Source organism: Coregonus clupeaformis, chromosome 30 (assembly GCF_020615455.1).
Source record: "Coregonus clupeaformis isolate EN_2021a chromosome 30, ASM2061545v1, whole genome shotgun sequence".
NCBI lineage: Eukaryota > Metazoa > Chordata > Actinopteri > Salmoniformes > Salmonidae > Coregonus > Coregonus clupeaformis.
The window spans coordinates 1,868,559-2,156,332 of NC_059221.1; the positions used below are offsets into that span (position 1 = coordinate 1,868,559).

Sequence of the window (287,774 nt, forward strand, 5' to 3'; positions counted from 1 at the left end):
AGGCGGCTATCTCTAAAATTAGCTAGGCTAGGGGTTAGGGTTAAGATTAGGAGTTAGGTTAAAGGGTTAAGGTTAGGGTTAGCTAAAGGGGTTAGGGGAAGAGTTAGCTAACATGCTAAGTAATTGCAAAGTATACTGAACAAAAATATAAATGCAACATGCAACAATTTCAAAGATTTTCCTGAGTTACAGTTCATATAAGGAAATCAGTCAATTGAAATAAATGAATTAGGCCCTAATCTATGGATTTCACATGACTGGGCAGGGGTGCAGCCATGGGTGACTTGGGAGGGCATAGGCCCATCCACTTGGGAGCCAGGTCCACCCACTGCAGAGCCAGACCCTGCCAGTCAGAATGATTTTTTCCCCACAAAAGGGCTTTATTACAGACAAAAATACTCCTCAGTTTCATCAGCTGTCTGGGTGGCTGGTCTCAGACAATCCCGCAGGTGAAGAAGCCGGATGTGGAGGTCCTGGGCTGGCGTGGTTACACGTGGTCTGCGGTTGTTAGGCCGGTTGGACATACAGCCAAATTCTCTAAAACAAAGTTGGAGGCGGCTTATGGTAGAGAAATTAACATTCAATTCTCTGGCAACAGCTCTGGTGGACAATCCTGCAGTCAGCACGCCAACTGCATGCTCCCTCAAAACGTGAGACATCTGTGGCATTGTGTTGTGTGACAAAACTTTTGTTGTCCCCAGCACAGGGTGCACCTGTGTAATGATCATGTTGTTTAATCAGCTTCTTGATATGCCACACCTGTCAGGTGGATGGATTATCTTGGCAAATGAGAAATGCTCTGTAACAGGGATGTAAACACATTTGTGCACAACATTTGAGAGCAATAAGCTTTTTGTGTAAATGGAACCTTTCTGGGATCTTTTATTTCATCTCATGAAACATGGGTCCAACACTTTACATGTTGTGTTTATGTTCAGTATAGTTGCTAATGAGCTAAAATGGTAAAGTGGTCCATGATAAGATTTGAACTCGCAACCTTTGAGTTGCTAGACATTCGCGTTATACTCCCATCCATCCATCCATCCATCCATCCATCCATCCATCCATCCATCCATCCATCCATCCATCCATCCATCCATCCATCCATCCATCCATCCATCCATCCATCCATCCATCCATCCATCCATCCATCCATCCATCCATCCATCCATCCATCCATCCATCCATCCATCCATCCATCCATCCATCCATCCATCCAGACCAACCACCCTCCTTTCGTTTTTGCCTTAAGTAACCTTCTGTCTAATGTAACCATACCAAACGTAATATATCATACTAATTGGAGTGTTCCAGATTTACATTTACTATGTTATGTCTAGCCTATGAGAGCAGGCTGCAACCTGGTCTCAGAGCATTTCCTATTATTCTGTATGTAAATCCTCCTACACTCCCATTTCGTATATTAACCTTTACAGGATCGGTGTCCAGTATATGGGATGGTTGAGCTAACATGTGCTAATGTGATTAGCATGTCTGTTGTAAGTAACAGCAAACTTTCCAGGACATAGACATGTCTTATATGGGCAGAAAGCTTACATTCTTGTTAATCTAACTGCACTGTCCAATTTACAGTAGCTATTACAGTGAAAAAATACCATGCTATTGTTTGAGGAGAGTGCACAACAACAAAAAACGTATCACGGCAACTGGTTTGATACATTCACCTCTGAAGGTAAATCATGTACTTACATTCAGTAATCTTGCTCTGATTTGTCATCCTAAGGGTCCCAGAGATAAAATGTAGCATAGTTTTGTTTGATAAAATCAATTTTATATTCAAATGTAGGAACTCGGTTCTACAGTTTGAACCCCTGCTGTCTCTGGCGCCACACCCACCCCGCCCGGCCATCTAGATGTGTGAAAGTTAGTGAATAAGCTAATGATCCATCATGTATGACATTCCTGGGAGTGTGTAAACTTACATTTAGTATTACCATATCATTCTTGTATGTTCTCTATAGTTATGCCTGTGTTTCTCAAATGACTGCCTTGCCTAGTTCACCAACTACTTCTCAGATAGCGTTCAATGTGTCAAATCGGAGGGCCTGTTGTCTGGACCTCTGGCAGTCTCTATTGGGGTGCCACAGGGTTCAATTCTCAGGCCGACTCTATTCACTGTATATCAATGATGTCGCTCTTGCTGCTGGTGACTCTCAGATCCACCTCTACACAGACAACACCATTTTGTATACATCTGGCCCTTCATTGGACACTGTGTTAACAAACCTCCAAACGAGCTTCAATGCCATTCAACACTCCTTCCGTGGCCTCCAACTGCTTTTAAACGCTAGTAAAACTAAATGCATGCTCTTCAATCGAACGCTGCTTGCACCCGCCCACCTTACTAGAATCACTACTCACGGCGGGTCTGACTTAGAATATGTGGACAACTACAAATACCTAGATGTCGTGTTAGACTGTAAACTCTCCTTCTAGACTCACATTAAGCATCTCCAATCCAAAGTTAAATCTAGAATCGGCTTCCTATTTCGCAACAAAGCCTCCTTCACTCATGCTGCTAAACATGCCCTCGTAAAACTGACTATCCTTGTCACGATCGTCTTCTTGTGAGATATTGGACCAAGGCGCAGCGTGTGCAAAATACATCTCTTTATTAAGGAAGAGAGAACAACACGAAACCGAACACTATCCAAAACTAACAAAACAACAAACGACCGTGAAGCTCAATAACGTAAGTGCACAGACAAGCAACAAACGTTCAACATAGACAATTACCCACAAACACATGATGCCCATGGCTGCCTTAAATATGGCTCCCAATTAGAGACAATAAACCACAGCTGTCTCCAATTGAGAACCAATCTAGGCAGCCATCAACATACAAACACCTAGACAAGACATTACCCCATTAAACCTACAAACCCCTAGACAAACCAAAACACATACTTCACCATGTCACACCCTGACCTAACTAAAATATTAATGAAAACAAAGATAACTAAGGCCAGGGTGTGACATAACCCCCCCCTTAAGGTGCGAACTCCGGGCGCACCAGCATAAAGTCTAGGGGAGGGTCTGGGTGGGCGTCTGTCCACGGTGGTGGCTCTGGCACTGGTCGTGGTCCCCACCCCACCATAGTCACTACCCGCTTTCGTAGCCTCCTCCAAATGACCACCCTCCAACTTAACCCCACCGGATTAAGGGGCAGCCCCGGACTAAGAGGCAGCACCGAACTAAGGGGCAGCACCGGACTAAGGGGCAGCACCAGGATAAGGGGCAGCACCAGGATAAGGGGCAGCACCAGGATAAGGGGCAGCACCGGGCTAAGGGGCAGCACCGGACTAAGGGGCAGCACCGGACTGAATGGCGGATCCTGGCTGGCTGGCTCTGGCGGATCCTGGCTGGACGGCTCTGGCGGATCCTGGCTGGACGGCTCTGGCGGATCCTGGCTGGACGGCTCATGGCTGGCTGACGGATCTGGCTGCTCATGGCTGGCTGACGGATCTGGCTGCTCATGGCTGGCTGACGGATCTGGCTGCTCATGGCTGGCTGACGGATCTGGCTGCTCATGGCTGGCTGACGGATCTGGCTGCTCATGGCTGGCGGAAGGCTCTGGCTGATCCTGTCTGGCGGAAGGCTCTGGCTGATCCTGTCTGGCGGAAGGCTCTGGCTGATCCTGTCTGGCGGAAGGCACTGGCTGCTCCTGTCTGGCGGAAGGCTTCGGCTGCTCCTGTCTGGCGGAAGGCTCTAGCGGCTCCTGTCTGGCGGAAGGCTTTAGCGGCCCGGTCTGGCGGACGGCTCTGAAGGCTCATGGCAGACGGGCGGCTTTGCAGGCTCAGTACAGACGGGCAGTTCATGCAGCGCTTGGCAGACGGACAGTTCAGACGGCGTTGGGCAGACGGGCAGTTCAGGCGCCGTTGGGCAGACGGGCAGTTCAAGCGCCGTTGGGCAGACGGGCAGTTCAGGCGCCGTTGGGCAGACGGGCAGTTCAGGCGCCGTTGGGCAGACGGCAGACTCTGGCGGGCCGAGACGCACTATAGGCCTGGTGCGTGGTGCCGAACTGGAGGTACCGGGCTGAGGACACGCATCTCAGGGCTAGTGCGGGGAGAAGGAACAGGGCATGCTGGACCCTGGGGACGCACATAAGGCCTAGTGCGTGGTGCCGGAACTGGTGGTCCCGGGCTGAGGACACGCATCTCAGGGCTAGTGCGGGGAGCAGGAACAGGCCGGGCTGGGCTGGCGACGCACACCTTAGGCTTAGTACGTGGAGCAGGAACAGGCCGGGCTGGGCTGGCCACGCACACCGTAGGCTTCGTGACGTGGAGCAGGAACAGGCCGGGCTGGGCTGGCGACGCACACCTTAGGCTTAGTACGTGGAGCAGGAACCGGCCGGGCTGGACTGGCGACGCACACCGTGGGCTTGATGCGTGGAGTAGGAACAGGTCGGGCTGGGCTGGCCACGCACACCGTAGGCTTTGTACGTGGAACAGGAACCGACCGGGCTGGACTGGCGACGCACACCGTGGGCTTGATGCGTGGAGTAGGAACAGGCCGGTCCGTACTGGGAACACACACCACTGGCCTTAACCGGGGATCAGGAACGGGCCGGACTGGTAACACACCTCAGTCTCTTACGCCGTGCCTCAACTACTTCCCTCCCTCTACTCGCCAATGGCTCCCGTAATCCGGTAGCCTTCTCTCCACGTCTCCCTGTGGCAGCCTCCTGCTGCCCAGCCGCCCAAGCCATGTGCCCCCCCCCCAAAAACCTTTTGGGGTTGCCTCTCGTCCTTCCGACGATGGCCCTGCTGACGCCGTTGCTCCTCTCTCAGTCGCCTCTCCACTGTTTCACTCCATGGCCGGCGATCCATCCCATCCAGGATCTCCTCCCAAGTCCAAGACCCTTTACCGTCCACAATCTCCTCCCATGTCCAGACCCTTGGCTCCTGGACACGCTGCTTGGTCCTGGTATGGTGGGTAATTCTGTCTCGATCGTCTTCTTGTGAGATATTGGACCAAGGCGCAGCGTGTGCAAAATACATCTCTTTATTAAGGAAGAGAGAACAACACGAAACCGAACACTATCCAAAACTAACAAAACAACAAACGACCGTGAAGCTCAATAACGTAAGTGCACAGACAAGCAACAAACGTTCAACATAGACAATTACCCACAAACACATGATGCCCATGGCTGCCTTAAATATGGCTCCCAATTAGAGACAATAAACCACAGCTGTCTCCAATTGAGAACCAATCTAGGCAGCCATCAACATACAAACACCTAGACAAGACATTACCCCATTAAACCTACAAACCCCTAGACAAACCAAAACACATACTTCACCATGTCACACCCTGACCTAACTAAAATATTAATGAAAACAAAGATAACTAAGGCCAGGGTGTGACAATCCTACCGATCCTTGACTTCGGCGATGTCATTTACAAAATAGCTTCCAACACTCTACTCAGCAAATTGGATGTAGTCTATCACAGTGCCATCCGTTTTGTCACCAAAGCCCCATATACTACCCACCATTGTGACCTGTACGCTCTCGTTGGCTGGCCCTCACTACATATTTGTCGCCAAACCCACTGGCTCCAGGTCATCTATAAATCACTTCTAGGCAAATCCCTACCTTATCTTAGATCATTGGTCACCATAGCAACACCCACCCTTGGTATGCGTTCCAGCAGGTATATCTCACTGGTCATCCCCAAAGCCAACACCTCCTTTGGCCGCCATTCCTTCCAGTTCTCTGCTGCAAATGACTGGAACGAACTGCAAAAATCTCTGAAGCTGGAGACACTTATCTCCCTCACTAACTTTAAGCATCAGTTGTCAGAGCAGCTTACTGATCACTGCACCTGTACACAGCCCATCTGTAATTAGCCCACCCAACTACCTCATCCCCATATTGTTATTTACATTGTTATTTATTTTGCTCATTTGCACCCCAGTATCTCTATTTGCACATCATCTTCTGCACATCTATCACTCCAGTGTTAATACTAAATTGTAATTATTTTGAACTATGGCCTATTTATTGCCTTACCTCCATAACTTACTACATTTGCACACAATGTATATAGATTTTCTATTGTGTTATTGACTGTATGTTTTGTTTATTCCATATGTAACTCTGTGTTGTTGTTGTTTTTATCGCACTGCTTTGCATTATCTTGGCCAGGTCGCAGTTGTAAATGAGAACTTGTTCTCAAATGGCTTACCTGGTTTAATAAAGGTGAAATAAAAAAATGTACTTGAAAATGTATCAATTGACCAATTCGGCATATTTGGGCAGACTTGTTACAAAATAGTCCAGTATTGCAACGCTTCACTGGATCAATCTGAAACTTTAAACACACACTGCTGACATCTACTGGCCAAAATCTAAATTGCGCCTAAATTGCAATATTATATTATGGCCTTTTCTTGCATTTCAAAGATGATGGAACAAAAAAATAAATATGTTATCTTTTACCAGATCTAATGTGTTATATTCTCCTACATTAAGTTCACATTTCCACAAACTTCAAAGTGTTTCCTTTCAAATGGTATCAAGAATATGCATATCCTTGCTTCAGGTCCTGAGCTACAGGCAGTTAGATTTGGATATGTCATTTTAGGCGAAAATTGAAAAAAAGGGTTTGATCCTTAAGAGGGTATGTTACTAATTACAATTCATATGATATGTTACTCATTTCAATTCGTGCAATATGTTACGAATTTCAATTTGTACAATATGTTACGATTTTGCAAAATGTTCAATATGTTAAGAATTTGAAAAACGTATTGTTAGAAATTGCGTCAATTCAAATCTGGTATTAGGAACAAAAGAGGTCAACACGACTTCTAAGGTATACTAGTTATTTTAATTAATGCAAAAACCTTCAATGGTAAATATGATGTTTCGTATATACGGGCTCTCTGTGATGTCTCGCAGGACACTCCAGAGAACTAACACATTGTTCCAGAAACAATACCCAAATACTCTGACAGAGGGAACTTCCCACTTCTCTGCTGGCCAATTAGAGTAAAGACTTGAGCGTGTTTTAAACTTTCTCAGCCAATCCGTTGTTTCAGGGGTTGTTCTCATCTCTTCGGCGCCATTTGTTACACACTTCAGCCAGGCACAAGATTATCATAACAACCTATCATAGTGAGAAGAGCCAGCTCCCTTAGACATCATTCCTAGTCAAAGGAAGACTCATAGATCACAAAGAACCAGTATAGTCTAGAATTTGAAGACACATCCTTATCTAATTTTACCCCCTAAAACAGCTCTTCACATCAATCACAGCCTTGCCAGGTGTCACAGCCTACATTAGCCCAGTCAAGAATGCATTCTTTCTAAGTTAGTCATCCCATCAGTTTAGGAGAATAATAAATCCCCAATAGTATGATATGTTACGAATTACAATTTGTTGTTGCTAACGTTAGCAGGTGGCTAACGCTATCGTTAGCTAGCTGGCTAACGTTAGCTAGGCTAGGAGTTAGGTTAAAGGGTTAAGGTTAGGGCAAGGGTTAGCTAAACCGCAGAGACAGAAGGGGGAACCCAGACACTTCACAGGGGCTATAAAGCTGAAGCATCCGTTATAACGTTTTCTCACCACCAGATATGGTAGTGAGAGGAAGTCCAGTCGCGGGTAGTGGGAGAGGATGGAACTAGGTGAAACTGGGCTGAGAGGATGGAACTAGGTGAAACTGGGCTGACATTCTGCAAATTTTCTCATCAATGAAACATCTGATCTCAATACATGTTTCTGTTCCCAAAACTGGAATCTGTTACGAACACAGTGCACTAAGTTTTATAGACTTGAGGCTTTGCCAAAGTTTTTAAAAATTGCTTTGTTTTTAAGGAGTGCAAGGTCTAATTGAGTTTGTGCACATGTGCACTTCACAGAGGAGGCATTCCCTAACGGAAATATGCAAATACATGCTACAACGTGCAAATAGGACTCGCTAGCTCGTGCTTGGCTTTGCCCACCTGCTTGCTTGATCTGTCCACTGTGGTTCATTTGCTCCCACTGTAAACGACGCAGATTAATTATCTTGGTTAGCTATAAAAATCATATATATTTTTTTCTTCATTTTTTTTTAGGTGGTAGATCAAGTTTTAATATTGCAGATAGATTGTAACTTCCATCAATGTAATTGTCTGCATCACTTCCAATCCCAAGGTAGAGGATGTGTGTGTGTGTGTGTGTCCGTGCGTGTGTTAACGTTCAGATTTTGACGAGACCCTTTTCGGTCGTTCACCCTGAGAGAGCTGAGGGAGAAAGGTGCAAGGGTCTGTCAAAATTAATTAGCCTACTAGCCTACGGTCAACTTGAGTTCATTGAACATAAGCAAGGGACACTGTTTTGTTTGGTTTATACTTTGTCTAAAGGTATAGAAAAAACACAGGAGAGAGTGACAGTCTGACATGCTTTTTGGTGTTATGTAACGTTAGCCGTTATTGCAATCTCCAAGTCCAACAAATGCGTTGTTTCCGGATAGGATGCGCACCGGGAGGCGGTCGGAAATGGCGGCGAGTAGTGCAGACGAAATTGAGAAAAAAGTTGGTGAAGCAACAGCTGTGCTGGAATGCGAACAATATGGGTGTCAGTTCTGATGGTATGGAGAATGGGTGGAGAATTTGTCCCATATGCACTGCAGTGTTTTAAATGCCAAAGAATGGGACATGTAACTGCTCAGTGTAAAGGAAAGAAAATATGTGCCAAGTGTGGAGGGGAACATGATTACGGTAAATGTGGAAGCAATGTGAAGGTTAAGTGTTGTAATTGTGGGGAGAACACAGTGCAGCATTTGGTGGATGCCAGGTACAGAGAGAGGCTAGAGAGGCTCAGAGATATTGGATCAGTCATGATGTATCATATGCAGAGGCCATAAAACAAATTGGTAGAACTACAGTACGGACTGATGGAGCTTACATGGATATACGTGTAGTAAGTGGACCTACTGTCGGGGCTGGTGCTTCTGATGGTCCTTACATGGTTTCGAGGCCTGTTCAGAAATCTTGTGCTCATGAATGTGTGGTGTCAAAGGACACTTTGATAATGAATAAAGTTGACTTCATAGCTTTTATTGGTAAGGTTATCAATACGACTCGGGTTGTGGAAAGCATAAATGCCAGGTTGAAGGTTATTGTGGAGATGGCAAAATAGATATTGGGGGTAACAGATGTTAATGTTGAAATTGTTGACATGCTGAACAATCCTACGGGTGGAGTATTTCCGCATGATATAGATAAAGCTTAATGGGGTTGGGGAGGGTTTTTGGGGAGGGGAGAGGTTGTGGTAGAATTTAGGGATTTATTTGTGAATTTTATTTTCATGGTAGTACAGAATTGGGCAGATCATGATTGATAGTACATTCCAGCACGGTAGTTGGTGGCATGCACTTTAAACGTTTGTTTGCGGACCGCCATGATATCATAGAAAAGGAAAAAGAAGAAGCAGCGTTGATGGTCTTGAACATACAGTTCTTCATACCCGCTTTCCCGGGAAAATCTGCAACAAAAATGCGCTAGACGCGAAATAGAAACTGAAGCACATGAGTCTTGTGGATTCGTTTTCTATAGTCTAGCAACTTTACTTGCACAGTCTTGTAACTTAAAGTCGTTTGTTGCGGTGAGTTCAGTGTCGATTGAACAGACGGGACTGTATGTGAGGCAAGGCCGCGACAGTTGGGTTTTGGAGGTTTGCTGGTCCCACGGAGAAGCGAGAGGTAATGTCCTGGTGGCCGCGCGGGTAAGCCAATCGGACATATTATTGCATTGTATACAGTTGTAAAAAGGAGCCAAGCGCATCAATTTATTCCACGAAAACCTGGCACAGCATTCCAGAAAGCATAAAGGCTTTTGTACACTCGTTGTATTTTCAGGGGACTTCGTGTGCATTTTGGTTGTGATCCGGAAGCTAGCTCCGCAGCTAGCTAACTGTTCAGTAACAGTCAATTGCTCGTTTAGAAGCCGTTGTTATTGTGGCCAGCAAATCAAATTGTATTTATCACATGCACTGAATACAACTGGTGTAGACTTTACAGTGAAATGCTTGCTTACGAACCTTTCCCAACGACGCAGAGTTAAAAATAAATAAATAATAGTAACTAACACGAGGAATAAAATAAAATACACAAGAATGGAGCTATATACAGGGAGTACCAGTACCAGATCAATGTGCAGAGGTACTTGAGGTAGATATGTACATGAAAGCAGGGTGACAAGGCATCCGCTTGGCTAGATAATAATAAGAGTAAAATAAAGAACGTAGCTGCCGGCTAGTAGTTGTTTGCTTGCTGGCCAAGTAAGCTAACGTTACCGGCTTCTTCTTCACCACCAGTTGCAGTCAATTTGAAGTTTCTCTGTCATGTATGCAACAATTTACTAATCACAATTGTAGTTATCCACTTAGCATGGTGCATATGTCATTGATAAGCCTAAATTGAAGGTTGGCTTTATCGCTCGCAGCAGTAGTAGTTTGTTGATTAGCTAGCGAGCTAACGTTAACTACATTATTTCCAAGACGGGTAGGTGGGCTTAAGGATGGAATTCGTTACATTGTGTCTGTGAACACTAACGTAACTTGTTACAATGTTGCGCAGTTTGAAGGACATGTATTGGAATTTTGTAATATTGGGGATTTATTATTCTCCTAAATTGATGGGATGACTAACTTAGAAATAATGCATTCTTGACTGGGCTAATGTAGGTTGTGACACCTGGCAAGCTGTGATTGATGTGAAGAGCTGTTTTAGGGGGTAAAATGAGATTAGGATTTGTGTCTCCAAATGCTAGACTATACTGGTTCTTTGTGATCTGTGAACCTTCCTTGGACGTAGGAATGGTGTCTAAGGGAGCTGGCTCTTCTCACTATGACAGGTTGTTATGATAAACGTATGCCTGGTAACAGAAGAGGCTGGCAACAGGGGTGCATCAACGGATTGGCTGAGTAAGTCTAAACCACGCTCAAGTCTTTACTCTAATTGGCCAGCAGAGAGGGAAACTCTCTCTGTCAGAGTATTTGAGCAAGATCCTGGAACAATGGATTAGTTCTCTGGGGTGCCCTGCGAGGTATTTCAGAGAGCCCGTATATACGAAACATAATATTTACCATTGAAGGTTTTTGCATTAATTAAAATAACTAGTATATCTTAGAAGTCGTGTTGACCTCTTTTGTTCCTAATGCCAGATTTGAATTGACGCAACTTTAACAATTGGTGACACTCGACATGATCTGGTAGAAGGGACTTCGCTGGGTAATGTCCGGCCCATTTGGTCACCTCTTTCATTGGACAGTGTGTTTCACAAAAAGTCCGGACCACTTAAAGAAGGTAAGCAGATACCTATTGTTAAATAACTAAAGATCTGCACATTGGCTTTATTCAAATTAATTTTGTGAAACAACTGGTTGATGTAAGTGAACTAAATTATGAAACTATTATGAGTAGATAAGCACAATATTGTGATATGCAAACCTGTGGTAAATGTGATGTTAAACCATGGTATCACAGAGAGTATTGGTTCTACCGGCAAGGTCCGTAACTGAGATACGGCTAGGTTCAGGAGACAATACTGACATCTACCGGCAAGGTCCGTAATTGCGACAATACGGCTAAGGTTCGGAGATATAGGGAATAATTGATTTAAGTAATTGCTATCGGCAAGGTTCGTAACTACGACAGTACGACTAAGGTTCGAAGAATTACACCGGCAAGGTCCGTAACTACGAGGATACGGCTAGGTTCGGGAAATTTTAGATATAGGGAATAATTGATTTAAGTAATTGCTATCGGCAAGGTTCGTAACTACGACAGTACGACTAAGGTTAGAAGAATTACACCGGCAAGGTCCGTAACTACGAGGATACGGCTAGGTTCGGGAAATTTTAGATAAATACTAGCGACTGGCAAGGTCCATAACTTCGAGGATATGGCTAGGTTCAGCTGAGTATTTTTTAAAGATAGTAGAGGAGACTGTGTGCCCAAATAGAAGAGGCTGTGTGCCCAAATAGATTGTGTGTGGAGTGTAGGTGTGTCATTTATGACTGTGTGACATATTTGACTGTGTGATAGGGTTATGACTGTATATTGTGAGTGAGTGCGATAACTGTGTACTATTTTTGCTGTGTGATAACTGTATACTACGTTTAACTGTGTACCATTTTTGGCTGTGAATACAAAGAATATTTTAAAACAGTAAATAATGAGAATTACAATTAGGAAATAAGGTTTAAATTGTGCAAACGTTAACAAAAGACACCCATAGGAGGTACTATAAAAAGTTAGACAGTGCGAGTGTTGTCGTATGCATGAAAGTGTGAATGATAAACCTGTATACCTTGATAGAAAACAAATTGGGAATCAAAAGACGTTTGTGGCTGTTCAAACGGTATAATTTGGGAATAAATGTTGGATTTGTGGTTACTCAAACCATATAACCCGTCAGTGACAATCGAAAACATGAAATGAAAAGTGATGAATGAGTGTGACTGAACTAAAACGTTTGAACTGATATATTTGAAATATAACATTTGATGTTTGACATAGCATAGTACTGGTTTTAAATAAGTAAATTGAAGTGGTAGACAACTCCGCTGTGTCCTCCTCCCAGAGTGCGAAGAGCCTAGGCGTGACCCTGGACAACACCCTGTCGTTCTCCGCCAACATCAAGGCGGTGACCCGCTCCTGCAGGTTCATGCTCTACAACATTCGGAGAGTCGAGCCTGCCTTACACAGGAAGCGGCGCAGGTCCTGGTCCAGGCACTTGTCATCTCCCCGTCTGGACTACTGCAACTCGCTGTTGGCTGGGCTCCCTGCCTGTGCCATTAAACCCCTACAACTCATCCAGAATGCCGCAGCCCGTCTGGTGTTCAACCTTCCCAAGTTCTCTCACGTCACCCCCCTCCTCCGCACACTCCACTGGCTTCCAATTGAAGCTCGCATCCGCTACAAGACCATGGTGCTTGCCTTTGGAGCAGTGAGGGGAACGGCACCCCTGTACCTTCAGGCTCTGATCAGTCCCTACACCCAAACGAGGACATTGCGTTCATCCACCTCTGGCCTGCTGGCTCCCCTTCCTCTGCGGAAGCACAGCTCCCGCTCAGCCCAGTCAAAACTGTTCGCTGCTCTGGCACCCCAATGGTGGAACAAGCTCCCTCACGACGCCAGGACAGCGGAGTCACTCACCACCTTCCGGAGACATTTGAAACCCCACCTCTTTAAGGAATACCTGGGATAGGCTAAAGTATTCCTTCTAACCCCCCCAAATTGTAAAGTGGTTATCCCACTGGCTATAGGGTGAACGCACCAATTTGTGAGTCGCTCTGGCTAAGAGCGTCTGCTAAATGACGTTAATGTGCCCTTGAGCAAGGCACTTAACCCTAATTGCTCCTGTAAGTCGCTCTGGTTAAGAGCGTCTGCTAAATGACTAAAATGTAATGTAAATGTAAGTGATATGGTGTGGCGCTTGATTTGATATAACAACCATTGGTTAATTAATTAAAACACTTGGGTTTATTCGTTCAATATACCATTTGATGTGTGGCACTGTAAGAATACTGCTTTCAAATAATTAAGGCTGAAATAAACGTGCGCCAACTTTAACTAATTAGGTGGGAATTATTTGATTTAAATAAATAGACTAAAGTACTTTGAATAACGGCAGAATATTGGAAATGCGCTAAAACGAGAAACAGCTCCTCACAGCTCCTCAAAAAGCCTGTTCCCCCTGAACGGGAAAGAAGTAGAGTTGCGAGGGGAGGGGCTGGAGAGAGCGAAAGTGTGGCTTTTGGAGCCAGGAAAAGACTGGGAGTTGGCTGGGAACGCATGTGGGTATCTGACGAGAGAATGTTCTAAACTTGCTCACCCGAGCGTAGACGTGCGTCATGGGTGAGAGAGTAGAGAACATTTACATTTGCAATTTTGGTAATTTGGCAGACGCTCTTGTCCAGAGCGATTTATGGGAGCAATTGGGGTTGAGTGCCTTGCTCGAGGGCACATCGGCAGATTTTTCGCCTGGTCGGCTCGGGGATTGGAACCGGCGACCTCTCGGTTGTTGGCGCGGCGCTATTGGTAACTAAACTGCCTACCGCCCCATATGAGTTTAAGATTGTGGCGTTGTTGGATCATGTGATGGTGGAATAAACTGACCATAAGTAATGTTGTTTTAGACATAATGTATAATATAGTACAAAGCAAATAGAGGGTTAAATTGAACTAATTATCATGGTAGAGCTAACGTAGTACAGTGAGGGAACTTCGTTTTGTGTCAGAGGGTAAAATGAGAAATCAGTAATATGCTATTGGTGGAAATCTATTTATCATTTCAAGGCATGGAGTAACAATCTGCATTTATGAGTGTAAATTCCACTGCTGATGTGTTGATCGAATGGGTACGATGGAGTAGTTGGTTTGGTAATGTTGAATGGACTATTTGTAGCGTGTTTTGGGGTTACATAGAAAGACTCACTTATTCAACAGGGAATGGGTAGAGAGAGAGAGAGTTTTTACGTGTATTAAAAGTTGCATAAGATAGCTTTAGTAGTATTCTAGATAGATCTATGAAAATATGTTACAAGTACGAATGACATTATTTCCTAAGAAGGAAGATTGTAGGGAAGTTTCCCGCGCCTCCCCCATAATGCAGGAAGGAGCAGGAGAGGGGGAGGAGATGTAAGAGACAGGACATAGTTCAGATGGTAGGAATGTCATTAAGCGTATGCTGATAAACGATAGCAAGTATTTGTTTTATTAATTAGGGCCTAATCAGAGAGAACAGTTAAAGAAATTGAATAGCGAACTGAAATGGGTTAGCGGGAAAATACAAAATAGTTGAACAATTTTAGAACGATAATTTATTTTGGTTAGGATGAAAGTATGCATTGGCTGTTGTGCTGGGGAAATAGCGCCAGCCTGTGGTGGGTTCTGGATTGGTGAAACGGTGGGGACAGGAACAATAGAAGGGGGGACAGATTTTCCTAGGGGGTTGAACAAATAATTGATAGTGGATCATTTGAGATGAGATCACATGTAGCAGAGATAGGGTAATCAATTAATTAATCATTGTATACTCGAGGAATTTTGAGTGGTTTAATGGATTAGTTATGAGGAATTAGATTGATACAAACAATTATTGATGGGTTAAGACTGGGGATATCTGTATCATGTTTTGTGTATACTACCATCTTTAGATTATAACCAGGAGAAAGAGATTAGCTCATCTCAGTTAGGCAGTATTTAGGTCATAAAAGTGAGCTATCAAATTGAGTGAGGCCTGGCTATTTGTGATTGTTGTTTTTTCAAATTGGGTTAAAATTGATTCACAGAGCCAGAGGCTGTACAGAGAAAGGTGGAGCCCCCATGTTGCCCTAGTGAAAGAACATTCAGAGGAATGGTTATCACTAGGTAAATGGATAAAACAGGGGAAAAACATTACTGATTAGCAGAATACACCAAATGGGGATCAGTATGGCCACTCCACTGGGAGATATAGAAGAAAGTTAAATTGGAGAGCAAAAACCCTGCCCGGGGTCCACTTGGAGACAAGTTTTAACGGATGACAGGAAGAGATTTTCTTAACTCAGGAACAGGAGGCTGAGTTAGCAGCAACTCCGTTCAAATTATGGTCACAAGGACCAGCCGATGTAGGACTAATTAAGGGGGTAGCTCCAGTACAAGTGATTCCTCGATCCGATAATAGACCATAACAAAAGCAATACCCTATGAAACCAGAAGCAATAAAAGGGATAACACCTACATTTCAGCATTTACTTAAGGGAGGGGTGATAATTCCTGGAGATGAGGCACAATGCAACTCTCCAGTATTTCCTGTTAAAAAGGCGGCACCTAGCGCCGACTGGAGGATGGTCATGGACTTGCAGGGGGTTAATAGAAATATAATTCCCAGAGTTCCATGTGTACCAGATCCACATACATTGCTGAACCAATTGAAACTAGAGAACTCCTATTTTACAGTGATAGATTTAGCTAATGCTTTCTTTAGTATCCCAGTTCATCCGGATAGTCAGGGGTGGTTTGGCTTTACTTTTCAGGGAAGGAAATGGACTTACGCTAGGAGGCCTCAAGGCTACTCAGAAAGTCTTACAATCTTTGTCCAGGCTATAACTAAGAATTTGGGAAAGTTTGAACCTAGGGAAGGAAGCCAAATGTTAGTTTATGTAGATGATATTCTATTGGCTAATCCCACTCAGGAGGGATGTAAGAGGGATACAATCCAATTGTTAACCTTCCTGGCAGAACAGGGACACAAAGTGAGCAAAAAGAAACTTCAACTTTGGCAGAGCGAGGTCATTTACCTAGGACACACTATAACTCAGGAGGGGCGAATGTTAAACTCATCCAGGAAAACTGCTATACTTGAAGCGCCAAAACCGTTAAAACAAAAAACAAATGATGAGCTTTTTGGTAATGATAAACTGCTGTAAAGCTTGGGTACTCCATTATGTACTGCATACGGGTAAATTAAGTGATCTTATCTATGGGAAGGCAATGGCAGCCCATGGTAAAGTAATTTGGAACTCTAAGGAGGCATACATACATCAGGGATGTTATCCAAATGGTAGAGAGTAAAGAGGGATATGACATTGGTCGTGATTTAAAGATGATGAGGTTTTTTGGTGGGCTATTAGATATAACTGTGTTAATCATGAACATAGAGATTTTTATTCTTTGTTGCTAGACAGAAGACTTAGGTGACCTAAATATAGACTTGTCATGTCCAACAATTAGTCTTCAGGTCAAGCCCGGGAGAGCCTGGGTAGAACAGAGTTTGAACTAAACATAAGTGTTTTTACAAGATAAGAGATTGAAGATTGGAGTACTAATTGATTCTGAACTGGATGAAAGGTGAATTTAGCTGCCATAAAAGACAAAGGAAGTGGGAGGAGCAATAAAGAAGCAATAGACAATCTCAAAAATGAAAGGCATGGCAATTGGATGATAAATTACCTAAGGGATGGTTTAGAAAGGTGGTAATATTGACACATGGGCAAATCATGTGTCAAAAAGGGGGAGTGATAGGATTAAATAATAATGATAGGATTAAATAAATAAAATACTTTTTTTTTTTAATTGAGAGCTCAACATGTATGTGTGAAGAAAGTTTATTAACCACACCTGTATGTCAGAGGTTTTGTGCCCCACAGGTGAACTAAAGGAGAAGGTGACCCACTCTATCTCACCAGGAGACTGGGTGTGGATCCAGTCCCTAAAAGAAGAAAAACTGGAAGCAGGCCTGTTGGGAAGGGCCCTATCAAGTCCTATTAGATCCACCTGGGTGCATGTCACACACTGCAAAAAGGTAAACCCAGTTACACCTGATGAACAAACACAGAGTTAGGAGAAAGAACCGATCACCATTAGGGCTCGGGGGTTGGCTCCTTAACGAAGATTCCCTTACCCTGTCTGATCATCCCTGTGTGAGTTCGGTAGAAGGTGAAGCAATGGGTTGGCGTCTGACATGTTCTCAGGGTGAGGGTGGGGATTCACAGGTCTCCTGACGGTAGGTAGCTGTCTGATTGTGGGGGCCATATTCCTAACACACTCAAACCCTTCTGATCAGCCAAAAGTAGTAGTTAACCTAACACAAGTTGATAAAATAATACCTGAGCACAGTCTACGAAGGCATAGGAGACAGCTAGATGTAGGGAAAGGGGAAGTACTAGGGACTTTAGGGGAGGACATCACCATATGTATGTCACCATGTACATCCTGGGATTATGTAGTTGCTCATACCGAGGGGGGGGATATGTAAATCTCCATACACAGTTTAGGGACAGGTGTAGTATTGTGAAAGTAGGGAATTACCAGAAATGGCAGTGCGACCCATAGAAGGGTAGGTACTGTCTGAAAGTCTGAAGTACGCAAAAACAGGTTTATCCTCCATGCAAGCCACCTGGGAATGTGGTGAAAGAGTCTTGTAGTAACTTGAACTATCTGTATACCCCGATAACAAAGTCATTCCGACCTAGGTTGCCTATGTTTGAAGTCTCAGGGGATTCTAATTGTTTTTCTAGGACTAGTAAAATAGGATACAGAGTAGGGCATCTTAGCTCCTGCTCCTACACAGAGAATATCACAACTAAAAGAGACCATGACTAATCTCTCCTCTTTGTTGCAGCCAGAGGATTTTAGGAACCAAAACCAGGCCCGTGCTGACATCTGATGGTTGTGTGGTGATAACTGATTGTGAATTCACCTACATACGCAAATAATCAAACGTGTCAGAGACTGGTGAGTTGTCACGTAGAAAGTAGGACCTCCTCCCGGGATCCTTTGATGAAAGGATCCTTTGATGGGATAGGAGTACCTCTAGGGGTACCAGAACAATTCAAAGCTAGGAATCAGATCACAGCTGAGTTTGAATCAAGTTTTTTTGGTGGTCAACAATTAATAAAAACGTAGATTGGATGAATTATATTTACTATAACCAGCAAAGATTTATAAACCACACTCGTGATGCATTAAAGGGATTAGCTGAGCAGACAGCGGCAACTAGCTTAATGACATGGCAGAATAGAATAGCTTTAGATATGCTTTTGGCTGAGCGGGGCGGAGTTTGTGTTCTGTTTGGATATATGTGCTGTATTTTCATCCTCAAACAATATAGCACCGGACGGGTCCGTAACAAAAGAGCTTCAGGGAGTAACTATGCTGACGAACGAACTGGCTGAGAACTCTGGTATTGATAGCTCCATAAACGGTTGGTTTGATAACATATTTGGTAAATGGAAAACTATTGTTGTAACTATTCTGGGTGAAGTTATAGCTTCTATGGGTATACTTGTTCTTTGTGGATGTTGTCTTATTTCCTGTGTCTGAGGTTTGGTGAGAAAGGAGATGGAGAAGGTGGTTTCCCAACAGATGGTGAGATACGGCCCAATCCTGGACTCCAACCTAGGAATGGAGGATATGACCTACCAGGCTTGGTGGAGTGACACTAGAGGGTGTCTAAAGGGGGCCAAAATGTACTTCTCTGTTTGTGTTTTATGCTTTATCAATCAAGTTAACCATGTGAATGTTTGTCTTTCCTTATGTGATGGTTTGAAGTTCTTTGATGACTGGTAACAATTTGCAAGTTGGGTGTAGATGGACTGAGGGTTTTAATTTTTTAGTATCATTATGGCCTATTAATAAAAGTGTGATTATTTTTGTTTGTATTGTATTATAATGAATGACACCCTGTGTTTTCTTATTTTTTGAATCACACCTTAGTAGGTGTGAAAAGGGGGATTCTTGGGGATTTATTATTCTCCTAAATTGATGGGATGACTAATTTAGAAAGAATGCATTCTTGACTGGGCTAATGTAGGTTGTGACACCTGGCAAGCTGTGATTGATGTGAAGAGCTGTTTTAGGGGGTAAAATGAGATTAGGATTTGTGTCTCCAAATGCTAGACTATACTGGTTCTTTGTGATCTGTGAACCTTCCTTGGACGTAGGAATGGTGTCTAAGGGAGCTGGCTCTTCTCACTATGACAGGTTGTTATGATAAACGTATGCCTGGTAACAGAAGAGGCTGGCAACAGGGGTGCATCAACAGATTGGCTGAGTAAGTCTAAACCACGCTCAAGTCTTTACTCTAATTGGCCAGCAGAGAGGTGGGAAACTCTCTCTGTCAGAGTATTTGAGCAAGATCCTAGAACAATGGATTAGTTCTCTGGGGTGCCCTGCGAGGTATTTCAGAGAGCCCCTATATACGAAACATCATATTTACCATTGAAGGTTTTTGCATTAATTAAAATAACTAGTATATCTTAGAAGTCGTGTTGACCTCTTTTGTTCCTAATGCCAGATTTGAATTGAGCAACTTTGACAGTAATTCATGTTTCAACATACATAGTTAGATGCACGAGGTAGGCCAACTGCAGTATTTTATTTTTATGTAGTCCAAATAGCTTTTTAAAAGGTAAAGATGTATTGTCATTGCATTGGTAAAGGGTGTATTTTTTAAGGAGAGGGTTACTTTTGGCCGAATGACCTTGAACTTTGTAAAAAGTGGGACAACTTTGTCAGAATCAACCGGCCTAACTTTGTTGTGGGGAAACGAAGCGTTACAACAACCATGTGTAGTGATCACTTTGTCCCGAACGACTGAGTGATACATTTACATTTTAGTCATTTAGCAGACGCTCTTATCCAGAGACTTACAGGAGCAGTTAGGGTTAAGTGCGTTGCTCAAAGGCACATCGACATATTTTTCACCTAGTCGGCTCGGGGATTAGAACCAGCGACCTTTCGGTTACTGGCAAAACGCTCTTAACCACTAAGCTACCTGCCGCCCCACATGTGGAAGGCTGGTTTCTTGGACAGGCTCAGGCTGAATGTCGGCGCTGTACCGACCGTCATTAGGGACATCATACCATCTGTGAGAGACGTAATCGGTCTATCGTTCTAAATTACCACGCGTTCTACATGTCCAAACCTTGTGGTAGAGAGACGATACTGTCATATTAAGTCAAGACATCTCTTAATAAAGCCTTGTTCACATTGGCAGTTTGAAGTGACTCAAAAAAATAGCAATTGCATATCCGATTAGAATCTGTTCGTTTTCCGGCAGTCTGAACAGCCAAAAGCCACATGGAATTGGATATTTCAAGCCACATTTCAAACCACCATCGTAGGTGGTTTGAAGTCAGATACAAATCTGATTTCTGGCCATGCAACTTGTCTGGTCAAATCTGATTGATTTGCCCTCAAGTGTTTAAAAAAAATTAGCTAATGGGGATCCCTAATAAATACAAAAATAACCCTGCACACACACTGGTCTTTACAATGACAACTACCGTTGCCATGTCAGCAAATTACTGCTGTCTGAACACACACAAATCCAATTTGGTCACTTGTAACTTGTTGTTTGGACAGTCAGTATCCCAAAATGGATTTGAAAAGCAAAACTGATTTGAGCATTAAGGCCTGCAGTTTAAACAAGGCAGCTCACATGAAATAGGTTCAGCTCAATAAAGCAGCTGGTATGACTGGTAAGTGATAGCAGCTGTGAAGAAACTTTATAATTGATAGGCACATCCATGTCTCACTTAAACATCAAATTAGATTGAATCCAGGTGTGCTAGAGTTTTATGCCTTCCTCTGGTCTCTCCTTCTTGTCTTTTTCTACCTGTTTATTTGCAGCATGCAGAGTGACGATGGAGACGAGATGCTGTGTGTTGACACAGACTCTGATGTGGCGGAACAGAGGGAGAGTTGTAAAGTTAAAGTGAAGTGGACACATGAGGAGGTGAGTGATTGATCTGGACTTAACTTGAGCTCTTGTCCCATAACTCTAAAATGGCCTCCTATACTTGTATACAGTCCTCTGTAACCTAAACACTAACCAGAGGCTCTCAGCTCTGACTAATCTAAAAGTGCTATAAAGAGTGAGTAGAATAGTAGCAGCTGCTCTGTAGTTAGCAGGTGCAGTGGTATTTTCTCTAAGTTGTTTTCTCTTGTACTTGTAGGATGATAATCTAAAGATCCTGGTGCACAACTTTGGAAAAAGTGACTGGAAAACTATTGTCAGCTTCCTACCAGTGAGTATTGGGGACAGATATAGTACAGGCTATATGGCTGAATTGTAGAAGATAATTATAGTCCTATTTTTTCCTATTAGGATTGATACTATGAATAAGAGCCTTATCTGTGTAAAACCTTACAAAAGTTTATTTCCTCTAGGGACGCACAGAGTACCAATGTATGCACCGCTATATGAAGGCTCTGGATCCAGATATAATCAAGGGTACTTGGACCAAGAAGGAGGATGACAAGGTGAGCATCAACAAGCCAATGTCATTATACAGACAGACAGACAGATGGTTTACTGTCCTTAGAGGAAAATTATTTCCACAGCCCAATAGTTATCCTTCCCCTTCTTTCATCCTTGTCTCTCTGTGGGTCATTGAGCTGGTGAGTAAATATGGGACCAAACAGTGGGCGATGGTGGCCAAGCACCTGAAGGGCCGCCTTGGGAAGCAGTGCAGGGAGCGCTGGCACAACCACCTCAACCCGGACGTTAAGAAGTCCTCATGGACCCCAGAGGAAGACCTGATCATCTACAAAGCCCACTGCGTCCTGGGGAACCGCTGGGCTGAGATCGCCAAGCTGCTATCTGGAAGGTAATTTGCCACAGCAGGGTGTAACATTAACGTTTTTCATCACTGGCCCATTAGGCTAGTTGACCCGGTCACGTCAGTTGACCCAAAATCTACAGTTTAAATGCATTGGGGTCATGCAGGGCTCATACGTTAGGGTGCTGTGTCTATTATTCAACTACGCATAGGCAACATTTTAATATGGTATGTATTAAAAGCTGCATAATATAAATGAATAAAACGAAATAATTTTAGCTAAGTCTAGTAATATTTAACTAGTTATGCTGTGCTCTGATTTCAAGAAGTTATGACTCTTGGTGGTGCTTGAATGAACAGCCAATCATATTGCTCAAATAGCCAGACTTTTAAGCATGTGTTTTCAATAATGTGGTGCGGAATCCGATGCTGCCCCAGTAGTTTTCAATGGAAGATCGCAGCAGTGCACAGAGATCTCAAACTGAACAGCCAAAATGCGCGTAAAATGTTGATCGAGCCAGTGGCTGTCGAGATCAACTGGGCCAGACATGTTTTTATTGGCCCGCGGGTCATCATTAATCATTATAATGTCAAATCCTGCCACATGCAATGAAATGGGTCGCATTCAGATCCTACAGTGAGGGGGAAAAAAGTATTTGATCCCCTGCTGATTTTGTACGTTTGCCCACTGACAAAGAAATTATCAGTCTATAATTTTAATGGTAGGTTTATTTGAACAGTGAGAGACAGAATAACAACAAAACAATCCAGAAAAACACATGTTAAAAATTTTATAAATTGATTTGCATTTTAATGAGGGAAATAAGTATTTGACCCCTCTGCAAAACATGACTTAGTACTTGGTGGCAAAACCCTTGTTGGCAATCACAGAGGTCAGACGTTTCTTGTAGTTGGCCACCAGGTTTGCACACATCTCTGGAGGGATTTTGTCCCACTCCTCTTTTTAGATCTTCTCCAAGTCATTAAGATTCCGTGGCTGACGTTTGGCAACTCGAACCTTCAGCTCCCTCCACAGATTTTTTATGGGATTAAGGTCTGGAGACTGGCTAGGCCACTCCAGGACCTTAATGTGCTTCTTCTTGAGCCACTCCTTTGTTGCCTTGGCCGTGTGTTTTGGGTCATTGTCATGCTGGAATACCCATTTTCAATGCCCTGGCTGAGGGAAGGAGGTTCTCACCCAAGATTTGACGGTACATGGCCCCGTCCATCGTCCCTTTGATGCGGTGAAGTTGTCCTGTCCCCTTAGCAGAAAAACACCCCCAAAGCATAATGTTTCCACCTCCATGTTTGACGGTGGGGATGGTGTTCTTGGGGTCATAGACGGTATTCCTCCTCCTCAAAACACGTTGAGTTGATGCCAAAGAGCTCCATTTTGGTCTCATCTGACCACAACACTTTCACCCAGTTCTCCTCTGATTCATTCAGATGTTAATTGGCAAACTTCAGATGGGCATGTATTTGTGCTTTCTTGAGCACGGGGACCTTGCGGGCACTGCAGGATTTCAGTACTTCACGGCGTAGTTTGTTACCAATTGTTTTCTTGGTGACTATGGTCCCAGCTGCCTTGAGATAATTGACAAGATCCTCCTGTGTAGTTCTGGGCTGATTCCTCACCGTTCTTATGATCATTGCAACTCCACGAGGTGAGATCTTGCATGGAGCCCCAGGCAGAGGGAGATTGACAGTTATTTTGTGTTTCTTCCATTTGCGAATAATCGCACCAACTGTTGTCACCTTCTCACCAAGCTGCTTGGCGATGGTCTTGTAGCCCATTCCAGCCTTGTGTAGGTCTACAATCTTGTCCCTGACATCCTTGGAGAGCTCTTTGGTCTTGGCCATGGTGGAGAGTTTGGAATCTGATTGATTGCTTCTGTGGACAGGTGTCTTTTTATACAGGTAACAAGCTGAGATTAGGAGCACTCCCTTTAAGAGTGTGCTCCTAATCTCAGCTCGTTACCTGTATAAAAGACACCTGGGAGCCAGAAATCTTTCTGATTGAGAGGGGGTCAAATACTTATTTCCCTCATTAAAATGCAAATCAATGTAGGACATTTTTGACATGCGTCTTTCTGGATTTTTTTGTTGTTATTCTGTCTCTCACTGTTCAAAAACACCTACCATTAAATGATAGACTGATCATATTTTTGTCAGTGGGCAAACGTACAAAATCAGCAGGGGATCAAATACTTTTTTCCCTCACTGTATGTTGACCTAGCAAGATTTGTACATTTCTACCTCTGACAGGACTGACAATGCTGTGAAAAACCACTGGAACTCAACCATCAAACGTAAAGTAGAGATGGGAGCATATTATGGACAATGACGGGAGCCCACTACTACCCACTACTCTGGAGCAGGGCGAGGTCAGCCCTGTGTATTCTTCACATACTAACAAGCACCATGGTTCAACTAACCCATCACCCATTACTTTGGAGCAGGGCAAGGTTAGCCATTTGTATTTCTCACGTTTAACTAATTTGATTTACTTGAACAAAAAACAGAGGTACCTGTATATGCTTTGTGTACTCAAGGTAAATTGTGGCGGTTTGAATATAGTGGTTCTTGTTTGATAACCTAGGTTATCTTTGCTTGCAGGTGGATTTCCGTTGTGATGTTGTATTAGACTCAGAGCCTGAACCTCCAGAGGTGGTAAGAATGCCATGTCCTTGACTGTTACTCTATTTGCACAACCTCACCAACACTGCGTGTACAAAACATTAGGAGCTTCCTAATATTGAGTTTTTAAGAAAATTGCAGAAAATATGCAGCAGAAGTCCGACGAGAGCGGATTCATTGCTTTAACTAATTATGACAAATGTTAAGAAAATGTCGAGCGACGTAATGACTTTTCAAATAAGTTACATTACATGTTGGCTGACAATTTGTTAGCTACGCTATCCTTACGAACCGCATAGCATTACAGCAGTATGTACCAGTTAGCTAGTTACCTAACGTTAGTTGGCTACTAATACATCGAACTTGCCAGGCAGTGTATTAACTATCTGCTATCTAACTAACTACCAAACGTTTGACTTGATTATTCACATCATTCTTAGCTAAGTGGTATAGTCGTTGTGCGTTTCAATGGACATTGTTAATTCTGGCTATCTACTCCGATTTCAGAGCACTCTTGCGCAGAATAACTGATGAATTTAAGAACGCTGAACACCTGTTGAATATGCCGGTGTCAGTAAACGTGAGATGTTCTCTCTTTTGTGTCTGGAAGTAGCTAGCCAACGTTAGCCAGTCAGCTTGGGTGCTTGACTGCCGTGGAACGCTCGGATCAACCCTACTCCTCGGCCAGAGCGTCCAGTGTGTGCTCTGAATGCTCCGAGAGTGAAAGGCTCTGAATTTATGAACGGACAATCTGACAACGCTCTGGATTTACTGCAGTGCATCTCCTCCTCATGGACTGCACCATATTTGCCAGTTCTTGCTGTGAGATGTTACCCCACTCTTCCACCAAGGGACCTGCAAGTTGCCGGAAATTTTTTGGGGGAATGCCCCTAGCCCTCACCCTCCGATCCAACAGGTCCCAGACGTGCTCAATGGGATTGAGATCCGGGCTCTTCGCTGGCCATGGCAGAACACTGACATTCCTGACTTGCAGGAAATCACGCACAGAACAAGCAGTATGGCTGGTGGCATTGTCATGCTGGAGGGTCATGTCAGGAAGAGCCTGCAGGAAGTGTACCACATGAGGGAGGAGGATGTCTTCCCTGTAACGCACAGCATTGAGATTGCCTGCAATGACAACAAGCTCAGTCTGATGATGCTGTGACACCCCGCCCCAGACCATGACGGACCCTCCACCTCCAAATCGATCCCGCTCTAGAGTACAGGCCTCGGTGTAACGCTCATTCCTTCGACGATAAACGCAAATCCGACCATCACCCCTGGTGAGACAAAACCGCGACTCGTCAGTCAAGAGCACTTTTTGCCAGTCCTGTCTGGTCCAGCGACGGTGGGTTTGTGCCCATAGGCAATGTTATTGCCGGTGATGTCTGGTGAGGACCTGCCTTACAACAGGCCTACAAGCCCTCAGTCCAGCCTCTCTCAGCCTATTGCGGACAGTCTGAACACTGATGGAGGGATTGTGCGTTCCTGGTGTAACTCAGGCAGTTGTTGTTGCCATCCTGTACCTGTCCCGCAGGTGTGATGTTCGGATGTACCGATCCTGTGCAGGTGTTGTTACACGTGGTCTGCCACTGCAAGGACGATCAGCTGTCCGTCCTGTCTCCCGTCCTGTAGCGCTGTCTTAGGCGTCTCACAGTATGGACATTACAATTTATTGCCCTGGCCACATCTGTAGTCCTCGTGCCTCCTTGCAGCATGCCTTAAGGCATGTTCACGCAGATGAGCAGGGACCCTGGGCATCTTTCTTTTGGTGTTTTTCAGAGTCAGTAGAAAGGCCTCTAGTGTCCTAAGTTGCCTACCGTCTATAAGCTGTTAGTGTCTTAACGACCGTTCCACAGGTGCATGTTCATTCATTGTTTATGGTTCATTGAACAAGCATGGGAAACAGTGTTTAAACCCTTTACAATGAAGATCTGTGAAGTTATTTGGATTTTCACTAATTATCTTTGAAAGACAGGGTCCTGAAAAGGGGACATTTCTTTTTTTTTTTGCTGAGTTTAGTATGTAGTGTATATACTCATTAAGTATGTAGTATACAGTATGGGTATTTTAACACAGCTCTGGATTCACTTGATCAGTCTGTCATGGAAAGACCAGGTGTCCTTAATGTTTTGTACACTCAGTGTATGTCTGTGGGAGACCAAACAGAAGTGATATGTCCCGTGTTATTTTATCCTCCTATCAGGCATAATGTATTACTATAACCAAATGGAGACTGTTGAGCATTTTTTTTCACTGTATATTCTTGAAACATTCAACCCGTTTCACCCATTTTCTTTGATCTCTGTAGATGAGGCAATATAGAGAGGTTAACAGTCGGTTAACCCAGAACTAAAGTCTCGTGTAATGCTTGATTACCATTTATGTTTACGTAGTCTATCCAAGAGAGATTAGGTGAGAATCAACCTCCAGAGGGCAGTCGCGCGGTCTGTGAACATTCTTAGGAGGTACGTTAAAGCCAATCCTTAGTGTCATGGCAGCAACAGTGCTCCGCAGCAACATTAAGTGTGCACCCACTCCGTTGGCCCCAATGCAATACACTACAGGCCTGCCTATAAATTACATATTGGATTATAGAGAGAAAAATATTCAAGGTGCCGAAGCGAAATGTATTTATGCCAATGTATGTGCTGCCCCTCATACCTGATTCACTGCTGGGCGCGCAATATCTAGTGCCCCTATATTTAGTGTGGTCTCAATCAAATGATCCATAGTTTATACTAGGCTGTAGGCCTAGGCTATACGAAGTGCGTGCTCGGAGAAGCACAGGGCAAAGTTTTTTTGAGCTGCTGGGATGGTGTAAATAAAACTAGGCTACACTACATTACACACTGCAATGGATATCCCAATCATGAGCCCTGCCCTGCTCTTGGTGATGCATATTATCTTCATCCTGATGTAGCTAAGAGTTCATATGATGGAGTGTCAGTAGCGCAGCTCAATCAAATCTCAGACACCCAAGATATTGGGAATGAATACTACCACTTAGAGACAGAAAGATGTGGTAGAGGTTTATCAGATGAGGAAATCATAAGCTCTATGAAAACTGAATCAGATGAGCAACATGTAACTGGAGAGGTTGACATCGAAATAAGCGAGGATACACTGAAGTGTATTTTGTCAGATTAGGCAAATTTTGGAGGGTTCAGGTTTACCACTCCAAATAATAGTGTGTTTATGTTGACTCTTGACGAATGGGAGACGTTCCATTCATGAAGAAGTGGTAGGTATTTTAAAAAGTTCTCATTGGTAGGCCTGCACCGCTGAGATGTACAATATGTAGGCTATTCCATATACAGTGATTCGCATTGTGGCTATTTATTTGACCATGGAACATATTGTAGAACCCACATTTAATGCAAATGCCACTTAAATATGAACAAAAATGAATCATTGTTAATTTTTAGACAACTATTTTTCACATAGTATGAATAAATAATGGTTATTGACACATTTCTACTATTACGTGAGGGACCTTTATTTCGAAAATTTCCGAAGTACTTTTTTAGTGTTGCTGACGAGACGCTGATAAACCAACCATTGGTTGAGAACAACAGAGCCTTGCGTAAACTGCGTAACATGTTTTGTAATGTTTTTTTTATTACAGTTGGCAGTAGTTAGCTAAACACACTCAGAGGCTGTGTTGTGTAAACCATCTACACAGCAACTACATCGCAAAGAAAGGTAAATAATATTTTAGTCCAAAATGTTGCACACCCCAGTTATATATTTTGTCGTGGGAGTTAAGTTTGATAACAGCTAAGCTGCTGGACGTATCAACAACCGTATGATGAATGTCGAGTTGAAATGAACCAGCTACTTTCTGGATTAGTTATGATGTCAGTTCAACAGATAAGTACACCCCGAAATGTTGAAATGCATTTGATCAAGAAAGTGGTTTATTTTAGTATGGAATGCAGTGTGTTTACTGTCCTGTATTTTTTAGGATGGCTCAAGTGCCCAAAATTAGGCTGGCAGGGGGCTTGGAGATCTGCCGCATCCTGAACGGCATGTGGCAGGTATCAGGTGCTCATGGTCCGGTGGATCATCCCAAAGCAGGTAAACTTAAAGTATGGTAATAGTTCACTCCAAATTCAAATTTGTTGACACGTTTTTAGACCTTAAGTGTCTAGCTAATGTCTTACATGAGTGAGTGTCCCACACCATATTTTGTCCAGTTCTAGCTATAGCCCATCAGTTCCATACAGTATCAATGGAATAATGGGTACTATATAATAACAATTTTTTAGATGATGCTGCCTGTTATAGCATTTTTTACGCACAATTTGTATTTCCCTAACAGTTATTATCAAACCCCCTTTTCCTATTCCAGTGCAGGCGATGCAAGCCTATATTGATGCTGGCCTAACAACTTTTGACATGGCAGATATCTATGGACCAGCAGAGGAGATTTTTGGACACTTCAACAGCCAGGTATGAGTTGTTGTTGTAATTTACACCACACAAACTCCAGATTATGAACCTATTGGATTAAAAGTGTAAGTAAATATTTTTTTGTAGATTATATGAACATTGATTTCAGATCTGTGTGTGCAAGTGGAGCAGCACCCTTGAATTGGCACAGGAGGGAGCTAATGTAGCACAGTTGATATTCGGCCTTTGGGCTGCTCAGTCTCGCGCTCAAGAATCAGGGGAGAGATGGCGTATGGAAGATCAGTAAATTCTCTCTCACTCATACACACACATGAAAAGCCCTTACACATCAAGCCTTAGTCATACACACATGTCTTACACACACTCTTTATTTTCACCATTAACATTGGTTTTAATATGAAGATTTTATTTGCATCTTCATTTATTGATTCCATTGGATTTCAGACCTTGTCGGTGCCCAGGCACGATGCATCTCACACAGTTTTGACTTGATGTGTTTTGACACCTAGAATAATGTCCTCTGAGAATGCTTCCCAACTCAACCTCTCTGAGGATTGAATCACCTTCATCATGACACTGTCTGTAACTGGACACATCTGCTCTGCTCTCACATGTGAAACGGAGAGATTTATATGGTCTCTCACGTCTGACTGAAAAGTGTCTGAGATCTTTGAGGGGATTATGTGGACTGAGGATGTTATTATACAAAGTGTGGTACACCACCAGACTGAGTACATTTTGTGAATACATTTCAGTGTGATGCTGCACCACCCCTGCAGGGTTTGACCAAATGGGTGCCACGACCTGGACCAATGGACCGCAAGGTGAGTCTTTAATACAGACTAGTGTGGGAAAAATCATCCTACAAGTTCTCCACCATCCAGTCAAATCTGAAAGCTAAATACTGTATATCACACCCACCAGTTAACAATAGGGCAGTGTCTCAGGACAACATTCAGCTCTGTGAGAGACTCCCTTAACTGAACCAGAACAGACACCTCAAAATAGAATCAGATATGTCACTTGGCTGAAACAAAAGCCTGCACCCTCACCAGCCATAACAGGGTAAGATAACTTTAATATGTCTTGTCACTAGGTTGTGGAGAAGGCGTTGCAGCGTTCCATGTCCCGTATGCAGGTGGATTCTCTGGACTGTGTGCAGTTCCACTGGTGGGACTACAGCGATAATAGATACCTGCACGCCCTGGGGCACCTGTCTGATCTGCAGCAGGATGGCCTCATACGTAGGTCATCTTATACAACCATTTACTATTCCCATGCACACAAGCTCTAACATCATCACTTTTTAGTGTGATAAGATTGTTAAGATTCACCATTCAGCCATGCACCTTATGTACTTGTTGATGAGCTGTGCCTGTTTGTCAAATTTAGATGTACTCCTTGTTTTCTGTCGTCTTACTCTTCAGGAGAGCTGGCCCTCACCAACTTTGACACTCAGAGGCTTGAGGAGATCACAGACAAAGGGATCGGAATCTCCAGTAACCAGGTACAGTGCCTGCTCCCTCATGCGTTTGCCCCTTCTTTCTCTCGCTTTCTCACTAGCTTAATGGGAGGCAATTTCCTTATGCCTTATAGAGTATTGTGAAATCTCTGTGCATGTTCAGTACATTAGTCTGCATCAACGTTCAGTATGTCCAGTATTAATGTCCAGTGATGTTTCCTTCCAGGTGCAGTACTCTCTGATCGACCAGCGGCCTGCTGCTAAGATGGAGGCTGTCTGCCTGTCTCACGGCATCCAGCTCCTTACCTATGGAACTCTGGGTGAGGACCGGTCTGAGGTCATCACAGCCACTGCTCTACTCCTACTGGTGCTACTTGGCTGCTCTAGGGTTGAGCCATTTAAGAGGATGAAGAAGCACAAGCATTCATGTCACTGCCCTGAGAGACTCAGTGGTGAAAGGTTGGGTTAGGTCCCAGTTAGCCTGGCCCAGGTCTGTATGGGGTTTAGCCAACCTATCTGACCTATAGATCTAGACCAGGCTAGCTCACAGTTACTGTTGCAACCTCAGTGACCAGTTATGGTCTATTTTTTGCAAGTTATGTGATTTACAATATTATATCGTAAATCACATAACTTTAGACAGACCAATTAGTGCTCCTTCTAATCAAGGACCACTTGATATTCTGATCTGATATTGCCCGGAAATGACTGACGCTCTCGCATATGTCCGTAATGAAAAACATAACGTACTCTCGGCAGATATATTGTAGAGAAAAATATTCTGTGAGATACTGCATGCTTTGCTTTTATACTTTTTGATGCATTATGGTAATTAGTATTATTGAAATTAATACGTTATTTAATATAGTGTTAGCGATTTTAGAAATCCTTTCCATATTGACTCTTGCCATGTGGGGTGTAGTGATATAAAATGGTGGTGATCTAAGATGGAGACCAAACTGACGATGCATCTCTGCTGTTTCTCTGCCCCCCTCTTCACCCTATTCCCTCACATTCTATGTATTTCCCTCTCTTCCTGTTTCCTCATCTTTACCCTGTCTCTCTCTCTTTCTGTATCCACCCCCTCCCTCATCCATCTTTTTGAACCTCCATCGCTCTGTCCCCCCTCTAGCCGGTGGTCTACTCTCAGAGCGCTATCTGGGGAAGGCGGAGCCTACAAGCAGGGCGGAGCTCAACACCGCCTCCCTCAGTAAGTACAAGAAGGTGATTGACGGCTGGGGAGGATGGGGGCTGTTCCAGGAGCTGCTGGTTGCCTTGGACACGGTTGCCCAGGGCCACAGCTGCTCCATCGCCAACGTGGCTACCCGCTATGTTCTGGACCGGCCAGCGGTGGGCGGAGTCATCGTGGGCTGTCGTCTCGGTGTTGCCGGGGCGGAACACATCAAGGACAGCCTGCGCAGCTGCAGCCCAGAGTTGGAGCTCACAGCGCAAGACCTGCGCACCATCGACAGCGTGCTGCAGCGCTCGCGTGACCTCATGAGCCTCATCGGAGATTGTGGAGACGAGTACAGGAACTAGAGCAGAATAGAAAAGATGGACCAGAGCATCTGGGTTGGAGGGAAGTAGAGATAGGGTACTGGAGGAAGAACATGTAAATGTGTGAATATATGTGTGTGTATAGATGGTGGGAAGTTAGAGGATGGCAGGAGTAGAAGGAAATGTGGCGGGAAGAGAAGGCGTGGGGGGCTGGAACTAGAAATGGCAGATTGGAGAGGCATGAGGGAGAGTGAATAGCATGAACTATGACAGAGCACACAGATATACAGCCTTTCACTTTTATTTTGTAAAATAATGTCAACGTGTGATAAATGTTACCCTGTACCCATGCAGTATAATAAAGAATGTAATGTATATAGCGCCATTATGTCTCTATATGTGTATGGAAAGGGCTTTTAAGTAAAATAAGAGATTGACCTAGAGCAGCTTGCTTAATTTACAATACGAACAATAGATATTGATATTTTTGTTTTTAAAAATGTCCTCTTCCTGTGTTCTTTTTCATGACATCCCTTCAGACAAGGAGAAAGTATTTATTTCTGTTACATTACTCAAAAGATGGAAATGTCCCTGTGTTTGAGGTGGACCTTTGTTTGCAGTATGCTGGTTTTGTGTGTGTGTGTGTGTGTGTGTGTGTTTGAGGGTTACTAGGGTGGAAGATGTGGGCAGGCCTATCTGGGGAACAATTCCACTAGGGAAGGAGACCATGGTGGAGCCTTCTGATGTTCCTTGACAGAGCTAGCTGACCGGCTGTTCATTCAAGGGTGTGGATATACGCAAACAGGAGGGGTCAGAGGCAGATTTGGGTTGGGGGTAGCACTGAGGGGCAATTAGATGGCAGGCTGGAAGATTGGGGGTGGGTGCCAGCTGGGGGGCAGGAGCAGGGGTATTTTGGGGGGGTCAGTCTCCATCTCTTGTAGCCGTGGTAATGACGGGGAGGCATTGAAACTGTACAACAGACAGATGCTCTAATGACCACGAGGATGCCCCCAGACTGCCACTATCGCAGCTGCTGCAACTCACAGTGAGGGTACCCACTGCCTGGGGTTAAAGGTCAGCTACAAGATCACATGTACTCCCCTATGGGGAAACCCACACTATGCTAGAGTACAGTGAGTACCATGGACTAAGACGTCCAGTAAAACTACAGTCTCTCACCAAGGGACTGAGATTAGCCTGCTTCAGCGTGCCTCAGACTAAGGGCTCGATTCAATCAGATCCGCATTAACCAACATCCGCATAGCAGTTGTTTTGGCAGTGTCGGAGGTTGACCTGTGTTAGAGCTGTCAAATCCACAAGTGTCTCCCGGAATTGCACATACAGTAAAGCAGACATTGCCTGCAGAGGGTTGCATTAACAGAAATCCCATGCATCCTTGTTTACAAGTTCGAACACTAGAATGTGAGATGTAATCTACATCTAGATTAGGATGATAGAAATCCTCATTATTTAGTTGAATGATTTTTCAATTTGAGTGTAATTATCCCATTCTGAACTTCTAACACGAGTGAGGCGGGTGTGGCTTAGTGACAATGACCGCAAGAGCAGCTGCTCACCGATTTGACGGCTTCAACGCAGTTCCACCTCCTACACCGCCAAACATACGCTATGCGGGTGTCTGCTATTGCTGAATCTAGGCCCTAAACACCTTATTTTCCCCAGCTCAGCGGTCTTCAGGTTAATGTGACAGCAGCCATGTGTGGTGGGCTACTGTGTATCTATCAGCCTTACTCTCTCTTATCTTGATGGATGACCCATATGTATAAAGAGCATCTCTGTCTGAAGTTTCATGCACACACACATGCTGAAGTGCCCTTGAATCGTTCAATAGGCTTTTTAATTATTAAAACACATGAAATATGCACAGCACGTTGTGGATGGTGGATATGTGCTTGTATGTTCATCTCTCAATGCAGCGTACATACAGGGCCCATAGTCCAGACTGTTAGCAGACACACTGCACCAGATTTGATCAGGTGTGGCACAAGCCAATGTGTGTCTGTGTTTTTTATTTATTTGTATTGAATAATATTATGCCATTTAGCAGACGCTTTTATCCTAAGCTACTTAAAGTCATGCGTGCATACATTTTTTATGTGTATGGGTGGTCCCGGGGATCGAACCCACTACCTTGGCGTTACAAGCGCCGTGCTCTACCAGCTGAGCTACAGAGGACCACATACTAAAACATACAATGTACCTGCAGTGAAGCCGATCAACATTTACATTACATTCAGTCATCTAGCAGACTCCCATGCAGAGCGACCCACAGGAGAAACCAGGGTCAAGCGCCCCGCCCAAGGGCACGTCGACAGATCTCCCACCAAGTCAGATCGGGGACCCGAACCAGCGATCTATCGGCCACCGGCCCAAGCTCCCAACCGCCAGGCCACGAACCAGCCAACCCCCCCCCAACCAATTTTATAGTTAACTGCAGGGTAATGTAAAGGTTGTGTTTTTTTAAAGATCCAATACATAATATGATACACATCATAATTAGGTTTTAGTCCAGAGGCCAGAAAAGTTAATTCGATCTTCAATGAGACCTTGCAGGGATCTAGCTTGCAGACTTAATATAAAACTTGAGTCATTGGCATACCTGGACACCTTTGTTTTTAAGCCTTGGATTTCTAATCCTCTAATATTGTTATTTGATCTGATTTTAATAGCTAGCATTTCGATGGCCATAACGAATAGATATGGTGAGTGTGGACACCCTTGTTTAACTCCTCTTGACAGTTTAAAACTCTCTGAGAAGAACCCACTATTGGCTATTTTACACCTGGGGTTGCTATACATTACTTTTACCCATTGAATAAGAGACTCACCGAAATTAAAAATATGGAGGCGTTTATATATAAAATCCAGACTTACTTTATCAAAGGCCTTTTCAAAATCTGCTATGAATACCAAGCCTGACTTCTTAGGTATTTCATGTTGTTCTATTATTTATAGTAGTTGTCGTATATTATCTCCAATGTATCGTTCATGTAAAAACCTGTCTGATCAGGATGAACAATACCTGGTAAAACCTTTTTATTCTGAGTGCTATGCATTTCGCTAGTATTTTTGCATCACAACATTGAAGTGTCAGAGGCCTCCAGTTGTTTAGATGGACTGGATCTTTATATTTGCCATCTGGGTCTTGTTTTAATAATAGTGAATCAGACCTTCCTGCTGAGTACCTGACAGACTACCATTTCTATAGGAGTAGTAAAACAAGCTAATAATTGAGCTTTGAGTATATAAAAAAAGGCTTGATATACCTCTACCGGTATGCCATCAAGCCCTGGGGTTTTCCAGACTGAAAGGATATAATAACCTCAAAAAGTTATTCCTCTGTAATTTGGCCTTCACACTGATCCTTTTGTGGATTTTTATTTTGGGGGAAATTATTTCCTTAAAGTATTTGTCATTCAGAGGGTGAGAATGAGACCGAAAAGAAAACATCTGCTTAAAATATTTAGCTTCCTCTTTTAAAATATAATTAGGAGAATCATGGATGACTCCGTCTTTAGTAACAAGCTTCTGCAAATTATTTTTGGTAGCGTTCCTGTGTTGGAGATTCAGGAAGAAATTGGTGCATTTTTCTCCATATTCCATCCAGTTTGCATTGTTTTTGTAATAGATTTCATTAGCTCATTGTTGAATAAGTTCCTCCAGTTCTTTTTGTTTTTCCTCTAACTTGTTTTGTATCTCTGTAGTACCGTTTTTATGGCTATCTACCTGTACTATTAGTTCCTGTATTTCCCACGTTAGTCTTCTCTCTTTAGACAGAAACTGTGTGAAAATTCTGTAAGAGTTATGTGAAGGCCAAATAGATAATGGTCCGATCGCATTCTGTCTCCATTCTATGTCTGTGTGTTGCTATGTAGGCTATGCTCTGTAGGTGTGTGTGTGAATGAATGTGTATGATGGTATTTGATTATGGACATGAAATCATGAAAGAACAAGTCAATACGTATGAAACAACTATCAGACTGGAGGGTTGTGAACAAACCATTCCTTTATTGGTGTGAAGTCCCAGTCAGGATGAGGGGCTAAAAACAGTGCTCTATACCAGACCCATGTCCACTCACACACTCGCTCACGTGGGGTACAGGGTGTGTCGCATCAAAATGTGAGAGAATCAGACTTTTTTTCTTTCAAAAAAACGTTCACCTCACTCAGACTACAGCAGTACTCATGACTTTCTCTGGGATGGGGTCGAGTGTAGGGGAGTGGGGTACTGAACTTACAAGGGGCCAGGTCACGGGTCAAAACCACATCAATGACAGTTAACAGAAATACCATATTCGCCGATTCTTTGATTTATACTTCTTATTCCCGGAGAGCGGGTGTGGCCAGAAGTGCTTTCCTGATGACGTTTCCATGACAATAGCATGTTGCAGTGGCACTGGTAGTGGTCTACTTGGCGTTGACGGAGCTGCTGAGCATCTTGCGGACAGCCTGCGCAATGGCGTCGCGGTCGATGCCGAAGATCTTGAGGAGCTCGGTGGGTTTGCCGCTGCGGGGGACGTGGGCCACGGCCATTCGGTGCACATTGAAGCCGGTCTCATTCACCACGGCAGAACACACCGCATCCCCCAGGCCACCTAAAGAATTATGACCACATGTCAGTCAATCACATTTATATAGCCTTTTTACAACTAAATAAAACCTAAAATGCAAGAGTACATAGTGCTATTTTCTGGGTCTTCTTAGCATTTGCGCACAAGTTTGTCCTAAGACTCCATGTCACATATGCTCTCCTTCTCTAAATCTTTTGAGCCTGTCTTGCTGAGCTGTCTTTGTTTGTGCAGTTTAGCTCCACTGTGCTGTACAGAATGTACAGTAGCTGGCCAGTCAGTCCAATCTATACATCGGCTTTGTCTTCCACTCCACTGACACTGTAACATTGTCACCTCCACAGCCCACTGAGTCTTGATCCTCCCTGACAGGCCTGCCACCACCTTCTCATTGACTGACCATCAGGCCGGGGTTGGCGAAGGGGGGCCAGGGGCGAGAGAGGGCGTTCCCCCACTCTACTTTAGTAGCCATCTGCACTATGGGGGTCCTTGAGGTCTGGGCCTCTCCATATAGCCCCCTCTAACCCCCTTACCACAGCCTCCCCCCTTCCTCTCCCTCACACACTGTCTTCCCACCCCTATGGCTCTGAGTGGATGCCCCAACCCCCACGTCGCCCATGCATGCACACCTGTCATAATGCACTATTCATGCTCATGTGTAGACGGGGAATGGAAGTGGGGGTTGGAGGTTGTCAGGGCATGGCTTCTGCACGGCTGTGTTTACTCCTTTCTTTGTTTAGTTCCGTCAACAGACTGTATAAATCCCAACGGACAAATAAGGCAACTGTGCCAAAATAAACACCCACACATTCTTCGACTTGTGTTCTTCCCCCTTCCTGTTATCTAGGTCAGTGAAAACCCAAAGGCCAGAGCAGAGCTGAAATTCAAAAACACTGAGGGATGATACTCTCTTCTCCTCCTCCTCCTGCACATGCTCAAATACTGCAGTCTTGACACTTTGCAATTTCAGAGAAAGAGTTTGTCCGCAGGCTTAGAGATTTAAGAACTGATACAAATCATGGGAATGCCTCACAACTGCATAATGTTCTATCTAAAACTTCATAGCTCAGTGCCCATTGCCATATATTTTATTCCACTGGAATAAGATAACCTGAGTTCAGAAAGCAGACTGTGTGTGCAGAGTACCCACCCTCATAGTAGTGGTCCTCTACTGTGACTATGCGGCCCCTGGTGGCCTTGGCGTGTTCGATGATGGTCTTGGAGTCCAGAGGCTTGATGGTGAAAGGGTCAATAACTCGAATGTTGATCCTCTCTGAGAGAGAAACAGAGCATTTGATCATATAATGAACTACAGAAGAGGACATACAATACTCGTTGCTCAATATTAATCAAAATGTATTCAGTTCAAACCATGGTGTATCATCTATTCAGCCAACACCAGGTAAACAGTAGAGATGAATCAACAGACTTCTACAGTGCTAGAGACAGATGCAAGGAGTACTCTGGCTCTGTTGTTGGGGTGCAAATGCTTATTAGAGTGTCACCATCAGCCACTACTGTTGGCATATAACCCCAGATCATGATGAATGGTCCAATGCCTTAGTGGGACAAGTCTCACAACAAAGTCTCAGTATGCGTGTGTGTGTGTGTGCATGCATGCGTGTGTTATTCGGATTATGTTGATGCCCATCAGTCCCTGGGTGACGAGCACATTTCCTGACAGCGAATGTAGACTATAGAACATTGAGTTCCAGTGATGGATCTATGTAACTTTCCGAAATTATGGTTCTGTACCTTTCTTTAGCATTTCAGCAGCTGCCAGTGCCTCATGTAGGGTCACGCCCGCTCCGATCACTGTCACATGATCATCGTTGGTCTTGTACACAACCTGACGGACATGGGATGGAGGTTTCTATTATCTAGGCATATTTCTATTTTAAATAATTTAGCAAGCATGTTAGTACTATAAGAAAGTGTTATACTGTAAGCCTTATATTAGTCATTGTGTATAGTACATCTCAGATATAATTGTCTCCATACCTTTGCCTGTCCCACATGGAAGTCTTCATTGCTGTTGTAAAGAATGGTGTTCTCTGGGCGACTGGTTCTGATGAAACACACACCCTGAAACAGAGATTAAACATGTCAATCAGCCTCTGGACTTTCATTACCTTGTCATTTGTCAGACAGGTTTATTAAACAGAGACTCAGCCATACTCAGCAGCTGTGTGAACCAAATATATTGTAGAGTTAGCGCATAGCATGAGGCAGATGTGATAGAGGGGGTTCTGGGTGCAGGTTAGCATTTTTTGTCATGAATATTTTTCTGGAGGCAGCTCTGCAGAGTGGTTACTAGCTGGCACAGCCACAAAGTCACAGCTACAGGACTGTTTCGCTAGCACAGACTGGAATATGTTCCGGGATTCATCCGATGGCATTGAGGAGTATACCACATCAGTCACCGGCTTCATTAATAAGTGCATGGATGACGTCGTCCCCACAGTGACCGTACGTACAGTACATATCCCAACCAGAAGCCATGGATTACAGGCAACATCTGCACTGAGCTAAAGGCTAGAGCTGCCGCTTTGAAGGAGTGGGACACTAATCCGGATGCTTATAAGAAATCCCGCTACGCCCTCCGACAAATCATCAAACAGGCAAAGCATCAATACAGGACTAAGATCGAATCCTACTACACCGGCTCTGACGCTTGTTGGATGTGGAAGGGCTTGCAAACTTCACGGATTATAAAGGGAAACACAGCCGCGAGCTGCCTAGTGACGCGAGGCTACCAGGCGAGCTAAATGCCTTCTATGCTCGCTTCGAGGCAAGCAACACTGAACCATGCATGAGAGCACCAGCTGTTCCGGAAGACTGTGTGATCATGACTGTGTGTAGCCGATGTGAGTAAGACCTTCAAGTAGGTTAACATCCACAAGGCCGGAGGGCCAGACAGATTACCAGGATGCATACTCAGAGCATGCGCTGACCAGCTGTGTTCTTAGTCCCCTCCTGCGCTCCCTGTTCACCCACGATTGCGTGGCCACGCACGACTCCAACACCATCATTAAGTTTGCCGATGACACAACGGTGGTAGGCCTGATCACCGACGATGATGAGGCAACGTATAGGGAGGAGGTCAGAGACTTGGCAGTGTGGTGCCAGGACAACAACCTCTCCTTCAACGTCAGCAAGACAAACGAGCTGATCGTGGACTACAGGAAACGGAGGGCAGAGCACGCCCCCATTCACATCGACGGGGCTGTAGTGGAGCGGGTCGAGAGCTTCAAGTTCCTTGGTGTCCACATAATTAAGGAATTATCATGGTCCAAACACACCAACACAGTTGTGAAGAGGGCACGACAACGCCTATTCCCCCTCAAAAAGTTATACAGCTGCACCATCGAAGGCATCCTGACTGGTTGCATCACTGCTTGGAATGGCAACTGCTTGGCATCCGACTGCAAGACGCTACAGAGGGTAGTGCGTACGGCCCTGAACATAACTGAGGCCAAGCTTCTTGCCACCCAGGACCTCTATACCAGGCTGTGTCAGAGGAAGGCCCTAACAATTTTCAAAGACTCCAGCCACCCAAGTCATAGATTCTTCTCTCTGCTACCGCACGGCAAGCAGTACCGGCGTGCCAAATCTGGGACCAAAAGGCTCCTTGACAGCTTCTACCTCCAAGCCAAAAAGACTGCTGACATAAGACTGCTGAACAGTTAATCAAATGGCTACCCGGACTATTTGCATTGACCCCCTTAATTGATTATTCTTTATTATAATTTTTTGCACTGACTCTCTTGCACAGACTCGATGTACACTCACCGGACTCTACCCACACACTCACACATACTACACTGACATTCCAACACACTCACATATGCTGCTACTCTCTGTTTATTATCTATGCATAGTCACTTTATCCCTTCCTACATGTACATATTACCTCAACTAACCCGTACCCCTGCACATTGACTCGGTACCGGTACTCCCTGTATATAGCCTCGTTATTGTTGTTTTATTGTGTTACTATATTTCCTTTAGTTTATTTAGCAAATGTTTCTTACTTTTTTTTAAAACTCTGCATTGTTGGTTAAGGGCTCGCATGTGACAAATAAAATTGTATTTGATCAAATCAGATTTTAAACCTAACCATAACCACAGTGCTAACCCTAACCTTACATTTTTGTTTTCATGGATTTTTACAATATAGCCAGTTTTGATTTTGCAGCTGGCCTATCTAAGGGGAAAATCGCTAAGTTCTGCCTCCAGGACAAGACAATAAACGTCAACCTGCATACTGGGTACCTTTGTGTTGGCGGCCAGCTCCACAGCTTTCTCAGTGGAGACACCGTCGCTAGGGTAGAAAACAGTTGCCGTGGGAATGGCTCTGAACATGGCAATGTCTTCAAGGCCCATCTGAGAAGGACCATCCTCTCCTAGAACACACACAAATGCACACATACACACGTAGATACACAAACACGCACGCAAGTCACACACAATAGCATTTGGGGTGTTTGGGGCGGCTAAAAGTTAAAGTTACAGGACTGGCATGCGTTCAGTGGGGCGAGTCGGCGTGGGCATGCAATGTACCTGAGGAACCAAAAGGGAACCTGGCCGCCCCGCCACAACCACTTCCATGACACAGAGAGAGAGAGGGGGAGGGAGGAAACGAGTGCTGGCCGGAGCCACACTGATACAGTAGTAGATGGACGGAAGATGTGAAGAAACAAAATCAAAATTCAGGATTCAGGAAATAATACAGGATTACTACAAGGGAACGATTCAACCCAATGCAAGAGTGTTACCAAAATTTGCAATTGAAACCAACTGAAGACAAAGACCTTCCTCGACTAAACAGTGTTAGGGGAAGCACTGTGTTAACACTGTGTGACAGTAAGCCAAGTCTTCTGCAGTGGGCTGTATCGGTCCCAGAGGAACAAGCGCTGAGAGCTACGTCAGGTTAGGATCACAGTGTGGAAGTCACAGGGGTCACTACACAGACAGGTCATTAGGGGGGTGGGGTCAAAGGTCAGTGGGAGGACTGACCGATGGACACGCCGCAGTGGGAGCCACACAGATTGATGTTGCTCTCGGAGATGGCAGCCATGCGGAGCTGGTCGTAGGCACGTGTGAAGAATGTGGCGAAGGTGCTGGCGAACACCACGTTACGATCCCGCGTGGCACAGCCCACCGCAATGCTCACCTGACAGAAGAGGAAAGAGAGGATAGGGAAAGGAGAGTAAAAGCCTGAGCAACTTGTGTTCTCAAATTCTGCCCAAAGTATCTCACATTCCTTAGACGCATAAGGAGGGAGCCATCATCTTTCAATTCATATGGGAGAAATGTGATGTTTGTGCCATTTCATTTCCTGTTAGCCCTGAGAAAGCCCTTTCCCCTGTTCCCCATGAGGCCTTGCTAAGGGGATGGGGCCTGTGTGAGACAGTAGTTTAAAGCAATCATTGTCAGTGAGAGTTTTTACTCAATAAAATACACTATGTTGGTGGTTTAAACAATGCCATGTACATTAAGTACAGCAAAGCACAGTGTGTCGTTAGCTAGCATAGAGCATCATTGTTGTCACTGACAAACAAGACATTTAAAAAGCCAACAGAGCATTAAATGCTCCAATCCCTTAATAATATTAATATCTGATGTGACAGCATGACGAGGGTAATTAATGAATCTAAATAACATCGGAACTATATTTGACTCCTCTATCGTGTGTGTGGGAGTCAACGAGACACAGGCCACAATACAGCATCATTAAACCTGCTAATGATGCCTCAAAGAACTGCTACTGGAACCCTGCAGAGACATTACTAATGATTAGGAGGTCGGGCCCATATCCACAAAGCGTCTCAGAGTAGATGCTGATCTAGGATCTGTCCATATCATCTTATTCATTCTGATCTAAAAGGCTAAACTGATCCTAGATCAGCACTCCTACTCTGACACTTTGTGGATACGGGCCCTGGTCTCTTAGCCAACCAGGCAGGAGGAGTAGAAGGAGGGGGTAGCACTGTGTGTGCCAGAGGTGAATAATTCAGATATGAGGGTGGAAAGAAAAAGCCGCTTTTAGACTATAGTGACGGATAAAGTGGAATTGCGTCATTCTACAGTCGTTCAAATACAAAGACGTAGGCCTACAGTATGAATGGTTTGGATGGAACTTTGATGGTCATTTTGGGTTGACGTCAACAACAGCTTATCATTGTTGTTTGTTGGTACTTTTTTGAAGAGACGTTAACTACCTTTTATGAAGATTTTGTGATCAGTACACTTTAGTTCACCCTACTAGACCTAGAATCAGGTCAGATATGTGGCACTGGGTGTCAGCTGAGCTTACCATGTTCTGCTCAGCGATGTAGCACTCAACGTAGCGGTCGGGGTGCTCGTTCTTAAAGAGCTCAGAGAAGGTGGAGTTCTTGGTGTCTCCATCCAGAGCCACCACATGCTCGTTGTAGCGGCCCAGCTTAGCCAGAGCCATGCCATAGGCCTTCCGCGTGGCAATCTGCAGCCAAACACAACCAATGGGTTAGTTAATTAAAACACAGTTCAATGTAGTAGTCCACCACCATTCATTCTCTCTGTCTTAGAGCATCTCTCTCTCTCAAACGCTCTTGCTCTTTCTGTCAAGTACACACATGCATGCACGCACGCACGCACACACCTTTTCTCCGAGTTTGTAGCTGGGTGCGCTGGGCATGTGGACGTTGCGCAGGCTGACGGGTGGGGAGTCCTCGGTGGGCGTAGCGGGGTACAGGCGCTTGGTGCTGTTCATGATGCGCGCCTGGATGTCCTTCATCACCCCCTCAGCCATCTCCTTGGGCAGGGGCTTCCCATGCCAGCCCATCTTGTCCTCCGCAGCTACAACACACACAGAGAACATGATGAAATACATACACAGACAGAGACACACACAGACACACTTATCATCAGAGATGTCACACTACCTCACGCATAGCAAATACGCCTTTAGTATATCAGCAATGCAAAAATGGGTGTAAATCTGCTTATGTTTTATGTGTTATCTGTTTGACATGATATCAGTATCAAGATGTCATAAATTACATATTCCTCAACACTCCATTCTCGCATCACAAAGCCTTACACACGAGTAGCCGTCAAAGACCATTCTATAGGTCAGGGTTCCACTTCAAAAGACATATGCTTATGACAACAGGCAGACAAAGGCCAGTGATCTGAGTATATCCTACACATTCTGAGGGATTACTAGGCTGCTGCAGCAGAAGCTTTAAAGCACTGCCTGGATTACCACAGGTTTAGGTGCCCCTCATAGAGAAGACAGGGAGGGCTGAGTTGGGTCTATCAGACTTTACCCATTTTAAGGGACAGGCACAGACTAAACCTTTGTGATTTTAGGATTAGCGTGGTCTGGTAGTAGGTATTCATGACAAAGCAGCACCCGAGTACCACAGATATGTTTGAATGTGAAGGGTAGAGTGGAGTCTGTCAGTATCACAATGAAGCTGTGTTGGTACATTGGTGTATTGCATGAAAGGCGTTGCTGCTGGTATAGTATTAGGGTTTGGTTAGTCTCTGGGTGTACCTGTCTGTACGAGTGTATCAGTACATGTACCTATAGAGGAGCATGGGATTGGGTACCTGTAGAAATGTGTGTGTGTTACTGTAGGTACCTGGGATTCCTTTGCCCTTGATGGTTTTGGCAATGATGGCAGTGGGCTGGTGACGGGGTTGGCTCAGAACCTTGGTCAACTCCTCCACACTGTGCCCGTCCACAATGATGGCATTCCACCTACAAACATACTATTCATTTATTGGTGCCAATACCTGGTGGGAGTAATTTACCCACTTTCATGGTCTCTAGGACACGCATTTTCTAGGCCTTCTCCAAATCCTCACCCGAAGGCCTCGCAGCGTTTCTGGTACTTCTCCACATGGTGCTGCAGGGGAGCTGGGTCACTCTGACCCAAACGGTTGATGTCCAGGATAGCCACTAGGTTGTCCAACTGGTAGTAGGAGGCGAAGGACATGGCCTCCCACACAGAGCCCTCAGACATCTCCCCATCACCCAGCAGGCAGTACACATTGTAGCTACAGAGGGACAAACAGACAGAGGGAAAAACAGAAAGACAGACAGACGGACAGGGGCAATTAGAGGCTTAAAACATCACAGCAGCCAAGCTTTTATAAAAAGTAATAAACAAGTAAAGTTATACGACTAACATAAATGACTAATCCACAATTTTCAATAAATTGCCACCTAATGGCTAAGGGGATGAAATGTAACACAAAAGAGCAGAACAATAACAATCTCTCCCTCATCATTGCCTCCCCTCGCGGCGTAACATTTTCCACACAACCCCCTCCCTTCATCTTCGAATGAGCCTCCCTCCCCCACACAGTGCGAACAGGAACAGTTGACCCCACCCTCCTCGGCTTGGAGCTCCGATCACCCTGCATGGTAACAGGGCCTGACAGCTTTCCACTCAAATAGACACATTGTCATTAAAGCGAGAAGATAGACTGAGACATGGCAAATTAAGGCACGCATTCCGAGCCGGACCGCCTGGGGAAGAAAAGCATTCCAGAGCCCAGAGAGGGATCCACAAAACACCTGGTCCAGATCCCGCTTAACATCCCCTCTCCCGGTTACTCTCGTTTACTTTCGCCTCAGGGGAGCAGCAGCACCACTTACTACCCACAGAAAGACTTCCCTGCACCAACACACTGTCAAAAACGGTGAAAAATTCCTCATTTTCACAGTATTAAGTCTTGCCATGCCAAATCAATTGCTGGCTGTCAAGGCTATGCCAATAGGGCATAAGGTCTGGGCAAAAGCCCTACTCTTAAGACAACACACACACACAATGGAGGGGGGATCTGAGGCAACCCTTCAAATGTGCATACCGGTGAGTGTGTGGCTTAAAACAACACACTGGGGAACGTATCCTACACATTCTGAGGGATTACTGGGCTGCTAAAGCACTAAAGCACTGCCCGGATAAGGCCGGGGTTTGGGTGCCCCTCGTTACACACCTCTAAACGTGCCAGGATAACCTTGCAGTTTAACCTTTAACTGAACCTTCTATTTAAACAGGTACATAATTGAGAATAACCAATATTCATTCACTCACTCTCTCCCCGGGTGAGAATATTATAGAGGTGAGAAGAGAACAAATCATACAGACACCTCACACTGAGCCCTCAGGCTGGTCTGGCTTACATAGAACCAAAGAAAGGGAAATGTTGTCTTAATGCACGCCCTCCTGAACCTGCGCCAAATTGTTTTACGTTCTGCTTTGATTTTGTTTAGCTAAAGCATGGATAATCATATTCAAACTCTCCATTTACTAAATCAAATAAACACAGTGAATGAAACAGGGTACTGTAAGCGTGAGGCTTTAAAGCTGTAATGATGTGGCATTTTGACTTGCTAATCCTCCTGCTGTGTATCTGACACATTCACTCATTTGATTCATAGAACACTCTCTTTATCCGGGACCCTGGCCTATGCATGTAGGGCTGTGTATTTTGGGGTCACAGACTGTAATAGGAAGATTGTGTAATTAAAGCAGTCATACATACAGACAAGTCACAGTTGGGGCTGGATGCTACAGTAGCTCACTTTGACGAGCTGTTCTGAGCACTGGAGCACACGCACACACTAACTACTTTTTCCCAGAGAGAGACACACACTACCTACTTTTTCCCAGAGAGAGACACACACTACCTACTTTTTCCCAGAGAGAGACACACACTAACTAACTACTTCTTCCCAGAGAGAGACACACACTCACTAACTACTTTTTGAGAGAGAGCGAGAGAGAGAGTGAGAGAGAGAGAGAGAGAGAGAGAGAGGGCAGTATGGAAAGAGGGTGCAAAAGAGAGGGTGTGAGGGAAAGCGAGGGAGAGAGCAAGGGGTAGTAGTGAGAGAAAAGAAGAGAGGAGTGGTTAAGCGCAAGAGAGGGAGAAGAGGGCGGCTCTCTCGCAGCCCTGATTATTAGAGCAGAAAAATTGACTGAACACAAAATGCAGAGAAGGCGTGGCCAACCCATCACACGTATACATTCTACGGCAGACTGCTCTGTTATACGGATCAAAAATGAAACCAGAGAATAGCAACAAACAAAAAAAATCACAATATCTCTAATAAAACATTTCAAAGTCTATCTGTAACCCCAAAGTACAGCTCAGCTATCCTACTGTTATAGCTTTGTATAGGGATTCAGATATGAAGGTGAATCTGCTTTGTCATATGCAGATTGCCATAGACAGCATTCTAGGCTCCATTGTTTGCCAGTGTTGCCACGTGGCCGTTCTAGAACAGACCTCGTCTCTCACAACAAAGACGCTGGCTTCCAAACCATATTGAGTGGTGAAACGGCCAACCTGTCTCCACAACACCACATACAACATCAGCTATGGCTGTCAGCCAGTGTCTACTCTCCTGAGAGGAGGTGAAATGTCAGATGTACTTACTGTTTGCAGTGTGCAACATGAGTATAGGTGTGTGTATTGTGTGCATGCAAGCTTTTGTCTATGAATGGGTCTCTCTATGCCTATGCGTTGCAAAGTATCACTGTATGTTCATAGTAGGTGTGTCTGATTTATCTAATTGCACATATTTCCTTGTACATGCTCCCCTTTGTCGATTCCCAATGCTATGTATTGTAATTATTTGTGTTTGTGTGTTGGTCTATCTGTCTGTGTTCTGGTGTAGCCAGACAACGTATGATCATGCAAATAAACCATGACCTTAGAGGGGTGTCGAGCATCTCACTGAGTTATGTGCTAAACTCCATATTATGTGCCGAGGTGTGCGTGTGTGTGGGGGAATGTTCTATCACCTGGCCTTGTCAAAGTATTTCCCAGTGTAGGCCATCCCGCAGGCAGCCCCCAGACCCTGTCCAAGAGAGCCGGTGGCCACATCCACAAATTGCTGCTTCTGTTAACACACATAAATACACACAAATGTTAAGACATTACAAAAACACGTCGTAGCACATACAACATGCATAAACATGAATTACACCAACAAACACACATTACACCTTAAATAAAGTAATCAAACATTACACAAATTATGCAGTTAAACATTGCACAGACATCTATTTGCACACAAAGACTAACTACTCAGTCATAACACACCCACATTCAGTCTGTGGCACGCACATTACCATCACAATCATATACAAATCCAATTTTATTTTTCACATGCGCCGAATACAACTGGTGAAGACTTTACTGTGAAATGCTTACTTACGAGCCCTTTCCCAACAATGCAGAGTTAAAAAATAAAAACCAAATAGTAACAAAAGAGGAATAAAATAAAATACACAAGAATGGAGCTATATACAGGGAGTACCAGTATCAAATCAATGTGGAGCTATATACAGGGAGTACCAGTATCAAATCAATGTGGAGCTATATACAGGGAGTACCAGTATCAAATCAATGTGGAGCTATATACAGGGAGTACCAGTACCAGATCAATGTGGAGCTATATACAGGGAGTACCAATACCAAATCAATGTGGAGCTATATACAGGGAGTACCAGTACCAGATCACAGTACAGCCCAGGGCTGTGGTCCTCTGTAGCTCAGCTGGTAGAGCACGGCGCTTGTAACGCCAAGGTAGTGGGTTCGATCTCCGGGACCACCCATACACAAAAAAAATGTACGCACGCATGACTGTAAGTCGCTTTGGATAAAAGCGTCAGCTAAATGGCATACTATAATGTGGAGCTATATACAGGGAGTACCAGTACCAGATCAATGTGACGAGATGCAAGGTGTTTGAGGTAGATACTGTTCACAAAACACACACACTTCTTCCTCTCAAACACACTTCCTAAATATACACATTCATTCAGTGCTCATGGTAACTGCTCAACAGGGTAAATCAACGTGGTCCTCTGTAGCTCAGCTGGTAGAGCACGGCGCTTGTAACGCCAAGGTAGTGGGTTCGATCCCCGGGACCACCCATACACAAAAATGTATGCACGCATGACTGTAAGTCGCTTTGGATAAAAGCGTCTGCTAAATGGCATATTATTATTATAAGTATTAGGTGAAGAGGCACTGAATCTTAGTTAAGGGAATCAGTGGGCTACTCATGTGTGTGTGAACAGAGCATTGCATTACTGTGAAATTACTATGCGTGCAGACACAGGGCCTGGGACCGCCTGTCACTGTCACACAAGCACATCTTTGTGACATAAAGTCTACACTACAGTACATAGTGGGTGTTGTGTGCTCAGACTTTCTCTCTCCAACAAGGGAATACCAGACAAGTCTGGCTTTGGAGATGAGAAGGACATGTTAGTTGTAGTTCATAAAAGACCACAGGTAACAAGCGGTCGTGGATGAACGGGTTTGTGAGGAATAAAGGGCTAAAGATAAACCAGGCTTGTGAAAGGATGACTCTCTTTGGGTTAATGGAGTTAAGAGGTTATTTGTGGACCAAACAGGGTCGTGGATTGATAGGTCACTTCCTGTTCCTGTTCTCACCGGCACAGGATGTCCCTCCAGGATGGAGTCGACCTTACGGAGGTTGAGCAGCTCGCTGTCCTTCAGGTAGCCTGCCTCGGCCCACACCGCATACAGCACCGGGGCTGCATGACCCTGGAAGAGGGAGAACGAGCGAGAGGGACACAGAGAGAGAGAGAACGGTCTCACAGATACAAGTTACTCTTAGACTTCATTGAGTAGTAGAAAGAGACTTTGTTACCATCACACACAGACATGACCTCATTCAGACAGAACATACACAACGGGGCCTTAGCTAATGCAAGCACACTTCAATAATTTACTACAACCACCTTTCATAGCAGAGCTGTTATTCCCTATGTTAGACTCTCACATACAGTATCACACTCTGTGCCTGGACCACTTTCAGTTCTGGGATTGGGAACATGATCCCAAATGTTATTCCTTCCACATCTCCAAATTAATTAAACTCCAGTAGTCTCAATAGGATTACATTCACGCCTCTCGGTCAGTCTCCTAAAGCAGTGGTTCCCAAACTGTGGAACTCAGTCAGGCTTTCAACTTACTCTTTAAAAGTTGTAATAATATAACGCACAAGGTGCAATTTCAAAATTGGTTAGTGCAACAGCAGTTTTCCTCTTGTTATGTCAATCATAGAGCGCTATTTATAACTTGTCAGAAATGTCCAGTTGACCAACTAGCCCATGTCAGCTAACATTGACGCGGGATGTTCCCCAATGATGAAAGTGGGGCATGAGTGAAAAAGTTTGGGAAGCACTGTCCTAAAGGGTCCCAGGTCCCAGGGCCAGATTACATGCTTACTCTACATTGGGCCTTTAAGAACTATAATCATACGGCTGGCTCTTCCCAGTACTGGCCAATGCAATCTGACTGGTTAAAATCCTATGAATATACAACTGTCCATCCATTCATCAGGTTGTTTTTTGGAAATGGGATTATTTTGATACAATGCCCTGGTGCTGGCTGAGGGCCCTAACCACACTCTCAATCTACTGAACGATCTGGCCTTAATGGCCATGTACTCTTATAATCTCCACCCAGCACAGCCAGAAGAGGCCACGCCTCAGAGCCTGGTTCCTCTCTAGGTTTCTTCCTAGGTTCCAGCCTTTCTAGGGAGTTTTTCCTAGCCACTTTGCTTCTGCATCTGCATTGCTTGCTCTCTGGGGTTTTAGTCTCGGTTTCTGTATAAGCACTTTGTGATAACTGCTGATGTAAAAAGGGCTTTATAAATGCATTTGATTGATTGACAAACTTGACTAAACTGTATCTGAGGCTAATGAGGCTGCTATAGTAGGTCTGACCTTAGAGGTGAACATGGAGGCTCTGCTTTAGAATGGATTTGGCTGACAAGACTGATTAAGGCACGGGACTGAGACTGGTACATCTAGACACCTCAAATTCAACTTTGGACCTCAAAGCCAGTTCCACTGTATTTTTTTATTGTTCCCCTCTAATCAGGGTCTGATTTAGACGTGGGACACCAGGTGGGTGCAATTCATTATCAGGTAGACCAGAAAACCAGCAGGCTCTGGACCCCGTAGGGTAAGAGTTGAATATCCCTGGTCTCTAGACCATAGAAATATAATCCCCATTCAAGTCAATGAGAATTATATTTCTAGACAGTGTTAGAGTGGTACCTTGGAGAGGACGAAGCGGTCATTGTTGATGTTGCGGGGGTCCTCAGGGCGGTACTTCATGGTGTTGAAGAAGAGCACAGACATGATCTCTGCCACACTGCAGCATGATGTGGGGTGTCTGGGGGACAGAGAGGACAGGACAGGGAGTCAGACCAGGACTCTGACTAACAAGCACACACACACACACACCTCCACGCGCTCAGGACACCGCAGTCTAGAGCTAGAAAGTATAACACACACACTCACCATAAATGACCTACAATCAGTATTCTATAGACTATTTCATTGCCCTCCCATATTTCCAGTAGACAGACACATTGACAGTCAGACAGACAGAGCCCAGACTTCACACACACACTGATAAAGCAGTGCACAGTCACTGTCCTGTGATGTCATCATAGGAAACAAATCCATCTTCAATGGAAGTTGATCACCCAGACTTGAACTCTGTTATTCATTCTTCATTGAGTGCAGGGCCTAGCCTACATTAGTCTGTCTGCCAACTGTAACCTTCATCTTGTAATAAAGTTGTAACACTCAATGCCTGTGAAACGTGTTATTTTCTCTCTTTTGACTTTGACTTCATATTAGTGAATTAATTCACAACAATCAATCTGCTGTCTGTTACATAAGGCAGACCGTCTTCCATACATTCAGTCAGGGTTAGACAGTTTCTCATGCAATGAGCCAGAGGAAACCATTGTGATCATTCCATTGCACTTTAGTTTTATTATAGCAGACCACAAGTACACTCCTTTCTCCTTTACTGCCAAAACTCCATGCTTGAGGTTAAATGCAAAAGACATCCAAATTAAAACAGTTTTTTTTAAAGAATCTATAACATATGAGATTCCAAACAGAGCATGCCTGTTATAATATGTCACCATAACACAGGTGCCAGGTACCCACCAGAAACGGAAACGTTTAATCAACCTGAAACGGAAAGGTGGTCAAAACAGACAAAACGTTTTAGAAATTAAATATTTACTGGATGAAATAAACAATGAACAGATGAAAGAATGAACACAAAAAATATATAGTTTAATTGTGCCTTGGACTTATTCGTTGAGGTGGAAGTATAAACATTTATTAAAAGGTTGTATCCTCAGAAATTATGGTTATTATGCCTCAATAGCATATTTTCTTTGAGCTGTTGACTATACTGTTATAAATAAGGAAATAAGAAAAACAAATGAATTAATCTCTCAGTAATATAAATAATATTTATTCTACCCCTATATCAAGGACAAGCCTGAAAAAGATTAATAGAAAGGGGAGTGATCGTCCTTGTCGCCTGACATATCATCAGCCCGTCGCAAATCGTTTCGCTCTGCGAAGAGGATGGGCAGTGGAGGCTGAATTTACGCAGGAGCGCCAGGAACGAGCGCGGTCCCTTTAGATGCGGCGGACCCGGATCCATTCCATATACTCAAAGGCCCACGTCGCCATCACGCGTAAGGACCCATTCTTTACGGAATCATATTGAATGAGTTTACGCTATCAAAAAAATTCATTCAAAAATAAATAGGCATTAAGATGCTGCACAATCGAAAAGAATGCACCTGCAACTAGTAGCCTAGTCTATTACAATGTAATAGGCTACAACATTAAAAACAAAAGTTCACAATGTTCTCTCTGCATATTATATCTATATGGTATCTGCATGGTTTAAATCCCACATTTAAGACATGTCAATGATTAATGCCATCCATTTGGAAATGGATGGCATTGAAAGGGTAGAATTAAGAATAGTAGCCTGTTCTGGGACAATGCGTAATATGCGCATAAAATGGGCACACAATGTCCGAGCCATGGCTATTACGCATGTAAACCCATCACATAGCCTGCATGGATGGACACCTCATATAACACATTTCATTTTCTTTTTAATTTAAAGCATTAAAGCATGGCGCTTACCCGCTGCCTGCAGCAGTTGTAGCCTTGATAGAGTTGATCCTGAGCCGGTTGGCGACGTTCCTAAGTGCCTGCAGGGTCTGCTGGTCGGGTTTGTGATAGTCCTCCATCTGTGAGCAATTCTGTCAAAAATACACTTCAAAAATAAAATACTGTCCGAACAATGTCAGGGTTAAGACTAGGAAAATCGCCTTCAATCTGTGCGGGGGATAGAGGCAGAGAGAATGAGTGAGAGTGGGCGTATTAGTAAGCCTATGATTGAATATGGATAATTTAGAGCAAAAAAGGAGATAAAACAGTACACTGGCTCAACGAACGCAGAGTGGGAGGGTGTGTATGTAGCAGTGCACAAAGTATGCTACATCCCAAACAGTCACGCATGGACGAAATGGGGGAGGCGGAGTTGCCAAGGCAAAGTGGACTTTAACTGCCACGCCCCCGTCGCCACTCCGCGTCACAGTCCTCCCCACACGGTCGCTCCTACAGCAGGGCCAGGGACACAGCAGGGGGCCGGCCATGTTGAGATGTAGTAGGCTACTCTCTGCTAGTGCTGTCAAAGACCAGTGGAAAGTGGATGATTGCAAATAGGCCTACTGTAAGTAATTAGCTATAATTTGGTCTCCATTGGTACAGTAGAAAACAGTGGCACACCGCAGTTTCGTGAGGCCTTGCAAAGTCAGAAATATTTGTTGTTGTTCTTGTTGTTGGGGGAAACAGCCAACTTCCTACAATTCTACACATTTTGACATGGGGTAAAGAGAAACATTTGCAGTTTTATAGATCATCTCATGCTTTTATACATTTTGCCATGAGGCTGAGAGAAAATGTTCCAGATTTAAAGCTAATTTACTGCAATTCTATACATATTGCAATGGGGCAGAGAGAAACATTTGCAATTTTATAGCTAATCTCATGCTATTCTACACATTTTGCAGGGAGGCAGAGATAAAAAATCAGCAGTTTTACAGCTAATTTCCTGTCATTCTATTTTTTTTGTTATGGTTTATGACATGTTCATATGCTATCTGGGGAGAAGGGGACTTTCTTTTCTTTTTTTTCTCCCCAGGGCTGTATGGTACATAAAGTACATTATGTCTATTCATGACCATTGGGATTGTAGTTAAATAAATAAAGAACTGCAGTGCTGAGACTGTTAAGGATGGATAGAGGGTTCACAAATTACACTGTACTAATCTAAATTAATGATAATCTATACTCCGAATGCGTTGACCTGACTCATTCAAATACACTACACTGCACCTGCCATAACCAAAATATGCCAACTGGCACCCCAGATATCCATGCTCACTCGCTTCAGTCTTTTTGCTATGCGAAATGGGGAAGAACCTGTGAACAAAAGTGGCACCATGTGCAGATTGAAAATAATAGCCACTACTATACAGTATAAAACAAAGGCTGGAAGAATGGGGCGTACTATGTGTAGTGCAGTAAAGAACACTGGCATCTGGCGACTTGGACAGACTTTGCATTAGAAATGTAATTTCCTGTCAAAAAACGTAACCTTGCTGCCCTCTAGTGACTTATTCCAGATATGCCTTGAGCCGCATCTCAATCATCCTAAATGGCAACCACTCCTTGTCTCCACCTCTCCAAATGCTATGACACCAGGGGTACATCTCAATAGTCATAGGTGGTTTCTTCTCGTTTACTTTCCTTCATTCTCACAGACATGAAAAACCATGGTGGTTAGATTAAAGCAGATGAACGACAAAACAAGGAGAAGAAACCACCTTAAACTATTGAGATGCACCCCTGGTGTAATAGCGTTTGCCTTTCAGTTTTTTACATTAACGGATGTAATGACTGCAATAGTCAAAACAGAGAATAATTTAAGAAAAGTACTTCATTTCAGCAAGAAATTGAAATCGTTTGAGAAAAAACTTCACTTAATCTTTAATATCACAAAATATTTATAATAAACAAAAGTACACAGTGACATAGAAAAAACGATTAAAAAATTGATGTGGTTCATAAGACCCCATACAACAAGTTAACTCATAATTAAACTGACACTGGCAAATAAGAGGCATACTTTAACAGTGTAAAATAATTTAAAATATTTTTTTTTTTTTTTTTAAATCTCTGGGCCTCATCTATTTTCTCCTCCAGTATTGAGCCTGTGACTAAATAATATGTACACAGGGGAGTAAACTTTGATATCCTGTCTGAAAACACACCTATCAATCAACATGAATCATTGAGCCAATAAAACTGTGTTATAGAACATTTTATATATATTATTGAGGAACCATAGGAGTCACAAACTACTCATTAACTGCTTTTTACTAACTGTGTTTTGACGTGAAAACAATATGCATGATGAGGTAAGAGGTTTTCTCTTCTTACATTACAAATAAACTTACTTGTACTTTCTGGCTGAAAGTAATCAAGAGACGAGGTTAAAAACTAAAATTCCTTTGACAACATAATGTGTTGATCAGTTATTTGTTTAGATAATGTTCTTAATTGCCTCCCTTGTCTATAGCTGAACACCACCATTCTTTAAGTCTTTCAATCGGAATGAAATGTGTGATTGAGTGCAGACAAACTGAAATACATACCGTGCGTGATCAAATAATGTGAACATACATTGAGTGCACAAAACATTAAGGACACCCAATCTTTCCATGACATACACTGAACAGGTGAATCCAGGTGAAAGCTATGATCCCTTATTGATGTCACTTGTTAAATCCACTTCAAATCAGTGTAGCTGAAGGGGAGGAGACAGGTCAAATAAGGATTTTTAAGCCTTGAGACATGGATTGTGTATGTGTGAATGTACAAGACAAAATATTTAAGTGCCTTTGAACCGGGTATGGTAGTAGGTGCTAGGCATACCGGTTTGTGTTAAGAACTGCAATGCTGCTGGGTTTTTCACACACAACAATTTCCCATGTGTATCAAGAATGGTCCACCACCCAAAGGACATCAAGCCAACTTGACAACTGTAGGAAGCATTGGAGTCAACATGGGCCAGCATCCCTGTGGAACGCTTTCGACACCTTATAGAGTCCATGCCCCGACTAATTGAGGCTGTTCTGAGGACAAAATGGGGGGGGGGGATGCAACTCAATATTAGGAAGATGTCCTAAATGTTTTGTACACTCAGTGGCAGTGTGGCACATGGTCAGATATGTGTACGGGGGGAGGGTGACGTTATCAAATACATTCAAACTGGCTGACCTACAAGATCAAAGACATACACCTCCCAAGTGGCACAGTGGTCTAAGGCACTGCATCGCAGTGCTAGCTGTGCCACTAGAGATCCTGGTTCGAATCCAGGCTCTGTCGTAGCCGGCCGCGACCTGGAGACCAATGGGGCGGCGCACAATTGGCCCAGCGTCGTCCAGGGTAGGGGAGGGAATGGCCGGCAGGGATGTAGCTCAGTTGGTTGTGGGTTCGATTCCCAAGGGGGGCCAGTACGAAAAATTAAAAAATAATGTATGCACTCAATAACTGTAAGTCGCTCTGGATAAGAGCGTCTGCTAAATGACTAAAATGTAAAATACACATTGACTCAACCTGTCATGACATACTAGTACTTTCAGCTGTTGGTTGCAAAGTGGAGAACAGGGAAAGATAGAGAATATACTGTGCGTTAACCCATCAGAGTCTAAGCCGGGGGAGGGGGTTCTACTAAGCTATATGGAATTGTTTTAATAATAATAATAATAATATGCCATTTAGCAGACGCTTTTATCCAAAGCGACTTACAGTCATGCGTGCATACATTTTTTTTTGTGTATGGGTGGTCCCGGGGATCGAACCCACTACCTTGGCGTTACAAGCGCCGCGCTCTACCAGCTGAGCTACAGAGGACCACGTTTTAAGGTCATACCAAGGATCATTTAGCTATTTGATTATGAATTTTAAGACCCCCTGAAGTATCCAAAAAAATATATAAAACATTTGTTTGACGAAAATGTTTTGGGGGCTTTAATGCTATTAGCCCATACAAACACATTGAATAACAGATTCCCTACATGGAACAACAGATAGTCCCCAAAAAATTTCAAAAGGAAGTTTGTTCTAAAGTGTCTCTCCTATATCTGAGAGATATAAGAAAGATAGTGTATATACGTATATGCTTCCCTACCTGTCAAAAGTTTGGACACACCTTCTCATTCAAAGGGGTTTTCTTTATTTTTACTATTTTTTACGTTGTAGAATAATAGTGAAGACATCAAAACTATTAAATAACACACATGGAATCATGTTGTAAACAAAAAAATGTTAAACAAATCAAAACATATATTTTATATTTGAGATTCTTCAAATAGCCACCCTTTGCCTTGATGACAGCTTTGCACACTCTTGGCATTCTCTCAACCAGCTTAATGAGGTAGTCACCTGGAATGCATTTCAATTAACAGGTGTGCCTTCTTAAAACTTAATTTGTGGAATTTCTTTCCTTCTTAATGCGTTTGAGCCAATCAGTTGTGTTGTGACAAGGTAGAGGGGGTATACAGAAGATAGCCCTATTTGGTAAAATAGCAAGTCCATATTATGGCAAGAACAGCTCAAATAAGCAAAGAGAAACGACAGGCCATCATTACTTGAAGACATGAAGGTCAGCCTATCCGGAAAATTTCAAGAACTTTGAACGTTTCTTCAAGTGCTGTCGCAAAAACCATCAAGCGCTATAATGAAACTGGCTCTCATGAGGACCGCCACAGGAATGGAAGACCCAGAGAAACCACTGCTGCAGAGGATAAGTTCATTAGAGAGTTACCAGCCTCAGAAATTGCAGCCCAAATAAATGCTTCACAGAGTTCAAGTCACAGACACATATAAACATCAACTGTTCAGAGGGGACTGTGTGAATCAGTCCTTCATGGTTGAAATGCTGCAAAGAAACCACTACTAAAGGACACCAAAAATAAGAAGAGACTTGCTTGGGCCAAGAAACACGAGCAATGGACATTAGAACGGTGGAAACGGTTTGGTCTGGAGTCCAAATTTGAGATTTTTGGTTCCAACTGCCGTGTGAGTGAACGGATGATCTCCACATGTGTAGTTCCCACCGTAAAGCATGGAGGAGCAGGTGTTAGGGTGTGGGAGTGCTTTGCTGGTGACACTGTCTGTGATTTATTTAGAATTCAAGGCACACTTAACCAGCATGGCTACCACAGCATTCTGCAGTGATACGTCATCCCATCTGGTTTGGGCTTTGTGGGACATTTGTTTTTCAAGACCAAGAAGGAGAGTGATGGAGTGCTGCATCAGATGACCTGGCCTCCACAATCCCCCGACCTGACCCCAATTGGGATGGTTTGGGATGAGTTGGACTGCAGAGTGAAGGAAAAGCAGCCAACAAGTGCTCAGCATATGTGGGAACTCCATCAAGACCGTTGGAAAATCATTCCAGGTGAAGCTGGTTGAGAGAATGCCAAGAGTATGCTAAACTGTCATCAAGGCAAAAGGTGGCTATTTGAAGAATCTCAAATATAAAAAATATTTTGATTTGTTTAACACTTTTTTGGTTACTACATTTACATTTACATTTTAGTCATTTAGCAGACGCTCTTATCCAGAGCAACTTACAGGAGCAATTAGGGTTAAGTGCCTTGCTTAAGGGCACATCGGCAGATTTTTCACCTAGTCGGCTCGGGGATTAGAACCAGCTACCTTTCGGTTACTGGCACAACGATCTTACCCACTAAGCTACCTGCCGCCCGCTACATGATTCCATATGTGTTATTTCAGAGTTTTGATGTCTTCACTATTATTCTACAATGTAGAAAATAGTAAAAATAAATAAAAACCCTTGAATGAGTAGGTGTGTCAAAACTTTTGACTGGTAGTATGAGATATATATATATATACATACAGTGAGGGAAAAAAGTATTTGATCCCCTGCTGATTTTGTACGTTTGACCACTGACAAAGAAATGATCAGTCTATAATTTTAATGGTAGGTTTATTTGAACAGTGAGAGACAGAAAAACAAAACAAAAATCCAGAAAAACGCATGTCAAAAATTGTATCAATTGATTTGCTTTTAATAAGTATTTGACCCCCTCTCAATCAGAAAGATTTCTGGCTCCCAGGTGTCTTTTATACAGGTAACGAGGTGAGATTAGGAGCACACTCTTAAAGGGAGTGCTCCTAATCTCAGCTTGTTACCTGTATAAAAGACACCTGTCCACAGAAGCAATCAATCAATCAGATTCCAAACTCTCCACCATGGCCAAGACCAAAGAGCTCTCCAAGGATGTCAGGGACAAGATTGTAGACCTACACAAGGCTAGAATGGGCAACAAGACCATCGCCAAGCAGCTTGGTGAGAAGGTGACAACAGTTGGTGCGATTATTCACAAATGGAAGAAACACAAAATAACTGTCAATCTCCCTCGGCCTGACGCTCCATGCAAGATCTCACCTCGTGGAGTTGCAATGATCATGAGAACGGTGAGGAACTACACGAGAGGATCTTGTCAATGATCTCAAGGCAGCTGGGACCATAGTCACCAAGAAAACAATTGGTAACACACTACGCCGTGAAGGACTGAAATCCTGCAGCGCCCGCAAGGTCCCCCTGCTCAAGAAAGCACATATACAGGCCCGTCTGAAGTTTGCCAATTAACATCTGAATGATTCAGAGGAGAACTGGGTGAAAGTGTTGTGGTCAGATGAGACCAAAATCGAGCTCTTTGGCAGCAACGCAACTCGCCGTGTTTGGAGGAGGAGGAATGCTGCCAATGACCCTAAGAACACCATCCCCACCGTCAAACATGGAGGTGGAAACATTATGTTTTGGGGGTGTTTTTCTGCTAAGGGGACAGGACAACTTCACTGCATCAAAGGGACGATGGCCGGCAGGGATGTAGCTCAGTTGATAGAGCATGGCGTTTGCAACACCAGGGTTGTGGGTTCAATTCCCACGGGGGGCCAGTATAAAAAAATATGTATTCACTAACTGTAAGTCGCTCTGGATAAGAGCGTCTGCTAAATGACTAAAATGTAAATGTAAAATGTTATTCTGTCTCTCACTGTTCAAATAAACCTACCATTAAAATTATAGACTGATCATGTCTTTGTCAGTGGGCAAACATACAAAATCAGCAGGGGATCAAATACTTTTTTCCCCCTCACTGTATATATATACAAAATATATTTTGGCATTAAACAGTCTCCATATACAGTTGAAGTCGGAGGTTTTCAACCACTCCACAAATGTATTGTTAACAAACTATAGTTTGGAGGTGTACCTGTGGATATATTTCAAGGCCTACCTTCAAACTCAGTGCCTCTGTTTGACATCCTGGGAAAATGAAAAGAAATCAGCAAAGACCTCAGAAAAAAAATTGTAGACCTCCACAAGTCTGGTTCAACCTTGGGAGCAATTTCCAAACGCCTGAAGGTACCACGTTCATCTGTACAAACAATAGCACGCAAGTATAAACACCATGGGACAACGCAGCCGTCATAACGCTCAGGAAGGAGACGCGTTCTGTCTCCTAGAGATGAACGTACTTTGGTGCGAAAAGTGCAAATCAATCCCAGAACAACAGCAAAGGACCTTGTGAAGATGCTGGAGGAAACAGGTACAAAAGTATCTATATCCACAGTAAAACGAGTCCTATATCGAAATCATTCTCTCTACTATTATTCTGACATTTCACATTCTTAAAATAAAGTGGTGATCCTAACTGACCTAAGACAGGGAATTTTTACTAGGATTAAATGTTAGGAATTGTGAAAAAACGAGTTTAAATGTATTTGGCTACGGTGTATGTAAACTTCCGACTTCAACTGTATACTCCCATTAATTCTTTCAACTGGTACCTGGGGACCTTTAGAGGAGCAAAACAGTTACGTATATGTTCGTGAGAGTCTCACCTTTGCACAGAGGGGTCATATTAGTGTGTAGCCCAAACGTTTCGGATGCTACAGACAGAAGTTGGAACCTGACACTTATGGAGGGTGTAGGCAAAACGGAGAACACCATCGTGTTTATGAGTCTCATCCTTCTATAGAGGGGTCACCGTTTGGACGCTACAGATGATTTTATGAGAAGACCGATTTTCAGGATGTCTCATGGTCTGACAAACAGCGCTCTAGCTCTGTCACCTTTCACCGCAGATGCGTAAGTGCGACATACAGATATCTCTAGCTTAAACTGACAGATTCTTATGGGGATTTTTTTATTAGTCCAATTATATTTCCTCGGGTGCGCGGACATCGACCTTATTAAACAAGATAATCCTTTCGATGAATGCAGTTAGCTCAGGTTCAGTGTTGCAGTAGCTTTTACTGCAAAACCCCACAGAATAGGGCCTAAATTAATACAACAATTCTATGTCTAAACCCTTGGGAAAAAACACACTTAAGAAGCCTGGTTATATAAAAAACTATAATCTCCCAAAAGGCATTGCAATCTATTGCACACGTCCCTTAACAGGCATAGTGATAGAGGCTGGTGGTGGTGAATGGGGTGAGCGAATGACAGAAAGAAGGAACACGAGAGATTGAGAAAGAGGAGAGAGGGGGTACGATAGAGAGTGTGTGTAAAATCCCAGCTGTACTGAGGCAGAACAAGGAAGTGGACCTGGAGTTGAATGAAGTTTGGCTTGCACAGCAAGTCCCTAAGCACTGACCCCACCACAGTGGGCCGAAGGCTCTTTCCCAAGAGATATGAGGGTTTATGGTCATCCACCTCATCATCATCCTCCTTCCCCAGGGGTTTATTTCTCATCAACAGAAGAGAGGAACAATATTTCCTACTAGAGTGCGTACTTGATTTGACACTACCGTCACGTGTGACATCTCCCCTTCACCTTCTCCTCCACACAGGGTAGGAGAGCCATGATGTGAGCCTCCTAGGTTCGAGTCCTGTCCTCCTCCTGCAGTCCCATTGCTGCTCCAGAGGTACAGAGCCAGTCTGTGTCTCTGCACATGGCCAGCAGTAGCACCCAGTGGTCCAGTACCTGTAGGTTTGGTTGGCTGGTGCCCCTGTCCAGACGTGTCCGGGCCCAGCCCCAGGTTTGGACTGAGACTATAGCTTGACGTGGCTCAGGTCCTGGGAGAGACTGTGGAGATAGGCCTCGTGGATGGCACTGAGAAACGCTGGGTCATTCTGCACAGGCATAAACACAAGAGGGAGAAGAGTTATCTTCCAGTCATTTTGTATAACAGTAACAAACAAGTTTCCAGACTTCACACAACTGCTTCAGTTCATTGCATATCGCTTTTAAGTAATACGTTTGGGTAACACTTAATTTGAAGGGCATATACAGAAGGACTTCATAACCCATTTATAAGCAGTTCATGAGCATTTCATAAATGTCAACAACGGCAAGTTGAAATCTGCAGTATAAAACCCTGAACTTGACAAAAGACTTGAAACACAAGGCCAGGGTCTGGGGTGAAAAAGGCTTCATCTCTCGCTCTACCTTGATGAGGTGGATGAGTGTGTCCTGTAGCTGGGTCCTGTTGTAGGGGGGTTGGGGGAGCTCCATGACCCCTGTGGCTGCGGGCGGAGGGGAGGGAGGGGCAGCTTGCCTCTGCACTTCCGTTGTCTTGGCAACAGAATGCTGAAAGGCGCTCGGTGAGAGCAGAACGGAGTGCTCTGCCCCCGGTACCACAAGATCCGCCTTCATAGGGACAGCCTTGGATGGACAAGAGAAAGAGAGAGGGCAGGAAGAGGATGCCATCTACATCATGTGAACACAGAGACTTGTACAATCAAAGCCATCTACATCATGATAACACAATCATACTTACTGGCATGGTTTTCGACAGTTTCTGAGATTGAGCGAACACATCAATTTCTTTAATCTGCGGCTGAGTAAATAAGGGAGTCCTTCAGACATGACAGATTACACTAAGTACGCATCACAAAAAAAGAACAGGGGCAAAAGCAGCTGGTTACCTGCACATGGCCTGTGGGCATGCTGCCGAGGGCAGCGGGCTTGGGGATTGGCTCTCTGAAGCTCTGGGGCGTGGCCAGCGGGCTGGGCAAGACGCTAGGTGCGAGGGCGGGTTTGTGGAGGTCAGAGGGGCTGGGTTTCAGCGAGCCCAGGAGATCCTGCCCCAGGTAGGCCGACAGAGGGCCAGGGGGAGGACCGCAAGCCTCAGCCCCAGATGGAGTAACCAACAGTGGGGACACAGAGTGCTGGGGTTGGGGGTCTCCTGAAGGTCCACCGGGGAACACGGGGTAAAAGGTGTAGCTTGGGCCAGGGCCCCCTCTGGCCTCCATCAGGGGGATCAGACCAGGGGTGAGGTGCCGGTTGTTGCCCCCTGGGTCAGCTGTGAGGTGGGGGGCCAGTAAGGGATGGAAAGGGATGGGTGGGGCGTAACTCTGGGTCTTGAGGAAGCTGACGGGGCCCGGGGCAGCAGGGTCTGTGGAACTCTGGATGGGCATGGCTGGCAGCAGGCTGGCCTCCTTGGGTAGAGAACTGCCAAACAGCTCCTCCACGGTGATCTGCCTCTGGCCAGAGTGGGAGCTCTGCAAATACAGTTACAACAGTCAATATGAAACATACTTATACAGTAAACATTCAATGACTGACAAGTAACAGTCATTTCAGTCATGTGAGAGAACACTTGGTACAGGTAGCGTGTCATCAGACATAGTACAGTAATTTCAACTAGAGTGGTACGTACCTGTTCTGGCTGTGAGGCGCTGTGAGCGCGCTCTGTAGTGTCACCGGCTGATTTCAGCGTCTCTGTGTTCACACTCTGCTCAGTAGTAACGGACATTTCCGTTTCCCCCGCCTGAGTCTAGTTAACACACAGACATATTTATTATTTTGACATTCCTACTAGTGTGTTCAGATGAATGTAAATTGGGATGGGTGTGTGCAATCTCAGCAATTAAAACAAAGAAAAACACTGGGCAGCAGGACTAAGATCTAAGGAAAGAGAGTGACATCAATAAAGAGTAACTAAGACAGACAGACAAGACAGTGAGTTCTTAACTGAGTAAGAGAGAGAAACAGCAGGGGGACATTGCTACCCCATCCACAGCTGGGTGCACACTGTTGGAATAATATTTATTCACATTTTTATCCCTTCTGTGTGTGTGTGTATAAGAAGAGAGGGCAGTAAAGTCTGTCCAAAAATACTATTTTCTGGACTGTGGTCACGTGTGTGTGTGTGTGTGTGTGTGCGTGTGGCCCGGGTGATGACTTGATTGTGAAGACTGCTCCCGTCTCTCACCCTGTGGTATTCATCTTTGGCCTTGCTGAGGAGCTCCAGAATGTCGATGGGGCGGGGTTCCGAGCAGCCATTGGTCCTCCCAGGGACGTCGGCCATCTCTGGGGAGCCCCGGTGAGCCTGCAAGGCTTCCTGCTTCACAATCCTGGAGGACAGAGACACAACAAGAGAAACAAACACACAATACAATCTCATGTCTGTAAAGTGCTAAATGGCTCCCCCAGTGGTATGGGTGATGATGGTATTCATATGTGGGTTAGTGGTGGTGTGTTTCACCGGGCCATACTCACTTCACCATGAGCTGAGCGATGCGCTGGCAGTCCTTCTTATCGTAAAACCAGATGCTGTATATACCCACTGTAGGAGGGACACAGAGACAAGAGTGAAATATGACTGACTAGAAGAGATAATGGGAGGGAGAAGGGTTCACTAGAGCCGCATCCCTTAGGAAGTGGGATATTTTAGTTGAGTTCAGCAACTTTATTTAAAAAAAAATGTTTTGTCATTTAGCAGACGCTCTTATCCAGAGCGACTTACAGTAGTGAATGCATACACTCATAGTTTTTTCATACTGGTCCGCTGTGGGAATCGAACCCACAACCCTGGCACTACAAGCGCAATGCTCTACCAACTGAGCCACACGGGACTTTCTGAGGAAACAGTGTGTGACAGGAGTGTTTCCCTCCGAGGCTGGTAACCTAGCAACAGTAGTGTTTGGTGCCTGGGGAACCCTGGGATGCATAAACAGGTGTGTGTTTCTCTAAACAGGCCACATTCACATTCTCTAACCGGTTGAAGCACTGATACAACCCTCCACTAACAGATGTGTGGAATACGAGGGAAGGCAGGAGATAAACCTTGGAATCATGGTAAACAGAATAAGTCACCATCCCTTTACGAGTCTCAAAGACAGCCAAGAACCCCACTTTTCCAGGATAGTCTTGCATTCCCTCCCCAGGGGCCTGCAGGCACTAGATGACTGAGGAGGAGTCACAGGGTTCCAGATAACGCTGCCCCTCTGGATGACTGGATCAGACGCCTACAGAACTACCGCTGAGAGCAGACGTGCTGTATCCATCCCATCCATGAGGTGGTTTCCAGGCGGCTCCGGGCCATAGAGGCCCTTGGGCCTGACAGACATACTTTTCCTCAGACTGAGCTCCTGGGCTGGGTTGACCCCTGTTAGTGTGAAGCCATTGGCGGAGGAGACCTATCAGAGGAGATGTTCCTGCTCACTGCGCACCATCAGCCTCAGCGTGACCTCCGGCACAAGGGGAAGGTCATCTTCCAGAGAACCCTGGGACGTTGTCTGCTGAGTGCATTCAGAGGCAAGTCTGACTGGAGGGGTAGTGTGTTTAGTGTGTCAATGTCTGTCTGGTGAATTTGTGTGCATGTATATCTATGCAGTGGTCAGCATGGAAGGGGATTGAAGTGGTGGAATTATGTCAGAGGGAGCATGTGTAAATGTGTGTTATTTTCCTGTATGTCTGCCTGGGTTTGATGTGTGTCTGTCTGCTGCACAGACAGGGTAATGTTATTTTCCCATTGGACTAAACAGGAAAATTAAATAGTAGATCGTATGAAGGGATTGCAGTAAAAGACGTAACCCCCTAGTCATCAAAGGGTCTGAAATCTTTCAAGTTCTCTTTTGAATTCCACACAGTTTGACAGATCTGTAATGCCTGTGTGCAAGCAGTGCTTTGCAACTTAATTCCCAAAATGTGTTTATAAAACATTGACGATCTTCCTTATTTATCTGGGGGCACATTACATAAATAGCACATTCAATGCTAAATGTAGCCTAGTAATACATAAGATGTACACCCGCAGCTCTTTTAATGGAAATATAGTTATGGGCAAATCCACGGAAACGGAATATCAGATTTTTCACTTTAAATGTATGCCAAACAAAAAACATTGATTTGTAAGTTTAAACAAACCATACAATGACTACTTTGAACAATTGACACAGTAAAAACAAAAACAAATTACTGGAAAAACTGCGTAGATGTGAAGTTTGGTAACAGAATTACGGTAAAATCTCTCTTAGTTTTATTCTGTTATCAAACTTTGTATCTGCACATTTCTTCCTGTAAATGTGTTTTTGTAAAAGTTTCAGTGGAAATTCTTAAAAAGTAGTCCTTGTGCATAGAGTTGAAATCAATGGTTTTTGTTTGGTGTACATTTTAAAGTGAAAAATCTGAGTCTCAGTGTTATTCTGTTCCAATGGAATTACCCTTATGTTTAGATAATCCATAAAAACATAAAATGTTGGTTAACTACTAATCTAAAAAGGAATTTTAACATGACCCTTGTTATCCCCACACTTTCTTCTCACCTTTCCTGTAGACTAAATTCTGGATATAGAATTTAATCTTCTAGATGTGCAAGCTAGTGGTGCGCGGGTCAGCTGTTTGTTCACCCACACCCGCCCACAATTGCTAATAACCCATCCGCAACCTCCAGACTATAAGTGATAAAGTGAAAATCTGAGGCTCGTACCCAACCCTAGCCCGCAAATATAGAAAATACATTATAGGCTACATTCAGACTGCAGAATAATTTTTGGACAGGGGGTGCTGGGATTTCTGCTTCTAATTTCCGACATTTTGGTAGGCTATTTGTTAGTCAACTTGTCTATAATTAGATACATGTAGCTTCTCTTCTGTCATTATATGTTGCCCCAGAAGACTAAATAAACCCTTACTCAACAGAATAATGTAATAGATCGATAGAATGAATGCTTCAATATAGTTGACGTCGGTGAAGTTCTCTCTGTCATCTTTCGCGGAGCAAAGACATTTAGGAACTGGGGAGAAAATACAATAAAGCAACAACAACAAAAACTATTTTCTGTGGAAAACTTCCATCAGTTTGACCGGTTGTAAGGAAAAAGAAAGCTGTGAAAACGACCCAACGTGTTTCTGATAAGATTTCAGTTCGGCTTCGATGCATATTTGATGTGGTTGAAATACTATCAGCTTTTATGACACATTTATGATGAAGACAGCACCTCTACAGATGGTATCTAACTGAGCTTTACATTCTCTCAAGATGCAGAAATAAATAAATCATATTTCTCCACTCCTGTTCCCAAGTCCTACATTTGGTGCCTACATTTGGTGTATAATTTTACTGCAAGAAATGCTTAATTCTGCAGGAGTTATTATTAAGGCTATAGCCCTATTCGCAAGGGACTAGCATTACTAGAGAACATTGGTTATGTATTTATTACCCCAGAACATCCGTTATTCCAGATGTGCAATCTTTTTTAAATTATGCATTTGGCGATGTTCAATTCTTGGCACAAAACGTATAAACAAAAGCATTCACTGTGAAAGTCGACACATGTAGGCCCTTCATATATACAGTGCCTTTGGAAAGTATTCAGACCCCTTTACTTTTTCCACTTTGTTACGTTACAGCCTGTGAGAGAAAAATTACGTATTTACCTGATTTGTTTGATATGAATAGTTAAATGATATACTTAACAAATAGTAAGACATTTCTGTTCTACTAATGCTGTGATTTTGTAAAGGGATGGTTTCCACTCTAGCTCCCTGCAGCTAATCTGGACGTATGGTCACTAGAGATCGCTTGAGCTGACAATTGATTTATGATGGCTACAGCCTGCATTCCATAGACAAGATGTGGTGTGTGTAACCGAGATACAGATAGCCTGGAGGAGATCCTTGCATTTGGGAAACTTAGCCTGGAGGACTAAAATAACACTCATGCAGATAACCACCAGATGAACCCAAGGTGGCTTATGATGCCCCCGATCTGCATGGGAGGGGTGGAACCAGCCAAGCATTTTTAGGTCTGCTATTTAAGACCCTGTATTCTCTGTATGATTTTAAGCTCTCTGCAACACACACTTCAGAGTGTGCGGTCGACCAGCTTCATTATTGCAATAATTAAATCGAAATTGAATTAAGATGATTGTTTGAAGAAATGACAAAGTCTCTCTCACTTGATTAGAATATTCCACAACAAGCCTTATTCTAAAATGGATGCAATAGAAATCAATCTACACACAATAACCCATGATGACAAAGCAAAAACAGGTTTAGAAATGTTTGCTAATGTATTAAAAATAAAAAACAGAAATACCTTATTTACAAAGGCATTCAGACCCTTCCCTATGAGACTCAAAATTGAGCTCAGGTGCATCCTGTTTCCATTGATCATCCTTGAGATGTTTCTAGATTGATTGGAGTCCACCTGTGGTAAATTCAATTGATTGGATATCATTTGAAAAGGCACACACCTGTCTATATAAGGTCCCACAGTTGACAGTGCATGTCATAGAGAAAACCAAGCCATGAGGTCGAAGGAATTGTCCGTAGAGCTCCGAGACAGGATTGTGTCAAGGCACAGATCTGGGGAAGGGTACCAAAACATTTCTGCAGCATTGAAGGTCCTCAAGAACACAGTGGCCTACATCATTCTTAAATGGAAGAAGTTTGGAACAACCAAGACTCTTCCTAGAGCTGGCCGCCCGGCCAAACTGAGCAATCGGGGGAGAAGGCCTTGGTCAGGGAGGTGACCAAGAACCCAATGAGAGTTCCTCTGTGGAGATGTGAGAACCTTCCAGAAGGACAACCATCTCTGCAGCACTCCACCAATCAGGCGTTTATGGTAGAGTGGCCAGATGGAAGCCACTCCTCAGTAAAAGGCACATGACAACCTGCTTGGAGTTTGCCAAAAGGCACCTAAAGACTTTCAGACCATGAGAAACAAGATTCTCTGGTCTGATGAAACCAAGATTGAACTCTTTGGCCTGAATGCCAAGCGTCACGTCTGGAGGAAACCTGGCATCATACCTACGGTGAAGCATGGTGGTGGCAGCATCTTGCTGTGGGGATGTTTTTCAGTGGCAGGGACTGGGAAACTAGTCAGGATCGAGGGAAAGATGAACGGAGCAAAGTACAGAGAGACCCTTGATGAAAACCTGCTCCAGAGCACTCAGGACCTCAGACTGAGGCGAAGGTTCACCTTCCACCAGGACAATGACCCTAAGCAAACAGCCAAGACAACGCAGGAATGGCTTCAGGACAAGTCTCTGAATGTCCTTGAGTGGCCCAGCCAGAGCCCGAACATGAACCCGATCGAACATCTCTGGAGAGACCTGAAAATAGCTGTGCAGCAACGCTCCCCATCCAACCTGACAGAGCTTGAGAGGATCTGCAGAGAACAACGAGAGAAACTCCCCAAATACAGGTGTGTCAAGCTTGTAGCGCCATACCCAAGAAGACTCAAGGCTGTAATCGCTTCAAGAAAGGATTGAGTAAAGGGTCTGAATACTTACGTAAATGTGATATTGATTTATTAATTTTTTATATATAGTACCAGTCAAAAGTTTGGACACACCTACTCATTCAAGGGTTTATCTTTATTTTTGACTATTTTCTACATTGTAGAATAATAGTGAAGACATCAAAATTATGAAATAACACATGGAATCATGTAGTAACCAAAAACGTGTTAAAACAAATCTAAATATATTTTAGATTCTTCAAAGGAGCCACCCTTTGCCTTGATGACAGCTTTGCACACTCTTGGCATTCTCTCATCCAGCTTCACCTGGAATGCTTTTCCAACAGTCTTGAAGGAGTTCCCACATATGCTGAGCACTTGTTGGCTGCTTTTCCTTCACTCTGCGGTCCAACTCATCCCAAACCATCTCAATTGGGTTGAGGTCGGGTGATTGTGGAGGCCAGGTCACATGATGCAGCACTCCATCACTCTCCTTCTTGGTCAAATAGCCCTTACACAGCCTGGATGTGGGTTGGGTCATTGTCCTGTTGAAAAGCAAATAATAGTCCCACTAAGCCCAAACCAGATGGGATGGTGTATCGCTGCAGAAATAAATCACTGACAGTGTCACCATCACACCTCCTCCTCCATGCTTCAAGGTGGGAACCACACATGCGGAGATCATCCGTTCACCTACTCTGCGTCTCACAAAGACACGGCGGTTGGAACCAAAAATCTCAAATTTGGACTCATCAGACCAAAGGACAGATTTCCACCGGTCGAATGTCCATTGCTCGTGTTTCTTGGCCCAAACAAGTCTCTTCTTATTGGTGTCCTTTAGTAGTGGTTTCTTTGCAGCATTTCAACCATGAATGCCTGATTCACGCAGTCTCATCTGAACAGCTGATGTAGAGATGTGTCTGTGACTTGAACTCTGTGAAGCATTTATTTGGGCTGCAATTTCTGAGGCTGGTAACTCTAATGACCTTATCCTCTGCAGCAGTGGTAACTCTGGGTCTTCCTTTCCTGTGGCGGTCCTCATGATAGCCAGTTTCATCATAGTGCTCTATGGTTTTTGCGACTGCACTTGAAGAAACTTTTTAAAGTTCTTGAAATTTTCCGGATTGACTGACCTTCATGTCTTAAAGTAATGATGGATTGTCGTTTCTCTTTGCTTATTTGAGCGGTTCTTGCCATAATATGGACTTGGTCTTTTACCAAATAGGGTTATCTTCTGTATACCACCACTACCTTGTCACAACACAACTGATTGGCTCAAACGCATTAAGAAGGAAAGAAATTCCACAAATTAACTTTTAACTACCTCATGAAGCTGGTGGAGAGAATGTCAAGAGTGTGCAAAGCTGTCATCAAGGCAAAGGGTGGCTACTTTGAATAATCTCAAATATAAAATATATTTTGATTTGTTTAACACTGTTTTGGTTACTACATGATTCCATATGTGTTATTTCATAGTTTTGATGTCTTCACTATTAAAGAAAAACCCTTGAATGAGTAGGTGTGTCCAAACTTGTCATTATAGAGTATTGTGTGTAGATTGATGAAGAAAAAACCCAATTGAATCCATTTTAGAATAAGGCTGTAATGTAACAAAATGTGGAAAAAGTCAAGGGGTCTGAATACTTTCCGAATGCACTGTAGGTTATGCACTTCGTTCAATTTATCGAATTAGTTATTGTTTTCTTGCTCAAACCGGGAGCAACACCTGTCAAACTCAGACATTTCTCTCAAAACACAGGGATGTCAATTTGCACGGGACTAGTATTGACAGAGGACTTTGGAGTTTGCCAAAAAACAGTAGGTTATTCTGGTTAGTCAATGTCCAGATTTCAGTTTCCATTTAACCCATCTAAACAGTAGGCTACAGTTCCCTTGAGATGCCATAGGCCTATTTGAAGTCCTGTCTTGTGACTCAAATTTGTATACAGCCTCACAATCATCACACATAACATAGCCGGCACTGCTATCATCCTCTTTTACCACAAACATTACTTTTCTGGCCCTCCCTTCTCTTTATTTTCAACTCTCCTTTCACAGCTTTTGTCTTATTGAATTAAAGTTCCACAATGTTATTTTTGCCTTTGTGGCTTGATGTTAACATTTTCTGCCCTTCCCAAAAGCATTATTTGGCGATTGGCTGTGTAGGCTATTTGGCACGCATACAGTTAAACCCTAAAGTTTAGGTTTATGCAGTAATACCAGATAGCCTAAAACAAAAAAATTTAAACTCAATGTGCCCTATATATATATTGCACAATAATTATACATTTATGGATTTTTTGAGATATTGTTTATCGTTATTCAACCCGCCCGCCACCCACCCGCCCTTCAGCCACACAATATTTAATGACCCTAAACCCATCCACCCACGGGGACTGCGGGTTATGAGTCAACCCACGAATCACTAGTGCAGGCTACATGGTATGGACAGTAACAATTTTTTTTTTTTAAATAGCTCCATCTTTAAGTTATTGCAAAGCAGCCATTGGGGTTGAAATCTCAGACTAACTAGTGGACTATTATGAAATAGCCTACTCACAGTTAGCATTTCTGTACAGCAGGAAGGGGTCTTGGAGCTGAAACTCAAGGTCTTTGTTGATGGGCTCCACCAGATTCTCTGTGCTCAGGCGATTCATGATGGTGAAGCCATGATGAGGGGATGCAGACCTGTGGACAGGTTATTGGAGAGCAATGGAGAAAGACTATTAGGCTAAATGTGTTCATGTCTCAAAGATAAAAGCAAAGAGAGTGGTGAAATTGAAGAGAGCAACAGGGAGGGTGGAGGTGAGGGGAGAGAGGAAGAGATCAATTAGGGAGGGTGGAGGTGAGGGGAGAGAGGAAGAGATCAATTAGGGAGGGTGGAGGTGAGGGGAGAGAGGAAGAGAGCAACAGGGAGGGTGGAGGTGAGGGGAGAGAGGAAGAGATCAATTAGGGAGGGTGGAGGTGAGGGGAGAGAGGAAGAGAGCAACAGGGAGGGTGGAGGTGAGGGGAGAGAGGAAGAGATCAATTAGGGAGGCATAGACATGAGGACAGGTGGTGAGACAACCACAGATAAAAGGGGGTTAGGCCCTAGTTAGCTAGCTAAGTATCTTTACAATAACAGTGCCCCCTTCAAAAAAGGTCACCATAAAAAGCAATTACCTGGCATAAACAAATAAGGTGCCTTCAATTTCGGTCTTTTCCTGAAATGGAAATATGCAGAAAAATTACAACTTGAACTTGCTGAACACGAATCGATCATCAAGTAAAAGAAGAAGAATCACAACATGCAAAAGTTAGCTGATATTTGGTCTGGGTGCGTTCAGTTCATTAAACGTTCTATGAGTTCCATGAGTTGGTACAAACTGAAAGGGTGCGTACACTGCCACCAGGAATTTGTTGTTTGAACAGGTATAAAGCCAAGGTTGGCGATTTACTGCCACATGCAATTATGGAATGTTTGCTCAGGAGTATAATTTATTGGCTGATCCCGCCAGATGACCTGGATGGAATTATGTGATCCTTCCTTAACCCATAGGAAGTCCCAACCAGTTGACTACTTCAAAAAGGTGAAAGTCCTTATTGGCGCTGCCCATGCTAAAACAGGCTTTTGGGCACTATCATTGGTCGTGTCCCCCCTGCTCAGATGTTACATGCAGAGGAACGCGCCCCTGCTCTTGGGATGTAACCATTTGTATTTGAAAAATATATTTAAAAAACTGGTCGTTCAGAACAGCAGTTTCCGTTGAATCAAACATTGCACACCGTTGTGTTCTGCTGAACGAGGCCGAGGGCTCTAAAATATTTTGCTATGCACCCAGGAGTTATATTTTGGGAGCACTGTGCAACTAGGAAAACAATCTCCCAGATAATAATTGTTGTAATGTTGAAAAGGCTTTGCTGTACTGTTGTTTCAAAGTGCCCTAGAGAAAAAAGCGAGCGCAGATTCGATAGTGTCATAGTTGCACCATTACTACAGCGAAAAAGGCTTGATTGTAGCCCAACCAGGTTGTAAAAAACTCTGGCCCTTTCAATCGGACTGGCTTTCAGACCTATCAATCACTCATTCATTTGTTCCAACCAATCAGGGCGCTTGGACATGCTCCAGGGCACCTTATGTTAAGGCGTGCTTTGCAGTCTTTAGAAAGAAGAACAGTTTGATGCTGACAGACTTTTCACATGCTGCCTTTCTACTGAAGTGCTGTTCGTCCATTGACAAGTGAGTGTTGGGAATGTTATTGTGCTAATAGGGGGTGCAATAGTAGTGAGTTATGGTTACATTATTGTGCAGCGTAACTGTGTAGATAAGTTTGCAAGTAAGAACTTAGTATTATTTGCTAGCGCTCAGCTAATGCTAGCTCTACTGTTTGTTTGAATGTACCCCAACCAATAAGAAGTTAGTGTTGTTTGCTAGCGCTTGGCTAATGCTAGCTCTACTGTTTGTTTGAATGTACCCCAACCAAGTAAGAAGTTAGTGTTGTTTGTTAGCGCTCGGCTAATGCTAGCTCTACTGTTTGTTTGAATGTACCTTGTGCATGCTACTTCATCTAGTTTTGTAATTCATGGCAATAAGTGTGTTCATTGAGTGTGACTAGCCTCCTCATTAGTATTGTATTAGCAATGTTTGTATTACTTGCATACTCCTGCTGCAATATGTATAGTCTCTAGCGCATGTTCAGAGGCCCTAAGATAAGATCTCAGCCAGTCCATAGGGAGAGACATAAAGCTCCTATTTATTTCTCCCTCTCTGGCTGTATATTCTTGATGTAGATGCTATACTATTGTATTCCTTGATATGTTTATATTATGTCAGTTTTCTTATCTGCTTATTGTTGTATTGCATGTATATTTATTTAGTCTACTCTAACTGAATCTTAATGATTGTATTATTCTGCCTTTCCAGAACCACACAATTATATAAACATCTTCATATGGAAGCAGATGTGTCCACGAGTGTTTGTGTGTGTGGTGGTGACAAAGTGTATAGTAATGGGCCTCAACATGAAGTTCTGACAGGACAACACTATAGTGGGCAGATCTGAGTGAATCAGCATTAGGTACTAGCGGGTGAGGGCATTCAAAGCTGACCGCTCAGACGAGTTCCGGATAGCCGTTTTTACATGGTCCTTTGAGCCGAATTTAGCGACTAACGTTTTTATATATATATTTTTTAACATGGTCCTTCGTATCGCCGGATTCTGGCCTGCTATAGTTGAGATGTTTAGGTATCCCACCTCAGCCCACACAAAGTAGCCACGCACCCGAGGATGAGCTGTGAGGCCTTACACCCCTCTCCCATCCAAGATTCTTCAAGCCCTGCTCCAGGCTTCCTCAGTGGTAATGGAGTAACCACACCCTCTCAAGTTGGGAGCTGCAGAGGGACTACGAGGAGCTGCTCTATTACATTTACGTAATTTAGCAGATGCTCTTATCCAGAGCGACTTACAAATTGGTGCATTCACCTTATAGCCAGTGGGATAACCACTTTACAATTTAGAAGGATTACTTTATCCTATCCCAGGTGTTCCTTAAAGAGGTGGGGTTTCAAATGTCTCCGGAAGGTGGTGAGTGACTCCGCTGTTCTGGCGTCGTGAGGGAGCTTGTTCCACCATTGGGGTGCCAGAGCAGCGAACAGTTTTGACTGGGCTGAGCGGGAACTGTGCTTCAGCAGAGGTAGGGGAGCCAGCAGGCCAGAGGTGGATGAACGCAATGCCCTCGTTTGGGTGTAGGGACTGATCAGAGCCTGAAGGTACGGAGGTGCCGTTCCCCTCACAGCTCCGTAGGCAAGCACCATGGTCTTGTAGCAGATGCGAGCTTCAACTGGAAGCCAGTGTAGTGTGCGGAGGAGCGGGGTGATGTGAGAGAACTTGGGAAGGTTGAAGACCAGACGGGCTGCGGCATTCTGGATGAGTTGTAGGGGTTTAATGGCACAGGCAGGGAGCCCAGCCAACAGCGAGTTGCAGTAATCCAGACGGGAGATGACAAGTGCCTGGATTAGGACCTGTGCCGCTTCCTGTGTAAGGCAGGGTCGTACTCTCCGAATGTTGTAGAGCATGAACCTACAGGATCGGGTCACCGCCTTGATGTTAGCGGAGAACGACAGGGTGTTGTCCAGGGTCACGCCAAGGCTCTTCGCACTCTGGGAGGAGGACACAACGGAGTTGTCAACCGTGATGGCGAGATCATGGAACGGGCAGTCCTTCCCCGGGAGGAAGAGCAGCTCCGTCTTGCCGAGGTTCAGCTTGAGGTGGTGATCCGTCATCCATACTGATATGTCTGCCAGACATGCAGAGATGCGATTCGCCACCTGGTTATCAGAAGGGGGAAAGGAGAAGATTAGTTGTGTGTCGTCTGCGTAGCAATGATAGGAGAGGCCATGTGAGGATATGACAGAGCCAAGTGAGAGGGAAGAGATCAGGAGGGTGTACTCTAGGCCCTCCTGGCCAGAGGCACAGGAGCGCCAGGTCCGCTTCTGCTCTCCACAGATGAAGACAACTCCAGAGTGCACAGTCCAGCACACCAAGGTCTGCACCCCCCTCAGCCAGAGCTTTGACTAGCCATTGTTAAGGAGACTCCCGCTCCAAGCCAGCCGCTGCCATGGGGCCTGTTCTGGTTGCCGTTGCGGAGTCGTCCTCTCCTCCCAGTGGGGATCCTCGACTGTCTGCTGCCCTGGAACAAAGTCTCCACCTGCCTCTCCCCCTCCTGGAACGGAGCCCAAGCCAGCAGTGGATTCTTTGACCGCTCCTAGGATGGAGCCACAGCCTGCAGCTACTGCAGATGTCAAGTGCAGCCAGGACATTGGGGATTCTCCAGCCACGCCTGCCAGCACCGTGCTAGTTCCAGGGTTATAGTACCCTTCCTACCCTGTAGGGTCAGCGTCCCTGCGTCCCCTTCCCGGTAGGGTCAGCGTCCTCCCGTCCCCTTCCTACCCGGTAGGGTCAGCGTCCCCTTCCTTCCCGGTAGGGTCAGCGTCCCCTTCCTTCCCGGTAGGGTCAGCGTCCCCTTCCTTCCCGGTAGGGTCAGCGTCCCCTTCCTTCCCGGTAGGGTCAGCGTCCCCTTCCTTCCCGGTAGGGTCAGCGTTCCCTTCCTTCCCGGTAGGGTCAGAGTTCCCTTCCTTCAAATCAAATCAAATCCAATTTTATTGGCCACATTCGCCGAATACAACAGGTGCAGACATTACAGTGAAATGCTTACTTACAGCCGTGCAAATAGTCCGGGTAGCCATGATTAGCTGTTCAGGAGTCTTATGGCTTGGGGGTAGAAGCTGTTGAGAAGTCTTTTGGACCTAGACTTGGCACTCCAGTACCGCTTGCCGTGCGGTAGCAGAGAGAACAGTCTATGACTAGGGTGGCTAGAGTCTGACAATTTTGAGGGCCTTCCTCTGACACCGCCTGGTATAGAGGTCCTGGATGGCAGGAAGCAGTTGCCATACCAGGCAGTGATGCAACCAGTCAGGATGCTCTCGATGGTGCAGCTGTATAATTTGAGGATCTGAGAACCCATGCCAAATCTTTTCAGTCTCCTGAGGGGGAATAGGCTTTGTCGTGCCCTCTTCACGACTGTCTTGGTGTGTTTGGACCATGATAGTTCGTTGGTGATGTGGACACCAAGGAACTTGAAGCTCTCAACCTGTTCCACTACAGCCCCATAGATGAGAATGGGGGCGTGCTCAGTCCTCTTTTTTTTGCTGTAGTCCACAATCATCTCCTTTGTCTTGGTCACGTTGAGGGAGAGGTTGTTATCCTGGCACCACAGGGCCAGGTCTCTGACCTCCTCCCTATAGGCTGTCTCATCGTTGTCGGTGATCAGGCCTACCACTGTTGTGTCGTCTGCAAACTTAATGATGGTGTTGGAGTTGTGCCTGGCCATGCAGTCATGGGTGAACAGGGAGTACAGGAGGGGACTGAGCACGCACCCCTGAGAGGCCCCCGTGTTGAGGATCAGTGTGGCAGATGTGTTGTTACCTACCCTTACCACCTGGGGGCGGCCCGTCAGGAAGTCCAGGATCCAGTTGCAGAGGGAGGTGTTGAGTCCCAGGATCCTTAGCTTAGTGATGAGCTTTGAGGGCACTATGGTGTTGAATGCTGAGCTGTAGTCAATGAATAGCATTCTCACGTAGGTGTTCCTCTTGTCCAGGTGGGAAAGGGCAGTGTGGAGTACAATAGAGATTGCATCATCTGTAGATCTGTTGGGGCGGTATGGCCTTGCTGCTATTCCAGTTTCAACTGTTCTGCCTGCGGTTACGAAACCCCTACCTGTCCCAGACCTGCTGTTTTCAACTCTTAATGATCGGCTATGAAAAGCCAACTGAGAGACCTGAGCCCTAGGACCATACGTCGGGACTACCGGCCGTGGTGACTCCTTGCTGTCCCCAGTCCGCCTGGCCTTGCTGCTATTCCAGTTTCAACTGTTCTGCCTGCGGTTATGGAACCCCCTACCTGTCCCAGACCTGCTGTTTTCAACTCTTAATGATCGGCTATGAAAAGCCAACTGAGATTTATTCCTGATTATTATTTGACCATGCTTGTCACTTATGAACATTTTTGAACATCTTGGTATGGTTCTGTTATAATCTCCACCCGGCACAGCCAGAAGAGGACTGGCCACCCCTCATAGCCTGGTTCCTCTCTAGGTTTCTTCCTAGGTTTTGGCCTTTCTAGGGAGTTTTTCCTAGCCACCGTGCTTCTACACCTGCATTACTAGCTGTTTGGGGTTTTAGGCTGGGTTTCTGTACAGCACTTCGAGATATTAGCTGATGTACGAAGGGCTATATAAAATAAAATTGATTGATGATTGATTGATGGTAGGCTTTGTTACTTTGGTCCCAGCTCTCTGCAGGTCATTCACTAGGTCCCCCCGTGTGGTTCTGGGATTTTTGCACACCGTTCTTGTGATCATTTTGACCCCATGGGGTGAGATCTTGCGTGGAGCCCCAGATCGAGGGAGATTATCAGTGGTCTTGTATGTCTTCCATTTCCTAATAATTGCTCCCACAGTTGATTTCTTCAAACCAAGCTGCTTACCTATTGCAGATTCAGTCTTCCCAGCCTGGTGCAAGTCTACAATTTTGTTTCTGATGTCCTTTGACAGTTCTTTGGTCTTGGCCATAGTGGAGTTTGGAGTGTGACTGTTTGAGGTTGTGGACAGGTGTCTTTTATACTGATAACAACTTCAAACAGGTGCCATTAATACAGGTAACGAGTGGAGGACAGAGGAGCCTCTTAAAGAAGAAGTTACAGGTCTGTGAGAGCCAGAAATCTTGCTTGTTTGTAGGTGAACAAATACTTATTTTCCACCATAATCTGCAAATAAATTCATTAAAAATCCTACAATGTGATTTTCTGGATTTTTTTCCCTCAATTTGTCTGTCATAGTTGACGTGTACCTATCATGAACATTACAGGCCTCTCTCATCTTTTTAAGTGGGAGAACTTGCACAATTGGTGGCTGACTATATACTTTTTTCCCCCACTGTACATGGACCGGACATTTTTCATTAAGTCCTTAATGGAAACATGCAACAATAGCAAGCCTATCGTCTTACAGTCAAAAGGCTACAGCCTATTATTGAACATGCAACTCCTGTAATGAAGCAGCTAATAAAACAGAATTTTCAAACATTTGCCAAAATGCAATTAGCGGAAAACACTGTTCTAAACAGCGCACCTAATACGAGCAGTTCCATATGTGACAAAGATGAAAATCTCAGTTAGAAACTCAGAAAGAGGGGGAATCTAATAGCAACAACTATGATGGGTTGCTAATATGACTAGAATTGTGCCTTTGGATTCTGGACAATGAGAGTAAGTTGATATGAAAACCAATAGAACAGGAGAGAAATGCTGGTTATTGGCATGAAAGAAGTCTTTATAAAATAATTGCCTCCATGTTTTTATGGATGGATTTTCACAAGGCTACTTTGAAGCAAGGTAAGGCATGCCTCATTATTTGAAGTAAAGTAAAACGTTCAGGTTTCAAACAATTCTACTGCCTCAAACTCACATTGCAAAGTGGTCAAGTGGTGGGTGACGTGCTGATCATCAACAGTAGGCAGGCTAAGGGTGCAACCCTATGCAGCCGAATGGCGAATGGGAGGCACGCTTTAATTACGAGTTGAGATTGAGAAATAGAAATAGCTCCTTTTAAATCGTGGCCACCAAAGTTTGTAACACGATAGTGGGCAGATCTTAGTGAATCAGCATTAAGTACTAGCGGGTGAGGGCATTCACAGCCGACCGCTCAGACGAGCTCCAGCTAGCAGTTTTTACACAGGTCAAAAGATCTGACCCATATTACCGGCGTAATTTTTGTTCTTCCTATAACAGATCACTGTGACTGCATTTTACATTCCTAAAACATGTCTGGGGCGGTCACAGTACCTCATTGCCTAGCTAGCTAACAAGCTGGTAACTTTACCAGTATATCCAAACATTTGGGGGCACAGAAAGAAAGGGAAAGGGATAGCTTCTTCAGGAGATCAATGATCACATGGTGCTTTCAGGACAACTGGTAACTCTGAAAAATATTAGGTAAAATCATGATGTCAGTTATCTTCTGGTCGGAGCTCTAGAAAAAGGCCTGAGTTCCAGACTTGGAATTCTGAGTTGAATGACCGTTCAAAACTATTTTTCCCAGTCGGAGACAATTTATTTTTGGAGTTCACAGTTAAACGAACTGAAGTCAGATTTCCAATTTCCCTGTTGTTTTTTAATGAGGCAATAGCAATGAATGAATGACAGATCTCTTGCATGTCATCCTCATAAACCTACCGTTTTTGGTACTTAGCAACATGTAGATCCTATTAAATTACTGTGTGTGTGTTTGTAATTCCTTTCTCTATACTTATATAAAATGTAGCATGCTACAATTTCAAAGATTTTACTGAGTTACAGTTCATATATGGAAATCAGTCAATTGAAATAAATGAATTAGGCCTTAATCTATGGATTTCACATGACTGGGAATACAGATATGCATCTGTTGGTCATACAGTTGAAGTCGGAAGTTTACATACACTTAGGTTGGAGTCATTAAAACTCGTTTTTCAACCACTCCACAAATTTCTTGTTAACAAACTAGAGTTTTGGCAAGTCGGTTAGGACATCTACTTTGTGCATGACACAAGTAATTTTTCCAACAATTGTTTACAGACAGATTATTTCACTTATAATTCACTGTATCACAATTCCAGTGGGTCAGAAGTTTACATACACTATGTTGACTGTACCTTTAAACAGCTTGGAAAATTCCAGAAAATGATGTCTTGGCTTTAGAAGCTTCTGATAGGCTAATTGACATAATTTGAGGCAATTGGAGGTGTACCTGTGGATGTATTTCAAGGCCTACCATCAAACTCAGTGCCTCTTTGCTTGACATCATGGGAAAATCAAAAGAAATCAGCCAAGACCTCAGAAAAAAAATTGTAGACCTCCACAAGTCTGGTTCATCCTTGGGAGCAATTTTCAAACGCCTGAAGGTACCACATTCATCTGTACAAACAATAGTACGCAAGTATAAATACCATGGGACCACGCAGCCGTCATACCGCTCAGGAAGGAGACTCGTTCTGTCTCCTAGAGATGAACATACTTTGGTGCGACTTTGGTGCAAATCAATCTGAGGTCTTGGCTGTTTTATTTTGATTTTCCCATGATGTCAAGCAAAGAGGCACTGAGTTTGATGGTAGGCCTTGAAATACATCCACAGGTACACCTCAAATTGACGCAAATTATGTCAATTAGCCTATCAGAAGCTTCTAAAGCCATGACATAATTTTCTGGAATTTTCCAAGCTGTTTAATGGCACAGTCAACTTAGTGTATGTAAACTTCTGACCCACCGGAATTGTGATACAGTGAATTATAAGTGAAATAATCTGTCTGTAAACAATTGTTGGAAAAATTACTTGTGTCATGCACAAAGTAGATGTCCTAACCGACTTGCCAAAACTATAGTTTGTTAACAAGAAATGTGTGTAGTGGTTGAAAAACAAGTTTTAATGACTCCAACCTAAGTGTATGTAAACTTCCGACTTTAACTGTACCTTTAAAAAAAGGTATGGGCGTGGATCAGAAAACCAGTCAGTATCTGGTGTGACCACCATTTGCCTCATGCAGCGCGACACATCTCCTTCGCATAGAGTTGATCAGGTTGTTGATTGTGTCCTGTGGAATGTTGTCCCACTCCTCTTTAATGGCTGTGCGAAGTTGCTGGATATTGGCGGGAACTGGAACATGCTGTCGTACACATTGATCCAGAGCATCCCAAACATGTTCAATGGGTGACATGTCTGGTGAGCATGCAAGCCATGGGAGAACTGGGACATTTTCAGCTTCCAGGAATTGTCTACAGATTGTTGCAACATTATCATGCTGAAACATGAGGTGATGGCGGCGGATGAATGGCACGACAATGGGCCACAGGATCTCGTCATTGTATCTCTGTGCGTTCAAATTGCCATAAATAAAATGCAATTGTGTTCGTTGTACGTATCTTATGCCTGCCCATACCCCCATCGCCACCATGGCGCACTCTGTTCACAACACTGACATCAGCAAACCACTCACCCACACGAGGCCATACTCGTGGTCTGCTGTTTTGAGGCCAGTTGGACGTACTGCCAAATTCTCTAAAACAACGTTGGAGGCGGCTTATGGTAGAGAAACGAACATTCAATTCTCTGGCAACAACTCTGATGGACATTTCTGCAGTCAGCATGCCAAGTGCGCGCTTCCTCAATGTGGATGACGGATCACCACCTCAAGCTGAACTTCGGCAAGACGGAGCTGCTCTTCCTCCCGGGGAAGGACTGCCCGTTCCATGATCTCGCCATCACGGTTGACAACTCCGTTGTGTGCTCCTCCCAGAGTGCAAAGAGCCTTGGCGTGACCCTGGACAACACCCTGTCGTTCTCCGCTAACATCAAGGCGGTGACCCGATCCTGTAGGTTCATGCTCTACAACATTCGCAGAGTACGACCCTGCCTTACACAGGAAGTGGCACAGGTCCTAATCCAGGCACTTGTCATCTCCCGTCTGGATTACTGCAACTCGCTGTTGGCTGGGCTCCCTGCCTGTGCCATTAAACCCCTACAACTCATCCAGAACGCTGCAGCCCGTGTTCAACCTTCCCAAGTTCTCTCATGTCACCCCGCTCCTCTGCACACTTCACTGGCTTCCAGTTGAAGCTCGCATCTGCTACAAACCATGGTGCTTGCCTACGGAGCTGTGAGGGGAACGGCACCTCCGTACCTTCAGGCTCTGATCAGTCCCTACACCCAAACAAGGGCATTGCGTTCATCCACCTCTGGCCTGCTGGCCCCCTACCTCTGCTGAAGCACAGTTCCCGCTCAGCCCAGTCAAAACTGTTCGCTGCTCTGGCACCCCAATGGTGGAACAAGCTCCCTCACGACGCCAGGACAGTGGAGTCACTCACCACCTTCCAGAGACACTTAAAACTCACCTCTTTAAGGAATACCTGGGATAGGATAAAGTAATCCTTCTACCCCCCCTTACCCCACCCCCCAAAAAATATTAAATAAAATATTGTAAAGTGGTTGTCCCACTGGCTATCATAAGGTGAATGCACCAATTTGTAAGTCGCTCTGGATAAGAGCGTCTGCTAAATGACGAAAATGTAAATGTAAGTGACATCTGTGGTATTGTGTTGTGTGACAAAACTGCACAATTAAGGTGCACATGTGTAATGATCATGCTGTTTAATAAGCTTCTTGACATGTCATACCTGTCAGGTGGATGGATTATCTTGGCAAAAGTGACTAAGTCGCTTTGGATAATAGCGTCTGCTAAATGGCATATTATTATATTATTATTATAAATGTTAACAGGGACGCAAACAAATGTGCACAAATTGAGATAAATAAGCTTTATGTGCGTATGGAACATTTCTGCTTTCTTTTATTTCAGCTCATGAAACATGGGACCAACATTTTACACGTTTATATTTTTGTTAAGTGTAGCTAGCACAACATGGCTAGTTGAAGTTGCATGCTAACGACGTAACGAACTAGCCTAGTTAGCTAGTTAAGTAGCTAAGTTAGCTAGTTACCCAACTACAACCAAAGACTCGCAAACTATCTTTGCTACACAATCCCGCAGAGACACGCTTGTTGGCTTGATATAGCTAGCTAACTAGTATGCTAATGATAAACTAACGCAGATATGGTAACTAGGGTAAAGTTAGCTCGCTAGTTAACGCGTTACGTAGCTGATATCGCGTTAACTAACTAGTTACCTTCAGTAAACAGAAGAAACCAGCGACTCCTTTAGCGAGCTTACCCATTCATTTGCTTTGGAATTAAAGGTGTACAGTGCTACCTGTCCGGTAACATCGAGAAGTTTGTTGATATACGGATCTTGTTGTTGTAGAGCTGCTAGGCTCATTTTACTGGCGGTCTCCATCTTGAATACAATGCTTACCGCACGGAACAATTTCTATGAACACTCAATTTCCAGTGTCCGCGGGTGGTGCACCTCGGAAGACATGGTTCGAATGCCTTAAAGTTCCGCCCCACTTTTTGTTCCTCAATTATTTGGAGTGAATAATTCTTGCTTGCTCACGTGTAGGTTACAATGAATTTGAGAGGTTGCTATTTTGCTATGGCCTGTCTATCCATGTAGGCCACGGATGGGCAACTGGCGGCCCCGCGGCCCACTTTCAGTCGGGGTCTCAACGTACTGTGGAGTTAGAGTCATAGAATACACAAGGTGCAATTTCGAAATTTGGTTGTGCATCAGCCCATGTCAGCTCCATTTTTCGTTTACATTGGTAAATTAGTCTAGCAGCCAGCTATCTAAACTTGTAGTAAGCATGGTCGAATTACCAACCGGGGTGGGGCCCATTGATCATCAGTTATCATATTAAAAACTGCCAACATTTGCCTCCACCCTATGGCAGAATGTGTAGAATCGCAGGAAATTAGTTATACAATTACAAAATATTCTCTCCGCCCCATGGCAAAATGTGTAGAATTGCAGGAAATGAACGTTAAAACTGAAATATATTATATTTGCCTTCATGAGGGGGGTCCGTTAAAATGTTTTGCTCGCAAGGTGTGGGGTGGGTATGTGGGTACACCTCATGATGAGTTCCGTTTTTTTGTGGCCCCCACCACCATCAAAGTTGCCCATCCCTGATGTAGGCTATCAATTGACAATTTAAAAAAATACATAATAGCCCTTGATTCTCATAGCCTAGACCCAGCCCAAATGTCCGACAGATGGCGCCATTATTCATGACAACCGACGCAATTAATAATATATAGCGCCATCTGGCGGACATTCAGACTGAGCCTAGATCTAAAAGCACAAAAAAAAGGTGATCAAATGTGTTTTAATTAGTAATAATAATCGTCAGCAAACATAAATACATACAAAATGAAGTTACACCCTCCTCCCCAATCCCAATCCAACCCCACCCGAGGACCTAAGGGATCAAATTAAATAAACATACATGGTTCAAAATAATACATGAAATAACAAAAATAACAAAATCAAAGCAACATTGACGGATATAGAGTGAGTGTGGAGGCTTCCATCATACTGCAATCCTTTTTCACAAACAATGATTAAAAAATAATGACTACACCCACCAAATTCATAAATTTATTTCAGATCTGGGAAAAGTGTTAGGGTCTATGAATTTATTTCGGACTGGGTAAGATGTTATTTTTCCCTCAGGGCCAATTCCAATGAAGACTGCATTATTTACTAATCACCACACGGTGGCATTGCTGCAATATATTTCGATGACACCCATAATCAGTGTGGCGACACTTTTGTAATTTGGAGCTACAGGTGACCCTCAACCATGTGAAATCTAACGCCTCTTTTAGCACAGGGGAAGACAGAAGTTTTTGAACTAAACACCTCAATGCGAGGTTGGGCTACTCCCAGTAAAATAGATAGGCCTACCTGTTCTGTAAATAGGTATACCGTTATTAGTGATGTGAGTGACATTTGGCCTCCAAAACCATAGGCTAGGCCAACATATCAAATTGATATCGAAACTCTTTCATTAGTTATTTGCTGAAGTAGTCTATAAAGCCAGGTAGGCCAACAACATAATTTGCTTCAGTGAAGAACATAGGGATTATAATTGAGGGATTATAGCTGCTGTGAAACAGTTATCCGGCTGCAGGTAGATGTAGGCTAATCCAATAACCGGTAACCTTCCAACACATTCTAACACAGGCCCTGCCAAAGGCTAGCGTCCTGTCCAGGGAGTGTACTTGTACATCAAGCTGCCTCACGCTACAGAAATTGAAACAGGAGATAGGCTCTTGCTCCTACGAGCCATTCCGGCTCACACAAGCCAAGGCCCGTGCAAGGCTACTTACTTACTACTTACTTTCTTACTACCGTACTTCCAACTCACCGAGCATTAATTTCCGGTAGATTCGTTGCAGAATGTGGGCACTAAACGGCGTCAAGTGGCCTCAAAGAAGAGGGAGATGATATGGCGTTCACTGTCGGGGTTCGAAGACACCGGGGTAAGTCATGGAGATGGGAAACAATATTTTCACGTCACTTCGATAACGAAGTGACTTTTTCGTAGCAGGTTAGGAGAATTTACGCAGCAGGTTAGGAAAATTAACGGATCAAGTTAGGAGGTTAAGAGTGTGGCCCACATGGGGATAGTGTTTACGCAATTAATGTTGCCGAACGACCTCATGCGGACCTCCGGCACCATTAGAGAAAAAAGCCAACAATACATATGTAAAGTGTAGGTCTAACGCACGAGCTAGCCTATGTTATAGGCATATAGGGCTATGCGTAAACCTGATGTTCTCTCCACGAGCGTGCGTTACTATATTAACTCTATTTGAGAAATGGCATAGATGTGTAAGATTTATGTCGCCCAAGGCCTATTTGGAGCGCCAGCTGTGTATAGTAATTTTTAAGCGCCAGCTGTGTATAGTAATACTTTTTCGTTTTTTTTAAATTAAAAAGTATTGAGTTTATATTACTTTGAAGTTTTACAATGCTATAGCCTTTAGAAAACCAAGTGATAGAACGAGAGTGACAGAATGGTGAAATGTAACCTGTTAAATGTGAACTTTGAAAGGTGTGCATGCAGGTCTTCATGTCTGAAATAACCATGCAGGGATTTGAATTGTGTGATAGAGAGAAATAATACTTTTATTTTACATTTACATTTTAGTCATTTAGCAGACGCTCTTATCCAGAGCGACTTACAGGAGCAATTAGGGTTAAGTGCCTTGCTTAAGGGCACATCGACAGATTTTTCACCTTAGGCTATAGCCTAAACACGAGCAATAGGTGATTCGTTTTGGGGTTATAGTAAAACATTTGTATCAAGCTCATAATCACATTTATTGTCAATTAGTGATTTATTTATCCAAAATCATGCATATTTCATAATCGTGTGTATGTGTCTGTGTATGTGTGCGTGTCTGTGTGTGTGGTGCGACCACCTGTGCGTGTGCATAATTTACTTTACCACAGGCCTCTGTGATTGCTCTGGGAAGTTATTGAGCCACAAATTGATTACCCTTAACCCTACACATGTTTAACATAGTTATTACATCGTTGTCACAGTAATGTTAGTCCCATGATTTATTAGTTAGACTTATTAGTTTGATTTATTAGGGTTAATTGTATGGTTATTAGGCTATGGATGGCCTATATTGGTTTGTTCGTTTCGAGACAGTCGCACTAGTTGGAAATGAAAGTCAGGTTGGTCAGTGGTGACTATGCCATTTTAATTAATTGGCATTGGCCGAACTCAGAAGCCGACTTATTTACAGCACCCATCCCTGGCAGACTATAGTAGAAGGCTATTATATAGTATAAATGCTGTCTTTAAACCGATTAGCATGGGATGCCAATCGTGCCCATGAGAGTGAACAGCGCCACTTTGCACAACTTGGACACAGGGTCCAAAATCACATCTTCGCTTCGTTCTTGAGAGGATGGTCACAGCTGTTTTCATGTTGCTTCAGTAGGCTAAACAAAAAACTTAAATACAAGGGATTTGTATGGACCACTGATCCAGGAAAGAATGAAGGCGTCTGTACTTTAGCCAGCTACGATCCATCATGTGCAACACCCGGATGTTCCATTTCAAGGATGTTTGTGGTAGGCAAAATCTCTGGGGTTCTGTGTACATTATTAAATGTAGTAAAATATTTTTGTTTTTACGTTTAGGGTATTGTTACACTTCGAATTTTTTTCGATTGTGTTGGGTTTAAAACGGAGTTTCAATGTGGATAAGAGGATGCAAAAAGCAGAGGAACAGCCCGAAGGTAAATAAATCCATATGATGCTTTTGACTAATTTGTCTCTAGAGCGCTGCTCTGTTGGGAAGAAGCTTGTGCGCTCTTCAATGTGTCGGTGTTATCGCATGTGTCTCGTGTGATTTGGAGTCGGTGTTATCGCATGTGTCTCGTGTGATTTGGATTCGGTGTTATCGCATGTGTGTGACCTGGAGTCCTATGCTTTCCATTTGTTTTGTGCTGAGAGCATCTCAAATGTTCTTGTTTTTTATTAGCAGTAGACTTCACTGATGTCCCGGTAATATATTTGAAAAATCAGCTGTAGCCTAAACGTAGTCGTAAGAAAAGGTAGGTTTATTTGTGGATTCATTTGATGGAAGTTTGGACTATGATCATATGCATTCTAGTCTAGTTGAGTGGAAGCAGTGGAATTCTGCAGATTTAAGTAATTAAGTTGTATTTGTCAGTACATTTAATATTTTGTTATTTTGTTATTTTCATCTTTATCTTTACTCTGCATTGTTGGAAAGGGACCCGTAAGTAAGCATTTCACTGTTTAGTCTACAGCTGTTGTTTTGATTTGATTAAAAAAATAATCGAGACTGACTCAGTTTTTCATCAACAGTTTGTGCACATGCATCCGCGATAGATGTGGGATCAATTAATTTTGTTGTTAGGAGTATGCATTACATTTAACAGTATGTGACAACAGAAATAATAGTTTTTTCCCCACATTATTTAAAAAAAAATTCTATCCTTTTCTTATTTATGTAGCATCCACATGGTGTACTGAGCAGCCTTCCCTTTTATCCTCAGCTCCCCCCCCCCCCTCTGAAGAGCCTAGGATGTAATTGCTTTGATTACAGCTTGCCATTCTGATCAGCTCACCTCAAAATTCATGTTTGCCGATATAAAAATGATATTTTATGAAGAATTAGATACACCACTAACTAGGCATACATACTAAATTAAGCACGTTCGCTACACTTGTGGGCATTGTAATGTCTAACTTTGATCTGCATGAAAACAAATGCCGTTAAATGGTTTATTTCAATATTTATGTGTCGCATGGCGACTTGTTGGTAAATTGCATGGTTAGAGGAGGGTTCTGCAGGTTTGGAGCTCTGAAATGCACTGCATAGACAGATAGACTGGTGAGGTCACTGTCACTGAATGTCACACAGTTTGTATTGATGCCTCTCTCTCCCTTCCCCTCTCTTTCCCATGGTTCTCTCACCATCTCCCTTACTCTCTGGCTTGCACCTTTCTCTGCTCACCCCCCCCCCTCACTCTCTCACTCTCCCCCTTATTTTTCTCTCCTCAGGGGCACAGTATGCCAGCAGCACCAGAGCCCCTCCCTCTGGTGATACGCCGGCCCTCTGGTCAGAAAACCCCTCCCAGCCTGAGCCCCGCCCCCAGACCGGCACTATCTCCTGGCAGGCCGCGATCCATGCTGCTCGTAACTCCCAGGGAAACGTCTCCCAGAGCATGAGCGCCCGCACCTCTGTCCCTGGGGCCACGCCTGCACCGGTAGGCTCGTTGTCACAGAGGAAGAGGCAACAGTACGCCAAGAGCAAGAAGCAGAGCGGCTCCACCAACAGCAGGCCGCCCAGGGCCCTGTTCTGCCTCACCCTCAACAACCCCATCCGCAGAGCCTGCATCAGCCTGGTGGAGTGGAAGTATCCTTTCTGGGGCTCTCAGTGGAGATATACAGGGACTCTCTGTGTCCCAACATGGAAAACACCTGTTTGATGTTGGTCTATTAGTTTACAGGCGAAAGCAGTTCAAAACAGTCATTAGGGCAAGTGTCCCGCCCCCTTCCAAGCAACAAACAATCAAACATTCAGTAACAAAATAATTTATCTTGCAGTCTCCATATTGAGTTTTTTCTCTTCTTCAGCTGAAAACCCTCTATCAGACCAGACCCCAGTTGGAAACAGTCTAAAGCGTTCATTTGAGTTTAGTTCTGAATGCATCCATCACAGAAAGTATCCAGTGTGTTTCTAAAGATGATGCATTAATACAACCCTAGATAAGGAATAATTCCTCTAGCATATATCAAAATGGAAATGTTGCTGTATTTTAAAATGTTTGCTTTGATCATTGTTCATTTTACTTCATAAGATCCTACCTTTAAATGACTGCAATGTGCTCTCTCTGTTTATGCTCATGTATTGACTGTGTGCTTTGAACATTGTTCCTTAACTGTGTGCCTCAGACCCTTTGATATCTTTATATTGCTCTCTATTTTTGCTAACTGTGTGGCCTTAGCTGTTTATATCCCCTTCCCCGAGGACGACTCCAACTCCACCAACCATGACCTGGTGAGTAGTCTATTCTATTCTACAGTATAGCTGGGCTTCAGGAAGTGAAAATTGTCTATTGTATTTCTGTGAGGATATTTCTATTGAATACTGAATTGACCATGGCATGGATGGATTATGTTACACATTCATAAGAGTACTTCTGCAGAATCAGGGTACATTCAGGAATTGCACTGTTTTGTGGCTGAAACGCGTTGGTTCTACTTTTAACAATAAATAAGCTTTTTCATTTAATTCCATTGTCCTCCAAGAGTTGCTGAATCTCTTCTCTACCTTTGTACACTCTATGGCGTCGGGTTTCCCGTCATTATTTGGTGATGTATCATGTTTTTTTGTTGACATAAACAGTATGCTACGCTAGTCTGTTCTGGAGGTCATCTGTCCTGTGTGTCACACACAGTCTCTTCCACACACAGTAGTGAGGGCTTGGAGATGACAAAACCCTGGTAGTTTGTTTATGGGGCTGATATAATCATACACACAGACCGTATGTGCAGTGCAGCTGCAGCATAACAGCAATGAGTAATTTAAAATGATGAAATAGAATCATTTACAATGAGCAGTTATAGTTAGAATAAAAAATATAGTTCTATGACCAGTTATATGTCAATCAGCAATCTTTAACAGTGACCAGAAAACAGATGATAATTAACTATATGTAACAGGTGCTTGTCAAAGATTTTCAATTCAATTCCATTTTGATACACAGAGCTGTATACTTGTGTGATAGATTGACCATCTATCTCAGTTCTATTCCATCTCCCAGCATGCATATCCAATGGCATGCCAGTCTCTAGAAATAAACTACAAATCAATTTGATCGTCAAGCCTCTAACTGTTAGAATGTGAAAAGTTGTCCGTCCTCTTTAGATTATTTATACTGGAAGACACATGCCTATGATCCCTAAACAGATGGAGGAAACAGAGTATTAACGCTCCCCAAGTCTCTGGTCAGCAGCATCTCATGTCCAAACTTTATTTGATGGAGGTTTTCACTATTCAGAAAGTTCTTGTCAGAATAAACACATTTTACAATAGCAGGAAGGAAATCATATCATTTATTTATGTTGTAAATTGCTGGTGGTATAAGTTTGTTTTGAACACATTTTAAGAGAGAAATCTACAGCGTCATTTTCCCCATCCACCCCCTCTTGTTTCTTGTGTATGACTTGTATAGAAGCAGTAGGCAGTATTGTGTCGACAGTGGAAGACATTATAGGAATGCTGCTGTTTCCTGTTTTGTTGTCTACTGGCCAAGGTCACTGATTCCTCCATCATGGTTATTATTGAAGTGAAAGCTAGAGTGAACTGAGTCACTGATGGTTTTCCTTTAGGACAGTAGTTTGTATTATTTGAGGAGCATTTGACCTATCAACATCTGAGGATTTCTACTGTGAAACCGTAGAGATTCAGGTGATTGGGACATGTTAACTTCCTGTCTTCATTAAAGCAGATAGTTGATAGTATCTAAAGTCTTTCTGGGAAATGTGGTTTTAGATTTCTTTGAACTCCTGTTGTGTGAGTTGGCATGAGTTAACTACTTTCCAGTGTCTTTGCACAAACAACAAACAGGCGCATGCGCACACACACACAGACAGTTGCATCAAGACAGAGGAGCCTGCGTCATCTGACCTCTATGTGTCTGCTCTCACAATAGCATTCCTGAAGAGGGAGGGGCGTGTCTGTGTGTGCTTGATATGCTAGCATGAATTAAACCTAAACCAACAGGTGTGTGTGTCTGTGAAAGGTCCTAATCAATAGAAACCTTGAAAACACTCCCTCTCTTAAGGGGTAATAGACATTTGAACACTGCAATGGATCAGTAGAAGTTCAGATCTGGAGCATGAATGAGTGTGTGTGTCTTAAGGAGGATTGAGTGTCCTGCTGTGTGATGGTCACTTAGGGCTTGAGACCTTCTCCCTCTCAGTGTGTATCATTGAGCATGGCTACTCACGCCAGTGTGGCTCTTTATCTGGTGTGTCAGTATCTGTGGGAATATCCTAGTTTGAGTGTGCAAGTAACTAGGAATATCCTAGTTTGAGTGTGTGTGTGTGTGTGCGTGCACACGCGTGTGTCTCTGTGAGTGTGTGTGTGGCCAGGTTTGGAGGATTAAGCTGTGCTGTGGATTAGTGGCCAGTAGATGAGTGGAGGTTGTGCAGGGAGAGAGGGAGGGAGAGAGGGAGGGAGAGAGGGAGAGGGAGAGGGGAGAGGGAGAGAGAGAAAAGAGAAAAGAGAGAGAGAGAGAGAGAGAGAGAGGGAGAGGGAGAGAGAGAAGGAGAGGGGAGAGGGCGAGAGAGAGGGGGAAGGAGAGAGAGCGAGAGAGGGGGGGAAGGAGATGGAGGGAGAGAGGGAGGGAGAAGGAGAGGGGAGAGGGAGAGAGGGGGAAGGAGAGAATGAGAGGGAGAGGGAGAGGAGGGAGGGAGAGGGGGCAGGGTCTAGGCCACGTGTGGGAGGTGGGTCTATGGAATGAAGGAGTGTTTAACAGTGGATAATGTGACTGTCTCTGTTTGGGTCTGACCCATGCTGTGGCTCTGGCTGTGGCTGGGATGATGATTAGGATCATATTGAGCTTGGCTATGATTTGGTGGGTACTTATACTTATGACATCTCCTTTGACCACTACCATACTGCATGGCCAATTCATCTAATTCATAATCCAATGAGCGAGCCGTCACATTGGTCTCCATTGGCAACAGGAGCCAACAGTTACAGCATAAACAAACAGTTCAAAAACACTGGATAGACAATCCAAATAAAAACATTAAGGGCTGATGTTTACTGTCCTTTGTGTTACTCTGTGTTTGGTGATTTTATTCCCCAGATAAACGTTCATGTATCTGTTGTAGAGATACATTGTTTATGGGTGGTTTATTTGATTCTGTGTCATCAAGGTCTCAGTTTGCATGGAATAGGATGGCTGAATGGTTTTAATCTGTCCAATCACCAAATATTCAGACAGTAAAATAGTTGGGATCTAAGATAGAGCTTTTTTTAATGATATTGTTGCTAAATGAGTTTTAAGAGGTTTTCAGCTGAATTCCCATTCTGAGCCTAACAGGCATTTTCTTGGAGAAAAAGGCATAAAGTCATGCTAGTGTTTTTAATATTGTCCTGTCTTAGTGGGTGAATGTGCCCTCACTGTATTTAGAACATATTCAGCGGCTTGAGGATCAAGACCATGTTTTATGTGTGTATATGTGTGTGTGTATGTGTGTGTGTGTGTATGTGTGTGTGTATGCTGCCTACAATATGTGTGTTTGCGTATAATATGTGTGTGTTACACACACACACACACACAATACATTTTGTCAACACAGAATGATGTTTGGTGAATATGTCATGTATATGTGTGTATGTGTGTGTGTTTTGTGTGTCTTATTCCCAAAGAAAATGTCAGGTTGCGTCTTACTCTCTGTTAGGGATGAAAGGTTTTCCAGAAAGGAGAGGAAATTAGACTCAGGCTAAACAGCATGCAGGCCGTGTGTGTGTTTGTGAGAGAGAGTGAGATAGAGATAGAGGCAGACCTTTGGTGAATGTGTTAAGAGGATTTCTTTATTTCTTTATTCCACTGTAAGACTCTATCCCTGTCTCACTGTTGATTTCTTTCTCTTGAAGTCTGACATTTTGACTACCTACTAAACAATTTAGTACTAGGTTGTAAAATCGATCTAATTTGAAAAATTGAAATGTTGGCTGAGATACAGTGGCCAGCTTGTGTACGAACAGTACTTCTCCAGGATGGTGAGTTCTATTATTTTGGTGTAGTTCCCACTTTCCACTGTTTGGGTTGTGTTACTCAAATCAAATCAAAGTTTATTTGTCAAATGCACAGGTTACAGAATAGTATACTCAGTACAATGAAATGCTCCTCTCAACAGTGCAACAGTTACAAAAAACGTACAGTACAGTTGAGTGCATGGTTATAATGCTACTCTGTGGGTTTAAGAACACAGGTGTTAGTATGAAAGCTATGATCCCTTATTGATGTCACCTGTTACATCCACTTCAATCAGTGTAGATGAAGGGGAGGAGACAGGTTAAAGAAGGATTTTTAAGCCTTGAGATAATTGAAACATGGATTGAGTATGTGTGCCATTCAGAGGGTGAATAGGCAAGACAAAATATTTAAATGCCTTTGAACAGGGTATGGTAGTGGGTGCCAGGCGCACCGGTTTGAGTGTGTCAAGCATTGGAGTCAACATGGGCCAGCATCCCTGAGGAACGCTTTCGACACCTTGTAGAGTCCATGTTCACTATAACAGCACAGTACAGTTTCAACCGGGGCTGGGGAGGGCGGCAGTGCTGAGAGCAGATATCCATTGATCGTATCGGGCTCGCAGAGCTGTGTGGTGCGTGGCAGGGTATGAGGCCGAGCGAGGCGCTGCGCCCCAGGCAGCATTATTACAGCTTCATTTCAGCTCACGCCTCATTACAAACAGGAAGTGCTCTGCTGTCCTCGGGGGGAGCTGGCCACTTCGAGACCAACAGACTGAGCCTGGATACTGGGCTGTCAAATTAGATACACACACGTAGTACACGTGCACCATGCGGACACACACACGTACGTGCAAATCCTAAATCTTAAGCACACATGCACGTACATACACTTTGATACTATATTAATAGTTTAGGGAATGCTATAAATTTACCCTCACGCCAGAGGAAAACACTGTTCTCAGGCCCCTCACAAGATAACTTAAATGTTACCACAGCAGAGTGTGTGGGCATGGGGTGTGGGGAGGCGTCTTACAGCAGCCTGGTCAGGTCTCATTGTCAGTCAGAGACATAAACGGCAACAACAAAATGAAAACAACACACTGTACAAAACAACACAACACAACACAAAGACAGCCTCTCTCTTGCCCAGGGCTGTGGAGAACAGAAGCAAATGTTTGCATGCAGAACTTGTTTACATTATCATTCATTTAAACTTAATGGTGTGAGAATGTTCTCCTTTTTCCAGTGTGGCTTTTGACATTAAGTAATTACATATCCTTGTGTGTATTTGGAAGAGAGGGAGAGGAGAGGGGAGGACCAGCACTTACTGTTCCATTCCCTCCTGTTTTCCACAGTATTACCCTCACACTGTGATCACGCATGCAGTGTGTGTGTGTGTGTGTGTGTGTGTGTGTGGAATCTCAACAGTATTTTGCCTTGCACAGTGTGTCTTTGGTGAGGTGTCAACAGCTTTTCGTCATGGGTGCTTTTAGGTCTTGTGAAATGTCAACAGCAGTTGGCTTCACACATGTTAGCCTCATGTAACTTATTTTGTCTTGTGAAATGTCAACGGAGGATCTGTAGCAGTCACTGTATGTCCAGGCCCTGAAGTGGTGTGTGTGTGTGTGTGTTTTAGATGTTTTATTGTCACACACATACATGGGTGTGTTCTATTTTATCCTATCCTATTGTAGCATGAGAGTTTTTTTGATATACTTGTCAGATCCATCACATGACCATGTGGTCAAGCTGCCCTCATGGCTTTAGTCCCTCTGACATTAGTCATGCTCTGTGAGATGGGGATGTAGTGGCCCTGGTTGGGTCATTTTATCTCTCTGTGAGATGGGGATGTAGTGGCCCTGGTTGGGTCATTTTATCTCTCTGTGAGATGGGGATGTAGTGGCCCTGGTTGGGTCATTTTATCTCTCTGTGAGATGGGGATGGGGATAATGATAGGGATGATGATGATGAAGACAGAGATGTTGGATGGAGAAGGGGATGATGATGATGATGATGAAGACAGAGATGTTGGATGGATAAGGGGATGATGATGATGATGATGATGTGGATGAGAATGCTGCTGCTGCCACTGATGATGATGATGATTATGATGGAGATGAAGGATTGTAAACTGTGTGCTGGCTGTGAGGGAGCTGCTCTGTTTTAATCCTGCCTTCTAAAGCCCAGTGAGGGCAGATTACTGCAGCCAGGCTTGTGCAGCTGGAACGTGCCTGGCTGCCTGCAGCCTGATGCCTGTTACAACATTTTGTCATCAAAGGTCCTCTGTCATCAATCTCTCTCTGTTGTCAGAGAGTCATCCTCTCGTTTCCGTTGTCAGCTGTTTCCTCGTTCACTCACTCAATCACCAAGTAACTTTTCTGGATCCATGATGATGGGTTATGGGGGTAGAGAGATGGTGGGATGGTGGGAGCAGTGATTAGGTTGGAATGGGTTTGATATGGGGATTTGGAGGGTTTGGTTTGATTTGATTTATTAGGATCCCCATTAGTCGACGCCAATGGCGACAGCTAGTCTTACTGGGGTCCGATATACAATTTACATACATTTAAAAACATTAACATGTAGTGTGTGTGTGCATCTCAGTTACACATACATGTCAGTACATACACACAACAAGTAGGTCACGTGGGAGAGGCGTTGTACCGTGATGTGTTGCTTTATTTGTTTTTTGAAACCAGGTTTGCTGTTCACTTGCGCTATATGAGATGGAAGGGAGTTCCATGTCTCATGGCTCTGTATAATACTGTACGTTTCCTTGAATTTGTTCTGGACCTGGGGACTGTGAAAATACCCCTGGTGGCATGTCTGGTGGGGTAAGTGTGTGTGTCAGTGCTGTGTGTAAGCAATTTGGAATTTCCAACACATTAATGTTTCTTTTAAAAACAAGAAGTGACACGGTCAGTCTTTCCTCAACTCTTAGCCAAGAGAGACTGGCATGCATAGTATTAATATTAGCCCTCTGATTACAATGAAGAGCAAGATGTGCCGCTCTGTTCTGGACCAGCTGCAGCTTAACTAGGTCTTTCTTTGCAGCACTTGACCATATGACAACAATAATCAAGATAAGATAAAAGTAGAGCCTGCAGGACTTGTTTTGTGGAGTATGGTGTCAAAAAAGCAGAGCATCTCTTTATTACAGACAGACCTCCCCCCATCTCCCCAACCATTGAATCTATATGTTTTGACCATGACAGTTTACAATCTAAGGTAACAACAAGTAATTTAGTCTCCTCAACTTGTTCAACAGCCACACAATTCATTACCAGATTCAGCTGAGTTTTAGAACTTAGGGAATGATTTGTACGAAATACAATGCTCTTAGTTTTAGAGATGTTCAGGACCAGTTTATTACTGGCCACCCATTCCAAAACAGACTGCAACTCTTTGTTAAGGGTTTCAGTGACTTCATTAGCTGTGGTTGCTGATGTGTATATGGTTGAATCATCAGCATACATGGACACACATGCTTTGTTTAATTCCAGTGACAGGTTGTTGGTAAAAATAGAAAAGAGTAGAGGGCCTAGAGAGCTGCCCTGCGGTACACCACACTTTACATGTTTGACATTAGAGAAGCTTCCATTAAAGAACACCATCTGAGTTCTATTAGATAGATACCTCTGAATCTACGATATGGCAGAGGTTGAAAAGCCATAACACATATGTTTTCTCAACAACAGGTTATGGTCAATAATTTCAAAGGCTGCACTGAAATCTAACAGTACAGCTCCCACAATCTTCTTATTATCAATTTATTTCAACCAATCATCAGTCATTTGTGTCAGTGCAGTACATGTTGAGTGCCCTTCTCTATAAGCATGCCGAAAGTCTGTTGTTTAATTTGTTTACAGAGAGTAGCAATGTATTTGGTCAAACACATTTTTTCCCAACAGTTTGCTAAGAGCTTGCAGCAAGCTGATAGGTCTGCTGTTAGAACCAGTAAAGGCCGCTTTACCACTCTTGGGTAGCAGAATGAATTTGGCTTCCCTCCAGGCCCGAGGACAAAGACTTTCCTCTAGGCTCAGATTAAAGATATGACAGATAGGAGTGGCTATAGAGTCAGCTACCGTCCTCAGTAGCTTTCCATCTAAGTTGTCAATGCCAGGAGGTTTGTCACTATTGATGGATAACAATAATTTTTCCACCTCTGACACACTAACTTTACAAAATTCTAACTTGCAATGCTTTTCTTTCATTATTTGTTTTTTTATACATGAGTACGATGGCTCACGTTGTTGGCATTTCCTGCCTAAGTTTGCCCACTTTGCCAATTAAGTAATCATTGAAATAATTGGCAACATCAAATGGTTTTGTGATGAATAAGCCATCTAATTCAATGAAAGATGGAGTTGAATTTGTCTTTCTGAAGATAGCTTTTGTTTTCCCCCCTCTCTGGTCTTTAACCACATAAGGCCACACACACAGGGTCAGTCACAGTTACATGCTCCTCTCCTTCAGTCTAAAACCAGCTCCCCAATCCCCTGTGTTACTGATCCTATCACCAAACGCACCCAGTGACCAGCCAAACTGATGTAATGTTGTGACATTAGGTGGCATTGGGTCTGGGAGTAAAACACCAGAATGTGACTTTAAAAAGAGCGGGGCTTAACCCCTGTCCTTGCAGGCTGGCCAGGAAGCAGATGCCTGGACCAGGTTGCTCAGCCTGTCATGTTGGCACGCCCTGTTGGCACACAGACACCCGAGCAATAGAGGGTTAGAGTTTGAGGGGCCATAAACTGCAACAGCAAGTCAGTGGGCATTTTTTGGGTACTGGCTGGCACATTTCTCAGAGGTGTTTCGTAACCTGTGTTTTTCCCATAACTTCAAAAAAAGAAAAGAAAAGGAAAATAGTACATCAACTTTATGTAGACAGGGGTATTATGTCAAAAGAAAATTGACATTTGTCAAACATTTTTATGGTATGTACTGCTTTTTTGTTTTTACATTTACTGATAATTTCGAAAATAATGTTTCAGCTCTATCTTAAACAATTTAAAGAGGGGTTTGTTCTCCACCCAATTCCTCTTATGAATAAATTATTTTCCAAGAAAAAAAAAAACTTAACAGTGAAAATTAAATCGGGGTCCATATCAGAGTCTTCCAAATAAATATTAACACTAATAACATAAAAATTAATTACAAATTAAATACAAATGTAATAAATAAAACATAATATCAGAGTCTTCCAAATAAATATTTACGCCGATGTGATTCAAGTAAATGCTGTGGTTAAGGATCATAATGGCGTTTTGTAGTGGGTGCTTGGGTTGGTTGATATCTGCCCTTGCTTGTAGTATTTTAGCTCTGTGATGAAGGGCTCAATGTCAGAGGATCATACAGGGACTGGAAGTGAGCCAGATGTTTAGGCTTGTGTCCTAAGACCTACAGTATGTCTGTGCTTATTCCTCAATATACATGTGTGTGGGTTTTGAGCTTCTGTGAATGTGTCTGTGTGTGTCTGTGTGGTCTGTGTGTGGTGTGTATGTGTTTGTGTGTGTCTGTGTTTATGTAAGTGTGTGTACTGTGTGTTTATTCATCTGTAGCTCCTTCCATTTTACATAAAGCGCCCTGCTACCGTGACAACTGTGTCCATGGAGACTTGAGGGTGTCTGGGAGGAAGTGCTTGCCTCGGAGACTCTCTTTAACCAGAAAGAGAGATGAGCTGCAGCTGCTCTATCTACTGCTTGCCTGCCCGCCCACCCACTCCACTCTGTCCACTCCAAAACATAACCTGGCTGTGCCGGTGCATAAATATATCAATCAATTAATCAATCAAATGTATTTTATAAATCCCTTTTTACATAAGCAGTTGTCACAAGGTGCTTTACAGATACCCAGCCTAAAACCCAAAAGAGTAAGCAATACAGATGCAGAAGCACAGTGGCTAGGAAAAACTCCCTAAAAGGAAGGAACCTAGGAAAGAAACTAGAGAGCAACCAGGCTCCGAGGGGTGGCCAGTCCTCTTCTGACTATACCAGATAGAGATTTAAAACCCATTCACGTCCTTGTACTATATTTAGGACAATATCAAAATGCGCCACTGAACAAATTATGTGTGATGTACAGTGCATCCAGAAAGTATTCAGACCCCTTCCCTTTTTCCACATTGTGTTACGTTACAGCCTTATTATGTGGTCCTCTGTAGCTCAGCTGGTAGAGCACAGCGCTTGTAACGCCAAGGTAGTGGGTTCGATCCCCAGGACCACCCATACACAAAAAAAAAATTATGCACGCATGACTGTAAGTCGCTTTGGATAAAAGCGTCTGCTAAATGGCATATTATTATTATTATTATTATTATTCTAAAATGAATTAAATTATTTTTTCCCCTCATCAATTAACACACAGTACCCAATAATGACTAAGCGAAAACAGGTTTTTAGAATGTTTTGCTAAAAAACAGAAATATCTTATTTACATAAGTATTCAAACCCTTTGCTATGAGACTCAAAATTGAGCTCAAGTGCATCCTGTTTCCATTGATCATCCTTGAGATGTTTATATAACTTGATTGGAGTCCACCTGTGGTAAATTCAAATGATTGGACATGATTTGGAAAGGCACACACCTGTCTATATAAGGTCCCACAATTGACAGTGCATGTCAGAGAAAAAACCAAGCCATGAGGTCGAAGGAATTGTCCGTAGAGCTCCAAGACAGGATACTTTCGAGGCACAGATCTGGGGAAGGGTACCCAAAAATGTCTGCAGCATTGAAGGTCCCCAAGAACACAGTGGCCTCGATCATTCTTAAATGGAAGAAGTTTGGAACCACCAAGACTCTTCCTAGAGCTGGCCACCCGGTGACCAAGAACCCAATGGTCACTCTGACAGAGCTCCAGAGTTCCTCTTTGGAGATGGGAGAACCTTCCAGAAGGACAACCATCTCTGCAGCACCCCACCAATCAGGCCTTTATGGTAGAGTGGCCAGACGGAAGCCACTCCTCAGTAAAAGGCACATGACAGCCCGTTTGGAGTTTGCCAAAAGGCACCTAAAGGACTCTCAGACCATGAGAAACAAGATTCTCTGGTCTGATGAAACCAAGATTGAACTCTTTGGCCTGAATGCTAAGTGTCACATCTGGAGGAAACCTGGCACCATCCCTACGGTGAAGCATGGTGGTGGCAGCATCATGCTCTGGGGATTTTTTTCAGAGGCAGGGACTGGGAGACTAGTGGTCTAAGGCACTGCATCGCAGTGCTAGCTGTGCCACTAGAGATCCTGGTTCGTATCCAGGCTCTGCTGTAGCCGGCCGCAACCGGGAGACCAATGGGGCGGCGCACAATTGGCCCAGCGTCGTCCAGGGTAGGGGAGGGAATGGCAGGCAGGGAGGTAGCTCAGTTGATAGAGCATGGCGTTTGCAACGCCAGGGTTGTGGGTTCGTTTCCCACGGGGGGCCAGTATGAAAATAATAATGTATGCACTAACTGTAAGTCGCTCTGGATAAGAGTGTCAGCTAAATGACGTAAATGTAAATGTAAATGTAGTCAGGATCGAGGGATAGATCAACAGAGCAAATTACAGAGAGATCCTTGATGAAAACCTGCTTCAGAGCGTTCAGGACCTCAGACTGGGGCGAAGGTTCACCTTCCAACAGGACAACGACCTTAAGCACACAGCCAAGACAACGCAGGAGTGGTTTCGGGACAAGTCTCTGAATGTCCTTGAGTGGCCCAGCCAGAGACTTGAACCCGATCGAACATCTCTGGAGAGACCTGAAAATAGCTGTGCAGCGACGCTCCCCATCCAACCTGACAGAGCTTGAGTGGATCTGCAGAGAAGAATGGGAGAAACTCCCAAAACACAGGTGTGCCAAGCTTGTAGCTTCATACCCAAGAAGACTCAAGGCTGTAATCGTTGCCAAAGGTGCTTCAACAAAGTACTGAGTAAAGGGTCTGAATACTTATGTAAATGTGATATTTCAGTTTTGTATTTTTAATACATTTACTAATAAATCTTTTTAAAAAACGTTTTTTGCTTGTCATTATGGGGTATTGTGTGTAGATTGATGAGGAAAAAAAACAATTGAATCCATTTTAGAATAAAACTGTAACGTAACAAAATGTGGAAAAAGTCAAGGGGTCTGAATACGATCCGAATGCACTGTACTTGTTGAACATAGCTACAGTGAGGGAAAAGGTATTTGATCCCCTGCTTATTTTGTATGTTTGCCCACTGAAATGATCAGTCTATAATTTTAATGGTAGATTTATTTGAACAGTGAGAGACAGAATAACAACAACAAAAACATCCAGAAAAACGCATGTAAAAAATGTTATAAATTGATTTGCATTTTAATGAGGGAAATAAGTATTTGACCCCTCTGCAAAACATGACTTAGTACTTGGTGGCAAAACCCTTGTTGGCAATTACAGAGGTCAGACGTTTCTTGTAGTTGGCCACCAGGTTTGCACACATCTCAGGAGGGATTTTGTCCCACACCTCTTTGCAGATCTTCTCCAAGTCATTAAGGTTTCGAGGCTGACGTTTGGCAACTCGAACCTACAGCTCCCTCCACAGATTTTCTATGGGATTAAGGTCTGGAAACTGGCTAGGCCACTCCAGAACCTTAATGTGCTTCTTCTTGAGCCACTCCTTTGTTGCCTTGGCTGTGTGTTTTGGGTCATTGTCATGCTGGAATACCCATCCACAACCCATTTTCAATGCCCTGGCTGAAGGAAGGAGGTTCTCACCCAAGATTTGACGGTACATGGCCCCGTCCATCGTCCCTTTGATGCAGTGAAGCAGTCCTGTCCCCTTAGCAGAAAAACACCCCGAAAGCATAATTTTTCCACCTCCATGTTTGACGGTGGGGATGGTGTTCTTGGGGTCATAGGCAGCATTCCTCCTCCTCCAAACACGGCGAGTTGAGTTGACGCCAAAGAGCTCGATTTTGGTCTCATCTGACCACAACACTTTCACCCAGTTCTCCTCTGAATCATTCAAATGTTCATTGGCAAACTTCAGACGGGCCTGTATATGTGATTTCTTGAGCAGGGGGACATTGCGGGCGCTGCAGGATTTCAGTCCTTCACGGCGTAGTGTGTTACCAATTGTTTTCTTGGTGACTATGGTCCCAGCTGCCTTGAGATCATTGACAAGATCCTCCCGTGTAGTTCTGGGCTGATTCCTCACCGTTCTCATGATCATTGCAACTCCACAAGGTGAGAAATTGCATGGAGCCCCAGGCCGAGGGAGATTGACAGTTCTTTTGTGTTTCTTCCATTTGCGAATAATCGCACCAACTATTGTCACCTTCTCACCAAGCTGCTTGGCGATGGTCTTGTAGCCCATTCCAGCCTTGTGTAGGTCTACAATCTTGTCCCTGACATCCTTGGAGAGCTCTTTGGTCTTGGCCATGGTGGAGAATTTGTAATCTGATTGATTGCTTCTGTGGACAGGTGTCTTTTATACAGGTAACAAACTGAGATTAGGAGCACTCCCTTTAAGAGTGTGCTCCTAATCTCAGCTCGTTACCTGTATAAAAGACACATGGGAGCCAGAACTCTTTCTGATTGAGAGGGTGTCAAATACTTATTTCCCTCATTAAAATGCAAATCAATTTATAACATTTTTGACATGCGTTTTTCTGGATTTCTGTTTTGTTGTTCTGTCTCTCACTGTTCAAATAAACCTACCATTAAAATTATAGACTGATCATTTCTTTGTCAGTGGGCAAACGTACAAAATCAGCAGGGGATCAAATACTTTTTTCCTTCACTGTATAGCCATCAGTCTTGCGTGTTTTCATGGTAATCACTCACTCATGTCCCGACATGAGCTTTAGCTATTCTGCTACAGAGCTTTTTGATGCGAGGATGCGTGTGCATCACTTGAACGTGACGTTTGCTGGTAAACAATATGTTAATCTGTCTCTATTCATGCTGTTCATAATGGCTTGGCTTATGGTGCTTGACCGAGATCAAATATGTTTTTAGATCATTTTATTCATGTACTCTGTTGACATTGTGCGGGATTATGAATCCAGCACTAAAAATACACTTTAAAAAATATAGACGCAACATGCAACAATTCCAAATATTTTATTGAGTTACAGGAAATCAGTCAATTTAAATAAATTCATTAGGCCCAAATCTATGGATTTCACATGACTGGGAATACAGTTACTTTACAAAAAGGTAGGGGCGTGGATCAGAAAACCAGTCAGTATCTGGTGTGACCACCATTTGCCTCATGCAGCGCGACACATCTTCTTCACATAGAGTTGATCAGGCTGTTGATTGTGTCCTGTGGAATGTTGTCCCACTCCTCTTCAATGGCTGTGCGAAGTTGCTGGATATTGTCGGGAACTGGAACACGCTGTCGTACACGTCGATCCAGAGCATCCCAAACATGCTCAATGGATGACATGTCTGGTGAGTATGCAGGCCATGGAAGAACTGGGACATTTTCAGCTTCCAGGAATTGTGTACAGATCCATGAGACATGGGGACTTGCATTATCTCGTCACGGTATCTCTGTGCATTCAAATTGCCATTGATAAAATGCTAATGTGTTCATTGTCCGGAGCTTATGCCTGCCCATACCATAACCCCACCTCCACCATGGGGCACTCTGTTCACAACGTTGACATCAGCAAACTGCTCGCCCACACAACGCCATACACGCTGTCTGACATCTGCCCGGTACAGTTGAAACCGGGATTCATCCGTGAAGAGCACACTTCTCCAGCGTGCCAGTGGCCATCGAAGGGGAGCATTTGCCCACTGAAGTCGGTTACGACTCCGAACTGCAGTCAGGTCAAGAACCTGGTGAGGATGACGAGCACGCAGATGAGCTTCCCTGAGATGGTTTCTGACAGTTTGTGCAGAATTTCTTCGGTTGTGCAAACCCACAGTTTCATCAGCTGTCCGGGTGGCTGGTCTCAGACGATCCTGCAGTTGAAGAAGCCGGATGGGAAGGTCCTGGGCTGGCGTGGTTACACGTGGTCTGCGGTTGTGAGGCCGGTTGGACGTACTGCCAAATTCTCTAAAACAACGTTGGAGGTGGCTTACGGTAGAGAAATGAACATTAAATTCCCTGGCAACAGCTCTGGTGGACATTCCTGCAGTCAGCATGCCAATTGCACACTCCCTCAAAACTTGAGACATCTGTGGCATTGTGTTGTGTGACAAAACTGCACATTTTAGAGTGGCCTTTTATTGGTGCACCTTTGTAATGATCATTCCGTTTAATCAGCTTCTTGATATGCCACACCTGTCTGGTGGTTGGATTATCTTGGCAAAGGAGAAATGGTCACTAACAGGGATGTAAACAAATTTGTGCACAACATTTGAGAGAAATAAGCTTTTTGTGCATATGGAAAAATTCTGGGATCTTTTATTTCAGCTCATGAAACATGGGACCAACAATTTACATGTTGCATTTATATTTTTGTACAGTGTAGAAACAAGAGGTAATCAAATGGGCTTAATTGTGAAGCCTGAGGATATGATGATGATGGGTGGGAGGAGTCTGTGGAGTAAAGCGTGTTCACTATCAGTACTCACCACACCAGGGTTTCCCAAACTCGGTCCTGGGGCCCCGCCCTGGGTGCACGTTTTGGTTTTTGCCCTAGCACTACACAGGACTGAGTTTGGGAAACCCTGCCCTACACAATAGTTATTTTGATAAATGACCAGCAAATCCTTAGGGATTTATTGAGGAGATTCAGCTATACCGTTTCTGTTACAATATTATTTTTAAATAACGTTTTTGGGTCCTTTGAATTGGGTCAACCTCCCTCTCTCTTCCTATATCTCTGTTTCTCTGTTTCTCTATTTCTCTCTCTCTCTTTCTCTCTCTCTCACTCTCACTCTCACACTCACACTCTCTCTCACACACACACACACACACACACACACACACACACACACACACACACACACACACACACACACGTGACAATAGATGGCTGTTCAGTTCTGCCTCAGGGTTGGTTAACCCTTAGTGACTGTACTTCACAGCACATCACCATAATTCTGACCGACTCATCTCTCTGCCTGTTCTCTTTCATGAAATGATATAATCAAGCTATCTATTATTAGTAATCATGATATAACCAAGCCTGTTATTTACAATAAAGGACCACAGTGTTCACAATCACTGAAAGGGTGTGTATTAGCAGAAAAACACCTTTATTTAATCTTTCTTATCTATTTTATTTCATTATCTGATTTCTCTTTTTTCACCGTGCTTAATAATTTAGATTCATCCAAGTTAACAAATTATTGTACTATTAGTCTTGATCCATTTGATTGAATGGATCGAATAGCCCAGTTAATTAATACAATCACACAGATCTGAGCTGGATGATGTTCAGTCATAATACTGGTTATTCTCCTCATCTCAGGGCTCTGCTAGAACCCCTCTCAGCTGATATCACTAGTCAGCTCACTGCACACCTGGATTAAAATACTATTTGAAATAATTTAAAATACTTTATCTGTGCTTGATTGAGCTTGGCTGGCTTAATCAATCAATTGAATAGTCACAAATCTGGCACTCTAGGGAGGACAGAGCGAACGCTCAAAGTATTTCAAAGATTTAAAATAGTATTTGAACCCTGGTGTGGCTCACTGTAGCTGAACCACAGAGAAGAGACTCAAACCAAACCATATCCTCTCATCACATCTGTGTGTAACAGACATGTCCCAATTTCACTTTGTGGCTAAAGACATACAGTACCAGTCAAAAGTTTGGACACACCTACTCATTCAAGTTTTTTTCGTTATTTTGACTATTGTTTACATTGTAAAATAATAGTGAAGACATCAAAACTATGAAATAACACATATGGAATCATGTAGTAACCAAAAAAGTGTTAAACAAATCAAAATATATTTTAGATTTTAGATTCTTGAACAACACAATAGAAAGCAGAGTGGGATCATCTCAGCATCTTACTACAGTACCAGTCAAAGGTTTGGACACACCTACTCATTCAAAGGTTTTTCTTTATTTTTACTATTTTCTACATTGTAGAATAATAGTGAAGACATCAAAACTATGAAATAACACATATGGAATCATGTAGTAACCAAAAAAGTGATTATTCAAAGAAGCCACCCTTTGCCTTGATGATAGCTTTGCACACTCTTGGCATTCTCTCAACCAGCTTCATGAGGTAGTCACCTGGAATGCATTTTAATTTAACAGGTGTGCCTTGTTAAAAGTTAATTTGTGGAATTTCTTTCCTTCTTAATGCGTTTGAGCCAATCAGTTGTGTTGTGACAAGGTAGGGTTGGTATACAGAAGAAAGCCCTATTTGGTAAAAGACCAAGTCCATATTATGGCAAGAACAGCTCAAATAAGCAAAGAGAAACGACAGTCTATCATTACTTTAAGACATGAAGGTCAGTCAAATCCGTTTCTTCAAGTGCAGTCACAAAAACCATAAAGCGCTATGATGAAACTGGCTCTCATGAGGACCGCCACAGGAAAGGAAGACCCAGTTACCTCTGCTGCAGAGGATAAGTTCATTAGAGTTAACTGCACCTGAGATTGCAGCCAAAATAAATGCTTCACAGAGTTCAAGTAACAGACACATCTCAACATCAACTGTTCAGAGGAGACTGTGAATCAGGCCTTCATGGTCGATCTGCTGCAAAGAAACTACTACTAAAGGACACCAATAACAAGAAGAGACTTGCTTGGGCCAAGAAACACAAGCAATGGACATTAGACCGGTGGAAATTTGTTTGAGGTTTTTGGTTCCAACCGCCGAGTCTTTACAGATGCATAGTAGGTGAACGCAGGGGCGGTGTGTTCAATAGGGCGATATGGGCGACGCACTGCCAAACGGGAAAAGGAAGGGATTTTTTTTCTAATCAATTATATCACGGCAACAGTAGTTATCAGTGTTCTAATCTGATCTGACTGCCACTAAATGTCAAATCAGGCTAAAGTCGTGCTTCAAATGGCCCCGCCCGTTTTTGGGGCGATTTCAGTCAAGTTGAAAATCGCCCAGAAGTCTGTCATAGACTCTGATGTAAAATCTATTTTTTTCAAATTTCAAAGCTTTCAATACAATCTCTATGTGTTTCTGAGGGCTTGCACTTACGCGCTTCGTCATACGTGACGTAACCATGAACGTAACTAAGAAAATAGCGGCTAGCAGCGTCTCTGTTGCGACCTGCAGTGTGGCGTTATCTTATGTTTTTAATTTGTACACTTAGTGGCGTTATTTTATGTTTTTAATTTGTACACTTAGTTTACAAACATTCTGCCAACCATGGATTTCCAGTGGTGGGTTTTGGACTGATCTTGTTGATCGTGTACATACCCGCTACGAACGGACTAAATAATGAAAACGCTGCTGGCAGCGGAATCCAATACAGCTGAGAGACTTGGCTGGATGACAGAGTCCCGGACAGAGAAGTGGAGCCGGCCGGCTTCACCCTGGTCAGAGCGGACCGCGATCTGAGTGACAGTCACAGGGAAAATCGATCCTGGTAAGAGAGCGACTCTGTACCCCCGACATTGAACTGCTTTCTGTGTCACTGCGACCTTACTATCTGCCCCGTGAGTTCCCCCAATTGTTTGTTACCGTTGTGTACTGTTGATAATCACAAGTTTACTGGAGAACTGAGACCAAGTAGAGACTTTGGACAGGGGTGGATATGGTATAATAAAGGCAGTTTATTCAGAGGTAAAGATATCTGGAATCGCGTGCACGGACTCGTTCGTCAAACTCTTAGGGAGCTATCTGAAGAGAGCCCCGAAAACATTGTGTGCAGACATTTTATACAATAAATGATGTAGGTTGAATCTAGTAGTTCTGATCTTCTGATTGGTCCTGATGAGTTGGGCGAGGTCCCCTCCACTGTTGCATTGGCTCTGAGTCGGGTTCTCTGTCTTCAAATGTTCAGCCTAAAGAGAGGGGATTTTTGTGTGTGTGTGTGTGTGTGTTTAACAGTGATGATGTGTGTGTGTGTGTGTGTTATCAGTGATGATGTGTGTGTGTGTGTGTGTGTGTGTGTGTGTCCTCAGAGCAAGAACTCGTGAGTTGGAAGAACTGAGAGACCTATGGCGTGGGTGTTGTCCTTGGCCACCTGCTGACAAGGCTGACAAGATAGGACTCTTTTGTCCATTGTTATAGGATAGGAACAGCATTGATTGAAAACAAACGCCCAACACAAAATGGGTCATGCACAAGATTTTAGTCAGACCAAGCTATAACATTATATATTTACTACGACAGTACATTCAACCAAAAGCTAATATAACAAAGGCATCAGAGATTATTTATAATCTGTCACAGAAACTGGAATCCATCTCCCCAGATCAGGCAATAAATGCTTCTGGTATTGACTTATATGCTGCCCCTGTCTTCATGTTGTTGCTGGACATATCTTTTTTAAAATGTGTGTAGGTCACCTAAATCATCAGAAAAATTGCCCCTCCTGAGAATTTTTTCAGGAGCCGCCACTGGGTGAACGGATGATCTCTGCATGTGTGGTTCCCACTGTGAAGCATGGAGGAGGAGGTGTGATGGTAAGGGGCGCTTTGCCGGTGACACTGCCGGTGATTTATTTAGAATTCAAGGCCCACTTAACCAGCATGGCTACCACAGCATTCTGCAGCGATGCGCCATCCCATCTGGTTTGCACTTAGTGGGACTATCATTTGTTTTTCAACAGGACAATGACCCAAAACACACCTCCAGGCTGTGTAAGGGCTATTTGACCAAGAAGGAGAGTGATGGTGCATGATTAAATAAACAAAAATCCTCAGCAATCTACACACTAATGACATAATGACAAAGCGAAAACAGGTTTTTAGAAATAAAAAACAGAAATACCTTATTTACGTAAGTATTCAGAACCTTTGCTATGAGACTCGAAATTGAGCTCAGGTGTATCCTGTTTCCATTGATCATCCTTGAGATGTTTCTACAACTTGATTGGAGTCCACCTGTGATAAATTCAATTGATTGGACATGATTTGGAAAGGCACACACCTGTCTATATAAGGTCCCAAAGTTGACAGTGCATGTCAGAGAAAAAAACAAGCCATGAGGTCGAAGGAATTGTCCGCAGAGCTCCGAGACAGGATTGTGTCGAGGCACAGATCTGGGGAAGGGTACCAAAAAAATTCTGCAGCATTGAAGGTCCCCAAGAACACAGTGGCCTCCATCATTCTTAAATGGAAAAAGTTTGGAACCAACAAGACTCTTCCTAAAGCTGGCCTCCTGGCCAAACTAAGGAGTTGGGGGAGAAGGGCTTTGGTCAGGTAGGTGACAAAGAACCTGATGGTCACTGACAGCGCTCTAGAGTTCCTCTGTGGAGATGGGAGAACCTTCCAGAAGGACAACCATCTCTGCAGCACTCCACCAAACAGGCCTTTATGGTAGAGTGGCCAGACGGAAGCCACTCCTCAGTAAAAGGCACATGACAGCCCGCTTGGAGTTTGCCAAAAGGCACCTAAAGGACTCTCAGACCATGAGAAACAAGATTCTCTGGTCTGATGAAACCAAGATTGGACTCTTTGGCCTGAATGCCAAGCGTCACATCTGGAGGAAACCTGGCACCATCCCTACGGTGAAGCATGGTGGTGGCAGCATCATGCTGTGGGGATGTTTTTCAACGGCAGGGACTGGGAGACTAGTCAGGATCAAGGGAAAGATGAACGGAGCAAAGTACAGAGAGATCCTTGATGAAAACCTGCTCCAGAGCTCCCAGGACCTCAGACTGAGGCGAAGGTTCACCTTCCAACAGGACAACGACCCTAAGCACACAGCCAAGACAACGCAGGAGTGGCTTCGGGACAAGTCTCTGATTGTCCTTGAGTGGCCCAGCCAGAGCCCGGACTTGAACCCAATCGAACATATCTGGAGAGACCTGAAAATAACTATTTAATCCATTTTAGAAAAAGGCTGTAACGTAACAAAATGTGGAAAAAGTCAAGGCAGTAGGGTGTTTGTGTTCTATGGGGTGGTAATGTGTTTGACTGTGCATGCGCGTGTGTGTGTGCGTGCACGTGACTGACAGAGTGCCTGTCAAAATGTATTTGGTGTGTGTATGTGTGTGTGTGTGTGTGTGCGCGTGCGTGCTCAAAGGGCAAGCTCATTCAGACATTGGGTGCTGACTTTGTACTCATTCTGTTTTCTTTGTTTTGAGGATTGGGTACAAAAATGTGTCTGGGTAGATGAGCTTACTCACACCTGACAGTTGTGAAGATGTCTGTCTGCCTTTAGGATGGACTTGATGAAGTCTGTTTTCAGTGATGTTGCTGCTAGTTGAAGATGTGCCCATAGATCAGCAGAACTGACCTCAGCGTCGTTCTCCTCGACGTGAGCTCTACTGTACCCTACTGTACCCTACTGTACTCCCAACAGAGGGACACAAAATCCCATCAACCCTGCCTCTTTTATGATATAATTTATAGATAAGACCCAATTTAGTCCCACAGCATGCTCTTTCTCTGTCTCTTACTTTCACTCTCTCTCTCTCTCTCTCTCTCTCCTTAGCACTCTCCATCTCTCTGTATGGGAAGATATAGGGCTGGGCTGATGTACAGTATTGTAGCTGGTAGAGAATATGTTAAGAGGTTTACTGTACAGACTACTTAGCCAATGAGGGGGAGGAAAGCAGTCCTTGACTATGTCAGATTTGTATCTAATGCTTGTCTACTCCATCTCAGTCTTTCCCAAGGACCGGAGCATTGTTGATAAAAAACAATAAGTCTGCTTGGGAGGTGACAGAAAGCTTGAACCTTCTTTTCAGAAAAGATCCTTTGCTTATTGTCTGAGCTTCCATAGAACATTCATGTGGGAGTGTTGTAACTGTGGTTTAGTGTCATAACTGCCTGTATTGAGGTTTAGATAACTCTCTTGATTTGCCGTTTTTATAGCAAATAGGATGTAAATGGCTATTGGAGTGGTGCTAATGGTGGAGCTGTGGGGCTTCTCTGTTCAGCGGTCGCTCTCTTCCTACTGTGTTCTGCACACTGTCCACCATTCTGGCTCTTATTAATTTCATTAGGTCAATCAGTGGATGGCTAATAAGGCCTGATTACCCCCACGCCTGCTACTGGACTACATCAGGGCCTCAGGGTCTCACACACACACACACACACTCTCTCTCTCTTTCTCTCTCTCGCTCTCTCTCTCTCTCCCTCTCTCATTATTCATCATTCATCATCCTCAGATCAAATGTCCACAATGACCCATAAACGAGATGCTATCACCATAAGCCTATTGGCTACTTGATCTAATAGTGAGAGTCTCCCCAGTAAATCGACATTGGTTCTGTGAACATTCCCAGAACATTCGTTAGGTTGCAGCAAATGTTCTCATAACACAAAAACTGTCCAGTCATGCTGATGATTATACAATGCTTGTATAAAACATTCAAGTGATCTATACAGTTCCAGAACAGAACCGTTATTTTAAACTCATGGGGAACCGGTTAATAACGTTATTTTATGTTCCGCACATTTTTTTCCTGTCCCACAAAACAATATAACAAAGCGCACACACTCTGTCATTCAGAAACTTATTCCAGAGTCTTCCTGCCAGCTGAAAATCATTGCCAGTGTGTGTGCGATGTGCATGTGTAGGCTACCTGCCCGTTCCTCCGTAGGTACTGTATAATTCTGTTGGCCTAATTCAGATAATGCATGTCATAACAAGATGTCCAGCGCTTCAAGCAAAGCCTCCTCCTCCACCCTCTCTCGCTCTCTCCCCACCCGCAAAATTTCAGTCGCATCTCGTGTCCTACATTTGTCTGTCCAATGCATGTAACCATCTATAGCTTGCACGCTCCATAGCATGCTGCTCTATCTGCACTGATTGGTGAAGTAATTTAATGTCCAGCTAAATGTAAAACAATTATAATAATTCAGAGTTTCAAAAAGGATTACTAAGTAACAATATAAACCGTTACTTTTTTGGGGTTCGAACCGGTTCAAATCTTTATTTTGCTGGTCGGAACAGTGGAATGGAACAAAAAAAAGAATGGTTCTGTTCAGAGCGAAACGATTGGAAAATAATTTAGGTTCCAACCCCTGGTTCCCAGAATGTTTCATTAGGTTGTGGGAACAGTCTGGTGGGAACATTGTGGGGACATCACAAAAGATAAACTGTCCAGTTGTGCAGATGATTATAAAATGCTACAAAATATAAACTGTCCAGTTGTGCAGATGATTATAAAATGCTACTTTTGGGGTGCAAAAAATATTCACTTGATGGTACAAGAATGTTCCCAGAACAAATTTGTTATGTTCTTTAAAATATCCTTAAAACATTTATTTAGGTTGTGGGAACATTGTGGGGATATGACAAGAGATACAGTGTCATGAGCACTCTCTCTCCCTGGTAGCAACATTAATTGCATTCAATTATCTTCCACTCTGCTCACCTCCCTCTCTCTACTCAGCCTAACTAGCTCCACCTGCCCTGCTCTGCTCTTGTTACCTGGCCAGCTGCACTGCATTTCCCACTCACCATCCTCACCTTGCCTCACTCTGTTCTAATTACTCTGCCAGCTGAACTGCATTTCCCCACTACCTCTCCCAGTATATCAAGCCCTGGTTTTCAGCCAAGCCCTGTCAGATCGTCTTCAAACCCGGACCAGTAACCTGCCTGTCTGCGCTCTGACTCCTGTTTGTGATACCGATCCTTTCTTGACTGCCTCCTTGTTCTACTGCCCCGTCTATCCCAACCTGCCTTCTGGACCTCGACTACTCTCCGATCTTCAGCCCCTCCGGTAACTCGTTTCTGCCTTCTGTCTCTCACCACGATATTTGCCCAGCCCTGATCTGTACTTCTGCCTGCCATTCATATTGCTGTTGTGTGTGTGTGTTCCCCCAGGTCTCCGACCACCAGATGAGCGTGCCCAGACGTTTCACCACCCTCAGCCCGATACGCCGCTCCATCACTGGGGAACACACACTAAGCACTTGGACTGGACACCCCCGGACATTTGGTGACCCCCGGAGCACAGGTACCCACAGGAGGACCCTGAAAGACCCCTGACACCCCTGGGACTCCTCTTCCCGCCTGTAACCTTGAATAAAGAACTCTGAATTTGAACTTGCGCTCTTGGGTCCTCTTCTGTTCGTGACAGAACGATCTGACCATCATGGACCCAGCGCACTCCCTGACCACGATGGAGGAAGAGCCAGAGAGGACTGCCCTACAGCGACTGGAACGCTCTGAGGGAGACATAAATCGGATGGCTGGCGACATCGCTTCCCTTCTCCAGCTATTCAACCAGCAGCAACAACAGTTCCAACTGCAGCAACAACAGCTAGCCCAAGCCCTGCAACTACTCTCAAGCCCGGCTACTCCACCTGCACCCCCCTGGTCCTTTTGTTCCTGTACCACCGATACTCCTTCATCCCTCCGCTGGAGGTCCCAATGCTGCAGGCCCGGCAGTGCTGCCACCAGATCCCCACGCTCCTGAACCAAGGATTGGGAACCCGGAACGTTTTGATGGCAACCAGAAGCAAGTAAGACCATTCTTGAGCAGCTGCCGAATCCAGTTTGCACTACAGCCCAGGACTTTCTCAACAGAGGGAGCCAAGGTGGGGTATGTCATCACACATCTCACCGGTCGAGCTCGGTTGTGGGGAACGGCGGAATTCGACCGGCAAACCCCAGCCTGTGCCTCCTTCAGTGCCTTTGAGGAGGAGATGTTAAAGGTCTTTGACCTAGGCTCGCCAACAGCCGAGCGTCACAAGCTCTGCTCACCATCCGTCAGGGCAATCGGACAGTGGCAGACTTCTCCATTGACTTTCGTACCCTGGCCAGTCAAAGCTCGTTTAACCCAGAGGCACTGGTGCAAGCCTTCCTCCATAGCCTGGCGGACTATATCAAGGACGAGCTTGTTTCCCATGACCCGCCCTCAACGCTTGATGCCGCCATTGACCTTGCCGTTCGCATTGACCGCCGTATACAGACCCGGAGGAGGGAGAAGGGCCGTCTCAGTCAACCTGCCATCCGTACTCGGGTCGATACCGCTTCTGTCCAGCCCCTGCCTGTCAAGTCCCATAGCCAACTCAATCAGCCTGAGCCCATGGAGATTGGCCGTGCCTCTCTGACTCCCGAGGAGCGTCGGCGCCGTCTAAGCTCCAACCTTTGCCTCTACTGTGGTGGCGAGAATCACCGTGTCGCTACTTGTCCGGCAAAAGCCGCAGCTCACCAGGTGTAGGGGAGATCCGGGTGAGCTCAACAAGCCTTCAGTCTCCCTCCATCCGAAAGACCCTGCTTCATCTCCGCCTTCAGCTTTCTGACAAGACTCATACATTGGCCGCCCTTGTGGATTCCGGGCCGAAGCAAACATCATGGACCCTGAGCTTGCACAGCAACTGGGCGTGAACCATCATCAACTGACACAACCCATTCCTGCACGAGCCCTGGATGGGCATCATCTTGGCACTGTCACTCATATCTCCGCCCCTGTGACAATCCTGCTGTCAGGAAACCACCAGGAGTCCATCCAGTTTCACCTCCTACACTCACCTGGCCAACCACTCATTCTTGGATACCCGTGGCTCCGTCAGCACAACCCCCACATCGACTGGGAGACAGGAACAGTCCGTGAGTGGGGAAGGAGTTGTCACCAGACCTGTTTAAGGGGGGCCACCCTGCCCGTTCACCGGGAAGGATCTAGCGCTACCTCCGACATATCCAATGTTCCGGCCTGTTACCACAGCCTGAAAGAGGTGTTCAACAAATCCAAGGCGACATCTCTACCCCCACACAGACCCTATGACTGCGCGATTGATCTCCTGCCTGGCACAGCACCTCCCAAGGGTCGTCTGTATTCACTGTCAGCCCCGGAAAGAAAGGCCATGGAGGACTACATTAATGACTCTCTTGCCTCCGGGATAATTAGACCGTCGTCTTCCCCCGCAGGAGCGGGATTCTTCTTTGTCGGCAAGAAGGACGGTTCTCTTCGTCCATGCATAGATTACCGGGGTCTGAACGACATCACGGTTAAGAATCGCTACCCACTGCCCTTACTTTCGTCTGCCTTCGAACTGCTGCAGGGAGCCACTGTATTCACTAAGCTGGACCTTCGCAATGCCTACCATCTGGTGCGGATGAGGGAGGGAGACGAATGGAAGACAGCGTTCAACACACCAACCGGCCACTATGAATATCTCGTCATGCCCTTCGGCCTCACCAATGCCCCAGCAGTTTTTCAAGCCCTAGTGAATGATATCCTCAGGGACATGCTAAATACGTTCGTATTTGTGTACCTTGACGATATTTTAATATTCTCAAAGACTCTGTCAGAACACACGCACCACGTCCGGTTGGTCCTGCGCCGCCTGCTGGAGAACTCTCTTTTCGTGAAGGCAGAGAAGTGCGAGTTCCATGCCAAGACCGTTTCATTCCTGGGGTATGTGGTGACCGAGGGCAGCATTCAGATGGATCTCACGAAGGTGTCGGCTGTCACTTCCTGGCCAGTTCCTGAGTCTCGGAAGAAGTTGCAACAGTTCCTGGGCTTTGCCAACTTTTATAGGAGATTCATCAGAAACTATAGCACAGTGGCTGCACCCCTCACGGCGCTAACCAGCACTAAACAACCGTACCAATGGACATCAGCTGCTGATAAGGCCTTCAATATCCTCAAGACATGTTTCACTTCTGCTCCCATCCTCCAGATGCCAGATGCAGCAAGGCAGTTTGTGGTGGAGGTAGATGCTTCGGACGTGGGAGTGGGTGCAGTGCTTTCTCAAAGAGCAGCTGAGGATGGCAAGATGCACCCCTGTGCCTTCTACTCCCGTCGGCTAACCCCTGCCGAATGCAACTACGACATTGGGAACCGCGAGCTGTTGGCTGTCAAGCTCGCCCTTGAAGAATGGCGGCACTGGTTAGAGGGGTCAAAGGAACCATTCGTAGTGTGGACAGACCACAAGAACCTGGAGTATATCCAAACAGCCAGGAGGCTGAACTCCCGTCAACAGCGGTGGTCTCTGTTCTTTACGCGCTTCAATTTCACGCTCTCCTACCGCCCGGGATCTCGCAACATCAAACCTGATGCTCTTTCCCGGATGTTTCAGAAGGACGAGACCACCGCCATGACAGCTCCCATTCTTCCCAGCCACTTGGTCGTAGCGGCCCTCACCTGGGAGATCGAGAAGCAGGTCATGGAGGCTCTTCGGGACCAGCCAGGTCCAAGCACCAGCGCCCCAACCGTCTGTTTGTTCCAGCAAATCTCAGGTCACCTGTGATTCAGTGGGGGCACGAATCCCGTCTGGCCTGTCATCCCGGCATCACTCGCACCCTTCATCTGGTCCGCCAGCGGTTCTGGTGGCGGGGGGATGAGACGGGATGTCCGAGAATTCATCCGAGCTTGTCCCACTTGTAACCGAAACAAGACTCCCAACCAGCCTCCTGCTGGGTTGCTGCAACCCCTACTCATACCCAAGAGGCCCTGGTCCCACGTTTCACTGGACTTTGTTACGGGCCTTCCGCCCTCTGACGGACACACAGTCATCCTTACCATTGTTGACCGCTTTAGTAAGATGACCCACTTCGTGCCCCTTCCCAAACTACCCTCTGCTAAAGAGACCTCCCAGGTGGTCCTGGAACATGTGTTTCGTATCCATGGCCTACCCCAGGATATAGTGTCAGACCCGGGGCCCGCAATTCTCAGCAACCTTTTGGAAGGAGTTCTGTCATCTCCTTGGGGCCACCGCCAGCCTATCGTCTGGATTCCACCCGCAGTCAAACGGCCAGACTGAACGCATGAACCAGGAGCTGGAGAAGGCACTGAGGTGTGTGGCTTCCCAAAATCCCCGGGCCTGGGCTCAACACCTGCTCTGGGTGGAATATGCCCATAATTCACTCACCAGTTCCTCCACCGGGCTCTCCCCCCTTTCAGTGTGTCTACGGGTATCAACCTCCACTGTTTGCCAGCCAGGAGGCGGATGCCACCTGTCCGTCTGCTCTTGCGTATGCCCGCCGCTGCCGCCGCACTTGGGCCCAGGCTCGCACTGTGCTCCTGAAGTCTGGAACCAGCTACGCCGTCGGTGCCAACCGACGGAGGACCCCAGCACCTACTTACCGGGTTGGTCAGAAGGTCTGGCTGTCTGCCGGGATCTGCCGCTGCGGGTTGTATCACGAAAGCTGGCCCCTCGCTTCATTGGTCCTTTTCCTGTGCAGAAAGTCATCAGTCCAACGGCGGTCCGACTTCAGTTGCCCGCTTCCATGCGGGTCCACCCCACCTTCCACGTCTCCAAGGTCAAGCCGGTCCATGAAAGTCCCCTGGTCCCTGCAGCTCCGGCGCCACCTCCTCCGCGCCTCGTAGATGGCGGTCCTGTCTTCACCGTCCGGCGGCTGCTCCGCTCTAGGCGAAGGGGTAGGGGTCTCCAGTACCTCGTTGATTGGGAGGGATATGGTCCAGAGGAGAGGACCTGGATCCCGGCCAGGAGGATAGTGGACCGGACCCTTATCACTGACTTCCACCGACTACATCCTGATCAGCCTGCAATCCGTAGGGGCCGTCCAAGAGGGGTTCCTAGCCGTCCGGCCCGCCCTGCTCCTGTCTCAGTGCCTGTCCTGTCTCCCGACCGTGACCCTCCAGCTCCTTCTGAGGATGAGGAGATTCACTCGGACCGCTCGGAGGAGTTCTGACCCGCCGCCTGCTCCCCTCCACCCTCCCGGCATGATGTTGTTCTTGGGACTTCTGGGGCCGTCCCTTGGAGGGGGGTCCTGTCATGAGCACTCTCTCTCCCTGGTAGCAACATTAATTGCATTCAATTATCTTCCACTCTGCTCACCTCCCTCTCTCTACTCAGCCTAACTAGCTCCACCTGCCCTGCTCTGCTCTTGTTACCTGGCCAGCTGCACTGCATTTCCCACTCACCATCCTCACCTTGCCTCACTCTGTTCTAATTACTCTGCCAGCTGAACTGCATTTCCCCACTACCTCTCCCAGTATATCAAGCCCTGGTTTTCAGCCAAGCCCTGTCAGATCGTCTTCAAACCCGGACCAGTAACCTGCCTGTCTGCGCTCTGACTCCTGTTTGTGATACCGATCCTTTCTTGACTGCCTCCTTGTTCTACTGCCCCGTCTATCCCAACCTGCCTTCTGGACCTCGACTACTCTCCGATCTTCAGCCCCTCCGGTAACTCGTTTCTGCCTTCTGTCTCTCACCACGATATTTGCCCAGCCCTGATCTGTACTTCTGCCTGCCATTCATATTGCTGTTGTGTGTGTGTGTTCCCCCAGGTCTCCGACCACCAGATGAGCGTGCCCAGACGTTTCACCACCCTCAGCCCGATACGCCGCTCCATCACTGGGGAACACACACACTAAGCACTTGGACTGGACACCCCCGGACATTTGGTGACCCCCGGAGCACAGGTACCCACAGGAGGACCCTGAAAGACCCCTGACACCCCTGGGACTCCTCTTCCCGCCTGTAACCTTGAATAAAGAACTCTGAATTTGAACTTGCGCTCTTGGGTCCTCTTCTGTTCGTGACATACAGTTGAAGTCGGAAGTTTACATACATCTTAGCCAAATACATTTAAACTCAGTTTTTCACAATTCCTGATATTTAATCCTAGTAAAAATTCCCTGTTTTAGGTCAGTTAGGATCAACACTTTATTTTAAGAATGTGAAATGTCAGAATAATAGTAGAGAGAATGATTTCTTTCAGCTTTTATTTCTTTCATCACATTCCCAGTGGGTCAGAAGTTTACATACACTCAATTAGTATTTGGTAGCATTGCCTTTAAATTGTTTAACTTGGGTCAAACGTGTCAGGTAGCCTTCCGCAAGCTTCCCACAATAAGTTGGGTGAATTTTGGCCCATTCCTCCTGACAGAGCTGGTGTAACTGAGTCAGGTTTGTAGGCCTCCTTGCTCGCACACGCTTTTTCAGTTCTGCCCACACATTTTCTATAGGATTGAGGTCAGGGCTTTGTGATGGCCACTCCAATACCTTGACTTTGTTGTCCTTAAGCCATTTTGCCACAACTTTGGAAGTATGCTTGGGGTCATTGTCCATTTGGACACGGTTGGGATGGTGTTCTTCGGCTTGCAAGCCTTCCTCATTTTCCTCCAAACATAACGATGGTCATTATGGCCAAACAGTTCTATTTTTGTTTCATCAGACCAGAGGACATTTCTCCAAAAAGTATGATCTTTGTCCCCATGTGCAGTTGCAAACCGTAGTCTGGCTTTTTTATGGCGGTTTTGGAGCAGTGGCTTCTTCCTTGCTGAGCGGCCTTTCAGGTTATGTCGATATAGTGGTAGCTTAATGGTTAAGAGCGTTGTGCCAGTAACCGAACAGTCGCTGGTTCTAATCCCCGAGCCGACTAGGTGAAAAATCTGTCGATGTGCCCTTGAGCAAGGCACTTAACCCTAATTGCTCCTGTAAGTAGCTCTGGATAAGAGTGTCTGCTAAATGACAAAAAAAAATATATATATAGGACTCGTTTTACTGTGGATATAGATACTTTTGTACCTGTTTCCTCCAGCATCTTCACAAGGTCCTTTGCTGTTGTTCTGGGATTGATTTGCACTTTTCGCACCAAAGTACGTTCATCTCTAGGAGACAGAACGCGTCTCCTTCCTAAGCGGTATGACGGCTGCGTGGTCCCATGGAGTTTATACTTGCGTACTATTGTTTGTACAGATGAATGTGGTACCTTCAGGCATTTGGAAATTGCTCCCAAGGATGAACCAGACTTGTGGAGGTCTACAATTTTTTTTCTGAGATCTTGGCTGATTTCTTTTGATTTTCCCATGATGTCAAGCAAAGAGGCACTGAGTTTAAAGGTAGGCCTTGAAATACATTCACAGGTACAACTCCAATTGACTCAAATGATGTCAATTAGCCTATCAGAAGCTTCTAAAGCCATGACATCATTTTCTGGAATTTTCCAAGCTGTTTAAAGGCACCGTCAACATAGTGTATGTAAACTTCTGACTTCAACTGTAGGTTCTTAAAACACTAAAACTGTCCAGTTATGCTGACATTCAGATCATGTTTGTATCAGGGTGCACAAAATATTCCTTTGATGTTGCAAGAATGTTGACAGAACAGCCCTTCTGAGTTATTTAAAGGTTCCCAGATCATGTAATTAGGTTGTGGGAACAGGGTGGGTACATTACAAGATATAGGTTCCCAAAGCACAAAATATGCTCAGTTGTGATGACATTCATACAAAGTTTAAGTTTGGTTGCACAGGACGTTCCCTTAATGTTGTAAGAATGTTGACAGAACACCTAGTCTACGTTCTTTAAAGGTTCCCAGAATATTTAATTAAGTTATGGGAGTTGTCTGGGATATTGCAAGAGTATTCTTGTGATATTCACATATTGTACGTAAGAGGTTGCACAGAACATTCCCACAATGTTGTACAATGTTCAAACATTTCCAAATAAGTCAGTTTATATGACGTTCATCCAGATGTAGGATCTTAATTTGATCACTATTTTGTTGCTGAGAATTTTCCTGCACAGTAGGAAATGCAAACTGTAGTATATTCCAGATATAAAAGGGCTTCTAAAGTTTGTAATTTCCACTTTAACATTTTAGACTTGATTTGCTGTAACAAGAAAAATATAAAACAATTCCTGCTGTAGACATGGTAAAATGGTCAACCAGGACACGGAACACAGTTTCTGAGTTATTAAATTAAAAAATTTCTTCATCACGTGTTGAGATCCTTATGAAATGTGATTTTAGTTGGATATATATTTATAACACTTCAGTATTCTTGTGTATTCATATGCTTCTTAAATACAGGCTCAGAACCTTCAAACTAAATACAAACATTTGACCTTTTCTCCATTTAAATCAAAATACATACAAATGCATGCAATACCCATTCTGAAAAATTATATATAATAAATATACAAAAACAAATTCAGATTCAGTGCAATACTATTTAATTGATTGAATTCTCTGAGCTGTCCTCTTCAACAAGATCTTAATTTAGCACCTTCAAGGCTACAAAAACAGTTAATTATTCAATATGAAAAGACTCTGGTGATTTAGCACAAAATTTAACCGAATTTGGTTTACTGTGCAAAATTGTATATTCTTCAGATGAGCACCATTGTGGTCATTATGAATTCTAAAATCAACCCACCTGCTGTTTGTCATGTAAAAAGCTCACAGCGTGAAATAGCTAATAATCGATTATTATTGTGAGCATTTTTACGCTTATGATTGGCTGTGATTGTGACGTCAAAGCATGAAAAAGCTCACAGATTGAGAATTCTCACTGGTCAATTGCTTGCGCTTCTGCTTCAATTCTGCTTCTCAATCAATCAATCAATTTTATTTTATATAGCCCTTCTTACATCAGCTAATATCTCGAAGTGCTTTACAGAAACCCAGCCTAAAACCCCAAACAGCTAGTAATGCAGGTGTAGAAGCACGGTGGCTAGGAAAAACTCCCTAGAAAGGCCAAAACCTAGGAAGAAACCTAGAGAGGAACCAGGCTATGAGGGGTGGCCAGTCCTCTTCTGGCTGTGCCGGGTGGAGATTATAACAGAACCATGCCAAGATGTTCAAAAATGTTCATAAGTGACAAGCATGGTCAAATAATAATCAGGAATAAATCTCAGTTGGCTTTTCATAGCCGATCATTAAGAGTTGAAAACAGCAGGTCTGGGACAGGTAGGGGTTCCATAACCGCAGGCAGAACAGTTGAAACTGGAATAGCAGCAAGGCCAGGCGGACTGGGGACAGCAAGGAGTCACCACGGCCGGTAGTCCCGACGTATGGTCCTAGGGCTCAGGTCTCTCAGTTGGCTTTTCATAGCCGATCATTAAGAGTTGAAAACAGCAGGTCTGGGACAGGTAGGGGTTTCGTAACCGCAGGCAGAACAGTTGAAACTGGAATAGCAGCAAGGCCAGGCGGACTGGGGACAGCAAGGTGTCAGCATGCCCGGTAGTCCTGACGTATGGTGCTTCTGGGTTATCGGTGTTGCTTAGGTGGATAACGTCAGTGCCTGATTGAAATTGACACTGTTAACGTGAATAAATAAGTAATGATCACTTTTAAAATATATTATTGTTTGTTTTGTGCTTCTGTCGGGGCTGGCTAGCTAGCATCGGCTAACTTTAGCAACTTGATTTAATGGCGAGTTAGCTGTTTATGAGTTAGCATAGCGATTTAACTGTGAGCCTATTACATTTACATTTACATTTACGTCATTTAGCAGACGCTCTTATCCAGAGCGACTTACAAATTGGTGCATAACCACTTTACAATCAATTTTTTTTTTTTTTTTTACTTAAATATTTTTTATTTATTTTATTTTATAAATAAAAAAAAAAAAACATTTTTTTTTTGGGGGGGGTGGGGGTAGAAGGATTACTTTATCCTATCCCAGGTATTCTTTAAAGAGGTGGGGTTTCAAATGTCTCCGGAAGGTGGTGAGTGACTCCGCTGTCCTGGCGTCATGAGGGAGCTTGTTCCACCATTGGGGTGCCAGAGCAGCGAACAGTTTTGACTGGGCTGAGCGGGAACTATGCTTCCGCAGAGGAAGGGAGCCAGCAGGCCAGAGGTGGATGAACGCAATGCCCTCGTTTGGGTGTAGGGACTGATCAGAGCCTGAAGGTACGGAGGTGCCGTTCCCCTCACTGCTCCATAGGCAAGCACCATGGTCTTGTAACGGATGCGAGCTTCAACTGGAAGCCAGTGGAGTGTGCGGAGGAGGGGGTGACGTGAGAGAACTTGGGAAGGTTGAACACCAGACGGGCTGCGGCATTCTGGATGAGTTGTAGGGGTTTAATGGCACAGGCAGGGAGCCCAGCCAACAGCGAGTTGCAGTAATCCAGACGGGAGATGACAAGTGCCTGGATTAGGACCTGTGCCGCTTCCTGTGTAAGGCAGGGTCGTACTCTCCGAATGTTGTAGAGCATGAACCTGCAGGATCGGGTCACCGCCTTGATGTTGGCGGAGAACGACAGGGTGTTGTTCAGGGTCACGCCAAGGCTCTTCGCACTCTGGGAGGAGGACACAACGGAGTTGTCAACCGTGATGGCGAGATCATGGAACGGGCAGTCCTTCCCCGGGAGGAAGAGCAGCTCCATCTTGCCAGGGTTCAGCTTGAGGTGGTGATCCGTCATCCATACTGATATGTCGGCCAGACATGCAGAGATGCGATTCGCCACCTGGTTATCAGAAGGGGGAAAGGAGAAGATTAGTTGTGTATCGTCAGCGTAGCAATGATAGTAGAGGCCATGTGAGGATATGACAGAGCCAAGTGACTTGGTGTATAGGGAGAAAAGGAGAGGGCCTAGAACTGAGCCCTGGGGGACACCAGTGGTGAGAGCACGTGGTGCGGAGACAGCTTCTCGCCACGCCACTTGGTAGGAGCGACCGGTCAGGTAGGACGCAATCCAGGAGTGAGCCGCGCCGGAGATGCCCAGCTCGGAGAGGGTGGAGAGGAGGATCTGATGGTTCACAGTATCAAAGGCAGCAGACAGGTCTAGAAGGACAAGAGCAGAGGAGAGAGAGTTAGCTTTAGCAGTGCGGAGAGCCTCCGTGACACAGAGAAGAGCAGTCTCAGTTGAATGACCAGTCCTGAAACCTGACTGGTTTGGATCAAGAAGGTCATTCTGAGAGAGATAGCAAGAGAGTTGGCTAAAGACGGCACGCTCAATAGTTTTGGAAAGAAAAGAAAGAAGGGATACTGGTCTGTAGTTGTTGACATCAGTGGGATCGAGTGTTGGTTTTTTTGAGAAGGGGGTGCAACTCTCGCTCTCTTGAAGACGGAAGGGACATAGCCAGCGGTCAAGGATGAGTTGATCAGCGAGGTGAGGTAGGGGAGAAGGTCACCGGAGATGGTCTGGAGAAGAGAGGAGGGGATGGGGTCAAGCGGGCAGGTTGTTGGGCGGCCTGCAGTCACTAGTCGCAAGATTTTATCTGGAGAGAGAGGGGAGAAAGAAGTCAAAGCATAGGGTAGGGCAGTGTGAGCAGGACCAGCAGTGTCATTAGACTTAACAAACGAGGATCGGATGTCGTCAACCTTCTTTTCAAAGTGGTTGACGAAGTCATCCACAGAGAGGGAGGACGGGGGGGGGGGGGGAGGATTCAGCAGTGAGGAGAATGTGGCAAAGAGCTTCCTAGGGTTAGAGGCAGATTCTTGGAATTTAGAGTGGTAGAAAGTGGCCTTAGCAGCAGAAACAGATGAAGAAAAAGTAGAGAGGAGGGAGTGAAAAGATGCCAGGTCGGCAGGGAGTTTAGTTTTCTTCCATTTCCGCTCAGCTGCCCGGAGCTCTGTTCTGTGAGCTCGCAATGAGTCATCAAGCCACGGAGCTGGAGGGGGAGGACCGAGCCGGCCGGGAGGATAGGGGACACAGGGAGTCAAAGGATGCAGAAAGGGAGGAGAGGAGGGTTGAGGAGGCAGAATCAGGAGATTGGAGGGAGAAGGATTGAGCAGAGGGAAGAGATGATAGGATGGAAGAGGAGAGAGTAGTGGGAGAGAGAGAGCGAAGGTTGCGGCGGCGCGTTACCATCTGTGTAGGGGTAGAGTGAGTAGTGTTGGAGGAGAGCGAGAGAGAAAAGGATACAAAGTAGTGGTCGGAGACATGGAGGGGGAGTTGCAGTGAGATTAGTAGAAGAGCAACATCTAGTAAAGATGAAGTCAAGCGTATTGCCTGCCTTGTGAGTAGGGGGACGGTGAGAGGGTGAGGTCAAATGAGGAGAGGAGTGGAAAGAAGGAGGCAGAGAGAAATGAGTCAAATGTAGACGTAGGGAGGTTGAAATCCCCCAAAACTGTGAAGGGTGAGCCATCCTCAGGAAAGGAACTTATCAAGGCGTCAAGCTCATTGATGAACTCTCCAAGGGAACCTGGAGGGCGATAGATGACAAGGATATTAAGCTTAAATGGGCTAGTGACTGTGACAGCGTGGAATTCAAATGAGGAGATAGACAGATGGGTTAGGGGAAAAATTGAGAATGACCACTTGGGAGAGATGAGGATTCCTGTGCCACCACCCCTCTGACCAGATGCTCTCGGGGTATGCGAGAACACATGGTCAGACGAGGAGAGAGCAGTAGGAGTAGCAGTGTTTTCAGTGGTAATCCATGTTTCCGTCAGCGCCAGGAAGTCGAGGGACTGGAGGGTAGCATAGGCTGGGATGAAGTCAGCCTTGTTGGCGGCAGAACGGCAGTTCCAGAGGCTGCCTGAGACCTGGAACTCCAGGTGTGTGGTGCGTGCAGGGACCACCAGGTTAGAGAGGCAGCAGCCACGCGGTGTGAGGCGTTTGTGTAGCCTGTGCGGAGAGGAGAGAACAGGGATAGGCAGAGGCATAGTTGACAGGCTGTAGCAGATGGCTACAATAATGCAGAGGAGATCGGAATGAAATGAACTAAACATCTGGGAAAGGAGAGAGCAGGGCCTCCCTCACCAAAAAAATATAACTCTCCCAACTTCCACCTCAGAAACTATAATTGTTTCACTGAACCACCCGAATAAAACTCTCCCAACTTCCACTTTATAAATTAGAATTGTTGTAAACTACAGCGGTTCAATGTTTCAATGAATAGACTCGACTTACTTTATTCAGCTAGCTAACTATGACGCCATAGCTAACTAGCATGCTAGCATCCAATAACACACAGTTTAGCACCAATACTTGGTTACAACAAACTACCAATAGTGTGTGAACACACTAAACAGATAATTCGTGTCCGTGTCTAGTTCTTTCATAACGCAGCTAGTTGTGAACGCTGTGTAGATGGCTGAGCTTGTGGCTGCGCCACTGCGCTCGTGCGGATCTCTCTCCTCTCTCCCAGATCTCCACTACAGTTAATTTGATTTGACATTGTTCAAATATGTTATTTTGAGAAAAAATATATTGAGCTAGCTAGCTGCCATTCCGTGCATCACATGATACACTAGCTAGCTAGCTACATGACCACAACTAGCCCCAACTTTTCTTATGCAGTCAAGAGCTTGTGACCACAACCCACCATCTTTCAGAGTCAACAGTAGCCTACCGTGGTTGCCTCTCTGCTGGACCAATCCCGGAGTGGAAAGTAAATGCAAATAAATTCGATATTAATTTGTGGTAAAGCCAAGTAATCAACTATCAACCACTGAGGTATATAGCTTGCTATGTATCAACACTACTATGATTGCCATGGTAGTACAATTTCACCAAATTCATCTGTTAAATTGCTGTCATTTATGTGACAGATGACCTCTACTGGCGTAATGTGGATCTGAAGACTCAACTTAGTTGTGTTTCTTCCAGGTTTTTCTCGATAATGCCAAGGAGAAAACAATACCTTCCTTGCTGTCCTTTGTCAGTCCATGGCCATATGCTTAATTAGTAGGTCGATGACAACAGAAATGAACAGTGAAATATTTGGGTGACCAGATATTATTTCAGGTTATGAGGAAGAGACATTACAGGCTATCTGAAAGAAAACTATGCATCCTCCCCCTGGCAGGTATCAGACCAAAAGCTACAATTAACATAAACAATTCCCATGCCTCATAGTGATCTGGTGCATCAATACACCCAGTCACTACAAAGATACAGGCGTCCTTCCTGGAAGGAAACTGCTCAGGGATTTCACCATGAGGCCGATGGTGATTTTAAACCAGTTACAGAGTTAAATGGTTGTAATAGGAGAAAACTGAGGATAGATCAACAACATTGTAGTTACTCCACAATACTAACTTAAATGACAGAGTGAAAAGAAGGAAGCCTGTACATAATACAAATATTCCAAAACATGCATCCTGTTTGCAATAAGGCACTAAAGTAATACTGCAAAAAATTTGGCAAAGCAATTAACTTTATGTCCTGAATACAAAGCATTATGTTTGCGACAAATCCAACACAACACATCACTGTATCACTCTTCATATTTTCAAGTATGGTGGTGGCTGCATCATGTTATGATGGCTTGTCATCGGCAAGGACTAGGGAGTTTTTTTTGTTGATAAAAAGGAAAGGAATAGAGCTATATACAGGCAAAGTCCTAGAGGAAAACCTGGTTCAGTCTGCTTTCCAACAGACACTAGGAGACAAATCCACCTTTCAGCTGCGCAATAACTTAAAATGCAGAGCCAAATATACACTGGAGTTACACTATATATACAAAAGTATGTGGACACCCCTTCAAATTAGTGGATTCGGCTATTTCAGCCACACCGGTTGCTGACATGTGTATAGAATCGAGCACACAGCCATGCAATCTCCATAGACAAACATTGGCAGTAGAATGACCTTACTGAAGAGCTCAGTGACTTTCAACGTGGCACCGTCATAGGATGCCACCTTTCCAACAAATCAGTTTGTCCAATTTCTGCCCTGTTAGAGCTGCCCCGGTCAACTGTAAGTGCTGTTATTGTGAAGTGCATAGTGCCAACTGTAAAGTGTGATGGAGGCTGAATAATGGTCTGGGGCTGTTTTTCATGGTTCGAGCTAGGCCCCTTAGTTCCAGTGAAGGGAAATCTTAATGCTAAAGCATACAATGACATTCTAGACGATTCTGTGCTTCCAACTTTGTGGCAGCAGTTTGGGGAAGGCCCTTTCCTGTTTCAGCATGACAATGCCCCCGTGCACAAAGTGAGGTCCATACAGAAATGGTTTGTTGAGATTGGTGTGGAAGAATTTGGCTGGCTTGTACAGAGCCCTGACCTCAACCCCATCGAACACCTTTGGGATGAATAGGAATGCTGACTGCGAGCCAGGCCTAATCGCCCAACATCAGTGCCCGACCTCACTAATGCTCTTGTGGCAGAATGGAAGCAAGTCCACGCAGCAATGTTCAAACTTCTAGTGGAAAGCCTTTCCAGAAGAGTGGAGGCTGTTATAGCAGCAAAGGGGGGACTAACTCCATATTAATGCCTATGATTTTGGAATGAGATGTTCGACGAGCAGGTGTCCATATACTTTTGGTCATGTAGTGTACTTATCAAGACGACATTGAATGTTCCTGAGTGGCCTAGATACAGTTTTGACTTAATTCGGCTTAAACATTGATGGCTTGAAAATGGCTGATCAACAACCAACTTGACAGAGCTTTAATATTTTTTTAAAGAATAATGGGAAAATATTGTACAATCCAGGTTTGCAAAGCTCTTAGAGACTTACCCATAAAGACTCACAGCTGTAATCGCTGCCAAAGGTGATTCTAACATGTACAGTGCCTTGCAAAATTATTCATCCCCCTTGGCATCCTATTTTGTTGCGTTACAAACTGTAATTTAAATTGATTTTCATTTGGATTTCATGTAATGGACATACACAAAATAGTCCAAATCGGTGAAGTGAAATGAAAAAAATTGTTTCAAAAAAATTCTAAAACAATAAATAACGGAAAAGTGGTGCGTGTATATGTAATCACCCCCTTTGTAATGTACCCACACTGTTCCCACAACTTAATTAAATATTCTGGTTGTTTTTGTATGATTAAATGCTGTTCAAATATCCTATGAATGAAATTCATGTGTCTATATCACCTTGTAGTGGGCCTACAATACAATCCTTAAATGCGAAATGCCATTAAATATGGAGAGAAACATAATGGGGATGTATTCCAATCTGCTTTCTTATGCTTTAAGGAACTAGACATTTGCATGCTGAGAATGTTGTGGTAATATTAAGTAAAACCTAAATATAACATTTTTAAAATGTTCTTGAAACGTTCTGAGGACCTCCAAGACAAGGTAAAATGTACAGTATATTATGTGAACATAAATGGAATGTTATGTTAAACCTAAAATAAATATGCTACAGATGTAGGATCTTAATTGGAGGCAGTTTATTACAAGATAAAATGTTTGCATTTAGTTTGAAGGTTCTGAGCCTGTATTTAAGAAGCATATGAATACACAACAATACAAGTTATTTAAAGGAAGTTTTGTGCACCCTGATTCAAACATGATCTGAATGTCAGCACAACTGGACAGTTTTAGTGTTTTGGGAACCTATCTCTTGTCATATCTCCACAATGTTCCCACAACCTAAAGGAATGTTTTAGGAACTTTTAAAGAACAGAAAAATGTGTTCTGGGAACGTTCTTGTAACACCAGGTGAATGTTTTTTGCACCCTACAAGAAACATTGTATAATCATCTGCACAACTGGACAGTTCACCACCAGACTGTTCCCACAACCCAATGAAACATTCTGGTAACCTTTAAAGAACAGACTAAAAGTATTCTGGGAATGTTCTTGCAACATCAGGCAAATGTTTTATACAAATATTGTGTAATTATCAGCATGACTGGACAGTTTTTGTGTTATGAGACAATGTGCCGCAACTTAACGAACGTTCTGGGAACTTTCACAGAACCAATTTTGGTTTGCTGGGAACATTTTAGTGAATGTTAGGAGAACATGTTCCCGGTTTCTACTAATATCATGTTGTCATCATGTGACATTGTCTCTCTGCCAGTGTGACATCACCTGGCCCTGGTCACACAGAGTGCATGCTGGGAGGATAGGAACTCGGGAGGTAGGGACCATGTGACCCAAGTTGGGGGTTGTTGTGGTTTGTGTTCATCCAAACGGCATTGAGTCTGTCCACTCTGATCAGCGTCAGCTGCTCTGGTGGCATGTCATGAACCTCTCTGGTACACCAACCACTCCACTGCTGTTCCCAGCTGATCCATCGAGCAGGTCATCCGTGAGGCTGCCCACCCAACCCTGCCAATCCTGCCAACCGATCGATCCCTAACACACAGAAAAGGAGAGAGAGAGGGAGGGAAAGAGAGAGAGACAGACTGAGTAGAAAGCACAGCAACCTGTCCCCCCCAGCGATAGGTACGTGTAGGCTGCACAGCAAAAGTAGCAGCAAAGCACATACAACTGATTATACTGTACACAGTATCTCTCTATGTCCGATTAACATTAGTCAATTTGATTGGCCCACCCCTGTGTAGTTGGTGTAAACAGTGAGATCTCCCCCATGCTCCCTCTCGCTCTGTCTGCTCCCTCCTCTCTATTTCTCTTTCTCTCTTCTACCGCTTTCTCTACCGCCCCTATCTCTCTGTATAGTGAGAATACAACATGAATGGGTTAGATCTGTTAGATTTGAAGTGGTTGGTTGGGCCAGTGAGCAGCAGCAGGAGTGGTGTGCTGTATGGAGTCAGGCCTTAAGCCAGCAGTAATGTCCTCACTCCTTCCTCATGCCATCTCACTAAGCACCATGCCCCTACAGAGCATGCACACTTGTGTGTGTATGTGTTTATGTGTCTTACATATAAGTGTGTGTGTATGCATTTGTGGGCATACGTATGTGGTCCTTCTAAACCTGTGAAGCCGTGGCTAAGCCTTGCTGACTCATGGTCTATACCTCAGGCTAATGCTAACACGAGCGTAGCTAGCTAGCGTCTCAGCCCAAGCACCGAGGAGAGAAGGAGCCCAGGGGCGGGGAGGCAGCAGACGTCTGAAATAAAGACTGTCTAATTGATTGGCTTCATCCCATATGAATGCCTTGATGAACAGATTCGCCTCTATTCACAGCCATCACAGCTTCCTAAAATGAACAAAGACTAATGGGAGTTACTTCATCCCACATATGGCTGAAACATTTTAGTCATTTAGCAGACGCTCTTATCCTGAGCGACTTACAGTTAGTGAGTGCATACATTATTTTTTTATTTTTCATACTGGCCCCCCGTGGGAATCGAACCCACAACACTGGCGTTGCAAATGCCATGCTCTACCAACTGAGCTACATCCCTGCCAGCCATTCCCTCCCCTACCCAATTGTGCGCCGCCCCATGGGTCTCCCGGTCGCGGCCGGCTACGAAGATATGAATAAAAGATTGCACAGACATTTGCCTGCCTCTAGCCCACACATCCAAAGTTTAACAGAGGATACCTCAGATACTTTGAGGTCACACTGAAATCTTTCCAATCCAGACCTGTCAGGATTTGGGTGAATTCAGTTTTCAATTCAATCCATTCTTGAGTCGAATTTCAATTCACTTCCTGGATTGATTCCGGGATCACCCAGTAGGGGGCTCCACCTCTGTCCACCTGTATAGACAGATAGGGCGGCAGGTAGCCTAGTGGTTAGAGTGTTGGGCCAGTAACCGAGAGGTCGCTAGTTCGAATCCCTGAGCCGACAAGGTGAAACATCTGTTGATGTGCAATTAGGCGTGTACATGGTTGAAATAGGACAAATATACGCACCCACCAAATTATTAATACAGGCATCAATCTGTCAACGCCATGTTGAGTTATTGGTTTATTTAGTGGGATGGTTGATTATTCTGAGTACATGGCTAGACCATGATGAGTGATCTGAGCAGCTCAGGCCTGGGGGGCCTGGGGCATGGGAAGTGGGTGACAGACAGGATTACAGTGAAGACAGGAGCAAACTCTCTCACATGGCTGCTCTCTCTCCTCCAGTCTTTCTCCTCCGTCTCTTATTCACTTTCATTTGGGCTATGGACTGTAAGTTAGGAGAGCTCCCTCTCCTGTACTGGTCACTGGGCTATGGACTGTACGTCAGGAGAGCTCCCTCTCCTGTACTGGTCACTGGGCTATGGACTGTAAGTTAGGAGAGCTCCCTCTCCTGTACTGGTCACTGGGCTATGGACTGTACGTCAGGAGAGCTCCCTCTCCTGTACTGGTCACTGGGCTATGGACTGTACGTCAGGAGAGCTCCCTCTCCTGTACTGGTCACTGGGCTATGGACTGTACGTCAGGAGAGCTCCCTCTCCTATACTGGTCACTGGGCTATGGACTGTACGTCAGGAGAGCTCCCTCTCCTATACTGGTCACTGGGCTATGGACTGTACGTCAGGAGAGCTCCCTCTCCTATTCTCCTATACTGGTCACTGGGCTATGGACTGTAAGTCAGGAGAGCTCCCTCTCCTGTACTGGTCACTGGGCTATGGACTGTATGTCAGGAGAGCCCCCTCTCCTATACTGGTCACTGGGCTATGGACTGTAAGTTAGGAGAGCTCCCTCTCCTGTACTGGTCACTGGGCTATGGACTGTACGTCAGGAGAGCTCCCTCTCCTATACTGGTCACTGGGCTATGGACTGTAAGTTAGGAGAGCTCCCTCTCCTGTACTGGTCACTGGGCTATGGACTGTACGTCAGGAGAGCTCCCTCTCCTGTACTGGTCACTGGGCTATGGACTGTACGTCAGGAGAGCTCCCTCTCCTATACTGGTCACTGGGCTATGGACTGTACGTCAGGAGAGCTCCCTCTCCTATACTGGTCACTGGGCTATGGACTGTACGTCAGGAGAGCTCCCTCTCCTATACTGGTCACTGGGCTATGGACTGTACGTCAGGAGAGCTCCTTCTCCTATACTGGTCACTGGGCTATGGACTGTACGTCAGGAGAGGGAGTTCTCCTGTACTGGTCACTGGGCTATGGACTGTACGTCAGGAGAGGGAGCTCTCCTGTACTGGTCACTGGGCTATGGAATGTACGTCAGGAGAGGGAGCTCTCCTGTACTGGTCACTGGGCTATGGACTGTACGTCAGGAGAGGGAGCTCTCCTGAACTGGTCACTGGGCTATGGACTGTATGTCAGGAGAGGGAGCTCTCCTGTACTGGTCACTGGGCTATGGACTGTACGTCAGGAGAGGGAGCTCTCCTGTACTGGTCACTGGGCTATGGACTGTACGTCAGGAGAGGGAGCTCTCCTGTACTGGTCACTGGGCTATGGACTGTATGTCAGGAGAGCTCCCTCTCCTTTCCTGTCAAAAGACAAACACTCTACACTGATAACAAACAAGTCTAAAGAGATAAAGAACACTGTCCTGGCGGATGTGTGTACACACACACAGACACGCACACATACTTATCCAATGGCTCTGTTATCCTCCATTGAAAGTATATTAACAGTCCCTTTTCATTAGTTTGTTGTGCAGTAGGCTTTCAGAAAATAAATTGGTTACAGCATCAATCATTCAGTTGTTGTGGCAAGGACTGGATGTTTTATTTGAGTCCTCAATTCAATTTAGATTGGTTCATTTGGATGCCGCAGAAAAGTAGTTTGGGTTCAGAAAGTGTTCACTGAGAGAGTCATGCTCTGGGTTCCCTTTCCATGTCCCATGGGTACAACCCTCAGGACTCTACCTGTCAGATCAAGACTACAGGCACTATTCAATCTAACTCAATCTAACTCAAACACCAGGTTTCATTAACAAGTAAAAAATAAAGGAAAAAAATGGTGTGTTGCATGTTTGCATGTTTACATGTACAGTTGAAGTCGGAAGTTTACATACAGTGAGGGAAAAAAGTATTTGATCCCCTGCTGATTTTGTACGTTTGCCCACTGACAAAGACATGATCAGCCTATAATTGTAATGGTAGGTTTATTTGAACAGTGAGAGATAGAATAACAACAAAAAAATCCAGAAAAACGCATGTTAAAAAAATGTTATAAATTGATTTGCATTTTAATGAGGGAAATAAGTATGACTTAGTACTTGGTGGCAAAACCCTTGTTGGCAATCACAGAGGTCAGACGTTTCTTGTAGTTGGCCACCAGGTTTGCACACATCTCAGGAGGGATTTTGTCCCATTAAGGTTTCAAGGCTGACGTTTGGCAACTCGAACCTACAGCTCCCTCCACAGATTTTCTATGGGATTAAGGTCTGTAGACTGGCTGGCTAGGCCACTCCAGGACCTTAATGTGCTTCTTCTTGAGCCACTCCTTTGTTGCCTTGGCCGTGTGTTTTGGGTCATTGTCATGCTGGAATACCCATCCACGACCCATTTTCAATGCCCTGGCTGAGGGAAGGAGGTTCTCACCCAAGATTTGACAGTACATGGTCCCGTCCATCGTCCCTTTGATGCGGTGAAGTTGTCCTGTCCCCTTAGCAGAAAAACACCCCCAAAGCGTAATGTTTCCACCTCCATGTTTGACGGTGGGGATGGTGTTCTTGGGGTCATAGGCAGCATTCCTCCTCCTCCAAACACGGCGAGTTGAGTTGATGCCAAAGAGCTCGATTTTGGTCTCATCTGACCACAACACTTTCACCCAGTTCTCCTCTGAATCATTCAAATGTTCATTGGCAAACTTCAGACGGGCCTGTATATGTGCTTTCTTGAGCAGGGGGACCTTGAGGGCGCTGCAGGATTTCAGTCCTTCACGGCGTAGTGTGTTACCAATTGTTTTCTTGGTGACTATGGTCCCAGCTGCCTTGAGATCATTGACAAGATCCTCCCGTGTAGTTCTGGGCTGATTCCTCACCGTTCTCATGATCATTGCAACTCCACGAGGTGAGATCTTGCATGGAGCCCCAGGCCGAGGGAGATTGACAGGTCTTTTGTGTTTCTTCCATTTGCGAATAATCGCACCAACTGTTGTCACATTCTCACCAAGCTGCTTGGCGATGGTCTTGTAACAGACAGAGCTGGTGTAACTGAATCAGGTTTGTAGGCCTCCTTGCTCGGACACGCTTTTTCAGTTCTGCCCACAAATTGTCTATAGAATTGAGGTCAGGGCTTTGTGATGGCCACTCCAATACCTTGACTTTGTTGTCCTTAAGCCATTTTGCCACAACTTTGGAAGTATGCTTGGCGTCATTGTCCATTTGGAAGACCCATTTGCACCCAAGCTTTAACTTCCTGACTGATGTCTTGAGATGTTGCTTCAATATATCCACATAATTTTCCTTCCTCATGATGCCATCTATTTTGTGAAGTGATCCAGTCCCTCCTGCAGCAAAGCACCCCCACAGCATGACGCTGCAACCCCCGTGCTTCACGGTTGGGATGGTGTTCTTCGGCTTGCATCAGACCAGAGGACATTTCTCCAAAAAGTACGATCTTTGTCCCCATGTGCAGTTGCAAACCGTAGTCTGGCTTTTTTATGGCGGTTTTGGAGCAGTGGCTTCTTCCTTGCTGAGCGGCCTTTCAGGTTATGTCGATATAGGACTAGTTTTACTGTGGATATAGATACTTTTGTACCTGTTTCCTCCAGCATCTTCACAAGGTCCTTTGCTGTTGTTCTGGGATTGATTTGCACTTTTCGCACCAAAGTACGTTCATCTCTAGGAGACAGAACGCGTCTCCTTCCTGAGCGGTATGATGGCTGCATGGTCCCATGGTGTTTATACTTGCGTACTATTGTTTGTACAGATGAACGTGGTACCTTCAGGCATTTGGAAATTGCTTCCAAGGATGAACCAGACTTGTGGAGGTCTACAAAGTTTTTTCTGAGGTCTTGGCTGATTTCTTTTGATTTTCCCATGATGTCAAGCAAAGAGGCACTGAGTTTGAAGGTAGGCCTTGAAATACATCCACAGGTACACCTCCAATTGACTCAAATTATGTCAATTAGCCTATCAGAAGCTTCTAAAGCCATGACATCATTTTCTGGAATTTTTCAAGCTGTTTAAAAGCACAGTGAACTTAGTGTATGTAAACTTCTGACCCACTGGAATTTTGATTCAGTGAATTATAAGTGAAATAATCTGTCTGTAAACAATTGTTGGAAAAATTACTTGTGTCATTAACAAAGTAGATTTCCTAACCGACTTGCCAAAACTATAGTTTGTTAATAAGAAATTTGTGGAGTGGTTGAAAAACGAGTTTTAATGACTCCAACCTAAGTGTATGTAAACTTCCGACTTCAACTGTATGTACTCAATAAAATAATATTTACATTGTGAGACAAATCTGAATTATAAGTGCATATAGAGTCTTCCTCATGCGAACCCATAATACCAACCCTCAGTGAGTGTAGTATATTCCTTACTGAGGAGAACGTAGCCTACCATGTATTAAGACAGATGACGGCCGGTCTCAGACTATTCAAAAGAACCACAGAGATGTTGATTAGTGGACTGGATCCAAAAACTTCAGTTTAGGGTTGGACCCAAATGTGGGGATTTAATCTTATGGTCTAGTAATCCAAAGTCAATGAAGCAATCATTTGGCAGTGGTTTGGGTCATGCCTCACTCTCATCCTGTGATTTGGCCAGTCACATTGGCTACTAGGGACCTGTTTCTGAAGGATTGTAGGATACAATTCCACTCTACCCAATGATGGATTGGATTTACAGTATGTAGCTAGCACCTTTCCAAGTGCTTAAAGTGCTTTACATTAGGGGAAACACCTCATCCACTACCAACAGATGAACAGTTCAACCTCTTGGCACCCCCTCATCATCACTTGGCTCTCTCACACTGGAGCTGTTCTCACACTGGAGCTGTTCTCACACTGGATCTGTTCTCACACTGGATCTGTTCTCACACTGGATCTATTCTCACACTGGAGCTGTTCTCACACTGGATCTGTTCTCACACTGGAGCTGTTCTCATACTGGATCTGTTCTCACACTGGAGCTGTTCTCACACTGGATCTGTTCTCACACTGGATCTATTCTCACACTGGAGCTGTTCTCACACTGGAGCTGTTCTCACAATGGAGCTGTTCTCACACTGGATCTGTTCTCACAATGGATCTGTTCTCACACTGGATCTATTCTCACACTGGAGCTGTTCTCACACTGGATCTGTTCTCACACTGGATCTATTCTCACACTGGATCTGTTCTCACACTGGATCTGTTCTCACACTAAATTTCAGCGGTACTATTAACTGATGTTCCATAAATCTCAGCGGTACTATTAACTGATGTTTCATAGATTTCACCGGTACTGTTAACTGATGTGCCACAAATCTCAGCGGTACAATTAACTAATGTTCCATAAATCTCAGCGGTACTATTAACTGATGTTTCATTGATTTCAGCGGTACTATTAACTGATGTTCCATAAATCTCAGCGATACTATTAACTGATGTTCCATAAATCTCAGTGGTACTATTAACTGATGTTCCATAAATCTCAGCGGTACTATTAACTGATGTTCCATAAATCTCAGTGGTACTATTAACTGATGTTCCATAAATCTCAGCAGTACTATTAACTGATGTTCCATCTGTCGGCTGTCTAATGAGAGATGCTGCTCCCCTCCTCCCTCTCCTGATTACACCTTCTGTCTCTTTTGTCACCTGTAATATCTTCTCTTCAGGCCCCTTCCCTTCCATGTCTGTTCTGTTACAAAGCAGGTGGTTGTAGGAGGGAGGCAACCTCACACAAACACACACACACACACACAGTGACTTAAGGCCACAAAGGCAGCAGCAGGGTGGATTTGGCCTACGTGGTTGCCACAGCGTCAGAGCTCTGCTAAGTGCCTTCATTCAGACGTGATTATTAAAGAGGTAGTCGGCAGGTCTGCTTTGTCAGCTGTTGACAGAGCACAAAAGGGGCCATTTCAGACCAAAATAAACATAGGAGAGAGGGGTGATGGAGGGGACACACATTCAAGCAGTTACAGATTTTTGAAATTGCTCTGGTACTATTTTCACAAGTATGTGGTACAATTTCACAACTCTTAGTACAAAACTCAAAACAGATAACAAAAAGGTTGTTTTTTCACAACTTTAAGCAAGTTTTCAATTTACTAAGTACAACACACAAAATCACACAGTAACTTTTTCACCAAACCTAATCAGTGTTTTATCTAGAAATACCTTTCATATAAAGTAATTGCCTTTCACAATGCAATGCTCACAATACTTTTCATATGATTCTCTTCTCATTTGTTTAAATACATTTGACCATCACTTAATCCAACTGCGCTTAATGGTTAATCACTAAACCGTTTGGTAAACCTATAGATTTGAAACTGGTTTGTCTACTATACTGTATATGGATTATGAGAACTACAAAAATAAAATGTGTGTTTGTAAAGTATAAACATCTAAATGTAATGTATGATACATGATAACCATACATAATGACTACTCGTTATTGCTAATTGATTTCACATAGTGGTAACCACAATTTGTCACCATATAAAAGGGTGTGTGTGAACGCTTGCAATTTCTTTCAACATGGAGCAGGATAGACAGCAAGGAAGAGGAAGAAATCAAAGAACTCGTGGGCAAGGGGCCCTTCAGAGAGGTGGGCATGGGCCCCATCAAAGAGGTCAAAGAGGTGGGCATGGGCTTCTCCATGTCCGCAGCTATCTCTGAAGATGGTGTGGATGGATGTAGGCCATTACTTGGATCCTACAACACTGCACACCTTATTGTGTTTCTCAATTAAATTGAGCAGGCCTATCAAGGTGAAGGGGTCACCTATGTCATTGTGTGGGACAATGTCAGGTTCCACCATGCAGAGGTGGTTCAGGCATGGTTTCGGTCCCATCCCCGATTTGTGACCCTATACCTGCCCTCATACTCTCCTTTCCTCAACCCTATTGAGGATTTTTTTTCAGCATGGAGGTGGAAGGTGTACGATCGCCATCCCCATGAGCGTTCCACCCTCCTTTTGTCCATGGATGAGGCATGTAACGACATCAATGCAGACCGATGCCAAGCTTGGATTCGTCATGCCAAAAGGTTTTTCCTGCGGTGCATGAACAATGAGGACATTCACTGGGATGTGGATGAGAATTTATGGCTCAAGATAGGCATGATGCAAATTAATGCGTGCGAAAATATGTTTTATTTTCATAAATTTAATTTGTTACATTTGATTACAGACAGTACACCTATGTTGCAATTATATCTGAAAAAGAAAATGTTTTTTTTGCATGGATAATTGTAGAGGATGTCTTTGATTACACATTGGATAGATATTATGGAAATTATAGATTTTCTGTCAATTTTGTTGGGTAATGTAAGTGCATTGCCTAATGTGAAAACTGTAATCTACTGTAATTTACAGTAGTGTAGCATATTACTTTCAGCACTTTTAAGGGCAATTTGAAACACGTATCTTGCATTGTTTGCTATTCGATTAACTGGTAGTTAAAACAACTAAATTTAAAATATATCATTATGTCGTGTTTTGGTGATTAAACCAATGTTCTCATTACATTTCACAATAAACGTATATATTAAATCAATGGTTGTGTGATGAGAGATGTTTACAATTGAAATGAATGCACAATGACAGAGCTCTTATGAGTGTGAAGCAGCTAGTGCTGACTCAGTCTCTGACCCCACAAGGTCTTCACTTGGAGATGCATCAGCTGCCCACTTCAAAGACTACTGGAGACTACTGTGTGTGTCTGTTGTATACCTATGTACTGGATGTGTGGTGGCTGAGGTTTATTTCTAAGCACTGCTTAGGTTTCTCACCTCTTCCACACTTATGTAATCTCGCCCACCAGCCAGCTCTCTCTTGGGGAGGAGGATAACACTTATGTTGCTGTTCGTGTATTCTCTCATTTTCTCCACCTCTTTTGTCATTCCTCTTATAAAGCAGCTTCCTTTATCCCTTCATCCATTCATTAGACAGTTGTATGAATACATGATTTCCCTACATTGTTGTCATCCTATCATCCTCACAGGTGAAGTTGTTTTATCTCTTTATTACTCTGCATTAGCTAATCCCTGTGTGAAAATGTCTGCTGTCTGGCTGCCTGCCTTTTATTGCTCTGTGAATGTCAGTAGCTTTACGTCCTGTACTGTACTGAATCAACATTGAGGCAGAGAAGCAGAGGCAGAGGCTGCCTGGCTGGCTTTATGTCTCTTTAAAACCTGCTGTTGAATTATAGAGCATAGGGTTTGAATGATGTGGAAATCTCTACCAGATAAAGAGATATGCTCTCTGACCAGTATTACAGTGTAAGTGTAAAACTCATGCTGTTAACCCTGGTAACATTTGGATTACGCAACGGACAGGAGATGACATTTTCCTGATGTTGACTGTGCTCTTAGATGATTTCACTGAGTTGTGAGTTGGTGGTAGAGAAATGCGTTGCTATGCCGATAGTGTTGAGAAGTCACAGAATCAGGGTTTAGGGTCATTTCTGTCCGGTGTCTTGTGCAAGCCATCCTGCTTTGTTGAGTATATTGTTACCGCAGCACTAATCCAGACCTCACGTACTGTCACCCGCCAATCATCTGTCTGGTTGGCTCTGCACCATCATCATCGATCATCGGATAAATTACATGAATGTTGTTTTCACAGACCTTTTATCTGTCTAACTGGATTAACAACCTGTTCTCTCGCTCTCTCTCTCTCTCTCTCTCTCTCTCTCTCTCTCTCTCTCTCTCGCTCTCTCTCGCTCTCTCTCGCTCTCTCTTCCCCTGTACAGTTTAAACCTGTTGGCTCAACCATTACTTACTGCACAATGAACCAATCAGACTTCTTCCTTTTAAAGAGTGTTTGTTGTTTTTATTTATTCAGTGTTTCCCCTATGTTGTATATTGTGGCCGCCATTGCAAATATACACTACCGTTCAAAAGTTTGGGGTCACTTAGAAATGTCATTTTTTTCGAAAGAAAAGCAATTTTTTTAGCCATTAAAATAACATCAAATTGACCAGAAATAGAGTGTAGACATTGTTAATGTTGTAAATGGCTATTGTAGCTGGAAACAGCTGATTTGTAATGGAATATCTACATAGGTATACAGAGGCCCATTATCAGCAACCATCAGTCCTGTGTTCCAATGGCACGTTGTGTTTGCTAATTCAAGTTTATCATTTTAAAAAGCTAATTGATCATTAGAAAACCCTTTTGCAATTATGTTAGCACAGCTGAAAACTGTTGTGCTGATTAAAGAAGCAATAAAACTGGCCTTCTTGAGACTAGTTGAGTATCTGGAGCATCAGCAATTGTGGGTTCGATTACAGGCACAAAATGGCCAGAAACAAAGAACTTTCTTCTGAAACTCGCCAGTCTATTCTTGTTCTGAGAAATTAAGGCTATTCCATGCGAGAAATTGCCAAGAAACTGAAGATCTCGTACAATGCTGTGTACTACTCCCTTCACAGAACAGCGCAAACTGTCTCTAACCAGAATAGAAAGAGGAGTGGGAGGCCCCGGTGCACAACTGAGCAAGAAGACAAATACATTAGAGTGTCTAGTTTGAGAAACAGGCGCCTCACAGGTCCTCAACTGGCAGCTTCATTAAATAGTAACCGCAAAACACCAGTCTCAACGTCAAGAGTGAAGAGGCGACTCTGGGATGCTGACCTTCTAGGCAGAGTTGCAAAGAAAAAGCCATATCTCAGACTGGCCAATAAAAATAAAATATTAAGATGGGCAGTCTGAGATTTGGCTTTCCAGCTACAATAGCCATTTACAACATTAACAATGTCTACACTGTATTTCTGATCAATTTTATGTTATTTTAATGGACAAAAAAATTGCTTTTCTTTCGAAAACCAGGAAATGTGTGACCCCAAAACTTTGAACGGTAGTATATATTTTTTTATTATAATGTAGATGTATAGGTGTATGCCCCAGGAAGACCCCATCCGCTGCTCCCCACCCCCACTTTCGCTAATTCTGCCACCGCTGCTGAAAAACAATCCTAGGGGAAACACTGTTATTATTCACATTGTGATGTCTAATGGCCCTCTTTCTTTCTTTCTTTCTTTCTTTCTTTCTTTCTTTCTTTCTTTCTTTCTTTCTTTCTTTCTTTCTTTCTTTCTTTCTTTCTTTCTTTCTTTCTTTCTTTCTTTCTCACCCTCTCTTTCCCTCCCTCCCCACAGGAAACAGTAGAATATGCCTTCCTGATCATCTTTACTATAGAGACCTTTCTGAAGATCATAGCGTATGGTTTAGTCATGCACCAGAACTCCTACGTGAGGAACGGCTGGAATATGCTGGATTTTGTCATTGTCATAGTAGGGTAAGTACCACGTTCCTCCTAGACAGAGTCATACACACATGCATGTACTCACACACACACACACACACGCATGCATGCATGCATGTACACACACGACTATGTCAGATCCTGCTGATGCCCAAGGCACATAATTAAAGCACAGTCTGGAGCACTGAATGTGCCCTCAAGAACAAAATCTACTGTAAGGATGGCAAAAAGGTCACAGATAGGTTAACAGAAACACAAGTATGTTGTAAGACGTTATGTAATGAAAAACGCTGTAGAACACACAAACACAGCAACATATTCAGAGGGACAACACACATGCAACAATTCACCCTCCCTGTGTATCAGTCTCTATTTGATCAAGAAGGATTATCGGCTTAAGACTCTTCACCACATCCAGTAACAACAAGAGGCTCTGGCACACACACGCGCACACACACGCACACACACACGCACACACACACACACACACACACACACACGCACACACACGCACAGTAGTACCTCTGTGAATTACCCGATAGAGATCCTGTCGTCTGTCACATGGTTTTAGGATTTGGGTTAGGGTCAGGAGGAAGTCACACACCCGCTTCTGATAAAAAAAGGAAAGGGGATGAAAACACTTACCCATAATGCTGTGTCCATGTCACATCTGGAAGAGCTGAGCCTTCCTTGAAGGGCATTCTTCTCACTCTTTCCTCTCGTTTTGGTGGCTATCTGTAATGGTAGTTGATGTCATTTTAATTATATTCTGATACACTCAACATTGACAGAAATATATTATTATATTGAGGGGTTTGTTGACACACAGACAGACACTCATACAGTGCAGTGTGTTAATCAAGGGAAACACACACACACATACACACACATACACACACACACACACTTGTATTTAGAGAGAGACCTTTTGTGGTGGTCAGGGTGACGTTTATCTCCTGCCCCTGTGGGGCTCCAGTGTAAACTGAGGACGAGGTGTGAAACACTGAATGTAAACACAGAGAGATAAAGGCGGATTAAACAACACATTTCACTGCACCTGTTCGATGTATGTGATAATAAAACATTTTATTATTTATTTATTTATTTATTGGATTACTATCACTGTGACAGACATATACACACACACACACACACACACACACACACACACCAGAAAAGACCATTAAAGACCATAAATCAAAGCTCTGTCACCTTATACTCAGAAAGCCTTATGACTCAGGGATGTATGTTACAATGATGTCATTGATCTCTCTCTTTATCTCTATCTCTCTATCTCTCTATCTATCTTTCTCTCGATCTCTCTCTCTTTATTTCTCTGTCTCTCTCGCTCCCTTTCTCTTTCTCTCTCTTCCCCCTCCCCCTCTCTCCTCCCCCCAGGTTATTCAGTGTAGTTCTGGAGGTGATAACCAAAGAGGGCGATGCGGGGGGTCAGGGGGGTAAACCAGGAGGCTTTGACGTCAAGGCCCTCCGAGCGTTCCGTGTGCTCCGCCCCCTCCGTCTTGTCTCAGGAGTACCCAGTGAGTCGACATGGCGCCAGAACATGTCTTCACTATAGAGATATGTTACCATGTTTATACCATATGAAGAGTTTATTTCCAAAACGCTAAATCCACCCATTTTTCACATTTGTGTTTTTTCATCAGAAAATATTGCTTATGGGTACCTTCATGTGTGTGTAAAATATTACTGTTCTCAGATATGTAATTCATAGATTTTAGATGTGTATGAAAATATGTTTTTTGGCAAAATGCTATATATCCATTGTTTAGCTAAATTTGAATATTTGACTGTGATATGTGGTTGCCTCACCTAGCTATCTTAAGATGAATACACTTACTGTAAATTGCTCTGCATAAGAGCATCTGCTAAATTACTAAAATGTCAAATGTAAATGTTTTACATACAGATCTCATATTACTGTATTGAATTATAATTTGTTAAATAAAATACATACACTACCAGTCAAAAGTTTGGACACACCTACTCATTCAAGGGTTTTTCTTTATTTTTTACTATTTTTTACATTGTAGAATAATAGTGAAGACATCAAAACTATGAAATAACACATATGGAATCATGTAGTAACCAAAGAAGTGTTAAACAAATCAAAATATATTTTCTATTTGAGATTCTTCAAATAGCCAACCTTGATGACAGCTTTGCACACTCTTGGCATTCTCTCAACCAGCAGTCACCTGGAATGCATTTCAATTAACAGGTGTGCCTTGTTAAAAGTTAATTTGTGGAATTTCTTTCCTTCTTAATGCGTTTGAGCCAATCAGTTGTGTTGTGACAAGGTAGGGGGGTATACAGAAGATAGCCCTATTTGGTAAAAGACCAAGTCCATATTATGGCAAGAACAGCTCAAATAAGCAAAGAGAAATGACAGTCCATCATTCCTTTAAGACATGAAGGTCAGTCAATACGGAACATTTCAAGAACTTTGAAAGTTTCTTCAAGTGCAGTTGCAAAAACCATCAAGCGCTATGATGAAACTGGCTCTCATGAGGACCACCACAGGAATGGAAGACCCAGAGTTACCTCTGCTGCAGAGGATACGTTCATTAGAGATACCAGCCTCAGAAATTGCAGCCCAAATAAATTAAGTCACAGACACATCTCAACATCAACTGTTCAGAGGGGACTGTGTGAATCAGGCCTTCATGGTCAAATTGCTGCAAAGAAAGCACTACTAAAGGACACCAATACCAGCGGAAATTTGTCCTTTGGTTCCAACCGCCGTGTCTTTGTGAGATGCGGTGTGGGTGAACGAATGATCTCCGCATGTGAAGTTCCCACCGTTAAGCATGGAGGAGGAGCTGTTATGGTGTGGGGGTGCTTTGCTGGTGACACTGTCTGTGATTTATTTAGAACTCAAGGCACACTTAACCAGCATGGCTACCACAGCATTCTGCAGCGATGCGCCATCCCATCTGGTTTGCACTTAGTGGGACTATCATTTGTTTTTCAACAGGACAATGACCCAAAACACACCTCCAGGCTGTGTAAGGGCTATTTGACCAAGAAGGAGAGTGATGGAGTGCTGCATCAGATGACCTGGCCTCCACAATCCCCCGACCTCAACCCAATTGAGATGGTTTGGGATGAGTCGGACGGCAGAGTGAAGGAAAAGCAGCCAACAAGTGCTCAGCATATGTGGGAACTCCTTCAAGACTGTTGGGAAAGCATTCCAGGTGAAGCTGGTTGAGAGAATGACAAGAGTGTGCAAAGCTGTCATCAAGGGTGGCTATTTGAAGAATCTCAAACATAAAATATATTTTGATTTGCTTAACACTTTTTTGGTTACTACATGATTCCATATGTGTTATTTCATGGTTTTGATGTCTTCACTATTATTCTACATGTAAAAAATTGTAAAAATATAGAAAAATCCTTGAATGAGTAGGTGTGTCCAAACTTTTGACTGGTACTGTATATATTGATGTCACAAATGTATTATTTGTACATTGCTTTATTAAAATGTAGTTATTTGTTACATTTGACTGTGTAAAACCTAGCAGTACTACAATTTCACTGAGAGTGAGGTGGATATATAGCATTTAGGAATAAACATGATTATTTGTCTCTATGACAATAACCCCATGCCATAATTAGATAGTGAAAAAACACACCAATCTCTTTCATAATTTCGGTAAACAATAAAAGCTAATTTACCTACATTTCTGAAAATGAATATATAGTATTTTGGAATGAAAATCTTCATATGTCTTTAGTTCAATATGACGTTTTCATTGATACCCGTGTACAGTCTGAAATCCTTAGGCATAAACATCAATAAATAGTTTAGAATTAGGTTATCTATGTCCTCATAGCATTATACTGTGTGCCTGTGTGCGTGTTTGTGTGTCTGTCTGTATCTGATCCCTCTCTCTCTGTCTCTGTCAGGTTTACAGGTAGTGTTGAACTCCATCATTAAAGCCATGGTTCCTCTGCTCCACATCGCTCTGCTCGTCCTCTTCGTCATCATCATCTATGCCATCATCGGCCTGGAACTCTTCATCGGCAAGATGCACACTACCTGCTACCTGGTGGGCACCGGTAAGAACCTGCGTCCGTAATCTCTCCATCTCAGTCCTCCTCAGTCTGTCAAATGTTAGTCTTTCCAGCTTTTGATGCATGTCAGCTATACAAAAGTTATGCTGCATTTAGACGAGGGACGCAAAAAACGTCATACCAGTCAGAATAGCGGGACAAGAAAGCAAGAAAGACAGTGACAGAAAAAGCAAGCCTGCACGATGGTATGCGATGCTATGGGGATTTCAATAAACAATCAATGCAAATCAACATCCGGTAGAAAACAATGCTATGGCAGACGGCAAAAGTTAAAATATTTTAACTCTGGCGACAAGTCCCATCTACCGTGGCGGCTGTAGGCATTCACCGCTAGCCTCAGCGGCATTTACCGTCGTTCTCTCATTGAAAACAATGACATCCGGTTTGCCGTCTACCTCATGCCATCTAAACGCAGTATTACTGATAACCCATTGTTTTCTGTCTCTGTGGTACATCAACGTATGAGACCCCCATACTGTAGAAAAACACTAGGCTTAGTCCTTTTTTGACTGATATGAATTATCTGTCTGTACAAACCCTAAGACTTCAGTCAGTCACTGGTTGGAATCAACTTTGATTCAATATTTAATCGGCTGACAATCATTACCCTTATTTTAGTACTCAGTCCCTGAATATGAATGAATATACAATGAATATCACTTACAGTCAATCATAGGGATCTGTATGAAACATGTACTGTATATGAAAGCTAGATGACATTGTTTCATTACTCAGCTACAATAAGCTAGTCTTATAATGGGGAGCTTATGGACGGTATGACGTGTGTATGTATGGCCCTCTCTCTTTGTTTACTTGTTTGTTTACATCCCTGTGGTAGTTGAGAAGCAGCCATGCAGGGCAGTTCAGGGCAGAGTAGAACCAGATCTCTGCTAGCTATAATCCGGGGCTCTATGCTGATGTTTGCCCTTGAGAAAGGCACTTACCTGAGGCTCAGACCACTTCTCATCATCATGCTATAGGAAGAGATTATGGATGAAGGGAGATGTAAGCCATGTCAGTTGTGTTATGATTTAACTGGATAGAACCCAAATGCAGACAAGTACACCAAGCCAGAGAAGTTTTAACAGGTTTATTATAATGTTCAATAGTCCAGGTTTCCAATAAATGGGGAAGAGCAAGTCCAGGTTACAGGGAGGGTACAGATCCAGGTCAGGGCAGGTGTGGTACCGTAATGTCCTAGTGTCCGTGGTGAGTCCAAAGGAGAGGCCCGATAGTGGAGAGCAGGATGGTGGTGGCAGGAGTGAAGCGGAGGCAGGAGTCAGGTTCCAAATATCTGTGGCACAGGAGAAAAAGTAAATAAACAGTCCAAAAAACACAAGAGCAAAAACAGACAGGTTGAGTCGGCAGCGAGACTAACATGGTTGTCTTGACTATGATCTGACGATGAGTGGAAAGTTTGACCGGGTCTTAAAGGCTGCGGTGATTATGGTGAATGAGCTGCAGCTGGAACCCTGACTCCCGCACACCAGACTTCACTCCTGCAATCAAGGACAGACAGAGGGGAGGGGGAGAGCAGAGAGAGAGCTACCTAGCAGCAGTAGGCCTAACAGTACCCCCTCTACGGACGCCACCTGGCGGCCGACAGGGTTTATCAGGATGTAACCTATGAAACTCACGAACCAGAGCAGGATCCACAATGAAGCTCCTGGGCACCCAGGAACGTTCCTCAGGACCATAACCCTCCCAATCCACCAGGTACTGGAAACCACGACCCCGGCGGCGAACATCCAGAAGTCGCCGGACAGTGTAGACCGGACCCCCACCCACGATCTTGGGCGGAGGAGGGGGGACGAGAGGGCGGGCACAAAGGGCTAACCGACACAGGCTTAATCTGGGAAACATGAAAGGTGGAATGAACCCGTAGGGAGGCAGGAAGCTGTAGCTTAACCGCGCAGGGGTTAACAATAGACAGTATCTTGAACGGTCCTATAAAACGAGGCGCCATCTTCTTCGACTCCACCTTCAATGGAAGGTCCCGTGACTTCAGCCATACCTCTTGACCAGGAGAGTAACCGGGAGCCTGGGACCGGTGACGGTTGGCTTGCCTCTGCATGTACGCCGAAGCTCGGGACAGAGCTACCCTGGCCTTCCTCCAGACCTTGCAGCAGCGGCGCATGTGGGACTGCACCGAGGGTACCGCAAGTTCCCTCTCTTGGGAAGGGAACAGGGGAGGTTGATAACCCAGAGCACACAGAAAAGGAGACAAACCAGAGGAAGCGTTAGTCAAGGTGTTATGAGCATATTCCACCCAGGGGAGCATGGAGCTCCATGACCCAGGGTTAGACCCAGTGACACAGCGAAGTGCGGTCTCCATCTCCTGGTTCGCTCTCTCGGCTTGCCCGTTGGTCTGGGGTGATATCCAGAGGACAGGCTGGATGTAATGCCCAAAGCTTTACAGAAAGCTTTCCACACCTGGGAGACAAACTGGGGACCCCTGTCAGAGACAATATCCGTGGGTAGACCATGAGAGCGGAACACATGTTCAACCAAAATATCAGCCGTCTCTCTGGCAGTGGGCAGTTTAGGTAGGGCCAAAAAATGAGCGAACTTAGAAAAACGATCAATCACCGTAAGAATGACAGTCTTACCAGATGAGGGGGGGAAGTCCAGTGACAAAATCCATAGCGATATGCGACCAGGGCCGGCTGGGTATAGGTAGAGGTCGTAGATGACCAGCGCTGGCCTGGGTGGAGTTTTTACTTCGGGCACATACCGTACAAGCAGCAATGAAGGCTCGAGTGTCCGCCTCCATCGTGGCCCACCAGAACTTCCGTCGCACAAAGTCAAGGGTCCGCGAAACTCCAGGGTGACAGGTAAGGGGAGACGAGTGAGCCCACTGAAGTACCTGGGAGCGAGCAGACTCAGGGACAAACATCCGGTTAGGAGGACCCCTCCCAGGGTCAGCTTGATGATGTTGAGCCTGTCTAACAATCCCCTCGATGTCACATGTGATGACTGCAATACTGCAGGTAGGAGGCAAAATGGGTTCAGGGTTACTACCAGTATCAACAGCCGAATGAACACGAGACAGGGCGTCAGGCTTGACGTTGCGTGACCCAGGACGGTAAGACAGAGAAAAATTGAATCTCCCAAAAAATAGTGCCCACCTGGCTTGACGGGGGTTGAGCTGCTTCGCTGACTGGAGGTAAGCCAGATTCTTATGATCCGTCCAAACGATGAAGGGTTGTTCCGCCCTCCAACCAATGTCGCCACTCCTCGAGAGCCAGCTTAACGGCGAGCAGTTCACGATCTCCAACATCATAATTCCTCTCTGCCTGAGAAAGTTTCCTTGAGAGAAAAGCACAGGGATGCAGTTTGTTATCTTCAGGAGAACGTTGGACAACACTGCACCTACCCCAGTGTCGGATGCATCCACCTCCACGACAAACTGGCGGTCGGGGTCCGGCTGCATCAGAATGGGAGCCGAGGCGAAGCGATGTTTCAGTTCTTCGAACGCTGATTCGGCCCCTTCATTCCAAGCGAACGGTCGTGAGATGGAGGTGAGAGCGGTGAGTGGCGCCGCAATGCGGCTGTAGTCCTTGATGAACCTCCTATAGAAGTTCGCAAACCCCAGGAATCGTTGAAGTTGTTTTGCGGGTAGAGGGAGCTGGCCAGTCCGTGACAGCAGAGATCTTAGCTGGGTCCATCCGCAGCTCCCCCTGAGCTATGATGTAACCCAAAAAAGAGGTCTCAGACACATGAAATTCACATTTCTCCATCTTCACAAACAGTTTGTTCTCCAACAACCTTTGCAACACCTGGCGCACATGCAGTTCATGTTCCTGGGAGGACTCTGAGAAAATCAAGATATCATCCAGATAGACAAAAACAAACCGATTCAACATGTCCCGAAGGACATCATTGACTAGTGCCTGAAAAACAGCAGGGGCATTAGACAACCCAAAAGGCATAACCCGATACTCAAAATGTCCCAAGGGTGTGTTGAAGGCAGTCTTCCATTCATCACCCTTACGAATGCGCACCAGGTGATACGCATTTCGTAGATCCAGTTTCGTAAAGATGGTAGCACCATGAAGGAGGGGAAAAGCAGAATTAATCAAAGGCAGAGAATACTTGTTCTTAATGGTGATGTTGTTAAGTCCACGGTAATCAATACAGGGTCTGAGGGTCTTATCCTTCTTAGCAACAAAAAGAATCCCGCTCCTACAGGTGACGAGGAAGGACGCATAATACCTGCCGCCAAGGAGTCCCGAATGTAGTTCTCCATAGCCTCCGTCTCCGGCCGGGAGAGATTGTACAGGCGACTGCTGGGGGAGCGGGGCTCCTGGCTGGAGGTCAATGGCGCAGTCGTAAGGCCGGTGAGGAGGAAGAGAAGTAGCTCTGTGTTTGCAGAAAACGGATGCCAGGTCATGATACACGTCAGGAACAGCAGAAAGATACATGGACTCCAGTGGAGGTTGAGGCCCAGTACTGGCAGGAGTCTGAGCAGAACACAAACAATTCACATGACAAAATGTGCTCCATGAAACAATGCTACCTGTCACCCAATCAATGTGTGGATTGTGTTTTATGAGCCAGGGGATACCAAGGACCAGGGGAGTCTGTGGGCAGTCGATAATATGGAATTGAATGTTCTCCTGATGATTTCCCCGACACTCTAAGACAAACAGGAACAGTCTGATGGGTAATGCGGGTCAACAATTGTCCATTTAGACCCTTAGCCTGCAGCGGACAGTCCATAGGAACAGTCTCCAAATCCATTTGTTGAGCCCACTCTCTATCCAAAAAGCTTTCGTCGGCACCAGAGTCAATCAGCGCACTAACAGAGAAATTCTGGGACTGCCACTGGAGGGATGCCTGGAGCAGAATGCGGGGAGAAGAGGAAGAATCCGCTGCTCGGCTCACCAAAACTTCTCCCATAAATGATGAGCCGGCCCTTTTCCCGGACGAACTGGGCAGGAAGGAACGAAATGACCAGCTTCTCCACAATACAGGCAGACCCGAGCCTGAATACGACGTGCACGCTCCTCTGAGGACAACCGTACGACCCACCTCCATGGCTTCGGGTTCAGTGCTCCTCGTATCGACTCGGGAAGACACGGCTCTCCGTAGGGACGATGCAGGGAGGAGTTTGTTGATGACAGACAGGTTGCTTGGAACTAACACTCCTCTCCCGGCGGCGCTCCCGAATCCGATTATCCAACCTGATAGTGAGTGAAATAAGATTATCCAGCGTAGGCGATTCATCATATGACACCAATTCATCTTTTAAAATCTCAGACAAAGCATTGATGAACACTCCTTGTAATGCCTCGTCATTCCAACCACTCACTGCTGCTAAAGTCCGAAACTCCACTGCCATCTCCGCCACACTACGAGCCCCCTGCCGAAGAGAAAACAACCGTTTCGCAGCCTCCTTGCCTCGTACGGGGTGGTCAAAAACCTTCCTCATCTCCGTGGTGAAGGCCACGTAAGCGTTGCAAATGTCCGACTGACTTTCCCAGACCGCGGATCCCCAGGCACGAGCGGAACCGCTAGTAGAGTTGATAAGGTAGGCAATACGGGCTCTTTCTGAGGCGTAGGTGAGGGGCTGTTGTTCAAACACTAACGAGCATTGAGTCAAAAAATTGCCACAGGTTCCCATGTTCCCGTCATAGCGCTCTGGAGCAGGAACAAAAGGCTCTCTGATCTGGGCTGAAGGGGTAGTAAGGGCAGACACTTGATTGGTGAGTAATTGAACCTGATTAAGCAGCACCTGACTGTCCTCAGCAATCGTCTTAAACAGGGTATCATGTTGGCCAAGTAGAATGCCCTGATTGGCTATGGCAGTCCAAATTTGAGTGCACTCTGGGGTGGTATCCGAGCTACTGTCTGCTGGGTTCATGTTGGTCAGATCATACTGTTATGATTTAACTGGATAGAACCCAAATGCAGACAAGTACACCAAGCCAGAGAAGTTTTAACAGGTTTATTATAATGTTCAATAGTCCAGGTTTCCAATAAATGGGGAAGAGCAAGTCCAGGTTACAGGGAGGGTACAGATCCAGGTCAGGGCAGGTGTGGTACCGTAATGTCCTAGTGTCCGTGGTGAGTCCAAAGGAGAGGCCCGATAGTGGAGAGCAGGATGGTGGTGGCAGGAGTGAAGCGGAGGCAGGAGTCAGGTTCCAAATATCTGTGGCACAGGAGAAAAAGTAAATAAACAGTCCAAAAAACACAAGAGCAAAAACAGACAGGTTGAGTCGGCAGCGAGACTAACATGGTTGTCTTGACTATGATCTGACGATGAGTGGAAAGTTTGACCGGGTCTTAAAGGCTGAGGTGATTATGGTGAATGAGCTGCAGCTGGAACCCTGACTCCCGCACACCAGACTTCACTCCTGCAATCAAGGACAGACAGAGGGGAGGGGGAGAGCAGAGAGAGAGCTACCTAGCAGCAGTAGGCCTAACAAGTTGAGCTGATTAAGTGGAACTGCAGGGGGTGAATTTATGAATGGAATGTATGTGAGATAATGAATGTAATTTACATGCAACATAGCAGGGAGTTAGGGACAGTGGTGAATGGCGAATGGCGCAGTGGTCTAAGGCACTGCATCGCAGTGCTAGCTGTTCCACTAGAGATCCTGGTTCGAATCCAGGCTCTGTCGTAGCCGGCCGCGACCGGGAGACCCATGGGGCGGCGCACAATTGGCCCAGCGTCGTCCAGGGTAGGGGAGGGAATGGCCAGCAGGGATGTAGCTCAGTTGGTAGAGCATGGTGTTTGCAACGCCAGGTTTGTGGGTTCGATTCCCACGGGGGGCCAGTATGAAAATAAATAAATAATGTATGCACTAACTGTAATTCGCTCTGGATAAGAGCGTCTGCTAAATGACTTAAATGTGTGTGATTGTGTGTGTGTGAGAGAGCCTCTGATGAGCTTGTGTGCTATAAGAATTATGTGTAAACACTATACTATACACTATACATGTGGTCCTCTGTAGCTCAATTGGTAGAGCATGGCGCTTGTAACGCCAGGGTAGTGGGTTCGATCCCGGGGACCACCCATACGTAAAAATTTATGCGCACATGACTGTAAGTCGCTTTGGATAAAAGCGTCTGCTAAATGGCATATTATTATTATTATTATTATTATTATACATATAGAATGTGTATCTGTAAGCAAAACTGCACAACATGGTGTGATTTATAAGGGCCACACTTTTCTGTGCGTCCGAGTGTCTTTTCACATCACTGGATGTATTTGATATTCTCGTTGCACTCTGATGTCATCATTGTTTACTAAGCTGTTGTAAGGCATTCCATGCTGTGCATCATTGTTTACTAAGCTGTTGTAAGGCATTCCATGCTGTGCATCATTGTTTACTAAGCTGTTGTAAGGCATTCCATGCTGTGCATCATTGTTGTGCATGTTTAGTAACTTCTAACTACTCTCCTTCCCTCTTTCTCCCATATCTCTCCTTTCCCTCCCCCTCTCTCTCTACATGCCTTATAGGCATTCTGGCAGAGGAGGAGCCTGTTCCGTGTGCAATGTCAGGCCATGGGCGCCAGTGCATGATTAATGGGACTGTATGTAGAGAGGGATGGCATGGCCCCAACGGTGGCATCACCAACTTTGACAACTTCCTGTTTGCCATGCTCACTGTTTTCCAGTGTATCACCATGGAGGGCTGGACTGATGTTCTCTACTGGGTGAGGCTGCTGCTTTATGAACGACACCCAGCTAGCAACTAGTTAGCCATCTCTACTCACATTAACACAGAGGTTTCAACAGGGTTAGCTTAGCTTCATTGCTATTACTGGATGAGCTCCACTCAAATCCAACCTATAGAACTTCTATAAAATGTCAGACTAGAGGTCTTCACGGGTCCAAAAAGTTGGACCCTTTCCAAAATGAACCTGGGGCTTTCCCATCCAGACCCGATATGCATAAATACATTTTTATAAATATAGAAACCCGTTCCGAACGGACCCGAGGACAACTAGACCTGTATAGACCTAGTTGGATCCAGACACGGTCAAATCCGAGTGAGGGAAGCAGCAGAAAAGTCCAATTTTTAAGCTACTTTATTAACCGGAGTTGATAAAGTGCGAGGGAGAGGAGGTAGAGAGAGGTGACGCTCTAGCAGGGGCCGTGGTGTGTGTAGGCTACTGTGAGTGTGAGTGAGTGACACGGGGAACAGGGAGGAGGGAGGGAGAGATGAGAGACAGCAACCAACCAAGCCGGCTTGTGCTATAGTACACTAATAGCTGCCATATCTAGGTTATTTATCATTCAATATGATTACGTAGTATCCGTCTTGACTGTATCAAACCGGGAGAAGCTAGTTAAGCTAGCTAGCTAGCTAAGTAGCTAGGCTAATTGAGGCTGCATGCGCTCATCCTACACACTTAAACCAACAACAACTCCATTCAGAATATAAAGTAGCAGCCTACCTGTTCTTGGTCGTTGTAGCCTCTCCTTCTCTCCTTCTCTCCTTCTCTCTCTCTCTGTCTCTCTCTCTCTCTCTCTCTCTCTCTCTCTCTCTCTCTCTCTCTCTCTTTATCTCTACTGCAGCAGTCACGTTTGGATCTGTATGGGTCCATCCGAACAAGTCAATTAAAATGACACATGCTCGAGACCTGTTACAATCATATCAGATCCAATAGTATTTAGAATTCTGGATCCGCTCTGGTCCCGGAACGGGTCTCGGGTATTCGGGTACAGGTGGATCGGTGAAGACCTCTCTGTCAGACATACACAAACATATCCACCCCCTTTTCTGCGGTGTGGGTGCAGGATTTTGCTCCAGCCAACTGTAACACAACCTGATTCATAGTCTTCATCAACAAATGAGCTGTGTTACTGTTTTGGCTGAAACAAAAGCCTGCACCCACACTAGTCTTAAAGAGAGAGCGTCACTGAAAAGAGGAAATAACATCAGGGATAAATTGTACTTACCGGTAGAATAGTTTCCAGGGATTTTATGTCAGACTGTAATCTGTACTTCTAATACGGCGCTAAATGATCAAAATAAATAGGTCAGGTTGATATAGTTTTACCAGGAACTTCTGGATTGTCCTCTAAAGCTAACTGTGACTGTGACCGTTGTTGTTGTTTCAGATGAATGATGCCATGGGTTCTGAGCTGCCCTGGGTCTACTTCGTCAGTCTGGTCATCTTCGGCTCCTTCTTTGTTCTCAACCTGGTTCTGGGAGTGTTAAGCGGGTAAGACATTAGACTCATCAATGTACTATATACATATGCACGTACAAACGCATGAGAGTGCACACACAGAAATAAACACATAGAGGGAACAGGTTTCTGAGTTTTTGTCTTTGTGTGTGTGTGTGTGTGTGTGTGTGTGTGTGTGTGTGTGTCTGTGTGTGTCCATCCACAGAGAGTTTTCCAAGGAGAGAGAGAAGGCCAAGGCTCGTGGAGACTTCCAGAAGCTGAGAGAGAAGCAGCAGCTGGAGGAGGATCTGAAGGGCTACCTGGACTGGATCACTCAGGCTGAGGACATCGACCCTGAGAATGACGAGGAGGGGGATGAGGAGGGGGGCAAACGCAACCGTGAGTCCTCCTACCTCACCACCCCCTTCACATCACATTCCCCTCTGTTCTACTTAGATTTTGATTTTATTAGGATCCCCATTAGCCGACTCCAATGGCGACAGCTAGTCTTACTGGGGTCTGACACATAACGAAAAAGACATTGCAAACAAAATACTTTACAATTTACATACATTTAAAACATTAACATGTAGTGTGTGTGTGTGCGTCTATCACTTACACATACATGTCAGTACATACACACAAAAAGTAGGTCAAATGAGGGAGAGGCGTTGTGCCGTGAGGTGTTGCTTTATTAGTTTTTTTAAACCAGGTTTTCTGTTCACTTGCGCTATATGAGATGGAAGGGAGTTCCATGCAATCATGGCTCTGTATAATACTGTATGTTTCCTTGAATTTGTTCTGGACCTGGGGACTGTGAAAAGACCCCTGGTGGCATGTCTGGTGGGATAAGTGTATGTGTCAGTGCTGTGTGTAAGTTGACTATGCAAACAATTTGGAATTTCCAACACATTAATGTTTCTTGTAAAAACAACAAGTGATGCAGTCAGTCTTTTCTCAACTCTTAGCCAAGAGAGACTGGCATGCATAGTATTGATATTAGCCTCTGATTACAATGAAGAACAAAATGTGCCTCTCTGTTCTGGGCCAGCTGCAGCTTAACTAGGTCCTTCTTTGCAGCACTTGACCATATGACTGGACAATAATCAAGATAAGATAAAACTAGAGCCTGCAGGACTTGCTTTGTGGAGTGTGGTGTCAAAAAAGCAGAGCATCTCTTTATCACGGACAGACCTCTCCCCATCTTAACAACCATTGAATCTATATGTTTTGACCATGACAGTTTACAATCTAAGGTCAAACCAAGTAATTTAGTCTCTTCAACTTGCTCAACAGCCACACCATTCATTACCAGATTCAGCTGAGCTCTAAAACTTAGGGAATTATTTAGTTTTAGAGATGTTCAGGGACCAGTTTATTACTGGCCACTAGGGCTTACCCCATTTAGTCAACTGGTCGATTGTTTGGTTGATAGGCTGTTGGTCGACCGAGATTTCTTTAGTCGTGAAGTCGTTTTTTTTGTTTTTGTTCATGGTGCACAAGATACCTGTCTGATTCACACCTGTCTCAGTGGACTAATCCATTGCGGAGGCCACAGGAATGGCACAGTCCATCACTCTAAGACGTGATACTGAAATTGTATATGGCTATATTATGTAAGAATAATGGTGCAACACTAATACATCTTAGATTATTTTTATAACGTTTTAGGGAAGACCCAGATGCAGACAGTGTCGAAGTAACAAAAGTTTATTACTAGAACAGGGGGCAGGCAAAACGACAGGTCAAGGGCAGGCAGAGGTCAGTAATCCAGATCAGAGTCCAAAAGGTACAGAACGGCAAGCAGGCTCAGGGTCAGGGCAGGCAGAATGGTCAAAACCAGGAAAACTAGAAAACAGGAACTTTAGAAAAGACAGGAGCAAGGGGAAAAACGCAGGTAGGCTTGATGAACAAAATGAACTGGCAACAGCCAAACAGAGAACTGCCGCCTTTCCCTATGTTGCTATGTGCATAATAGCAAAGTTAACCAGCATATTGGGATTGGCGAACAATGCGGCGGAGGCAGCAGTAGCAGAGACCAGGAAACTGCCCTTGCCTTAGCCTAATTGTCTAAGAAAATTGAGGAGAGAGGAAACCCCAACTTAATTAGGTCTATAATCAATAGCCTAACTGTTAAATAATGTGCCTGGCTTTATAAATCATCCATATATACTGTACAGTTGAAGTCGGAAATTTACATACACTTAGGTTGGAGTCATTAAAACTTGTTTTTCAACCACTTCACAAATTTCTTGTTAACAAACCATAGTTTTGGCAAGTCGGTTAGGACATCTACTTTGTGCATAACACAAGTAATTTTTCCAACAATTGTTTACAGACAGATTATTTCGCTTATAATTCACTGTATCACAATTCCAGTGGGTCAGAAGTTTACCTACACTAAGTTGACTGTGCCTTTAAACACCTTGGAAAATTCCAGAAAATGATGTCATGGCTTTAGAAGCTTCTGATAGGCTAATTGACATAATTTGAGTCAATTGGAGGTGTACCTGTGGATGTATTTCAAGGCCTACCTTCGAACTCAGTGCCTCTTTGCTTGACATCATGGGAAAATCAAAAGAAATCAGCCAAGACCTCAGAAAAAAAATTGTAGACCTCCACAAGTCTGGTTCATCCTTGGGAGCAATTTCCAAACGCCTGAAGGTACCACGTTCATCTGTACAAACAATAGTATGCAAGTATAAACACCATGGGACCACGCAGCCATCATACCACTCAGGAAGGAGACGCGTTCTGTCTCCTAGAGATGAACGTACTTTGGTGCGAAAAATGCAAATCAATCCCAGAACAACAGCAAAGGACCTTGTGAAGATGCTGGAGGAAACAGGTACAAAAATATCTATATCCACAGTAAAACGAGTTCTATATCGACATAACCTGAAAGGCCGCTCAGCAAGGAAGAAGCCAATGCTCCAAAACCGCCATATAAAAGCCAGACTACGGTTTGCAACTGCACATGGGGACAAAGATCGTACTTTTTGGAGAAATGTCCTCTGGTCTGATGAAACAAAAATGGAACTGTTTGGCCATAATGACCATCGTTATGTTTGGAGGAAAAAGGGGAAGGCTTGCAAGCCGAAGAACACCATCCCAACTGTGAAGCAGGGTGGTGGCAGCATCATGCTGTGGGGGTGCATGCTGCAGGAGGGACTGGTGCACTTCACAAAATAGATGGCATCATGAGGAAGGAAAATTATGTGGATATATTGAAGCAACATCTCAAGACATCAGTCAGGAAGTTAAAGCTTGGTCGCAAATGGGTCTTCCAAATGGACAATGACCCCAAGCATACTTCCAAAGTTGTGCCAAAATGGCTTAAGGACAACAAAGTCAAGTTATTGGAGTGGCCATCACAAAGCCCTGACCTCAATCCTATAGAACATTTGTGGGCAGAGCTGAAAAAGCGTGTGCGAGCAAGGAGGCCTACAAACCTTACTCAGTTACACCACCTCTGTCAGGAGGAATGGGCCAAAACTCACCCAACTTATTGTGGGAAGCTTGTGGAAGGCTAGCCGAAACGTTTGACCCAAGTTAAACAATTGAAAGGCAATGCTACCAAATATAATTGAGGGTATGTAAACTTCTGACCCACTGGAATATTTATACATGGTCAGTAGCAGTGTAGCAAATCTTCCGCAGATCTGACTTCCCCTTTCCCCCCTGAACAACCAGTAAACATTAGACCATTTTTAGTTTCTTTTTCACATCCTCTGCATCCATTTTGCTGACATGTGTTATTGTGTTCGGGGTTTGTTATAACCAATTTATTGATGTGATTATGATAGGCTATAGGTCAGGCCCTATTGGTCACATGCATGCGATGCTTACATGTTTCACATAAAAGAGAGCAAGGGTTGAGGGAATAAACAAATTAGGGATTTCGGTAAAATAACCTTTCAGTCAGAAACAAGTAATAAACTAAATTGAAATTATGTTGCAGCTTCAGCACGGACAGCGCAATAAACACTTGCTGTGCTGTGGTGCCTTTTTGCTGCAGTATGGAGGAGAGCGAGACAAGGTGCGCCAGTCAGGCACTCGCTGTCATTTTTTTTCGGGACCATCGGGCTCTTTCTTGAGCCATTTGTGTGTCTTTATTATTTAATCAAACAGTGCGCTTAATACATCAGGCAAACTCAGTGCATATGTAGTTGATTTTATTCAGTCTGTCTATATATGTAAAAATAAGTTGAAACATTTTGACCAATCGATTGGTCGAAAGAACAGGACGACTCTCGGTTTACCAAGATTTTTTGTTAGTCGGGGACAGCACTACTGGTCACCCATTCAAAAACTGACTGCAACTCTTTGTTTAGGGTTGCAGTGACTTCACTAGCTGTGGTTGCTAATGCGTATAGGGTTGAATCATCAGCGTACATGGCCACACAGGCTTGGTTTAATGCCAGTGACAGGTCATTGGTAAAAATAAAAAAGAGTAGAGGGCCAAGAGAGCTGCCCTGCGGTACACCACACTTTACATGTTTATCATCAGAGAAATTCCATTAAAGAATAACCTATGTGTTCTATTAAATAGATAGCTCTGAATCCTCAATTTGTCGGAGGTTGAAAAGCTATAACACATACGTTTTTTCAACAACAGGTTATGGTCAATAATATCAAAGGCTGCACTGAAATCTAACAGTACAGCTCCCACAACCTTTTTATATGTTCAACCAATCATCAGTCAATTGTGTCAGTGCAGTACATGTTGAGTGCTCTTCTCTATAAGCATGCTGAAAGTCATGCTGAAAATATATTCTACCCTTTTAGGAGCACCTGGCCAGCTGTGTGGTTCAGAGACAGGGACAGAGGTCTAGGTTTTAAACAGGGTTTAAATAAATCTGTTTTTGGAATGCAATAATGGGTGTTTGTTCCCTGTTGGTTCTACCACCTGTTCCTGTGATGTTATGTCACTGGATCATATTGCTATTGATCCCAGGACTTCCTGAGAAATTGTTATCATTCTGGTTAAATCAAATGAAAGTGAATGTCATGTCTGCTGCTTCAGCCGTCACACACACACACACACACACACACACACACACACACACACACACACACACACACACACACACACAGGAATGATGATGATATGACTTATGTGGAAGAAAGAGACAGTAATCCAAATCCTCTTTATGTAAGCGTATGCAGCATGATACATGACGACATAGCGCTTCCTGTTGGGATGAGACACTTGCTGGGCATAGATGCTGTTGATAGATACACTATATATACAAAATTATGTGGACATCGCTTCAAATGAGTGGATTCGGCTATTTCAGCCACACCTGTTGCTGACAGGTGTATACAATTTAGCACACAGCCATGCAATCTCCATAGACAAACAATGGCAGTAGAATTGCCTTACTGAAGAGCTCAGTGACTTTCAACGTGGCACCGTCATAGGATGCCACCTTTCCAACAAGTCAGTTCGTCAAATTTCTGCCCTGTAGAGCTGCCCCGGTCAACTGTAAGTGCTGCTATTGTGGAAACATCTAGGAGCAACAACGGCTCAGCCGCGAAGTGATAGGCCACACAAGCTCCCAGAATGGGACCGCCGAGTGCTGAAGCGCGTAGCTCGTAAAAATCGTCTGTCCTCAGTTGCAACACTCAATATCGAGTTCCAAACTGCCTCTGGAAGCAACTTCAGCACAAGAACTGTTCGTCGGGAGCTTCATGAAATGGGTTTCCATGGCCGAGCATCCGCACACAAGCCTAAGATCATCATGCACAATGCCAATGCTGGAGTGGTGTAAAGCTTGCCGCCATTGGACTCTGGAGCAGAGGAAACGTGTTCTCTGGAGTGATTAATCACTCTTCACCATCTGGCAGTCCGACGGATGAATCTGGGTTTGGCGGCTGCCTGGTGAACGCTTCCTGCCCCAATGCATAGTACCAACTGTAAGGTTTGGTGGAGAAGGAATAATGGTCTGGGGCTGTTTTTCATGGTTCGGGATAGGCCCCTTAGTTCCAGTGAAGGGAAATCTTAACGCTATAGCATACAATGACATTCTAGACGATTCGGTGCTTCCAACTTTGTGGCAACAGTTTGGGAAAGGCCCTTTCCTGTTTCAGCATGACAATGCCCCCGTGCACAAAGCGAGGTCCACACAAAAATGGTTTGTCGAGATCGGTGTGGAAGAACTTGACTGGCTTGTACAGAGCCCTGACCTCAACCCCATCGAACACCTTTGGGATGAATTGGAACGCCGACTGCGAGCCAGGCCTAATCGCTCAACATCAATGACCAACCTCAGTAATGCTCTTGTGGCTGAATGGAAGCAAGTCCCCGCAGCAATGTTTTCCAACGTCTAGTGGAAAGCGTTCGCAGAAGAGTGGAGGCTGTTATAGCAGCAAAGGGGGGACCAACTCCATATTAATGCCCACGATTTTGGAATGAGATGTTCGACGAGTAGGTGTCCACATACTTCTGGTCATGTAGTGTATGTAATAATAATAAGCCACTTAGCAGACGCTTTTATCCAAAGCGACTTACAGTCATGCGTGCATACATTTTTTTTGTGTATGGGTGGTCCCGGGGATCGAACCCACTACCTTGGCGTTACAAGCGCCGTGCTCTACCAGCTGAGCTACAGAGGACCACATGTAGACTGACAGACTGACAGACAGACTGACTGACAGACTGTGTGTGTGTGCATGCATGTGCGTTTTATTGTACAGAGAGAGAGAGAGCGAGAGAGAGAGCGAGAGAGAGAGAGAGAGAGAGAGAGAGAGAGAGAGAGAGAGAGAGAGAGAGAGAGAGAGAGAGAGAGAGAGATTGGCTGTAATATCCATCTGATCTGGGCCATTTTTAGCAGACATAATAGGCACGTCAATGATGCTATTGTTCTATCTTTGTCTCCCCCCGTCATTAACTATAATGCCTGGGAGATCTAGAGAGTTAGACTAATGCATGCCTGTAGGTTTGAGTGCCTCATCTACTGTATCAGCAATACTCTCACTCTCACTATTGGGCTGTACATGGTAACTATGTACTGATGTACTGTTTCTTTTTGAGTGTGTATGGGACATTAGTTGAGCTGGTTGCTATTGTAAACAAAAAGCAGTAAATACTACTACAGTGTCTTATCATGATCAGGATAAGCCAAACAAACTCAATCCTCAATAATGTTAGGTTTATATTAGAACATTTTATTTCAGATAGTGTATTTATACATGGTCAGTAGCAGTGTAGCAAATGCTTTGGCGTACACCCAGTGAAAGTAATGATGTGATTGTGAATGGGTTTTCTTGGCAAACATGACTCTGTGGTAGAATCCCTTGAGGCCTTGAGGTGTCTGTGTGAGTCTGTTTAAAAAGAGATGATTGTTTCTGGAAAAGCCTCTCCCACTGCTCTGCCTGGCGCTGCCGCAGCCCTAGCTCTATCGATCTATCTACCTACTGTAACTATCTATCTGTGAGTTTTAGGTCTCCATAGAAAGCTTTATTAGTGCATATTTGTGTGGTGTGTAAGCTTTCACTGTGTTAGACTATTAGCTCCCTCTATGTCAGTTGTCTATGTGTGTTGACTAGATAGCATAATGTACTAACTCTCTTTCCTTAATGTACATGTTTTGTTCTGCGTAGAGTTCAACTCTGTGTGGCCCACTAGCTTCTACTAATAGATGTCCTTCTTCTCCTCTCATCTGCTCTACAACTGCTTCTTCTTCTCTCCTTCTTTCATGCCTTCTAGTTCTTGGCTCCTCCTCTCTTTCGTCTCTAATGTTTTGTTCAGTGCTTCTCTAGTCTCTTCCTAACTGCTTGTATAGTAGTAGATGTCTATTCTCTCTTGTTCTCTACTGATTCACTGCTCCCTCTGCTGTCTAAATGCATGTACTGCATGCCTTTATAACACCAAGGCGTCACACTGGCTGACCTAACGGAGAAGAAGAAAGGGAAGTTTGGCTGGTTCAGCCAGTCCACAGAGACACATGGTAAATTGGGCTGTGTGTGTGTGTGTGTGTGTGTGTGTGTGTGTGTGTGTGTGTGTGTTTTTCCCTCCCTCCTTTGCTTGCTTGTGCTTTGCTACTAGTTTGATGTGTGCTTGTCCCAATTGTTGTGTTCAATCATCTCTACTACTACTCTTCATTTCACTCAATCAGCCTCTTCATTAGATCTGTGTCCTCATTTTGTCTTGATTCTTTGGTAAAGTAGGACAAGTAGTGAGTGGGTGGATTTGTGAATCAAACATCAGTATTATGAGACACAACCAGCATGTTTAAGTCTTCTAGAGGTTACGAGAGGTCGGTGGGTAGAAGGATTACTGTTATACTATTCCAGGTATTCCTTAAAGAGGTAGGGTTTCAAGTGTCTCCGGAAGGTGGTCAGTGACTCCGCTGTCCTGGCGTCGTGGGGGAGCTTGTTCCACCATTGGGGTGCCAGAGCAGCGAATAGCTTTGACTGGGCTGAGTGGGAACTGTGCTTCCGTAGAGGTAGGGGGGCTAGCAGGCCAGAGGTGGATGAACGTAGTGCTCTCGTTTGGGTGTAAGGTCTGATCAGAGCCTGAAGGTAAGGAGGTGCCGTTCCCCTCACAGCTCCATAGGCAAGCACCATGGTTTTGTAGTAGATGCGATTGTTGGTCATGTGATTGTTGTACTGTAGCCTAGAATTCTCCAGAACTGGACCAAAGGTGAATAAGGGATATATTGTCTGCAGATGTGAACACATTGATATGTTGACTATGGAAAGGGTATGCATTGTAAACAATCAAAATAGGAAAGGGTATGCATTGTAAACAATCAAAATAGATAGATTGAACTGTAGACATGCATTGTGGGGTGATTTTGAGTCATTCATTGCCATTTCTTTATTTGATTCATTTTTCCTTTAGATATTTTGTGGAGTATTTTTGACCTTGTACTTACTTGGTCATAAGGTTTGTACAGCATCTGCACAGATCCACTACTAGTATAACTTTTCAAGCCCCATCAGAAACCACAATATTGTTATCCCATTCGCATACTAAACAGCATGGATGATCTGTGCAGGTGCTGCAATCAGCCCTCTGTATTCTGACTGTCAATGATGGTCCTCAAAGAGCCCTATACTGAATGATGAGGATATTCAATCATGCCATCATTACTAGATTTAAAGTATATTACCCAAAACACTCAACCATAAACAGGATTGGGTTGGTTACTTTCTAAATGTAATCCGTTACAGTTACTAGTTACCTGTCCAAAATTGTAATCAGTAATGTAACTTTTGGATTGCCCAAACTCAGTAACGTAATCTGATAACTTTCAGTTACTTTTGGATTACGTTCCCCTTAAAAGGCATTAAAAAGAGACAAAAAGGATCCATCAAATGGTCTCTGACTTGTGGTCAAAAAAAAATTCAATGCTGAATTGAATGTCATTGAGAAAACAGAAAGGTGTCATAATTATTTATTTTTTCGCAAACATGCTTTCTGAATTTAGAAGTAATCCAAGAAGTAATCATCTTGTTTTTCAAAAGTATCTGTAATCTGATTACAATATTTTAGCTGGTAAAGTAACCGATTACAGTTACAGTTACTCCCCAAACCTGACCATAAGGGTTCTTTAGGTCGGAAAGTCAGAGCCATCGTTCGACTGGATCTCACCTTACTTCCTGTGTTTGTGTGATGTAACAGCAAGCATGCCCGCCAGCGAGACAGAGTCTGTGAACACTGACAACCCCAACGGAGAGGACGATAAGACTAACTGCTGTGGCCCACTCTGGTGAGTCTGTCTGTCTGTCTCTGTCTCTGTCTCTGTCTCTGTCTCTGTCTCTGTCTCTCTCTCTCTCTCTCTCTCTCTCTCTCTCTCTCTCTCTCTCTCTCTCTCTCTCTCTCTGTCTCTGTCTCTGTCTCTGTCTCTGTCTCTGTCTCTGTCTCTGTCTCTCTCTCTCTGTCTCTGTCTCTGTCTCTGTCTCTCTGTCTCTGTCTCTCTCTCTCTCTCTGTCTCTGTCTCTGTCTCTGTGTTTGTCTCTGTGTCTGTCTCTGTCTCTCTGTCTCTGTCTCTGTCTCTGTCTCTGTCTCTGTCTCTGTCTCTGTGTCTGTGTCTGTGTCTGTGTCTGTGTCTGTGTCTGTGTCTGTGTCTGTCAAGGTTCAAGGTTCCTTTCTACCTGAATAGACAAGTGGCTTAAAAAGCTACTGTAATACGTCATTCATGCAAATGGACATTAACAATATGATTCTTCATTTCCTCAGTCAAAAAATTATAAAATCTAAGTACAGGTCAGTCCTCTGTCAGTACAATGTCATTTGATTTTTTGCATGGTCCTGATGCACATTGTGGAGATTCATCGTCACTCGCTTGTGTTTTTCCCCCACACACACTCTGTCCCTCCTGATCAGTCACTGCACTCCTGCCCATGTCCTCTTCATCATCACCAAATCTTCATCATCCTCACAATGTCTGCCTTTTGTTTAGTCTGTGACCCTGACATTGTTTGAGATCTTCTGTCTAACAAGCATGATTTCATTACAGTTCACAATTAACCTGTGCATTAAATCCTGTGTTAATCAACCAGTATGTAAGACCACTTCCGGGTTCGAGTCAGATTGTGACATAATTTCCTCTCTCTTGAAGTCGGCGATGGCGTCGCTGGAACCGGTTCTGCCGCAGGAAGTGTCGTGTTGCAGTGAAGTCGGTGTCTTTCTATTGGCTGGTGATCATCCTGGTGTTTCTCAACACGCTCACCATCTCCTCAGAGCACTACAACCAGCCTGACTGGCTCACTGAAGTACAGGGTGGGTAGAGGGTAGAGGATCAACATTTTCCAATCACATAGCTTCAGCATAATGTGTACTTTACAGTGTCCTCCTCAGGAACTCACAGCATACATACCATGTTCTCCTTGAATCTTACAATCTACAATGTCATTGTACTACAGTATTGTCCTTGATAATCAGACAATACCTATGACATACCCAGATACTGTATCTGCAGCATACAGTAACCCTTCCTACCAGATCCCCATAGCAGTGATCTTTATAACTGGAACATGTTGTACTGTAATGTCTACATGCTGATGTCCTCTGCTCTCCAGATGTGGCCAACAAGGTTCTGCTGGCTCTGTTTACGTGTGAGATGCTGGTGAAGATGTATAGTCTGGGCCTGCAGGCCTACTTCGTGTCTCTGTTCAACCGCTTCGACTGCTTCGTGGTGTGTGGCGGCATCGTGGAGACCATCCTGGTGGAGCTGGCCATCATGTCTCCCCTGGGCATCTCTGTGTTCCGTTGTGTCCGCCTGCTACGCATCTTCAAGGTCACACGGTGAGACTGGGAGACTTCAGGAGGGGCTGGACATAGACTGATGTGGTGGAGGTGTAATATTGGCAAAATGTTTACCTCTGTGATACGTTCACGTTGCATCTCTTTCTTTGCTCACTGGTTTGATGTATCATATACTGTTGGAAGAATGTATATCAGTCTCTCGGTATGTGTGCTTGCATGCTTGAATATGAGTTGTTTGTGCATTCATCTTGACCTTCTCTTTCTCTCTCTCTCTCTTTCCTGTAGCCACTGGGCATCTCTCAGTAACCTGGTAGCGTCGCTGCTCAACTCCATGAAGTCCATCGCCTCCCTCCTGCTCCTGCTCTTCCTGTTCATCATCATCTTCTCCCTGTTGGGCATGCAGCTCTTCGGAGGCAAGTTCAACTTCGACGAGACGATAACCAAGAGGAGCACCTTCGACAACTTCCCACAGGCACTACTCACAGTGTTTCAGGTAGGCCTACTCTAGCTGTTCCTGGCTTCTCTCACAATGATTATTTACATAATGACATTGTGATGACGTCGTAATAGCGTTGTAATAATGTTGTGATATGACGTTGCGATAACATTGTGATTACTTGTAATAATGTAATAATAACATTGTAATAATGTCGTGATGACATTGTACTAACTTTGGGATGACGTTGTGATGACGTTGCGTTACCCTGTGTTGTGTGACTCAGATCCTTACAGGCGAGGATTGGAACGCTGTGATGTATGATGGCATCATGGCGTACGGTGGACCCTTCTCGTCAGGCATGGTCGTCTGCATCTACTTCATCATCCTCTTCGTCTGTGGAAACTGTATCCTGTTTCTAAAACATGTATAACACATGGCTTCAATTGCCTCTAGTCATATGGAATTTAGATCAGTATTATCCACTGGTTCAAGAGAGCTGCAATATGTGCAGGCTTTTGTTCCACCCCAGCACCACCCCAGCTTTTGATGAGTAGTTTGCTTGTTTTGTTGAACCAAATATGTTAGTTCTGAGCTGGAACACATTGCTAGCCCACAGGACTAGGAGTGAAGAACAGTGTATTACACTCAAACGTTAGGTCATTGTTGTATCTCCGTTGCCCTTAAGTCCAGTTTGTAATCAGACATCCTGCTGAACGTCTTCTTGGCCATCGCCGTTGACAACCTGGCAGACGCAGAGAGCCTGAACACAGCCCAGAAGGAGGAAGAGGAGGAGAAGGAGAGGAAGAAGAGTGCCAGGTAATGTCAGCGCTGTCTTACTGAAAAGAGAGGATGGTCTGTCTTTTTCTGTTGTTCCTCCTGACCTGTCGTGGATGTTGTCTTGTGTTTGGGGTCATTATCTTCAGAGATGACACTGACAAGATGGAGGAGCTGAAACCTGAGGGCCAGGATGGAGATCTCAAGGTAATCCGAGTGGTTTTTAGATTGGGGTTTTAGAAAGTCAGAGGAGAGCAATCCATAACCACACAGAGGCGCCATTAGATAAAAAATGTGGAATGGTGTCCCACTTAGAATGATACAGTGAGTTAAAACCATATGGCATTCATAACAGTACTGATACACTGCTGGTATGTAATTTGTGTCTTCATAAATGTAGGTTCCACTGGAGGAGGAAGAGGGGAAGGAGCCGTATCCCACTCCAGACACTCCAGGTAACCTAATCTGTTCTGAGGTCAGTGTCCTAGCTTTGTTGCCATAGCTTCCGTGGCCTGACATTACCTTATCTCTGATCCTGGGTCTCCCCAGTTGGTGATGATGACAATGATGATGATAATCTGCCAGAGGTTCCGGTTGGCCCACGCCCTCAAAGGCTGTCAGACCTCAGCATCAAGGAGAAGACTCCGCCCATCCCTGAGGGCAGCGCTTTCTTCATCTTCAGCAACACTAACCCGTAAGTAGGCCTCAGTACTAAACACACGCACGGACGCACACGCACACACACTCAAAAATAATGTGTAATTTCATGGCTTTTTTTCTCAGGGTCCGGGTGGCCTGCCACAAGCTGACCAACCATCACATCTTCACCAACCTCATCCTGGTCTTCATCATGCTGAGCTCTGTGTCTCTGGCTGCTGAGGACCCCATACGTAACTTCTCCGCACGTAACATCGTATGTATACTGCAGCAGCAGCCTTTTCTCTTACATATAGTGCATTCGGAAAGTATTCAGACCCCTTCCCTTTTTCCACATTTTGTTACGTTACAGCCTTATTCTAAAATTGATTACATTAAATGTTTTCCTCATCAATCTACACACAATACCCCATAATGACAAAGCGAAACAGGTTTCTATACATTTTTGCACATTTATAAAAAACTAAAACAGAAATTCCTTATTTACATAAGTATTCAGACCCTTTTGCTATGAGACTCAAAATTGAGCTCAGGTGCATCCTGTTTCCATTGAACATCCTTGAGATGTATCTACAACTTGATTGGAGTCCACCTGTGGTAAATTCAATTGATTGGACATGATTTGGAAAGGCACACACCTGTCTATAAAAGGTCCCACAGTTTACAGTGCATGTCAGAGCAAAAAACAAGCCATGAGGTTGAAGGAATTGTCCATAGAGCTCCGAGACAGGATTGTGTAGCATTGCAGCATTGAAGGTCCCCAAGAACACAGTGGCCTCCATCCTTCTTAAATGGAAGACGTTTGAACCACCAAGACTCTTCCTAGAGCTGGCCGTCCGGCCAAACTGAGCAATCTGGTTAGAAGGGCCTAGGTCAGGGAGGTGACCAAGAACCCGATGGTCACTCTGACAGAGCTCCAGAGTTCCTCTGTGGAGATGGGAGAACCTTCCAGAAGGACAACCATCTCTGCAGCACTCCACAAGTCAGAGCCTTATGATAGAGCGGCCAGACGGAAGCCACTCCTCAGTAAAAGGCACATGACAGCCTGCTTGGAGTTTGCCAAAAGGCACCTAAAAGACTCTCAGACCATGAGAAACAAGATTCTCTGGTCTGATGAAACCAAGATTGAACTCTTTGGCCTTAATACCAAGCATCACGTCTGGAGGAAACCTGGCACCATCCCTACGGTGAAGCATGGTGGTGGCAGCATCATGCTGTGGGGATGTTTTTCAGCGGCAGGGACTGAGAGACTAGTCAGGATCGAGGGAAAGATGAATGGAGTAAAATTGAGATCCTTGATGAAAACCTGCTCCAGAGCCTAAGCACACAGCCAAGACAATGCAGGAGTGGCTTCGGGACAAGTCTCTGAATGTCCTTGAGTGGCCCAGCCAGAGCCCGGACTTGAACCCGATCTAACATCTCTGGAGAAACCTGAAAATAGCTGTGCAGCGACACTCCCCATCCAACCTGACAGAGCTTGAGAGGATCTGCAGAGAAGAATGGGAGAAACTCCCCAAGTACAGGTGTGCCAAGCTTGTAGCGTCATACCCAAGAAGACTCGAGGCTGTAATCATTGCCAAAGTTGCTTCAACAAAGTACTGAGTAAAGGGTCTTAATACTTAAGTATATGTGATTTTTCAATTTTTTATTTGTAATACATTTGCAAAAATTTCTAAAAACCTGTTTTTACTTCACGTCATTATGGGGTATTGTGTGTAGATTGATGAGGGAAAAAAGCAATTGAATCAATTTTAGAATAAGGCTGTAACGTAACAAAATATGGATACATTCAAAGGGTCTGAATACTTTCCGAATGCACTGTAAAAATAACATTTGATAGCATCAAGATAATTATTACTTCCACGAAAGTGATTTGACTGTAATTTTACAGTAATGACACTGTCACGATCATGTCTAATAGTGGTATGGAATATCTGTGTTAAAAATAACTAAAAACCTCAAACCTATACTTAGTAGCAGTAGTTAATGTTTAGATACTTTGTTATCAATTTAGGACTGTTGATGCATTCTGAAGTTGTTGATATCATGTCATGTGTTGATGCCTTGAACTCCTGTTAAACTTTCACATTGCCTTTTTCAGATACTTGGTTATTTTGACTATGCTTTCACGGCAATCTTTACTGTTGAGATCCTATTGAAGGTAAATGCTCCCCCCCTGTGTGTGTGTGCTGTGCTCTAGTGCTTGTGTAGTAATGCTCTGACCTTCTCGTTGCTTTCCAGATCCTAGGCTATGCAGATTATGTCTTCACTAGTATATTTACCTTTGAGATCCTGTTGAAGGTAACCAGGTTTCTATGACAACCATAGTCTTGCTGCACTCCCCCTTCAACTGTATGTCGCCTGTTTATAAATGGAGCACGTTTTTTCTGTTTGTCTGTCAGCAACCATCACGGCATGTATTTTTGTAAATTTTTTAGTGTAGCATGGATCACTCCAGTAGCATGGATCACTCCAGTAGCATGGATCACTGCAGTAGCATGGATCACTGCAGTAGCATGGATCACTGCAGTAGCATGGATCACTGCAGTAGCATGGATCACTGCAGTAGCATGGATCACTCCAGTAGCATGGATCACTGCAGTAGCATGGATCACTCCAGTAGCATGGATCACTGCAGTAGCATGGATCACTCCAGTAGCATGGATCACTGCAGTAGAATGGATCACTGCAGTAGCATGGATCACTCCAGTAGAATGGATCACTGCAGTAGCATAGATCACTGCAGTAGCATGGATCACTCCAGTAGCATGGATCACTCCAGTAGCATGGATCACTGCAGTAGCATGGATCACTCCAGTAGCATGGATCACTCCAGTAGAATGGATCACTCCAGTAGCATGGATCACTCCAGTAGCATGGATCACTGCCTTGTTATTCTGTCCAGTTTTAACTGCACCCTGTAAAGATAAGGGTTCATGTGGTCCTCTGTAGCTCAATTGGTAGAGCATGGCGCTTGTAACGCCAGGGTAGTGGGTTCGATCCCCGGGATCACTCATACGTAAAAATGTATGTACACATGACTGTAAGTCGCTTTAGATAAAAGCGTCTGCTAAATGGCATATTATTATTATTATAGTAGGTCACCTCTTTGTGAACCTCCACCATAGAGATTTTTACCCTGGTATGTTTCTACTTTAGCCAACAACTCCTTTGTCATTGTCAGTTTGGCTTGAGCTAAAGCATAAACAGAACTGGCAACCAGGATAGGAGATCCTTGACATGCTTCCCAGACCCAATTCTCTTCTGCTGTTCAGCCCAGGCCCCCATCTGTGTGTTCTCTTTGCTTCATGTGAGGGCTCACGTCCGCATCCATTTCTATCGGTCATACGTTTGTTTTTGATATGATTGTTTTGAGTACTTCCACAAAATGTGCATGAAACCATGACACACATAAATGACTCTGAAGCAATTAGACTCTACTCTTTTGAATGCAACCTCCCCCCTCCCCCTCTCTGGTTTGGGAGGCTTTCATACACTTCTGTATCTCTCCACTGATACAAATCTCATGTTTCATGTTTTATGCCTGGGCTTAAAGATGCAAATGTCAGAACCAATAGATTACCTGTAGATGAATGGAAAACGGGTTGAGCTATCTTTGCTCTAATCTTTACAGGAAATGAATAGCATATCTCTGAAATAATGTGTCCAATGTCGGAAACAGTTCTCATTTGTCAATGTTTTAAATGTCAATGCCTCTGTGCTCTCATGTTTGTGTATTAGTGTGTGTGTGTGTGTGTGTGCATGTGAAAAGATGTACGGGTGATTATTTCTCTATTGTCTGACATGCAATTCAATGTTTTATTTGTTGTTGTGTCTATTGGTTTCTGTAGAAACCAGTTTTTGTTCCATTAAAATACCCTTCATGTCTTATTGAGCAGAATGTGTAGGAGTTTGAGTAAGAATGGAAGGAGCTAGATCTGTATCAGTGTGTGTAAGTGTGTTGGTCTGCCTATTCTGAGAAGATCACCATGTTGCAGGATAACATTCCAGGAAATGTAAAACTTGTAGTGTATTTGAGGTTTAAAAAGGCTTATGAAGTTTGTAATTTACAGTTTGAAATTTCAGACTTGATTTTCCATTTCGAAAAATGGATCAACCCCCACAAAAATGACCATGAATTATAATCCACTAAATAATTCACATTTCCTGTTGCTGCAGGATTATTTTCCTGCTGTAGCAAACTGGCTCAAATTAAGATCCTACATGTCGAGCTCATCTACAGTTGTAGCTGAACCTGTTGTGTGTCCAGTATGAGATGGCCCAGTGTATAGGTCAGTATATCTGATGCCGGTCTCCCTGTGCTCTCCAGATGACAGCATTTGGGGCTTTCCTCCATAAAGGAGCCTTCTGCAGGAACTACTTCAACCTGCTGGACCTACTGGTGGTGGGAGTCTCTCTGGTGTCCTTCGGCATTCAGTACGTAAAAATGAATAAATTGGTTGATTGATCGATTGATCGATCCATCATGCAATAAATCAATCAATAATTCAATCAGTCAGGGATGTGGCCATAACTGTCTGTGTTTTGTGTTCAGGTCATCTGCCATCTCTGTGGTGAAGATCTTGCGTGTGTTGAGGGTGTTGCGGCCCCTGAGGGCCATCAACAGAGCCAAGGGCCTCAAGGTGAGACGGGGGGCCAGTGGGCCACAGTGTAACAACTGTTTAACAACACACCCAGAGAAAACCTCTTCTAACTAGTACACTTCCTCAAGAGAACTGACTACTGAAGTCGCCTGTTTGTAAATCATCATGCTAAGGGTACAGGGTTCAATAATGTAATTCATCCCTGACCTTTTCTCTATCTCTCCTCTGTTTTTGACCCCTGAACCTGCAGCATGTGGTCCAGTGTGTATTTGTGGCCATCAGGACCATCGGCAACATCATGATCGTCACCACGCTGTTACAGTTCATGTTTGCCTGCATAGGAGTGCAGCTATTCAAGGTACCTACTGCCATTACAGTGATAACACTCATACAGTATTGTCTGTAGTTGATGCATGATGCAGTAGTTATACGTGTGGTTATGTGTGTGTAATATGTGTGGCAGAATGGCAGCTGTTAAATGTTCTGTTCTCTCAGGGCAAGTTCTATCGCTGCACAGACGAGGCTAAGTCCAGCCCAGGGGAATGCAAGTGAGTTTGACTGCTCTTCATTCAAACATAAGGGCTGGAGTGCTGAGACCCAGCCTATTTGTACACTACCAGTCAAAAGTTTGGACACACCTACTCATTCAAGGGTTTTTCTTTATTTTTACTATTTTTAACATTGTACAATAATAGTGAAGACATCAAAACTATGAAATAACACATATGTAATCATGTAGTAACCAAAAAAGTGTTAAACAAATCAAAATATATTTTATATTTGAGATTCTTCAAAGTAGCCACCCTTTGACTTGATGACAGCTTTGCACACTCTTGGCATTCTCTCAACCAGCTTCACCTGGAATGCTTTTCCAACAGTCTTGAAGGAGTTCCCACATATGCTGAGCACTTGTTGGCTGCTTTTCCTTCACTCTGCCGTCCGACTCATCCCAAACCATCTCAATTGGGTTAAGGTCGGGGGATTGTGGAGGCCAGGTCATCTGATGCAGCGCTCCATCACTCTCCTTCTTGGTCAAATAGCCCTTACACAGCCTGGAGGTGTGTTGGGTCATTGACCTGTTGAAAAACAAATGATAGTCCCACAAAGCCCAAACCAGATGGGATGGCGTATCGCTGCAGAATGCTGTGGTAGCCATGCTGGTTAAGTGTGCCTTGAATTCTAAATAAATCACAGACAGTGTCACCAGAAAAGCACCCCCACACCATAACACTTCCTCCTCCATGGTTTACGGTGGGAACTACACATGCAGAGATCATCCGTTCACCCACACCGCATCTCACAAAGACACTGCGGTTTGAACAAAAAATCTCCAATTTGGACTCCAGACCAAAGGACACATTTCCACAGGTCTAATGTCCATTGCTAGTGTTTCTTGGCCCAAGCAGTACTCTTCTTCTTATTGGTGTCATTTAGTAGTGGTTTCTTTGCAGAAATTCAACCATGAAGGCCTGATTTCACACAGTCTCCTCTGAACAGTTGATGTTGAGATGTGTCTGTTACTTTATCTCTGTAAAGAATTTATTTGGGCTGCAATTTCTGAGGCTGGTAACTCTAATGAACGTATCCTCTGCAGCAGAGATAACTCTGGGTCTTCCATTCCTGTGGCGGTCCTTATGAGAGCCAGTTTCATCATAGCACTTGATGGTTTTTGCGACTGCACTTGAAGAAACGTTCAAAGTTCTTGAAATTTTCCGGATTGACTGACCTTCATGTCTTAAAGTAATGATGGACTGTCGTTTCTCTTTGCTTATTTGAGCTGTTCTTGCCATAATATGGACTTGGTCTTTTACCAAATAGGGCTATCTTCTGTATACCCCCCCCCCCCTAACTTGTCACAACACAACTGATTGGCTCAAACGCATTAAGGAAAGAAATTCCACAAATTAACTTTTAAGAAGGCACACCTTTTTAGTGAAATGCATTCCAGGTGACTACCTCATGAAGCTGGTTGAGAGAATGCCAAGAGTGTGCAAAGCTGTCATCAAGGCAAAGGGTGGCTATTTGATATAAAATACATTATGATTTGTTTAACACTTGTTTGGTGACTACATGATTCTATATGTGTTATTTCATAGTTTTGATGTCTTCACTATTATTCTTCAATGTAAAAAATAGTAAAACCTTTTGACTGGTACTGTATGTGTCTATCTGGAAATACGGATGATTATGTAGATACATGGATTTAGATGTAACTCCTCCTCTCTCTCCTCTAGAGGCACATACATTCTGTATAAGGATGGAGACACAGCCTTGCCTGCAGTCAGAGAGAGGATCTGGTACAACAGTGACTTCAACTTTGACAACGTCCTCATGGCCATGATGGCTCTGTTCACCGTCTCTACGTTTGAAGGCTGGCCTGCGTAAGAGCCTCTCACAGATGCACGCATGCACACACACACACACACACACACACACACACACACACACACACAGCAAATGCACATGTGAATATGCACACTCCCACGTTTGCATATCCAGACAGACAAACAGTTGAAGTCGGAAGTTTACATACACTTAGGTTGGAGTCATTAAAACTTGTTTTTCAACCACTCCACAAATTTCTTGTTAACAAACTATAGTTTTGGCAAGTCGGTTAGGACATCTACTTTGTGCATGACACAAGTAATTTTTCCAACAATTGTTTACAGACTGATTATTTCACTTATAATTCACTGTATCACAATTCAAGTGGGTCAGAAGTTTACATACACTAAGTTGACTGTGCCTTTAAACAGCTTGGAAAATTCCAGAAAATGATGTCATGGCTTTAGAAGCTTCTGATAGGCTAATTGACATAATTTGAGTCAATTGGAGGTGTACCTGTGGATGTATTTCAAGGCCTACCTTCAAACTCAGTGCCTCTTTCCTTGACATCATGGGAAAATCAAAATAAATCAGCCAAGACCTCAGAAAAAAAATTGTAGACCTCCACAAGTCTGGTTCATCCTTGGGAGCAATTTCCAAACGCCTGAAGGTACCACGTTCATCTGTACAAACAATAGTACGCAAGTATAAACACCATGGGACCACGCAGCCGTCATACCGCTCAGGAAGGAGACGCGTTCTGTCTCATAGAGATGAACGTACTTTGGTGCGAAAAGTGCAAATCAATCCCAGAACAACAGCAAAGGACCTTGTGAAGATGCTGGAGGAAACAGGTACAAAAGTATCTACATCCACAGTAAAACGAGTCCTATATCGACATAACCTGAAAGGCCACTCAGCAAGGAAGAAGCCACTGCTCCAAAACCGCCATATAAAGGCCAGACTACGGGTTGCAACTGCACATGGGGACAAAGATCATACTTTTTGGAGAAATGTCCTCTGTTCTGATTAAACAAAAATAGAACTGTTTGGCCATAATGACCATCGTTATGTTTGGAGGAGAAAGGGGCTGCTTGCAAGCCGAAGAACACCATCCCAACCGTGAAGCACGGGGGTGGCAGCATCATGCTGTGGGGGTGCTTTGCTGCAGGAGGGACTGGTGCACTTCACAAAATAGATGGCATCATGAGGAAGGAAAATGATGTGGATATATTGAAGCAACATCTCAAGACATCAGTCAGGAAGTTAAAGCTTGGTCGCAAATGGGTCTTCCAAATGGACAATGACCCCAAGCATACTTCCAAAGTTGTGGCAAAATGGCTTAAGGACAACAAAGTCAAGGTATTGGAGTGGCCATCACAAAGCCCTGACCTCAATCCTATAGAAAATGTGTGGGCAGAACTGAAAAAGCATGTCCGAGCAAGGAGGCTTACAAACCTGACTCAGTTACACCAGCTCTGTCAGGAGGAATGGGTCAAAATTCACCCAACTTATTGTGGGAAGCTTTTGGAAGGCTACCGGAAACGTTTGACCCAAGTTAAACAATTTAAAGGCAATGCTACCAAATACTAATTGAGTGTATGTAAACTTCTGACACACTGGGAATGTGATGAAATAAATAAAAGCTTAAATAAATAATTCTGTCTACTATTATTCTGACATTTCACATTCTTAAAATAAAGTGGTGATCCTAACTGACCTAAGACAGGGAATTTTTACTAGGATTAAATGTCAGGAATTGTGAAAAACTGAGTTTAAATGTATTTGGCTAAGGTGTATGTACACTTCCGACTTCAACTGTACATTTTGACGAAGCAGCTCACTGATTAGTGTGTGTTTTATTCTGTGGCTCAGTCTGCTGTACAAGGCCATCGACTCCAACAGAGAGAATATGGGTCCCATCTACAACTACCGCGTGGAGATCTCCATCTTCTTCATCATCTACATCATCATCATCGCCTTCTTCATGATGAACATCTTCGTCGGTTTTGTCATCGTCACCTTCCAGGAGCAGGGAGAGAAAGAGTACAAGAACTGTGAGCTGGACAAGAACCAGGTAACAACCTAATTAGTTAGTGTGTGTGTGTGTGTATGTGCACATGAATATGTGTGTGTATTACTGTGTGTTTTCTCTCCCCTGTCTAGCGTCAGTGTGTGGAGTATGCTTTGAAGGCTCGTCCACTGAGAAGGTACATCCCTAAGAACCCCTACCAGTATAAGTTCTGGTATGTGGTCAACTCCACAGGCTTTGAGTACGTCATGTTCGTCCTCATCATCCTCAACACACTGTGTCTGGCCATCCAGGTGAGTCCCTAAACTGCCATGCATCTATAGTCCTCTCTCTCTGTCTCTTTCTCTGTCTCTGGGTCTCTCTGTGTCTCTGTGTCTCTCTGTGTCTCTGTGACATTTTTGTAAGACTCATGAACTGTCTCCTCATCCTTCTTTCTGTTCTTCTAATGCCCCTTATCTTCCCCCTTTCTCTCTCTTTCTCTGACCCTCTCTCTCCCTCTTCTCTCTCCATCTCTCTCCCTTTCTCTCCATTTCCTCAGCACTATGGCCAGTCCCACCTGTTCAACTATGCCATGGACATCCTCAACATGGTCTTCACTGGCGTCTTCACTGTGGAGATGATCTTTAAACTCATCGCCTTCAAACCCAGGGTGAGTCAGTCTGTCTGCCTGCCTCTCAACTCGCACCATAGACCAGTTATCTCACCCCACTCTCCCTCTACCAAGTATCTTCCCCTGTAATATTACCTTAACACTCCCCCCTCACCCTTTCCCTTCCTACTTCTTACCCTCCACTGACCCCCCCCCCTCCCGCACACACCCATGCTGGGCTCCGTACCTTGGCCTGTAGGGGTATTTTGGGGATGCCTGGAACGTCTTCGATGCCCTGGTGGTGATCGGCAGCGTAGTAGACATCATTCTCAGTCAGGTAGATGTGAGTATTATAATAGAGCTGCCCTCATCCCTGCCTCCACTCTTCCTTCCTTTGTTCCTTCCCCACCTTTTTCTAGACTCACTCCCCCCCCTGTTGGCTCCTTGTCCTACTGTGGGACCTCTGTCAGGACTGGCCACCATAGGTACGATGCATTACCAATGCTGGACTGGTGCTGGACTGGTATTGGGTCTAGGTCTATGGTGGCCAGTTACTCAGCACTGTGTAGGCACTGTATCAGCGAGAGACTTATAACACCTTATACAGTAGAGGGTTGTAGAGGGTTCATAACAGATCATAGTCAGAACTTCATTAACTGTTTCACATGTAAACTTGGACTACTTAGAAGCATGCATACATTTTGTATTCTCCCAGACACAGTGCCACTCAGACTCTTTTTTTCTACTTTCTGCTGTATATTTTCATGTTTTGTCTGTATTTTCACATCTCTCTCTATCCTTCTCTTTCTCTTTTTCTGCCTCTGTTCTCTCTCTGTTCTCTCCCCGTCTCTTTGTGTCCTTGGGCTGGCGCTTACAGCACTATTTCGCCGATGCATGGAACACGTTTGATGCCTTAATTGTTGTTGGTAGCGTCGTTGACATTGCAATCACAGAGATCAATGTAAGTAGCCATCTTCATGCTCCTTGTTCTGTAGCACTATTGGAGGGAATGCATTACAATAACATCAGGGTTACATTCAAGATCCCAACATGTTTTCATGTCCCAGACATGTTCATTAACTATGCTCGCTAGAGCAATAGCTTTCCAAGGAGCTATCTATTTGTTAAGTTGCGTCCACCGTGTTGGAGTAATGTTGTAATCTTGAATGCAACCCTATGAGCCTGGAGATCAAATTTCATGTCACATCTATATAAATATCATGACAACTGAGTCAGATCTTTACCAGCTTAGTACGATTTTCTAATGATAGGACAGTTTCAAAACACTCCCAGGGTTACTGCAAGGCCTCCCTCCAATATGTTGTCTAGATTAGTCGATCCCATGCTTGATGCTGTTCTGTGACTTTGTGACATCATGAAGTTTGTGTGCCTCTGTTTCTTCCCTTTTTTGGAATTACAAATCTAAACACACATATAGACTTACACACATACATATGCAGAGATTGTCTCACTACATGGTATGTTTCAAGTTTACTAGTGAAACAATATACATAGTTATTTGATATCAATTAAATCAAGTTTGTCTTTCTGGGATCTCCGTATTTTCTGGTGCTGATCAAAGTTGTACTGCATTATATTAGTGTTTTCTTTCTTCACCTGTGTAGAATTGTATGACATGTTTGATGTACTGAATGTACTACTGTGTGTGGTAATCAGTACTAAGCTACTGTGGTTGTGCTTTGCAGTGTCAAAACGGTTGCTTATGTAACATGTCTGTTATGGATGTTCTCTGATTCCTTTAGTTGAAGACTTTTCAATAATGTTATGGATGGTTGATTGAATCAACAATAAAGAAATGTAATGACATTCTGAAGCAGTTGTTAGATAAGTAATTATGTCAATAACTATGTCAATGACTAATTGATGACCTCAATGATATGAGTGATGAAGAAGTGAAGTTGTTAGTGGTTAACCCAGACCTTTGGTTTCAAGGCCATCCCAGTGGTGAAGGTGATTGTGGACCCAGGGGTAAGAAGCCCCTCCCAGTACCTCACTCTTCCTCATCGTCATCGTCGTCTAAGCACAGAGCTGTTTCTGTTGTCAGTCGTCACGTTCGTTCGCATGAAATATCATGTTCTGAAACCATATTCTTTGTTGAGGTTTTGTCTTGCCTGTTTTGTGGGCTGGTACCATGGACAAGATCAGTTCTGGTTTGGGATCTTGTGTGTGTCGAGCATCATCTCATTATCAGTCTTTTTTTGTGTTGTTTTGTTCATGTTTGACCTGGATCATACTGTAGATGTTGTGGGTTTGTCCAGGTTTGCTTGTGTCCAAAGCAGTCATCCAATGAAGCATGCGTCTGGACATTGTGGAGATGGGAGTGGAGTGCTTCTGTATGACTCCTAGGAGTGGGGACACTTGACTTGGGTGGCTACTGAATGTGTGTGGGACGTGTTTGCATTGCATTCACACAAGTTAAGGACTGTTGCATGTTCCTCTACCTGAATGTGTACACGCATGCACAGAGGTGCTTGAACACACGTGCACGTACGTACACATGCACACGCACACACTGCGTGTTGATCTCTGGCATGCTCCTAGCTGTGTGTTAAAGTAGCACTATCAGTCCTGTGGGTGTTCAACCTCCTCTCTCTCTCTCTCTCTCTCTCCCTCTCTCTCTCTCTCTCTCTCTCTCTCTCCCTCCCTCCCTCTCTCTCTCTCTCTCTCTCTCTCTCTCTCTCCCTCCCTCTCTCTCTCTCTCTCTCTCTCTCTCTCTCTCTCTCTCTCTCTCTCTCTCTCTCTCTCTCTCTCTCTCCCTCTCTCCCTCCCTCTCTCTCTCTCTCTCTCTCTCTCTCTCTCTCTCTCTCTTTCTCTCTCTCTTTCTCTCAGAACACTGAGGACAGCGCTCGCATCTCCATCACATTCTTCCGTCTGTTTCGAGTCATGCGATTGGTCAAGCTGCTCAGCAGAGGGGAGGGCATCCGAACGCTCCTGTGGACCTTCATTAAGTCCTTCCAGGTGAGAGAATAAATGCTCAGGTATAGGGTTGCGAAGCTACCAGTAATTTACCAAAGTTACCAGAATCTTCGCTAATTTTGGTAATGAATACGTCATTTGTGGTAACTTTGGTAATTTATACTTGAATAAAGTTTTTTTTAAACGTATTCATATACCTTATTATTTTTTTAGATCTGTGTCCATTTTGTCCATGTGTTTCTAGTAGGTAGACCATATGGTTGAAGAGAAAATTGCCTAATTAATGAAAAAAACATCTAATCAACAATGGCATTATTTTAAATTAACTCTGCCAAATATGAACTTTTTTCACAACTGCCACCAGTTTGACGCCAAAACATTTACAACAGAGACATATTGACATAGTAAAATACATTTAAGTATTGTTAGGTTCTAAATAACAAGGTAAAAACCGACTGACGACTAGTAAAGCTCAAACCAAGTTTATTCGCCCACTGGGTCACACAGCTGCATTAGACAAAATACATGTTCCAACCAGCACAAATATATATATATATATATATATATATATATATATATATATATATATATACTCCAATTTAGGTGACCTCCTCCTTCCCTCTAAACATTACATCTTCATTGCTAGGCAGGAAGTTAAGTGATGCAGGCAATAAACTGTTCCTTCTCCCTTAATGTGACCTGACCTGACCTCGACCCTATTCCTCACTAATCCACAGCTCTCCACCCTTATCAGTGACTGCAACCTTTCCTTTACTCAGTACATTCCAAGCTTAATTGCCTCCACCATATACATTCCTCCTACAGAAAACCATTAACTTCTGGTGTATAAACCAGACTATGTCACTCCTCATGGCTATAGGATAACTGATGATTAACGATATTTCAAGTTTAGAAGTCAGAATCCATCAGTATGTAAAGAAATATATATAAAGGATATTTCATGTTGAAACCCACATATTAAATACCAATGGTATTCACTAAGTTGATGGTTTATATCTAGGATAATGTTTTTATTCATGAGCTGAAATAAAAGAGGCCAGAAATTTCCATACACACAAAAAGCTTATTTCTCTAAAATTTTGGGCACAAATTTATTTACGAGCATTTCTCCTTTGCCAAGATAATCCATCCACCTGACAGGTGTTGCATATCAAGAAGCTGATTAAACAGCATGATCATTAAACATATGCACCTTGTGCTGGGGACAATAAAAGGCCACTCTAAAATGTGCAGTTTTGTCACACAACAAAATGCCACAGATGTCTCAAGTTTTGAGGGAGCATGCAATTGGCATGCTGACTGTAGGAATGTCCACCAGAGCTGTTGCCAGATAATTTAATGTTAATTTCTCTACCATAAGCCGCCTCAAACGTCGTTTTAGAGAATTTGGCAGTACGTCCAACCGGCCTCACAACTGCAGACCATGTGTAACCACGCCAGCCCAGGACCTCCACATCTGGCTTCTTCACCTGCGGGATCGTCTGAGACCAGTCACCCGGACAGCTGATGAAACAGTGGGACTGCACAACCAAAGAATTTCTGCACAAACTGTTAGAAACCGTCTCAGGGAAGCTCATCTGGGTGCTCGTCGTCCTCACCAGGGTCTTGACCTGACTGCAGTTCGGCGTCGTAACCGACTTCAGTGGGCAAATGCTCACCTTCGATGGCCACTGGCATGCTGGAGAAGTGTGTTCTTTACAGATTAATCCTGGTTTCAACTGTACTGGGCAGATGGCAGACAGCTTGTATGGTATCGTGTGGGCGAGCGGTTTGCTAATGTCAAAGTTGTGAACAGAGTGCCCACCGCCACGGTGGGGTTATGGTATGGGCAGGTATAAGCTACAGACAACGAACACAATTCCATTTTATCAATGTCAATTTCAATACACAAAAATACTGTGACGAAATCCTGAGGCCCATTGTGACGCCCAAGGTATCTGTGACCAACAGATGCATATCTGTATTCCCAGTCATGTGAAATATGTAGATTATGGCCTAATTAATTAATGAATTTCCTCATATGAACTGTAACTCAGTAAAATCTTAGAAATTGTTGCATGTTGCATTTATATTTTTGTTCAGTATAGTTTCCCGTCCAAAATTGTAATCAGTAACGTAACTTTTGGATTACCCAAATTCAGTAACGTAATCGGATTACTTTCAGTTATCTTTAGATTACTTTCCCCTTAAGAGGCATTAGACGAAGACAAAAATGTATATTACCAATTGAACGACATCTAATACAAGATAAATCAATGTTTGAATGTACATAGCTGGCCATAATGGATGTTGCACTTTACTTTATGGGTTACATTTTTTTTTTAATATATATATTTTTTAGGGGGTAGATCAGCTTTAATATTGCAGATAGATTGTGACTTCCATCAATGTAATTGTCTGCATTACTTCCAATCCCCCATATGTTATTTTTTCTCGCATATATAGATATATATATATACATACATACATACAGTGGGGAGAACAAGTATTTGATACACTGCCGATTTTGCAGGTTTTCCTACTTACAAAGCATGACATAAGTATTTGATCACCTACCAACCAGTAAGAATTCCGGCTCTCACAGACATGTTCGTTTTTCTTTAAGATGCCCTCCTGTTCTCCACTCATTACCTGTATTAACTGCACCTGTTTGAACTCGTTACCTGTATAGAAGACACCTGTCCACACACTCAATCAAACAGACTCCAACCTCTCCACAATGGCCAAGACCAGAGAGCTGTGTAAGGACATCAGGGATAAAATTGTAGACCTGCACAAGGCTGGGATGGGCTACAGGACAATAGGCAAGCAGCTTGGTGAGAATGCAACAACTGTTGGCGCAATTATTAGGAAATGGAAGAAGTTTAAGATGACGGTCAATCACCCTCGGTCTGGGGCTCCATGCAAGATCTCACCTCGTGGGGCATCAATGATCATGAGGAAGGTGAGGGATCAGCCCAGAACTACACGGCAGGACCTGGTCAATGACCTGAAGAGAGCTGGGACCACAGTCTCAAAGAAAACCATTAGTAACACACTACACCGTCATGGATTAAAATCCTGCTGCGCACGCAAGGTCCCCCTGCTCAAGCCAGCGCATGTCCAGGCCCGTCTGAAGTTTGCCAATGACCATCTGGATGATCCAGAGGAGGAATGGGAGAAGGTCATGTGGTCTGATGAGACAAAAATAGAGCTTTTTGGTCTAAACTCCACTCGCCGTGTTTGGAGGAAGAAGAAGGATGAGTACAACCTCAAGAACACCATCCCAACCGTGAAGCATGGAGGTGGAAACATCATTCTTTGGGGATGCTTTTCTGCAAAAGGGACAGGACGACTGCACCGTATTGAGGGGAGGATGGATGGGGCCATGTATCGCGAGATCTTGGCCAACAACCTCCTTCCCTCAGTAAGAGCATTGAAGATGGGTCGTGGCTGGGTCTTCCAGCATGACAACGACCCGAAACACACAGCCAGGGCAACTAAGGAGTGGCCTAGCCAGTCTCCAGACCTGAACCCAATAGAAAATCTTTGGAGGGAGCTGAAAGTCCGTATTACCCAGCGACAGCCCCGAAACCTGAAGGATCTGGAGAAGGTCTGTATGGAGGAGTGGGCAAAATCCCTGCTGCAGTGTGTGCAAACCTGGTCAAGACCTACAGGAAACGTATGATCTCTGTAATTGCAAACAAAGGTTTCTGTACCAAATATTAAGTTATGCTTTTCTGATGTATCAAATACTTATGTCATGCAATAAAATGCAAATTAATTACTTAAAAATCATACAATGTTGAAGTGTACCTATGATAAAAATTACAGACCTCTACATGCTTTGTAAGTAGGAAAACCTGCAAAATCGGCAGTGTATCAAATACTTGTTCTCCCCACTGTACATATATACACATACATATACATTTCCTTTTTTAAAATATATTTCCCTTAATTACTTTCCAACCCCACCACCCCTTCCCTAATTGGAGTGAACTAGTGAACAACAATGCTTAGGCCTCTACTTCCAGCTTATACATACTATATACATTTTATGGACACAGTCAATTTTACAATAATTCAATTTTGTTTGTTTTTACTCCTGAACTTCCTCTACCCTCAACCTCCGATCATTTTCATGATGTCCATCCGGTTTGCTTCTATATGCCATATCTTTCTAACTGTGCTCTTTCACAAAAGCTCTCAACCTATAACCTATATACTTATTACATTTACATTTTAGTCATTTAGCAGACGCTCTTATCCAGAGCGACTTACAGGAGCAATTAGGGTTAAGTGCCTTGCTCAAGGGCACATCAGCAGATTATTCACCTAGTCGGCTTGGGGATTCGAACCAGCAATCTTTTGATTACAGGCCCAACGCTCTAACCGTAGGCTTCTTCTAACCCAGTTCTTTCTACTTCAATACAGATAGTAATATGATTAGGCTACATCTTTACATTCTGTCAGATTTCCTGTCATTTCAATTCATTTAATACCCCTTGATCTTCAAGAATAGGAAATATGGAAATATAGATTAGCCAAATTGTTTTACCTGAGCAAGGACTTATTAGCCTACTCTGTTGTTAAATGCTGCTCTCATAGAATGGCATGATTTGAGCACTACTGAAAAGCATTATTTGCATTTAAAAAATGAATGCCACAGGTTGCATTTGCTATAGGCCTATTGTTTACATTTTTGTTGGTGACACTTTGATATCTCGATAATTTGCAGTCTGTCAAAAGTGTACGAGTTTGAACATATGTCCTTTAGGCCAATGGATTTTTTTTTTATCAGCACAAATTAGATTTAGCAATAACAAGCCCCACTTGTGGTCTTCTTAAATTAAACTTGTTTTTGACAGTATGTGTAGCACAATTCCACAGAGGAGTTTAGAAGGGAGGAACTCCCTCAAACTTTTATTCCATCCGCCTGGGTACAGACATCAGTTCCAAAAGAAATACATAAAATTCCAAAAGAAACTTGAATGTTACCAAAATTCTGGCAGTTTACTGGTAAACTTTGAAAGTTTCAAGTAATACCCTCCCTTTGCAACCCTACTCAGGTAACAGTGGAGTCATACAGGTCAGACTGTAACCGTACAGGTGAAGGTGCACCTTCCCTTGCTGAGTCAAACTACTAAAACTATCTTTCTCTCTCTGGCATTCCTAGGCTCTTCCCTATGTTGCCCTTCTGATAGCCATGTTATTCTTCATCTATGCTGTTATTGGAATGCAGGTAACTGACAGACATTTATTTAGGAAATGTTGAAATTACAATATGATTAGCTTACCAATAGCATTTATTTCTTCAATAACACACTGTGCTGTGTTTCAGGTGTTTGGCAAGATCGCCTTGGTAGACCACACACAGATTAACCGTAACAACAACTTCCAGACCTTTCCTCAAGCTGTCCTGATGCTCTTCAGGTATGTCTGTGTGTGACTAGTTTATTTATTATTATGGATGGTGAATAGTTGTGGTCGTTGTCGTCATAATATTACTGTTGTTGATGCTTCTCAGGTGTGCTACAGGCGAGGTGTGGCAGGAGATCATGCTGGCATGTCTGCCAGGGAAGCTGTGTGACTCAGAGTCAGACTACAACCCTGGAGAGGAGAGAACCTGTGGCAGCGGATTCGCTATCATCTACTTCATCAGCTTCTACATGCTCTGCGCCTTCCTGGTACACACACATAATCACAGCATGTACACTGTGATGGAAATTCTAACCAGAAAAGGAGAGCGAGACTGTAGATTCTTCAAACAACTTATTTTATTATAAGAATTGCATTCTGGAGCAGTTAACAATCGCACAACAGGTGCAACAGTCAAGAGCCCAATGAACAAGAGTTGGGTCTCAGCTTTTATAACCTTTGTCTACGTGGCAGTTTAGCAGGTGTGTGAGATCATGATGGGAACATAGCGTACAAACAAGTGCTAACGCCAGTTTTGTTACTCCTTTCTGCTGATCGAATTGTCTTTGCTGCTCAAGCTAGCCTCTGTTCTCTTCATATCTCCACACAGCTGAATCCCTTGAAAGATATGAAAAGAACAGGATGCACCAAAAACTGGTCACTCGCAGACGGCCCTTTGTCTTTGGCCGCGTGACTAAGTTACTCAGAAACAAGAGAGGAAAAACACTGGCTTCTTCTTACCTGAGAGAAACAGAGAGTGGAAATGTACAGGTTTAAGGCTCATACAGCGCATGTGTATAACAAAGTTTGTACACTGCTCAAAAAAATAAAGGGAACACTTAAACAACACAATGTAACTCCAAGTCAATCACACTTCTGTGAAATCAAACTGTCCACTTAGGAAGCAACACTGATTGACAATACATTTCACATGCTGTTGTGCAAATGGAATAGACAACAGGTGGAAATTATAGGCAATTAGCAAGACACCCCCAATAAAGGACTGGTTTTGCAGGTGGTGACCACAGACCACTTCTCAGTTCCTATGCTTCCTGGCTGATGTTTTGGTCACTTTTGAATGCTGGCGGTGCTTTCACTCTAGTGGTAGCATGAGACGGAGTCTACAACTCACACAAGTGGCTCAGGTAGTGCAGCTCATCCAGGATGGCACATCAATGCGAGCTGTGGCAAGAAGGTTTGCTGTGTCTGTCAGCGTAGTGTCCAGAGCATGGAGGCGCTACCAGGAGACAGGCCAGTACATCAGGAGACGTGGAGGAGGCCGTAGGAGGGCAACAACCCAGCAGCAGGACTGCTACCTCCGCCTTTGTGCAAGGAGGAGCAGGAGGAGCACTGCCAGAGCCCTGCAAAATGACCTCCAGCAGGCCACAAATGTGCATGTGTCTGCTCAAACGGTCAGAAACAGACTCCATGAGGGTGGTATGAGGGCCCGACGTCCACAGGTGGGGGTTGTGCTTACAGCCCAACACTGTGCAGGACGTTTGGCATTTGCCAGAGAACACCAAGAATGGCAAATTCGCCACTGGCGCCCTGTGCTCTTCACAGATGAAAGCAGGTTCACACTGAGCACATGTGACAGACGTGACAGAGTCTGGAGACGCCGTGGAGAACGTTCTGCTGCCTGCAACATCCTCCAGCATGACCAGTTTGGCGGTGGGTCAGTCATGGTGTTGGGTGGCATTTCTTTGGGGGGCCGCACAGCCCTCCATGTGCTCGCCAGAGGTAGCCTGACTGCCATTAGGTACCGAGATGAGATCCTCAGACCCCTTGTGAGACCATATGCTGGTGCAGTTGGCCCTGGGTTCCTCCTAATGCAAGACAATGCTAGACCTCATGTGGCTGGAGTGTGTCAGCAGTTCCTGCAAGAGGAAGGCATTGATGCTATGGACTGGCTGAATTGAATGTCATTGAGAAAACAGAAAGGTGGTCCCTTACTGATACTATGTATACCTCTGTTTCAGATCATCAACCTGTTTGTTGCTGTCATCATGGATAACTTTGACTATCTGACGCGTGATTGGTCCATTCTGGGCCCTCACCACCTGGATGAGTTTAAAAGGATCTGGTCTGAGTACGACCCTGAGGCCAAGTGAGTCTGCATTACCATCTGGAAATAGAGTACACAAACTCACACACACAAACTCACACACACACACCCCTGCAGTCATTCATTTACATTGGTTCCCACTGTGTGTTGTTTCTGTATTTGGTGTTGCTTTCAGGGGTGTGTCGGTTTCAGTGTCTGTGTCTCTGTGTCTCTTTCAGGGGCAGGATAAAGCATCTGGATGTGGTGACCTTGCTAAGACGCATCCAGCCTCCTCTAGGCTTTGGCAAGCTGTGTCCACATAGGGTGGCCTGCAAGGTGTGTCTGAACACCCAAACAGCACAAGTATTACATGAGGTGTTCATATTGTGAGCTCAATCTTGCCCTGGTTAACTCATATGTTGCATGACCATAACTCCTTTCAGAGACTGGTTGCAATGAATATGCCCCTGAACAGTGATGGCACGGTCATGTTCAATGCCACTCTGTTTGCCTTGGTGAGGACCGCTCTGAAGATCAAAACTGAAGGTGAGCAGTGCGTTCAACACAGCAGCAGCTGCTATGGACATTCACCTTAATGTGAGAATAGGGCAGCTTGGCATTTTGCACTAATTTAGTACTGCCTGTAGCAAAAGAGCGCTCCTGGGAGCTAACACAGTGATGATGTCTGAATGAGGACATACTATGAAGTCTATAGGACAGAATCATCACACAGTTTCTCTGATGGCATATTTCCACTAAGGACTTACCCCAGTGTTTTACCCAAAATGCTCAGACTTTTGTGTTTCCACCGCCATGGCCTAGCTCCAGTTTCTCACTGGGCCATGGCCTCAGTGGACCTGCTCTGATTTAGAGCCAATGTTCACAAGTCCTCAGTGTCAGCCCTAGCTATATGGAAACACAGTTCCCCAAAAATAACATTAGAGCCAACATTACCATAATCACTGTCGACACACTGGTGTGGTAATGGAATCAATGAATGTACTCAAAATACTCTTATACAGTGGCCTGCTCAATAGCTGTCTTGATTGGTCCAAATCATTCACCAAGTGTTTGTTTCCTAGGCAACCTGGAACAGGGCAATGAGGAGTTGCGAGCGGTCATCAAGAAGATCTGGAAGAGGACCAGCATGAAGCTGCTGGACCAAGTGGTGCCCCCCGCAGGCGGTCAGTAGAATGACTCCAGCCTCATGGCTAGCGTGGCTAAAGAAAGACTTCCTCATGTCAGACTTCCCTGTATACCCACACATGCTCATTTGTTATGTACACTTTAAACATACAAATGCGCTGTAAACTACATGCATAAGCAGTGTTATTACTTATGTACTGTGTGTGATCAGGGTGGCGATCCTGCGCTTGTCACATTCGTTGAGTACAGGATTGGACCAAGGTGCAGCGTGGAATGCATACATGTTTATTATTATTACGTAAAAATGTATGCACGCATGACTGTAAGTCGCCTTGGATAAAAGCGTCTGCTAAATGGCATATTATTATTTATATTATTATTAGCGAAGTTAACACACGACAAAACAACAAAAGTAACGTAACGTGAAGCTCACAATGGCTACACACAAACAAGCCAAACAAGAGTCAAGATCCCACAACATAGGTAGGCAAAATGGCTACCTAAGTATGATCCCCAATCAGAGACAACGATCGACAGCTGCCTCTGATTGGGAACCACTCCCGGCCAACAGAGAAATATACAATCTAGATCTACACATAGATACCTAGATATTCACATGATAAATTCTAGCATTCACACCCTGACCAACCTAACTAAAGAATAACAGGCTTTCAAGGTCAGGGCGTGACAATGCTCCAGGCTGACCTGTAACAAAGCTTTCCCTCAGCAGTGGTATTACACATGATCAATTCATGGAACTAACAGCATATACTCAGCAGTCACACCTTGAAAATAAACAAATTCATTGACATTAGTGATCCATGGCCTTACTGATCTAGTGAAACAGTTTGCATAGACTCATGATTGACAGACAGTTGAGTCTTCACTTCCTGTTTTGTGTGTGAATAGCTGTAAAAGTCCCAGTTGGTAGATCACAGATAAGAGCAAGATCAGATAGGTGAGCAGGGAGAAACTGCAGACCGTCACTTAAGTTCTGAGAAACTCACCTTATCTCAATCACTCTTTCCGTCCACAGTGTGCTCACATGCTCATTGCAGCCTGACTCTGGGGCTTCCTATTGATACTCAGGCCAGGGTCAATCTTATATGGCTCCCTATTCACTTTATTGTGCACTAAGCAGTGTACTGTATAGGAAGGGAATATGGTGCCATAGGACGCAGACTCGCAGCACCCATGTGTTTCTGTGAAATGCCATGCTGAACTGTTGTTCTGTATACTGCTTGATTGACCTGAGCCATACTGTCCTATACAGTCTGTAGTGTTGTGCTGTGTTGAACTATGCTGATGATGACCAACCTGTAGTGTTCTTCGCTGTGCCATAGTTTGCTGAAACCATTATTTGTGGTATTTTATTTTCATTGTTATCCTTTGCTGCACTATGCTTTCTGCTTTAGCTCTGATGCTTGGCTTGTTCTAGCATTGCATGCTCTGCTATAGTTTACTAACTCCTCTTGATCTCTCTCTCTCTCTTTCTGGCCAAGCTTCTCTCCTCCACAGCTTTCCCTCCTCCTCTTCCCCCTCTTCCATAGTCTCTTCTGCTCTCTCCCTCTCTCTGCCGTCCGGAATTTCTTGCAGCAGTTCTGTTTTTGGCCGGTGGCATGGAACTAGAGTTGCCTCTCTCTCCTGTACCCTAGCTGTCCCCAGTCTGCTTACTAACTAGCTGAGTGACACAGATCGTTGCTTCCCTGTTCTGTACTGCTTCCCTGGCCTGCACATCGCTTAACAGCTTAGATATAAGCCAACTGACATTTACTCCTGAGGTACTGACCTGTTGCACTCTCTACAACCACTGGGATTATTATTTGACCCTGCTGGTCATCTATGAACATTTGATCATCTTGAAGAACAATCTGGCCTTAAATGTCCATGTACTCTTATAATCTCCACCCGGCAAAGCCAGAAGAGGACTGGCCACCCCTCAGAGCCTGGTTCCTCTCTAGGTTTCTTCCTAGGTTCCTGCCTTTCTAGGGAGTTTTTCGTAGCCACCGTGCTTCTACATCTGCATTGCTTGCTGTTTGGGGTTTTAGGCTGGGTTTCTGTATAGCACTTTGTGACATCTGCTGATTTGATTGATTGATTGATATACTTCTCTCTCTGCTGTAATCTTCTTGTTAGATGCTTCTAACTGTGGCGGTGTCCCTGTACTGTAGCTAAGCCTTAGGTACTGTAGGTGGATGTGTAGCTGTGTGGTAGACTCGTATGTTTAGTAAGATGTGGTTGTGTTGGTTTGATAGAAAACAAACGTTGCACCGCTTCGTATCTTGATTTTATGGTATGATGACTGTATTGAGTTGAGGCTAGTGTCTGTTTGGCTGTTTACAATTCTACGTTTCAGAACTGTTCATATTTTGATAATGCCAGATACTCTAGTGCAGGGATGGGCAACTTTGATGGGGGTGGGGGGGCTACAAAAAATCTGAACTCACCATGAGGGGCCGCAGAGGCTAGCGGATCTGTGTACCCACATCCATACCCACACATGCAGTCAGATATATATATATATATATTATATATATGCATTTGGAAAGTATTCAGACCCCTTGACTTCTTCCACATTTTGTTACGTTACAGCCTTATTCTTTTTATTGGCCAGTCTGAGATATGGCTTTTTCTTTGCAACTCTGCCTAGAAGGTCAGCATTGTACGAGATCTTCAGTTTCTTGGCAATTTCTCGCATGGAATAGCCTTCATTTCTCAGAACAAGAATAGACTGATGAGTTTCAGAAGAAAGTTATTTGTTTCTGGCCATTTTGAGCCTGTAATCGAACCCACAATTGCTGATGCTCCAGATACTCAACTAGTCTCAAGAAGGCCAGTTTTATTGCTTCTTTAATCAGCACAACAGTTTTCAGCTGTGCTAACAATTGCAAAAGGGTTTTCTAATGATCAATTAGCCTTTTAAAATGATAAACTTGGATTAGCAAACACAACGTGCCATTGGAACACAGGACTGATGGTTGCTGATAATGGGCCTCTGTACGCCTATGTAGATATTCCATTAAAAATCAGCCGTTTCCAGCTACAATAGCCATTTACAACATTAACAATGTCTACACTGTATTTCTGATCAATTTAATGTTAATTTAATGGACAAAAAAAATGCTTTTCTTTCGAAAACAATGACATTTCTAAGTGACCCCAAACCTTTGAACGGTAGTGTATACAGTGCCTTGCAAAAGTATTCATCCCCCTTGGCGTTTTTCCTATTTTGTTGCATTACAACCTGTAATTTCAATGGATTTTTATTTGGATTTCATGTAATGGACATACAGAAAATAGTGGGGTGAATAGTTATGCACGCTCAAGTTTTCAGTTTTTCTGTCTTATTTCTTGTTTGTTTCACAATAAATAATATTTTGTATCTTCAAAGTGGTAGGCATGTTGTGTAAATCAAATGATACAACCCCCCAAAAAATCAATTTTAATTCCAGGTTGTAAGGCAACAAAATAGGAAAAATGCCAAGGGGGGTGAATACTTTCGCAAGCCACTGTATATATAAAAACAATTTGGGGGAGGGATCCGCGAGCCTACAAAAGAGGGGGGGGTATATCAGTTATTCAAAACAGACTCATGATAAAGACAGCATACATGTATATGATTTTCAGCCGATTGTTGAAGTGCTCTGAAGAGTTAGTATAGGAGAGGTAGCGTACAGTTGTGTGTCTTCGGGCCAAGTGTTATTTCCCAGGATGCTGTGCGGCGTGGTGCGGTGCTGACAGTGGAGGCGTTTGTGTGGTCTGTTCACTCAGATGACGAGGTAACCGTGGGGAAGTTCTATGCCACCTTCCTGATACAGGACTACTTCAGGAAATTCAAGAAACGCAAAGAGCAAGGCCTGGTGGGAAGACACTCATTCTCCAGCCTGAACTCCACCATCGCCCTCCAGGTGAGTCTCAACTGCTGTACTGTTCTGTACTGGACTGTACCATTCTACCTTCTCTAGAGTTGTCAATACTAACCAAACTCCCACTATTATGGCCAATCTGTGTACACCGTATGTAACACAACAAGTCTATTTTAACTGCAGATACTGTACAATTTAAAAGATAATAACTTTGAAACTAACTGATGATAGGACTTACAAACCAAAATATGTTGCTATTTTAGTAAGATAATAATACATTAATAAGTGTAAACACTATGTAACTGCTAGTTAGCGATTGGTTGAATCACACTAGTAGTGCTTTGTCCAATCACCACTGGACATATGACATCTGCAAAGCAGCAGGCCACTGCACCAGAACACAATGCTGCTTCCCTGGCCTGCACGTTGCTATATCACCTCTGGCCATGCTTACAGCTGCAGACTATCCCCTTTCTTATCTGCTTCTAGAGAAAATTAGAGATACAGAGAATGTTGTTCCTCAGAAATGAGTTTGTTTCGTATCAACTCTGGATTAGCAGTGCTGTGCACACTCACCCTGAATAACAAAGCACCTCCTCAGTCTGATTTGTCTGAGTGTCTGTGTGTACTATACTGTCTGTCTGACCTTATGCTTCAGTTCATGTGTGTGTCTTTGTGTGTGTGCGTGTGTTCCTGCCGGCTCTCAGCTTCTCTCTTGTCGTCGTTGCAGGCCGGACTCCGCACACTGCATGATATTGGGCCCGAAATCCGCCGAGTCATATCATGTGACCTGCAAGATGAGGGCCTTGTAGACATTAATGCAGAAGAAGACCACAATATTTATAGGGTAATTCACTGTCCCAGTTCATTCAATAGATGCGCTTGATTTAACTCACCTTTAACTCACCCGACACATTCGGAGAGTAGAGTTCGCTTTTTACAGCCAATGGAATGGTCTCAAACTCAGTTCACGTGGTTGCTGGCTGAGCTAAATCAAGTGCCCCAAATAAAACAGTTACTTTGTTGGTCCACTGTTTGGCCGTGGGAAGAGCTTGCTTGCCTATTGACTCACTGACAACAGGTATTTCACTCTGAGATGTTGACAGTAAATGTAATATTATTAGTTTTTCAATGGGGATTTCTCTGTAATTTCAGTGTATGATTTGCAGAGAGGAATCAAGTCTTGTTGAGACCAGTTTAAAGATGATAACACTCATATTTTCTGATAACCCAGAACACACAGAAGATGATACTTATTCAACCCAGTGGTTTTAAAGTCACTCCTCTTACATAAAATGTTTTCCACACAAACCTTCACTAAATGGACTGTTAATTTAATACCTTCATTATCTGTTGAACATAATTTAATGAAGATTGTAATTAAAACCTCAGTGACTTACCAGGACAGACCCAAAGCCAGTGGTTAAGTTTAGTCACTTTGTTTTTATGGTCGCTTGTACTGACCCGAGTGCTGTCTCTACAGAGGAACGGCGTGCTGTTCACCAACCACACCAATCACGTTAATGGGGACCACCGGGGTTCCGTTACCCAGCGTCCCCTCCAGGTCCTGCCTCCTTCCTGCTACGCCTCCGTGGAGCCCTCCCAGGTCGGCTCTGAGGAAGGGGCAGGCGACCCCTACAACCACTACTACCCCAAATCCCCCATGTCCTCCAACGCCAACCTCAACAATGCTAACGTGCCCACTGTGCCCTCCCTGTCCAAAGGGGGGCAGCGCCGCTGCCTCCGCCGCAAGAACTCGTCCGCTAATGGGGCACCCTCCTCCAGCTCGCACCGCAAGAGTGTTGACTTCGACACCCTCACCACGGTCCAGTCTGCAAGGTAACTTAGGATGCTGCTTTCTTGGCTAGGTCTCCCTCGTAAAAAGGGACTTTTCTGGTTAAAGGTTACATAATATTATGGTTCTCTCCATTTTTTTATGCAGTAGTCAATGAATGTATGCACTGTAAAAAACAAAATTTGATTCAACGTACAATTGTAAGGCAACAAGGAGCAATACGATAGGGAGTTTGCTCAACAACATTTTCACACATATTTTCTGTTGTTTTCTCAACCAAATTTTTGTTGAGCAAACTGGCAGTCCTATTGCAGCTGGTTGCCTTACAATTGTAAGTTGAATCAACATATTTTTTTATACAGTGTGGTAATGAACTAGGGATTATTGTAGATTTTAATTAATGTGTGATGAGAACAATGGTTACCTGCTTGCGTAATGCCTAGGAGCTGTGGAGCTCTATGAGATGAACCCTATGACAACAGATGTGGATCTGAATAGGGCGTTTGGGTTTTGAAGTTGTTGCCCCCATCACATCCTTACCACAGCTATGTCCTTCACATATCCTGGCCTTTCATAGAATTGATATTTTCAGCACCATTCATTCTTGCACCACTAAGAGCTCTTTATGTTGAAATCCTGGAATTGTGTGCATCTATCAGCAACACACACACACTCCAGACCCATTCATTTTATGACCAGGATTATTATTTCTGTTTGTCTCACATAACAGATGTCTTGTCTTTGTCATTGCATGCCCTTCCCCTCCCCTGTCCCAAATACAAATTCCCTTCACCACCACGTGCTTGCTTGGACAGGAGGCTCTACTATGAGACCTACATTAGGTATGTGTGTGAAACTACTGTATCACCCTTTAATGACTCACATTGGTTTATATGATCTGCTTTACTGATATACTATTGTTTACAGTTGTAAACCATTTGATGAATTAATATGCATCTTCTTTCAAATGCATGGCTTTTGTCTATGATCTGTATGTCCAGTATTTGCTGTACAGTTACATCACGTGTTCAATCCATTTCCTCAATCACCCCTTAAAAATGCTTCTGGCTGAACTTTGACCTTTTGACCTCAGGTCAGAATCAGGGGGTGTTCTGTACCCCACCATCTGTAGAGAGGAGCCAGGGGGGGCAGACAGTGATGATGACAAGGGCTCAGGAGAATACTTCAGCGGGGAGGAGTACCAGGAGGATGACATCATGTTGCACAAAGACAGGTATCACCTGGAAAGCACTTCTCCTCTCCTCTACTGTATTCTACTGTACTCTCCTCTATTCTCCTGTCCTCTACTATACTCTCCTGTCCTCTATTCTCCTCTACTATACTCTACTCTCCTGTCCTTTATTCTCCTCTACTATACTCTCCTCTATTCTCCTCTCTACTGTGTTCTCTACTGAACTCTACTCTATCAGTACCTGTCCAGATGTGGCTGCTGTTGACAAGGTGGTTGTTTACTGTTGTTGTCTGGTTGTTGTTCAGGATGCCCCATAACGAGTTTCAAGACCCTCAAACTGACTTTGACACAAATGCATCGAGGGGTTACCATCAACCAGATAGTCTCTATGACGACGACCAGCAACCCATTTACCAGGATGGTGGGCGGTCGCCGAAGCGACGGTTGTTCCCCTCTACACCCCAGGGTGAGGTCCCTTGGTTACCGTAGTGATTAAATCAGGGGTGTCACTGACTGGCTGATAAAGATGATGATGGAACACTCAAAGGGCTTTACATTGTAATGAGATCCATAGATGTAAATGATAGTTGTCTCTCCTTTGTTTAAACCTCCAGCACCCCACAGACCCTCGTTCAACTTTGAGTGTCTGCGGAGACAAAGCAGTCAGGATGATGACATCCCCTTGACCCCTTCCATTCCCCATCGAACAGCTCTACCTCTGCATCTGATGCAGCAACAGGTGGGGACCACTGAACCAAACTGATGGCTACCCATATGCACTGAAAGACTTACTCTCACACAATTAGCTTACAAAAGATTGACACAACTCACTGCACATACACACAAACGATGTGTGAGTCTTAATTTAGGCAATGAATTAAAGGTATGTGTATGTGGTTTGACCTCCTTGACCCCTCTTCTTCTGTTGCCTAGGTGATGGCAGTGGCAGGCCTGGACTCCAGCAGAGTCCAGCGTCTCTCTCCGTCACGCTCTCTACGTTCCTGGGCCACACCCCCCACCTCCCCCATCAGCAGGGACCACTCCCCCTACTACACACCCCTCATCCAGGTATGTGTGTGTGTACATTTAGGAATGTAAATGTGTGGATACATTTTTGTGTGTGTAGTCCCACGTAGTCCCGTGTAGCTCAGTTGGTAGAGCATGGCGTTTGCAACGCCAGGGTTGTGGGTTCGTTTACCACGGGGGACCAGTATGAAAAAAATAATTGTGTGCACTCACTAACTGTAAGTCGCTCTGGATAAGAGCGTCCGCTAAATGACTAAAATGTCAAATGTAAATGTATTTGTGTGTATCCAGGTGGACTGGCGTGGTCTGGGCAGTGTGAGCAGCACCCCTGGCTCTGTGAGAAGAAGCTCCTGGTACACTGACGCTCCTGAAGCCCCTTTGAGCCGCACCTACTCCCCCTCACAGCTCCAGATCCCCCCAGAGTACCGCAGGCAGAACCACCAGAAGATAGGCAGCGCCAACAGCCTAGTGGAGGCCGTGAGTAGCCCTGACACACACACACACACACGCACACACACTTAGATTGATTGATTTAATGATTTCCCCCTCTTTCCTGTTTCAGGTGTTGATTTCAGAAGGACTGGGGAAATACGCCAAGGACCCCAAATTTGTGGCTGTGACGAAGCATGAGATCGCGGACGCCTGCGAGATGACCATCGACGAGATGGAGAGTGCCGCCAGTAACCTGCTGAATGGCAGTATGGGTAATGGGGCGGGAGCAACCGGGGCCACGGACACAGTGACGGCCACGAGCCTCGGGGACCGTAATCTCCATGACTACAGTGATGAGGAGCCGGACACGAGTGTGAAATGTGAAGAGGATCTGACTGATGAGATGATGTGCATCAGCACCCTATAGCAGTCACTCACACTAGACACAGGCTGCGTCTGACATGGCACCCTATACCTGATGAAATGCACTTGTGCACTATATAGGGAGAGATGTGCCTTTTTGGATGCAGCCACGGCAATCCAACAAACAAACAAGCAAGAGAACAAAGTGCCTTTCTGTGGAATGAATGGATGGAAACACTGCCAGCTGGAGAGGAGTGGAGTGATGGAGGGACACGCTAAGGATCCAGCTACAGAGGAGTAGAGGGATGGAGGGACACGCTAAGGATCCAGCTACAGAGGAGTAGAGGGATGGAGGGACACGCTAAGGATCCAGCTACAGAGGAGTGGAGTGATGGAGGGACACGCTAAGGATCCAACTACAGAGGAGTGGAGGGATGGAGGGACATGCTAAGGATCCAACTACAGAGGAGTGGAGGGATGGAGGGACACGCTAAGGATCCAACTACAGAGGAGTGGAGGGATGGAGGGACATGCTAAGGATCCAACTACAGAGGAGTGGAGGGATGGAGGGACACGCTAAGGATCCAACTACAGAGGAGTGGAGGGATGGAGGGACACGCTAAGGATCCAGCTACAGAGGAGTAGAGGGATGGAGGGACACGCTAAGGATCCAGCTACAGAGGGATGGAGGGACACGCTAAGGATCCAACTACAGAGGAATGGAAGAATGGAGGACATGCTAAGTATCCAACTACAGAGGAGTGGAGTGATGGAGAGACACACTAAGGATCCAACTACAGAGGAGTGGAGGGACACGCTAAGGATCCAACTACAGAGGAGTGGAAGGATGGAGGAACACGCTAAGGATCCAACTACAGAGGAGTGGAGGGATGGAGGGACACGCTAAGGATCCAACTACAGAGGAGTGGAGGGATACGCTAAGGATCCAACTACAGAGGAGTGGAGGGATACGCTAAGGATCCAACAACAGAGGAGGGGAGGGATGGAGGGACACGCTAAGGATCCAACTACAGAGGAGTGGAGGGATACGCTAAGGATCCAACAACAGAGGAGGGGAGGGATGGAGGAACACGCTAAGGATCCAACTACAGAGGAGGGGAGGGATGGAGGGACACGCTAAGGATCCAACTACAGAGGAGTGGAGGGATGGAGGGACATGCTAAGGATCCAACTACAGAGGAGGGGAGGGATGGAGGGACACGCTAAGGATCCAACTACAGAGGAGTGGAGGGATGGAGGGACATGCTAAGGATCCAACTACAGAGGAGGGGAGGGATGGAGGGACACGCTAAGGATCCAACTACAGAGGAGTGGAGGGATACGCTAAGGATCCAACAACAGAGGAGGGGAGGGATGGAGGGACACGCTAAGGATCCAACTACAGAGGAGGGGAGGGATGGAGGGACACGCTAAGGATCCAACTACAGAGGAGTGGAGGGATGGAAGGACACGCTAAGGATCCAACTACAGAGGAGTAGAGGGATGGAGGGACACGCTAAGGATCCAACTACAGAGGAGTTCCACCCCTTCCTTTCTCTCTGTCTGGCAACAGTGAAACAGAGAGTGAGATATAAGTAAAGGGTTGTCCCGTAGGGGATGCAGTAATGCTGGGTTTGCAGTGAACTCAGGATGAGTAGGAGTAGTGTCACCCCCTCAACGACTTCATACAGAATCACATATCAGTGACATCACGTTCCAATCCTCAGGCATATCCCCCCTGCCTTCCATTTGCCTTACCCTCTGCACAGAGATACTGAGAATAGTGAGTCATAGGTGTAGTGGTGGCCATTTTACAGACCACTTTTTGAAACTGTGAACCAACACACAAGAAAACAGTGTACTCTAATATCACACACTCACTCCTGCCCAACCAATCAATCTTCAGGGATGACAGGGTTCCGATAGATAGACACATGTACAGGTAAAGACACTAGCAGCCATGTTGTTTTAGTGAAAGGAAAAAGCTATTAAGTTGTAGATATTTTTTAACCCTGTAAGAAAAAGAAACTATATGAAAGAGATGCTTTATATTTGGTTAATTATGAATTGTTACAGGTATAGCAATATCGTCCCTATGCCTATGAAATAGATATGTATTGTTTTATTTGTGAATTAATATGAAATTATATTTTATAATGTTGTCGCCTTTTTTCCGCTAGAATGCATTGTTTAAGCATAGCAGTTTGAGGAGGATAATGTTGATTTAGAATGACTATGATGTCAAAAAGAGCTTATTTCTCTGAAGTGTACGTACAGTATGGTTCTACAGAAGTAGGGTTTGCCATTTACCATTTACCAGCTTAGCTCACTGCCAACAGAAAAAAATAGTTTCAGGTTACATTGAGGACAACTGTGTTTCATTGTGTATTGTACAGCACGAGAGCATTTTAACTGTTTACTGTGTTACTGTCCTTCTTCAACTGGGTACTGTCATGGAAATGTGTTCATGTCCTGTCAACCTTTACATTATGTGCAATGAAAGGGCTCCTTCAAAAAACACTGAAAGGGAAAATATATGCTTTGAAGACACATAGCTGTGGCCAATAAAGCTATATGATTAATATGCATTTTCCAAACGTGTTAAGTCAAGTTCAACATAAACCCATGTCATGTCTCTTTGTGTCACGAAATGTAAATTCCTTACTAATGGAATATAGTGTTTACAACTACTAGGGTTTCCTCGGCATAACTACCAGCTTTCTCTCGATACAGAACAATGCTCTCAGTTCAAAACATGAATGATGGAAGGCATGAAAGATGGCCGCCAATAGTGACGGTCACTCAGTGGGGTTTTATCTAGAAGGGATAATACAGCTTTTGTCAAAATTTACTTTTCGTATAGCAGGTTAGAACTTACGCAGCAGGTTATGAGATTTAATGTAGCAGGTTAGGAGAATTAGGTTAAGGTTAGGAAAAGCATTAGGGTTAGCTAAAATGCCCCCCCAAAAAACTTTTGACATCAATTTGACAAAAGCTGTATCCCATCTAGAAATGACCACTCAGTGAGTGTTTAGACTCAGTGGGGTTCAAATCCTGACATAACGGTATGCATGCATGCCTTCCAGGACCCGTAATAATACCTACTGCACTAGAGGTTATTTCACTGGTTCAAGAACATTTCAAATGTGTATGTGGTTACAGAGATCTTTGAGTCAGATCTGCCAAGTGATATGTGACGGTATATTCCACTAAATTAAATCATCTTTATTTATACTGTTTGCAAGTGAGAAAAACTAAAACTACATTGAAACACAAAAGGTTTGTTATACAACTGCAATTCACAGCTTTATTTTTTGTACTACTTCTGTTGTGTAAAATCCTGTACAGAATGTGAAGGTTAAAGTGATTCACTGTACTTGAAGAGTCCTGCTTTCTACCCGCTAACGTTACAGCTGATTCCACTTTGTAGCAGATTAGTTTTACCTTCAGATTTTATACTGTTGTAACTTTTTTTTTTTTTTTTACATTTCCTTTATTCTCTTGAATATTTGCCTGGAATGCTGATGATTTTGTAATGATCACAACTGAATAAACTCTCTCCGAGTCACTCAATGGCTCCAGATGACAATATCTGTGCTATATGTACTCAGCGGCAGGAATTTGCAAACCAAAAATATGGACTCTACATATTATTTAAAAAATTACCATCACAGCTGTTAGTGAGTGTGTAAAACACAGGGTGCAAAGCGATGACGTACGACTTCGGTAATATTCTTCATTTAAAAAGTAGTCAAAAGCTAACACTAACATGGGGGTTAATACTACTATACCACAATACTGCAGCTCTGCTGAAATAATCAATAGATTAAAGCTTCATACAAAACATACTTAATTTAAGGCAGTGTATGCCAGGTTCAATGGCAAACTTCAATCAAGACATCATACTTCATCAAGACACTTTCATGACTGGCAAGGCGATTCAAAAGCTAAATCCTTCATATAAAATCAATCTCTTATAATTGTAAACATTTATGTAAAAAGAAAAACCCAGAGGAGTTGATCAAATCATATCAAATTATTTAGTGATATTTATTACTTATTTAATTATTAATAATTGTTTTGTACTAGTGCCCCTTATCCAACCTCTGGTTGTCAACTGAAGAGATAATGTAATAGTGCTGTAAATGGACTTACCATCTCTAGCTCTTAGTTGTCTCTCTCATTGTAAATGAACATACGGATTAGATAGAATACCAGCATTATCAGGACGGTAACCAAGACTAGGGAAAACGAATCAACAGGGATGTTTTAAAACAGAGGAACTCAGGGTCTCAGTGTTTCAGTTTCTGCCAGTTAGCTTGTATTGGTACTTCAATAATATAAGTTATAGTCACTGACTTCCAACAGAGTCTACTACACGGTTTTTTCCCGCGGTCTAATCAGATGCTCATCATTAAGTATGGATGAAAACCAGCTGACACCGTGGTCCCTGAAGACTTTAATGTTTTTTTTGAAGTTGTGTGTTTTGGGATTAATTTAAGATGGGGTGAGACGGACCCATGTGTACATGAATAATTAGCATCGCTTCTGTCTGTACAGGCCCTTAGGGGATGGTAACAATGCAGGTCCACAGGTCTGAGGCTCATCGCCAGGTTTCTAGAGATGCAGGCTGGTACACAGGCACCCCCGGGGTCTCTGAGTGCCGGTCGCTCTCTGATGATGTCAGCAGGCTTTTCGGTGATCATAATGGTGGGGACGTTGAGGTTGCCGCTGACGACACTGGGCATGATGGAAGCGTCAACCACACGGAGCCCCTCGAGGCCTAGCACGTGTGTCTCTGGGTCCACCACTGCCATGGGGTCAGATGGCGAGCCCATCTTACACGTGTAAGATGGATGGTATGCGCTGTCAGCCTTGCGACGCACAAACACATCGATCTCTGCGTCTGACTAAAACTCAGGTCCCGGCTGTACCTCGGGCCCCCGGAATGGGTCGAAGGCCTTCTGGGCGAAGATCTCCCGAAGGAGCTTGACACTCTCCCTGAACTCCCATACATCTATGTCTGAGGCAAAGAGGAGAGACAAGTCAACAACCACACAGGGCCAGTTTCCCAGACCCAGATTAAGCAAACACCTAGACTAAAAAGCAGAGGTATTTTCAATTGAGATTCTTGAGTGAGCATGATTATTAGTTTAGGAGTACTGTAGGCCTAATCTGGGTCCGGGAAATCCCGCCATTCAGAGAATTGTGTTAGGTATGACCTGGAGCCAGTGGTCTCGGCAGAGGCAGAGCTTACCTGTTAATAGGTGGTTGGGCTAGAGGATTGGGTGATCTAGAGGGCTGGTGCTCTTCAGCTTTAACCATCCAATACTAGTCCTTCTCATTGGTCCCACGTTAACCTGTCAAACATCAAAACGGAACAATCAGTTTCAGTATCAACAATAATTAATATTTTAGAGACGTGACAGGTTAGCCATGAAAACGAACATTATGACTTTGATAAAGTCACAAGCTGATCTGCTAACAAATTATGATGGTTCATTGCTACTTCGTGGGGAAATCCTAAAGTGCACTCAGAAAGTATTCAGACCCCTTCACTTTTGGCACATTTTGTTACGTTACAGCCTTATTCTAAATTTGATTAAATAAATAAAATGTCCTCATCAATCTATACACAATACCCTATAACGACAAAGCGAAAACAGATTTTTAGAAATTTTTGCAAATGTATTAAAAACATAAATACCTTATTTACGTAAGTATTCAGACCCTTTGCTATGAGACTCGAAATTGAGCTTAGGTGCATCCTGTTTCCATTGATCATCCTTGAGATGTTTCAGCAACTTGATTGGAGTCCACCTGTGGTGAATTAAATTGGTTGGGCATGATTTGGAAAGGCACACCTGTCTATATATGGTCCCACAGTGCATGTCAGAGCAAAAACCAAGCCATGAGGTCGAAGGAATTGTCCCTAGAGCTCCGAGAAAGGATTGTGTCGAGGCACAGATCTGTTATTATAATTTTTTTACTTATCTATTTTTTACTTAACACTTTTTTTCTTAAAACTGCATTGTTGGTTAAGGGCTTGTAAGTAAGCATTTCACTGTAAGGTCTACACCTGTTGTATTCGGCGCATGTGGCAAATAATATTTAATTGTATTTTATTTGAAAACATTTCTGCAGCATTGAAGGTCCCCAAGAACACAGTGGCCTTCATCATTCTCAAATGGAAGAAGTTTGGAACCACCAAGACTAGAGCTGGCCCCCCGGCCAAACTGAGCAATCGGGGGAGAAGGGCATTGGTCAGGGAGGTGACCAAGCACCCGATGGTCACTCTGACAGAGCTCCAGAGTTTGCCTGTGGAGATGGGAGGACATTCCAGAAGGACAACCATCTCTGCAGCACTCCACCATTCAGGCCTTTATGGTAGAGTAGCCAGACGGAAGCCACTCCTCAGTAAAAGGCACATGGCAGCCCGCTTGGAGTTTGCCAAAAGGCACCTAAAGGACTCTCAGACCATGACAAACAAGATTCTCTGGTCTGATGAAACCAAGACTGAACTCTTTGCCCTGAATGCCAAGCGTCACGTCTGGAGGAAACCTGGCACCATCCCTACGGTGAAGCATGGTGGTGGCAGCATCATGCTGTGGGGATGTTTTTCAGCGGTAGGGTCTGGGAGACAAGTCAGGATCGAGGGAAAGATGAACGGAGCAAAGTACAGAGAGATCCTTGATGAAAACCTGCTCCAGAGCGCTCAGGACCTCAGACTGGGGCGAAGGTTCACCTTCCAACAGGAAATTGACCCTAAGTACACAGCCAAGACAACGCAGGAGTGGCTTCGGGACAAGTCTCTGAATGTCCTTGAGTGGCCCAGCCAGAGCCCGAACATGAACCCGATCAAACATCTCTGGAGAGACCTGGAAATAGCTGTGCTGCGACACTCCCCATCCAACCTGACAGAGCTTGAGAGGATCTGAAGAGAAGAATGGGAGAAGCTCCTCAAATACAGGTGTACCAAGCTTGTAGCATCACACCCAAGAAGACTCGAGGCTGTAATTGCTACCAAAGGTGCTTCAACAAAGTACTGAGTAAAGGGTCTGAATACTTATGTAAATGTGATATTTCAGTTTTTTTCTTTTTATAAATTTGCAACAACTTCTATATATCTGTTTTTGCTTTGTCATTATGGGGTATTGTGTGTAGATTGATGAGGGAAAAAAACAATTTAATACATTTTAGAATAAGGCTGTAACGTAACAAAATGTGGAAAAGGTCAAGGGGTCTGAATACTTTCCGAATGCACTGTACATGTGAACGTGTAGAAACTAGATGGTACATTTTTGTGGGATCATTATGTCTTATCTAGGCTTAGATGTACAGCTACAGTGAATTTCTCTAGAAACGTCATAAATGTGACTGGAACATTGCCCATTATGACGGTTGGCTAGCTGGCAGCTGTTGATAAAGAACCAACATTTCCATAGAAATCGTAATAGGAACAATGGATACAGATTTAGAAGGAATTGAGATATGCAAACAACGTGTTGTTACCCCCATTCAAAACAATGGATTGGATTAGGTAAAAAGGCACATAGAAAAGGTTAGGTAAAATGTAAGTGCACACGCTTCAACTGCTACCACAAGTGTTAACATGTTCTAAGTAAAATAGTGAGTCAGTGAGTGAATGCATAACTGAGAATGGACAGGTGTGTGCAGGTGTGAGTGGGAAACGTCTTTCACAACAAGATGGTAGATATGAAGACCATTGGAAGAATCAGAGCATGGCGTTTAAGATTAGGGAGGTTGATTTATTTTTCTTATGAGTATGGCCTTATTTCTATTTCAGCATATATAAAAAGACACCAGGGAGCCAGAAATCTTTCTGATTGAGAGGGGATCAAATACTTATTTCCCTCATTAAAATGCAAATCAATTTATAACATTTTTGACATGCGTTTTTCTGGATTTTTTTGTTGTTATTCTGTCTCTCATTGTTCAAATAAACCTACCATTAAAATTATAGACTGATCATTTCTTTGTCAGTGGGCAAACGTACAAAATCAGCAGGGGATCAAATACTTTTTTCCCTCACTGTACGTCATGCAGAATGCTGAAAAATGTTTGGTTGCCTTCTTGAGTATCTGAGGATCGCAGAAAAACTTGACCGGGTGAAACAAGGTGTAGGGTTTATATTACGTTGAAATGCTTTGTTGCAAGTCGAACGAGTCGGAATTCAGACGGAACGCTGTATACAACATGGGATCGTGTTAGGATACAACAATTGATTTTATCAAACAAAACTACGCTGGATTTTATCTCTGGGACCCTCAGGATGACAAATCAGAGCAAGATGACTTAATGTAAGTGCATTATTTACCTTCAGATGTGAATGTATCAAACCTGCCACCGTGATAAAAGTGTTTTGTTGTTGTGCACTACCTTCAAACAATAGCATGGTATTTTTTCACTGTAATACCTACTGTAAATTAGACACTGCATTTATATTAACAATAATTTAAGCTTTCTGCCCATATAAGACATGTATATGTCCGTGAAAATAGTCACATTATCCGTATTGAGCAACAACTGTCCCAATTTCGGGACACCCATCCAGTAGAGGTTAATGCCCACAGCTCTACCTCATCAATTGCTTCCTGTACCTTCCTGACTATGTATGGCACTCAAATCCTGCAGTGCCAGACGTGTCCCCCTGCTTAAGCCAGTACATGTCCAGGCCCGTCTGAAGTTTGCTAGAGTGCATTTGGATGATCCAGAAGAGGATTGGGAGAATGTCATATGGTCAGATGAAACCAAAATAGAACTTTTTGGTAAAAACTCAACTCGTCGTGTTTGGAGGACAAAGAATGCTGAGTTGCAACCAAAGAACACCATACCTACTGTGAAGCATGGGGATGGAAACATCATGCTTTGGGGCTGTTTTTCTGCAAAGGGACCAGGACGACTGATCCGTGTAAAGGAAAGAATGAATGGGGCCATGTATCGTGAGATTTTGAGTGAAAACTTCCTTCCATCAGCAAGGGCATTGAAGATTAAACGTGGCTGGGTCTTTTAGCATGACAATGATCCCAAACACACCGCCCGGGCAACGAAGGACTGACTTCGTAAGAAGCATTTCAAGGTCCTGGAGTGGCCTAGCCAGTCTCCAGATCTCAACCCCATAGAAAATCTTTGGAGGGAGTTGAAAGTCCGTGTTGCCCAGCAACAGCCCCAAAACATCACTGCTCTAGAGGAGATCTGCATGGAGGAATGGGCCAAAATACCAGCAACAGTGTGTGAAAACCTTGTGAAGACTTACAGAAAACGTTTGACCTGTGTCATTGCCAACAAAGGGTATATAACGTAGTATTGAGAAACTTTTGTTATTGACCAAATACTTATTTTCCACCATAATTTGCAAATAAATTCTACAATGTGATTTTCTGGATTTTCTTTTCTCATTTTGTCTGTCATAGTTGACGTGTACCTATGATGAAAATTACAGGCCTCTCTCATCTTTTTAAGTGGGAGAACTTGCACAATTGGTGGCTGACTAAATACTTTTTTTCCCCACTGTAGCACACCTCATCTTTCCCAGGTGAAGTTAACCCACCCTTACCTATTGCTCTTTTCACCTCTGCCCTAGTAAATGGTGCATTCAACGCATCATTTACATACTCCCTCCTATCCAGCACTCCAGGATGCTCCTCCCTCGTGCTCTCTCTCCCCCTCTGCCCATCCTCTGACAGATTTGCTGAGCTATGCACTTGGACAAATGCTTTGGCCATCATCTCTGCCTTCTTCTCATCTGTTACTGCCATATCGTCCCCACTCGTCAACACTGGATAATCCCACTCCCTTCTGACCCCACTCATCCTCTTAATCATCCCCCACACTTCTCCCACAGGTGTCGCCCTTCCAATGGTGTCACAGAACCGATGCCAACATGACCTCTTTGCCTGACGGATAGTTCTCCTCACCAGGGCCTGGGCCTGCTTATACTGAATCAGATGTTGGAAATTATGCGTCCTTTTCAGTACTCTAAAATGCCCTGTTCCTACTCCTCACCATTGCCCCACACTCCTCCATCCACCATGGGACTGCTTTCCTCCTCCTCCTCCCTGAACTCTTAGGTATAGCCTCAGTAGCTGCCCCCACTAACGCTGTTCTCACCCAGTTATTCATACTATCCACATCCCCTCTCATATCCACCCGAGCCATCACCTGCTCACTCAGCTCCTGAAACTGATCCCACTTTGCCCTTCCAAACACCCACCTGCCTACTCCATCCACTAACACCTCCTCCTCCCTCCGGCCTACTGTGCATAGAATGGGGTAATGATCACTCCCTACTGTCGACTCCTCCCATACCTCCCACTCACAGATTCCTGCCATCGCACTAGATACCAGAGTGAGGTCCAAGGCAGACTCTTTCCCTGTGGCTACGTCAATCCTGGTCCCTCTGCCATCATTCAGGCATTTTGTTGCCTTACAACCTGTAATTCAATTTGATTTTTGGGGGGTTTGTATCATTTGATTTACACAACATGCCTACCACTTTGAAGATGCAAAATATTTTTTATTGTGAAATAAACAAGAAATAAGACAAAAAAACAGAAAACTTGAGCGTGCATAACTATTCACCCCCACAAAGAGCCACCTTTTGCAGCAATTACAGCTGCAAGTCTCTTGGAGTTTGTCTCTATAAGCTTGGCACATCTAGCCACTGGGATTTTTGCCCATTCTTCAAGGCAAAACTGCTCCAGCTCCTTCAAGTTGGATGGGTTCCACTGGTGTACAGCAATCTTTAAGTCATACTACAGATTCTCAATTGGATTGAGGTCTGGGCTTTGACTAGGCCATTCCAAGACATTTAAATGTTTCCCCTTAAACCACTTGAGTTTTGCTTTAGCAGTATGCTTAGGGTCATTGTTCTGCTGGAAGGTGAACCTCCGTCCCAGTCTCAAATCTCTGGAAGACTGAAACAGGTTTCCCTCAAGAATCTCCCTGTATTTAGCGCCATCCATCATTCCTTCAATTCTGACCAGTTTCCCAGTCCCTGCTGATGATAAACATCCTCACAGCATGATGCTGCCACCACCATGCTTCACTGTGGGGATGGTGTTCTCGGGGTGATGAGAGGTGTTGGGTTTGCGCCAGACATAGCGTTTTCCTTGATGGCCAAAAAGCTCAATTTTAGTCTCATCTGACCAGAGTACCTTTTTCCATATGTTTGGGGAGTCTTCCACATGCCTTTTGGCGAACACCAAACGTGTTTGCTTATTTTTTTCTATAAGCAATGGCTTTTTTCTGGCCACTCTTCCGTAAAGCCCAGCTCTGTGGAGTGTACGGCTTAAAGTGGTCCTATGGACAGATACTCCAATCTCCGCTGTGGAGCTTTGCAGCTCCTTCAGGGTTATCTTTGGTCTCTTTGTTGCCTCTCTGATTAATGCCCTCCTTGCCTGGTCCGTGAGTTTTGGTGGGCGGCCCTCTCTTGGCAGGTTTGTTGTCAAATGGCTACCCAGACTATTCACCCCTCTTTTACGCTGCTGCTACTCTCTGTTTATTATGTATACATAGTCACTTTAATAACTCTACCTACATGTACATATTACCCCAATTACCTCGACTAACCGGTGTCCCCGCACATTGACTCGGTACCGGTACCCCCTGTATATAGCCTCACTATTGTTATTTTTACTGCTGCTCTTTAATTATTTGTAACTTTTATTTTGTATTATTTTATATTGTATTTTTTTGTGATTTTTGGGGGGTATTCTTTCTTAAAACTGCATTGTTGGTTAAGGGCTTGTAAGTAAGCATTTCACTGTTGTATTTGGCGCATGTGACAAATACAATTTGATTAGATTTTGTGGTGCCATATTCTTTCCATTTTTTAATAATGGATTTAATGGTGCTCCGTGGGATGTTCAAAGTTTCTGATATTTTTTTATAACCCAACCCTGATCTGTACTTCTCCACAACTTTGTCCTTGACCTGTTTGGAGAGCTCTTTGGTCTTCATGGTGTCGCTTGCTTGGTGGTGCCCCTTGCTTAGTGGTGTTGAAGACTGGGGCCTTTCAGAACAGGTGTATATATACTGAGATCATGTGACAGATCATGTGACACTTAGATTGCACATAGGTGGACTTTATTTAACTAATTATGTGACTTCTGAAGGTAATTGGTTGCACCAGATATTATTTAGGGGCTTCATAGCTAGCTAGCTGTGGGATTGCTTCCTTGTTTGGCAAACGTTCCAACCATGCCAGTGTCTAAGTTTGCACCATAGTTCCAAAATCTGACGACCTTGAAACGAGGTCATCGGCTCGGCCTGCCCTTATATATCCGTATGCCCATATATGGTAGTAAGTCACACCAAAGATTTTGAAGGCACCGATCAATAGCCAAGATACTCAGCTTTCTGCAGACACCCAGCTTTTGCAGATAGGGGCCACGTTTCTCATACCAGACTGAATTGAAGAATAAAAAAATAATAGGGTGCCCATCTATGGGGACTTTACATTTAAGAGGTTTTAACTTCCTTGCACCCTATGTTTGGAATAATCTCCAAAATACGTTTCTATTGGATGCTTTGGTGTCCCTAGGGCAATTCAGACAGCTGACAGAGGATTTTTATAATGAAGAATGTGTTTGTTTTAATTGATAGTGTTTTGTATCTTAATGTGTATTTCATGTGTATATTTATGTTTATCTATACTATATATTGATGTTTTCGTTTTTGTATTGTGCAGGGCTCATTTGCAAAAGAGACTAGTCTCAATATGACTTCCCTGTTGAAATAAAGGTAAATAAATATAGTAGCCTATCATGCATTTCTAGTCTAGGAGAATCATGTGGCCTATATGGACTTTATGCACTATACTGGGAGGCGGCTATAGGGGGAGTCAACTGTCAACGCTTTCTTTCTCGAGTTTCAGTTTAAACATATCAAACAACTTCAACCTTTTAAAAAAGAGAGAAATGTTTGCAACATCATCTATATTTTTTGTGATATATTTTTTTTTACTTTTAAGTTTACATGTGTCTATGAAAACACAGATAATGTGTTTGACGATTATTATTTTTTAATGCAGGCAATAATACGATACACAACTTTGGAGTGGGGTCACAGCATACAATGCAGAAAATGGCGAAGAAGTCTGCGAACGGTGGTTGACACACAGTGCACATTTCGAAACATTAAACTTCGGTCAGATGATGTGGTTTTAAATGGAGAAAAAAACGGCTTTACTCACGGTTATTCTTGATCGCATAGACCAATCTTTGAACACTGTCACACACTCGTGCAGACAAGGAGGGCGGAGTTTATGGTCCGCATGCCACTGGATTTAGCTTGTGTGAGCAGTCCTACAATGATCTGTCCTACCATGGCACCCTGCATTCCTACCTATATAACCAACGTGTTCACAGAGTGATCGTCAATAGGCGGACGGATTTGGTGTTCTCAACAGTTTATTATAGGGCAAACTCTTTCACGGGATATTTTGCAACTACAGATGACTACGTTATCATTTTTTTTCAATCATGAGGACCTTGATATTGATTATATTCTTTAAATGGCTTACTGCTCAGCCATCACCCTCAATTGTAAGTTTTTATTTATCCTATAAAAATAGTTTTGATGCGAGATTAATCATTTTAATTGTTCATTATGTCATCCACAGAGTGTTACCTGTGAGGAATCAGAAGATGGTGAGTTAGCCCAGGGATGGTTCACTCAGATTACAAAATGATTTATTCGTTTTCTTACCTTGAATTATGGTGGACAAGGATAGACTGTAATCCACAATCTGTCAAATCAGTCTCCTAGTCCATAGACTGCTTTCAGGGTAAGGAAATAATATTTTAACGACCTGAGCCAAGGTATGCTCATTGCAATCTTCCTTGAGAAGGTTACCTTATTCCTATTAAAGCAGTGGTTAGTGAGTTTGCATTTTCTAGACCTGCCGCTGTTCGCTACATTGGTGTCAGGAGTGGGATACTGTCAATTAACGATGGGGTATTTTTTTCCCCAAGGGATACCACCGGAATGGACAGAGATTCCTCAGGCCAGTCCTTCTCGTCTGCGTGCACTCAAAGTGAATGTTCTGCCTGAAGACATGGGGGCTATTTGGCTGAACATAAGTTGGGCCATCAACATCGACAGTAGGGGAAACTTTATCTGAATGAATTGCATGTTAATATCCATAGATTTGGAAAAGTAACAGTGATGCCTATAATACCAACACATCATATATTTTGCAGAAAGCTTTCACAATCTCAAAGGAACTTGGATCGATATAGGGGGTGATACATACCGCTGTCGGTATGAACCACCTTTGGGAGAAGTTGACCTCAGTGGTCTCGAACAGGTGGGCCTAATGTACTCTATTCGTTTACAACAAACTTCATATCACAATCAGTGGCTATATTGCTGATAATCGCCATAGTTAAAAAAGGTATATTTGCTAATGTCTAACTCTTTGTGTTATTCAGGTAAGGCTCATTGATATAATATCTATTTTTCATACAGCTGTGGTTCTATTACCTTGCACCTGCAAAGCCAGGGCTCCATCAGATCATCACTGCTTTCAATCTTCCGAGTCCGCCAATTGGTCAATATTCAGAGTTTACGACATATAATGTACCGAACCGTAAGTAAAAAATAAATAAATGAATTGATGTATTTTTTTATAGTGATATTAGTTATATAAAAAATAAGAATAATATTAATAATTAGCATATTTTGCAGGAATTTATACTCTAGTATATAAGACTATACCTGCAGTGGCGTAGCGCAGTTTTGCGAGGCCCCCGCAAGGTCAGAGCAAGGACCCCCCAACCCATGGGGCAGAGACAGTTTTATAGCTAATCTCATGCTAATTTACACATTTTGACGTTAAGCTGAGAGAAAATTTTACTGTTTTAGAGCTCAGGGATTCTTGAAAGACAGAGCAATCTCAACTGATTTTCCACAAATATTTGTCTTAATATTTTAAAAAAATTATAATATATATTTTTGACAGACCAGTTGACCAAATCTCAGGACCAGTGTTGATTTTAGCATGTACTGTAAATCTTGTTGGCGCAAACTCCCCCAATTTCTTTTAGATGCATGCCAGCAAAGCCACTACACAACAAAACACAACACTAAACAATACATTAATTGCAATATAACAGTGACAAACAGTGCCCACAAACAGTTAAGTCGCTCTGGATAAGAGCGTCTGCTAAATGACTAAAATGTAAATGTCAATGTAGGGCCTGTAAGGGTTGGTGTGAGGTGTGACCAAGTTGCGGTGCTGGTTAGACAGTAGTCAGTAGGCAGAGATGGTGAAACAAGGAACTTTACTGATGGTCCCGAAGCCAGGATACAAAATAACGGACTTTACACGAAAAAGAAAGGCGGAGCAAATAAGACTCCAAAAAACAGGCAGACAACCAAAAATACGAAATACTAACTATGACTGAAATAATAAATAAACAGGGAGAACACTTCTCACGTACCTGTCCATACAGTGGGGAGAACAAGTATTTGATACACTGCCGATTTTGCAGGTTTTCCTACTTACAAAGCATGTAGAGGTCTGTAATTTTTATCATAGGTACACTTCAACTGTGAGAGACGGAATCTAAAACAAAAATCCAGAAAATCACATTGTATGATTTCTAAGTAATTAATTTGCATTTTATTGCATGACATAAGTATTTGATACATCAGAAAAGCAGAACTTAATATTTGGTACAGAAACCTTTGTTTGCAATTACAGAGATCATACGTTTCCTGTAGGTCTTGACCAGGTTTGCACACACTGCAGCAGGGATTTTGGCCCACTCCTACATACAGACCTTCTCCAGATCCTTCAGGTTTCGGGGCTGTCGCTGGGCAATACGGACTTTCAGCTCCCTCCAAAGATGTTCTATTGGGTTCAGGTCTGGAGACTGGCTAGGCCACTCCAGGACCTTGAGATGCTTCTTATGGAGCCACTCCTTAGTTGCCCTGGCTGTGTGTTTCGGGTCGTTGTCATGCTGGAAGACCCAGCCACGACCCATCTTCAATGCTCTTACTGAGGGAAGGAGGTTGTTGGCCAAGATCTCGCGATACATGGCCCCATCCATCCTCCCCTCAATACGGAGCAGTCGTCCTGTCCCCTTTGCAGAAAAGCATCCCCAAAGAATGATGTTTCCACCTCCATGCTTCACGGTTGGGATGGTGTTCTTGGGGTTGTACTCATCCTTCTTCTTCCTCCAAACACAGTGAGTGGAGTTTAGACCAAAAGCTCTATTTTTGTCACATCAGACCACATGACCTTCTCCCATTCCTCCTCTGGATCATCCAGATGGTCACTGGCAAACTTCAGACGGGCCTGGACATGCGCTGGCTTGAGCAGGGGGACCTTGCGTGCGCTGCAGGATTTTAATCCATGACGGCGTACTGTGTTACTAATGGTTTTCTTTGAGACTGTGGTCCCAGCTCTCTTCAGGTCATTGACCAGGTACTGCTGTGTAGTTCTGGGCTGATCCCTCACCTTCCTCATGATCATTGATGCCCCACGAGGTGAGATCTTGCATGGAGCCCCAGACCGAGGGTGATTGACCGTCATCTTGAACTTCTTCCATTTTCTAATAATTGCGCCAACAGTTGTTGCCTTCTCACCAAGCTGCTTGCCTATTGTCCTGTAGCCCATCCCAGCCTTGTGCAGGTCTACAATTTTATCCCTGATGTCCTTACACAGCTCTCTGGTCTTGGCCATTGTGGAGAGGTTGGAGTCTGTTTGATTGAGTGTGTGGACAGGTGTCTTTTATACAGGTAACGAGTTCAAACAGGTGCAGTTAATACAGGTAATGAGTGGAGAACAGGAGGGCTTCTTAAAGAAAAACTAACAGGTCTGTGAGAGCCGGAATTCTTACTGGTTGGTAGGTGATCAAATACTTATGTCATGCAATAAAATGCAAATTAATTACTTAAAAATCATACAATGTGATTTTATGGATTTTTGTTTTAGATTCCGCCTCTCACAGTTGAAGTGTACCTATGATAAAAATGACAGACCTCTACATGCTTTGTAAGTAGGAAAACCTACTAAATCGGCAGTGTATCAAATACTTGTTCTCCCCACTGTACGTCCCGTGATCAGACACTGATTAGGACTGTGAGCCACTCCTGTAACAAGGGCCTACATAAAGCTGTCCCAACAGCAGAGCTTTCTTTTCAGCACCATGGAGTGAATCCTTACCACAGCTACACCTGGCTATCAGCGGAGCCTTGTCTGGCAGCGAAACAGTTAAGTCACCCTCATTTACTGTCTTTTAAAAAAACATAGCTGATATGACTGACTTGCTTAAACAAATGCGGTTTCTACTGACAATTGAGATGTACAAATTATGGCATAAGGGGACGACGACTGGATTAGAGGCAATCCATAATTTCGATTAAGATATTAATGAGCGAGCTAGGATTTACGTAGTCAATATAACTATTTGTACAGTGACAGAATTCAGAACATGGGCCGTTCTTACAGTATTCTCCCTGTACACCAAGTCAGAACCGTAGGATAAATAAAGGGGGCATATAAGCAGACAATTAAAGCTTTTACAATATTTCTCTAAAACAGGCCATAGGCTACATGTGCACCTCCAAGTCAGAACAGTAGGCTAAGTTATGAGGGGGAAAGGGACCAAATTATTAGGGTGAGGCACATGGGCTACTAACAGCTTACTACACAACTTAGTATTACTTTCTTAGCTACAGTATACATATCTCCCTGGCATATTACATCATTTATGCAGCAGCATACAATACATTTTTGGACTCACCTTGTTGTGCTGTGCTCACTTGAACAGGATTTTGTCATCAAACTTTGTCATCAAAGTCTGGCATTCTCTGGATTTATTCTGCTTTCAAGACAACTGGGAACTCAGAAAAAAACAAGGTCGAATCATGACGTCAGTGATCTTCAGGTCGGAGCTCTAGAAAGAGGCTTGAGTTCCCGATTTAGAATTCCAAGTTAGATGACCGTTCAAAACTTATTTTACCGATACTTTTTATCTATAATTTCTCTTCATATGACAAGGATTGAAAAGGATTTGCCAGTAGATTGTCGACTTGATTCATGATGATGACTGCTTGTCTAGCTTGCTAGCTAAGATTTTGAAAGTATGATGTTGACATGATCAGTCCAATCAAAGCTACGGTAGATATAATGTGATTTGACGTCATTTTATCTGTGGCCAATGACCTTGAGCCTTCTTGGATGGGCACTTCTAATGTAACTCTATGGCAGCACCCAAGGGGCTTGAATTTTTGAGCTCTCCCGTAGATGTTGTGGTGACGTAGTGTCCCGATGAGTGGCAGAACACTGAGCCAATCACGGCGCAACTAGAGAACATTACCAACCCCTACGCTCCGTATTTTCCGCTGGCTGCCCCACCACCACAGAAAGCACTGAGCTAGGCTGAAACACCGGAATTTTGTAGCTGCCTTACTCAAGAAAGCAAAAAAGAGAACATGTTTGTATACGGCTTTATTAACTTAAGGATTTTTTTTTTACATTGCAAACTGATATGTGACACGTATTAATGCCAAAATAACATGCAAAACAGGCAACAAAAACAACAGGTTTCTAGAAATTTTGGCTAATGTATTAAAAATAAAAAACTGAAATGTCACATGTACATAAGTATTCAGACCCTTTACTCAGTACTTTGTTGAAGCACCTTTGGCAGCGATTGCAGCCTCAAGTCTTCTTGGGTATGACACTACAAGCTTGTCACACCTGTATTTGGGGAGTTTCTCCCATTCTTCTCTGCAGATCCTCTCAAGCTATGTCAGGTTGGATGGGGAGTGTCGCTGCACAGCTATTGTCACGGTTTCGGCCGAGGCTGCCTCTCTCCCTTGTTCGGGCAGGCTTCGGCGTTCGTTGTCACCGGAATACTAGCTGCCACCGTTGTATGTTTCATGTTCGTTTGCTTTTGTCTGTTTGTTGTCACACCTGTTCTCGTTTAGCGTAATTAGTGTCCTATAAGTTTCTCGTTGTGTTTGTCTAGTGTTGTGTGTTATTGATTTTGATCTGTCGTGTGTAGGGCTTATTTTCGCCCTTTCGCTCGGTTGAGCTTTCCTCCACTGCGTTGGAGCGTTACGCACCTGTTAGTGCGCTTTTTGCTATTTCGCCTTTGTGCGTATTTTTGCCTTCGGGCAAGTGTTGTCATTTTTCCTGTTTGGAGATTTACTAAAGTTGTTTGGACTATCCTTCGGTGTTCTGCGTTTGATTCCACCACTACACCCACCTACAGCACGCGTGACAGAATAACACGCCAATAATGGAATCAGCAGGAGCCGCAGCAGCCCAGACGACGCTGGAGGACCAGGTCCGGGAACAACGGGACCAGATCCTGCAGATGGGGACCGCACTGCAGGAGGTGATCACCACCATCCGAGGCTGGGGAACGCCTCCACCGCCACCCTCCCTGCCAGCTCCATCGGCCAGTCCGCCCATTCCCGCACCGGAACCTCGAGGAGTCCGACTCTCGCTCCCGAGGGCCTACGATGGAACCGCGGCCGGGTGTCAGGGATTCCTTCTCCAGGTGGAGCTGTGCCTGGCCACCGTGCACCCGGCGCCCTCGGGACATGAGAGCGTGTCCGCCCTGATCTCCTGCCTTTCCGGGAAGGCATTGGAATGGGCCAACGCGGAGTGGAGGAGGATCGACGCGGACACCATCACGTACGACGAGTTCTCCCGCCGCTTCAGGGCGGTGTTTGACCATCCCCGGAGGGGAAGCGGTGGGGGAGCGTCTGGTCTTCCTCCGGCAGGGGAGGAGGAGTGCCCAAGAGTTCGCCCTCGAATTCCGTGACTCTAGCGGCAGATGCAGGGTGGAATGATCGGGCTCTCGTCGATCACTACAGATGTAGTCTACGAGAGGACGTCCGTCGGGAGCTGGCTTGTAGGGACACCAGCCTCTCGTTCGACCAGTTGGTCGACATGTCCATCAGGCTGGATAACCTACTAGCTACCCGCGGACGTCCCGAGGAGGGTCCGTCCATTTCACCCTCCAGCGCCTCCGAGCCGTGTCCCATGGAGCTCGGGGGCGCTGGCGCTAGAGAGAGGAGGGGTCGGCTTACTAGGGGGTCCATCCCCTGCACCAACTGTGGTCGGGGAGGACACACCGCGGCTAGGTGCTGGGGATGGCCTCCTAGGGGAGAGGACGACAGGTCCCGCACTGGGGATTCCTTCCAGGTGAGTAGGCGCCCCACTCACCCAGAGCTCTCTGTTGCACATTTCTGTATGCCTGTGAGTTTTCCACAGGTAGCACCTCATTCCCAGCATAAGGCGCTGGTAGATTCAGGCGCGGCTGGGAATTTTATTGATAAGAAGTTTTGTTTAGCTTTAGGGATTCCCCTTCTTCCTGTTGATGTCCCTTTCCCCGTTCATGCCCTAGATAGCCGTCCGTTGGGTGCGGGCTTGATCAGGGAGGTCACTGCGCCACTTAGGATGTGTGCGCAGGGGGTCATCAGGAGATGATTCAGCTATTTCTGATTGACTCTCCTGCGTATCCGGTGGTGCTGGGCATGCCCTGGTTGAGTACCCATAACCCATCTATTTCGTGGCAGGAGAGGGCTCTGATGGAGTGGTCTGCCCAGTGTGTGGGTAGATGTTTAGGCGTTTCCGTAGGGGCTACCTCGGTGGAGAGTCCAAACCAGGTGCCCGCATTGCACGTTCCCCCCGAGTATGGGGATTTGGCTATTGCGTTTAGTAAGTCGAGGGTGACGCAGTTGCCGCCCCATAGGCAGGGAGATTGTGCGATAGACCTCCAGGCAGGAGCTGCGCTCCCACGGAGCCATGTGTATCCTCTGTCTCAGGAGGAGAAGAAAGCTATGGAGACTTACATAGACGAATCTCTGAGACAAGGATACATACGGCCTTCCACTTCCCCTGCGTCCTCGAGTTTCTTTTTTGTGAAGAAGAAGGATGGTGGTTTGCGCCCGTGCATCGATTACCGTGGTCTCAATCAGATCACGGTGAAGTACAGTTATCCACTCCCGCTGATTGCGACCATGACTGAGTCCTTGCATGGGGCGCGTTTCTTCACTAAATTAGATCTCAGGAGCGCGTACAACTTGGTGCGCATCAGGGAGGGCGATGAATGGAAGACAGCCTTTAGTACCACCTCGGGCCATTACGAGTATCTTGTCATGCCATACGGGTTGATGAACGCTCCGTCAGTTTTCCAATCATTCGTGGATGAGATCTTCAGGGACATGCAGGGGCAGGGGGTCGTGGTGTACATAGATGACATTCTCGTGTACTCGCCTACCCGTGTCGAGCATGTGGCCCTGGTGCGCAGAGTGTTGCGGAGGCTGGTGGAGCACGACCTGTATGTTAAGGCAGAGAAGTGTCTGTTTTTCCAGGAGTCGGTCTCCTTTTTGGGGTATAAGTTGTCTGCGTCAGGGGTGAAGATGGAGGTAGACCGGGTGTCAGCCGTGCGTAATTGGCAAACACCAACCACTGTGAAGGAGGTGCAGCAGTTTTTGGGGTTTGCGAATTACTACCGGAGGTTTATCCGGGGTTTTGGACAGGTGGCAGCTCCCATCACGTCTCTCTTGAAGGGGGGCCCGGTGCGTCTGCAGTGGTCTGCCGAGGCGGACAGGGCATTTGGGAGGCTGAAGGACCTGTTTACCTCGGCTCCAGTGCTGGCGCATCCGGATCCCTCTTTACCATTTCAGGTAGAGGTGGACGCGTCTGAGGCCGGTATTGGAGCCGTGCTTTCACAACGGTCAGGCGCGCCACCTAAACTCCGCCCCTGTGCCTTCTATTCCAAGAAGCTCAGTCCGGCGGAGCGAAACTATGACGTAGGGGACAGGGAGCTGTTAGCCGTGGTACAGGCCCTAAAGGTGTGGAGGCACTGGCTTGAGGGGGCTCAACACCCTTTCCTCATTTTGACGGACCACCGTAACCTGGAGTACATCCGGGCAGCGAGGAGGCTAAACCCTCGGCAGGCTAGATGGAATATGTTCTTGACCCGGTTTACATTTAAGATCACGTACATCCCTGGGTCACAGAACGGTAAGGCAGATGCGCTGTCTCGGCGGTATGACACGGAGGAGAGGTCCGTGGAGCCCACTCCCCATACTGCCGGAGTCGTGTCTGGTGGCACCGGTAGTGTGGGAGGTCGATGCTGAGCTCGAGCGGGCGTTACGCACCGACCCTAGTCCACCACAATGCCCGGAGGGTCGGAGGTATGTTCCGCTCGAGGTTCGGGATCGATTGATCTATTGGGCTCACACGTCACCCTCCTCTGGACACCCGGGTATCGGCCGGACAGTGCACTGTCTTAGTGCCAAGTACTGGTGGCCCACGTTGGCAAGGGATGTGAGGGTTTATGTTTCCTCCTGCTCGGTGTGCGCCCAGTGTAAGGCACCTAGACATCTGCCTAGGGGTAAGTTACTACCCCTGCCCGTTCCACAGCGACCATGGTCCCACCTCTCGGTGGATTTCCTTACTGACCTTCCTCCTTCACAGGGGAATACCACTATACTGGTCGTTGTGGACCGGTTTTCTAAGGCCTGTCGTTTGCTCCCCATGCCGGGCCTTCCTACTGCCCTGCAAACTGCCGAAGCCCTATTCACCCATGTGTTCCGGCACTACGGGGTACCCGAGGATATTGTGTCTGATCGAGGTCCCCAATTTACCTCCAGAGTCTGGAAAGCTTTTATGGAGCGGTTGGGGGTCTCGGTGAGCCTCACCTCGGGTTACCACCCGGAGAGTAATGGGCAGGTGGAACGTGTGAACCAGGATGTGGGTAGGTTTCTTAGAACATACTGCCAGGACCGGCCGGAGGAGTGGGCAAGGTACGTTCCCTGGGCCGAAATGGCCCAGAATTCCCCTACGCCATTCCTCCACTAACCTAACCCCTTTCCAATGTGTGTTAGGGTACCAGCCGGTTCTGGCACCTTGGCAGCAGAGCCAGATCGAGGCTCCTGCGGTGGATGAGTGGGCGCGGCGCTCGGAGGAGACATGGAACGCTGCACACGTCCACCTGCAGCGGGCCCTCCGACGTCATAAGGCGAGCGCCGATCTCCACCGCAGTGAGGGACCGGTGTACGCACCTGGTGATCGAGTCTGGCTCTCTACCAGAAACCTGCCCCTCCGCCTGCCCTGTCGGAAACTGGGTCGGCGGTTTGTAGGGCCATTTAAAGTCCTGGGAAGGTTGAACGAGGTGTGTTATAAATTACAACTACCTGTTGAATATAAAAGTATTAACCCCTCGTTCCATGTGTCCCTTCTCAGGCCGGTGGTAGCTGGCCCACTCCAAGAAAGTGAGATCAGGGAGACTCCTCCGCCCCATTGGACATCGAGGGGGCACCGGCGTACTCCGTGAGGTCCATCTTGGATTCGAGACGTCGGATGGGGGGTCTCCAGTATCTAGTGGAGTGGGAGGGGTACGGTCCGGAGGAGCGGTGCTGGGTGCCGAGGAGAGACATTCTGGACCCGTCTCTCCTGACGGAATTCCATCGTGGGCACCCGACGCACCCTGCTCCGCGTCCTCCGGGTCGTCCCCGAGGCCGGAGTCGGCGCACGTCTGGAGCCGCGCGTCAAGGGGGGTACTGTCACGGTTTCGGCCGAGGCTGCCTCTCTCCCTTGTTCGGGCAGGCTTCGGCGTTCGTTGTCTCCGGAATACTAGCTGCCACCGTTGTATGTTTCATGTTCGTTTGCTTTTGTCTGTTTGTTGTCACACCTGTTCTCGCTTAGCGTAATTAGTGTCCTATAAGTTTCTCGTTGTGTTTGTCTAGTGTTGTGTGTTATTGATTTTGGTCTGTCGTGTGTAGGGCTTATTTTCGCCCTTTCGCTCGGTTGAGCTTTCCTCCACTGCGTTGGAGCGTTACGCACCTGTTAGTGCGCTTTTTGCTATTTCGCCTTTGTGCGTATTTTTGCCTTCGGGCAAGTGTTGTCATTTTTCCTGTTTGGAGATTTACTAAAGTTGTTTGGACTATCCTTTGGTGTTCTGCGTTTGATTCCACCACTACACCCACCTACAGCACGCGTGACAGCTATTTTCAGGTATCTCCAGAGATGTTAGATCGGGTCCAATTCTGGGCTCTGGCTGGGCCACTCAAGGACATTCAGAGACTTGTCCCGAAGCCACTTGTCCCGAAGCCACGTTGTCTTGGCTGTATGTTTAGGATCTTTGTCCTGTTGGAAGGTGAACCTTCGCCCCAGTCTGATGTCCTGAGTGCTCTGGAGCAGGTTTTCATCAAGGATCTCTCTGTACTGTGCTCTGTTCATCTTTCCCTAGATCCTGACTAGAATCCAAGTCCCTGCCGCTGAAAAACATCCCCATAGCATGATGCTGCCACCACCATGCTTCACCGTAGGGATGGTGCCAGGTTTCCTCCGGACGTCACGCTTGGCATTCAGGCCAAAGAGTTCAATCTTGGTTTCATCAGACCAGAAAATCTTGTTTCTCATGGTCTGAGAGTCCTTTAGGGGCCTTTTGGCAAACTCCAAGCGGGCTGTCATGTGCTTTTTACTGAGGAGTGGCTTTCATCTGGCCACTCTACCATAAAGGCCTGATTGGTGGAGTGCTGCAGAGATGGTTGTCCTTCTGGAAGGTTCTCTAATCTCCACAGAGGAGCTCTGGAGCTCTGTCAGAGTGACCAATGGGTTCTTGGTCACCTCCCTGACCAAGGCCCTTCTCCCCCGATTGCTCAGTTTTGCCGGGCGGCCAGCTCTAGGAAGAGTCTTGGTGGTTCCAAACTTTTTCCATTTAAGAATGGACAATCTTGTCTCTGAGCTCTATGGACAATTCCTTCGACCTCATGGCTTGGTTTTTGCTCTGACATACACTGTCAACTGTGGGACCTTTATATAGACAGGTGTGTGTGCCTTTCCAAATCATGTCCAATCAATTGAATTTACCACAGGTGGACTTTTTCGATTTGTCATTATGGGGTATTGTGTGAGAAAAATAAATAATTTTATAAATTTTCGAATAAGGCTGTCACGGAACAAAATGTGGAAAAAGGAAAGGGGTCTGAATAAATTTAAATGGTCATGGAATTACCCATATACCTTTTATGTGGAAATGCCCTATTCACATCAATATATTTTTCGGCCCCTATCAGGTTACATTCAGACGAGTCAAGTGAAACTTGTGGGGGGTCCTAGAGCAAAACGGAGAACACCAACGTGTTCATGAGTCTAATCAATCCATAGAGGGGTCATATTAGTGTGTAGCAGAAACCGTTCGGACGCTACAGCCGTTTTCGTGAGAACACAGATTTTCAGGATGTCGGCTGGTCTGACAAACACAGCTGTTGCCACCTTCCACCGTTGTCACTAGTTACCACAGCCACAAAGTCCAAATTGTCTATCATAAAAAGTCATGAAAACAAAAATGAGCTTTTTGGTCTTTTTGGTTAGGGTTATGAATAAAGTTAGCAGTGTGGTTAGGGTTATGGTTAGGGTTAGGTTTAAAATCAGATTTTAAGTAGATAAATTGTAGAAATAGACGGGATTTAGACATAATTATAACCTTGTGGCTGTAGTAACTAGTGACGACGGATGCGGCGGAATGACAACAAACAAACAAAAACAAAAATACATCTCTAGTTTAAACAGAGATATTGGTGCTGAGTTTTTTTTTCTTTATAGTTATCTACTCATGTTCAATCATTTCTATATTTTTTTATTAAAGTGGCTGGGCTTTGTTTAACCATTTCCATTCTATTTTATGCCAGCGACATCAAATAACCACACAGGTGAGCAATTGTCACGGTTTCGGCCGAGGCGGCCCCTCCTCCTTGTTCAGGCAGGTTTCGGCGGTCGTCGTCTCCGGAGTACTAGCTGCCACCGTTCTATGTTTCTTGTTTGATTGGTTTTGTCTGTTTGTCACACCTGTTTTGTGTTATGTCTCATTAAGCACCCTATTTAGTTCCTTGTTGTTAGTTAGGTGTTGTGTGTAATTGTTCCTTGTCGTGTTGCTGCGCTACCTGTATTTGGTGCGCTATTTTGTAGCTTACCTCCTTGTTTGTATTTAGGAGAAGATTACGCACTTGTTTAGTGCGCCCGTTTGTGTACGCCTGTGCGCGCTTTTCTCGCCTCCGGGCTGGTTTTGGATTATTTTGTGTGATCTACTAAAGTATTTTGTTGGACTTTACTTCTGCGTCCTGCGCCTGATTCCACACCACACCTACCTACAGCAACTCTTGACAGAATTACACACCTTTTATGGAATCAGCAGGAGCACCCACCGACATCATGGAGGAGCGTCTTCGTGGTCAAGAGGATCGAATCAACCAAATCGGGCACGCCTTGGACCGCGTCATGAACACCCTCCATCGATGGGAGACCAGCGGGGTACCCACACCCCCACCTATCGCACCATCACCATCGGACAGCCCGCCCGTCCAACTACCGGAACCCAGTGGGATTCGGCTCTCGCTCCCGAGGGCGTACGACGGCACCGCTGCCGGGTGTCAGGGGTTCCTATTACAAGTGGAGCTCTACCTTGCCACCATACACCCGGCGCCCTCGGGATACGAGAGCGTTTCCGCCCTCATCTCCTGTCTCACCGGCAAGGCGTTGGAGTGTGCCAACGCCGAATGGAGGGGAATAGACGCCGCCACAGTCACCTATGCGGAGTTCTCCCGCCGCTTCCGTGCTGTCTTCGACCATCCACCAGAAGGGAAGGCGGCGGGGGAGCGTCTATTCTACCTCCGACAGGGGATGAGGAGCGCTCAAGAGTTTGCGCTGGAGTTCCGGACTCTAGCGGCAGATGCAGGGTGGAATGAGAGGGCCCTCATAGACCACTTTAGATGTAGCCTTCGGGAGGACGTCCGCAGAGAGTTAGCGTGCAGGGATACTACACTAACATTTGACCAGTTGGTGGACATGGCCATTCGGCTGGACACCCTGCTCGCGACTCCGCGGACGTCCCAGGTGGGGGCCTCCCATTCCACCCTCCAGCGCCTCCGAGCCGAGCCCGATGGAGCTTGGAGGTGCTGGCGCTAGAGGGAGGAGAGGAAGGAGCCCGAGGGGGGCAGTCTCCTGCACCAACTGTGGCCGCGGAGGGCACACCGCGGCTAGGTGCTGGGGAGGGTCTCCTGGTGAGGGAGATGGCAGGTCACACATTGGGGAGTCCTCCCAGGTGAGTAGGCGCCCTACTTACCCAGAGCTTTCTGTCGTACACATTACATTACCTGTTTGTTTCCCACAGGTTGCACCTCGTTCCCAGCATAAGGCGCTAGTCGATTCAGGCGCAGCTGGGAATTTTGTAGATCGTAAATTCTGTGTTGAGTTAGGGATTCCCCTCCTTCCAGTCGATAAGCCCTTCCCTGTACATGCCTTAGATAGTCGTCCGTTAGGATCTGGGTTGATTAGGGAGGTCACGGCGCCACTTAGGATGATGACGCAGGGGGGGGTCATGAAGAGACGATTCAACTCTATCTGATCGACTCTCCTGCGTATCCGGTGGTACTGGGGCTTCCCTGGTTGATTACCCATGATCCTACGATTTCGTGGCGAGAGAAGGCTCTTAAAGGGTGGTCTGCTCAGTGTGAGGGGCTATGTCTGGGTGTTTCCGTAGGGGCGACCTCGGTGGAGAGCCCGAACCAGATGCCAGCACTGCACATTCCGCCTGAGTATGAGGATTTGGCACTCGTGTTTAGTAAGACCAGAGCGGCACGGTTGCCGCCTCATAGACAGGGGGATTGTGCGATAGACCTCCAGACAGGAGCTGCGCTCCGCGGAGCCATGTGTATCCTTTGTCACAGGAGGAGAAAAGGGCAATGGAGACTTACATTGCCGAGTCTCTGAGACAGGGATACATACGGCCCTCCACTTCTCCCGCGTCCTCAAGCTTCTTTTTTGTGAAGAAAAAGGATGGAGGTTTGCGTCCGTGTATTGATTACCGCGGTCTCAATCAGGTGACTGTGAAATATAGTTATCCACTCCCGCTGATTGCGACCATGACGGAGTCATTACACGGGGCACGGTTCTTCACAAAATTGGACCTCAGGAGCGCATATAACTTGGTACGCATTAGGGAGGGCGATGAGTGGAAGACAGCATTTAGTACTACCTACGGCCATTACGAGTATCTCGTCATGCCATATGGGTTAATGAATGCTCCATCAGTCTTCCAATCGTTTGTAGATGAGATTTTCCGGGACATGCAGGCGCAGGGAGTAGTGGTGTACATAGATGATATTCTTGTGTACAGTTCTACTCGGGCCGAGCATGTAGCCCTGGTGCGCAGGGTATTGAGGAGACTGTTGGAGCATGACCTGTATGTCAAAGCCGAGAAATGTCTGTTCTTTCAGGAGTCAGTCTCCTTTTTGGGTTACCAGTTGTCTGCGTCAGGGGTGAGAATGGAGGTGGACCGAGTGTCTGCCGTGCGTAATTGGCAAACCCCAACTACGGTTAAAGAGGTGCAGCGGTTCTTGGGTTTTGCGAATTACTACCGGAGGTTTATCCGGGGTTTTGGACAGGTGGCAGCTCCCATAACGTCTCTTCTGAAGGGGGGTCGGTGCGCTTGCAGTGGTCGGCTGAGGCGGACAGGGCCTTTGGGAGACTGAAGGACCTGTTTACCTCGGCTCCAGTGCTGGCGCACCCGGATCCCGCTTTACCCTTCCAAGTAGAGGTGGACGCGTCTGAGGCCGGTATCGGGGCAGTTCTTTCACAACGGTCCGGCACACCACCTAAGCTCCGCCCCTGTGCTTTTTTATTCTAAGAAGCTCAGTCCGGCGGAGCGGAATTATGACGTAGGGGACAGGGAGCTGTTAGCCGTAGTACAGGCCCTAAAGGTGTGGAGGCATTGGCTTGAGGGGGCTCAACACCCTTTCCTCATTCTGACCGACCACCGTAACCTGGAATACATTCGGGCAGCTAGGAGACTGAATCCTCGCCAGGCTCGATGGACTATGTTTCTCGCCCGGTTTGTGTTCAAGATCACTTACATCCCTGGGTCCCAGAACGGGAAGGCAGATGCCCTGTCCCGGCGGTATGACACGGAGGAGAGGTGCGTGGAGCCCATTCCCATACTACCGGAGTCTTGTCTGGTGGCACCGGTGGTGTGGGAGGTCGATGCGGAGATCGAGCGGGCATTACGCACCGACCCTAGCCCTCCACAGTGTCCGGTGGGTCGGACGTACGTCCCGCTCGAGGTCCGGGATCGGCTGATTTATTGGGCTCACACGTCACCCTCCTCTGGACATCCAGGTATTGGCCGGACAGTGCACTGCCTTAGTACGAAGTACTGGTGGCCAACGTTAGCCAGGGATGTGAGGGTTTATGTCTCCTCCTGCTCAGTGTGTGCCCAGTGTAAGGCGCCCAGACACTTGCCCAGGGGTAAATTACAACCCCTGCCCGTTCCACAACGACCCTGGTCTCACCTCTCGGTGGATTTTGTTACCGACCTTCCCTCCTCACAAGGGAATACCACCATCCTGGTCGTTGTGGATCGGTTCTCGAAGGCCTGTCGTCTCCTTCCCATGCCGGGTCTTCCTACTGCCCTACAGACCGCTGAGGCTCTATTTACTCACGTCTTCCGGCATTACGGGGTACCCGAGGATATAGTGTCCGATCGAGGCTCCCAGTTTACCTCCAGAGTCTGGAGAGCCTTTATGGAACGGTTGGGGGTCTCGGTGAGCCTTACCTCGGGTTACCACCCGGAGAGTAATGGGCAGGTCGAACGAGTCAACCAGGATGTGGGTAGGTTTCTGAGGTCATATTGTCAGGGCCGGCCGGAGGAGTGGGCGAGATATGTGCCCTGGGCCGAGATGGCACAGAACTCTCTCCGCCACTCCTCCACTAGACTAACCCCTTTCCAGTGTGTGTTAGGGTACCAGCCGGTTCTGGCACCTTGGCATGAGAGCCAGATCGAGGCCCCTGCTGTGGATGAGTGGGTGCGGCGCTCGGAGGAGACGTGGAACGCTGCACACGTCCATCTGCAGCGAGCCATCCGTCGACAGAAGACGAGCGCCGACCTACACCGCAGTGAGGGGCCAGTGTACGCACCTGGAGATCGAGTCTGGCTCTCAACCAGAAACCTGCCCCTCCGCCTGCCCTGCCGGAAGCTGGGTCGGCGGTTTGTGGGGCCTTTTAAAGTCCTGAGGAGATTGAACGAGGTGTGTTACAGGTTACAACTGCCCATTGATTACAAGAATATTAACCCCTCGTTCCATGTGTCTCTCCTCAGGCCGGTGGTAGCTGGTCCACTCCAGGACTTTGAGATTGAGGAGACTCCTCCGCCCCGTTGGACATCGAGGGGGCTCCGGCGTACACTGTTCGGACCATCCTGGATTCGAGACGCCGGATGGGGGGTCTCCAATATCTCGTGGAGTGGGAGGGGTACGGTCCGGAGGAGCGGTGCTGGGTGCCGAGGAGGGACATTCTGGATCCGTCCCTGCTGACCGAATTCCATCGTGGTCATCCTACGCGCCCTGCTCTGCGTCCTCCTGGTCGTCCCCGAGGCCGGGGGCGGCGCACGGCTGGAGCCGCGCGTCAAGGGGGGTACTGTCACGGTTTCGGCCGAGGCGGCCCCTCCTCCTTGTTCGGGCAGGTTTCGCGGTCGTCGTCTCCGGAGTACTAGCTGCCACCGTTCTATGTTTCTTGTTTGATTGGTTTTGTCTGTTTGTCACACCTGTTTTGTGTTATGTCTCATTAAGCACCCTATTTAGTTCCTTGTTGTTAGTTAGGTGTTGTGTGTAATTGTTCCTTGTCGTGTTGCTGCGCTACCTGTATTTGGTGCGCTATTTTGTAGCTTACCTCCTTGTTTGTATTTAGGAGAAGATTACGCACTTGTTTAGTGCGCCCGTTTGTGTACGCCTGTGCGCGCTTTTCTCGCCTCCGGGCTGGTTTTGGATTATTTTGTGTGATCTACTAAAGTATTTTGTTGGACTTTACTTCTGCGTCCTGCGCCTGATTCCACACCACACCTACCTACAGCAACTCTTGACAGCAATCTGATTCATTTGACACATCTGATTTCAAGTGCAGGGATTCCCATGTATTTGACAAGTGGTATTTGTTTATTTTTCTTTTAAGCTGAGTTGAGTAGGCCTACTTCAATCCCCACTGTGATACCCAACTCTGGTAAGTTATTTTAGTCTTTTGAGTGTCTAAACATCTGTGATCTGTTCGACATGCTGGTGCCTCCCACCACTCTGTGATGGCCACAATATGCCTGGTTGGACCAGCTTTGAGGGTCTGCCCTTGACCAACTGCTTAGATTGTCATTAGAATGTACTCCCTGCCAGACAGTCAGGTTCCTCCCAGGCCTACCTTGGAAGCTTTTCCTTGCTACTGCTTCTGCTTGCTCTTTGCACCTTTAGGCCTGGGTTTCTGTTAACACTTTGTGACAAATGTATTAGCAAAATGGCTATGTCTATACAAATACAATTTCTATGATTTATCATAATTTATTTGACATGAACTGTGTTCCCTTTTAATGTGCCTTTCCAAGTGGATACATAGGGAGAGTATGTCCATGAGATTGATTAGTATTTTATTAGGATCTCCATTAGCTGCTGCTAAAGCAGTAGCCATTCTTCCTGGGGTCCACACAAAACATAAAAGAATACAGAACATTAGTAGTCAAGAACAGCTCAAGGACAGAACTAAATAAATGTAAAATAAGACATACACTTTCACTACTCAGTTCTCATGACATGAACATAGCATTGTCTCATGAATCATGTGGAGTTCCCCTGACGTGAACATAGCCACATTAATGGTAAGTTCTTCTACCTAATGGTAAGACTGCCAGTGTGTTCATGGCTTATGACATGTTCATATGCTATCTGAACAGAGCACGAATCATAGGCTAAGTTCCCCTGACATGAACATACAGTAGCTACATATCATACGGCATATAGAGCTTCACTGAAAGTCCTTTGCTCTCGCTAAATTCCCCTGACGTGAATAAAGCTACCTTGTCATTTACACGTACCACCCATAATGGATCTCCTGGGGTAAAATATAGTCTTATTACAGTTACCACCCATAATGGGTCTCCTGGGGTAAAATGTATGGGTCTCCTGGAATTTCTTGCATTACAGTTACCACCCGTAATGATGATGAGGGGAAACCAGCAAGCCTTCTAATAGTCTATCTTGGATGCCTAACTGGGCTCGTGGCACTGGTGGCCTGCTCTCTCATTCTGTGTAAGCTAAACAGGATCTCTTCAAGTTCAGGAATCAACATTGAACAAACTCGTTGTTTTTAAGTAACTAACCTATCACCTCTCTCATTTCCTTTCCAGATCAAATTTATGGAATGCACTCAAACTCCCACTTCACTGAGCTGCTGAAGGCCCCTGAGGTCCCTGTGTCAGTGCTGGTGGTGTACCCTGCAGAAAACCCTGTCTTCCAGAGAGCTGTGCTAGCTTTTGCTGAGTTCCTCCAGTGGCATGGTGGCTGCCAGGTGGCTATCGACATGTGGCAGCGTGGCAGGCTGGCAGAGCAGGGCCCGATGCGTTGGCTAGCAGAACAGGCCAAATCCGCAGCCAGGGTGATGGTAGTAAGCCCGCAGCCCAACCACTGCCACACTGGCCCAGGGGAACACGCCGTACCAGCCGCAGCTCACGACCTGTTCTCTCTGGTGCTCAACATGGTGGCAGGCCACGCTCCGAGCCCCAACGAGCTGGCCAAGTTCTGGTTGGTGCACCTGGGCAAGGCCCCGGAGAGGAGCGGCCTACCTGTGGAATTGACGTCCTGTAGGGAATTTAGTCTGATGAGGGACTTGGAGAAACTCTGCAGACACTTGCATCAGCAGGGCACCAAAAGACCAGGGTTGGCCTATGGGGAGAAGGCGACAGGGAAGCTGATGGAGGCTGTGCAGCAGTTAGAGGCATGGTAATGCTCTCAGCCCGGAGTTGCAGTAGAGGCAGCTCTTTTGACCAAATTGATGGCTAGACTTTAAGAACCTGATGATGCTGGTGTGATGACAAACCCATAGCTTAGATAGTAATATGAAAATAATCTAAGTAAAAACTCTCTTTGACCACTCATAGAACAATGGGTCTGCAAAAATGAGGGCAAGCTAACTTTTCTCACATAGCTTTAAGATTACTTTTTAAATACAGTGGGGAGATCAAGTATTTGATACACTGCCGATTTTGCAGGTTTTCCTACTTACAAAGCATGTAGAGGTCTGTAATTTTTATCATAGGTACACTTCAACTGTGAGAGACGGAATCTAAAACATAAATCCAGAAAATCACATTGTATGATATTTAAGTAATTAATTTGCATTTTATTGCATGACATAAGTATTTGATCACCTACCAACCAGTAAGAATTCCGGCTCTCACAGACCTGTTAGTTTTTCTTTAAGAAGCCCTCCTGTTCTCCACTCATTACCTGTATTAACTGCACCTGTTTGAACTCGTTACCTGTATAAAAGACACCTGTCCACACACTCAATCAAACAGACTCCAACCTCTCCACAATGACCAAGACCAGAGAGCTGTGTAAGGACATCAGGGATAAAATTGTAGACCTGCACAAGGCTGGGATGGGCTACAGGACAATAGGCAAGCAGCTTGTTGAGAAGGCAAGAACTGTTGGCGCAATTATTAGAAAATGGAAGAAGTTCAAGATGACGGTCAATCACCCTCGGTCTGGGGCTCCATGCAAGATCTCACCTTGTGGGGCATCAATGATCATGAGGAAGGTGAGGGATCAGCCCAGAACTACACGGCAGGACCTGGTCAATGACCTGAAGAGAGCTGGGACCACAGTCTCAAAGAAAACCATTAGTAACACACTACGCCGTCATGGATTAAAATCCTGCAGCGCTCGCAAGGTCCCCCTGCTCAAGCCAGTGCATATCATAGGTACACTGTAGCCCATCCCAGCCTTGTGCAGGTCTACAATTTTATCCCTGATGTCCTTACACAGCTCTCTGGTCTTGGTCATTGTGGAGAGGTTGGAGTCTGTTTGATTGAGTGTGTGGACAGGTGTCTTTTATACAGGTAACGAGTTCAAACAGGTGCAGTTAATACAGGTAATGAGTGGAGAACAGGAGGGCTTCTTAAAGAAAAACTAACAGGTCTGTGAGAGCCGGAATTCTTACTGGTTGGTAGGTGATCAAATACTTATGTCATGCAATAAAATGCAAATTAATTACTTAAATATCATACAATGGGATTTTCTGGATTTTTGTTTTAGATTCCGTCTCTCACATTTGAAGTGTACCTATGATAAAAATGACAGACCTCTACATGCTTTGTAAGTAGGAAAACCTGCAAAATCGGCAGTGTATCAAATACTTGTTCTCCCCACTGTAGTTCAATATGTTATTTTTCATCAAATGTTTCTGTTTTGGAAATGAAACAAATATTTGATTGTTGAAACAAATATTTGATTGTTCCAATATTATTGGATTATTGACTAACTTTAATGAGTATACAATATTACACTATGTATTTTTTCTTTATAAAGCTTTGCAGTACCATATATTGTATAAGATGCGCATTTTCACACACTGAATTAAATAGAAAATCAGATCAAAGACCATGGTTATCATGGTTCTACAAAAACAACATATGGGTTTCACATGCTTATAAATATGTGTCTATACTTGCTTACTATGGAATTACTTTTCCCCTGATTTCTACTGAACAAAAATATAAACACAACATTCAACGATTTCAAAGAGTTACAGTTCATATGAGGAAATCAGTCAATTGAAATAAATTAATTAGACTATAATCTATGGATTTCATGACTGGGAATACAGATATGCATCTGTTGGTCACAGATACCTTTAAAAAAATGGGCCTCAGGATTTTCTCACGGTATTTTTGTGCATTCAAATTGCCATCGATAAAATGCAATTGTGTTCATTGTCCGTAGCTTATGCCTGCCCATACCATAACCCCACCGCCACCATGGGGCACTCTGTTCACAACGTTGACATCAGAAAACTGCTCGCCCACACGACGCCATACACATGGTCTGCGGTTGTGAGGCCAGTTGGACGTACTGTCAAATTCTCTAAAACAATATTGGAGGCAGCTTATGGTAGAGAAATGAACATTCAATTCTCTGGCAACAGCTCTGGTGTATATTCCTGCAGTCAGCATGCCAATTGCACGCTCCCTCAAAACTTGAGACATCTGTGGCATTATGTTGTGTGACAAAACTGCACATTTTAGAGTGGCCTTTTATTGTCCCCAGCACAAGATGCACCTGTGTAATGATCATGGTGTTTAATCAGCTTATTGATATGCCACGCCTGTCAGGTGGATGGATTATCTTAGAAAATGAGAAATGCTCACTAACAGGGATGTAAACAAATTTGTGCACAAAATTTGAGAGAAATAAGCTTTTTGTGTGTATGGAAAATTTCTGGGATCTTTTATTTCAGCTCATGAAAAATGGGACCAACACTTTACATGTTGCGTTTATATTTTTGTTCAGTATACATACAGGACACCACTGCTCCAGTCATCTCTTTCTCCCTTTGTGATGTCATATGGTGTTCCTGTTTAGGCACCAGGCCAGTTGAGTGCAGGTGGGCTCTCCGTCAACATGAGGCTCTTGCTGGTCCCACCCCAAGTCAAATCAAATCAAATCAAATTGTATTGGTCACATGCGCCGAATACAACAGGTGCAGACATTACAGTGAAAAGCTTACTTACAGCCCTTAACCAACAGTGCATTTATTTTTAACAAAAAAAGTAAAAATAAAACAACAACAAAAAAAGTGTTGAGAAAAAAAGAGCAGAAGTAAAATAAAATAACAGTAGGGAGGCTATATATACAGGGGGGTACCGGTGCAGAGTCAATGTGCGGGGGCACCGGCTAGTTGAGGTAGTTGAAGTAATATGTACATGTGGGTAGAGTTAAAGTGACTATGCATAAATAATTAACAGAGTAGCAGCTGCGTAAAAAGGATGGGGTGGGGGGGCAGTGCAAATAGTCCGGATAGCCATGATTAGCTGTTCAGGAGTCTTATGGCTTGGGGGTAGAAGCTGTTGAGAAGTCTTTTGGACCTAGACTTGGCACTCCGGTACCGCTTGCCGTGCGGTAGCAGAGAGAACAGTCTATGACTAGGGTGGCTGGAGTCTTTGACAATTTTGAGGGCCTTCCTCTGACAGGTACACACATACACAGGTACACCCACACAAACCACTAAGTTTCCAACATGACCTGACGTGTGTGCGTGTGTGTGTTACAGGAGGAGTTGAAGATGGAGCATGCCTCGTACCAGCGGCAGCACCCAGAGCTCTACGCCATGATGGGCGACTTGCAGTTCCTGTTACTATGAAAACCAAGCGACGTCATCATGTTCAGACAGGAGGACTTCTTTGCCTCCCGCCGACCCCCGGGGGGCACCTTCAACACTTCCTCACCTTAAGGACACACACTGTGGCTGCGTCTGTGTCTCAATAGTCTAGTAGCTTCCTTTCACATACATTTTAGAGAGGACAATACTATTCTGGTTAACACTTGTCACTAGTATGTACAGAGACCCTCAAGATCTAGAGTATTGATAAAATATGAATGCTTTTGTGGATGTTTTGTTTTTTATTTTGTGAAACTGTTTTTACTGTCTTGTTTGTATGAGGTGCACTGAAACAAACTCCAATCAGCTCCGTTGATATGGCAATCGGAAGAGTTACAGTTATGTCAGTTGGTTTGAATGAAAATAGTATATTATTTCATGTCTTGTACATTTCCCATGCTTAATTTCTGTCACTTTATCCTCTAGTGGGAATTCCAGTAACTGCTACTTTGCTTTGGCTCTGATGTGATCAACCCATACATTTTTTAAGAATAAATGTATAAAATATATTTAAAATGGCAGAAAGACAAAATGTTCATTTATTGGAAGGCAGAGGACACATCTCAAACCATTTTAGTGCAAATGAAAAGCAACATTTCATACATGTATCTACTGATGCACTGGCACTCCAAAGTCTGATAAACCATTGTCTTTTTTATTTGGTGTGATCAGATCAGATACATTTCTGCTTTTCTGAAATAAGAGGAATAGAGTTCCCAGAGTACACCTGATGTTACCAAGCTACGGCTGCGTCTCAATGGTCCAAAATGGTTCATCTGAACTGACCGAAGGAGACCGTTGAAAGTAAATTCCACCACATTAGATCACCTTGCCTGTATTCAGATTAGTAAAGACAAAAGAGGGAAGGATACCAAGAGCAAAATCCGCCATGTTGAGATGCCTGCCAAGACATGATCGCTTCTCACACGTCTCCTCTCTGACGGTTTTCTATACTTGTGCCGCTAACAATATTTTTGACCCAATGTGGGAATTACCAATTATCACAAGCCTAATTTCACAGTATCTCAAGTTGACACAGAGTTACAGATGAACAGAATGGACAACCTATTAGCGTGGTTGAACACAAGCATTTCGATGCACACTTTATTCATGCTGCAAAGTGTGTAAGTGACAAATAAAATTTTATTTGATTTAGATGCATCTTCTAGTGATATCAAATAGGCCCCTCAATGCCTACGTACCTGGCCGGCCGGGACCACGCTACCTACCTGGTCGGACCTACCTATCTGGCCGACCGGACCTATCTACCTACCTGGACGGCCGGACCTACCTACCTACCCAGCCGGCCGGACCTAACTATCTACCTACAGTGGGGAGAACAAGTATTTGATACACTGCCGATTTTGCAGGTTTTCCTACTTACAAAGCATGTAGAGGTCTGTAATTTTTATCATAGGTACACTTCAACTGTGAGAGACGGAATCTAAAACAAAAATCCAGAAAATCACATTGTATGATTTCTAAGTAATTAATTTGCATTTTATTGCATGACATAAGTATTTGATACATCAGAAAAGCAGAACTTAATATTTGGTACAGAAACCTTTGTTTGCAATTACAGAGATCATACGTGGCAGGACCTGGTCAATGACCTGAAGAGAGCTGGGACCACAGTCTCAAAGAAATCCATTAGTAACACACTACGCCGTCATGGATTAAAATCCTGCAGCGCACGCAAGGTCCCCCTGCTCAAGCCAGCGCATGTCCAAGCCCGTCTGAAGTTTGCCAATGACCATCTGGATGATCCAGAGGAGGAATGGGAGAAGGTCATGTGGTCTGATGAGACAAAAATAGAGCTTTTTGGTCTAAACTCCACTCGCCGTGTTTGGAGGAAGAAGAAGGATGAGTACAACCCCAAGAACACCATCCCAACCGTGAAGCATGGAGGTGGAAACATCATTCTTTGGGGATGCTTTTCTGCAAAGGGGACAGGACGACTGCACCGTATTGAGGGGAGGATGGATGGGGCCATGTATCGCGAGATCTTGGCCAACAACCTCCTTCCCTCAGTAAGAGCATTGAAGATGGGTCGTGGCTGGGTCTTCCAGCATGACAACGACCCGAAACACACAGCCAGGGCAACTAAGGAGTGGCTCCATAAGAAGCATCTCAAGGTCCTGGCGTGGCCTAGCCAGTCTCCAGACCTGAACCCAATAGAAAATCTTTGGAGGGAACTGAAAGTCCGTATTGCCCAGCGACAGCCCCGAAACCTGAAGGATCTGGAGAAGATCTGTATGGAGGAGTGGGCCAAAATCCCTGCTGCAGTGTGTGCAAACCTGGTCAAGACCTACAGGAAACGTATGACCTCTGTAATTGCAAACAAAGGTTTCTGTACCAAATATTAAGTTCTGCTTTTCTGATGTATCAAATACTTATGTCATGCAATAAAATGCAAATTAATTACTTAAAAATCATACAATGTGATTTTCTGGATTTTTGTTTTAGATTCCGTCTCTCACAGTTGAAGTGTACCTATGATAAAAATTACAGACCTCTACATGCTTTGTAAGTAGGAAAACCTGCAAAATCAGCAGTGTATCAAATACTTGTTCTCCCCACTGTACCTGGCAGGCCGGACATCTACCTACCTGGCCGGCCAAACCTACCTACCTACCTGTACCTACCTATCCGGCTGGACCTACCTACCTGGCTGGCCGGCAGGACCTACCTACCTGGCCGGCCGGCCGGACCTACCTGGCCGACCGGACCTATCTACCTACCTGGCCGGCCAGACCTACCTACCTGTACCTACCTATCCGGCCGGACCTACCTACCCAGCCGGCCGGACCTGCCTATCGGGAAAGCCTGACCTACCTATCTGGCTGGGCCTACCTGGCCGACCTGCCGGACATATCTACCTACCTGGTTGGCCAGAATGATCTACCTACCTACCAACCGGCCAGACAGATCTGGCCAGATGGCAAGACGTACCACCTACCTATCTGGCCGTCCAGCCGGACCTACCTATCTGGCTTGCCAGCCGGACCTATCTGGCCCGCCGGCTGGGACCAAGCTACCTGGCCGGCCGGCTGGTCGGACCTACCTACCTACCTGGACGGCCGGACCGACATACCTACATGGTAGAACCTACCTATCTGGCCAGCAGGCTGGCCGGACCTTCCTACCTGGCCGACCGGACCTATCTACCTACCTAGATGGCCGGAATTATCTACCTGCCTGGACGGCCGTCATGACCTACCGATCTGTCCGGCTGGACCAAGCTACCTGGCCGGCCGGCTGGCCAGACCAAAATATCTACCTACCTGGCTGGCCGGACCTATCTACCTACCTGGCTGGCCGGCCAGATCTATCTAGCTGGCTGTTCGGTCTGCCGGACCTACCTATCCAGTCGGCCGGACCTGCCTATCGGGACAGCCTGACCTACCTACCTGGCTGGACCTACCTATCTGGCCGGCCGTCCGGATCTACTCTTGTGGAAATTCTAACCAGAAACAAACAACTTTTTATTATAAGATTTGCAAATCTGGAAAAAAACACTCAAAAAGTGCAAAGTTAAGAGCCCAACGAACAAGAGTTGGGTCTCAGCTTTTGTAACCTTTGTCTACGTGGCAGCTTAGCAGGTGTGTGAGATAATGATGGGAACATATTGTACAAACAAGTGCTAATGCCAGTTTTGTTACTCCTTTCTGCTGATAGAATTGTTGCTGTTGCTCAAGCTAGCCTCTGTTCTTTTCATATCTCCATACAGCTGTGCCCTTGATGTCGAAGGAGTCAGGCGCAGGAGGATAATCACAGAATATCATGCTTTATTCCGCAACCACAGAGTTATGCAGTAACACGTCAAAACAATCCAGTGCGCAAAACAGGCGCACTGGAAAAATACAAGGCACACTGGGAAATATCCCAGTGATACAAAATACAAGGAGCTCCACCGAGCTTCACTATCCTCCACAATAAACAATCACACACAAAGACAAGGGGGCAGAGGGAACACTTATACAGGTACTGATGAGGGGATATGAACCAGGCGTGTGTAATAAACAAGACAAAACAAATGGAATGAGGAGATGAGGAGCGGCAGTGGCTAGAAGGCCGGTGACGACGAACGCCGAAGCCTGTCCGAACAAGGAGAGGAGTCAACTTCGGAGGAAGTCGTGACACTTATATAGACAGGTGTGTGCATTTCCAAATCATTTCCAATCAATTGAATTTACCACAGGTGGACTCCAATCAAGTTGTAGAAACATCTCAAGGATGATCAATAGAAACAGTATGCACCTGAGCTCAATTTCGAGTCTCATAGCAAAGGGTCTGAATTCGTATGTAAATAAGGTATTTCAGTTTTTTATTTTTAATCAATTTGCTAACATTTTTTAAAAACTTTTTTCGCTTTGTCATTATGGGATATTGTGTGTAGATTGATGAGGAAAAAAAATATTAAATCAATTTTAGAATAAGGCTGTAACAAAATGTGGAAAAAGGGAAGTTTTTTTTAATATAGAGCCAGGAATGGGCATTTATAGCTCATAACTTGACTGGAGATTCTATCAAGTAGGAATAGATGTCTGGATAGGAAATGTCTGGCCACTGTTTAGGGTCTTTGCTCCAGTTTGAGTGAGGGAGACTGAAGGGGCATGAGGGAAGATGGGTCAATCTTAACTTTTCTATGTAACGTGAACGTTCGAGGGCAGGCAGCATTGCAAAGTATTTGCTCGACATGTCTGTTGCACATACAATAATATATTTATGTGTTTGGGCTACTAAAATAACAGTGTGTAAAATATGTGTAATTACATTGACATATGACATCTTGCGTTTGTTTTCCCCCAAAAAGGGGCGGGATCGTTAAGTAGACCAAATTACCAGTATGTACTGTTCATGAGAATGGTGGGTATCTTTTTGGTCCCAGTTGTTGCTAGAGATCTGAAAATAAATGTAGTTCTGCTTTGTGGCATTTCGCAAAGGCTCTATGTGATACTGATCGCACTATACGTTTTTGTACGTGTAGATATGGTTGTCCTTGATCGATAGAGCCATTGGACATCTTTCAGCAATGTTCATATCAGCGGATTCATTGCTAAATATACAAGCTGACAAATTTTTTCCAGTCTCTGAAAGATTAACAACTCATGTGGGGCGTTGCTTCGTGCTCTGGCCGCGTCCCATCCCCAAGGCGGGCTTTTTTGAAAGGTAGACAGACACTAACAATACTTTATAATCCTTTGGGCAAAACTGAAAGAACTGACCAGACCACAATGGCGGAGGGAGAGGTGAGTTCAATATCCAGAGGAAATGGCGGAAGCGGATGCTCTGTTTGAATCAGATGGCGTGTCAGGTGGAGATAAGAGTGAGAAGAATTGGATTACAGTGGCGAATGCAAAAGGAAATAAGAGAAGTAAAGTGGTAATGGAAACTAGTAAATCCAAACCTAGTTCTGAGTCTTTTTTTGGTTGGAATTAGGGTTTTGGATCGATGTTGTTACCTGGGAGATCCGTTTGAAGTCTATTAAAATTGTGGATGCGTTGGATGAGGTGGCGTCGATGAGAATAACGAGAAGTGAGCTTATTTTGTTTTTTTGTGTTTCTTATTTATTAAAATGTAATTTTTACCCCTTTTCTCCCCAATTTCGTGATATCCAATTGCAATCCAATTCCGATATTGTCTCATCGCTGTAACTCCTCAACGGGCTCGGGAGAGGCGAAGGTCGAGTCATGCGTCCTCCGAAACATGACCCGCCAAACAGCGCTTCTTAACACCCACTCGCTTAACCCGGAAGCCAGCCGCATCAATATGTCGAAGGAAACACCGTTCAACTGACGACCGAAGTCAGCCTGCAGGCGCCTGGCCCGCCACAAGGAGTCGCTAGAGCATGATGAGCCAAGTAAAGCCCCTCCGGCCAAACCCTCCCCTAACCCGGACGACGCTGGGCCAATTGTGCGCCGCCCTATGGGACTCCCGGTCACAGCCGGTTGTGACATAGCCTGGGATCAAACCCAAGGCTGTAGTGACGCCGCAACACTGAGATGCAGTGCCTTAGACCAATACACCACTGGGGAGTGTTTTTTGGTGTTTCTATGGAACAGAAGGAGCATGCTTTGCGCCTCAAGAAGATGTTGGATTGGAATGTGTCGTGTGTGGATTTTCAAAGCAGGGAGCCTATCAAGGGTGTTATCTCTGGGGTGGTGCTAGAAGTAAATGCAAAGGATACACATTAAGAATTGGATCAACTGGATGGTGCACAACGACTGACCCGCATCGTAGATGGAGTGCGGAAGCCCATGAAGAGTCTCTCCCTTTTCACGTGTATTTGGGTTATATGAGATTCCCTGTGAGAAACTTCGTGCCCACACCCATGTAGTGTGATAAATGTAAATTATTTGGTCATGTGTCAAGTGTATGTAGACAGGAGGAGTATTATATGCCAGCTGAGCCTAAATGCTGCAATTGTGGTAGTGAACATTAGGGTAAAGGAGACGGAGGTGGCAAGAATAAGGACTGTCCAGAATGTCGCCTATCTGGAGGCATTGAGAAGAGTGGAAGAAAGGAGTGAAGTTGAGGAAGCAATGGTAGTTGGAGTAGAGAGACACAAGATGATGTTCCTTGTCAACAGAGGGTTCCTGACATGTTGCATAAGACGGCAGGATACATTCCAAGTAAGAATTTCAGATTAGTCCTGTGTACCGCGTAGTGCTGCGGCTGACCCCCTTAAATAGCTGCTGCTGCACTACTCCCACCTCTTCCTTTTCTTGGATCATTCCAGAGAGGATTCGCTTGGTAAGAGCTCTATCTTAGAATGTATAAGCGCAGAAGTATACCCACAGCTATTCAATAGCTTGGAGCAGCTAGCTAGCCTCTCTACCAGGGTGCTCTGCTGTCCCCCCACTTGGTTTAGCTTGTGCCATCACGTTTGGGTTTTGTCCTTGTATTTAATTACTTGTGACAGTGACAGTGTACCAACCTGGTCGACCAGTATTGCGAAAGTTTGTCCTAGTTGTCTGTGTCTTGTCTGTCCATCGGAACCCTCCCGGTTAGCCTTCGGGCTCAGGGACCGCGCCTAACCCAGCAAGATCGAGAGTCTGTGTATGTTTCGCTCTGGTGGGCTTGCAGTTCTCCCCGCGGAGTGAGTGACGTGTCGCTAGGCGCACCACGCTTATCTCTCACAGGGCGCAGCCATCTTGCCTAGACTCTTGTGTGTTCCACGGTGAACGAGCTATGCAGTAGCTAGCTTAACAAGAGCAGACCACTGCAGGACTAAGCACACTCCTTACATCCTGCCAACACGTATAGTAAAATGTTGAGTTTGTGTGCTCTGCCCCTACCCCCACGATCAGACAGTTCACACCCCGTTCACGTCTCCTCTCCTTCAGATAGTGTATGAGACTAAGGCTGGTACTGTAGGTCTGTAGTATCTGATTATTACGGTATTGCGCAGTGTATACTATAGACATAGTAATATCACACTGTTGGCTTCACAGAGAAACTACATAACTATTATGGTGTTTCATTGTGAGAGATGCGGGGTACCCCTGCCTACGGGGGATGCACACTCTGCCTGCATGACCTGTATTGGGTTAGATCACGCATGGACAGCGTTTAGAGAACCCAATAGTTGTTTGGCCTGCGACACCTTTGGATAATGCATGCTCTTAGCACACCTGGAGAGGGATGAGGGCCACAGTACAGTCCTCCCCATCTGATGACCGTATTCCCCCTTCTGGGATAATGCGTCGTCGCGGCAGCACCCCTTCGGCCGCTTTGGGGGCCCCCCCTCCAAACTCAGTATGGCTAAGGAGTTGATCTGCCTCAAACGTCAGGCGGAAAGCCTACGGGAGGAAGTGTACACTTTACAGGGGGATGATGACGGCGACTACGCCCTCTCCACACTGGAGACGAGTTGGAGTTGGGTGACAGTGCTTCAATGTTCCGAGCACATCAGGAATCGATCCACAGCACAATCTGTAGCTGGGAGCACCGCTACGGAGGCACCCCCTGTGGTGATGGAAGCAACACGGGAGCTTTTAGCAAGAGTGGCTACCACCCTTGATATCAAGCTGGAAGAAGCACCATCTGAGCAGCTCCTTATCCCCATCTGCCACAAGTTCGCTTTGGCTCTCCGCGAATACTGGCGCAAGATGGAAGGGCGCTTCCATTGCGACAACCAGACCAGGCAGTGGACTCTCCTAATGGATGCAGAGTCCTTGGGGCTAGACCACTATTCGGTGATGGATGACATGGTGGCTGCCATGATCCTCCCTGACAAGGAGATCATTGGCAAGGTGCCTCGCCTCAAACCAGGACCTGAAAGAGTAAGCGATGAACGGCTGCAAAGCACTTTCGTAACCCTCTCCATCATGGCGCGCTTCGTAAACGCAGCTACGATGCTGCAATCCTACCTCGCCCTGCTGATCCCTCGCCTCACAGGGGGTGGTGACGAGCTTCTTAAGGAGGCCACAGAGGTGTCAAGGTTGCTCACTATGCTCCAGACGAACATGGTACATGCCAACGGCAAGGCTTTGGCTTCAGTGGTGACTTCACGCCGCAATCTTTGGCTGGCAAAGTCTAAACTACCAACGCTAGTTCAGAAAACATTATTGGAGCTCCCCTTTACGCCAGGTTCCACCTTTGGGCCAGGGGTCGACAATATCATACAGCAGACTACAAAACTGCACAAACACAGAGAGACTTTTCAGGAGTTCTTGGCAACTGCGCGCCCTACCGCCACCCCTCGGAGGAGCTGGAAGACAGGGCAGGATGTCTCGAGAGTGCTCCAGCAACATCTTGGCCCCCCTCCTCCCCCTCCGAGACAGCAGAGGCAGGGAAATGGGAACCAGCATTTTTGCACCCCGACAACACAGGGACAGGCATCATGACCACCCTTACAAGCAGCGGCACGCGGTTAAGAAGGATGGGCCCCGGCAGTCCTCTTGAGGTACTGGTGGTCGGCCTCGGCCGTCTCTCCCAGGCTCAAAGGGCAAACTGGGAGAGGCAGGTGGAGTCTCCGGGGGTACAGGGCACAGTCCTGGAGGGATGCAAACTCCAGTTCCGATGCCGACCATCGTCCTACAGGGGCATCTGGGTCACCTCGGTGGCAGATGGGGTGAGGAAGGAGGCGATCCGGTTGGAGATAGCCTCACTCCTGAGCAAGGACGTAATCAGGAAGGTAGAGCCGCTAGAACTGCTAAGTGGATTCTACACCACGAATTTCATAATTCCGAAAAAGGACGGCAGCTTTCGGAGCTCAAGTTCAAGATGCTCTCGCCAGCACGGGTGTTGCAAGCAGTCTCAAGCGGCCAATGGTTCACCACGCTCGACCTGAAGGATGCGTACTTCCACGTTCCTGTTCATCGAGATCAATGGAAGTACCTCCGGTTTGCCTTCGAAGGAGTGGCTTACGAATTCAAAGTCCTCCAGTTCGGCCTCTCACTGGTGCTGCGTACATTCACAAAGTGCATGGACGCTGTCCTAGAGCCTATCATGTCCCAGGGCATTCTAGTGCTGAACTATCTGGATGACTGGCTGGTGTGTGCTCAATCAAGAGAGCAAGCTACAGCAGACACAAGGATAATCTTGAAGCACATTTAAGACCTTGCCCTCACCCTAAACAGGGAAAAGAGCAACCTGACTCCCTCACAGACGGTGATCTTCCTGGGGATGTTGATTGACTCAACTCTTATGAGAGCACGTCTCCCTCAGGTGAGATTGGAGAAGATACAGGCCTAGCTAGACCGTTTCCGGCTTGGATGAGCCGTGTCCGTATTAGAGTGTCAGAAGTTACACAGCCTACTAACGTCGGCTTCTCTGTTGATTCCGCTGGGCCTTCTTCACCTCAGGCCACTCCAGCGATGGTTCAACTCTCACCATCTACACCAGAGATGACACAGACATCGTCAGCTATCGGTAAAAATGCATGTGTGAGGACTCCGTTGAAATGGCACTCTCACTCCTTTCTGTTGGAGGGAGTCCACCGCAGGGAGCTAGTGTGCACCGATGTCTCGCTAGCGGGTTGGGGGGCAGTGTTCAGAGGCATGGCAGCGAGTGGACACTGGAGCCCCCCATGGAGTGGCAAGCACATCAATGTGCTGGAGCTCAGGGTGGTTCACCTGGCACTCCAACAGTTCCTGCCCTACTTGGAGGGGAAGCATGTCCTGGTCAAATCAGACAACACCAGGGTAGTGGCGTATATCAATCACCAGGGGGGACTGAGATCACGGCACTGCCACGAAATGGCTCGGGAGCTCTTACTGTGGGCTCAGACCCGCTTGGCGTCACTGCAGGCAGCGCACAACCCCGGGGTCTTGAACCGGGCAGCGGACATGCTTTTGAGAAATGGCCCGCCAGAGGGGGACTGGAGTCTACACCCTCAGGTGTTGTTACAGCTGTGTGAAAGGTTCTGGAGAGCGCAGGTGGACCTGTTTGCATCTCAGGAGAACACTCATTGTCCCAGCTGGTTCTCGAAGTCGGACCCTCCAGGCCCTCTGGATTTGGACGCCCTTGCTCACGATTGGCCAGCACTTTATGCGTTCCCACCATTTCCCCTGATTAATACAAGTGTGGATATTTGCCTATGAGTTCCAGGCCCCCAGTGTCCGGTCTGGAGCTTGAAGTTACGAGCTCTGCTGGGCAGCTACGCTAGACAGGGTCAGTTTGAAGGGCCACTGGCTGCTCCTGATAGCCCCATACTGGCCGAGATGACCATGGTTCAGCCTCCTGTTGTCCCTCCTCTCTGGGACCCCATGGCAGCTGCCGCTGAGACCCGACCGGCTCTCTCAGGCTCGGGGGATGCTGTGGCATCCGGACCCACGCCGCCTCCAGCTTTGGGCTTGGTCCCTGAGATGCGTAAATGGGCAAGTCTAGGCATTCAGGACAATGTGGTGAACACGTGGCAGAACGCCAGGGCTTCCTCCACCAACGTGTCATATCAAATGCGGTGGGGCATATTCTGTACTTGGTGTGAGGGTCATAATGTAGCATCAGAGTTGTGTAATGTACAAAACAATTACACTTTTTACAATCACTGCTTGATGCGGGCCGAGCGGCATCTACTTTGTGAGTGTATTTAGCTGCAATTTCGGGCCATGACGATGGCCCGGAGGGACCCATGGGTGGCCACCCATTGCTCTCCAAGTTTATGAAGGGAGTTAGACGTCTGCGTCCAGCGAAGACCCATTCGGTGCCAAACTGGGATCTTGACGTGGTGCTGTCAGCACTTGCTAGGCCACCCTTGGAGCCCCTGGGGTTAGCGTCTTTGAAGCACCTATCCATGAAGGTGGCATTCCTGTTGGCTATTACCTCTACTAAGAGGGTTAGTGAACTTCATGCTCTTTCAGTGAGCGCTGAATGTTTCCCGGTACATGGGACTAATCTGAAATTCTTCCTCTGAATGTATCTTGCTGAGCGGAAGGATACCATATTGGAGTGATCCAATAGCTCACATAACCGTGGTTACATACGTAACCTTCGTTCCCGGGAAAAGGGGAGACAGATCGGGCAAGCACGGTGCTGAATCGAAAGCTAGCAATATGATATGTAGCTAGCTAGTAAGGTGAACAGTTTGTTCTGCTAACTGGCTAGCAACCCGTTTTACTGTATAATTTAGCTTGATCAACAAGTGATGTATCTTTGTCAAAAGGAGTTGAGTATATAGCTTGTCCACTAAAGTCTTCTTGCTTACAATTAGTCATCATCTCTTCCACACAGTTTGCACCAATCAGAGTATGTCCACGCAGTGATCTCCACAGATGGATGAAGTCAACCTGCTTGCTCTGCCCCTCCAGTACTGTTACACTATGTACACCATATTTGCTTGACTCAATACGTTTAAAGATACACCTTACTTCACAAGGGTGAAAATCCTACATTCAATCTGTATTGAGTTTTTCCTTGCCACCATCAACAGGAAAAGGTTATGTGAGGTATAAAGTAAATAACAATGTTGATATCATTAGTTCATTGATTTGTCATGCCCATACCATACCAATTCTTCGGAACATTTAACCATCACAGGTGATATTGTAACCCGGGGACCTGTGACAGAGACATTGTCTAAAGCTTACACAGTCATTCTTGTCCTAAAAAATTACTGGTGTTCAAGAAACAGGTTAAAATGTACATAAGTAATGTGCAGCTAGGTGTCCTTGAATATGGTTTCCAACATAAGATTGCCAGAACTTTACTGAAGAGCAAGTGCATTACTGTATTGTAATTATTTTTGACGGAATACATTATTCACCTATGACTAGTGGCAGCAAACAAAGTAGCACTGGTAATTATGACTAAACCGTTTTAGCAGTATAGCAACAACTTCAGTACAGTTCGTTTTATTTAATTGGTTCAGGTTAGTACTGCAACCATGGCACATCGGTGAGAATGCAATGAAGTCAAAAGGGTTCCAGTATTGGATATTTATTACACTGATAAAACAGGAACACAGAGGCACATGAGGGGTTTGAATGTAAGCTTAGTAGTTGGAGTTTCAAGTCCTGTAGGATGGTTGTGGTAGGTAGGAAGGTTTGTGTTTTCTGGAAGGGAGATAAAAGTGCATATTAGGATACACATAATATAAAAAGTACAGTTGAAGTCGGAAGTTTACATACACCTTAGCCAAATACATTTAAACTCAGTTTTTCACAATTCCTGACATTTAGTCCTAGTAAAAATTCCCTGTCTTAGGTCAGTTAGGATCACCACTTTATTTTAAGAATGTGAAATGTCAGAATAATAGTAGAGAGAATGATTTATTTCAGCTTTTATTTATTTAATCACATTCCCAGTGTGTCAGAAGTTTACATACACTCAATTAATATTTGGTAGCATTGCCTTTCAATTGTTTAACTTGGGTCAAACGTTTCGGGTAGCCTTCCACAAGCTTCCCACAATAAGTTGGGTGAATTCTGGCCCAATCCTCCTGACAGAACTGGTGTAACTGAGTCAGGTTTGTAGGCCTCCTTGCTCACACACGCTTTTTCAGTTCTGCCCACACATTTTCTATAGGATTGAGGTCAGGGCTTTGTGATGGCCACTCCAATACCTTGACTTTGTTTTCCTTAAGCCATTTTTCCACAACTTTGGAAGTATGCTTGGGGTCATTGTCCATTTGGAAGACCCATTTGCGACCAAGCTTTAACTTCCTGACTGATGTCTTGAGATGTTGCTTCAATATATCCACATTTAAAAAAAATACGATCTTTGTCCCCATGTGCAGTTGCAAACCGTAGTCTGGCTTTTTTATGGTGGTTTTGGAGCAGTGGCTTCTTCCTGAGCTGAGCGGCCTTTCAGGTTATGTCGATATAGGACTTGTTTTACTGTGGATATAGATGCTTTTGTACCTGTTTCCTCCAGCATCTTCACAAGGTCCTTTGCTGTTGTTCTGGGATTGATTTGCACTTTTCGCACCAAAGCACGTTCATCTCTAGGAGACAGAACGCGTCTCCTTCCTGAGCGGTATGACGGCTGCGTTGTCCCATGGTGTTTATACTTGCGTACTATTGTTTGTACAGATGAACGTGGTACCTTCAGGCGTTTGGAAATAGCTCCCAAGGCTGAACCAGACTTGTGGAGGTCTACAAAAAAAATTCTGAGGTCTTGGCTGATTTATTTTGATTTTCCCATGATGTCAAGCAAAGAAGCACAGAGTTTGAAGGTAGGCCTTGAAATACATCCACAGGTACACCTCCAATTGACTCAAATTATGTCAATTAGCCTATCAGAAGCTTCTAAAGCCATTATATCATTTTCTGGAATTTTCCAAGCTGTTTAAAGGCACAGTCAACTTAGTGTATGTAAACTTTTGACCCACTGGAATTGTGATACAGTGAATTATAAGTGAAATAATCTGTCTGTAAACAATTGTTGGAAAAATTACTTGTGTCACGCACAAAGTAGATGTCCTAACCGACTTGCCAAAACTATAGTTTGATAACAAGAAATATGTGGAGTGGTTGAAAAATGAGTTTTAATGACTCCAACGTAAGTGTATGTAAACTTCCGACTTCAACTGTACATTAATGATAAAGTAGTGGCAAATATTGTGATTAATATGTAGGGAGAGTGTCAGAACTGAGCATAACTGTTAAATAGTGGACCCAAAGTGACCCAAGGTGGGAATGAAGAGGAGGATCATACAGTGGGGAGAACAAGTATTTGATACACTGCTGATTTTGCAGGTTTTCCTACTTACAAAGCATGTAGAGGTCTGTAATTTTTATCATAGGTACACTTCAACTGTGAGAGACGGAATCTAAAACTAAAATCCAGAAAATCACATTGTATGATTTTTAAGTAATTAATTTGCATTTTATTGCATGACATAAGTATTTGATCACCTACCAACCAGTAACAATTCCGGCTCTCACAGACCTGTTAGTTTTTCTTTAAGAAGCCCTCCTGTTCTCCACTCATTACCTGTATTAACTGCACCTGTTTGAATTCGTTACCTGTATAAAAGACACCTGTCCACACACTCAATCAAACAGACTCCAACCTCTCCACAATGGCCAAGACCAGAGAGCTGTGTAAGGACATCAGGGATAAAATTGTAGACCTGCACAAGGCTGGGATGGCCTACAGGACAATAGGCAAGCAGCTTGGTGAGAGGGCAACAACTGTTGGCGCAATTATTAGAAAATGGAAGAAGTTCAAGATGACGGTAAATCACCCTCTGTCTGGGGCTCCATGCAAGATCTCACCTCGTGGGGCATCAATGATCATGAGGAAGGTGAGGGATCAGCCCAGAACTACACAGCAGGACCTGGTCAATGACCTGAAGAGAGCTGGGACCACAGTCTCAAAGAAAACCATTAGTAACACACTACACCGTCATGGATTAAAATCCTGCAGTGCACGCAAGGTCCCCCTGCTCAAGCCAGCGCATGTCCAGGCCCGTCTGAAGTTTGCCAATGACCATCTGGATGATCCAGAGGAGGATGGGAGATGGTCATGTGGTCTGATGAGACAAAAATAGAGGTTTTTGGTCTAAACTCCACTCACCGTGTTTGGAGGATGAAGAAGGATGAGTACAACCCCAAGAACACCATCCCAACCGTGAAGCATGGAGGTGGAAACATCATTCTTTGGGGATGCTTTTCTGCAAAGGGGACAGGACGACTGCACCGTATTGAGGGGAGGATGGATGGGGCCATGTATCGCGAGATCTTGGCCAACAACCTCCTTCCCTCAGTAAGAGCATTGAAGATGGGTCGTGGCTGGGTCTTCCAGCATGACAACGACCCGAAACACACAGCCAGGGCAACTAAGGAGTGGCTCCGTAAGAAGCATCTCAAGGTCCTGGAGTGGCCTAGCCAGTCTCCAGACCTGAACCCAATAAAAAATCTTTGGAAGGAGCTGAAAGTCCGTATTGCCCAGCGACAGCCCCGAAACCTGAAGGATCTGGAGAAGGTCTGTATGGAGGAGTGGGCCAAAATCATTGCTGCAGTGTGTGCAAACCTGGTCAAGACCTACAGGAAACGTATGATCTCTGTAATTGCAAACAAAGGTTTATGTACCAAATATTACATTTTGCTTTTCTGATGTATCAAATACTTATGTCATGCAATAAAATGCAAATTAATTACTTAAAAATCATACAATGTGATTTTCAGGATTTTTGTTTTAGATTCCGTCTCTCACAGTTGAAGTGTACCTATGATAAAAATTACAGACCTCTACATGCTTTGTAAGTAGGAAAACCTGCAAAATCGGCAGTGTATCAAATACTTGTTCTCCCCACTGTAACTTGTAGGGAAAAAAGCCCTCTCTGGACTACCAACCAACAACATCGATCCCAATGTTCAATGAAAAGAGCATTGCATTGTACTTGCAGAGTCTGAACTATTTACAGTATATTCTAGGTTAGATATTCTGGACTTTAATACTGAGAAGGATGAGCTACTGTGTGAATTCTTATCATTAGCAGAAGAGGAACATTTATTTGGTAATATAATAAGTATTGTTGCATTAAAGGGTCCATAAGAAGTTACTATATCCATTTTTTTATTTTATTTTTTATTTAAGCTATAGGTTATTTTAACAGGGAAGACACACTGAGAACAACAATTTGATGACTTTTTGCCGAGATTTACTGACACCGGTCATTTTCAGCTTGTGTAGCATGTTTGTTAACTTGCACTATGGCACACAGGCAAGAATGCCCTGAAATCGGTGTAGATAGTGAATTTACGAACACACACTAAATATTTCGATTCACTCTGGGGATCGAACTTGATCATAATAAACTAATTTTACAGGCCAAAACGGCCATCAATTAAGTTTGTTTGGCCGTTCTGCCGATCTTAATTTACATAGGCTTTCTACAGCAGACCACAGAGCTTTAGGCACCGGTAGGTTGCTGCGCATTGTGCAGTAGCTGCCCAGCAGAGTAGCTAGTAACTTCAAGCTCCAGACCGGACACTGGGGGCCTGGAACTCATAGGCAAATACCCACACTTGTATTAATATACCATTTAGAATACATTGCTTCATTCTGTGGTGTGCTAAGTGTGGATATTGCCCTGTATATTTTCCTTTTACGGTTTATGGTCGGCCACCCAATAACCATGGGAATAGTCATGGTTGTCCAGCATTCAGCAGTTCTGTGTGTTTAGTTGCTGCTAGCAAGCTGATGTTATTTTAGTAGCTACTAATGTAGAAACTGTGCTACAGATTTGGTCTTAGTTTTGTTGCCCACAACACTTCCACAATGACACAAGCGGAGAGAGAACAAGAAAACGGCAAAGAGAAGGAAAAGGAGAGAGAGAAGGAGAAGGAAAAGGAACAGCGTGGTGTCAAAAGACCAATCGCTCCACCGGTTATCCCAGAGCCTCTTCAAGAAGTAAGTTGCAAAGCTACGTTCAAAGGGCCAAGGATTGATATTTGAGATTGGAATACGATCCTATTAAATAATTATATGGGAATAATGTTGTTTAGTTTGCACATAGACTGCTATGGCAGCTACACGTTGGCTAACGTTAGCTAGCTAGCAGCTAGCCGACAACGATTTAGAAGGAGTTGAGTGGACACTACTAGTGTTGGCGGACTGGAATTCCAACGTCACATAAAATTATTATAATTTTTATCAAAAACTACTGATTTCAGCACCCAAAGAATAGCCCACAATTACACACTATGTCGTTAAGGTTACGCTGTCTTAAGTCCCCGTACTGTTTGCTTCCTTGTAAGGTCATTATGTCTAAACAAACAACTCCCTTCACAGCAAATTCAGAGCAACTTTATCGTTGTGTTACACCCTGGATCGAAAACGTTGAGAATTGGTAGAGCAACGGACACTCTTCCTGCGACTGTCCCACACGTCATAGCCCGCAGACATAAACAAACATGCCAGCCCCGATATGAGGATGCATGGCTGGTGAGAGAAGGCCTGAATGTGAGTCAAAAATGACCCGAACACACACATACACACACACTGTAACCCTTATAATCCTCAAATGTCTACTCTATCTCTCTGTACTTGTTCACTCAACAAAGAAACCAGAGAGTAATGAACAGAGGCAGAATGGTCTCAAAATGGTTGACCAGGCGATCTGGTCAAAGAAGATGTCCAATGGAGTACGAAGGACGCCAGTGTCTGCTGAACAGGTAGGTGTGTAGTTGTATGTGCAGGGCTCTACATATATTTACCTATGTAGCCTGTGTGTATGTCTGTTCTGCAGGTAAGGTGATCCCATGTCCCTGATTGTGCGGGACAGTGCCAGATTTTGGCCATTTGTCCCGCAACGAAACAATCATGTCCCGCATATTATCAACAAATTAAAACACCACAAATTTACAAAAAGAGGTAGATTTGTCCCGTATTTCAGCCAGACATTCCAACCTGTCTCTTACAGTCACATTGCGCTGTTTCTGCGTCACCAAATTTTGCTCAAGGCAAAAAAGTAGCATAAGTGTGCTTCAATTAGCTCGTTCGGTGCAGGGGTGTAGTGGTGCCAGAGTATCGCTCCGCCACTTCTCACAATGGTACTTGTTTAGCAAAGTTAGACCAAAGCTAAATCAATGCCTTGGAAGATCACATAATGATTCATTAGTATTCTACATGACATAACAAAATATGTTGGTGTAACATTACTGTTACATCAAAAAACCACCGTAGTCATTTCTTTTTAGGATGGTTAGCTGAATATTCACATAGTTTTTCTTATACGGCCAAAACTTAACAGTGCGTGCCACTAGGCCGAATTTGCTTGGATTGAAACAAAATACAGGAAGGCTAAATAGTTTAACACTATGTGCTCTAATTTACTCACGGAAAAGTAATGGAAGAAGCTCTAAATGCATATTCCCATGAAACTGATTGAGATCAAATGATTTGCATGCAGATGCAGTTTGGACGTTTCACAGGTAAAACCTGAAGAATTATCATCATTCACGATTGACAGTAGTGATGGCCTATTTTGAAAGTATGTATGCCTAACTTGGTGTTTGACGGGTATTTAAAATATAACATTTTCTTGAGACAATATGTGTGGGCAAACATTGCAATTGGAGGATGCATATTCTGTAATGATATTCAATAAGCTACATCTGTCAGTACAAATTTTTAGAATTTATGACAACCTTTTTGTATTCATGTAGGCTACACTGGCCCACGAATGTCCCGCGTTTGGGTATTTTAAAAGTGGTCACCCTATCTGCAACTCATGATTGACCACCCTAAACAGTGGTTTGATTGTCTGTTTGGGTGTTGTCTTGCAGGCCAGGTCTTATAACAGACTGATTCGACCAGCAGGTCTGGACACTAGCTCCAGGATGAAGTGGACCAACACAGCACACCATCCAGAGCACCTGGTGGGAGAGGAGGTGAGGGACTACAGCACACCTGGACACAATGCATGCATGTTAAAGAGCAGGTTACTTTCAGAAATTACGTTTTTAGTATATTAATCCTTTGTGGATTTGTCAATTGTTAATTTCTCCCTCCTCTCCTGCTCTGTTTTCTCTCCCCTCTGTCCTAATGGCAGGCATTGTATGTAAACCCCACTGACTGTTACAACGTGCACTGGCCCATCAGCAGGGGGCAGCTCAACGTGCACGGCGGTGCAGGGGGTTCTCTGACTGCTGTCCTGGCCGATCTGGAGGCCATCTGGAGCCACGTTATCCAGAAACAACTGGAAATACCCCTAAAAGACCTCAAGGTACAGGACAGACAATGGGCTCACTTCACAGTGCCTGATTTTTTTTTAGCGGAAATATTTTGTGGTAAGCTGTCAGTTTTATTTTGTACTCTGATCTTATCTCCTCTTGTTTCTTTGTTTCTTTGTTTGTTTGGCAGTATTACAGGTGTATCCTTTTAGTCCCTGACATCTATAACAGGCATCACGTCAAGGAACTAGTCAACATGCTGCTGCTCGACATGGGCTTTTCAGGTACAATACACACTAAATAGCTAACTAAATGGCTACATGGACTACCTGAGTTGACCTTTTGTATTACATTTTTTGAACTGTCTCTTTACACACTCACAGGGCCCTTCACATTCCAACACACACAAACACTCACTTCATCATTTGCTCACACACATAATATGCACATACAGTGGGGAGAACAAGTATTTGATACACTGCCGATTTTGCAGGTTTTCCTACTTACAAAGCATGTAGAGGTCTGTAATTTTTATCATAGGTACACTTCAACTGTGAGAGACGGAATCTAAAACAAAAATCCAGAAAATCACATTGTATGATTTTTAAGTAATGAATTTGCATTTTATTGCATGACATAAGTATTTGATACATCAGAAAAGCAGAACTTAATATTTGGTACAGAAACCTTTGTTTGCAATTACAGAGATCATACGTTTCCTGTAGGTCTTGACCAGGTTTGCACACACTGCAGCAGGGATTTTGGCCCACTCCTCCATACAGACCTTCTCCAGATCCTTCAGGTTTCGGGGCTGTCGCTGGGCAATACGGACTTTCAGCTCCCTCCAAAGATTTTCTATTGGGTTCAGGTCTGGAGACTGGCTAGGCCACTCCAGGACCTTGAGATGCTTCTTACGGAGCCACTCCTTAGTTGCCCTGGCTGTGTGTTTCGGGTCGTTGTCATGCTGGAAGACCCAGCCACGACCCATCTTCAATGCTCTTACTGAGGGAATGAGGTTGTTGGCCAAGATCTCGCGATACATGGCCCCATACATCCTCCCCTCAATACGGTGCAGTCGTCCTGTCCCCTTTGCAGAAAAGCATCCCCAAATAATGATGTTTCCACCTCCATGCTACACGGTTGGGATGGTGTTCTTGGGGTTGTACTCATCCTTCTTCATCCTCCAAACACGGCGAGTGGAGTTTAGACCAAAAAGCTCTATTTTTGTCTCATCAGACCACATGACCATCTCCCATTCCTCCTCTGGATCATCCAGATGGTCATTGGCAAACTTCAGACGGGCCTGGACATGCGCTGGCTTGAGCAGGGGGACCTTGCGTGCACTGCAGGATTTTAATCCATGACGGCGTAGTGTGTTACTAATGGTTTTCTTTGAGACTGTGGTCCCAGCTCTCTTCAGGTCATTGACCAGGTCCTGCCGTGTAGTTCTGGGCTGATCCTCACCTTCCTCATGATCATTGATGCCCCACGAGGTGAGATCTTGCATGGAGCCCCAGACCGAGGGTGATTGACCGTCATCTTGAACTTCTTCCATTTTCTAATAATTGCGCCAACAGTTGTTGCCCTCTCACCAAGCTGCTTGCCTATTGTCCTGTAGGCCATCCCAGCCTTGTGCAGGTCTACAATTTTATCCCTGATGTCCTTACACAGCTCTCTGGTCTTGGCCATTGTGGAGAGGTTGGAGTCTGTTTGATTGAGTGTGTGGACAGGTGTCTTTTATACAGGTAACGAGTTCAAACAGGTGCAGTTAATACAGGTAATGAGTGGAGAACAGGAGGGCTTCTTAAAGAAAAACCAACAGGTCTGTGAGAGCCGGAATTGTTACTGGTTGGTAGGTGATCAAATACTTATGTCATGCAATAAAATGCAAATTAATTACTTAAAAATCATACAATGTGATTTTCTGGATTTTTGTTTTAGATTCCATCTCTCACAGTTGAAGTGTACCTATGATAAAAATTACAGACCTCTACATGCTTTGTAAGTAGAAAAACCTGCAAAATCGGCAGTGTATCAAATACTTGTTCTCCCCACTGTACATTTATACTGACTCTACACACGCACACACACTCAAATACAATCATCATATACGCTGCTGTTACTCTCTTTATCATATATCCTGATGCCTAGTCACCTTACCCCTATACATATCTAGCACATACTCGTATCCGTAAGTTGACATTTTTAATAGTCGGATTGGATGATACTCGTGATCTGAAAAAAGGTGCTTTAATATGCCTAAGTAGATGTTGGCAATATACCTCCCTTCATGTTCTCACTGCAAAAAAAAGCTGCAGATTAGGAGCAGCGGGAGGAGATGTCTGTGTGTCCTCAACTTGCAGCAGGCAGCCACGTTTGCTGTCACTCAGTCAGAATGCTCATCAGCGTTTCTTCTTCTTTCCGTACTCTTGCCCGCTTGTTAGATATTATGCACATTGATAGCTTTATAGCAAACGTCCTCACCATGTGATTTATCATAGTAGCAGCCAGGCAGCAGCAGTCTAAATGATCAGACCGAAAACTGATCGGGTGAAATCATAGAGGGTGAAATTATGAAGCGAGTGGACGGAGGAATACGGCTTCACTCTATCCAATCAGAGCAGCAGGATCAACGTACAGCCCGCCCTTCTCTTTAAAGACAGCCAGTGGAGTTATTTAGACCATGTAGAACCTCGAACATGACTGACTGACATGAGAAAGCTGCGTGCTGGCACAGGAAAATAACTTTTTTCCCCATCACGGATAATTACACAAATACTTGGACCTGAATTTTATCCAGAAAATTGCCCATATCCGTTACGATACTCATTTCCTCTGACTATTTGGCACACCCCTAGTAAATATGGTACTGGAACTGACCCTGTATATAGTATGCTTGCTTACTTTTTCGTGTTCTTTTTATTTATATTTCTTGTTTTAGTTCTACCTTGTTATTTTTTGTATTACATTGTTATTGATTACTGCATTGTTGGGCTTAGAGCTAGCAAGAAATGCATTTAGCTGTATTTGTGCATGTGACATTGAAACTTGAAACACAAACTGATTCTCTCTCCTTGGTCTGCAGCGATCGTAGTCCACCAGGAGTCTGTGTGTGCTACCTTCGGCAGTGGCTTGAGCAGTGCCTGTGTGGTGGATGTGGGCGACCAGAAGACCAGTCTATGCTGTGTGGAGGACGGAGTGTCTCACCGCAACTCCAGGTGTGTAGAAGTGTGCAACCCCTCCCTGGTTGTCTGTGAAGGTTTTGAACTGAAGTGTACACACTAGGTTTGAACTTCCCACTGAGGAATTGAACGGTGCACAGTAGGGGCTTATCCGGAAATAAAAATGTATCGGTAACTTTATTAGTGTGGTAATAAAGATGCTCTGTGTACGTGTGTCTGTCCTCCTGCAGGCTGTGTCTGGCATACGGGGGCGCTGATGTCACCCGCTGTTTCTTCTGGCTCCTGCAGAGGGCGGGCTTCCCCTACAGGGAGTGTCAGCTCTCCAACAGGGTGGACTGCATCCTGCTGCAGCAGCTCAAAGAGACCTTCTGCCATCTGGACCAGGTACTGAAACAGCACCTGACATCTGGGTCATATTTATAAGGCATCAAACGGAAGAAAACAGCCTGAAATAGGGAGGAGCTTCCGTAACTTTTCCAATAAGAAACCGTTATTTTAGTTTCTGCTATGGTGTGCCCTAATAACTAAGACCCTGGTGCACTCTTCAACGTAAGCAGTCTCCAACCCTGGTCTTGAAGTGCTAACTGTATGGTCCAGGCTTTTATTTCAGCCCATCATTAACATGCCAGTTTCAAATAGCCAACTAATTAATCATTATCTTCCATCTGGGCTGTAAGGCTGTAGCTGAATAAGGTGTGTTACTGAGGAAGGGGAACGTAGGAATGAAAGGAGATGGATACCCCTTTTCTACATGCTCAGCTCATTTGGATGGATTTTTCATTCACCTTTTTCTCCAGGACATCTCTGGGCTACAAGACCACGAGTTCCGCACCCGTTTCCCAGAGTCCCCTGCACTTCTTTACCAGATTCGACTTGGTGATGAGAAACTGCAGGTATGCATACACACCTAGTCAGGGAAGGGCTGTCAGTGGGAAAGCGGATGATGATGGTGGTTATGAAGCCCAATTTTGATATTGAAGATGACTATAATAAAGATGTTGGTCCTCTGTAGCTCAGCTGGTAGAGCACGGCGCTTGTAACGCCAGGGTAGTGGGTTCGATCCCCGGGACCACCCATACACAAAAAAATGTATGCACGCATGACTGTAAGTCGCTTTGGATAAAAGCGTCTGCTAAATGGCATATTATTTATTATTATTATAAATGCTGTCACAATGTGTTGTTTGTGTACGCCAGGCTCCTATGGCCCTGTTCTACCCCACCACGTTTGGGATAGTGGGCCAGAAGATGACGACCTTGCAGCACAGATCTCAGGGTGACCCAGAGGACCCACACGATGAACACTACCTACTGGGAACCCAGAGCAAGCAGGACCAGGTAAGATAAGAACACCTAACTCCATCATACTAGAACTATCTGATTGGTACTACTATCTGATTGGCTGATACTCCCCCTCTCTGTTTCCACCTCTCCCTTTATTTTCCTCCTCGCTCCCTCCATCTCATCCTCCTCTCTCCCTCCCTCCATCTCATCCTCCTCTCTCTCCTTCCCTCCATCTCATCCTCCTCTCTCTCCCTCCCTCCATCTCATCCTCCTCTCTCTCCCTCCCTCCATCTCATCCTCCTCTCTCTCCCTCCCTCCATCTCATCCTCCTCTCTCTCCCTCCCTCCATCTCATCCTCCTCTCTCTCCCTCCCTCCATCTCATCCTCCTCTCTCTCCCTCCTCCATCTCATCCTCCTCTCTCTCCCTCCCTCCATCTCATCCTCCTCTCTCTGCCTCCCTCCATCTCATCCTCCTCTCTCTGCCTCCCTCCATCTCATCCTCCTCTCTCTGCCTCCCTCCATCTCATCCTCCTCTCTCTCCCTCCCTCCATCTCATCCTCCTCTCTCTCCCTCCCTCCATCTCATCCTCCTCTCTCTGCCTCCCTCCATCTCATCCTCCTCTCTCTCCCTCCCTCCATCTCATCCTCCTCTCTCTGCCTCCCTCCATCTCATCCTCCTCTCTCTGCCTCCCTCCATCTCATCCTCCTCTCTCTCCCTCCCTCCCTCCCATCCTCCTCTCTCTCCCTCCCTCCCTCCCATCCTCCTCTCTCTCCCTCCCTCCCTCCCATCCTCCTCTCTCTCCCTCCCTCCCTCCATCTCATCCTCCTCTCTCCCTTATTGTGCTCAGTCCTCTAAAGCCTCAGCAGAGCGTAAGTCCCTTCCCAAGCCGCCTGGGTTCGAGGGGGAGTTTAGCAGCCAGGGTGGGGACCCCTCAGAACGTGGAGGTGGTGCCCATGGCCAGGATGTGGAGCTGGGACACTCTCAGAACGACTGCCTGATGGGAGGAGCAGAGATGGAGGAGCCTCCCTCAGCACTCCTCTCCAGGAAGACTGCCATGACCCAGTTTGAGGGCAAAGCGCTGGGCTTGGATAAAGCCATCCTGCACAGCATCGACTGCTGTGGTAAGCAAAACACCCTGCTTCAAAACTCTGTACTATAATACAGGATCTTGTTTTATTCTGCCATAAACATGAGGTACATACACTAAAACATACACTAAATAATAAACATAAGATATAGACAACATTATTGGTCATGATATTCATTATTTTGTTATGAAGTGAGGGTAAATGGTGAATTCTTAAGCAGTGGATTCCAAATGTTGGACGTTTTGATAGGGGAATGTGTTAGGTTTTGTGTGTATTTGTTTGTGCCCAGCATCTGACGAGACCAAGAGGAAGATGTACAGCTCCATCCTGGTGGTGGGGGGAGGCCTGCTGTTCCACAGGGCCCAGGAGTTCCTGCAGCACCGCATCCTCAACAAGATGCCCCCCTCCTTCCGCAGGGTGGTGGAGAGCGTGGAGGTCATCACACGACCCAAGGTACACTGGCTTCTACGTATACTGGTTTTAGCACAGTGGACTAACATGGTCTTGAGGCATGCAGAAGAGCCAGGTTTTATATCTAGTCTAACACAGTGGGTATAAAATGCATCTTGCAGGAGTTTGTGTGTCGCTCTAAGCAGAGGTGTTTAATGGCTGTGTTTTCCAGGACATGGACCCTCGCCTGATCTCGTGGAAGGGGGGAGCGGTGCTTGCCTGCCTGGACACCACCCAGGAGATGTGGATCCACCAGAGGGAGTGGCAGCGCTTTGGCGTGCGCATGCTGAGGGAGAGGGCTGCGTTTGTCTGGTGAACCACCCCAGAGACTACACCCCACTGGAACCAAGGGAGCACAGAGGGAGAAGCCCATTATCTTAGACAGTAGAACACTGGCACATGTAACACTCACAGAGAAAGACATTGCCAGACACACAAGATAAGGCAAATACTTAACCTGGGAAATGACCCTCGTAGGCTTCAAACATCTCTCCCTTGGTACCTTATATTGTGTAGTGTAAAGTGTACAGCATGTCTTTTTGACAGTTTAACTGGTGCCTATGTGGTAGAGAAGGATTAAATCTGTTGTTTTGTTCCCAGTTTCTTCTGGCATTGTGGATTTTTATTTTTATTAAAGCCCTACATATTTCTTGAAAAAATTACTTATTGTTTTGACATTTCTTATAAACCATATATACAGTGGGGAAAAAAAGTATTTAGTCAGCCACCAATTGTGCAAGTTCTCCCACTTAAAAAGATGAGAGAGGCCTGTAATTTTCATCATAGGTACACGTCAACTATGACAGACAAAATGAGAATTTTTTGTAGGATTTTTAATGAATTTATTTGCAAATTATGGTGGAAAATAAGTATTTGGTCAATAACAAAAGTTTCTCAATACTTTGTTATATACCCTTTGTTGGCAATGACACAGGTCAAACGTTTTCTGTATGTCTTCACAAGGTTTTCACACACTGTTGCTGGTATTTTGGCCCATTCCTCCATGCAGATCTCCTCTAGAGCAGTGATGTTTTGGGTCTGTCGCTGGGCAACACGGACTTTCAACTCCCTCCAAAGATTTTCTATGGGGTTGAGATCTGGAGACTGGCTAGGCCACTCCAGGACCTTGAAATGCTTCTTACGAAGCCACTCCTTCGTTGCCCGGGTGGTGTGTTTGGGATCATTGTCATGCTGAAAGACCCAACCACGTTTCATCTTCAATGCCCTTGCTGATGGAAGGAGGTTTTCACTCAAAATCTCACGATACATGGCCCCATTCATTATTTCCTTTACATGGATCAGTCGTCCTGGTCCCTTTGCAGAAAAACAGCCCCAAAGCATGATGTTTCCACCCCCATGCTTCACAGTAGGTATGGTGTTCTTTGGATGCAACTCAGCATTCTTTGTCCTCCAAACATGACGAGTTGAGTTTTTACCAAAAAGTTCTGTTTTGGTTTCATCTGACCATATGACATTCTCCCAATCCTCTTCTGGATCATCCAAATGCACTCTAGCAAACTTCAGACGGGCCTGGACATGTACTGGCTTAAGCAGGGGGACACGTCTGGCACTGCAGGATTTGAGTCCCTGGCGGCGTAGTGTGTTACTGATGGTAGGCTTCGTTACTTTGGTCCCAGCTCTCTGCAGGTCATTCACTAGGTCCCCCCGTGTGGTTCTGGGATTTTTGCTCACCGTTCTTGTGATCATTTTGACCCCACGGGGTGAGATCTTGCGTGGAGCCCCAGATCGAGGGGAGATTATCAGTGGTCTTGTATGTCTTCCATTTCCTAATAATTGCTCCCACAGTTGATTTCTTCAAACCAAGCTGCTTACCTATTGCAGATTCAGTCTTCCCAGCCTGGTGCAGGTCTACAATTTTGTTTCTAGTGTCCTTTGACAGCTATTTGGTCTTGGCCATAGTGGAGTTTGGAGTGTGACTGTTTGAGGTTGTGGACAGGTGTCTTTTATACTGATAACAAGTTCAAACAGGTGCCATTAATACAGGTAACGAGTGGAGGACAGAGGAGCCTCTTAAAGAAGAAGTTACAGGTCTGTGAGAGCCAGAAATCTTGCTTGTTTGTAGGTGACCAAATACTTATTTTCCACCATAATTTGCAAATAAATTCATTAAAAATCCTACAATGTGATTTTCTGGATTTATTTTTCTCAATTGGTCTGTCATAGTTGACGTGTACCTATGATGAAAATTACAGGCCTCTCTCATCTTTTTAAGTGGGAGAACTTGCACAATTGGTGGCTGACTAAATACTTTTTTTCCCCACTGTAGGTGGGAAGAAATTTGATACGAGGCATATTTAACGGGGTAAAATGTTATGAACTGGTACCTTTCCTACAGCACAATTCGCAAAGACGTCAAGTTTGTGGTTGTGTGTGCTAAGCAGAGGATCTGAGATCGAGTACCAGTAAGGACTCTTAATACTTAAACGATCATTGACGCCTGTCACAGTAAAATGATATGACTAACTCCTGTCGTGTCATTCATCATACCCCTAGTAAATCAATTTTAATTTCAACATACACTACATGACCAAAATTATGTGGACACCTGCTCGTCGAACATCTCATTCCAAAATCATGGGCATTAATATGGAGTTGGTCCCCTCTCTTCTAGGAAGAATTTCCACTAGATGTTGGAACATTGCAGCGGGGACTTGCTTCCATTCAGCCACAAGAGCATTAGTGAGGTTGGGCACTGATGTTGGGTGATTAGGCCTGGCTCGCAGTCTGCGTTCCAATTCATCCCACCGATCTCGACAAACCATTTCTGTATGGACCTCGCTTTGTGCACTAGGGCATTGTCATGCTGAAACAGGAAAGGGCCTTCCCTAAACTGTTGCCACAAAATTGGAAGCACAGAATCGTCTAGAATGTAATTGTATGCTGTAGCGTTAAGATTTCCCTTCACTGGAACTAAAGGGGCCTAGTCCGAACCATGAACCTCTGTAGCTCAATTGGTAGAGCATGGCGCTTGTAACGCCAGGGTAGTGGGTTCGATCCCCGGGACCACCCATATGTAAAAATGTATGCACACATGGCTGTAAGTCGCTTTGGATAAAAGCGTCTGCTAAATGGCATATTATTATATTATTATGAAAATCAGCCCCAGACCATTATTCCTCCTCCACCCAACTTTACAGTTAGCACTATGCATTGGGGCAGGTAGCGTTCTCCTGGCTTCCGTAAACCCAGATTCGTCCGTCGGACTGCCAGGTGGTGAAGCGTGATTCATCAGTCCAGAGAACGCGTTTCCACTGCTCCAGAGTCCAATGGCGGCGAGCTTTACACCACTCCAGCCGACACTTGGTATTGCGCATGGTGATCTGAGCCTTGTGTGTGGCTGCTCGGCCATGGAAACCCATTTCATGAAGCTCCCGAAGAACAGTTATTGTGCTGATGTTTCTTCCCGAGGCAGTTTGGAACTTGGTAGGGAGTGTTGCAACCGAGGACAGACGATTTTTACGCGCTTCAGCAGTCCCGTTCTGTGAGCTTGTGTGGCCTACCACTTTGCGGCTGAGCAGTTGTTGCTCCTAGACGTTTCCACTTCACAATAACAGCACTTACAGTTGACTGGGGCAGCTCTAGCAGGGCAGAAATGTGATGGACTGACTTGTTGGAAAGGTGGCATCATATGACGGTGCCACATTAAGTCACTGAGCTCTTTATAATGGACATTCTACTGCCAATGTTTGTCTGTGGAGATTGCATGGCTGTGCTCAATTTTATACACCTGTCAGCAACGGGTGTGGCTGAAATAGCCGAATCCAGTAATTTAAAGGTGTCCACATAATTTTGTATATACAGTGTATCATTGCACTGAACACTCTTTAAAAAGGGCATGTATACAGCACAGGAGTTTATTGAACAATGGGATACAAAAAATTACAGATTTTGAGAGGAGGCAGGAGAGTGATGTGAAATTATAACAATGGGAAAGGAAGAGGGGTCAGAAACGGGAAGCTGCTGTATCGGCCGCTCTGGCCCCTACGTGTAGGAATTCCCAGAGCAGCGTCAGGAGTCTGGTGAGCAGAGGCAGCCGAAAAGGAGGGGGCTGGCACACATGGATATCATTGCAGCCTAAATTAGGCTAAACATCTGCAGCCAGTTTGCCACACCCCATGCCTACACAAAAGGTGTAGTCGTTTACCTATGGAGAGGAACAGAAGACGAGACAATGTAGTTATGTTCTACACCACCACAGATTAACATGAGTCACAGTAGAATTATAAGATCTAACTGTGGCATGGAATCGGAAGTCTGATGCACCTCACCTTCCTCATCCTCCCCCCATGGGAGGGGCCCCCACCGTGGTTTATCCTCCCCATCTGCCTCCGGCTACCAGGGGGTCTGATGGGAGACAGACAGCCATGGGAGTGTTAGAACATTGGAACAGTTGTCCACTGTCATGAAGTCAGTCAAACCTTGCTCTGCATCAACATGACAAGTCTGGCCACCCTTCTTTATAAAGTCATTAATCTTAACCACTACAAAGCCCTGAGGGGTATAATAATATAACATAATATGCCATTTAGCAGATGCTTTTATCCAAAGCGACTTACAGTCATGTGTGCATACATTTTTACGTATGGGTGGTCCCAGGGATCGAACACACTACCCTGGCGTTACAAGCGCCATGCTCTACCAATTGAGCTACAGAGGACTAGGGTATCCTATGAAGCAAGCTAGATCTACTCAGGGTTTTCTAAAGCTAACCAGCTTCGGTTAGCTTCACATTCCAGCTCAGGCTGTACTACAACCATGGATATTGCTCGTCCGCCTGCCACTAACTCTAGCAGGCTTGTAACTGCGTGTGCATGTCGCACGTGGCTAGTGGAACGCTTCATTGAGACAATGCTGAAACATCAACAAATTCAGCAGGTTATGGTGTGAAATAGGCTTTTAGAAGTGCCGTCTTTTTTCATTACTTATCGTTAATGCTGTCTTTGAGCTTGTCAATGCACAAGCACCTTTTTAAATGCACAAGCACCGTTTTACCGACTCCTTTTTGTCATTAAAGTGTTATTGTGTGAAGTTTAAAATGCATTCTGTCATTACTAAATGTGTAATGTGATATTTTAACGTTTAACAAACAATTGATTAAAATATTTAATTAATCATCTTCCTCAAATGAAGGGGATGACACAATCTTTGCAAGAGGGAGGGAATCTGATTGATCCTCAACTTGCGGCTCAGTCATTTCATTCAGGGAAGGGGAGTTGCCCGTGAGTTAGCCTGCCCCAGAGCAGGTTAGTTCTGAAGGATTTGTTGCCATAGAAATGTACCTGGCTAAAAGGTGAGCCACTATCGTATGACCGATTATCCTGAGTTGAACTCCGTTTACCAAAGTTACCTTGCTAACTCTTCAACCCTGCTTCGTAGGATACCACTCTGGGCTTGCACTAGGAGTGTTTTGAGACTGCCACGTCATCCTGACATGAGGGGAAGTAAGCTAACTCTCTGTTTCGACCCAAGGGACTAGGTAGGGACTAGCCCTTTATCATGACTCAGTTCCATTAAATTACACATAAGTCATTGGATGAAGGCATCTTCTGTATGGGGGAGTTTTGTTAACAGCCCCGACGCTCGGTCTGAACATTAACTCCCATCACTTGCGGTACGGTTTTGGAAGCATAAGGACAGTGATACATTATTTTCAAGGAACTCTAGGTTAAATTGATACACACCTTTTATAGGGTTAGTGATCCCACACAGCCATATCTCCATGTTACCCCACGTGTTTATGGAAGACTGAGGGACCACCTGTGCTAATTAGCCATCCAGCATGCGCCGAACACCTGTGTGTAACGGAAGGCCGCCAGAAACATGTTGTTACTGAAAAATACTGTCGGCTGCAACTGTGATAAAGACGGTTAAAACAGTGAGTGTATATTTTGCATTTGAAGTCATTTTGATGTGATATGAAAGTAAAGGGCTTTATGTTTCTAGAACCATATCGCAATTTAGAATTGATTCACGTTTAGATGGAGTATTTGGCTGTTTTGGCTGCCAGAGTCAGTCTACCTCTGAAGATACCTCCTTGGACCTTAAGGAGTAATGGTAGGCTCCTTAACAGTACATCTTGGGCTAGGTAGGGACTTATCCTCTGCCATCACTGGGGCCTGCAGAGGATGAGCCAGAGTTAACCCTCTGTCAGATCTGGCTGGACCAGGGTTTGGAAACTGAAAAAATCAAGGAAGAGTATTAGATTTCTATACAAGGCTTAAAATGGACTTTCTAATTATATACCTCACAGCAACAAGCAATGCTAGTACCATGCCAAAGCAGAATGCACAGAGGCCTCTGACTGCTGACTTACAACAAGCCAATGAACGCCACAGTACCCCAGAAGAGATGAGTGAAGAATGACAATCGCCATGGAGACTGGGTCCTGTTGTCCAGAACCTGACCTGAAAGAGTGGGAACACTTGTTAGTGATGATTTCACCCACACTACAGCGCCTGGAACTAACATATTGGTCCATCAGCCAGTGTGACTAACTGGTGCATGAACCCTCCCACTTTTTCTAAACAGCATTTGACAGGTGCTAATTTCAAGCCTTGCATTGAGGAACACAGAGGCTGTTTCACTTGCATTACATTAGTTACCTCCCAAATATCGACTGGAGAGACAAACACACACAATAAACATAGCTAGCTACATAGTCAGGCTCAATTTAATTATCCACTCTACGGCACATAGAGAACCAACACAGACTAAAATAACTTTCAACCACCCTAATATTTAATAACAGTCATTGCTGTCTATCGTAACTAGCTAGCATCATTTCGCATTTCTGGCGAAAGGTGAAGACATAGTGAGACCGCAGCGATAAATTGCTACGATTTGTATGGCAATTAGCGACTGTAATTAAACAATAAACGAATACAAACACATACAGTTGTAAAAGATTAACAGTTAGATAAATACACCACTTACCATTCGACACGTACACCATTTTTGCAGCTTCCACTGCTTTGTTTACTGATGCAGTGCCGCATCCGGTGCACTTCTTCTTCTTCTTTGAGGTTTATTGCCGCCACCAGCTGTAAAAGGTAGTAATTCTCATAACGTTTTTGGATTAACAAAATCATACTAACTACCAAAAACAAAAAACACTAACCAAAATTAACTCTACTACCAAGAATAATACAATTTAAAAAACGGTATTCCTTCAGTCGGATTTAAATGTCTATTCAGATCCCTACACATGCTCAGGAACCTGGGAGGGGGGAACCTCTTAATTCAGTACTCCCTGTAACATTTCGGCTGTAAAGTCCTGGAGATCCAGAAATATATTTGCCGCCTTCACAATTATATCTAGCTTCTTTGATTGTTTTATTAGTTTGAGTAGTGCAATTGATCACTTGCACTATAAACACAACGCATTCCACCTTCATCACTGTTAGTGTGTTTTCTCCAGCATGACATACACAGTATCCAAATGTCTAATAAACAAATCAGATGGATCAACACCCTCCCTGTCTTTCCATAGTCTCTCCAACACTTCTAGATCAACTACTGGAGGTGGGAGTAGCCATGGTGGGTTTACAGGAATAGCTATTTACAGGAATAGCTACCGTTGGACTAAACTCCCTTCCATACAATCCCATCTCCCTCGCCTGGCTATTACCCACCCACCCACCCAAAGCTTGTGTTCTGTCCTCACTCATGTTCCCAGCATGCCTGTAAAATCCCTTTTGCAGGAAGAGACACCCCATGTCCCTGTAGGTTGACCCAATAATTAATTGCCAGCTGCTGTCTCCTAATCTGCAATGGCATATCCCCCATCTCCACCTGTAGTGCAGCCACTGGGGAGGTCCAAAAAGCCCACTACATATTCTGAGTCCTTGCCCCTGTATGACATCTAGCCTTTCCAATGAGGTCCGGGCTGCGGAAACCATACGCTATACTGCCATAGTCTATTGCAGATTGGATCAATGCAACATACATGGTCCTCAATGAGGAACGCCCAGTCCCCCACTCCTTCCACGTCAGACAGCGCATCACAGTGCAGCACCTTCTTACACTTTCCCACCACTCTCTCAATGTGTTCTGCCCAGGTCAGCCTAGTGTCAAAGTATACCCCAAGGAACCTGAAGGCCCCCACCCTCTCCAGGTTTTATCCCTATAACCTCAAGCGTACCTCCTCTCCCACCTTCCTCCTGGTAAAGAACACTGTCTGAGTTTTCTCTACAGAGATCCTGAATCCCCACATGAATGCCCACCGCTCTACCTCAATTGCTTCCTGTACCTTCCTGACTATGTAAGGCACATTTCTTCCCCTCTTCCATAAGGCCCCATCATCTGCAAATAACGACCTCCCAATATCCGGCCGTACCTGAGAGTAAACATCATTGATCATGATTGAGAACAACAGAGAACTAATCACGCTCTCCTGCGGTGTACCATTACCCACCAGGTAGCTGTCTGCTCATGCTTCAGGTGATATAAATCTGAAAGCACTACCAGCACTTTGGAAAGTTTATGTAATTATACTTTCCTGTGGATATATTGTCTCATATTCCTACCTGCAAAAGGACTAACCACACGGACAACCGGTAAAGTAAGTTAAAATATTATTTTGTTCAACATTTTGGCTTCTATAGCTTGTGAGAGGAATTTTTCCAAATATACAGTACCAATCAAAAGTTTGGACACACCTACTCATTCAAGGGTTTTTCTTTATTTTTACTATTTTCTACATTGTAGAATAATAGTGAAGACATCAAAACTATGAAATAACACATATGGAATCATGTACTAACCAAAAAAGTGTTAAACAAATCAAAATATATTTTATATTTGAGATTCTTCAAATAGCCACCCATTGCCTTGATGACAGCTATTCACACTCTTGGCATTCTCTCAACTAGCTTCACCTGGAATGCTTTTCCAACAGTCTTGAAGGAGTTCCCACATATGCTGAGCACTTGTTGGCTGCTTTTCCCTCACTCTGCCATCCGACTCATCCCAAACCATCTCAATTGAGTTGAGGTCGGGGGATTGTGGAGGCCAGGTCATCTGATGCAGCACTCCATCACTCTCCTTATTGGTAAAACAGCCCTTAAACAGCCTGGAGGTGTGTTGGGTCATTGTCCTGTTAAAAAACAAATGATAGTCCCATTAAGCCCAAACCTGATGGGATGGCATATCGCTGCAGAATGCTGTGGTGGCCATGCTGGTTAAGTGTGTCACAGACAGTGTCACCAGCAAAGCACCCCTACACCATAACACCTCCTCCTCCATGCTTTACGGTGGGAACTACACATGCGGAGATCATCTGTTCACCCATACCGCGTCTCACAAAGACACGGCAGTTGGAACCAAAAATCTCCAATTTGGACTCCAGACCAAAGGACAAATTTCCATCGGTCTAATGTCCATTGCTCGTGTTTCTTGGCCCAAACAGTTCTCTTAGTAGTGGTTCACACAGTCCCCTCTGAACAGTTGATGTTGAGATGTGTCTGTGACTTTCTGAGGCTGGTAACTCTAATGAACTTATCCTCTGCAGTAGAGGTAACTCTGGGTCTTCCATTCCTGTGGCGGTCCTCATGAGAGCCAGCCTCGGCCATAGGGCCTGAGGGTTCAGCGCTTGATGGTTTTTGCGACTGCACTTGAAGAAACGTTCAAAGTTCTTGAAATGTTCCGTATTGACTGACCTTTATGTCTTAAAGTAATGATGGACTGTCATTTCTCTTTGCTTATTTGAGCTGTTCTTGCCATAATATGGACTTGGTCTTTGACCAAATAGGGCTATCTTCTGTATACCCTCCCTACCTTGTCACAACACAACTGATGGGCTCAAACGTATTAAGTAGGACATACATTCCACAAATTAACTTTTAAGAAGGCACACCTGTTAATTTAAATGCATTCCAGGTGACTACCTCATGAAGCTGGTTGAGAAAATGCCAAGAGTGTGCAAAGCTGTCATCAAGGCAAAGGGTGGCTATTTGAAGAATCTCAAGTATAACATATATTTTGACTTGTTTAACACTTATTTGGTTATTACATGATTCCATATGTGTTATTTTATAGTTTTGATGTCTTCACTATTATTCTACAATGAAGGAAATAGTAAAAATAAAGAAAAACCCTTGAATGAGTAGGTGTGTCCAAACTTTTGACTGGTACTGTATGTATAGCATTGATCTCAGACTTTGAACCATAGGTATCACAGTCTGATTGTCAGGCAATGATTAGGCATGATCTATACATCATAGATACGTTTTCTGAATATATGATACTTTTTATGAATCTGAATAGGCCTACCTTCTAACTCACGTTTGAAGTTACTTGTTACCATATTCACGTCATTGCTTGTTACACTGTTGTTACAATTCACCTACTTACAGGTGAGACATTTGTATTTGCACAAAAGGTTGTGGATGTTAAAATAGGCTTTTTAAAACAATGTCAACAAAGGCTTTCTTATTGTAATTTAAAAAGGGTTGAATGTTTCTCACATTCCTATACCCATTTGGTGAAGTATCCTATGAATGTATTGAAAGCAGTCAATGCCCAGCAGATGGCAGTCCATGCCTATTGTTTTTTTTTAACTATCAATGGTCCTCCCTATGTTACCCACTGTAGAGTCAAGTGGCTGCTTAGCGATGGAAAAATGTCTCTTCTGCAGGTAGACAGCCACTATATAAATCCATGTTTTACTGAGATATAGGTGATATTAGTATTATCATTATTACCATTCTATTGAACTTTGGTGCCTGTTCAATCTTCCAAGAGATTCACATCATTACACACTTTCTCATTCTCTTCCTCCTCTCACACAAAAGTCAACCCACGCTATCTCTATGAGTTGATGTCTTCTTATTTCCACAAACAGACACCATCATTGTGCTCGGCTAATTGTGCAATTCTGTTTGGGACTCATTTGTAGAAAAAGAAAGTGAGGGAATTCAGGGAATGAGAAGGCCAAAGAAAGCGATAGAATGACACACTTCCATTTAGGCACCAGCAGGGTAGAAAATACCGTTTTTCCCCACTATGATAAGCCCCCATGAAACACATTCGGGCCAGTGCAGCTACTGACTGGTGAAGTGGGTGTCGTGTGAGGTCATCACAGAGCGCAGGGTGTCAGAGACGATGGAAGAGCCAAGTGTGGGGGAAACCAGTATCTATGCTGCAATAGTCTATGTGCCGGGGGGATAGGGTCAGTCTGTTATATCTGGTGTAGTTCTCTTGTCTTATCTGTTGTCCTGTGTGAATTTAATTATGCTCCCTCTAATTCTCTCTCTCTTCATCTCTCCCTCCCCTCCCGGAGGACCTGAGCCCTAGGACCATGCCTCAGGACTACCTGGCCTGATGACTCCTGGCTGTCCCCAGTCCACCTGGTCGTGCTGCTGCTCCAGTTTCAACTGTTATGCCTGCGGCTATGGAACCCTGACTTGTTCCCCGGACATACTACGTTGTCTCGGACCTGCTGATTTCGACTCTCTCTCTCGCTCTCTCTACTGCACCTGCTGTCTCGACCTCTGAATGCTCGGCTATGAAAAGACAACAGACATTTACTCCTGAGGTACTGACCTGTTGCACCCTCTACAACCCTGCTGGTCATCTATGAACGTTTGAACATCTTGATGAACAATCTGGCCTTAATGGCCATGTACGCTTATAATCGCCACCCGGCACAGCCAGAAGAGGACTGGCCACCCCTCAGAGCCTGGTTCCTCTCTAGGTTTCTTCCTAGGTTCCAGCCTTTCTAGGGAGTTTTTCCTAGCCACCGTGCTTCTACATCTGCGTTGCTTGCTGTTTGGGGTTTTATGCTGGGTTTCTGTATAGCACTTTGTGACATCTGCTGATGTAAAAAGGGCTTTATAAATACATTTGATTGATTGATCTTCTCTGTCCTAGTAATGTTGTACGTGAGCAGGGGGACACTGGGTGTTTTCTATCAGGCGCACAAAGAGCCATTGAAGTGGGTTTGTTCTTCTACTTCCCCTCTCTGGCCTCACACAGGGCTGGGCCCTCCTCTATTATATGGAGCCTAGGCCTGCTCCTCTCTGTCCACATACACTACCAATCAAAAGTTTGGACACACCTACTCATTCAAAGATTTTTCTTTCTTTTTACTATTTCCTTCATTGTAGAATAATAGTGAAGACATCAAAACTATGAAATAACACATATGGAATCATGTAATAACCAAAAAAGTGTTAAACAAATATATGTTATATTTGAGATTCTTCAAATAGCCACCCTTTGCCTTGATGACAGCTTTACACACTCTTGGCATTCTCTCAACCAGCTTCATGAGGTAGTCACCTGGAATGTATATCAATTAACAGGTGTGCCTTCTTAAAAGTTAATTTGTGGAATTTCTTTCCTTCTTAATGCGTTTGAGCCAAACAGTTGTGTTGTGACAAGGTAGGAGTGGTATACAGAAGATAGCCATAGCTGCAAAGAAACCACTACTAAAGGACACAAATAATAAGAAGAGACCTGCTTGGGCCAAGAAACATGAGCAATGGACATTAGACCGATGGAAATTTGTCCTTTGGTCTGGAGTCCAAATTGGAGATTTTTGGTTCTAACCGCCGTGTCTTTGTGAGACGCGGTGTGGGTGAACGGATGATCTCTGCATGTGTAGTTCCTACCGTAAAGCATGGAGGAGGAGCCGTTATGGTTTGGTGTGTGCTTTGCCAGCATGGCTTCCACAGCATTCTGCAGCGATACGCCATCCCATCTGGTTTGGGCTTAGTGGGACTATCATTGGTTTATCAACAGGACAATGACCCAACACACCTCCAGGCTGTGTAAGTGCTATTTTACCAAGAAGGAGAGTGATGGAGTGCTGCATCAGATGACCTGGCAAGTGCTAAGCATATGTGGGAACTTCTTCAAGACTGTTGGAAAAGCATTCCAGGTGAAGCTGGTTGAGAGAATGCCAAGAGTGTGCAAAGCTGTCATCAAGGCAAAGGGTGGCTATTTGAAGAATCTCAAATATAAAATATATTTTGATTTGTTTAACACTTTTTTGATTACTACATGATTCCATATGTGTTATTCCATAGTTTTGATGTCTTCACTATTATTCTACAATGTAGAAAACAGTAAAAATAAAGAAAAACCCTTGAATGAGTAGGTGCGTCCAAACTTTTGACTGGTACTGTAGATCTACACAGAGTATCCGCTGGGCTACAGCCCTGGCTGTGTAGTGTGACTTGTGCATCTCAAGTAGGCCCCCAGTGATTGTGGTAATGTGCCGTGGTCAATACCGTGATACTTACACCATCAATATCAAACCTTTACCAATGTAGCCCATTGGAGCCCATGCAGCTCATCGGAGGCCCTTATATTGTGCGCAGAGCTCCCATTGGGTTACTTAGGCCTTGGGTGGAAAACATTGGGTAATACTTGTGAGGAATTTAGAGGCCTTTAACTGCTTTTATACCCAGAAAAGCAGCAGCCTCTGAGCTGTTGAGTTTCTTCCACCCCTGGACCCCTGCCTGCTTGGCAGCCCTCTCCTCCTACCCCCCGCCACTGTTCCAGTGCCAGAACTCTTAAAGACAGTGGATGAGAATGGGAGGGGTGGACAGAGGAAGAGTGTATGTGTGTATGTGTGTGTGTGTGTGTGTGTGTGGAGGGGGGGGTGTATGGTGATTCTTTCAGAGATGGTGAATGGCATGTGGAGGGGGAGGGTATGGTGAATGGCCTATGGTGGGGAGGGGGGTGGAGTTATTGTGGGCATTTCTATAAAGCCGAGGCTTAAACTACAGCATCCTGCTCATTCTGTCCCGTCCCCCTGTGCTCTTCCTGTCTTTTATTCTATCCCATTTATAGTTGTCTTTGTCTTCCCCCAGAGATAACATTATGTGTGTGCACAGTGCTGTTCATGAGCCTATGAACAAAAAGCTAACAACACAGACAATTTTTACCAGCTCTCTTTTGATTAATTCTTTCACTTTTAAAGGTTGTTTGAACAAACTTTGTTTGTGTAAAGAAAGCTCTCTGTAGTATGACCTTTCACAGTGCTGCTCTCTCTGCCCCCACCTTTTTGTCCTGGGATGATGCATTACAACATCAGGACAGTGGGATTGTCTCTGTAGTCCATTCTATGAATGAGTACCAATAGATTCCAGGGGGACTGCTTACGTCTTTGTGGCTGAAAACAGGTGGATCTGTTGTCGTCAGTGGAATAATACAGTACTGTAAAAGAATGGATGAATAATTTAATACTTCCTAGAAACGGTGGGTGGGGAGAAGAAAAGAAGGAGGAAGGAAGGAACGTAGGGATGGGTTGGGATTGTGTTTTTGTATGTGTGTGGGGGTGTGTGTATTATCCATTTATTAGACAAGACAAGAGGAGTTGTGGGGGCATTCTTCAGAAGAGCATCTTGTACTGAAGATTCAGCAGAAGACCATGGGAATGATCTGAAACGTCTTTGTTCTCTCACTCCCTGTGAGAGCGTTCTGAACCCTGTCCCACGTCACAGTTCAACCCTGCATAGTGCTACGGTTTCATCTTTCACACATGTTGTTCCCCTTTCTCAGTCCAATTGGCAAGGCATCTTTGTTTTGTCATGTTGATTACCCCTCTCCCAAGCTGTGGCTTGAGTTCCAGTTGTACCAGTGCCATATTGGGTTGGTATGTCTTGGCCCCTTTTGGGTCTCTTTCTGCCTAGCTGTAAAACGTCCTGTGTTGACAATTTACAATTTATGTTTGTCCCGGTTGCCATTATGCACCTCTGTAGTTATGTATCACACACCTGTTGATTGGAGGTGTTCCAGAGATCATCAATGGTTACAGTGTTTACACTGCATTCCTGCTGTTGAATTGACCTGTGCTGATTGTACACGAGGGCATGACATCCCCTGGGTTACTTCATGTTAAGGGTGCTAATGGGTTGTTGATAAGGGGGAATATTTAGGGGCAGTGGGCATGGTATTGAAGAGGTATGTTACAACCAGAGGCTGTCTGTCTGTCTTCAGAGATTAGGTAGTTACTGGAGGTCAACAACATGTAGAGCTAGCAAGAAATACATTTTACCATACTTGTGCATGTGACATTAAAACTTGAAACCTCTTCACCCTCCCTTAAAAATCACATGGATGAAGTCACCTCCTCTCACTCTCAGTCTGTTTGTGGCTCTAACATAACTCATCTGCCATAACCGCTCACCATCCATAACCTCTCACCATCCATAACCTCAGGTATCTCTGAGACATAGAGCCTTTCCCTGTGTGTCAGCTCCAGGTGTCATACCTGTGTTATGGTGTTACGGTGTTATGGCATAATGGATGTCCTGTGCCGTACAGGTCAGGGAGGCAGTCTTTTGTACAGCAGGTTCAAAGTCCTCTGAGGGAGTGCCGCCACCACCGCCACAATGCCCCGCCATGCCCTTCACCCTACTGGTGTCAGTCTGTTGTGGTACTGGGCTGTAAAATGTGAACTCTGTGAGTCTGGAAGACAGATATTCATATAGCACTCCCATGTCGGCCATAGGGCCTGAGGGTTCAGGGCTTTGAACTGCGTTCAACTGTGTTGAGCTCTGTGAGGGTGTTGAGTGTGTTAGTGTGTAAACGGCATGCTACAGGGCTATCACTGACCATGCCTGGCGTGTCTGTCTGTCTGTCTGTCTGTCTGTCTGTCTGTCTACAGACCAGGGCTCTTATGAATTCCACTTCTCTGATCAAATGAATAATTGAGCAGCCACATTTCCGGTTGCCAGGGTTACCGCCGGCCGTTTGCACAGTGGCAGGTGATGCATTGATCTGTGCTGTAATAGGGATGGAGGAAGGGCATAGCTCGGTGGAGAGGTTTTATTTAGGATTTTGTTGGCCATGGAAAATAGAGTGAACAGATTTGGTAAGTAAAGAGCAGTTAAGCTACTGTGAAACCTGACATGGAGATGTCTGATAGGCATCTGGTCCTGGGAACAGTCAAGTTTAGTGTTAACGATTAGGTAAGGGGACAGCTCTGCCTCTACCCAGTAAGAAAATGTACTTGACGTTTGTGTGGTACCAAGGTATGCAGAGTGTCCTCAAATCTGCCTGCTCTAAACATACCGGATGTAAACACTTCAACCACTTGAAACAGGCAAGGAGTTTCTGTTGAGGAGGAGAGGAGGGGAGGAGAGGAGGGAGAGGAGAGGGAGGGGGAGGAGAGGAGAGGAGGGAGAAGAGAGTCTGAAGGCGCTTCTGTCAGAGGATAAATATAGGAGGTAGAATTGGCTCTGTTGTTCCCATGGGACAGCACTGTGCCCCTCTGTATGGTACACACTACAGAGTACCTATCTGTGTGATTGAAGGAGTGAGAGGAAAGAACAGAGTTATCAATCACTACAGGCATCTTTCATCTCTGCTGCCTATCTTACTTCCTGTGTGTGCGCATGCTTGCATGTGTGTCTATGTTTGTGCGTGCGTGTACCTGCATCCGTGCGTGTGTGTGTGTGCATACCTGTGCGAGTGTGTGCAGGTGTGTAAGACAGAGAGAAACGGGTCCCTACTGAAGCAGGTGTGCAAGACTGCATGCATCATGCATGTGTGTGCATTACAGTATAACATATGATGGGGCATTTCATAAGTACATAATTCATTGCTAAGAGATTAGTCAACCAATCTGAAGAGTGATGGCATCCATGCCCATCCCCTGTTTCCCACCCCCTTCTCAAATGTGATTGATGTACAGTACTGTTATGGTTAGGTACCATATGGTGTCCTTGGCCTGAACACTCTCACTCTGATTAAAAAGCATGTTTTTAAAGACACTTTTTTATAATCTGTATCTAATTTATGTTATATATAGAAAGTGCATAGAACAGTTAATGACTTTGTCCCAGAGGGCACATCTTTCTGTTCTTTAACATATACATCTGTCTCTGTCTCTCTCTCTCTCTCTCTCTCTCTCTCTCTCTCTCTCTCTCTCTCTCTCTCTCTCTCTCTCTCTCTCTCTCTCTATGTAATATGTAATAATGTAATGTAATGTAATGTAATATGCCATTTAGCAGACGCTTTTATCCAAAGCGACTTACAGTCATGCGTGCATACATTTTTTGTGTATGGGTGGTCCCGGGGATCGAACCCACTACCTTGACGTTACAAGCGCCGTGCTCTACCAGCTGAGCTACAGAGGACCACCTCTCTCTCTCTCTCTCTCTCTCTCTCGCTCTCTCTCTCTCTCTCTCTCTCTCTCTCTCTCTCTCTCTCTCTCTCTCTCTCTCTCTCTCTCTCTCTCTCTCTCTCTCTCTCTCTCTCTCTCTCTCTCTCTCTCTCTCTCTCTCTCTCTCTCTCTCTCTCTCTCTCTCTCTCTCAATTCAATTCAATTTCAATTTAAGGTCTTTATTGGCATGGGAAACGTATGTTAACATTGCCAAAGCAAGTGAAGTAGATAGTAAACAAAAGTGAAATAAACAATAAATAATAACAGTAAACATTACACTCAGAAGTTTCAAAAGAATAAAGACATTTCAAATGTCATATTATGTATATATACAGTGTTGTAACAATGTGCAAATAGTTAAAGTACAAATGGGAAAATAAATAAACATAAATATGGGTTGTATTTACAATGGTGTTTGTTCTTCACTGGTTGCCCTTTTCTTGTGGCAACAGGTCACAAATCTTGCAGCTGTGATGACACACTGTGGTGTTTCACCCGGTAGATAAGGGAGTTTATCAAAATTGGGTTTGTTTTCTAATTCTTTGTGGATCGCTGTAATCTGAGGGAAATATGTGTCTCTAATATGGTCATACATTTGGCAGGAGGTTAGGAAGTGCAGCTCAGTTTCCACCTCATTTTGTGGGCAGTGTGCACATAGCCTGTCTTCTCTTGAGAGCCAGGTCTGCCTACGGCGGCCTTTCTCAATAGCAAGGCTATGCTCACTGAGTCTGTACATAGTCAAAGCTTTCCTTAAGTTTGGGTCAGTCACAGTGGTCAGGTATTCTGCCACTGTGTACTCTCTGTTTAGGGCCAAATAGCATTCTAGTTTGCTCTGTTTTTTTGTTTGTTCTTTCCAATGTGTCAAGTAATTCTCTTTTAGTTTTCTCATGATTTGGTTGGGTCTAATTGTGTTGTTGTTGTTGTTGTTGTTGTTGTTGTCCTGGGGCTCTGTGGGGTCTGTTTGTGTTTGTGAACAGAGCCCCAGGACCAGCTTACTTAGGGGACTCTTCTCCAAGTTCATCTCTCTGTAGGTGATGACTTTGTTATGGAAGGTTTGGGAATCGCTTCCTTTTAAGTGGTTATAGAATTTAACGGCTCTTTTCTGGATTTTGATAATTAGCGGGTATTGGCCTAATTCTTCTCTGCATGCATTATTTGGTGTTTTACGTTGTACATGGAGGATGTCTTTGCAGAATTCTGCATGCAGAGTCTCAATTTGGTGTTTGTCCCATTTTGTGAATTCTTGGTTGGTGAGCGGACCCCAGACCTCACAACCATAAAGGGCAATGGGGTTCTATAACTGATTCAAGTATTTTTAGCCAGATCCTAATTGGTATGTCAAATTATATGTTCCTTTTGATGGCATAGAAGGCCCTTCTTGCCTTGTCTCTCAGATCGTTCACAGCTTTGTGGAAGTTACCTGTGGCGCTGATGTTTAGGCCGATGTATGTATAGTTTTTTGTGTGCTCTAGGGCAACGGTGTCTAGATGGAATTTGTATGTGTGGTCCTGGCAACTGGACCTTTTTGGAACACCATTATTTTAGTCTTACTGAGATTTACTGTCAGGGCCCAGGTCTGACAGAATCAGTGCAGAAGATCTAGGTGCTGCTGTAGGCCCTCCTTGGTTGGTGACAGAAGCACCAGATCATCAGCAAACAGTAGACATTTGACTTCAGATTCTAGTAGGGTGAGGCCGGGTGCTGCAGACTGTTATAGTGCCCTCGCCAATTCGTTGATATATATGTTGAAGCGGGTGGGGCTTAAACTGCATCCCTGTCTCACCCCACGGCCCTGTGGAGCGAAATGTGTGTGTTTTTTGCCAATTTTAACCGCACACTTGTTGTTTGTGTACATGGATTTTATAATGTCGTATGTTTTTCCCCCAACCCCACTTTCCATCAATTTGTATAGCAGATCCTCATGCCAAATTGAGTCAAAAGCTTTTTTGAAATCAACAAAGCATGAGAAGACTTTGCCTTTGTTTTGGTTTGTTTGTTTGTCAATTAGGGTGTGCAGGGTGAATACGTGGTCTGTCGTACGGAAATTTGGTAAAAAGCCAATTTCACATTTGCTCAGTACATTGTTTTCACTGAGGAAATGAACTAGTCTGCTGTTAATGATAATGCAGAGGATTTTCCCAAAGTTGCTGTTGACGCATATCCCACGGTAGTTATTGGAGTCAAATTTGTCTCCACTTTTGTGGATTGGGGTGATCAGTCCTTGGTTCCAAATATTGGGGAAGATGCCCTCTCTCTCTCTCTCTCTCTCTCTCTCTCTCTCTCTCTCTCTCTCTCTCTCTCTCTCTCTCTCTCTATCTGTCTCTCTCTCTACTGACTCTCTCTCTGACTCTTTAGCTGTACTGTTTGTAAATGGCCCCCATTCACTCCCACCCTGTTGGGATTGAGCGGGGAGTGTGTGTGTGGACTAGGGGGTGTTTGGACAACGAGGGTGTGTGAGGACGGCCCTGTGTGCCTTTCATAAATGTAGGGCTCCCGAGTGGAGCAGCGGTCTAAGGCACTGCATCTCAGTGCTAGAGGCGTCATTACAGACCCTGGTTTGATTCCAGGCTGTATCACAATCTGGCCGTGATTGGGAGTCCCATAGGGCGGTGCACAATTGGCCCAGCGTCGTCCGGGTTTGGCCTGGGTAGGCCGTCATTGTTAATAATAATTTCTTCTTAACTGACTTGCCTAGTTAAATAAAGGTTAAAATAAATAAATGCAGGATTACCCCAGTGCCCTTCTCAGCCCAAAGACAAACACACAGGAGCTGAGCTGCAGGAAACACCATAACTGTGTGTGTGTCAAAGATATTCTCTGTCCTGGCACCCCAATGCTGAAACTAGCTTCCCCCTGAAGCTAGGACAGCAAAGTCCCTGCCCATCTTTCAAAAACGTCTGAAGCCCTACCTCTTCAAAGTGTATCTTAAATAAGTTGATTCAGTATGCGTGTCATAGGTGTTTTGGGGGACAGTTTATCCGATGCGTCGGATGCCTATATGCATACCTATCTCTGTTTATTCATGAGCTCTTGAAACTGCGCCGCGTTACTTTGTGTCCCCTCTGTGCTCTCAGATCTCCACATCAGTCAGAGCTGTTGAGCAATGAAAAGCTCTCCGCTCAACACACCTCCGCCTTTAGTAACCTCCTCATCTTATCTGCATTATGCAACTGTAAAGAGGAGGACATCTTTCTCTTCCTTCCTCTGTATTTCTCCTTCGCTGGTTCCCTGCTGTCCTGCTTCTCTTTAGTGGGCTGTGATAGGGGGCAGGGACAGAGGCACACACTGTACTCACATTACCATGAAGGGGTCACACCAGTCCAGGGAATGCCCAAGCAATGCCCCAGAACCATTCAACTTTCTCCTCAGTCAAGCCACACCTCACCTGTACCAGTCAACCTCACCTGCCCCAGCTCATTCCTGGCTCAGCCAATCACATCGCCAAACGGACCTCCACTGCTTTTTGATTGGATATCATTGTAATTTTCCTAAATGTACACAAGTCATACCAAGGCACTGATATTATAGTATAACTACATTGTTACAAAGTAAATTCCAAGTAAATACCAGGTAAATATAAACTGGAGAAGGACTGGAATAAGATTGTAAAACAGTGTTATACCAATTTGTTGTCATGCTGTATCATCATCCATGATCCATCTATCTCCCTCTCCTAATCAGTACCCTGTGTGTGCTGTCTTTAGTTGGGATGCATCTCATCACTGAGCCCCAGAGACTTGGAGGAAGCTGCAGTCAGAAGAGAGTTCTGATACCCAGGCAGGCAGGCAGCCCAGCGGATACTTTTCTGCACTCGAAGCATCCTCTGAGCTGCTGCCCTCAGCTAATGGGGTATGTTCTGAATTCATAAAAACATTTATGCGTCAATGTATGTGTGTGTGTTTGTGCGAGTCAGTGTGTGTGTGTGCGCGCATATGTTTGTGTGTGTGCGTGCGCGCGTGAGACCTCCTTTACTCTCCACCCTAGAGTGGCTCCTCCACTGAACATTCCTGCTTCCACTGAGTAGAGGCATAGACCTGGGGTCCCACAGCACAACAACATGCCCAGGCCTCTAACCACAACCCCTGACATTATCAAGGAACCCTACAATACATATAGCGTCTCCCACCACTTGATCTGCCTGCTACACGAGTCGTCTACCACTCACCTCCAGACACTTCTCTCTCTCTTTCTCTCACTCTCTTGCTCTCTCTCTCTCTCTCTGTTTGACACCCAGACAGAGGAAGCCAGACAGGTGTCAGCGAGGTAGGCAGACCTGGTCCAGGGTGAGCTCCTGTGGAGGATGCCTCAGCGTCTGTCTGCAAGGTCATCCTAATAGATCTGACCTCAGAGCTGCTCTCTCTCTCTCTCTCTTGCTCTCTCAGACACAACCCTGATGTGTGTGCATGCTAGCATGCGAGCACGTGTGGGCGCTTCATTAAAAAGCTGACAACACTAGCAGAGCAGTTCAACAGGCCAGAGCAACAGAATTAGGGGCCTAAACCAAACCTCTCTCTGTGGGGCTCACCCTCCCCACTGTGTGTCTGAACTTGCAGGGCTCCTGTGGATTTTGGGTTCTCTTTTTGTTTGGTTTTCCCTGCTTGGGGAAATGGAGGCTCACTCACGGCTTCTGTTTCAGGCACACTCTGGGTTGTGTTTCTGCAACTGCCTCAGACACACTGTTGATGTTGGGATTGGAGAGCAGCTGTGTATGTGTGTGTGTCTGTCTGTGTGTCTCTGTGTGTGTGTGTGTGTGTGTGTGTGTGAATGTGTCTGTGTGTCTGTGTGTGTGTGTGTGTGTGTGTCTGTGTGTGTGTGTGTGTGTGTGTGTGTGTGTGTGTGTGTGTGTGTGTGTGTGTGTGTGTGTGTGTGTGTGCGTGGTGTGTGTCAGCTAGGCTGAAAGGTTGTAATAAGGATCTCACTATCTCACATTTCATGAGTCTTTACCCCACAAGGCAAAATCCTGAATGAAAACAAACCATGTCCACAATGTTCATTTGGCTTCGCTACTTATATGTACTTCTGGTTGGCAGGGACGATTTGTACCATAACACACGCTGTGCCAAGCGGCTCTACTACTATCATTATTTAATCCAATCCAAGTGTTCATTATTTTCATATTAGGAAAAACAACCTAGAAGTACAGTGTATATTCAAGTTTATAAGCAAATGGCATTATACAATTTTTTTCACAGAGAAGGAAATTAGTGGCAGAGGATGAACGATTTCAGATGTCGCAGATATTTCAGGAAGAGATTCTGAAGTAACCTCAATGAAGACAGAATGATCTTGGTGTATGAGAAGGTCTCTGATTCGTGCCTAGTACTTCCCTGCTATCTGCCCTCCCCACTTCCCATGTCCCCTTCCCTCCACCTGCCCTCGTTTCTCCTACGGGTGAGACTCTACCTGCAGGTTGCTGGATGTTGTAGTTCTGATAGATGGCCCTTGAAGCCCCAGAGGTCACAGCCAGACTCTGGCATCTGTGGAGGGAGGACCTGTATCATCAGTCAGGAGACATTTCATAAAGGTGCCGTCATGGTGAGCAAGCACACAAACGCTGACAAAGACACGTACCGTAGATTCACACACACAGGCACACATGCACATAAGCATGTACACACATACAAACATATACACACTGACATGCACGCACGCACACACACACACACACACACACACACACACCATTACCCTTCATTCAGGCGTCAGGATAACTGGTATGGCTAAAGTCACCATATGGTCCGATTTTATGATCATTTGATTTATTTCCAGATGCATGCTCCTTTTTCCCACTTCCCCTGCAAGACGTTAGATGTTTAGATGTTTCCAATTACAGTAAAGCAATATTCCCCCCAGTTTATATGAAATAAAGAATTTCTCATTGGGACTGACATTTTAATCTCGTCTGTTTGTATCACTTTCGTCTTTTTCACTCTCTAGAACTTCAAATTACCCTTCTGCTCTCTTCCTTTCTCCATTAACCAAATTACATTTAATTGTTTTCCCAATCCTATGTTTCTCTCCTCTCCTCCTCTTGGTTACAGAGTATCCCTTCATCTCTCCTCCCTTTCTCTAACACCTTCGGCTCTGTAGTCTGTGAAATGCTAAAATCATATAAATAGTATTTCTAGAACGGTTTACCCATCACCCACCCATTAACCTGAATGGGGATGCCCTTCTAGGAATTATATTTCTATGGGTATAAACCCCACTAGCTCTGACCAGACCAATAGTTTTACTTACCATTAGAACAGTGGCCTGTGGTGAGTTGTGTTCCTCCTCGTACTCATTGGCATTTATAAACTGAGATGATGAGTTCTACTTCCTATCCTATCAGGACCAGTGGCCCATGTTCTGGTACATTCCTCAGGCCCAGAGCCCTGGCTGTCCTGGCTGCCTGACTGGCTTGCTGCTCCTGTCTGCTTTCAAATGTGCTCTGTGATGCAGGAACTGGATACAGAGAGTGATACGGCATCCATATTAGGAAGTTGGTTGTCAGACAAAACCTCCTCAGTTGTCAGATGTGGGTCAACCAGTGGATGTTCCAGTCATCTGCCAGCTATCTGAGATCTAAACGGTCTCCATTGTGTTATTTTGCTATGATCTCCTCAGTGATGCTGTATTTGCTAAACACACACTAGTATTATTCAAATCAAGATGGGTTCACATATTTATGGACACCGATAGTCATTTTCAATTGCAAACACATGCACTGTACAGTTCTGAGTAAGCCAATATACAAAAGACGCAGCAGCCACACACACCACACACAGCTCTCTCTTTCTGCTATGCGTTAGGAGTAATGATTGTAAATTGTCAATTGCAGAGCATCCTCTGAGTTCATGATAATGGGGGAAGTGTTTTGAATTAACTGTGCTAGACTGGGATGCTTTTTTGTGGTCACAAGATGGAGCAGAGAGGGAGAATATGTGTCTGAGGAGTGTGTGTGTGTGTGTGTGTGTGTGTGTGTGTCTGTCTGTGACAGTTTTTTTGTGTGTGACGGTTTTCTATAAGTTTGCATGTGTAAGACTAAGTGCAGTTGCCGGCCCTGAGAGGCTAAACGGATGAGTGTGTGTGCTTGCGTGCTTTTAGGGACCTTCCAGCACTCATGGCTAGCCAAGCCAGTCAACCAGTAGAGGGTCTGATTACAGTCAGAAGAACCACAACAAATGGAGGTGGTCAAACCCCCAGATGTTACTGGGAAACTACAGAACTCCATCCGTTTGTCATCCATCTCTGCTCTCTTCCTCTACTCTCCTCCCCTACCTCATCCTCTCCTCTCCCCTCTCCTCCCTTCCTTCCTCTCCTCTCCTAGTCCCGTCCTCTCCCAGTCCCCTCCCCTCTACCTCTGAGAGAGTAGTATGAGGATTGTGTGCCTGCCATGGATCTGTGCCTCTGCCAGTGCACAGTCAGCACTGATGAGGTGCTGAGGTGTCTTGAGAATGTGTAAGCTTTCCATACACACACACACACACACACACACACACACACACACACACACACACACACACACACACACACACACACACACACACACACACACACACACACACACACACACACACACACACACACACACACACACACACAGACAGACAGACAGACAGACAGACAGACAGACAGACAGACAGACAGACAGACAGACAGACAGACAGACAGACAGACAGACAGACAGACAGACAGACAGACAGACAGACAGACAGACAGACAGACAGACAGACAGACAGACAGACAGACAGACAGACAGACAGACAGACAGACAGACAGACAGACAGACAGACAGACAGACAGACAGACAGACAGACAGACAGACACACACACACACACACACACACAAACACACACACACTGCATAATGTAGGCTATGTGTAACGCATACAAACATACTCATATACCCCAACCTATATACGATTTTGAACTTAAAGCACTCGACATCCTTACAAACTGTTTATACCAACCCTCTATCGAGCAATATCAACCATACTGAGCAATTCTTTAGTGACGTTTAAATTCCAGGCGTTTTTCAAAACTGTCTGTCTTTTCCTAGCAACAAAATCTCAGGAATCCCATGTTTTTCCATGCCTGCAGTCAGCTCCTCTCCTCTGGTGTTTGTGAGGAGTTTTACCTCCCATCCCTACTTCTCACTATCCATCACAAATCACAGAAAATAAATAAATACACACAGGCTGAGAGAGAGAGAGAGACAGAGAGAGAGAGAGAGAGAGAGAGAGAGAGAGAGAGAGAGAGAGAGAGAGAGAGAGAGAGAGAGAGAGAGAGAGAGAGAGAGAGAGAGAGAGAGAGAGAGAGAGAGAGAGAGAGAGAGAGAGAGAGAGAGAGAGAGAGAGAGAGAGAGAGAGAGAGAGAGAGAGAGAGAGACAGAGACAGAGACAGAGACAGAGACAGAGACAGAGACAGAGATCTATGCACTTTCTATATATAACATAAATTAGATACAGATTATAAAAAAGTGTCTTTAAAAACATGCTTTTTAATCAGAGTGAGAGTGTTCAGGCCAAGGACACCATATGGTACATAACCATAACATCAATCACATTTGAGAAGGGGGTGGGAAACAGGGGATGGGCATGGATGCCATCACTCTTCAGATTGGTTGACTAATCTCTTAGCAATGAATTATGTATTTATGAAATGCCCCATCATATGTTATACTGTAATGCACACACATGCATGATGCATGCAGTCTTGCACACCTGCTTCAGTAGGGACCCGTTTCTCTCTGTCTTACACACCTGCACACACTCGCACATGTATGCACACACGCACACGCACGGATGCAGGTACACGCATGCACAAACATAGACACACATGCAAGCATGCGCACACACAGGAAGTAAGATAGGCAGCAGAGATGAAAGGTGCCTGTAGTGATTGATAACTCTGTTCTTTCCTCTCACTCCTTCAATCACACAGATAGGTACTCTGTAGTGTGTACCATACAGAGGGGCACAGTGCTGTCCCATGGGAACAACAGAGCCAATTCTAGAGAGAGAAATCAGCTCTGAATCATCTCTTCCTGTATTTTCAACATTAGTCTATTCAGCTGGTGCAATCCTTCATTCTCATCAAACAAGAGAGAGAGAGAGAGAGAGAGAGAGAGAGGGAGGACAGGAAGTAGCCCATTCCATGTGAGGACAGATTAAATGTGAGGACAGATTAAAGATATTCTCTGGTACTTTTGTATACTTTTTAGTCAGTAGTTCTGAAAGTAGTGCCCACGAGGCAAAAGTGGTCCCTGAAAATTGCATACTAGTTCACAAATGTGCAGATATGTGCACCACGTCATTGCTCTCTCTCGCTCTATTGTCACTCAAATGGTGAGGCGCTGAAGCTCATTGGCTGAAACTTGAATTGCTAGGGGGCTGGCCCACGTGGGGGTATATGTAGGGAAAATGGCACCGCACAGCTTACAGAAAACAGTCGCTTTCAAACTAGGGATTTCGTGGCTTATTGAGGTAAGACAGTAATTCTGCTCGTGGATTATGCATGTATAAACTACACATTGACACATCCAGCCCAATGCGGTAGGTTTGAAAAGTACTTACTAGTCACCAAAGTACCGGTGCATGTATTTAATGAAAATATTTTCTCTCTCTCTCAACCCACTGCTTTTCTCTCTCCCTCTACCTCTCTATCCCATCCCTATCTCTCTCTTCCCCTGTGGTCTTGCAATGACAGCAGACCAGTAGACCAGCAACATGAGATTGCTGTGAACCATAACACCATAATAACACTGAGATATCACCCCCATTATGGGCAGAGCTAGACTTATCATCAGTAGACTGAGCCAGGGTGACCCCATAGGAACACTTGACTCATGTAGAGATCAAATTGGCTGTTGTTAAATCACCTTGGACGCTTCCCAAATGGCACCCTATACCCTATGAGCCCTGATCAAAAGTAGTGAAGTATATAGGGAATAGCTAGGGTTCCATTTGAGACACAACACTTGTTTCTGTGTGTATCTGTGTGAGTTAAGTCCTGGTGGTTTACTGCAATGCAGAGGAGATGTATGTAGGGAGAGTGAGATGGTAGTGTAGCCAAGACCTCCACAGCAACATATGCTGATAGGGATCTGTCACAGGTAATGCAGGTAATCCTCTATCCCACATCTAGCATCTACAAGTCCCACATCATTACTTACCTCAGAGGGGGATACAGACCTGCTGCACACACAGACATGCACGTATCAAAACACACACACACCTCAAGCTAACTTGCCCATATAATCACAGCTCAAATCTCACTGTTACGGAGAGTGTTCCTGGACTGAAATCAAGACTTTGACCCAGTTACTGATCACAAATAACAAAGCCTGTCTTCAGCATGGCAGCTTCTCCTCCTTCAACCTATCCTTCCTTCTTTCCTCCCTCTCTTTATTCCCTCTCTTTCTGTTAGCCAACTCATTCCTCTGCTCAGAGCAAAACTAATGAATTATGTCTCAAACATAACATGGTACTTTATCCTTTCATTGCCGTGTACAAGTTTTCATAATATTTAGTTTCGAACTCGAACATCAAAGCTTGTCTGCAGGTCTGTTGGTATGTGTATGTGTTTGCCAAATAATTGTGTGTGTGTGTTCGCACCTCTGTGCTTACTTTTACATATACAATACCTGCATGTACAGTCTGTGTGTGTCCGTATGTAACAGTGTATAGTATCCTGTCTCTGCGTTGTCCTAATTTCCACTCAGTCCTGTAGGGTCATTATTGTAGTACCTTGTAGTGCAGGCTCTCCCAGCCAGGTGCTGCTGCGAGCCGATGGAGGCGTCCTCTAGTTAAATAGCATCTTTAAAAGGTTCCACTTTATTTGTCCTATCTAAGTGATGGATGGCGGTGCTGCTTGGTCATGTTCACAGACCGCCACAGAGGCCTCTGTGTTTGGGGAGCCTTGTGTTCACAGCACTGGTGACAGATGCACTAGGGTTGATTAAAGAGGCATGCGTCTCATTACATTCTATGTGTGTGTGTGTGTGTGTGTGTGTGTGCATGCATGTGTGTATGTGTTGCGTAAGGTGCCACAGCAGGGAAATGTATAGAGTCATTTTGAATGAGTTTCCTATCCGGACTAAATAAAATATTACCTTTGTTCAAAGGCTGTGTACCTGCAGTGGATGGAAAGGATTTGCCATCATCAGTTCCCCTACTTTATGTTCAGTATTTGTTGCATATCATGGACTGTGTTTATGTTGTGCTTGGTTTTCTGTGTGTGTGTGTGTTTGTGTGTGTGTGTGTGTGTGTGTGTGTGTGTGTGTGTGTGTGTGTGTG

The 287,774-nt window shown here is 44.8% G+C and overlaps 7 protein-coding genes and 2 long non-coding RNA genes across 14 annotated transcripts; 5 read left to right on the forward strand and 4 right to left on the reverse strand.

Annotated features, from left to right (window-relative positions):
* Window positions 1-21,137: 21,137 nt before the first annotated feature.
* Window positions 21,138-24,412, forward strand: LOC121546449 (myb-related protein B-like). Its single transcript, XM_041857728.1, has 5 exons — window positions 21,138-21,242; window positions 21,463-21,534; window positions 21,677-21,768; window positions 21,895-22,116; window positions 24,334-24,412. Exons 1-5 carry the CDS (start codon window positions 21,138-21,140, stop codon window positions 24,410-24,412), a joined length of 570 nt encoding a protein of 189 aa, XP_041713662.1.
* Window positions 24,413-28,280: 3,868 nt separating this feature from the next.
* On the forward strand, window positions 28,281-32,455 carry LOC121546548 (uncharacterized oxidoreductase At1g06690, chloroplastic). Its single transcript, XM_041857801.2, has 8 exons — window positions 28,281-28,410; window positions 28,673-28,785; window positions 29,060-29,160; window positions 29,877-29,945; window positions 30,218-30,365; window positions 30,549-30,628; window positions 30,810-30,903; window positions 31,716-32,455. The coding sequence occupies exons 2-8, from the start codon at window positions 28,674-28,676 to the stop codon at window positions 32,120-32,122; spliced, it is 1,011 nt and encodes a 336-aa protein (XP_041713735.1). The 5' UTR covers window positions 28,281-28,410; window position 28,673; the 3' UTR covers window positions 32,123-32,455.
* A 3,634-nt stretch (window positions 32,456-36,089) lies between these two features.
* On the reverse strand, window positions 36,090-53,086 carry LOC121545477 (transketolase-like). Its single transcript, XM_041856029.2, has 14 exons — window positions 52,692-53,086; window positions 50,775-50,892; window positions 49,138-49,251; window positions 47,475-47,572; window positions 44,527-44,718; window positions 44,301-44,419; window positions 43,313-43,509; window positions 42,989-43,153; window positions 41,689-41,845; window positions 40,945-41,075; window positions 38,671-38,754; window positions 38,425-38,518; window positions 37,820-37,942; window positions 36,090-36,696 (listed from the first exon to the last, which is right to left on the reverse strand). Exons 1-14 carry the CDS (start codon window positions 52,796-52,798, stop codon window positions 36,509-36,511), a joined length of 1,887 nt encoding a protein of 628 aa, XP_041711963.2. The 5' UTR covers window positions 52,799-53,086; the 3' UTR covers window positions 36,090-36,508.
* A 7,710-nt stretch (window positions 53,087-60,796) lies between these two features.
* LOC121545478 (mRNA-decapping enzyme 1A) lies at window positions 60,797-83,585 on the reverse strand. Of its 2 annotated transcripts, XM_041856031.2 has the most exons (10): window positions 83,428-83,585; window positions 72,294-72,334; window positions 71,692-71,819; window positions 64,163-64,229; window positions 63,876-64,017; window positions 63,321-63,437; window positions 62,587-63,162; window positions 62,439-62,498; window positions 62,108-62,323; window positions 60,797-61,791 (listed from the first exon to the last, which is right to left on the reverse strand). In XM_041856031.2, exons 1-10 carry the CDS (start codon window positions 83,548-83,550, stop codon window positions 61,711-61,713), a joined length of 1,551 nt encoding a protein of 516 aa, XP_041711965.2. In that variant the 5' UTR covers window positions 83,551-83,585; the 3' UTR covers window positions 60,797-61,710. The 2 variants fall into 2 exon arrangements, with proteins under 2 accessions (XP_041711965.2, XP_041711966.2); XM_041856032.2 differs by lacking the exon at window positions 62,439-62,498 and having other exon boundaries at window positions 83,428-83,584.
* A 5,206-nt stretch (window positions 83,586-88,791) lies between these two features.
* LOC121545480 (voltage-dependent L-type calcium channel subunit alpha-1D-like) lies at window positions 88,792-198,525 on the forward strand. Its single transcript, XM_045209399.1, has 49 exons — window positions 88,792-89,065; window positions 89,605-89,710; window positions 141,845-141,984; window positions 143,350-143,489; window positions 145,879-146,031; window positions 153,518-153,714; window positions 155,126-155,229; window positions 155,402-155,574; window positions 163,053-163,127; window positions 164,807-164,894; window positions 165,365-165,391; window positions 165,747-165,907; window positions 166,207-166,432; window positions 166,679-166,886; window positions 167,116-167,236; window positions 167,534-167,648; window positions 167,756-167,813; window positions 168,007-168,061; window positions 168,156-168,300; window positions 168,390-168,519; window positions 170,505-170,564; window positions 172,594-172,700; window positions 172,819-172,906; window positions 173,118-173,225; window positions 173,363-173,415; window positions 175,102-175,248; window positions 177,068-177,269; window positions 177,359-177,517; window positions 177,763-177,873; window positions 178,691-178,774; window positions 179,767-179,802; window positions 180,664-180,792; window positions 185,927-185,992; window positions 186,092-186,183; window positions 186,278-186,437; window positions 188,148-188,275; window positions 188,452-188,548; window positions 188,656-188,758; window positions 189,295-189,396; window positions 193,130-193,266; window positions 193,955-194,071; window positions 194,708-195,063; window positions 195,835-195,861; window positions 196,113-196,253; window positions 196,517-196,677; window positions 196,826-196,950; window positions 197,145-197,279; window positions 197,529-197,714; window positions 197,800-198,525. Exons 1-49 carry the CDS (start codon window positions 88,875-88,877, stop codon window positions 198,094-198,096), a joined length of 6,327 nt encoding a protein of 2,108 aa, XP_045065334.1. The 5' UTR covers window positions 88,792-88,874; the 3' UTR covers window positions 198,097-198,525.
* A 2,971-nt stretch (window positions 198,526-201,496) lies between these two features.
* Window positions 201,497-211,330, reverse strand: LOC121545481. Its single transcript, XR_005996274.2, has 3 exons — window positions 211,249-211,330; window positions 203,290-203,392; window positions 201,497-203,055 (listed from the first exon to the last, which is right to left on the reverse strand). It is a non-coding gene; the product is annotated as an uncharacterized LOC121545481 (long non-coding RNA).
* Window positions 211,331-211,514: 184 nt separating this feature from the next.
* On the forward strand, window positions 211,515-234,791 carry LOC121545479 (interleukin-17 receptor B). 4 transcript variants are annotated; one of them, XM_041856033.2, is made up of 9 exons: window positions 211,515-211,600; window positions 211,678-211,705; window positions 212,030-212,158; window positions 212,258-212,364; window positions 212,526-212,646; window positions 229,036-229,083; window positions 230,049-230,153; window positions 230,252-230,843; window positions 234,175-234,791. In XM_041856033.2, exons 1-9 carry the CDS (start codon window positions 211,538-211,540, stop codon window positions 234,182-234,184), a joined length of 1,203 nt encoding a protein of 400 aa, XP_041711967.2. In that variant the 5' UTR covers window positions 211,515-211,537; the 3' UTR covers window positions 234,185-234,791. The 4 variants fall into 4 exon arrangements, with proteins under 4 accessions (XP_041711967.2, XP_041711969.2, XP_041711968.2 ...); XM_041856035.2 differs by lacking the exon at window positions 230,049-230,153; XM_041856034.2 differs by lacking the exon at window positions 229,036-229,083.
* Window positions 234,792-250,636: 15,845 nt separating this feature from the next.
* On the forward strand, window positions 250,637-259,954 carry actr8 (actin related protein 8). Of its 2 annotated transcripts, none has more exons than XM_041856038.2 (13): window positions 250,637-251,088; window positions 251,470-251,622; window positions 251,742-251,852; window positions 252,966-253,070; window positions 253,232-253,405; window positions 253,543-253,636; window positions 256,438-256,570; window positions 256,765-256,918; window positions 257,332-257,427; window positions 257,731-257,871; window positions 258,665-258,938; window positions 259,195-259,358; window positions 259,528-259,954. In XM_041856038.2, the coding sequence occupies exons 1-13, from the start codon at window positions 250,957-250,959 to the stop codon at window positions 259,669-259,671; spliced, it is 1,875 nt and encodes a 624-aa protein (XP_041711972.1). In that variant the 5' UTR covers window positions 250,637-250,956; the 3' UTR covers window positions 259,672-259,954. The 2 variants fall into 2 exon arrangements, with proteins under 2 accessions (XP_041711972.1, XP_041711971.1); XM_041856037.2 differs by having other exon boundaries at window positions 250,638-251,088; window positions 251,470-251,640.
* Window positions 259,955-263,216: 3,262 nt separating this feature from the next.
* Window positions 263,217-266,391, reverse strand: LOC121546549. Its single transcript, XR_005996397.1, has 6 exons — window positions 266,310-266,391; window positions 265,690-265,780; window positions 265,395-265,552; window positions 265,058-265,168; window positions 263,645-263,720; window positions 263,217-263,520 (listed from the first exon to the last, which is right to left on the reverse strand). It is a non-coding gene; the product is annotated as an uncharacterized LOC121546549 (long non-coding RNA).
* Between the last annotated feature and the right edge of the window lie 21,383 nt (window positions 266,392-287,774).

Coding starts and splice junctions, on each gene's coding strand:
- LOC121546449 (XM_041857728.1), top strand. CDS start 21,138: ATGCAGAGTGACGATGGAGACGAGATGCTGTGTGTTGACACAGACTCT. Junction 21,243..21,462: donor TGAAGTGGACACATGAGGAG/GTGAGTGATTGA, acceptor TTGTACTTGTAG/GATGATAATCTAAAGATCCT. Junction 21,769..21,894: donor ACCAAGAAGGAGGATGACAA/GGTGAGCATCAA, acceptor TGTCTCTCTGTG/GGTCATTGAGCTGGTGAGTA.
- LOC121545477 (XM_041856029.2), bottom strand. CDS start 52,798: ATGGAGGACTATCACAAACCCGACCAGCAGACCCTGCAGGCACTTAGG. Junction 37,943..38,424: donor TGCTGAAATGCTAAAGAAAG/GTACAGAACCAT, acceptor TTTCTCTCTCAG/AGAGGATCAACATTCGAGTT. Junction 36,697..37,819: donor AGAGGACCACTACTATGAGG/GTGGGTACTCTG, acceptor ATAATTCTTTAG/GTGGCCTGGGGGATGCGGTG.
- actr8 (XM_041856037.2), top strand. CDS start 250,957: ATGACACAAGCGGAGAGAGAACAAGAAAACGGCAAAGAGAAGGAAAAG. Junction 253,406..253,542: donor TACCCCTAAAAGACCTCAAG/GTACAGGACAGA, acceptor TTTGTTTGGCAG/TATTACAGGTGTATCCTTTT. Junction 257,872..258,664: donor CCCAGAGCAAGCAGGACCAG/GTAAGATAAGAA, acceptor TATTGTGCTCAG/TCCTCTAAAGCCTCAGCAGA.
- LOC121545478 (XM_041856031.2), bottom strand. CDS start 83,550: ATGGAGACCGCCAGTAAAATGAGCCTAGCAGCTCTACAACAACAAGAT. Junction 62,324..62,438: donor AACTGTCGAAAACCATGCCA/GTAAGTATGATT, acceptor TGTCCATCCAAG/GCTGTCCCTATGAAGGCGGA. Junction 61,792..62,107: donor CACTCATCCACCTCATCAAG/GTAGAGCGAGAG, acceptor ATGCCTGTGCAG/AATGACCCAGCGTTTCTCAG.
- LOC121545479 (XM_041856033.2), top strand. CDS start 211,538: ATGAGGACCTTGATATTGATTATATTCTTTAAATGGCTTACTGCTCAG. Junction 211,706..212,029: donor CTGTGAGGAATCAGAAGATG/GTGAGTTAGCCC, acceptor TTTTTCCCCAAG/GGATACCACCGGAATGGACA. Junction 212,159..212,257: donor TTGGGCCATCAACATCGACA/GTAGGGGAAACT, acceptor TATATTTTGCAG/AAAGCTTTCACAATCTCAAA.
- LOC121545480 (XM_045209399.1), top strand. CDS start 88,875: ATGAGCGCCCGCACCTCTGTCCCTGGGGCCACGCCTGCACCGGTAGGC. Junction 141,985..143,349: donor TTTGTCATTGTCATAGTAGG/GTAAGTACCACG, acceptor TCCTCCCCCCAG/GTTATTCAGTGTAGTTCTGG. Junction 193,267..193,954: donor ACTCCACCATCGCCCTCCAG/GTGAGTCTCAAC, acceptor TCGTCGTTGCAG/GCCGGACTCCGCACACTGCA.
- LOC121546548 (XM_041857801.2), top strand. CDS start 28,674: ATGGCTCAAGTGCCCAAAATTAGGCTGGCAGGGGGCTTGGAGATCTGC. Junction 30,629..30,809: donor TCGGAATCTCCAGTAACCAG/GTACAGTGCCTG, acceptor GTTTCCTTCCAG/GTGCAGTACTCTCTGATCGA. Junction 30,904..31,715: donor CCTTACCTATGGAACTCTGG/GTGAGGACCGGT, acceptor TCCCCCCTCTAG/CCGGTGGTCTACTCTCAGAG.